Source organism: Aegilops tauschii, chromosome 4 (genome assembly GCF_002575655.3).
Source record: "Aegilops tauschii subsp. strangulata cultivar AL8/78 chromosome 4, Aet v6.0, whole genome shotgun sequence".
Classification (NCBI taxonomy): Eukaryota; Viridiplantae; Streptophyta; class Magnoliopsida; order Poales; family Poaceae; genus Aegilops; species Aegilops tauschii.
This window is the reverse complement of record NC_053038.3, coordinates 88,737,535-89,025,892: the sequence shown is the minus strand read 5'-3', so window position 1 is coordinate 89,025,892 and position 288,358 is coordinate 88,737,535.

Genomic DNA, 288,358 nt, shown 5'->3' with positions numbered 1-288,358 from the left:
GGGTGCCCCCCTGCCCCCGTATATAAAGGAGCAAGGGGGAGAGCTGCGGCCGGCCAGAAGGGGCGCGCCAGGAGGAGTCCTACTCCCACCGGGAGTAGGACTCCCTCCCTTTTCCTTGTTGGACTAGGAGTAGAGGGGGAAAGAGCAGGGAGAGAGTTTGGAAAGGGGGGGGGGGCGGCGCCCCGCTCTCCTTGTCCTATTCGTACTAGGGGGAGGGGCGCGCGGCCCTGCCCTGGCCGCCTCTCCTCTCTTCGACTAAGGCCCACTATGGCCCATTAAGCCCCCGGGGGGATCCGGTAACCTCCCGGTACTCCGGTAAAATTCCGATTTCACCCGGAACACTTCCAATATCCAAACATAGGCTTCCAGTATATCAATCTTCATGTCTCGACCATTTCGAGACTCCTCGTCATGTCCGTGATCACATCCGGGACTCCGAACAACCTTCGGTACATCAAAACATATAAACTCATAATATAACTGTCATTGAAACTTTAAGCGTGCGGACCCTACGGGTTCGAGAACTATGTAGACATGACCGAGACACGTCTCCGATCAATAACCAATAGCGGAACCTGGATGCTCATATTGGCTCCCACATATTCTACGAAGATCTTTATCGGTCAGACCACATAACAACATACGTTGTTCCCTTTGTCATCGGTATGTTACTTGCCCGAGATTCGATCGTCGGTATCTCAATACCTAGTTCAATCTCATTATCGGTAAGTCTCTTTACTCGTTCTGTAATACATCATCCCGCAACAAACTCATTAGTTGCAATGCTTGCAAGGCTTAAGTGATGTGCATTATCGAGAGGGCCCAGAGATAGCTCTCCGACAATCGGAGTGACAAATCCTAATCTCAAAATACGCCAACCCAACAAGTACCTTCGGAGACACCTGTAGAGCACCTTTATAATCACCCAGTTACATTGTGATGTTTGGTAGCACACAAAGTGTTCCTCCGATAAACGGGAGTTGCATAATCTCATAGTCATAGGAACATGTATAAGTCATGAAGAAAGCAATATCAACATACTAAATGATCGAGTGCTAAGCTAACGGAATGGGTCAAGTCAATCACATCATTCTCCTAATGATGTGATCCCGTTAATCAAATGACAACTCATGTCTATGCCTAGGAAACATAACCATCTTTGATCAACGAGCTAGTCAAGTAGAGGCATACTAGTGACACTCTGTTTGTCTATGTATTCACACATGTATTATGTTTCCGGTTAATACAATTCTAGAATGAATAATAAACATTTATCATGATATAATGAAATAAATAATAACTTTATTATTGCCTCTAGGGCATATTTCCTTCAAGAGGTGCTTAGTTTTGGGTTCAATCTTGCGATGTCCTCACCCAGTGACAGAAGGGGTAGCGAGACACATATTGTATTGTTGTCATCAAGGATAAAAAGATGTGGTTTATATCATATTGCTTGAGTTTATCCCTTTACATCATTGCATCTTGCTTAAAGCGTTGCTCTGTTCTTATGAACTTAATACTCTAGATGCAGGCAGGAGTCGGTCGATGTGTGGAGTAATACTAGTAGATGCAGAATCGTTTCGGTCTACTTGTCATGGACGTGATGCCTATATTCATGATCATTGCCTTAGATATCGTCATAACTTTGCACTTTTCTATCAATTTCTCAACAGTAATTTGTTCACCCACCGTATGCTATCTTCGAGAGAGAAGCCTCTAGTGAAACCTATGGCCCCCGGGTCTATTTTCAGATCTATAAACCAAAAAACCCAAAAATACCTTGCTGCAATTTATTTAGATTTATTTTAGTTTGCCTTTTTACTTATCTTTTATACCTATCTCTATTAGATATCACTTTTGTTCGGGACCGTGAAGGGATTGACAACCCCTTTTTCGCGTTGAGTGCAAGTGTTTGTTAGTTTGTGCAGGTGCATAGATTGGAGACTTGTTTGTGCCTCCTACTGGATTGATACCTTGGTTGTTAAATGAGGGAAGTACTTATCTCTACTTTGCTGCATCACCCTTTTCTCTTCAAGGAAAAAATCAACGCAAGCTCAAGAAGTAGCAGGAAGAATTTCTGACGCCGTTGCCAGGGTGGTTCTACATCAAGCCTACCAAGTACCCATCATAAGCTCTCATCTCTTGCACTTACATTATTTGCCATTTGCCTCTCGTTTTCCTCTCCCCCATTTCTAAAATGCTTTCAGTAAAACACAAAAACATTCACCTTTTATTCGCCTTCTTTCGTTCGTATTTCCATTTGCCTTTATGTCTTACTTGGTTTGTTTGCTTGTTCACTTGGTATAATTCCGTGTTTATTAAAAATCAGAAATCAAAAAGTTTATGGATCCTCATCCACTTGCTAATCTTTTCAAAGGATCCAATTATGATGAACCAATTGCTAGCGAGTTTAGTGCACTAGATTATCTTTATGGAGTTTTGCTTGAAATTCATGAATCTGAAAATTGTGATGAAGTGCTAAAAGAAGAAATTTATGAAGTGATTCACGATAGCTCCTTGAATGAAAAACATGATTGCAATGGTGTTATTATAAATTCTATTAATGTCAATTGTGCTAATAATATGCAAAACCCTAAGCTTGGGGATGCTAATTTTCCTATGTCCATTACTTATTGCAATGATCATGATTGGGGTGGTTTTTCTTATGGTCTTGAAAATTTATTTAAGCCTCATGTTGAATATGATATTAATAATAGCGTTTGCAATAATATTGAAAGTGGGTTTGGAAGAGTGTCAACTCTAGGTAATAATGATCCCACTACTTTGGAGAATGATCAATCTCATGATTTTTTTTTATAAAAGTGAGCTTGGAGAGGTCATGACTTTATTTGAGGATAATCCCACTAATTTGGAAGAGTGTCAACTTTGCATGCATGTGGATCTTGAAGAGAAAATTTTATGTGATAGTTATATTGTTGGATTTGAATATCATCCCACATGTAATTATTATGAGAGAGGAAAATATTGTAGTAAAAAATTTCGTGTTACTAAATTACCTCTCGTTATGTCGAGATTTCTATTGTTTATTTCTTCCTTGCATATGCTAGTTTTTGCTTGTCTTGATAAATCTTTTCCCTATAAAATGCCTATGCATAGATAGCATGTTAGACTTAAACTTTTTTTTCACGTGCTACATGATGCTCTCTTCGTGTTTCAATTGCTATCTTTCATGTGAGCATCATTAAAATTATCAACGCCTAGCTAAAAGGCTTTAAACAAAAGCCCTTGTTGGGAGACAACCCAATATTTTTCTTTTCTGCTTTTTTGAGAATACACATTATTACCTCTTTAGTAATTTTGTTTTGGTGTTTTAGTTAGTGTTTGAGCCAAGTAAGACCTTTGGGATGGTCTATGGTGATAGTTGATTTAATCTTGCTGAAAAACAGAAACTTTTGCGCTCATTGCCAGAATTTCAAAAAATCACAGAAACATGCTTCTGATCTGAATGTTTTACACAAGATTAATATACAAATTTCCCAGTTTGTCCTAATTTTTCAGAATTTTTGGCGTTACAGAAGTATACGAAGCTTCCAGATTACTACAAACTGTTCTGTTTTCGACAAATTCTGTTTTCTATGTGTTGTTTTCTTATTTTGATGAATCTATGGGTAGTATCGGGGGGTATGAACCATGGAGAAGTTGGAATACAGTAGATATAACACCAATATAAATTAAGAATGAGTTCACAACTGTACCTAAAGTGGTGATATATTTTATTATACTAACAGATCTTACAAGTTTTCTGTTGAGTTTTGTGTTGGGAAGTTTTCAAGTTTTGGGTAAAGATCTAATGGACAACGGAATAAGGAGTGGCAAGAGTTTAAGCTTGGGGATGCCCAGGGCACCCCAGGGTAATATTCAAGGACAACCAAGCATCTAAGTTTGGGGATGCCCCAGATGGCATCCCCTCTTTTGTCCTCAATCCATCGGTAAATTTACTTGAGGCTATATTTTTATTCACCACATGATATGTGTTTGCTTGGAGAGTCTTGTATGATATGAGTCTTTGCTTTTTAGTTTGCCACAATCATCCTTATTGTACACACCTTTTGAGAGGGACACACATTAAGAGTGAATTTATTATAATACTCTATGTGCTTCACTTATATCTTTTGAGCTAGGCAGTTTTGCTCTAGTGCTTTACTTATATCTTTTTAGAGCACGACGGTGGCTTTATTTTATAGAAATTGTTGAACTCTCATGCTTCACTTATATTATTTTGAGAGTCTTAAATAGCATGGTAATTTTCTTAGGTTATGAATTTAGTCCTAATATGATGGGCATCCAAGAGGTATATAATAAAAACTTACATATAAAAGAGCATTGAATAGATGAGAAGTTTGATTCCTTGCATTTGTTTTGAGATCTAAAGATGGTGATATTAGATTCATGCTAGTGAGTAATTGTGGATTGGTAGAAATGTTGGGAAACGTTGCATGGAAAACAAAAAATTCTACGCACACGCAATGGTCTATCCAAGGAGATGCATAGCAACGAGGGGGAGAGTGTGTCTACGTACCCTCGTAGACCTTAAACGGAAGCATTTCACAACGCGGTTGATGTAGTTGAACTTCTTCGCGCTTCAACCGATCAAGTACCGAACGCACGGCACCTCCGCGTTCTGCACACATTCAGCTCGGTCACGTCCTCTGCCTTCTTGATCCAGCAAGACGACGAGGTAGTAGATGAGTTCCGAAAGCACGACGGCATGGTGACGGTGATGGTGAAGCTATCTCCGCAGGCCTTCGCCTAAGCACTACGAAAATATGACCGGGGGTGTAAACTGTGGAGGGGGGCGCCGCACACGGCTAGGCAATTGTCTGTTGTGTGCTAGGCGCCCTGATACGCCTCCAACGTATCTATGATTTTTGATTGTTCCATGTTGTTATATAATCATTCTTGGATGTTCTATAATCATTTTATAGTCATTTATATCATTTTTTGGTACTAACCTATTGACATAGTGCCAGTTGCTGTTTTTTACATCGCAGGAAATCAATACCAAACGGAGTCCAAATGCAGCGAAACGTTTTGTGGATTTTTTTGGACCAGAAGACATCCAGTGGGCCGAAGAAGCACCTGGTGGGTTGTGCTCCGTTGTGCCCACCTATGGTGCCCCCGAACCGCCTCTTTACTCTATAAATACCAAAATATTCCAGAAACCCTAGGGGAGTAGACGAAAATCAATCCCAGCCACCGAAGAGTCCAGAACCACCAGATCCAATCTAGACACCATCACGGAGGGGTTCACCACTTCCATTGGTGCCTCTCTGATGATGCGTGAGTAGTTGTTTGTAGACCTTCGGGTCCGTAGTTAGTAGCTAGATGGCTTCCTCTCTCTCGTTTGATTCTCAATACAATGTTCTCTTGGAGATACATATGATGTAACTCTTTTTGCTGTGTGTTTGTTGGGATCAGATGAACTTTGAGTTTATGATCAGATCTATCTTTTTATCCATGAAAGTTATTTGAGTTTCTTTGATCTCTTATATGCATGATTGCTTATAGTCTCGTATTTGTTCTCTGATATTTGGGTTTTGTTTGGCCAACTTGATCTATTTATCTTGCAATGGGAAGAGGTGCTTTGTAGTGGGTTCGATCTTACGGTGCTTGATCCAAGTGACAGAAGGGGAACCGACACATATGTATCGTTGCTACTAAGGGTAAAACGATGGGGTCTATCTCTACATAGATAGATCTTATCTACATCATGTCATCGTTCTTATTGCATTACTCCGTTTCTCCATGAACTTGATACACTAGATGCATGCTGGATAGGGGTCGATGTGTGGAGTAATAGTAGTAGATGCAGGCAGGAGTCGGTCTACTAATCTTGGACGTGATTCCTATATAATGATCATTGCCTGGATATCATCATTATTATTTGAAGTTCTATCAATTGCCCAACAGTAATTCGCTTACCCACCGTTTGCTATTTTTCTCGAGAGAAGCCACTAGTGAAACCTATGGCCCCCGGGTCTCTTTCTCATATTATTTGTCTTTGCGATCTATTTTATTTGCCTTTTATTTTCAGATCTATTAAATCAAAAATACAAAAATACCTTTCTGTAATTTATTTTATTTGGCGTTCGATCTATCAATATTTACTACTCTCTCACGTCCGTTTGCCAATTTCTGGTGCCGCTACCCGAAAGGGATTGACAACCCCTTTTAGGTTGTGAGTATTTGTTATTTGTGTGCAGGTGTTGTTTATGTATTGTTGCTTGGTTATCCTATTTGGTTCGATAACCTTGGCCTCGTCACTGAGGGAAATACCTACCGCCGTGCTGCATCATCCCTTCCTCTTTGGGGAAATACCGACGTAGCTTCAAGCCGCATCAAAAGGAATTTCTAGTGCCGTTGTCGGGGAGGGTCTTCAACATATACCAGGTTCCTAATCACAAATCTCATATCCTTGCAATTTACATTATTTGCCATTTGCCTCTCGTTTTCCTCTCCCCACTTCACAAAAATTTGCCGTTTTATTCGCCCTCTTTTCGTTCGCCGTTTTCTTGTCGGATCTGTTTTTGAGTGCAATCTTGTTGCGTAGTCACAATGACTCAAGAGAAAACCAAGTTGTGTGATTTCTCAAATACCAACAACAATGATTTTATTGGCACTCCGATTGCTCCCGCCACTAGTGCGAAGTCTTGTGATATTAATACTGCTTTGCTGAATCTTGTTATGAAAGATCAATTTTCCGGTACTCCTAATGAGGATGCCGCGTCCCATCTTAATACCTTCGTGGAATTATGCGATATGCAAAAGAAAAAAGATGTGGACAATGATATTGTGAAGACGAAATTATTTCCGTTTTCTTTGCGTGATTCTGCAAAAAATTGGTTTTCTTCTTTTCTTGCAATAGTATCGATTCTTGGAATAAGTGCAAATATGCTTTTATCACTAAGTAGTTTTCGCCTGCAAAAATTATATCCCTTGGAACCCAGATCATGAATTTCAAGCAACTTGAACATGAGCATGTTGCACTATCTTGGGAAAGGATGAAAATGATGCTAAGGAATTGCCCAACTATGGGTTAAATCTTTGGATGATCATACAAAACTTTTATGCGGGGTTGAATTTTGTCTCTCGTAATCTTTTAGATTCCACCGCAGGTGGTACTTTTATGGAAATTACTTTGGGTGAAGCCACCAAATTTCTTGATAATATCATGGCAAATTATTCACAATGGCATACCAAAAGAGCTCCTACTAGTAAAAAAGTTAATTCGGTTGAAGAAATTTCTTCTTTGAGTGAAAAATTTGATGCTCTTATGAAATTGGTTGCTAGTAAAAGTGCTCCTATTGATTCCAATGATCTGCCTTTGTCTACTTTTATTGAGAAAAATAGTGATGCCGTAGATGTGAATTTTATCTCATGAAACAATTTCAATAACAATGCTTATAGAGGTAATTTTAATCCTAGGCCTTTTCCTAGTAATTCCTCTAATAATTATGGTAATTCCTATGAAAATCCTTCTTATAATAATAATAGGAACACCTATGATCTTGATAATAATATTAAAGGATTTATCAACACACAAAAAGTTTTCAACACCACCATAGAAGAAAAGTTGAATAAGGTTGATGATTTGTCTAGAAGTGTTGATAGAATTTCTCATGATGTAGAAAATCTCAAGATGAAATTTTTTGTGCCTGAGGTTGAGGAATCAATTAAATCTCTATATGTTTCTATGGATGAAAGTAAGAAAAGAACCGCTATGTTTAGAGCTAAAAGAGAATTTTTAGAAAAGGCGTTTTCTAGTGATTACTTTCGCAGAAGTGATGAAAATCTTAAAATGATTGGTGTTTCTTATATTGATTCCTTGTTTTGTAAAGTTAATATTGATGAAAAAGGGACTGGACAAGAGTCAACTTTAGCTAGAATTCGTCCTGATAATTCGGAGGGTGAAAATCTTGTTGAGAAAATTGATAAAAGTGGGTTTGAAGAGGTCAAAACTTTAACTAGTGATGTGCCCAATCTTTTGGATTAGAAAGACTTTAATTATGATAGTTTCTCTTTGATATATTGTATTTCTTTGTTGCAATCCATGATAAATTCACCCCATGCTTATGAACAAAATAAAGCTTTTACTGAACATATTGTTGATGCTATGATCAAAGCTTTAGAAGAAAAGTTGGAATTAGAAGTTTCAATTCCTAGAAAATTGAATGACAAATGGGAACCTACTATCAAAGTCAAGATTAAAAATTATGAGTGTTTTTCTTTGTGTGACTTGGGTGCTAGTGTTTCTACAATTCTGAAATCTTTATGTGATGTGCTTGGTCTTACAGATATTGAAGAATGTTCTTTAAATTTGCACTTGGCGGATTCTACTATTAAAAAGCCTATGGGAAGAATTAATGATGTTCTTATTATTGCAAATAGGAATTATGTGCCCATAGATTTTATTGTTCTTGATATTGATTGCAATCCGTCTTGTCCAATTATTCTTGGTAGACCTTTTTACACACTATTGGTGCCGTGATTGATATGAAAGAAGGCAATATTAAGTTCCAATTTCCACTAAGGAAGGGTATGGAACACTTCCCTAGAACAAGAATTAGGCCACCATATGAATCAATCATGAGGGCATCTTATGGATCTCGAAACAAAGATGACAAAACTTAGATCCGTTGCTTTATGCCTAGCTAAGGGCGTAAAACGATAGCGCTTGTTGGGAGGCAACCCAATGAATAAAATTTATTTTTGCTTTTTTGCTTTCTGTTCTTGAGAGTTTGCAAAATTATGCTACTATTATGATTGTGTTTTTTGTGTTTTAATTAGTGTTTGTGCCAAGTAAATCCTTTAGGATCTTCTTGGGTGATAGTTGTTTGATCTTGCTGAAAACAGAAACTTTTGAGGTCACGAAAACAATTCTCATTTTTAACCAGAGCGTGATAAAATGCCAATTTTTTGCAGAAGATTAATATACAAATTTCTCACGTTTTAGTAATTTGTTCAGAATTTTTTGAGTTACAGAAGTATACGAAATATCCAGATTGCTACAGACTGTTCTGTTTTTGACAGATTCTGTTTTCTTTGTGTTGTGTGCTTGTTTTGATAATTCTATGGTTTTCTTTGATGAGTTTTTGCCATAGAAAAGTTGGAATACAGTAGATATAGTGCAAAAATAAAATATTAAATTGGTTTTCTACAGTAGTTATAGTAGTGATTTGCTTTCTTATACTAACGGACCTCACGAAGGTTTTGTTGAGTTTTGTGTGATTGAAGTTTTCAAGTTTTGGATTATCTTACGATGGATGAAGGAATAAGGAGTAAGAAGAGCCTAAGCTGGGGTATGCCCATGGCACCCCAAGTTATTATCCAAAAAGAGCAAGCAACTAAGCTTGGGGATGCCCCGAGTGGCACCCCCTTCCTTTTAACGACCATTGGTATTTTACTCGAAGCTATATTTTTATTCGTCACATACTATGTGTTTTGCTTGGAGCGTCTTGTATGATATGAATCTTTGCTTGTTTTGCTTTGTGTTTTAAGTCTAGATTCGTTGCTGGACACAACTATTTGAGTGAGCCAAAATTATGTCATGACTTGTTAGAATTGCTCTCTATGCTTCACTTAAATTTTTATGAGCTATGGACTTGCTCAAGTGCTTCACTTATATCTATTTTAGCACGGTGTGCTCTAGTATTTTTGAAGAAATGCTCTCTAGCTTCACTTAGATTTATTTGAGAGTTAGTAAATTTTCAAGAAATTCTCTCTTGCTTCACTTAAATTAATTTGAGAGAAAGAAATATTATGCTCATGATCTTCACTTATATTTGTTTGAGCTTATCAAGAGCAACACATGAAAATTAGTCCGAAAGTGATAGATATCCAAGAAGGATATAATAAAAACTTTCATGAAGATCATTGGACAAAATAAACTTGATTCCTTGTAATATTTTCGAGATATGATGATGTGATATGTGAGCCATGTTGATGAGTAATTGTGCTTTAGTAAGAATAGTGGTGTAAAGGTTTGTGATTCCCTATGCAAGCACGAAAGTCAATAGTCATGCAATGAAATTACATTCTACTTGTGGTGCATTATTCGGTGTTAATTATTGTCGGTGGAAAACGACACCTATGGGATCACAAGAATCCCTACTACGGTTGCCGGGGCGCGTGGTTGTGAGAAAAGCAGGATTAACACTCAACACAAGGATCGTTTACCCAGGTTCGGGCCGCGAGGATGCGTAATACCCTAGTCCTGCTTTGGTGTGTATTTGAGAGAGTTCTTGAGCTCTCGAACTAGCTATGGTGGCTGCATAGTTCAAAAGAGCCGAATCCCTCTCCAGTACGCCATGGGCCTCCTTTTATAGTCGAAAGGGGCTGCCACAGTGGCACACAGGAGGTGGAAAGGCCTAGAGTGCCGCGAGCTTATCGCCCGTGTTACAGGACAAGATGCATTTAATGCATAGCTTAGGTGTCCCTTAGCTTTATCGGGGGCGGGAACGAGGCCCGTCCCGTCCGTCGCCGCTCCTCCTCGCTTCGACACGCGCCCTGGCCAGCGATGCATGCAGCGCCATGTAGGCAGTCAGGCAGCTGAGGTGGCGCGGTGGCAGGGTCTTCACGAAGATCTGCATGCCGCTACGTAGGAGCTTGCTGAGTTGGCCTGGAAGCTGCGCGTTGCCACGCAGGTGCCTGCCCAGGTGGTTGGGCTGGCAGCTACATGCGAACGGCGGCGGAGTCTTGGTCGATGCGGGCCTGGCTGTGGCCCCGCTGATAGCCTCGGCAAGGGTCTTGCCGGGGGCCTGGCAAGGGTCTTGCCACGGCGTTGCAGTCGTCCCCGGCAAGGCGCTTGTCGGGGGTCTTGTGGACCTCCTTGGCAAGGATCCCGCCGAGGGTCACCGTCTTCTGGTTCTCATCTGATCTCACATCTCTATGGTCTTGACAAAGATCTGCATGCCACCACGGAGGTGCCTCCCGAGCCCTAGTTCCAATGTAGTTGGTTGAGTTGGAACCCGTGGGCTCAAGGGTGGCTCACTCTATTGGCGTCGGGCGTGCCCCCCCGGCAAGGCCCTTGCCGGGGCTGCCGAGGTTGCCCCGGCAAGGGTCTTGCCGGGGGAACCTTCTTTGCCCTTCTGTCTTTTGTGTTCTTGGTCTTGGCGTTGCCTTGGGCTTCTTGTGCTTTGGCCTCTCTCCGGCTTCCCTCCTCTGCTCTGCTTAGTGTGGCCGTGGCACGCGGCTCCGACTGCCTGTGCACAAGTAAAGGGGTACAAAGGGGTGCCCCTACTTTTGTACACCGACAGGAGCCCCCGGGCCTGGGCCACACATAAGCGTGACACGTTGTTGCGCTAGGCCCAAAACGGTGCGCGGGCATGCGGGGCGGATTTTTACCGCGGTAACTCTTCGTCTGCTGCGCTTCCCCACGACCCCCGTTGAACGCGCGACGTGGGGGGTCGTGTGTGACGTGGGCGGCATGCGTGGGGCGGTTCTCGCACGCATGCGTCACATCGTGGTAAAGAGGCGGCTCGCGCCTTCCCCGTAAGAAGAGGGAGGCGTGGAGGTGCGGCTCATTTACTGGGTGGACTCGGGTCATAGTCTTCAAGGCGCCCATGCCCTATGGTCACGGGGCGGGGAACGGTCGCCTCACCCGTCCCTTCAATCCTGCTCGCTCGCCACGCATCCTTCATGCAAGTGGCAGGTGATGGAGGCGGGAAACCGGGCCATCGCTGATTGGGGCAGCGGGTCGGTCCTAACTGCCTGCCCCTCCGATGGCTGGATTGGCTGAGTGGGGCGGCCGAGTCTTGACCCCGCCCCTTTATAAGGAGGGCGAGGGAGGGCGTCATCCCACATTCCTTCAGTATCCATCCTCCTTCACCTTTGCTTCTTTCTTCCACCTGCCATGGCGAGAGGAGGCGCTGGGCCTTCGACGGTGGCGGCGAGGGTCGCTGCTCGTCAGCGCGTCCCTCCTTCCCACGAGCCCGCGGCGGCCGAGCCAGCCATGAGAGGAAGGGGAGGGGGCGTGGCCGAGGTCGCTGCGGCGGTCGGGGAGAGGGGGACGAGGTGGCGCGGCGGCCGTGCCTCCGCCAGCGGTGCCTCCCACGATGGAGGGTCACGTCTGGGACCAGCCCCGCGAGTTCTTCATCAAGCTGCGCCGGCCACCGCGTCGTCGTCTCCGTCTCCCCACCCCCTTCGCTCAGGAGATGGAGCTCGATCCGCCCCAGACCCTCAGATTGCACATGAGGGGCTGCGAGACCGGCGGCACGCGGGTCGACGTTGACTTCCCCGCTTCGCATGTTATGTATCTCCGTCGCGGATGGAAGACGTTTGCTCGCATCCATAGCCTGACGGTGGGGCTCGTCCTCTACTTCAAGTTAATGGAGGGCGGCCTGCTCTCCGTCAAGGTCTTCGGAGATCTTGGAACTCGCCTGAAGTGCTGCGTGGAGAGCTCCTCCGACGATGAAGATTCCTCCTCGAGCGAGAGTGACGAGGAGGACATCGACAACGATGACGAGGGAGTCGAGCGGCAGGATGCCGACACTGACTTCGACTGATCGCGTCGCCCCTCCCTCGGCCTCGCGCCCTGCCGAGGGCCTTCCTCGTCAAGCTCTCCATCGGCGCGTTCCCCACCGCCTCCTTGGGCGGCTGGCGTAGGAGGGCCGGAGAAGGCGAAGAAGGCGGGCGGCGGCCGTCAACTCGGAGTACGCGGGCACCGACGCCTTCGTCGCGTATTGTTGAGCCGCTGCCTCATCTTCCAGCCCCTCCGCCGGCACCGGGATGCTCTCTTGGTGCCTTCTGCTTCTCGCACCTCGCCTAGGCGCTCCTTTCGCCCTTCCGCTGTCTTGCTTCACCTTCTGAGGAAAGGGACAAGAAAGGGATTATGGGCCCTTATCTCTTTTTAGTTTGTAAACCTGCGGGCACTTGTTAATTTCAAGACTTGTAATCCCCTTGCTCATGTTTTTTATTCCGTACAAACTGTACCTGTATGGGACGTTTTTAATGAAAAAGGGTGTTTGTCGGGTTCTTTGTGCGTGAGCGAGGCCCATGCCAAGGACGAATCCTTGTTATTTTTAAGATAAACATTGTCGCCCGGCAACAGGCCCTGCCGTCCCCCCACTTCAGCCAACCATTCTCACGCTCTCGGCGGAGGTAGGGGTTTGTTGAGTTAGGCCCCTCGTCCGTTTCTCTTGCCACCGCGACTACGACCAAGTTCCGACCCAGGGGATAGCTCCTGGGTACGGGAAAAGGGGAGCACGGTGGTTTTAAGAATATAAATGAGGTTTCACATGTCCCAGTTCCATACGGAAATGCATAACAGGGGAATGAAAGACTTATCTGAATCCGCAGCCCCCGGTAACCTTGGCTTGCCGTGGTTGGATCCTTGTGTTTTCAGCCCCCGGTAATCCTGGCTTGCCGGGGCCAGAGCACCGATCCGTCCTCTTTCTCCCAAGCGGCTCAGGAGAAGTGTCCACGTGCCCTGCAAACCAAAGAGGACAGAAAGACGCACACTCGACTTCTAGGCTAGGGGTTAGTCGCCGCTAAGTACTATCAACCCTAACCGAGGGAGAGACTCAACCTAGCATGCATGCTATAACTTAGGGCGCCAACGCTTCATTTATTTATGCTCAGGGTCTCCGCCTGGCTTTGTACAGAGGGTTACATGCCTTGCCGGCAAAGCTTGTACAAAAGGTGGCTTGCCGGGAGGCCCGGCAAGCCGCGCCTTATGGGTAAAACTTGCGAAGATGCTCGATGTTCCAGGAGTTGCTCACTGGGACAACATCCTCGGTCTCCAGGTAGACTGCGCCGGGCCTGGTGACTCGTATTACCCGATAAGGGCCTTCCCACTTCGGCGTCAACTTGTTGGTATTCTTGGCCGACTGAACGCGCCGAAGAACAAGGTCGCCTTCCTCAAAGCTTCAGGCATGAACCTTGCGGCTATGGTAGCGGCGCAAGGCTTGCTGGTAGCGTGCTGCTCTCACAGCCGCCCGAAGATGATCTTCCTCAAGGAGCGTTGCGTCATCTTGCCGCAATTGCTCTTGCTCAAGCTCGTCATAAGCGAGCACTCGAGGTGACCCGTATATGAGTTCCACGGGGAGAACTGCTTCTGCCCCATACACTAGGGCAAAGGGTGTCTGGCCGGTGGCTCGATTTGGTGTCGTCCTGATCGACCAAAGAACCGCCGGCAACTCATCAATCCAGCGCCTTCCGCTCTTGTGCAGCCTGTCAAAAGTCTTCATTCTCAGGCCCCGCAACACTTCAGCATTTGCCCTCTCCGCTTGGCCGTTGCTCCGGTGGTGTGCCATGGAAGCAAAACAGACCTTGCTGCCGAGGTCTTGGATGTACTACATGAAGGTGTGGCTTGTGAACTGCGTGCCGTTGTCGGTGATGACCCTATTTGGTACACCAAAATGGCAGACTAGTCCTCTGAAGAACTTGACGGCTGACTGTGCTGTCACCTTCCTCACTGCTTCCACCTCCGGCCACTTTGTGAACTTGTCGATTGCAACGTACAAGTACTCAAAGCCCTCGACAGCATGGGGGAAGGGGCCCAGTATGTCGAGCCCCCAGACCGAAAATGGCCAGGAGAGAGGGATTGTTTGAAGGGCTTGAGCTGGTTGATGAAGCTTCTTTGAATGGAACTGACACGCTTCACACTTGGTTACTAGTGCCGTTGCATCCTGGAGGGCAGTGGGCCAGAAGAAACCCTGCCGGAACGCCTTGCCGGCAAGGGCCCTCGACCCTATGTGGGAGCCACATATGCTTCCATGTATCTCTACCAACAGCTCCAGTCCTTCCTCCCGGGGGATGCACTTCAATTTCACACCGTTCGGTCTTTTTCTGTACAGGACGTCATCGACGAAGTGGTACAAGGCAGACCGACGGGCTACTTTTTCCGCTTCTTCCTGTTCCTCAGGAAGTTCCCTTGTCTGGAGGAAACGGACGGTATGCTATGCCCATGCCGGAGCCCGGGGCTCGACGGCAAGGACCAAAGGCATCTCTTTTGCCATGGGGGTAGCCGTTTCTACGGCCAGGGCTTGGTGCCCTGCCGGAGCCAGCCGCCCCTCGGCAGACTCAGAATCCGCGGCAACATCCTTGCCGGCGGCCCCTGGGGGCTCGGCGGGAAAGTACTTGCCGGGGCCTGACTTCCTCCGCTTGTTCTGCTCCGTTGATGGTTCGACGGATGGTTGAGTTAACCGGAGCAAAAAGGTACCTGGTTCCATAGGTAGCTCGAATGCAGCGCGCTTTGACACGTAATCAGCGACATTGTTCTCCGCTTGGGGAACGTGCTCCATTTGTATACCGTCAAAGCGCTCCTCCAGCTTCCTCACCTCATGTACGTAGGCCTCTATCAACGGGCTCTGATAATCTTTGTTGACCTGCCTAACGACGAGCTGCGAATCACCTCTGACGATGAGATTTTGAACTTCGAGGTCTGCTGCGATCCTGAGACCGGCAAGCAACCCCTCATACTCAGCAGTGTTGTTGGTGGACATCTCCCTAGGAAAGTGCATCTGGATTACATATTTGAGGTGCTCTCCGGTGGGTATGACGAGCAGCACACCAGCACCGGTGCCTTGCAGCGAGAAAGCTCCGTCAAAGTACATAATCCAGTCGCGAGTTGTTTCCTTGCCGGGGAGAGTGGTCTCCTGGATCTCTTCATCAGGCGTTGAGGTCCATTCTGCAATGAGGGGGCGGCGACGGGGCGGCAGCGAGGCGGCGCAGCGATGGGGAGGGGAGGGGCAGCGATGGGCGGCGCTCCTCGGGGGGCGGTCGACCCGCGGCTGCAGCGGCAGCGGCGGTTGGTCGGGGGTCGGGGGCGGGGACGGGCGCGGCGGTACGGGGCTTGGATGGCCGCGGCGCAGCTGGCCGACGTGGAAGGAGCGGCGGGGCCGCGATGGAGATTGGGGAGGGGTGCGGGGCGGCGGGGAGGCCGGCTACGCCGGACGGGGTCGGTGGTGGCGGCACGGGCTGGTGTGGGCAGGGCGATGTGGAAGAGGCGGCGAGGGTGCGGTGGAGGTCGAGGCGGCGAGGGTGCGGTGGAGGTCGGGCCGGGGCGGCGAGGGGCCGGGGCGGGGTGGGCGGCGGCGGCGGCGGGGTGGGAGGAGAGAACGGCGAGGAGAGAAGAAGTGAGTAACGGGCGGGGGGGTGCGGGCCGTTAGGTAGTGCCCTCTTTGCCGTCCGCCCTTTTGCCTCTTTGCCGTCTGCTGGCGGACGGCAAAGAGGTGGGCCGTTAAGTTTTTTCCAAACGGGCGGGGGTTGGGGGCCACCTCACTCTTTGCCGTCTGCCAGCGGACGGCAAAGATTCTTTGCCGTCTGCCGGCTGACGGCAAAGAGCTCGCAGATGGCAAAGAGCTTCTTTGCCGTCTGCCGTTTCTTTGCCGTCTGCTTTTGGGTAGCTGATGGCAAAGAGCTTCTTTGCCGTCAGCTAGCAGACGACAAAGAGCTGGCAGATGGAAAATTAGCTAATTCCAGTAGTGAGTGCTCTCAGGTTCTGGCGCTTGTTTTAGAAGGTGATGACACAACATAAAAGTAAATAGATAGTCCCTTCGCAGAGGGAAGCAGTGATTTGCAGAGGTGCCAGAGCTCAAGTTTTTAAAACAGAGGTAAATGACATTTTGAGACATGCACCCTTGTCATTTACTTCACGACCATCAGTTATCAATATCTTACATGCTAAGCACGCTAGTGGCGGTTCCCAAGCGATAAAAGTAAAGGTTTTGACTCCATTGGGAGTTTTTTTGATTATTTGTAAGCTTTCTCTATTTGCAGTTTGGGACTGGGCATCCCTATTACCGCCCTTTTCTCGTGCGATGGCGAGTGAATAAACAGTCGACCTGAGAATAACCCGCTTAGCATGGAAGATACCGACCACCTCATGTCGTTCCATGAACGATCCAGGCACACAAAAAGGATATTTATTAGAAGTTTTTAGAGGTGGCACATGCAAATTTAGTTAGGACGGCAGGGTAATACCGCATATGGTAGGTATGGTGGACTCATCTGGAATAACTTTTGGGTTCAAGGTTTTTGATGTACAAGCTGAATTCCACTTAGCACAAGCGAAGGCTAGCAAATAGATTGAGAAGCTGCCAGCTAGAGAGCAACAACGGTCATGAACATGCATCATGCATAAGTAACATTGGACACTAGCATGAGTAGGATATGAACACCATGAACATAAATATCATAGAGGCTATGTTGGTTTTGATTCAACTTCATGCATGAACATGTGCCAAGTCAAGCCACTCGAACATTCAGAGGAGGATACCGTATCATCATACTACATCACAATCATTTTAACGCAATGTTGATATCCAAGATAAATCATTATCCACTCCCAGCTACTTATGCATGGCATGAGAAATTATAATCTCTAATTGTCATTGCAAACATGTTTAATACTAATGGGCCGAATCATGGATACTAGGTTAAACATATTTACACAAACAGAACAAGTCGAGTTCATACCAGTTTCTCTCTGCCACGGCCAGTTCATCAAATATCGTCATTATTGCCTTTCATTTGCACGACCGAACGATGTGAAAATAATAACAGTGCAAGAGTGCCGTGGACTAAGCTGGAATCTGCAAAACATTTTATTCAACAGGAGAAGACAAGGTAAAATGGGTTCTTTATGAGATCAACAGTTATTCATATGAGAGCCACTCAACATTTTCATCATGGTCTTCTCCTCGGTACAACTCAAATAAAAATAAAAGAAATTCAGAGAAACACACTGAAATATTTTTGGAGTTTTTGGTTTTCTTGAACAAGCAAATAAAAGGGAAAAGCAAAAACAAGAAAAACTATTTACACGGGAAAGCTCCCAACAAGCAGAAGAAGAACAAGGAAATCTTTTTGGGTTTTCTTTTCAATGCTACAGCTAAGCATGCATAGAAATAAAACTAACTACAACTAATTTTTTTGGTTTTCTAAGATTTTTCAAACACACAAGAAGAAAACAAGAAAATAAATTTAAGCATGGATGATATAATGAAAAAGTGTGGACACCGACAAATGAAATAAGTGAACATGAATGTAATGTCGGTGAGAAACACGTACTCCCCCAAGCTTAGGCTTTTGGCCTAACTTGGTAAGCAGTCAGTAGCCTGGATAGTAGTCGGGGTGCTGAGGAGCGGGCATCCACTCATCCCACTGCTGAGGCTCCTCCTCTGCTGCAGCCTGATCGTTCTGGTAGGCGATGATGTCCGCAGGCTTAATCCTATACCCACCCCTGGCAACAGAATCAAACAAAGCAGGAGCAGGCAATGGAATAATATCACGAGTCCTCACACTAAAAACCAGGTTTAATGGAATAGGGATGTCTGGAGAATTGTTACCAGTGAAATGGTGGTGATCCATGGCCGCGTGATCTAGGTAAAGTTTGGTAAGAGGGTGATCATGGAGGCGTATCTCAACATTGAAGTGAGTCGCCAAACGAGTAGCGAAAATCCCACCATGTATTTTACCCTTGGACTTATTAATGTGGAGGCAACGAGCCACAATAGCTCCCAAGCTATAAGTGTTGTCGCCCTCTAGTGCACGACGTAAAATAGCAAGGTCTGGTGAACCGAGTGCACCCACCTTCTCTCTAGCAAGCAAACATTTTGCAATGAAAAGAGCAAAGTAATGAACAGCAGGAAAATGCAAGCCAGCGGCAGTGATAGCTGACACCCGTCTCTCATCTCCCACTGTCAAGGCATGATAAAAGGCCTCAAACTCTGCCGACCTAGGCTCAGCTAAGCTCCCGTCAGAAGGGATCATGCATATGTTACAAAATTCAAAAAGTGGTATCTGACGGGTTTCAGAATATAAATCAAACCGCACCTCGGGAGGATTATTCCTAGGAAGGAAAGTTAAACTTTGAACAAAGATGTTTGTGAGGAGATGATACTGTTCCCATTCAGCTGCGATGATGTCGGTGAGGCCGGCATTAGCAGCATCCAGCCTCTTCCATGAACTGGGTGTGCGGCCATTCGCACGGCCGTACTTCCGCCAACCTCTGACGATGGAGATCACTGTCAGACAACTCCCCAATAACACCCTTGGAGTTCTTCTTAGAAGCAAACTTCCTAAAGATATTCATCCTTTTCCTATGAACAAAAATCCTGAAATTTTTAGTCCATAAACTTTTCTCAACAAATCTTCACAAAATCGGTAGCAACTGCTCATAGGGATACATAGAAGCCATAGCAAGCATTCAAACTACTTAGAACTCTAATAATTCAACATGCAAGCTCATATACAACAACACCAAGAGTAGCTAATTATTCAAAATATAAACCACTAAAACAAAAACTAATTTGACAAACGGTGGAGTCACATACCAAGCAACAATCCCCCGAAACAGTTTCGGAAACGAAGCTTCGAGCAAAGAGATCAAAATCCGCGGGTTTGAGAGCAAGAACACGGGAGAGAGAGCAATGGAGAATTTTTTATGGAGGTAGGTGATGATGTGGTGTGAAGAGATAAGTGAGGGGGCCCACGTGGGGACCACAACCCACCAGGGCGCGCCTGGGGGTCCTGGCGCGCCCAGGTGGGTTGTGCCCACCTGGTGCACCTCCCTCTGATATTATTTGCACCAGAAATTCTTAAATATTCGAAAAAATCGTATTAAATTTTCAGAGCATTCTGAGAACTTTTATTTTTGGGTCATTTTTTTATTGCACGGGAAATTCAAAAAAAAGAGACAAACATGGCATTTTATTTTGTTTAACTAATAAAGACAAAAACAAAAAGTAGGGACAGAAGGTAGTGCTTACTAAATTCATCAACTTCATACCGCTCAAAAATGATCCATTAATAAGGTTGATCAGGTCTTATTAACAATCACTTTCGATTAGCATAAAACCGAAGAACTTTTGTAAATCACTAAGTTACCTCAATGGGGATATGAATGTCCCCAACAATAAGCATTTCATATTTCTTTTTAACAGTAGGTAGAGGTAGTTGAAAACTTCCAATAGTGATTGCCGGAGATTTCTCAATAACATTAATACCATTCACTTGGAACTGTTTCTTCGGAAATTTCACTGTGTGCTCATTACCATTGATATGAAAAGTGACCTTGCTTTTATTGCAATCAATAACATCCCCTGCAGTATTCGAGAAGGGTCTACCAAGGATAATCGACATGTTGTCGTCCTCTGGCATCTCAAGTATAATAAAGTCAGTCAAAATAGTAACATTAGCAACAGCAATGGGCACATCCTCACAAATACCAATAGGTATGGCAGTTTATTTATTAGCCATTTGCAAAGATATTTCAGTAGGTGTGAGTTTATTCAAATCAAGTATTTTATATAAAGAGAAAGACATAACACTAACACCAGCTCCTAAATCACATAAAGCAGTTTTCACATAATTCTTTTTGATAGAGTAAGGTATAGTTGGTATTCCCGGGTCTCCATGTTTTTTAGGTACTCCATCCTTAAAAGTATAATTAGCAAGCATGGTGGAGATTTCAGCTTTCGGTATTTTTCTCTTATTAGTGATGATATCTTTCATATACTTTGCATAAGGAGGCATTTTCAAGATATCAGTCAAGCGAGTACGCAAAAAGACTGGCCTCAGCATTTCAGCAAAGCATTCAAATTCTTCGTCATCTTTCTTTTTAGTTGACTTAGGTGGAAAAGGCATAGGTTTTTGAACCCACGGTTCTCTTTCTTTACTGTGTTTTCTAGCAATGAAGTCTCTATTATCATATCTTGTATTCTTAGGTTGTGGGTTATCAAGATCAACTGGTGGTTCTATCTCAACATCATTGTCTGGTTCTTTATTATTTGTTTTAGTATTTTCATGAACCTCATCATTATCTTTTTCATTATCAGAAGGTGAGTGTTCATTACTAGACTGAGTTTCAGCATCAGAGATAGAAGTTTCATTATCATCATCAGGAGGTTTTTCTATTTCAGGTTCACTAGAAGCATGCAAGGTCCTATATTTTTTCTTCTTCTTTTTCTATCTGGAAGGACTAGGTGCATCAGTGTTAACTCTTTGTGAATCTTGTTCTATTCTTTTTGGGTGTCCCCCAGGATAAAGTGGTTCCTGAGTCATTTTACCTCCTCTAGTTGCAACTCTAACAACAAAGTCATGTATATTATTATTCATTTCATCTAGCAACTCTCTTTGAGATTTAGCAACTTGTTCTAATTGAGTTTGAACCTTAGAAGCATGCTTTCCAACACCTCGAACATCATTTGAGATTCTAAATAACAAGTCACTCAAGCGAGCAATCATATTAGAATTATATTTCAATTGTTTCATAACATTTGCATTGAAGTGATCTTGTTTTCTAATAAGTTTTCAAACTCATAAAGACATTGGCTAGGGTGCATATTGTGAGGATTGTCATTATCATTGAACTTCATTAAATAATTTACCTCTACCACCTTAGGCAGTGGTGGTGTATTAAGCCCATGTATTTTGTCAATAGGAGGTAAATTTTTGACATCCTCAACTTTAATACCTTTTTCCTTCATAGATTTCTTTGCCTCTTGCATATCTTCAGGACTGAGATATAATATACCCTTCTTCTTCAGAGTGGGTTTAACCGGTGGTTCAGGGAGAGTCCAATCATCATAATTTTTCAATATGTTATTCAATAATTCTTCAGCTTGCCCAACAGTTCGTTCCCTGAAAACACAAGCAGCACAACTATCTAGGAAATCCCTAGAAGCATCGGTTAGTCCATTATAGAAGATAACAAGTATTTCATTTTTCTTAAGAGGATGATCAGGCAAAGCACTAAGTAATTGGCAAAGCCTCCCCCAAGCTTGTGGGATACTCTCTTCTTTAGTTTGCATAAAGTTAAATATTTCCTGTAAAGCAGCTTGTTTCTTAGGAGCAGGGAAATATTTTTCAGAGAAGTAATAAATCATATCCTGGGGGCTACGCACACAACCAGGAGAAAGAGTATTGTACCAAGCTTTAGCATCACCTTTAATGAGAAAGGAAATAATTTGAGAATAAAGTAATAGCGAGTCTTCTCATCATGAGTAAAAAGGGCGTCTATGTCATTCAACTTAGTAAGATGTGCCACAACAGTTTCAGTTTCATAACCATGGAAAGGATCAGATTCAACCAAAGTAATTAAATCTGGGTCGACAGAGAATTCATAATCCTTATCATCAATAAATATAGATGAAGTAGCAAACTTAGGAGCATATTTCATTCTAGCATTCATAGATTTTTCTTTATACTTTCATAATAATTTCTCTAGATCATCTCTATCCCTACAAGCAAGAATATCTCTAGTTGTCTCCTCATTCATAACATAACCTTCTGGTACCTTAGGCAATCCATATATAGGAAGGCTAGTTCTAGCAGGTGTTTCAGGAGTTTTAGTTTCAAGCTCATCATCAAATTCAACAACATCATGTTGTATTACTCTAGAAATTTGTTCATCAAGAAAGTCACCAAGTGGCACATCATCATTATCAAGCAAGGTACTAGCATCATCATATGCATTATCCATAGCAGAAGTAGCATCATCAATAACTTGCGACATATCAAAATTGATAGCATGTGGTGGTGTTGCAAGTTTACTTATAATAGAAGGTGAATCTAAAGCAGAACTGGATGGCAGTTCCTTACCTCCCCTCGTCTTTGAGGAAAAATCTTAGTCTTAGCATCCTTCAGATTCTTCATAGTGATAATATGATAATAATGCCAAGTGACTCAACAAATATAGATATGCTCCCCGGCAACGGCGGCAGAAAAAGGTCTTGATAACCCACAAGTATAGGGGATAGCAACAGTTTTCGAGGGTAGAGTATTCAACCCAAATTTATAGATTCGACACAAGTGGAGCCAAAGAATATTTGAAGGTATTAGCAGCTGAGTTGTCAATTCAACCACACCTGGAGATTAATTATCTACAGCAACGTGATCAGTATCAAAGTAATATGATAGTTTTGATAATAGTAGCAGCAACAACAGTAACGGTAACAGTGATAGCAGTAATTTTGTAGCAAGTGCAACAGTAACGATAGCAGTAGTAACTTAGCAAGAACAATATAAGATAAATTCATAGGCATTGGATCGGTAATTTGTTGGATGATATTCATCATGTGACTGTCATAACCTAGGGCGATACGGCACTAGCTCCAGTTCATAAATATAATGTAGGCATGTATTCCGTAAATAGCCATACGTGCTTATGGAAAGAACTTGCATGACATCTTTTGTCCTACCCTCCCGTGGCAGCGGGGTCCAATTGGAAACTAAGGGATATTAAGGCCCCCTTTTAATAGAACCGGAACAAAGCATTAACACACGGTGAATACATGAACTCCTCAAACTACGGTCATCACCGGGAGTGGTCCCGACTATTGTCACTCCGGGGTTGCCGGATCATAACACGTAGTAGGTGACTATAACTTGCAAGATCAGATCTAGAACATGGATTTAATGGTGATAACATAAACGGTTCAGATCTGAAATCATGGCACCCGGGCCCAAAGTGACAAGCATTAAGCATGGCAAAGTCATAGCAACATCAATCTTAGAACATAGTGGATACTAGGGATGAGGCCCTAACAAAACTAACTCGATTACATGATGAATCTCATCTAACTCCTCACCTACCAGCGAGCGTACGAAGGAATTCACTACAAAAAAAGACACATCCGTGAAATTTTGGGCGGAACGAAAAAAATTATGTCATGCTTATGACACTTCTATGACGATAATTGTGACAAAATCCGGTATCATCATAGATGTGGTGGGCTCCTACTTCTATGACAAAAAATCATGACAGAAAATGGTCTTTCCGTCCTGGGCGGGTCGGAGACGCAGCTGCATGACATTCTTTGGGTCGTCCATGATGGAAAAAACCGTGGTAGAAGCGAGGGCGAGGAAAATATCGGGGAGTTCCCGGTTACGGTGGGTGGTCGGGGCCAAGCGATGCATGGAGGTTTGCGCGTTTCTCTCGTACACGTACGCGCGTGTGTGCGAGGCGTTGCACTCTAACTGAACTCGAGTGAGGCGTTGGCCTCTAACTGAACCCGAGCGATTGCACTAGCTACGTTGCTGAACCCCGATCGATCCCTTGCTGTTAACTGAACCCGAGTGATTCCTTCGCTATTGCTGCTAACTGAAGCCGATCGATGCTGCCTCTTGATGAACAGTGAGTGTTGTTGGGGGGGGTGGATGAACAGTTCGCGGTGGGGGTCGAAGAAAAGGACCCTGTGGTAGTAGAGGCCGTTGCCGCTGGATGAACAGGACCCTGATCGATCGAGCCGGTTGGGGCTGGATGAACAGGACGACCCCGTGGAGGGCTGGATGAATAGGACGACCCCGTGGAGGGCTGGTTGAACAGTAGCTGGTGGAGGGCTAGATGAATAGTAGCCCGTGGAGGGGTGGTTGAACAGGACCCCGTGGAGAGGGCTGGTTGAAAAGTAGCCGGTGGAGGAGCGGTGGAGGCTGGATGAACAGTGGCTGGTGGAGGCAGGAGGGGAGACGCCGTGGATGAACAATCGCCGGTGGAGGCTGGAGGAGGTCGACGGTGGATGGACAGGCCCGTGGAGGCAGTCGATGGTGGAGATGAACAGTATCCCGTGGAGTCCCGTTTTGCGGTACGCCACACCCCTCCCGATGAACAGGACCCCTGTTTCGACCGTAGCGCTCCAACACAAGTCCGTTTCCTCTGTTTTGCAGTACGCCACACCCCTCCCGATCAACAGGACCCCGTTTCGACCGTAGAAGGTCCAAGAGAAGTCTGTTTCCTCCGTTTTACGGTACGCCAGACCCCTCCCGATGAACAGGATCCCGTTTCGACTGTGGCCGGTCGAACACAAGGCCGTTTCCTCCGTTCTGTGGTACGCCAGGCCTCGTTTCGATCGGCTATTCCGTCCAAGCCGGTTGGCTCCCGATGAACACGACGTATTCCGTTGCCTCCCGATGAACACGACGCATTTCGTTGCCTCCCAATGAACATGATGACACAGTTTCTCCGTTCCGACCCAGCCATGTACACGAGCCCTGGCCGTACGTATGCGCGAGTAGGCGTTCGAGACCCCGCCCGTATGTACGTAGTTGGCCGTATTTTTTGGCGTGTGGCTGTATGTACGTGTACACGGATTAGACGGGATAGCCTGAACTGCTACGTGGGGGCTCTACTATGAGTGTGCCGCTACTTACTCGGCCATGGTTCATTGTTGTAGAGCGACCGATCGACCAGTATGTACGTACATGTTCCGACAAGACAGACAACGGTACGTACTCTTCGACCGGGTGGGTCCCAGCTGTCAGGGAGGATAAGGACACACTTCCTTGGATGCGAAGATATAGCTGCTGGGTCCCAGCTGTCAGGGGGGATATATTTTTGCCCGTAATAAGGACGTAGTTCCTTGCGTGCGAAGATGTAGCTGGTGGGTCCTAGCAGTCATGGGGAGAAAACATTATTTTTCAGGGTAAAAAGGATGCAGTTGCATGCATGCGTCCATGGGCGTGGTGCGCCCCCACTGTCAGCCTCTCACGTACAGTCATCTTCCGATTACTCTCGTTTGTTGACCACGTTGACCGCACCATGCCGAGCGCACCAAGGCCGATGGACGACGGCGAGGCCCCAGACTGGAACGATCCAGAGAAGGGGAAGACGAGGCAGTGGTGTCTATGATGGAGAGGAGTGGGAAACTTAACTGGTTCGGGTGCGAGGCAGCACTGCCGCGGGGCCGCCCACGGGAGACAGGAGCAAGAACAGAGGTTGAAGAAGGAGCACGGCTGTTGGATTAACATCCATCGGTCCAGCTGCTAGAATGATTTGTTGATTAAGTTGACAAAGCCCCGCGTACACGTCCGCTTAGTAGGCCAACAAGTCAGCCACCAAATCTGACGGGACCCAGCTGTCAACGGGAGGAATATTTTTTTCGCATAATAAGGAGGCACTTCCTTCCGTGCGAAGATACAGCTGGTGGGTCCTAGCTGTCAGGGGGAGGAAACAATTTTTTTAGCTTAATAAGGAGGAACTTTCCTTGCGTGCGACCATGGACCTCGTGGGTCCTAGCCGTCAGGCTCTCTACGTACAGTCCTCTTCTGATGAATCTCGTTTGTTGACCACGCCACGCTGAGCGCAGCGAGGCGGTGGACGACGGCGAGGCCCCTGACAGGAACGACCCGAAGATGGGAAGATGCGGCAGTGGAGTTGCAGATTGAGAGGAGTACACGAGTTATAAATAGTTCTGGTGCAGCGTAGGGCCGCAGTCGGTGAAGAATAACAGGAGGGGTGGAGGGATAGCCTGGCCGGCGGTGGGGTAGCGCTTCGCAGCGATGTGTGCTAAGTAGAGCCGCTAGCCGCCGGAGGCCGAACCAGGCGGTCCCGACGACGCTGGAAGAAGAAGACGAGAGATTGAAGGTGCATGTCGGCCGTTGGATATAAATCCAATGGTTGTGGATGTCATAATCATTTGTTGACCAAGTTGACAACGACCTGCATAGGCTTCGACCTATTGGCCCATATGTCAGCCTGCAAAAATGTGGCATATATTTAACCCATGTTTTCTAGAATGTACAGTCCATTTGTCGGGCTGGGTGAACAAATAATGCGCGTCAATGCGGCCCATTTAATATTTTCTAAGAAATCCCAGCCCATTTGCACTTTCTTGAAATACACGAATTAGCTGGGCTCGTCCTATATATAATGTTAGGTTAGAAGGAGCAATTAATATCAAAAAATAAACCGGAGCGACACATTATATATATATATATAATTAACAAATTAGCGAGTTATTGCTCAAAATAAAAATGAGCGTGTTATTAATACATTGGTCCTTAAAATCTTCGCAAGCTTTTGTACGCAATCACCCGGATTTTCCTTGCGTGTGAGTCAAAAACAACCATGATTTTCCTTGCCGACTTCTGTTAAACATTTACTTTTATAAGTTAATAACACGTGGGATGTTTTTCTAATGTATATATAAGTCTCTATAAAATATACGATAATAGTAATAATATAAATATATATAATGTGGTTAGAAGGGAAAACATAAATTGGACACAACATTATTATTCTTATATATAGATAAATAGAACAGAGATATGCGTTTTATTAAAAAAATACATTGGGCTGCCGATCTTTAAGAAAAAGTAAAACCTGGGCTGGGAGGCCCATAGGCCGGTATGGACCTCAAAAAATAAGTTGAAACCACTGTCTCCGTATGTCGTGGGCTACGCATGTTAAAAAACAAAAACCTAGGCCTAGCTGATACTTGTTCGCCCTCTGAAAAAAATGATACCAGCTAGATCCCCGAGCGAACTGGATTAAAGAGGGGGCCGGCGGCGTGACTGAATAAGCACATCAAACGCGGTTTTTTTCTTCAGCGCATGGCTCTCGATGGCGTTTTTTACTTGCCTGTGCACCATACAACTTGTATTTTTAGCCTCCCAGTCCGTGGTGGACCAGCAACCCATTTGCTGGGCGGGCCAACCTATAGAAACCTGCACTCGATTCTTCATCAAGCCCCAAAAACAACACAGTACTATGTTTGTTTTGAGGCCAAAAACATTACGGCAGGGGTTGAGCGAGGAGGGGGGAGACAGAGCAAAAAGATTAAAAAGAGCTGATGCGCCGTTGCTACCCTAACAAACCAGGTGCCATTCTTCTCGGGAAGAAGGTGTGCCGTTGACACCCACACGTCACAAATCCCACAGTAGACATACTAACAAGTTCACACACAAGTACAACAGAAAAGGTAAACATTCATACCAAACTCAGGTTCATAGGACACGTTCATATTCATAGCCAACATTCACAATCAACAACTCAAAAGATTCATATATACACAAGTTCAACATGTCTATGCATCCAAATGATTGATAGATCACACGACAATATTCATAGATAATTCACAAAAATATTCAGATATACACATGTTCAGTATGTTTATGCATCCAAATGATTGAGATCACATCCAATAGACGAACTTTAATTATCTAGGGTACAGACTGGTAAATGGTGTTCAGTCGGAGGTACTTCTTGCTGAAATTAATGCTTGTATGAGTAAACTTTAGAGTACATAAGAGGCAGCACAGACAATCTGAACTTTGCTTGTAGGTTTATCCTCAAATAGTGGCCTCATGCCGAGGGAGGTTTGAGCAACTTGGCCACTACTTTCATCCAGCTAGTTTACTGGCTCATCTTGGTCCTGTAGCTCGCCAAAATTCTATATTGCAGACAAGAAAGGAGGCGGTTGAGAAAATGAACCACCCAAATTTTTTGTGTAGTTCAACTGAAATGGAGCATCCCTGCCGTGCAGACTGATTAAGTGCCAGATGAATATACGCGTCAACCAACTTGTCTGGAATCTTTAGACTCCATGCCATACAGTTTGCTACCATATGTGCCGATAACCAAAATGCACAAGTTGGGACCAAAGACTGGAATGCGTTTTTCTGGGTTATGCGCCAAGCAATATTTTTGGTGTTCACTCTCCTAACACTTGGAGTTTGACAACCAGTTGACGCCGGTTGATACTCGAATGAATATAGGCACTTCTTCTTGTCAACATTGATTCTTGTCTGAGTGAACTTTGGAGTACATAGCAGCAACATAAGTATCTGTCCATCTGATCTTCTTGTGCAGTTGTACTGAAATCGCCCAATGTAATGATTTTCCTACGAGTTCAGGCTCCAAGTTACTCCTTTATGAAATCGGCAAACAATAGCACAACACCAAATTACCAATTCATATGACAAGCACAATAATCAGGATAAAGACCAGTACCAACCTGTGTGAGGTAGCATATCAATTACTATTTCCTTTGACTGGAAGCCGAGATAAGCGAAGCGACTGACAACAAAGGAAGGAAGCAAGCCCAGATTAGCGACTAACATGAAAGGAAGGAAGTTGTTGAGGCAATGAAGCACCCAAAGTTTTTGTGCAGTTCGACCAAAAATCGAGCATCCCTGTTGGCACATATATTGAGAGAGTGGGATTACTGTAATAGTGGGACTAGTTGATGAAACATACACTAACAAATAGAATCGCCCTCATTATCTTAATGGGTAAAGTTAGCAACATAGTAGTCTTGCTTAAAGAGAGGTATTAGTTTATTTAATCAGTGCCAATTAGCTCAACACTCAAAGCATTGCCATGTATCATAGGTTGCGAAACTTTAACGTGCAAAGATAAAGGAGTTTCTCATGACACTAGCACGATACAAATAGAGATGACAACAAACTAATATGGATGAAGGCCTTAGGCCGGTACCAACCTGAGCAAAAAAGCTTATTCATGTAGTCCTAGAAGAGATGATAAAACACCCACTGGAATCACTCAATATTATATATTTTTGAGCACTTCAAATGTATGGTTGAAATCACTCTTGTTTACCAGTGCTGAGATTATATCGAATGATTATCAAGAACTTCCAGCAGAGTTAAAGCACTGGCTGGGATACAGTTCATTGTATTGTCTTGTGTAGTTCAACTAAAATGTATGATTGGCACAACATGATCCCTGTTTGCACAAGCAGGAACAAGGTGAAACCTTCAATAGCTTAGTGAGAAAGGATAGAAAGACATTAGCATATTACTCTAACAGTAGCATCAAATTCATGATGTACAATACGCAAAACATTGCCTCATTTAACCAATGGCAATAAATTGACATGCAAAACAATAGCACTATTATGTCATGACACTACCAAGATTCCCTCCCTGCTCCACCGCATGATTCACCTTCACAGACACACATACACACATACATGATTCAACATAGGGTGCTACTAAAGATTTGTTTAACTCCGACAAGAAAATTAGGCAGCGATAAATTAGTGGTACTTATGTACTCCTAATTAATTAAGTGACCTTGCAGGAGAGACAACAGAAGTGGAAGGGATCCCTGGAGGATCGTCTCACATGTAAGGTAGACGTTGCCGGAGCCCTTCAATGGCCTCGACTGAGGTCTCGGGCTTGAGCAAGATCACCTTGGCACTGTTTATTCTTCGTCTTCTTCCTCCTCTTCATGCTCTGTTTCTCTTTCTCCTTACCAGTTGGTGAAACCAAGTACATGATTGGCCTTGTATTTCAGAATTGGTAGTGAGGGAGTACAAGTGTACTAGTAAACAATAGCATTATTTTCTCATGGCAGTCGCAACATAGAGATGAACACATGCATTAAATATCATTCTTACCTAAAGGAAGGTTATGGTGCCAATATGGATGATGAGGATTGGAACACATGTCTCCCTTTGTGCAGTTCCACCAAAATGAACCAACTATTCCATTCTGACATTCCAGTTAAGCAACATAAAAGTCACTTCTTTTAAGAAGTATTTTGTGCAGTGCACCAAAAGGTCACAACAGCAACCAGGTGAACTGGATATCCCTGTTTGCACAAAAAGCTACAGAGAAAACAGTCAGAGTCTCAAACAATTACTGGCAAAAACATTTGGCTAAACTTGTCATGGCTTATAACAGTGGCATGGCTTCATTTTACCAGGGGCATTAGATTAAGAACAGCTAAATATTTGGTATAAGGGCATGGGACAGTGGGTGCACCAGCAGTCCAGCACCATGTACCTAAACTGGGGCATAAAGTGGTGATTCAGAGTTTGTTGCCCCGAGAAACAAACATCTAAGAAACATATCTGGGTTGGTCCCATTTTTGTTCACTCTAGCCACCTACTCCTATGTGTGGATAGCAAATCTAGTCCTGGTCATACCACTGTGTACAACGTTTCTCCTATATTTCCCTTCTCGACCAAGAGACCGGTTGGATGACCAGTCTGTACTACTTTCACCCCCTTTCCTTCCTGTTTGTACCAAGTCCGATGTACATACTAAATTCCCCCACCCCCACTTCATTTCTTGTTTGAACCAAGTACAAGATTTGACTCCATGAAGTAGCTTTACCACTAACAATAGAAGAAAAAAATAGGTGGCGTTGGACCATCCGATCGAGAGGGGCTGAGAGGTAGAAAATGATGCACATGCAGTGATGTAGCGAGCTGGGAAGTAGAGCTAGGGCGGTTTCAAAGGAAGATATACCTGAAGGTCGTCGGGATGTGGATAGGTGGGCGGTGGGAGGCCGGATCCGCCCACACTAGGGCAACTACGAAGGGATCGGAGGACCTCCCACGCCGGCACTTGGCCAGAGATAACGGTGTGGCCGGCAATGGGTATCCTCCCTCGCTGTCGATGACGGCCTAAACGCTGCCCCTCCTCCCCTTCACCAGCGGAGGGGGATACGTCCGGGTCTATAACCAGCGGTGATGATAGGAAGACAGTGTTACCATCACTATCTTGTTTAGATCTGGAGAGGATGAGAGTGTGTGCATAGAGCAACCCTAGAAAGCAAGCACGGAGGCTCCGGCCTATATATACATAGTGGGGTAGTTTTCCTTTTTCACTCCATCAAAACAATCGTTTAAAATTGTGTACGTGCCAGGTCGCCATTTTTTTGAGTTGTTGATTTTTTTAGATAGCTACCCGTTTATTCCAAGTGATGTTACGGTGTGCCAGGTCGCACTTTGTATCGTCCAAGTCTGCTACAAGACCCTCCATTAAATGAACAACCACCGCCTCGTAAAATTTGTGAACAAGCCCATGGCTAAAATTATCGGAAACGTGGGCTACCCCAACATGCATTATTATTTATATTTTCTATGTGGGAGTATCCTCAAAACAAAATGTGAGAGTACAATATTTATTGGGCCCCTTTGTAATTGGTGCTAAATTTTGACCAAAGATTTAACTGACAAAATGTTAGTGCATGTTTACAAAAATTATATCGTTTGATTCATATTTGAACATAGTTTTTAATGATGTAATTTTTTGTGACATGCATGAACATTTGGTTAGTTAAATTTATAGTCAAAATTTGGCAAGGTGCATTAAATCAACACATGCATGCATGCATTGTAATTAATTCATCGGTAAACGCAAATCATTGAAATATATCGAGTGCAGTGCTTTGATGTGTCGTGTCAACTCGTACAACAACGAGAAGTTTGATTACTACAACGCCCTCTCCCTCGCGGAATGAGCTCCGTTGCCTTAACTGCACCTACCTTTGGCTATATGACAGGTGGGCCACCCACCTGTTGGGCCCACCTATCATACACGCATAGGCAGGAGCAGTAAGTCAATGAAGCTGCATCCCTCCCTCGCCCATCAGCATGTTGGCTGGCAGGACTAGGAGAAGCTTTCGCTACACGCTCTCCCTCCCGCCTGCAGTCCATTAGGTGTCAGATGGCCAGAAGCATACTTTAGTACTCCACTGCAGTAGTACTCCATCATTGTTTGACTTCCTGAAGAGGCGAAGCGCCAAGCGTAGCCCGGACGCTCGTGTGGCAGTTTCATGTGTAGAGTAGTCTAGGATAGCGTGTACCGTGCCTCTAAGCTTAAAATCGTTGGGGTCGGCTCCATGCTATGAGGCCGTCTTGAAGCATTTTTTTATTAAAATAATCTTCTGGCCCTACATGTCATCCTGGTGATTGTAGTTTGCACACTCATGTGGTCAAGACAGGAATATATATTTTAATTTGTGGTGGGGTAAATGTTAGAGGTTGCAGCAAATATATTGTAAACTGCGGGTCTTTCAGCCAAGTTTAGAGGCAAGCATGTGGGGCTAGTGCTATGATGTGTCGCGTCAACTCGTACAATGAGGAGAAGCTTGATTTTACTACTACACGCCTTCTCCCTCGCCCATGCGCGCGGTGGCTCGCAGACGAGGACGGGCTTTTGCTTATACTACAACAAGCTATCCCTCCCGCACGCGGTGGACAGACATGCAGCAGTGGATTCAATATTGTAGAAGTAGTAGTAACATCATTGTTCGTCTTCTTGAAGAGGCGAAGAGCCAAGCACAACCCGAACGTGGCAGTTGCGAACGCTCGCGTGGCAGTCTTTGTGTAGGGGTGGGGCATGGTGCAGTGCCTTGGAGCACGCATATAACCAGGCTCTTGCATGAGACAAAATTGCTATTTGAGCCCACTATTGTAGTACTACTTGCTAGTATAGCCCTGTAAACCGGAAAGGAGTATTTGCCTTTCTAGAGATTTCAACAAGTGACTAGACTACACCCTAAATGAGTAGTACATATGGAGCAAAATGAGTGAATCAACACCATAAATAAATACGTAGTTCTCTCGTTTTCCTCTCCGCCTTGGTCGCGGTGCACAATATTGAGTACTCCTATATGACTAGCCGCTCTATCTACATGCGAGACATCAAAGCATCCGGGCCCGCGTGCCATCCACCAAATCACAGCGAGGTGCTACAGTCGAGACTCACCGGTCATCCCAGTGTGGCCATCATGACCCATCATATCACAAAACCCACACCTTTACCAGCAGTGGTAAAGTGGCCTCGAAGTTGGACTGGACGAAGCAACCATCATTTCACTGGAACGCTCGTTGAAGCCCTTTCTTGAAGAAAAGCTCACTCCAGGCTACTCACTTCTGCCATTTTTCTTCTGTAGATACGAAGGAAAGGTGGGCAAATCAGTGATGCTACTATATTTTCATTCCAAGAATCTTCTTTTTGCGAAGCACCAACTGATTCTCACATCCTATTCTTTTCCCGTTTTCATTGCGATTGGGGTTTCCTTTCGATTGCTTTTTCTTTGTCAGTTCATTGATGGATCATGGAGCACTAGGCAAAGAGTTGTCGGTGGACAACCCACTGGAGACATCGATCTCCAGGAAGCGAGCACCGACCAACGTGTTGACCATGTTGGCGGGCCAACCCATGGAGATGAAGAACTCCAAGAAACAAGCACTGGCCAAAGAGTTGACGACGTTGGCGGACGAACTCCTCAAAGAAAGTTGGAAGAACAGCAAGGGCCCCATCGTGCCTACCCCAGAAACTCTAATGGACACATATGCGAGGCTCAAGGCCGAGTTTGAGGAGATAGTCGCTATTGAGAAGCAGTATTCCCCTGGCAAGGTGATGGCCCCCATCGAGGACGAGGAGATCGCCCCCGGAGGGATGGGATCCCCCGGTGAGCTGCACAAGGTAAAAAATAATGGCTTACCATAGTTGTGGTTATTGATTATTTGCAATGTGCTTGCTAATATGTTAGCGTTGTGCAGGTGCCGGTGGACGTCCTTGATGATTCCGATGTCGCGGCCCGTCCTGTGGACAACGCCCCAGAGATCATTTTCAATGTCGCGGCCCATCCTGTTGACATCGCCTCGGAGATCGATTCTGATGCCGCTGTCCATCCTGTGGAGATCGCCCCAGAGATCGATTCTGATGTCGCGGTCCGTCCTGTGGACATCGCCCCAGAGATCGATTCCCATGCCGAAGTCCGTGCTGTGGTCATTGCCCGAGAGATTGATGACAAGAAATAGTTGGCCGCGCTAATCCTTCAGGGTAGTTTGCATTGTGTTTAACTACCAGAACGATGCGTGTTATCAAACCATCTTAGGGCTAGTGCACTGTCTTGTGTGGGCTACTTTTGTTTGATAGTGAATCATGTGAACCCTCTCCGAGTTATGGAAATAGATGTGTCCTCACCAGCTTTTGATGTAATATATGGCATGCTTAGATGTAAGTTTGAACTGTTTATCATATCAGTAGGGCTTGTTTGATGATTCTTGGTGTTAGTAGGCTAGCTACTGTGCGAGCTATAGTACTTGCAAAACACTCATCGAAGAGAAACGTTGGGGCCGACGAGCTCGTGATACGCTTATACTGATCCGTTGTCGATCGGACAATAGCCCAAGCTCCTAAAATTGTAGGCTTAGCGGTCGATCAGACAGTAGTCGACACGGATACATTCAGGCCTCATTTGGTTCATAGGGTAGGAAAATCGTAGCAAAAGTACAGAGACGTACAACACAAAATCATAGCAGTACAGATACATACTCCCTCCGTTCCAAAATAGATGACTCAACTTTGTACTACTAACTTTGGAACAGAGGGAGTACAAATCCTAGGCGGGCTAGTTTTGGCCTAGTGGGTTTCAGTGATATGACGTGGTACAATGTCGTCCAGTCCTCGCGTGTGGTAGCAGTATTGCGGGTACAGTAAGTTTTCTTGAAGAATCGGATTTCAACAAAGTCATGATGGTTCCTTCGTCCGACCAACTTACAGTGGGAAAGGTTGGGCCTCCGCTACGACCGGGGTGGACCAGGATAATTTTGTGCATGGCAGGTGGACCAGGATGGTCGACGTCCCACATGTCGGCGAATGAAAGTATTCTTTCCGATATAGAGGACGAGTAACGAGTATTCATTGTTTATTTTTAATGAAAGCTATTGTATTCACTTTTACGATGGAGGAGTGTGAAACATGGCAGCCCAGTGAACTTGGCATGTGCACCACTCCCTCCTTCCTCATGTAATACTACCATAGTGTTGACTATAAGGTTGGCTATAAGGTTACAACTTTTTCTCAGTTTCTCTCTATCTATTTCCTCTCAAATGTTTTTTACCTTTATTTTTTTAGACACAATTGTTTTTATGCCTCTTTTTTTAGAATTAGTTTTTTATACCTAGGAGCACGTGTAGAGATGGGCTCTTGCAGAGCCCACTCCTTGACTTTGTCAATGCCTCTCTCTCTCCACATAAGCGGGCTTATAACCTAGTATTTTACTAGTACTACTTGTTATGAATGCGGGCAGCTGGCGTCTAAGGGGGAGCGCGCGCGGGAGGTGGGGGGATTTTCTGGTGGGCCAGGGCGGTCAGAAGCGGGCTTGGAAGTGGTCCGGACTCGAGCATGGCCTACCTCACATTATCACCATATATTTCTTGGAGTCTGTGTGTGGCGGGCGGGTGATCTCTTCTCCCTCCCCCTTCTCTCTCTTCTCAGCCGACGCCCGCCGAGTGATTAGATTTCGGCTATCAACGGTTTATTCAATTGCAGTCCCACATGTCAGTGAAAATGCAAGACAACGCGTGTCCCCTCTGGTAAGTCGCGTGCGAGCTGGACTGTCGGGGGTGCGACGCGAACGCGACGCGTACGAGTCATAAGAGTGCCGCCTTTTCCTTTTGAACTTGCAAAGCGTAACATTTTCATGCGATCGATCGATAGAAATCCAGAACAAAATGACGAGGGCGGTGTCGGTGTCAAAACCGGCGGATCTCAGGTAGGGCGTCCAGAACTGTGCGTCTAAGGTCGATGGTAACAAGAGACAAGGGACACGATGTTTACCCAAGTTCGGGCCCTCTCTATGGAGGTAATACCCTACTTCCTGCTTGATTGATCTTGATGAATATGAGTATTACAAGAGTTGATCTACCCCGAGATCGTAATGGCTAAAACCCTAGAAGTCTAGCCTGTATGATTATGATTGCCTCTACGGACTAAACCCTCCGGTTTATATAGACACCGGAGGGGACTAGGGTTGTACAAAGTCGGTTACAGAGAATGGAAACTTCATATCCGAATGCCAAGCTTGCCATCCACGCCAAGGAGAGTCCCATCCGGACACGGGTGAGAGTCTTCGGTCTTGTATCTTCATAGCCCATCAGTCCGGCTCATGTCCAACAGGCCGGACGCCCGAGGACCCCTTAATCCAGGACTCCCTCAGTAGCCCCTGAACCAAGCTTCAATGACGAGGTGTCTGGCGCGCAGATTGTCTTCGGCATTGCAAGGCGGGTTCCTTCTCCGAATACTCCAAAACAGCCTTCGAACACAAAGAACTTGTCTGGTTCTGCAAAAAAAGTACCACACACAACCGCAGAGAGTATAGTATTTCCCGAGTCCAATCTACTGACAACTTTTGTAGCATGACGCCACGTCACCACCCGGTCATTATTTCGAACCTTTTTCGGCCTGCCGCTCCATTTTTTGAGATGCGGTTTCATTGGCACGTCTTGTCAAAGCAGAGACCGTGTCCCCTTATTATGGGATTCTCATCAATACGGGCGTGGGCAACCCAACCGTCCTGTTGGCATGATTCCTTGGGAATAGGCAGGTTTTAAGGCCTACGAGGAGGCGTTTGATATTCATTGTCTTTATAAAGGGGCACAGACCCGTCTTTCTCCTCTACGCCTGCCTCTTCCTCAACCTTTCCAACCTCGAGTTCCAGCACCCAGGTTTCAATTTAATTGCTTCGAGCCTCCCAGTCATGTCCGGGCCTAGCCCTCAAGGCCGATGGGTGGCCTCCTCTGTTATAGAGGAGGATATCGCGAAGCTCCGAGCGGCAAGGTATCTAACTGAGGAAATCCTCCACAGGCTCCCTGCTAAAGGGCAGGTTATTCCAACTCCCAGATCCGGCGAGAGGTCGTATTCATCTCCCACTTCCTCCGGGGGCTAGGGTTCGCTCTTCATCCCTTCATTTGCAGACTCATGTTCTATTACGGGCTAGATTTTCACAATCTAGCTCCGGACTCCTTTCTTCACATCTCGGCGTTCATCGTCATGTGCGAGGCCTTTCTCCGTATTCCCCCACACTTTGGCTTATGGCTCAAGACCTTTAATGTGAAGCCGAAGGTAATTGAGGGGCGGCAAGCGGAGTGCGGTGGTACCACGGTGAGCAAGCTTACCAATACTCTTTGGCCAAAAGGCTCTTTCACGGAATCCTCCAGCTTATGGCAGCGGGAGTGGTTTTACATCACTAAACCCTGTGGTACCAAGTGGGCAGCCACACCTGTGTTCCGATCTGGCCCTCCAGTACAACTCGCATCATGGATCAATAAGGGGTTGGACTGGGGATCAATTGACGAGGTGTAGACTCTACAAAGCCGCATCCTTAGTCTCCTTGAGAAGGACACCGGTCTCATCAATGTAATCCAGGTAATGCTAGTCCGCCGGGTCCTGTCGTGCCAGTGACGGCCCCTCCACATGTGGGAGTTCAATCCGGAAGGACCACGAACCCTTCAGCACTTCTTCGGCACGACGCACAGAGGAATGTGGAAGTTATTTTTTTGGGAAACGAAAACAGTGGCCGGATACCACCGAGGACATTGGCCTCGACTGCAACCATCCGGATACCTCGGTAAGCACTCGACTCCCGAACACAGTTTAGTTAAATATACCATAATAAGATACTGAGACAACCATCTTCGACCAGGGCTGGATAAAGAAGGCGGAACGAATTAGGTGTTCGGCCCCTCTTCCCGAAGACTCAGCTGATCCTGTGTTAACAAGGATGCTGGCTCTGACACCATATCAAGTGCCGGCGAAGGAGGACGAGGAGGAGAGCAAGAAGGCCAAAGGTGGCCTCCATTCTGAAGGTACACAAGACACTATGTCCGGGGAGATTGGGCTCCTTCTTCCGAAGACAAAAGAGAAGGAGAAACTGACATCCCTTCTCCCCATGGTAATAAAAGGGTTGCCTCCAAAGGTTTGGAGGTAAAGGCTCCTAAGCGAGGGAAGATGCCCCTGTCAGGCGGTTCAGGTTCGGAAGACGACGTAGCCGCACAGTTCCTCCGTAAGGACAAGCCTTTAGCCGAATCGTAAGTGAACAAGGGTGTCTTTAAACATATCCCGTTCTTTTCTGGTTACAAGGGTAACATCCAGAATATATGTTTGTAGTCCGGCACGAAGTCTTCCCCAACAGTCCTCTTCCTCAGGGGATCTTCTTCCTGAGATGATGGAGAGCGAGACGCCTCCTCTGACCTCCTCGCCCATTAAGGCGGACGATTTTGAGGTGTTGTCCCGGAGGATCTCTCCCGATCAACAAGTGGTGCGGGGGACAATGCAGACAACGCTCGAAGGTGAAACTTCGGTCGCCCAGGGTCTGGGGAGTGCGCCCCCCTACGGGGACCAACAATAAAGGCCCGGACTATCCGGTTTACAGCCGGAGACGACTCTAGGGTCGAGTAAACATATCCTTTCGCAGGGAGTCCGTACTCCCGCAGCCGCTTCAAGGAATCCAGAGACGCCGGATACATTGATGGACATGTTGCAACATGCGTCCGTCTCAGAGGAACATCGTACCTTAATGGGTATGGTAGTTGAGAGGATTCTGTCCGCAAGAAGCGGATTAAATGAAGCCTTCACGGGCATGCTACGAGGCTTCGAGGTATGCAATGAAATATCTTCAATTGCATTCTACATGCAAAATGCACCTGTGTATAGATAGTAGCCCCTGAGACTCTGGTTGGCATCCAAAGGGAGGCGATCAGAGGATCAAAAAAGATATGCCTAGGAAATAACCTAATTAATTTGAACACAGGCTATTACATTCATGGTGACTGCCCAAGCTACCGAAGTTGCAGATTTGAAGCAGAAACTTGATGTGGAGGATGACGACATCACACTTATTAACAGTCGGCTCGACGAGGCACAAGGTATGTTTTGGGGCGGTCAGTATATGCATGTATAATAATATGAGCACGAAGCTGAGAATTATATACTGACATATGCATAACTGCAGATAGTACCGCCGCGGTTGAGACCCTTCGGGCTGAGCTTGCTCGGGCCAAGGAGCAAGCCATGATGAGTAACGCGGCTGCCAAGAAGGCAGTTGACGCGTTAAAGGCCGAATAGGCTGCTCGGCACTAGTGCGAGGAGAGAATATCTTCCATAGAGCAAGAGCTAAAGGATGTCACTGGCAAATGCCAAACACTCGAGGAGGAGAACAAAGCCAAAGTAGCCGAACTCAACAAGGCCTTACAAGATCGAGAGAAGCACGGTCCGAGTCTAGAGCGGCTCGGGAGGAGATCCGGCAAGCTGGGGAGATAGCGGCCAGTAAGCCCTTTCTATTACAGACTAAATTCGGTGATCCGAAGTATGCCCCGCTTAATCAAATGTGGAGTTCTCCAGACACATTCTTGGACTTGCCGAAGAGTGTCTCCGATGCGGCGCAGTTTTTCCAAGCGCAAGAAGGGCATGTAACGGAGAAGATTTTCTGGTCGCAATTCAGCACGCCAAAGCGTCCGCTGTTGCTGAACGAACAGATGGCCCAGTGGGCCGAGCTCCACAGGATATCCGGATCTGCCTTGAAGGACGTCGTGGTCCGGCTGTGGCCGACTGAGCCGATTCTTAATAGTTATTTCGGTTTGGTGCAGTGACTTGTTGATGCGGTGTCGCGTATCGATGCCGTTAAGTGGTCAACATGCATTGAAGGTGCACGGATGGCCTTTGCCCGCGTCAAGACATACTGGGCGAAGATGAAGGCCACCGACATCGCAGCAAAGAGTCCACTCGGGGGGAAGGAACATCGTACGCCGGAGCATTATTTTGAGGATGTCCTAGAGGGCGCCCGCTTGATAGAGGGTCATTGCTCGAAGGATATGATATTCGAGTGAATGTGCCTGAAATTGTAAAAACAATATTATGATATATTAAGGCTATGTTTTTTATACTTTTGCCTGAAAGTTTTGGTTCCTCCCGTGCGGCCGTTTTTTGTATAATCTGAAAGTTTGCCAGTCGTCGGCTTCGGCCCCCTCGCATATAATACGGGGGTGTTCGGAAAAGCACTTGACCACTCTTGACCCAATGTCTTGGTCCGTGAAGGAGGTGTCAATGCGGCGAACTAGGCAATCGGACTATAGGGCTTTAACACTTTCACTTAGCCATAGGAGTTTGACGGTGGGTCTACAATATAGCCCCTGGTATGTACGCGTTTATCCGAATACGGTGCGTTACATAAATGACCAGAAGAATGGTCCTTCGTGTAATACGGAAGGAATCGTGAAAGATTCTGATAAGTCATCGAGTTCAATTTATGCCGAGGTGCGTGCGTGAAACAACCGAAGAAGCAAAATTCAGTTCTTAGAAAAAGCGAATACTGAATACGGATTATGTTCACTGGGATCTGATTGATACGTCAAACACAATCTTACAGATTATAACGCCCCTACCCGGGCTATTTGACATGCCGGGGGTCGAAGGCTGAGGGAAAAGGCACTTTACAGGCTCAAAATAAAGGGTGCGGTCTACAAAAAATTATTTGGACCTCATGTCGCACGTCTACGCCGCCTTGCCTCGGCGAAAGGACTCCTTGTCAGGAATATCCTTTGCATAAGTATACAAAGCCGGACTCCAAAAGAGTCCGTAAGATGACCAGCCTTTGAGTCACCTGTGGTAAAAGATAAAAAATAGTTAGAAAAGGGAAAAAGGCTATGGGATTGCGGACCGCGTTGTAGTACTGTCCGTATTGTGCCTCCGTCGATGTCCAGGGTATTTTAAGTGCATAATTATGTACGCGCGGTACAAACTTCGAGGCTATATGAGGCGAACGACGGAGGCCGAACTGCTAATCCAGCTCTGAAATTGACCGGTCCTGTTTAAGAGGGACCGGTGGCTTGATGGCCGATGAGATATGCGGCTTGATGAGACCGCTTCGTGCTTCGGCTGCAGTAGCTGTAGTATGCTCCTCTATACGGAGGGAGCGTTCCGCATTTCCATTTATCATGATGATGCTGCGTGGACCGGGCATCTTAAGCTTTAGATAGGCGTAATGTGGGACCACATTGAAACGAGCAAAAGCGGTACACCCGAGTAGTGCCAGGTAGCTACTTCGGAATGGGACAATATCGAAGGTCAAACCTTCGCTTCGAAAGTTGTTCGGCGAACCGAAAACAACTTCCAATGTAATTGAGCCCGTGCAGTGAGCTTCTGTGTCGGGTACTGCTCCCTTGAAGGTATTTGTGGTGGGTTTGATTCTTGAAGGATCAATGCCCATTTTTCGGACTGTGTCTTGGTAAAGTAGGTTAAGGCTACTGCCATCCATAAGGACTTTCGTGAGATGGAATGCATTGATAATTAGGTCGATGATCAGAGCTGCCGAACCTTCGTGACAGATACTGGCCGGGTGGTCCTTGCGATCAAAAGTGATCGGGCAGGCCGCCCATTGGCTAAATTTTGGGGCGACCGGCTCTATGGCGTATGCATCTCGTAGTGTGCTCCTGCGCTCCCCTGTAGGGGTCTGCGTCATGTATACCATGTTTATGATTTTCACTTCGGGGGGAAATTGCTCCTGCGCTCCCCGGTGTTCGGCTGGCAGGTCTCTTCGTCATCTCTATCACTGGGCGACCCCTTCCCCTCGTGCTCGGCATTAAGCTTGCCGGCTTGTTTGAAGACCCAACAGCTTCTGTTGGTGTGAGTAGCTGGTTTATCGGGGGTGCCATGAATCTGGCAGGGCCGATCCAGTATCTTGTCTAAATTTGATGGTCCGTCTCTGTTTGCCTTGAATGGCTTTTTCCATTGACCGGGTTTGGAGCCGCTGAATCCGGCGTTGACCGCCGTATCTTGCGTTCCTTCATTATTATTTCGACGCTTGTGTTTGTTGCGTCGTGGCTTGCTGTTGCCATCTCGAACTTCGGAAGTGCCCAGATCACTGGTGATGTTGCTTCTACGAGCGAGCCAGCTGTCTTCTCCCGCGCAAAATCGGGTCATCAGAGCGGTAAGGGCTGCCATAGATTTTGGTTTTTCTTGACCAAGGTTGCGGGCAAGCCACTCATCCCGGACGCTATGTTTGAAGGCCGCGAGGGCTTCGGCGTCCGAACAATCGACAATTTGGTTCTTTTTAATTAAGAACCGAGTCCAGAGCTTCCTGGTTGACTCTCCGGGCTGCTGGATGATGTGACTTAAGTCATCGGCGTCTGGTGGCCGAACATATGTACCTTGGAAGCTATCACGGAAGGCGCCTTCCAAGCCCTCCCAGCTGCCAATGGAGTTCTCTAGAAGGCTGTTTAGCCAGTGCCGTGTTGGTCCCTTTAGTTTTAGTGGGAGGTATTTGATGGCGTGGAGATCATCACTGCGGGCCATGTGGATATGGAGAAGAAAATCTTTGATCCATACTGCGGGATCTGTTGTTCCATCGTATGATTCGATATTCATGGGTTTAAACCCTTCCGGGAATTCGTGCTCCATTACTTCATCAGTGAAGCAGAGGGGGTGTGCGGCGCCTCTATATCGGGCCACGTCGCGACATAGCTCGGATGGAGTCCGTCTGCGGTGTTCGGCCCGGGCGTGATTATGCTTGTCACATCCGGCTAGGTAGCCGTCGTCGCGTGTAGGGGCACGCCCCCGTGATCCGTAGATCGATCTGGTCTATCCTGCTCTACAGTCCAGGTCCTGCCGCAGGTCATATGTATATCCCCGAGCTATTTTATCTCTGCCTTTACGGCGAGGTAGTACGGGCTGGTGTTCGGCTTGAGTTGCCGCTTTGTCCCGGCCACGTGGTGGTCGGTCAGCCGCCTTGCGCGATGACGGTATGGGCTTGAGCGCCTCATCATCGAACTGAGGTAGCAATTTGCGCTTCGGGTAACTTTTGGTTGGGCGCTCGAGGCCGTATACCTCGGCTGCCAGGACATTAGTCCATTTATCGTTGAGCAGATCTTGGTCAGCTTGAAGCTGCTGCTGCTTCTTTTTCAGGCTCCTTGCAGTGGCTATTAGCCGGCGCTCAAAGCGCTCCTGCTTGAGAGGTTCCTCGGGCATGATGAAATCCTCGTTGCCGAGGCTCACCTCATCCTCGGAGAGCGGAAGATAATTACTGTCCTCCGAGTCTTCGTTTATGGCCTGTTCATCAGGGCTGACTTGCCCATCTTCCCGTTCGTCCTGTTCGGAGGTTGGCTCAACGGGGTCTTCATTGTCTTCGGCATCGTCAAGAGTATTGTTTTCTCCTGTGCCGGTATTGCTGTCTTTTCCACGGCGTGATTTAGAGCGGCGCCGCTGACGTTGGCGCTTTGGTTGTATCTCAGGAGGTTTATCCTCGACTGGATCTTACTTGTCATCGCCGTTATTCTCTTTGGGTGTATCCACCATGTATACGTCGTATGAGGAGGTGGCCGCCCAGCGCCCGGTAAATGGCGGGTTTTGTGCCTGCTCCTCTTCGGCATTGTCGTCAATACCATCGATGTCTTCGGAGCTGTAATCGAGCATGTCGGTTAAGTCTTCGACAGTGGCTATTAAGTGGGAGGTGGGTGGGAAGCGAAATTCCCCGTCATCAGCCCCTAGTTCAAACAGGATAAAATTCGGCTGTGAGTCCCCTACTAAGGAGAGGGTTTTTAATGAGTTTAGCACCTCGCCTAAAGGTGAGTGCCGGAAGATGTCTGCGGAGCTGAATTCGACGATTGGCGCCTGATCAGGCTCGACGGACGCGGATGCACATGGTTTGGAACCTGTGGCCAGAGACGAATCTGAGGTTCCGCAGATCCCGCTCAAGGTTGGGTCTGTGTGCGGCTCCAACGCCGCTGAGTCTGCGGCTTCCGTGGCGGGGTTGAGCTTCCCGTCCTTGGATGGTGCAATCTGCTCCGGATCTAGAGTCGGAGCACTTACATGCGCTATTTCCTGGGTATGGTCCGATGACAGATTTAGATCATGTTCATCGCGGTGGCAGGGAGCGGCTGCCGTGAGCTCCAATCCGTCGAAGATCAAGTCTCCACGGATATCAGCAACGTAGTTCAAGCTTCCAAACCTGACCTGATGGCCAGGGGCGTAGCTGTCGATCTGCTCTAGATGGCCAAGCGAGTTGGCTCGCAGTGCAAAGCCGCCGAATACGAAGATCTGGCCGGGGAGAAAGACCTCCCTCAAGGCAGCATCGTTGTAGATGATTGACAGAGCCATCAAGCTTTCTGGTGATGGCACAGCGGAACTCTCAATGAAAGCACCAATGTCGGTGTCAAAACCGGCGGATCTCGGGTAGGGGGTCCCGAACTGTGCGTCTAAGGTTGATGGTAACAGGAGACAAGGGACATGATGTTTACCCAGGTTCGGTCCCTCTCTATGGAGGTAATACCCTACTTCCTGCTTGATTGATCTTGATGAATATGAGTATTACAAGAGTTGATCTACCACGAGATCGTAATGGCTAAAACCCTAGAAGTCTAGCCTATATGATTATGATCGCCTCTACGGACTAAACCCTCTGGTTTATATAGACACCGGAGGGGACTAGGGTCGTATAAAGTCGGTTATAGAGAAAGGAATCTTCATATCCGAACGCCAAGCTTGCCATCCACGCCAAGAGAGTCCCATCCGGACACGGGTGAGAGTCTTCGGTCTTGTATCTTCATAGCCCATCAGTTCGGCCCATGTCCAAGAGGCCGGACGCCGACGACCCCTTAATCCATGACTCCCTCAGGCGGTGCTTTCCCGCGCGTTAGGCGGGCTAGTTTGAGTGATATGACATGCTATAGTGCCGTCCACTTGCTCCATTTTTATGAAAGCAAGAGTCTACACTCTTACGTGGGAGGAGTGCGAAACACGGCGGATCTGATTTTGATCGAGGGATAACTGTTCCCTGCGAAATAATGGAGCACTATTAGCGATTATAGCATGATAGTTAGGGCATCTCCAGCGCTGGCCCACAAATTTACACAGGCATCTGTCCAAGGACACTGACGGATGCCATGCAATGCTGCCCGCATACCTTTCGACAACTATATGAACTAACTGGATGAAATTAATGCAAACAAAGCAAATTTTAAATTAACCGGATGAAATTCATTACATTTGAAAAACTTTTCCTATAAACTAGACGAAATTCATTACATATTTCGCACAAACCATACTAAAACCTACTATAAACCTAATCTAAACGATCGCCGGCGCCCGACCACCATGTCCGGCCATGAACCTGAGAAAGACGGCCATTGCCTTTGCCTCCTCCTCATTCGCCTCGATAACCTCCTCCCCTGGAGCACAAGGTTCTGAAGATTTCCGCCTCCACGTCGCCGTCAAGCGGCTAATCAGCCACCGATGTTTATCCCATTAAGCTTGGCGTCGATTGAGTGGAGGAGCGGTGGCCTTCCTGGGACCAGAGTGGCGGCGACCTACTGTGTACTACTCTTCCTCGCTGTCGGCTGTGCCCGCGCGCGCGCGCCGGCTTCGTGGTCGTCTCCTTCATCTGCTCATATGACAGTACGTCCAAGAGCGCTTTGGAGCGCGCTTGGAGCGGAGCCACCGATGTCCTTCGTCTGCTCGTGTGATAGTACGTCCAAGAGAGCTTTGGAGTGCTAGGAGGCCATGGTTGGAGTGGTGCTGACAGAAGGAAGGGAACAGAGGAGAATGAGTGTTGGTCTTTGGCTATGGCTGGGAGCTGGGGCTCAAGTTAATATAGCAGGCGACTGGCAATGAGCCGCGGCAGACGGATGGACGGCTGGTGCTAGAGTAGGTTCGTCGCCAGCCGCATGTCATTAATGTAGGCGGTGGGCGGAAGGATGGCGTGGTGTCGTTAACGCGGAGCAGTCGCTTGCACCGGGATGCCGCGCGGGTGGCGCTCTCTCGGCTGTCACGCTGCTGCAATGCTGACGGCAGTGAGAGGTCGCGTCGGGCGTGAATGCGGACGCTGCTTTAGTGACTTAACTGCAGGTGCATTGGGTCACTGACATGTGGGACCGACGGGCATCTGGCCCGCATGTCAGTGACACACCAACTGCACCCGCAGTTAAGTCCGGTGAATGCGGCATGGACATTCTGGAGAGACGGTGACCGTTTCAGGCGGGAAGCGGGCGCTAGCGATGGAAGGGGTTTCGGTAGGCCAGGGCCGTCAGACGCTGACGTGGTGGTAAAATGTGAACTCATGGATGACAAGCCTTTGAGGCATATGCGACACGTATTGAAAACCAGGCGTCCATGCAATCGCTCTTCTCGCCAGCTAGCCTTCGACGACCACCATTAGACACCACACAACCATGCATAACTAACGAATAATGGAAGAATCTATCAGACACACACTCGTGTGCAGTGGCACTATGATCGGTCGCTCAAAATAGTACATACTCCGTACCATAGTACCCTCTCTAGCTAGGCTGTTTTATAGATTGTCGTTGTGATGGACGATATACATGACCAAGGCGCAAAGTCAAGAGTATGACCGTTGGTGTTGATCCAGGTGAATACATGCTCGGTGTTCACAGAGGCCTCCAGCAAACGTCTAAACAGTAATGTCAGGCACCGCCGGGGCACGCAGGTGACGGGCTCGCCGTTTATGTTGCGCCATGAGCAGGACTTTGATTGAGAGGGCGACATGCATGCATTAGCATGGTTTGACAGCGTGAGTGCGTGCATGCGTACATGCTACTTGCCTCTATGGACGGTGTGCGCTAATGTGTGCATCACGTATAATATAAAAAATCGGTTTGTGCATTTAACGCAAAGTATTTCATTTTCATTTGGCTGACGAGTGTGCGTTGTAGTGACGAGTCCGTGGTTCGATTCCTCACATACGCATAATTTTGGTTTTTATTTCTTTCTCGACTGACAGGTTGGCCCGAATAGATAGATAGATAAAGAACACGAGCTGATGAGGCGCATGCGGACTGTTTGACTAGTCAACCAGACAAATACGGAGCTATACCTTGAGCCAGTGACCGTATAATCACCATATCTCGTATACAATGATCAAAGTGAGCTATCAAGACAAGTTCGATGACCGCCAATGCATTTTACTCGGTAATAAATGACCAGGATTGAAGGGGAATCCAAATTTCCTTTGTCTTCTGTCCTTGATCTCTTGACAAACCTATGCACTATACGGTTGTCCGGTCACTCCACCCTAGAGCTGTGACCAAGCGTCGTTCATGCCACCGCATTGCACACTAACCGGTAAGGAAGCGATGGCATCCCGCCGCGCCGAGTTCCTCGCCGCCCACGACCGCACACAAAATGGTAGGGAAGCGATGGCATCCCGCGGTGCCGAGTTCATCGCCGCTCGCAACCTCACACCTACGTGGGCGGAATTTGATGCTGCTAAGGCCGAATGGGCGGTAGACCAAGGGGCGGCCAAAGCCGCACAGAGGGAGCAGAAAAGTTAGAAAGCACTCAAGAAAAGAGAGGCCCGCCGCCGCAAGAAAGAAGAGGACGCACGCGCTGCTGCGAATAGGTCGGCAGAGATCCAAGCACGGCGGGGTGTCGCTGATAAAGCCGGGACGGAGAACGACAACGTCTGGCCAGCATGTGAGAAGTAGTAGTACTAGTAGTTAGTGTGTGTGTTTGTGTCGCCCGTACGTTTGTTTAATTAATTACGAGCATGTACCAGTACTAGTTACTACTATAGTTTTTAGAGCAAATTACCAATACATTGGCCTAGACTCAATGGAAAAATTCCTATCCTATGCATCAAATGGCATCTCTTTCTCTATAGGAATTGAGATGCATGTCATATCACTTCCTATGATTTTCATATTCCTATAAAATTCCTATCCTATGAACCAAAGGAGGCCTCTGCTGGAGTAACTACTGTAGCTAGCAGTACTGCTGGTACAGTAGTTTTCTTCAAGAAGCGGAATTCAACGAAGTCATGATGGTTCCTTTGTCCGAGCAACTTCACAGTGGGAAAGGTTGGGCCTGTGATTTGACGGTTCATTAGTCATTATTACTGCGGCGCGACGACCGGGGTGACTCTCCTTGGAGTTCTGCGTGCATGGCAAGTGGACCAGGATGGTCGACGTCCCACATGTCAGCGAACGAAAGTATTCTTTCCGATATCGAGGAGCAAGGAAACCGCGTGGTATAGTATCAGTGTTAATTTATATTTATTTTTTATTTCTGATGAATGCTAGCATTTCAACACTTACGATGAAGGAGTGCCAAACACGGCACGTGCTGGATGTCCCACACGTCAGCGAAAGGAGTGGGACATGAACAGCGTGGTAGAGCGTCTCCACTTCTTCCACTTCTGGGTCGGAGACCACACATAGTAGTACTAGTGGTATGAATGATACAAAGTGCGACGCGGAGAGAAAGACACGTCTAAGTTGGAAGGTCTCGGGGCATACACGTAAACAAATATAAAACCTAATATGTGCCTCCAATTAATATAGTAGTAGTAGAGTACTTAGGCACGTACTCCATAACATCACTATGCATTGCACTTACAATATTTAGTGGTAGTAAGAGACAAATGCCTATATGCCATGCATGTTCATACTATTTGTGCCTTTCTACTTCACTTACTGCGCTACATTACTCAGGTTTGTACGTCCGCACCTGGGTACATGTCCGTCTCGTAGTTCCAGTCCCATGTGTTCTTCATAGATGGAACGATCCATAACTATGGGCAACGGGAGTCCATATCATCGCAGCAAGCAGTCGCGTGCACCGGGAAGCGGCGCTCTCTCGTCCGTCGCGCTGCTTCAAAGTCGGCGCCAGTGAGAGGTCGCCTCCGCTCTGGCCGGGCATTAATGCGGCACTGACGCTCTGGGCGACGCTGACCGTTTCACGCGGGAAGTGCGCGCCGGCAAGGGAGGGGGTTGGGTCGGCCAGGGCGGTCAGACGCGGGCGTGGTGGTGGTATTGGTTTTGAACCGTTTCAAGTGTAGTACTGGTAGTTTGCAAAACTACTCAATTATTGCACTCAGTTTCCTAAGAAATTGTGGTAAAAAAGTTACTCCACAGCCCACTTCCCTTCTCCCTCTTCCACCGCCCGCGTACGTCCGCAGGAAGCGACCGGTCAACCCTTATATAGGGGTGCTAGCACAACAAGATGCATGCATGACCACTAAAATTTCCAGATTAAAGCGCCGCTCCGGCGGGAGTATGGCGTATGTCGCTACCTTCGGTCGGGCCATGGCTACTGGGCAACGGCGACCAGATAAGAGGCGGCGGGAGGGAATGAATGCAACTACTGTTTGGCTTCGGTGTCCGGCTTAAATAAATGCGCACCATCACGTGTACCCGCAGGTGCATAGATTGTAACATACGTGTCTGCTTAAGTGGGCGTCACGTAACTGGTGTGTGTGTGAGATTCTGAGAGACAGAGTGCGTGTGTGCAACTCTACTCTTCGGACATGTACTCAACCTTTTGCATCGGGATATAAGTATAATGGTATTACACTTTAGCTAGTGATTTACGTGGCCATGTTAACATGGTTGTGTAAAAATATGTCACTTCCTGCTCGTGATTTGCATTATATAATTACTAGCAAGATGCTCGTGCATTGTCCGGAACAGCAAGATGCTCGTGCATTGACCCATGCAGGAGTAATCCCATGTGTAGAAACTAATGATATCTCGAGAATTTTATCAAAAAACTGGTATCTGGAGAATTTCATCGAAAAAATGAAAGATGAGAGATAAGGTGAGGAGGAGTGGAGCGTGGTGGTGACTGGTGGTCGGACTGAGTGGAGGCATGGGGATGGACGGCACCGGCAAGCAACAACGGCCACCATGCTAGATTGTTCCAGAGACTTCCTTTTTTAATTGCTCAGCAATGAGGTTGTGGGAGATAAGGATGAACGAGGCAAGGCCTTGTCTGTAAATGTGGAGAGAGGTGCGGGTATCTTTTGTAAAACTGTCATAGTTTGCTTTTTATCCGTCATATATAGATCAGACGGCCTATATTACAAGATTGCAGGCACACCATCATCACCAACTCGGTTTTTTTATAAGAGTAGAGATGATAAGTTTGCTAACTACTAAAGTAAACTGGAATTTGTCCATGTTATACAAGTAAATTAAAGTGATTGTTTGTCATACGGGTAAGGTTGGACGAAGGGTGGTAGGAACAAATGCTCCGCCTAGAGCATGTGTGTGTGAGATGGAGTCTTAGTGTGTGTGTGTGTGTGGGTGGGTGGGTGCGCGCGCGCGCCCGCGTGCGCGCGTGTGTGTGTGTGTGACGCGGGGTCCTCGGTGGCGGATGTAATTTAAGTGTGCGTGGCTTCATCATAGAGAGGTGATGTGTATGGCAGAGGCCACCAACGAGGGGGTGCGAGAGAGAAAAGGACCGTAGAGAGGGAAGAGAAGGTGTGTGCACGTGAGAGGAGTCGACATCGAGAGAACGTGTTTGTTTGAGAGACACTGAGGAAGACTACTATATATCGATGGTGCATGTAGGCGGGAATTAAACGAAGGGATGGTCTTATTGGTTTCGGGGATATAGGGGAAGAGTGAGAGAGGGGGGTAGCTAGAAGGAGATTGTTAAGTGTGAGTACGTGTTTTACCCATCCAGGCGGAAGTTATGTGCACACAAGAAGAGAACGATTTGATGTGGCGTTAGGGTTGAGGGTAATTAACTATGTATGGAGACATAGGAGACCTTGAACGTGCATGTGCGAGAGGTATACATGCATACGTGGGATGTGTGTGTGTGCGCGCGCATGATCGAGATAAAAGAAAGAAGACATAAGTCATAAGATCAACAACATGGGAGAGACGGATTGGTATGACAATATGCATGCATGTGAGAGTGCAGGGAAGAAGGCCCAATAATTGAGCATGTGTTTTTGTCTTTAGGAGATAGTAACGTGGGCTGGAGCATGCATCTATGGCGAGCAGAGGGAGCGAGACACAACGATTGTGCAAAAGAGATCAACCTATAGATGCATGTATGGAGAGACATATATAGTGTGGGTGATAGGAAGCAAGAGTGCGTGCGAGAAAGAAATGTTGACGGAGAAAGTACAGATAGATATAGAGATAGAGATGCTAGCTAGAGGGACATTGGCTAGTTTGAGTGTTGGAGATGACCGCCGGGTGGTTCAGAGGGTGAAGTTATGTGTGTGTGAGATAAAGATAAAAAGAGGGCACATGACTGCATGTAGAGAGAAACATATATAGTGTGCGTGATAGGAAGCAAGAGTGAGGGCGAGAAAGAAGGTTGATGGAGAAATAGATAAATAGAAAGATAAAGATGCTAGCTAGTGTTAGTGATAGGAGTCGAGTGGATCAGAAGGCTGAGTTATGTGTGTGGGTGTGAGAGAGATAGAGAGAGGGTGCATGTGAGTCACATACAAACAAATATCAGAGAGAAATGAGATTCCGAGAGACGGAGTTTTGTGTCTGCGAGAGAGAAAGATATTTCACAACGAGAGTGATACCTAGAGAGACATATGAGGGAACGCAAGATATCTCTAGGGAGAGAGAGTGTGTGAGCGACATACAAGAGAATGGTGGGGAGATATGAGACCCTGGGAGACAGAGTTTGTGTTTGTGTGTGAGAAAGAGATATTCAAGAGGAAGAGTTGTAGCTTCTCATACCTAAGGAGCGAAAGACATCTCTCTGTGAGAGGGGGTGTGCGAGTGGCACACAGGGGAATAGTAGAGAGAAATGAGACCCCGGGAGACAAACTTTGTGTTTGTGTGAGAGAAAGATATTTCACATGGATAATCATAGTTAGCGACACATAGCAGGGAGCGAGATATACTTAGAGAGAGATAGAGTGATGAAGGTCGAGGGAGAGAGTACCTTCCGTGTGTTACGAAGATAAAAGAACATTGTCAACATACAGGTAGCACGAGAGATACCCGAGAGACGATGAACGCGTATAGGTCTAGAGAGATACTCCTATATGAGCATGAGTGATAGCGATATGAGACGAATATCTGGATTAAAGGGGATTCAAATATTTAAACTGGAGATCACGACATCGATAATATCATAACGCAAATTGGTGTATCAAACATGCATATTGATTTGAATTTGGGGACACTTGTAATGTTATATAGTTTATCAATATTAGTGATCCATGGATTCTTTAATTAGAGACAATGCATGGTTTATATGCAATTAATGTCTAAACGGGATTATACTATATGTTGCGTTTGTGAAACACATTATACATGTTTGAGAAGAAAAAACCCGCATGAAACACACATTAATTGGATACAGTTAGCGAGGAATGCATACATTGCATTTCAACATAAAGTGGTTTCAAATATTTGAAAATCCAAATTAAGATGGATACAGCCTTATGAATCTGAGATCATGCCATTTGTAAACCGTATTTATGTATAAAGGGTGTTGTGCTTTTGGAAGTATATATAAAAAATGATGTATATAGAATTTTATTCCAATAAAAAATGGATCCTGCCCAAACAAAAATAGAATACAAACTGGATTCGAATTGAGTTGGCATGGTAAACATGCACTCTTGCTCTGCAAAAATTTGAACGAAGAGGGGAAAGTCGCAGTAACCGCCCGAAACCAAAATCTGCGAGATGGAAATTACTGCCTATCCCTGACACGCAAAGCCTATCGGCTCGATTTCTATAGGTTTCGATAGGGGTAGGTTTGTAATTTCACTCAAACGTAACATAACCACCTCTCACGCGGATTCATACACGGTGGGTGCCAAACCACAGTGTCTCCTCGGTCGAAATAGACTCCCTCCCCGATTCATACACGGTGGGCGCCAAAACAAACTCTCGTCCGCAAATATTCGGTGTATGCAAGATTACCGTCCTATCCCCAACCGACTAATATTGATGTGATGTAGGAAATTTTAAACGGGGGCTAAGTTTGTAAATTTCCTCGCATTTGAGACAAGCGCGCCCTGAAGACATGGTTCCCCCTTCCTCTCTCCCTCCATTTCCCCATTCATACTCCGTGGGCGCCAAAACACCCTCTCCACCCCAGCCTCCTCCGTCCGCCACCGCATCCACCACCGTCCTCCTCCACCATGCTGGAGCTGATACCCCGACACCGTCGTCCATTACAAGAGATCGACCTCTCTCTTCCACGGCTTCGGACCGGGATCCTTGCATCCCGTCATCTCGCTTCATCCCCGCCGTCGTCCACCTTGCTGGCTCCGCTCCTACGACCTTCTCATCCACCGTGCCCCTCCGCCACCGTCTACCCTCCTAGATCTACTTCCACGCCGCCGACAGCCATCGCTACCGCAGCACCATCAAATTCTTGGCAGATGCATACACGGTGCTGCACCAGAGGCGGTACTCTTTCGTATCTGCTCAACTTATTTATCACAGCAAGAAAATAGATCACCACTGCTTTACTCTGATTTCTTGTCCATCACTTACTTGTTAGATGAAAGCAAATATTGGTTGCGAAGTTGCCTTTGTCCGGTTTGCACCTTCAGATCCGCCATGGCACGCTCAACACTATACTCGCAATGCTTATGGTTTTCCCCTTTTATATTCCACACTAGTTAAATGACAGTAGACTAAATTTCAAAATTGGGTCAGTCGATTTTTTAGAGCTTGTCGGAGTTCGCCGGTGCGAAGGAAGGGGCTCGGCTGGGGACGGTGGTTGTGGGGGGGGGGTGGGGCCTCACCGAACAAAGAAAACTCGACGCGGGTGGGGGCAGGGTGGCGGAGGAACACAAGCAGTGGGGGCGGTTCAGGGGAGTGGGGGGGGGGTCGGGGCTGATGGTTGGGCCGGCGGCCCGTGCGGTGTACTGTATGGGAAGAATCAGAGACGAGGAAGAAGAAGGGTTAGGAAACATAGGATCTTCATCCAACCGCCTGAAATGGTCGACTGACCCAAATGACAAAAGTCACGCGACTTGCATGCGGACATGCCTTTGTATTCAGTACCACCATCGTAGCTGCTTAGCACTGCTCCTGAATCCATCAAGCTAAACAACGTGCCACTCATAATTCCAAACTTGTTGCTCAAATACAAATCTGATATGATGCTGATATTACTAAAATAGATAACGTTTAATTGGTCAGCTAATGTTCCTACTTTACTTTTGAAAAGCACGTGCACCACATATAGAGAGACGACAGGGAGTTGCATTCTTAATGCGCTCTGGTTCATCATGTGTGGGCACTGCGCAACGAACATTTTATTATCCAAAATCTGCTTGCTCTTCTTTAGCATGTTCCTCTTCCGTTCTTCTCTAATAAGTACTCTCTCCATTCCTAAATACAAGTCTTTGTATAGATTCCACCATGGACTACATATGGAGCAAAATGAGTGAATCTACACTCTAAAATGTATCTGTATACATCTATATGTGATCCATAGTGGAAATCTCTACAAAGACTTATATTTTGGAATGGAGGGAGTATGATAGTAGTACAGTATGTTCCTTGTAGTGAAGATGAGCAGGGACATTTGGAGTGTAGAGGTCTATACAGTCGGTTGTGATGGACACTTTGAACTCTTCAGGCCTCATTGATTCGTAGGATTTTGTAAACATAGGAATAGGAATTGTAGTGGCTTGCCCACTTGAATCCTATAATATTAGCAAGGAAATGCGGGGAGCTATGTCTCCTTTGAGAGTTTCACTGATATTAACAGTACCGCACCTTCAGTTGAAGAGAGCTGGTATCCGAAGCCTTTCTAGCCATACCGGCAATACTAGCACATATATTCCAGCAAGTTCCACTTTGCTAATTGTACTCCTGATGCTTACAGTTTTCCCATTATATCTACACTATGATCTGTGTAGCTGCTTTCTGTCGCACTAGCAGCAGTCCACTCTTGAAGCTAAACAACACACCAAGCATACGTCCTAAGGTTCTTCAAATACGAATGTGATATGATACTAACATTAGCTAACAGAAACACATTTAATTGGCTAGCTAATGCTCCCAATTGAGTTTCCAAATGCATGTGGCCACATATAGAGAGACATCATGGAATTGCATTTCTTTGGGGGCTCTGATTCATCATGGGTGGGCAACCAACATTGTATACAAAGAAGGGGAATCTCAATAATATGCTTCCTCTTCTGTTCTTTAACATGTTCCTCTTCTGTTCTTGTTTAGTAAGCACAGTATGTTCCTTGTAAGGAAGGGGAGCAGGGACATCTGCAGTCGATAGCTCTATTGGGCCTGTTTTGTTAAATGATACCCCGGAAATTGTGGGAGCCGCGTGGTCTTTGATAGACTAAACTGATAGTAACAGTTGTGCGCCTTCAGATGAATAGTGCTGGCATGTAGGTGATCGATAGGCTGCATATTAGTAGCGGCAAAACCCTATGTTTTCCAGCCAGCTCCGCTTTCCTATTTATTTATGGTGGTTATGGTGTACCCCTATTATCTACACTATGATATGCCTACTGCTCTGCGCTCTCGTTATCATGGTTTGGCAATAAACTTTCTATACGGTATATTATGAACCTATCATCTGCCAACTATCCTTACATCTGGGGCCCCCAATAGGGAGCCTATTTTTTGTGTAGTTGTGCCAAATTATATTAATCCACTCACCATATTACAGCACACATGGGCTCTCTCATCAGAATCCAGTGATATCACACAAGGGTTTACAGGGAGCCTCAATTATATTACAATATCCTCTGCATTACAAAGATAATCTCACTACTATTTGTGTTTTCATGCTTTACGGATATTGTACGTAATCACGATGAATATAAGAATGCGCACATCAGAAGAATATTGTGGAACAGTTCAATGGGTAACAAACTTGGCATCAAGGGATTGAGGTCCATTGTGGATGCAATGAAACCCACATGCTCCCGACCTATAGATTCGTATTCCGAATATGATCCTAATGACTATTCTGAGCTCAAGGAGTCAAAGGCAGATGGCCTATCATGTTCACCCGATAAGGTGCCTGTTCTAATTTGGCAAGGTTTTATTGGTTGCACATATCTTGCATAAGGTGTCTTGCATTTCTTTTGTTTCGTTTCACTGCCATCTGCTTAGTATACTCATGATATATGTGAAGATGCCATGCCCATCCATTATCAACACCTATTCCATTTGTCGTCATACCATGTTTTTCCATTCGAATGTTGTTATTGTGTTTGAGACATCCAAAAGGAAGAGGGTGATTGCAGAACCTGAAGGAGTACAAGCGAAGTCCTTGAGAAAGGTGGTGCTACCGGAGAAATCACATAGCACCCGACGTATATTGGCGATAGAACCAGCGCCGCAAAACCTAGGACATCACAACTATGCTGGTAGCTGCTTTGCTCTTGTGAGTACCTATTGTCCTATTGTTGTCCTTACATTCATACTTGGTGGATTATGTGACATCATTGTGCATTATAGCTTGCTTATCCACTGTTTGCTCCAAATTATCAGATCTATATTAATGCTTAAATTAATGTAGAATAAACCCAATGCTTATGAAGAAATTTAGTTCTGCATTGTTCTTGTAAGTATATGTTGTCCTTCATCACTGTACTTATATTTGTCAGCAAGTTCTTCATGAACACTTTGCAGCTTATTTTCCCTTGTCCTCCTTTTTCCACACATCAGATCTACATTTACTCTTGCCAAAATATTGAATAAAACCAATGTCACTGAACAAGTTTAGCTCCGCATTGCTCTTCTCAGTGCCTTCTGCCTGTATGCTGTATTTACATTTATACTCTGCATCTTAAGTTAAATAATCGACATATGTCCTATATTTTCACATCTATATTTACTCTTAACAAAATGTAGAATAAAGGCAATGCTCTTGAAGAAGAGTGTGCGGTAAAATTCTTGAATTGCTCCCCCATCAATATGGACAAGGGCTTTATATAGCCTGTCTTCACTACTAATGTGAGTTTGTCCTCCTCGAGCCTTCAAACTATGAACAATGGTCTGGTGAAGCTGGCCACTCCTGCACAATGCCATTTCCTGTCGTCTTAACTATGAACAATGCATATTATGTCAATACTATTTTAAACCATGTATCTTTATTTCTGACAAAGAAATGAGATGAATTGACATCGCTGACGCTTATACGTGCAAAACCTGTTATCTACCTACTTGTTTCTCTTTCAGGGTGACAACACTGCTGCTAGGAAGAACTGCCACAATGATAGTGAGACGAACCCATTGTTTGTCCCTCTAACACATATTCCAGAGGAGAAGGCAACACATCTTGAGGGTAGGGATACAATCACGAAGTAACATCTTGATGTAGTGTCAAACTTACTCAGTGACACAAGCTCGATGAAGTCGCTGCCTGAATCTGTTCGACTTCTTCAGTCTGAAATTCAAGCGGGAATACATGCTTCCTCTCAAATCCGACTGGAACTCCAATCTCTATGGAAGATTAACCATACGTACAGGACATTTATTGATGCTATTCAGCTTAAGTTGGTGGATATGAGCGCCAAAGAAGCGCAGTCTCATCAAGTTGCTAAGCTGCTTGCGCTGCAGCTCCTGGGTCGGGCTAACCTTTCTTGAACTGTTTTGAAGTGCTGTCGGTTCTTTTTATTATTTTGTCCGCCTGTTAACTTCCACTGGTGGCGACCTGCCCAGTTTATGTAATCTGTTGTCTGGTTGCCCTTTATTATCACTGGTGGCGAACTTTGATGCCGAGGGGATGTAATATGCTGTAATTTCTTCGTTGTATAGTCTAGGTATATTCTTTGTCACGATGTTGTAATTTATTTGTTGTTTCTGCTGTCGTTGGTATGAGAAAAGGTCGTAATATTCTATCGATGCGCAATGAGCTAATAGGTTAGGTTTATAAAATAATAATATATGTACTAAAACTGGCCTGTCGCCAATTGCTAGTACGGGCCGAACCGTGGGCCTACAATCATCTTGGGCCATTAGTTTGGTCTAGTCTTAATTTGGCCCACTATTAGTTGCAGGCCTTTAAAAGGCCGAGTAAACCGCTTGCCTTAATTGAGCCCGAAAATTAAATAGGCTTTTTAACAGATTGAAATGTTTTTGGGCCTTGGCTGACCCAATTACATGACGGGCGGGAAGCAGGCCAGATGTATAACGGGCCTAAATTAGGCCCAATGCTCTCAAGGGCCTTTAACGGGCCTATAGATAGTTTGGGCTAGAATGTATCCACGAAGATTACGGTCTGTTAAGAGGCCGAAAGTAACTACGTACCATAATTAGGCCCAAGTGCAACTCGGGCCTTTAAATGGCCGAAAGTGAAACCGGGCCGAAAGAGGCCCATATATAGACAGGGCCGCCGACAGGCCGAAACTGGTATCGGGTCGAACTGTTAAATGGGCCATTAAGAGGCCGAAGAGCAAATCAGGCCGCCAATGGGCCCAATGGCACAGTAGCTGTTAAAAGGGTTGTATCTGTTATGAGCCATAATTTGGCCCAAGAAATAAGAGTCAGTTAACAGGCCGGATCAGGTGTGGACCGTAATTTGGCCCAAACTATTGCAGGCTGTTAATGGGCCAGATCTGACATGGGCCGTAAACTAGGGCCAGAATATTGCAGTCATTTAATGGCCCGTATCTGATGTGGGCTATAATTTGGTCCAGAAAATGTTAGGCTGTTAACAGGCCGGCCCATTAGATCTGACGAAATCTTGTTGGCCTATTCCTGGGCCGGCTTTTAGACCTATATGGGCCTCTATTGGGCCGTCCCACGTGTCAACGTTTCATTGGTGATCCTTGTCAAATGGACGGTTGACATCTGTCCCAACGCTGAGCCGACACATGGTTCATCGGCGAATGCGAGTTTTACACGTGGAAAATCGCCATTGGTCGGGGCTGTTAACGGGTTATCGGATCCAAACCGGAACCCGATAGCTTAACGGCGACCCGTTACAGTGGATGCCACGTGTCGGTCACCCTTGAAGAAAGCACTTCTATGACGCACGATTTATCGTCATGGAAGTGGACACTTCCGTGATGATAATTTTGGTAATGTCATGGAACACTTCCACGATAGCACAGGAATGACTATCTTGATTCTGTCATAAAATCGTCATGGATGTACATGCATGACAGAAAACGTGACCTACTGTGACAAACACGTATCATCACGGAAGTGTATTTTTTTGTAGTGATTACTCACTCTCGGTGAGGAGCATCATGGAATTGGCGATGGAGAAGGGTTGGTGATGACGAAGAACGAAGATCCCCCTCTCTGGAGCCCAAAATGGACTCCAGATCTGGCCTCTCGATGAAGAACACGAGGCGACGGCGGCTCCGTCTCATGGATCGTGATAATTCTTTCTCCCTGGTTTTTTTTGGAAAATAGGATTTTATAGCGTCGGTTTCAGGGTCTGCAGGGCCACCCGGTGGGGACAACCCACCTGGGCGCGCTAGGAGGGGCTCGCCCTGGTGGGTTGTGCCCACCCAGGTGCCCCCCTTCGGTGGATCTTGGCTCCAGAAATTCTTATTTATTGTATAAACAATCCTCGCAAAGTTTCGTTCCATTCCGAGAACTTTTATTTCTGCACAAAAACAACACCATGGTAGTTCTGCTGAAAATAGCGTCAGTCCGGGGTTAATTTCATTCAAATCATGCAAATTAGAGTCCAAAACAAGAGGAAAAGTGCTAGGAAAATTAGATACGTTGGAGACGTATCAGTCATTAGCTCGCTCCATTGTTCCGTAGAACGGAGTTTTAGTCATCTTGCCCATAAGGCATGGTTCGCAAGTATCAAATGATTCATAATCAAGTGATTCCAAAATCCCATTTGCATGGAGTTTCTTCATGAGCTTTGCACCAATATGACCAAAACGGCAGTGCCACAAGTATGTTGCATTATCATTATCAACTTTGCATCTTTTGGCATCAATATTATGAATATGTGTATCACTACGATCGAGATTCAATAAACCATTCACATTAGGTGTATGACCATAGAAGGTTTTATTCATGTAAACAGAACAACAATTATTCTCTGACTTGAATGAATAAATGTGTTGCAATAAATATGATCAAATCATATTCATGCTCAACGCAAACACCAAATAACATTTATTTAGGTTCAACACTAATCCCGAAGGTAGAGGGAGTGTGTGATGGTGACCGTATCAATGTAACATCCCAAAATTTCAATTTGGTATGTTATACATAGATCATCATTGCATATCATATTTTATTGCATTTGACGAATCCTCGATAAATCCTAAGCAACTCAAGGACCCTCGGAGAGAGTTGGGGATTTTCTCAAATTTTCATATTTGATTTTCATCAAATAATAAAACGAGGATTTTGGTTTTAATTATTTTCTCTTCGGGAAAAATATTTCATTTAAAAATAAACGAGAGGAGAAAATATGACTTCTCCAAAACAATTGAAATATTGGAGGAAAAGTGTTAAAATCATTTATTGGATTTTATTCGGAGTTTTGTTTGCAATTTTAATTGCATTAAACAAATATAGCATGTTTTCAAAAAAAATATTTTGTGTCAAAAAAATGTTCACCCTGTTCTAAATATTCTAACTAGACGGGGAAAATTTGTTTTATCTTTTTTGGATTTTTATTTATTTTTCTACGAATTTGTCGGCGGAACGTTTTAAAAAAAAAACCGCGCGGCGCCCGACCGGGCCGAGGCCCAGCCGAGCCGCCGGCCCACCCCCGCGTCTCCTCCCCGCATATGCCAGCGCCGCCGCCGCGCCGTGTCCGGCTCGAGCACGGGAGCCCCGCCGCCTTGCCCCTTCCCCACGCCACCAGCCCCCCTCATAAATACCCCGCCGCCGCCGCCCTCCCTCTCACTCGAGCCCGCCCGAGCCGCCGCCGCTGGGAGCCCGCGCCGCCGCCCCGCTCGCCGCCGCCGGAGCCGCCCCGAGCCCCGCCGCACCCCGCCGCCCCTCGCCGGAGCCAGCCGAGCCCCGCCGGAGCCCGTCCCGACGAGGTATTACCTCGCCGTCGTTTGCCGGTTTTGTTTAAAAAAACCGTTCGTTTAAAAAAACCCTAGATCGGTTTTTTTCTTCGGTTTTGTTATTTTGTGAGCGTTCACCGACTCGTTCGTTTTAACGAACACGTTCGTCGGATTTTCTCTGTTAACGAACGTCCGTTCTTTAACCGTTCGTCCGTTTTTCTTTTTCGTCGGATTTTTCCGCGATTATCTCAGATCTCGATTTCTGATCGAATCTTCATTTCTGTTTAACTTTTCGCTCGTTTATCGGAATAAGGTGATTCAAGCGTCTAGAGTTTCGTCTCGAAATTCTATTTCCGTTTAACCTACTCAAACAAGTTTTTGCTACTGTAAAAATTTGACCTAGATCCAGATTAGTAAACAAAGCTTGTTTCTTTCGCAGTTTGACTTTCGTTGCTTCGTTCGAGTTGATTCTTTTTGCAAACCGGAGTTCTTAAGTTGAACTTTCTGGTTGGATGTTTCATTCGAGTTTTACCTGTGCATTAGATGAGTACTGATTGTTTGCTTGTTTGATTGCGATAGAGTACCCGGAGTGTGCCGCTTGTTACTTCGAATCGCTAGGTTTCGCGGATCATCAGCAAGGCAAGTAACACTTTGATCATACCTTCCATACCCAGTTTTATTGCATTAGATCTATTCCTCAAAAAATTGCATGGTTAGGATCAAAATTTAATTTGTGGGTATTGGGAAGTAGTTGAGGTAGTACCTATTACCTGTTTTCTTATCAAACCCTTGGGAGTTACTTCTACGTTGCTATTATATTGCCATGCTATGCTCATAGACGTGGATTGGGTTTGAGAGATATTCATGATAGATGTGAGATTGTTAATAATGGTTTACCTAAGGTGGCAACTAAAACTCACATCTGGGTGGATTGAGGCACCTGGAGAATCCAGTGTTGTCTGTTTGTATAAGGACCGCCACCCAGGCTCAAAGGGATCATAAGATTATTCAAGCTAGAAACTTCAGTGTGCAGCCACAAGCTATTATGGGCTCTAGCATAGTTGAGTAGGTTACATGATCTCTTGAAGAGGTGGGCTAGCAGATGTAGGGAAAGTAGGTGTACCGGTCCACCCGGAGTAAAGAGTGATTGTTCCTGAAAGACTGTGTCTCGGTCATCCGTTTCTCCAACATCATGCAGTGCGAGAATCAAGCGGAGGCGATCGAGTCTTGAGGGGAAAAGTACGCAAACCTCTGCAGAGTGTATAAACTAATCATGGTTAGCCGTGTCCCCGGTTATGGACAATTTGAGTATCTAGTACCTGGATTATCATTTGAATCTCATCACCATGTTACTTTTAATTAATTTTGTTGGGTTAATGATGACTTTTAATTGGGATTGAGATGCTGTCAACCATCTCAATGTTTCACAACCACCATGATAGTTAAATAAAATTTATTCCTTTGAAGTAGGGAAAAATTTGCTTTTCGCAAAAACTTAACCGTAGAGCTTTCCACCAGCCATATATGCATGTAGTATAGCATTATTATTGTTCAATATTCTCTATGTGTTACTTTGCCAGCATATTCTATGTGCTGACCCGTTTTCGGGCTGCAACGTTTCATGTTGCAGACTTTTCAGACGACGAGTAAGGTGCCTTAGGTCGTGGTCTTATACTCAGTGATGCCGCTGGAGTTGATGGACTCACTTATCTTCCAAGTCTTCCGCTGTTATCGTATTTAGATGGCCCTAAGCCATATTTATCATACTTAATCTCTTTGGAGATATTCGATGTAATAAGTGTGTGATTGCTACTCTGTTATAAATCCTCCATTTGTACTGTGCGTGTCAGCATTACTGATCCAGGGATGACACTGGTGCACAGCAGCACAGACCATTTGAGGTCTGGTCGCTACTAAGGTGGTATCAGAGCACACGCTGACTGTATGACATGACCACTAAGCTTAAGCCCTAGAACACTTCTCTCTTCTCATTTCTGACCCCTCTCCACTTTCTATTCTTTTAGGAATGGCGGATGCAAGGAGCAAGTTCATGCAACCAGATGAAGACACACCTTTTGGTCGACACTTGAAGGAAGTCACCAAGTATTTGAACATAGGAATACCAAGCATCACCGGAACCTACAACGCCACATTACCCGAAGAGGAGAGCTGGAAGATTCAAGTTCACATTCCAGGAAGGACGTTTGTGCCAGTTACTGAACCCATAAGATTGGTTTTCGAAGCACCAACCTGGAGTTTAGGGAAGAGCATGGCCGCTCACATCGCTATGGGACGCATTGGAGAAGTCTACCACCAGGAGCTTAAGGATACAATTTATCAGATTTGTGGACGCCGAGACGCGCAATGGGAGATGATCAGAACCAAGAAGGATGGATCAATTGCAGCTTTCATCCAGGAGCAAAACCAAGACATTCGTCGCCAGGAGAACCAGATGTGCACGGACAAGGAAGAACTGAAGAAGGCATTAACCAAGATCAAGGAGCTAGAGGAAGAACTCAAGGCTACACGCGAGGATTATATGGAGGAAATCATCGCACTAGTAGGGAAGAATGACGACCTGGAGAAGAAGATTGGAGTATTCATGGGAAATCCAGTGCCAAAAGCAAAGGATGACGAATGCACTTGTCCGGATAACTACATCATCATCGACGACACTGACTCGGAACCAAGTGAAGATGACTTTGTTGATGAAGCTGGAGCAGACATCATGGAGTCCTCAATAGATCAGAATTTCTAGTAGACCACCATGTCAGTAGTAGTTTTTCCCCATTTAATAGTATAGTTCAAGCACTTTGTAATGCTAGTTAGATCGATTGTTATGCCTTGTTTGAGTTGATTGAGTGATATTGATTGTATTTGTCTCATGAGCATATGGGTAGTGTTTTCTCTCTAGACCTCATTCTATTCTTAACTCTCATCTTTTCTAACCTATCAGATGCCTCCGAGACGTGACACCGGATTTGTTTTCCCACCGGAGATCACCCAGTTGATTCAGCAACAGAATGCCCTGATGCAAGTGTTAGTGCAGAACCAAGGCAACAACAACAACAACAACCCACCGCCACCACCACCTGTTGACCACTTAGCCCGTTTCTTAAGGCTAAACCCGCCGGTGTTTTCCAGTAGCACCGAGCCGATTGTTGCAGATGATTGGCTCCGCAAAATTGGAAGGGAGTTGACCACTTCAGGATGCACAGATGCGGAAAGAGTGCGTTTTGCCGCACATCAGCTTGATGGACCCGCAGCATCATGGTGGGAGAATTATACAGCCACGCACCCTATTGACACTGTCACATGGGACCAGTTTCAGCAAGCTTTCCGTACAGCTCATGTTTCAGCAGGAGCTATGGCTATGAAGAAGCGCGAGTTTCGCAACCTACGCCAAGGAGGACGCACCGTAGGCCAGTATGTGGAGGATTTCAGTAAGTTAGCACGTTATGCACCAGATGATGTTGCTACAGATGCTGCCAAGCAGGAGAAATTTTTGGAAGGACTGAATGATGAACTGAGTATGCAGTTGATGGTAGCAACCTTCAACAACTACCAGGAGCTGGTAGATAGAGCTCTCATGATTGAAGGGAAGCAACAGCAGATTGAAAATCGTAAGAGGAAGTATGGACAAGGGAAGTACAATTCTGGAGCTCAGCAGAAACCACGATTTGCCCCGAAACCGGGAGGACAGTTTCAGCATACCCATGGAGGAGGTAGTTCGCACAACCATAATGGCTCCAAGAATGGTAATGGGAATGGAGGAAGCAACGGACAGAACTGTACCAACCCATCTACCCCAGCCAAGAGGGACCTAAGTCATGTTACTTGTTTCAAGTGCCAGAAGACTGGACATTATGCAAGTGATTGTCCTGAAGCGCAGAATGGAAATGGTAATGGAAGCTCTGGGAAGAAGCCGAACCCGTTCAACAAAGGACATGTGAACCACGTGAGCGTGGAGGAGGTTGAAGCTCAGCCTGATGCAGTAATAGGTAAGTTTTTGGTTAAGTCATTTACTGCAACCGTTCTTTTCGATACTGGTGCATCGCATTCATACATATCATGGGGATTTGTGAATAAGTTTAAGCTGTCCACCCAAGTTCTCAAAACCCCTATGTTAGTAACCTCGCCGGGAGCAGAGTATATGGCAAGCCAAGGATGTTTTCAGATACCATTGGCCATTGGTAGGCATGTTTTCCCCTCAGACCTCATAGTTTTGGAGTCGCAAGGTTTGGATGTGATTTTGGGAATGGATTGGCTATCGTTGTATGGAGGAAACATCGATTGTGCCAGCAAGACGATTTTGCTTACCACCCCAGAAGGAAAAAGGATCAAGTATGTATCCAGGCATATGCCGAAGAGGACCCAAGTAAATTCCTTATCAGGAGTTGTACAGGAGGAAGTACCAGTGGTGAAGGATTATCCGGATGTATTTCCAGAAGAGTTGCCAGGCATGCCACCAGATAGAGACATTGAGTTCTTGATTGAACTTTTGCCAGGCACAGGGCCAATATCTAAGAGACCGTACAGGATGCCCGCAAAAGATTTGGAGGAAATTAAGAAGCAGATCAAGGAGTTACTGGATAAAGGCTATATTCGCCCAAGTTCGTCACCTTGGGGATCACCAGTACTTCTAGTGGAAAAGAAAGATGGATCGCTGAGGATGGTTGTTGATTACCGTGGATTGAATGAAGTGACCATCAAAAACAAGTACCCACTACCGATGATCAATGATTTGTTTGACCGCCTACAAGGAGCTAAAGTATTTTCCAAGATCGATCTACGATCAGGATACCATCAGTTAAAGATTCGAGAGCAGGATATACCTAAGACGGCTTTTACCACCAGATATGGATTGTAAGAGTATACCGTTATGTCATTTGGTCTGACTAACGCACCTGCCTATTTCATGAACCTGATGAACAAAGTGTTTATGGAGTTTATGGATAAGTTCGTCGTGGTGTTCATTGACGATATTTTAGTCTTTTCCAAGAATGAGGAAGAGCATGAGGAGCATTTGCGATTGGTACTTGAGAAGCTCAGAGAACATCAGTTATATGCCAAGTTCAGCAAATGCGAATTTTGGCTGAAGGAAGTTGGATTCCTTGGACATGTTATTTCGGGAGAAGGAATAGCAGTAGACCCTGCCAAGGTTGATACAGTGACAAGTTGGGAATCACCCACGACAGTTGGAGAAATCCGGAGTTTTCTTGGACTTGCAGGATACTACCGAAGATTCATCGAGAATTTTTCGAAGATTGCTAAGCCCATGACTGAGCTATTGAAAAAGGACACCAAATTAAATTGGACTGAGGAATGTGAAGCCAGTTTCCAAGAGTTGAAGAAATGATTGGTTACATCACCAGTGTTGATTCTGCCAGATCAACGCAAGGATTATGAAGTTTATTGCGACGCTTCACGTCGAGGACTTGGAGCAGTGCTTATGCAGGAAGGAAGAGTTGTGTCATATGCTTCACGACAACTTAAACCCCATGAGAAGAATTATGCTACTCATGATTTGGAGTTAGCAGCCGTGGTGCATGCACTGAAGACATGGAGACATTTTCTCATCGGAAACCATTGCGAGGTGTATACGGATCACAAGAGTTTGAAGTATATTTTCACGCAGAAGGAGTTAAATCTCAGACAGAGGAGATGGTTGGAGCTCATTAAGGATTATGATATGAGATTGCATTATCACCCAGGAAAGGCTAACGTAGTAGCAGACGCGTTGAGCCGCAAGAGTCATGTCAACACCCTCATGACAGGAGAGTTACCTCAGGAGTTAGTCGAGGACCTTCGCGAGCTATGTTTGGAGATAGTCCCAAGAGGCTATTTAGCGACATTGGAGATTCAGTCTACCTTGATGGAAAGGATCAGAGAAGCTCAGAAGACAGACAAGGAGATTGAAGAGATAAAGGAGAAGATGAACAAAGGAAAAGCCAAGGGATTTCGTGAGGATGAGCACGATACCTTATGGTTTGAGGACCGCGTATATGTGACAAATGATCCGGAGATCAGGAAGTTGATTTTGCAAGAAGCCCATGATTCACCGTACTCGATTCACCCAGGGAATACCAAGATGTATTTGGATCTGAAAAAATACTTTCTGGTGGACCGGAATGAAGAAGGATATTGCAGAATATGTAGCAGTTTGTGATGTATGTCAGAGAGTGAAGGCAGAGCATCAGAAGCCAGCAGGATTGCTACAACCATTGCCGATACCCGGATGGAAGTGGGATAAAATAGGCATGGATTTTATCACGGGATTACCCAGGACTCGTTCGGGCTATGACTAAATATGGGTTGTAGTCGACCGTTTGACGAAAGTGGCTCATTTCATTCCAGTGAAAACCACTTACACCAGTGCTAAGTTGGCAAAGATATACATGACCAGGATCGTCTGTTTGCATGGAGTTCCGAGGACCATTGTATCAGACAGAGGAACCCAGTTTACCTCGAAGTTTTGGAAGCAGTTACATGAAACATTGGGAACCAGGCTAGAATTTAGTACAGCTTTTCACCCACAGACAGATGGACAGACCGAGAGAGTCAACCAGATTTTGGAGGACATGTTGAGAGCTTGTGCACTAGATTATGGATCTAGTTGGGACGACAATCTTGCCATATGCGGAGTTTTCGTATAACAATAGTTATCAGACCAATTTGAAGATGGCCCCTTTCGAAGCCTTGTACGGAAGGAGGTGTAGAACACCGTTGTTATGGGACGAAGTTGGAGACCGTCAGTTGTTTGGACCAGATTTGATTAAGGAGTCTGAACAGAAAGTAAGGTTGACTCGCGATAGGCTCAAGGTAGCCCAGTCCAGGCAGAAGAGTTATGCTGATTCTAAACGAAAGGAGACAGTTCACGAAGTCGGGGACCGAGTTTATCTTCGAGTATCACCACTTCGAGGAGTGAAGCGCTTTGGAGTTAAGGGAAAGTTAGCGCCCCATTTTATCGGACCATACAGAGTTGTGGAACGTATGGGAGAGGTTGCCTACAAGCTGGAATTGCCCGAGGGATTGTCTGGAGTTCATGATGTATTTCACGTTTCCTAGTTGAAGAAGTGCCACGCAGAGATGGCTGAGATACCACTGAGAGATACTGTGCCGCTGGAAGCGATTCAGCTGGAAAGTGATTTGACCTATGAGGAGAAACCAGTTAAGATTCTTGAGTATGCCAGCCGAGTTACCCGCAGCAAGGTTATCAAGTTTTGCAAAGTCTAGTGGAGTCACCACACGGAAGATGAAGCCAGGTGGGAGCGAGAGGAAGATCTACGGAAGGACCACTCCCACCTGTTTTCTAGCCAACCCGAATCTCGAGGGCGAGATTCATCTTAAGGGGGGTAGGTTTGTAACATCACAAATTTTCAATTTGGTATGTTATACATAGATCATCATTGCATATCATATTTTATTGCATTTGACGAATCCTCGATAAATCCTAAGCAAATCAAGGACCCTCGGAGAGAATTGGGGATTTTCTCAAATTTTCATATTTGATTTTCATCAAATAATAAAATGAGGATTTTGGTTTTAATTATTTTCCCTCCGGGAAAATATTTCATTTAAAAATAAACGAGAGGAGAAAATATGACTTCTCCAAAACAATTGAAATATTGGAGGAAAAGTGTTAAAATCATTTATTGGATTTTATTCGGAGCTTTGTTTGCAATTTTAATTGCATTAAAAAAATATAGCATGTTTTCAAAAAAAATTATTTTGTGTCAAAAAAATGTTCACCCTGTTCTAAATATTCTAACTAGACAGGGAAAATTTGTTTTCTTTTTTGGATTTTTATTTATTTTTCTACGAATTTTTCGGCGGAACGTTTTAAAAAAAAACCGGGCCGAGGCCCAGCCGAGCCGCCGGCCCACCCCCGCGTCTCCTCCCCGCGTACGCCAGCGCCGCCGCCGGGCCGTGTCCGGCTTGAGCACGGGAGCCCCGCCGCCATGCCCCTTCCCCACGCCACCAGCCCCCCCCCCACATAAATACCCCGCCGCCGCCGCCCTCCCTCTCACCCGAGCCCGCCCGAGCCGCCGCCGCTGGGAGCCCGCGCCGCCGCCCCGCTCGCCGCACGCCGCCGCCGGAGCCGCCCCGAGCCCCGCCGCACCCCGCCGCCCCTCGCCGGAGCCAGCCGAGCCCCGCCGGAGCCCGTCCCGACGAGGTATTACCTCGCCGTCGTTTGCCGGTTTTGTTTAAAAAAAACCGTTCGTTTAAAAAAACCTAGATCGGTTTTTTTCTTCGGTTTTGTTATTTTGTGAGCGTTCACCGACTCGTTCGTTTTAACGAACGCGTTCGTCGGATTTTCTCTGTTAACGAACGTCCGTTCTTTAACCGTTCGTCCGTTTTTCTTTTTCGTTGGATTTTTCCGCGATTATCTCAGATCTCGATTTCTGATCGAATCTTTGTTTCTGTTTAACTTTTCGCTCGTTTATCGGAATCAGGCGATTCAAGCGTCTAGAGTTTCGTCTCGAAATTCTCTTTCGGTTTAACCTACTCAAACAAGTTTTGGCTACTGTAAAAATTTGACCTAGATCCAGATTAGTAAACGAAGCTTGTTTCTTTCGCAGTTTGACTTTCGTTGCTTCGTTCGAGTTGATTCTTTTTGCAAACCGGAGTTCTTAAGTTGAACTTTCTGGTTGGATGTTTCATTCGAGTTTTACCTGTGCATTAGATGAGTACTGATTGTTTGCTTGTTTGATTGCGATAGAGTACCCGGAGTGTGCCGCTTGTTACTTCGAATCGCTAGGTTTCGCGGATCATCAGCAAGGCAAGTAACACTTTGATCATACCTTCCATACCCAGTTTTATTGCATTAGATCTATTCCTCAAACAATTGCATGGTTAGGATCAAAATTTAATTTGTGGGTATTGGGAAGTAGTTGAGGTAGTACCTATTACCTGTTTTCTTATCAAACCCTTGGGAGTTACTTCTACGTTGCTATTATATTGCCATGCTATGCTCGTAGACGTGGATTGGGTTTGAGAGATATTCATGATAGATGTGATTTTGTTAATAATGGTTTACCTAAGGTGGCAACTAAAACTCACATCTGGGTGGATTGAGGCACCTGGAGAATCCAGTGTTGTCTGTTTGTATAAGGACCGCCACCCAGGCTCAAAGGGATCATAAGATTATTCAAGCTAGAAACTTCCGTGTGCATCCACAAGCTATTATGGGCTCTAGCATAGTTGAGTAGGTTACATGATCTCTTGAAGAGGTGGGCTAGCAGATGTAGGGGAAAGTAGGTGTACCGATCCACCCGGAGTAAAGAGTGATTGTTCCTGAAAGACTGTGTCTCGGTCATCCGTTTCTCCAACATCATGCAGTGCGAGAATCAAGCGGAGGCGATCGAGTCTTGTGGGGAAAAGTGCGCAAACCTCTGCAGAGTGTATAAACTAATCATGGTTAGCCGTGTCCCCGGTTATGGACAATTTGAGTATCTAGTACCTGGATTATCATTTGAATCTCATCACCATGTTACTTTTAATTAATTTTGTTGGGTTAATGATGACTTTTAATTGGGATTGAGATTCTGTCAACCATCTCAATGTTTCACAACCACCATGATAGTTAAATAAAATTTATTCCTTTGAAGTAGGGAAAAATTTGCTTTTCGCAAAAACTTAACCGTAGAGCTTTCCACCAGCCATATATGCATGTAGTATAGCATTATTATTGTTCAATATTCTCTATGTGTTACTTTGCCAGCATATTCTATGTGCTGACCCGTTTTCGGGCTGCAACGTTTCATGTTGCAGACTTTTCAGACGACGAGTAAGGTGCCTTAGGTCGTGGTCTTATACTCAGTGATGCCGCTGGAGTTGATGGACTCACTTATCTTCCAAGTCTTCCGCTGTTATCGTATTTAGATGGCCCTAAGCCATATTTATCATACTTAATCTCTTTGGAGATATTCGATGTAATAAGTGTGTGATTGCTACTCTGTTATAAATCCTCCATTTGTACTGTGCGTGTCAGCATTACTGATCCAGGGATGACACTGGTGCACAGCAGCACAGACCATTTGAGGTCTGGTCGCTACTAAGGTGGTATCAGAGCACACGCTGACTGTATGACATGACCACTAAGCTTAAGCCCTAGAACACTTCTCTCTTTTATATCGCAGGAAATCAATATCAAACGAAGTCCAAACAACGCGGAACTTTTTGTGGATTTTTTTATGGACAAGAAGACATCCATTGGGCCAGAGCAGCACCTGGGGGGTGCCCTGAGGGGGGCATAACCCACCAGGGTGCGCCTGGGGGCCCAGGCGCGCCAGGTGGGTTGTGCCCACCTCGGTGGCCTCCCGCACCCCCTCTTTACCCTATAAATTCCCAAATATTCCAAAAACCCTCGGGGTTACCCTAGATCATAAGTTCCGCCGCCGCAGGCCTCTGTAGCCACCGAAAACCAATCTAGACCCCGTTCCGGCACCCTGGCGGAGGGGGGAATCATCTCCGGTGCCCATCTTCATCATCCCGGGGCCCACCACGATGAGGAGGGAGTAGTCCACCCTCGGGGCTAAGGGTTTGTACCAGTAGCTATGTGTTTAATCTCTCTCTCTCTCGTGTTCTTGAGATGTCACGATCTTGGTGTATCGCGAACTTTGTTAATATAGACGGATCATATGGTGTTTTCCCTTCTCCATCTTGTTGTGAATTGAGTTTTCCCTTTGAGATTTCGTTTTATTGGATTGAATACTTTTATGGATTTTAGAGCACTTGATATATGTCTTGCATATGAATACTCTCGGTAACAATGGGGTATCATATTGGTTCACTTGATATATGTTTTGGCACTCAACTCGCGAATTCCTGAGGTGACATTGGGGTAATCTACGCATAGGGGTTGATGCACGTTCTTGTCTTTGTTTCTCCGGTAGAAATCTTGGGGCACTCTTTGAGGTTCTTTGTGTTGGATTGAGTATTATCAATCTGAAATTATTTGGTGTTATTTTAGTACGAACTCTTGGATAGATCGATCGGAAAGAATAGCTTCGAGGTGGTTTCGTACCCTACAAATAATTTCTTATTATGTTCACCGCTAGATAGGAACTTTGGAGTGATTCTTCATCGCACTTTGAGGGGTGGTTATATGATCCAATTAAATTAGCACTGGTGAGAGATTGCACTAGAGAAAGTACGGACCCTAGGCCTCATTTTCAAGCATTGCAATAGCGTTTGTGCTCACTTTTTTTACTTGCTACCTTGTTGTTTTTTATTGTTACTATTACAAAAACCAATATCTACTATCATTACTACACTTTTATCACCATCTCTTCGCCGAACTAATGCACCTATACAAATTCCCATTGTATTTGGTGTGTTGGGGACACAAGAGACTTTTTATTATTTGGTTGCAGGGTTGTTTGAGAGAGACCATCTTCATCCTACACCTCCCACGGATTGATAAACCTTAGGTCATCCACTTGAGGGAAAATTGCTACTGTCCTACAAAACTCTACGCTTGGACGCCCAACACAAGTCTACAAGAACAAGTTGTGTAGTAGACATCAAGCTCTTTTCTGGCGCCATTGCCGGGAGGTGAGTGCTTGAAGGTATATCTTTAGATCTTGCAATTGAATCTTTTAGTTTCCTGTTTTATCACTAGTTCGGGTTATAAAAGAAAATTACATAAAAAATGGAATTGAGGTTGCATCATATTATTGATCATCTTTATAAAATCTATCTTGAAAATGATGGATCAGAAAATTGTGCTCAATCGTTAGAAGAAGAAGTCAATAAAATGTTTGGCACAAAATATTTGAATGATGAGCATGATTCAATGTTGTTAGTATGAATTCTTTGAATATCCAAAATGCTAATGATGATTGCACAAGTAATGACAAAAATGTTTCTTATAAGCATGTCAATTTTTGCGGAGTAAATAGGGAGTGCAAATGCACACCAAAAAGGGAAGATAGATTTTGTAAGAAGCATAAATATTTAGAAACGGAAAAGTTGCAAGAGAGGCTAGATGATTGTGCTGAAAGATTTAATTTTTCATCATCCTTGTGAACTTTGCAATTAACATGGTCATTTAAATCTCCAATGTAAATTCTTTCATGATCAAATCATGTCCAAAAATTGTGATAACTTGATTACCCTTGAGCATCATAAAGAGCTTAGTATTCTTTTGGGGTATGAAGAAATGATACGTATAACTGAGGGTATTCCAAAATTTAATCTCGAGAGATTTCTTGATTTTGATCTAGAGTAAATGTATATGTTTTGTGCGGTAAGTTGCATTGAGAATCCTTATATTTCCAACTATCTAAAGACAAGAAAACAAATAGAATATGAAGAGAGTACTAATGAAAGGGAAAATATTTCCCAATACCCTCCTAGTGTTTATTATGATGAATCAGGTAATGAGGAGGAGCTTCCTATCCAATCAATCTCTTCAACAAGAAGCTTGAAAACATTAATTAAACCCACACATGATGTGGTGAAGAAGAATAAAGATAGAGGTATAAAGGTATCTCTCCCAAATAGTGTTGCTCCTATTATTGTTGTGTCTCATGAAAATGAATGAAAAATAATTGTGGAAGATGATGCACTTGATGATGATATTGCTTCTATGTCTTATGGCACAATGTCTGAAAGCACTATTGATGATGATTTTGTTATGCCCATTGCTTGTTGTGATGATTATGATTGGGAATATAATGATACTTATTATAATCTTGGAAATCTTTTTGGCACCAACTTGGGAAATTATGATGATAGCAATTGTTATGCCGTTGGTGCTATTCATACTATTAATGATGAGAGTGATTATGCTTATGATATGCCAAGCCACAAGCTTGGGGATGCTATGTTTGATGAGAATGACATGTTTGAGAATTTATTTGCTGCAATTAATGTTTGTCCAAAGCTTGGGGATGCTATGTTTAATGAAGATGATATTTTTAGTCCCCCTACTTTGAATGATTAAATTTGCTATGATGATTGCATGCCTCCTACTTATGATGATTATTGTGATGATACTTATGTTATACAAAATAGTGATAATTATTGTCATAATTTTGAATATCCCTTTTCTGAACATTACTCTTTTAATGTGGAAACAATTTATAGTATTCGAGTTTCATATGATACTACCACCATTGTGAATGAGAATAAAGTTGCTTATATGGAGAGTAATAAATTTCTATGCTTTTGGATCATGAAAAGAATGCTTTATGTGATGGCTATATTGATGAATCTATTCCTGATGCTACTGAAAATTATTATGAGAGAGGAACTTATGATTCATGATGCTCTCTTGCATGTTTCAATTCTTATCTTTTATGCGAGCACCATTGAACTCATCGTGCCTAGCTAAAAGGCATTAAAGAGAAGCACTTGTTGGGTGACAACCCAACACTTTTACCTACTATTTTTGTGTGTTCACATGATTTTGCTACTGTAGTGATCATGTTTTATTGTTTTTGTTTCAATAAAGTGCCAAGTAAAGCTCTTGGGATAGTGTGGATGATAGTTGACTTGAATCTGTGCCAAAACAGAAACTTTTGTGTCCAGTGCAGAAATTCTTATATTTCACTGGAATGTGGAAAAATTCAGATTTTTTTACACGTGATAGATATACAAATTGTCTAAGCTGTCCTATTTTTCAGAATTTTTGGAGTAGCAGTAATATGGTTTTAGTACAGATTACTACAAACTGTTCTGTTTTTGAAAGATTCTGTTTTCAATGCATAGTTTGCTTGTTTTCTAGTTTCTATGGCTTATATTGCTCAATATAAATTGTGGAAATGATATGCTACAGTAGGCATTGTGTGGAAACAATTATGAATCTTGTCTTTGACAGTACCAAAGTGAAATGGTTTGCTCTTTGTCATACTAACCTATCTTACGAAGTTCCGTTAAGTTTTGCGTGATTGAAGTTTTCAAGTTTTGGGTGAGATATCGATAGGAGGAGAATAAGGAGTGACAAGACCCTAAGATTGGGGATTCCCAAGGCACCCCAAGTTAATATCCAAGCAACTAAGCTTGGGGATGCCCCGGAAGGCATCACCTCTTTCGTCTTCAACATTATCGGTAACCTCATTTGGAGCTATGTTTTCGTTCATCACATGATATGAGTTTTGCTTGGAGCGTTATTTTATTTTATTTGTATTTGCTTTCTTATTTAGAATAATGTTTTGCATCTTTCTTTTGAATAAAAATGTCAAGGATAGCCTTCACCATGCTTATTTTACAAGTCTACATGTTGTCGTTTGAAAACAGAAAGTCTACCTTTGTTGCAAAAATTCCCTAGAAAAGTCAGAATGTGATAAAATGTTGAAACTTTTTGCATAGTAAGCTCTGATAAATTTTGTACAGTGTGGTAAATTTTCATAACTTTTGGAGTTAGAGAAGTATTGATACTCTTGCATTCCTTACACACTGTACTGTTTTGGCATATTGTTGTTATGTTTGCATATGCTTGTTTAATGATTCTATTTGAGGATAGGAGTATTAAATATGCAGAGGCATTTAGTATGCAGTGTTGAATAGTAATTTTAGTAATTCGCTACAGTGGAGAATGATAAGGTTTTTGCATTGGTTTATACTAACTTATCTCACGATTTCTGGTTGAGTTTTGTGTGGATGAAGCTTTTGAGATTTAGGAAAACCGTGATATAAGAGGAATTAAGGAGACACAAAAGCTCAAGCTTGGGGATGCCCAAGGCATCCCAAGATAATAGTTCAAGAAGTCTCAAGCATCTAAGCTTGGGGATGCCCCGGTAGGCATCCCTGTCGGTGTCAAAACCGGCGGATCTCGGGTAGGGGGTCTCGAACTGTGCGTCTAGGATCGATGGAAACAGGAGACGGGGGACACAATGTTTACCCATGTTCGGGCCCTCTCTATGGAGGTAATACCCTACTTCCTGCTTGATTGATCTTGATAAATATGAGTGTTACAAGAGTTGATCTACCACGAGATCGTAATGGCTAAACCCTAGAAGTCTAGCCTACGTGTATATGGTCATGAATCTGTCCTATCCGGACTATGTTCTCCGGTTTATATAGACATCGGAGAGATCTAGGGTTACATGAGTGTAATGCCCACGATGCGGCTATATCTCCCACGTGTTGAGGCATGACTTAGAGGCATAACCGCATTGTGGTTTTGTCGCAAGAAGGGTCATCTTCACACAATCCCATGTAATGAACAAGAATGGGATAACGAGAGTTGGCTTACAATCGCCACTTCACACAATACATAAATAATTCATATATCATCCAAAGTCCACACATAGACCAACTACGGTCAAATCCAAATGAAAATAAGATAACCCCAAATGCTAGATCCCCGATCGTCCCAACTGGGCTCCACTACTGATCATCAGGAAAAGAAACATAGTAACGACCACGTTCCTCGTCGAACTCCCACTTGAGCTCGGTTGCATCATCTGCACTGGTATCGTCGGCACCTGCAACTGTTTTTGTAGAATCTGTGAGTCACGAGGACTCAGCAATCTCACACCCGTGAGATCAAGACTATTTAAGCTTATAGGAAAGGATGGTGTAAAGAGGTGGAGCTGCAGCAGGCACTAAGCATATATGGTGGCTAACATACGCAAAAGAGAGCGAGAAGAGAAGCAACGCAACGGTCGCGAAGCTAGAAGTGATCCTGAAACTACTTACGTTCATGCATAACTCAAACCGTGTTCACTTCCCCGGCTCCGCCGAAAAGAGACCATCACGGCTACACACACGGTTGATGTATTTTAAATTAAGTCAAGTGACAAGTTCTCTACAACCGGACATTAACAAATTCCCATCTGCCTCATAACTGCGGGCACGGCTTTCGAAAGATAATACCCTGCAGGGTGTCCCAACATAGCCCATTATAAGCTCTCACGGTCAACAAAGGATAAACCTTCTCCCGGGAAGACCCGATCAGTCTCGGAATCTCGGTTTACAAGACATTTCGACAATGGTAAAACAAGACCAGCAAAGCCGCCCGAATGTGCCGACAAATCCCGATAGGAGCTGCACATATCTTGTTCTGAGGGCACACCGGATAAGCGAAGCGTACAGGTACCAACGTAACCCAAGTTGCCAAGGGACGGTCCCGCACGGTGCTCTAGTTTGGACCAGCACTCAGAGGAACACTGGCCCGGGGGTTTAAATAAAGATGATCCTCGGGCTTGCGAAAACCCAAGGGAAAAGGCTTAGGTGGCAAATGGTAAAACCAAGGTTGGGCCTTGCTGGAGGAGTTTTATTCAAGGCGAACTGTCAAGGGGGTCCCATAAATCACCCGACCGCGTAAGGAACGCAAACTCAAGGAACATAATACCGGTATGACAGAAACTAGGGCGGCAAGAGTGGAACAAAACACCAGGCATAAGGCCGAGCCTTCCACCCTTTACCAAATATATAGATGCATTAATTAAATAAGAGATATTGTGATATTCCAAAATATCCATGTTCCAACATGGAACCAACTTCAACTTCACCTGCAACTAGCAACGCTATAAGAAGGGCTGAGCAAAAGCGGTAACTTAGCCAAACAACGGTTTGCTAGGAAAGGATGGTTAGAAGCTTGACATGGCAATATGGGAGGCATGATATAGCAAGTGGTAGGTAGCGCAGCATAGCAATAGAACGACAACTAGCAAAGCAAAGATAGAAGTGATTTCGAGGGTATGGTCATCTTGCCTGCAAGGTTCTCAGAGTTGTCGAAAGCTTGATCCTCGTAAGCGTACTCAACAGGTTCCTCGTTCATGAACTCGTCTCCCGGCTCTACCCACAGCAAGAACACAAGCAATGGAACCACAATCAATCCCGGGAAACGCACAAGGAACATGATGCAATACATGAATGATATGCGAGATATGATATGCGATGCATATGCGAGCTCCGGAAGAAAAAGAATGAACAAGGCAGTAACTTGGCAAACCAAGTATGCCACTGGAAAGATGAGACTGTTTCGGTCGAAATCGATATAAAGATCACCGGAAATGGATGCACGGTTTGCAAATGGCAAGCAAAACAAGAATGACACGATTCTGCGATTAACAGGATGTTAGCACTTAGGATACATCGAGTAACTATACTACAACACCCCAACATAACAACAAAGCATATGGAAGTAATCTACAGGAGATGCTTGACAAAATATGAACACTGAGCTATGGCTAGATCACAGCATAACAGGTTCAAACAAGCATGGCAAAAGTGCAAAAAAATATCAGGTTCACAGACGTGAAATTACTGGACATGGCATAAACAGCATCAGGTAGCAATGTTCAGAGCACGAAAAACACATTCTACAAGAACTTAACATAGCAAAACAAGGCATGGCATGAATCTACTAAATGCATAGAACAAAAGTCCCTTACTGACCATGAGCCAGAAAGGACCAGAAGATATGATGGCAACCATGTAAACATAGCAAGTTTCGTTAACAGGTTTCAGAAAGGACCAGAAGATATGATTGCATGCTTGTGCTAGTCACCACATAGATCACAAAAATACATGGCATACACCTCTGTAAAGATAGCATGGCATAGATCAAAACACCTGTAGAGCTCATGCCCATAAGATGCACACATCAAATGCAACAAAAATAACAAACCTCAAGTACTGATAAGTAACAGCAGTTAACAGCATATAGCACTCTTTCACCAGAGATTTGGGCATCAAGATAGACTCAAACGAGCATAGCACAATGGAACAAAATGAAGAGCATCTCGAGACGAACATTTCAATATATCATGCGCATGAAACGGAGTAGTATGCAAGGAGGTATGATGCGACGAACAGAGCAACAGAATGTATAAGAAAAAGGACTTGGAGATATTTCGGGGTCAACATAGGGTTTGACCCGATCCAGATCTGGCGCGGTTTCCGAGGCGGGGCCGGAGCACTCGCCGGAGTTGGAGCGCGCGACGGCCGAAGGAAGCTCGAGGAAGGCCGGGGACGGGGCGGTGCGCCGGATCTGGGGCGGCACCCGGCGGGAGGAGGCGGCGCACGGCGAGAGGAGGCGGCGATTGGCACGGCGGCGAGGGGCGGCGGCGGCGCACCAGCGGCGCGGTGGCGGGTGCTCGCCGGCTCGGGCGCGCGGAGGCGGCGGCTGGGAGGCGCGGGAGCTCGCCGGCTCGGGCGTGCGGAGGCGGCGGCTGGGAGGCGCGGGCTCCCGCGGGGAGCGGCGGCGCAGACGGGCCGGGCGGGCCGGCGGCGTGGGTGGCGGCTGGCGGCGGGGAAGCGCCACGTGGCGCTGCGGGGTTGGCCGGGTGGCGGCGGCGACTTCGTCCGGCCGGACCGGACGTGTCCGGTGGCGCGGGGGACTAGGTTAGGGTTTCGGGATCCGGATTTGGAGGAGGGGTGCACATATTTATAGGTAGAGGGAGCTAGGAGACTCCAAATGGAGTGCGGTTTTCGCCCACACGATCGTGATCCGACAACGGAGAGCATGGACGTGACTTTGATGGGTTATTGGGCTGTTTGGATGGGGGTTTTGCTGCAACACACAAAAGGACTTTGCGGTTACCCGGTTAACCGTTGGAGCATCAAACGACCTCCAAATGGAACGAAACTTGACAGGTGGTCTACCGGTGGTATACCAAGGCCACTTGGCAAACCTCGGTCCATTCCGAGAACGTTCAACACCTGCTCACGAAAATAAACAAGAGGGACGCGCCGGTGCGCGTGGGAGTGCCGGATTGCAAAACGGACAACGGGGAAAATGCTCGGATGCATGAGGCGAATACGTATGCAAATGAGATGCACATGATGATATGATATGAGATGCATGACATGAACAAAATGCAAAACGAAAGACAAACCCGAGCACGGAGGGAATATCATAACACATAGCCGAAAATGGCAAGAGTTGGAGTTACAAATATGGAAAGTTACATCCGGGGTGCTACAACACTCCACCACTACGAGAGGATCTCGTCCCGAGATCTAGGACTGAAAGAACTCCGGATATTCGGAACGGAGGTGGTCCTCGCGTTCCCAGGTGGCTTCTCGGTCAGAATGGTGTGACCACTTCACTTTCAGGAATTTGATTGACTTGTTGCGAGTCTTGCGCTCAGTTTCTTCAAGAATAGCAACGGGGTGCTCATGATAAGACAGATCTTCTTGGAGATCAATCTCTTCGAAGTTGATGGTGCGCTCAGGAGTCTTGAAGCACTTGCGAAGCTGTGACACGTGGAACACATCGTGCACATTCGCGAAGTTGGAGGGAAGCTCAAGTTGATAGGCGAGGTCGCCTCTTTTGCCAATGATCTTGAAAGGACCCACGTATCTAGGGGCAAGCTTCCCTTTGATACCGAAGCGACGAGTGCCTTTCATTGGAGAGACACGGAGGTAGACATGGTCTCCGATCTCGAAAGCCAAGTCACGGTGCTTACTATCATAGTAACTCTTCTGGCGCGATTGCGCGGCTTTGAGATTTTCACGGATGACTTTACACATTTCTTCAGCCTCTGTGATTAAGTCATTGCCAAGAAGTTGGCGTTCACCCGTCTCTGACCAATTGAGAGGAGTACGGCACTTTCTGCCATATAGAATCTCAAATGGGGCCTTGCCCGAACTGGCTTGGAAGCTGTTGTTGTAGGAGAATTCGGCATATGGAAGCCAATCTTCCCATTTCATGCCAAAGGAAATGACACAAGCCCTGAGCATATCTTCAAGGATTTGATTGACTCGCTCGACTTGGCCACTAGTTTGAGGATGGAAAGCTGTGCTGAAGCGAATATTGGTGCCCATGGCTTTCTGGAAGGAGTCCCAGAACTTAGAAGTGAAGATGCTTCCACGATCTGAAGATATCAATTGTGGAATCCCGTGCAAAGAGACAATCCTGGAGGTGTATAGCTCTGCCAACTGAGCTGCTGTGATAGATTCTTTGATTGGAAGGAAATGAGCCACTTTAGTAAGCTTGTCAATGACAACGAAGATAGCATCATTTCCGCGCTTGGACTTGGGAAATCCTGTCACGAAGTCCATTTCGATATGATCAAACTTCCATTCTGGGATAGCAAGAGGTTGGAGGAGACCAGCTGGTCGTTGGTGTTCTGCTTTCACTCTTCGACAGACATCACATTCATTCACAAATTGAGCGATTTCTCGCTTCATTCGAGTCCACCAATACGACTGCTTGAGGTCATGGTACATCTTCGTACTTCCAGGATGAATGGAAAGAAGAGAATTGTGCACCTTGTTCATAATGACTTTCCTTAGATCACCTTTAGGAACCACAATTCGGTCCTCGAAGAATAAAGTGTCTCTGTCATCAATGCGATAGCACTTGTATTTGGAAAGACCCTTGTCGATACCACGTTTCACCTTCTTCACCATGGTATCCAGGAGTTGTGCCTCACGAATTTGATCTTCCAAAGTAGGAGAGACTATGAGGTTGGCAAGAAAACCTTGAGGAACAACTTGGAGATTCAGCTTGCGGAAAGCTTCACAAAGATCCGGTTGGAATGGCTTGATAATTAAGCTGTTGCAATAAGCCTTCCTGCTCAAAGCATCTGCAATGACATTGGCTTTGCCTGGAGTATATTCAATACTCGGATTGTACTCTTGAATCATTTCGACCCATCGAGTTTGCCTGAGGTTGAGGTTTGGCTGAGTGAAGATGTACTTGAGACTCTTGTGATCGGTGAATATGTCCACTTTTCTTCCCAACAAGAGATGTCTCCATGCTATTAATGCATGGACAACTGCCGCCAACTCAAGATCGTGAGTGGGGTAGTTCTTTTCGTTGGGCTTCAACTGACAAGAGGTATAGGCCACAACTTTCTTCTCTTGCATTAACACAACACCGAGACCTTGAAGAGAAGCATCACAAAAAACTTCGAATGGCTTGGATTCGTCAGGAGGAGTTAAGACAGGAGCTGTGACGAGTTTCTCTTTGAGAGTGTTGAAAGCAACGTCACACTCAGGAGACCAGACATACTTCACATGCTTCTGGAGGAGGTTGGAAAGAGGCTTTGCAATCTTGGAGAAATTCTCAACGAATCTTCGGTAATAGCTTGCAAGACCAAGAAAAATGTGAAGCTGCTTGACATTCTGAGGAGGTTCCCAATTCACAATTGCAGACACCTTCTCGGCATTAACAGTGATGCCCTTGGCAGAGATGATATGACCAAGGTAAAGAACTTCATCGAGCCAAAACTCACATTTGGAAAACTTCGCATAGAATTGATACTCTCTGAGCTTGTCGAGCACCAATCGCAAATGTTTGGCATGATCCTTCTTATTCTTGGAGAAGACCAAGATATCATCGAGATACACCAGGACGAATTCATTGGTATAGGGGTTGAAGATGAAATTCATCATCCGAGAGAATGTTGGAGGAGCATTGACAAGGCCGAAAGACATGACAGTATATTCATAAGAACCAAAGCTTGTTCTGAATGCTGTCTTGGGAATATCTTCTTCACGAATGCGAATCTGATGATAACCCATTCGAAGGTCAAGCTTGGAGAAAACTTTAGCACCCTTAAGTTGCTCGAATAGCTCATTGATGTTGGGAAGTGGATACTTGTTCTTGATTGTCTTCTTGTTCAATGGACGGTAGTCAACACAAAGTCGGTCCGTGCCATCCTTCTTCTGGACAAAAAGAACACCACAACCCCATGGATATGAACTCGGTCTGATCAAACCCAGACGCTCTTGTTCATCGAGCTGTTTCTTCAATTCCTTCAGCTCCTTGGGTCCAAGCTTGTAAGGACGCTTGCAAACGGGTTCAGTGCCAGGCTCAAGATCGATAACGAACTCAACTGGCCGGTGAGGAGGCATACCCGGAAGCTCTTTTGGAAAGACATCTTGGTACTCACAAACGACTGGAATTTGAGTGATAGCATCCAACTGGCCCTTCTCATTGAGAGAAAACAACCGAATGGTTTCATCACGAGCGGCATAGATAATCACATCCTCAGAAGAGTGTGTCAATTGAATTTCTCTGGCAGCACAATCAAGTTGAGTCTTGTGCTTAGAAAGCCAGTCCATCCCGAGAATTAGATCAATATCTGAGTCACCAAGAACAATTGGTTTGGCCAAAAATTTATAATCGCCCATCCTGATAACGGAATCCCGAACGAATACTCGAGAAGTCACCTGCCGAGCCGGGGAAACAATAGACATAGGACTCGGCAAAACTTGAGTAACCAAATCATGCATAGCCACAAAAGGTCTTGAAATGAAAGAATGCGATGCACCAGTATCAAATAAGACTTTTGCAGGAATATCATTAACTGAGAGATTACCCATTATCACATCAGTAGAATTCTCCGCTTGAGCTGCATTCATCATGTTCACCTTTGCAGACTTGGAATTATGCTTGACCACTGCATTGCTGGAAGATCTCACAGGAGGAGGAGGCGGAAGGCGCCTTTGGTTGAAGCACTTGTTAGCATAGTGACCTTTCTACTGACACTTGTTGCAAGTCACCTCTGAGAGTGGACGATGATAAGGAGCATTCGACTTTGGAGCTTGATTCTGAGACTTGTTCTGATAGCCCGGGTTGGATGAGTCGGAAGATCCATGGCCACCTTTGTTCTTCTGCTGGTAAGGCTGACGAAACGGAGGAGGAGGAGGCAACCAGAACTTCTGTTGCTTAGCAGCCACTAGTGAGGAAGAAGAAGACTGAACTGCGTCCCTGACTCTCTTCTTAGAAGCCTCACACTTGAGCTGAGCAGCCTCTTGCTTCAGAGCCATGTTGTAGAAATCATCATACTTGGTCGGCTCAAAAAGCACGAGAGGTAATTGCAGATCTTCTCTAAGGCCACCTCTGAATTGATAGATCATGCTCTTTTCATCAGGAACGTCTTGCTTAGCGAAGCGAGTGAGTTTCTGAAACTGGGTATTGTATTGATACACGGACATGCTGCCTTGCTTAAGATTGCGGAACTCCTCACGCTTGCTCTCAACAACACTTTGTGGAATGTGGTGAGCTTTGAAGTCTCGGCGGAAATCATCCCAGATAATCACATGACCTCCTCTGGAATCTTTGTATTGTTGATACCACTCGGCAGCTTGATCCTTAAGTTGAAAAGAAGCAAACTTGACAAAGTCCTCAGGCCTGACATTGCTACATTCAAAATGCTTGTTGATGTCCACGAGCCAATCATCGACATCTGTGGCCTCGGCACAGTAGCTGAAAGACATGGGCTGATTTGCGAGAAACTGGTTGAGGGCAGCGAAGTGAGGCTGATTGTTGCCTTGGCCTTGATTGCCTTTCCCTTGGGTGCGTTCTTGCAAGAGTTGCAAAATCATCTGAGCATTGGCGTTGGTGGCTGCCATGATAGCTTGCCATGCCTCCGGAGGCGGAGGTGGTGGCGGAGGGTTCGCCTGACTCCCCTCATTGCGTTCTGGATTCTGACGCGTTGGCGGAGCCATCCTGAAGAGGGTGACATCCGTTAGCATCTTCATAGACAAATAGACAAGTTGAATCAACGGATAGAAATTGCAACATATACTCTTCACAATAAACATTCGAACGAGGATGAACGAATGAATTCCATAGTAAATCATCACACTTCCATTAAGGTGAGAAGCCACTTGATAAGAGATTGATGAATAAAATAAAAAGGTATGAGTGGAACAAATAAGTGGTAAGGATTACCCAATCACAAACCAAATATCTGCGGGAAGAAATGCTAAGAGCTACTTGAATCCCACCTATAAACTCCCGAAACTTTCTGGTTATGCAATCTGGTGTTGGGGATACATGGGACACAAAATATATCACCCAAACTAGCAATCCCTAGATCCAGCTGTATCCATCCGTCAACACATAACCAAGAAACCTTCGGAAATCGTGTACCTCAACCTTCGAAAAGCATCCGTTATACGAGTTATGGCAATACTCCCGAACTCCCGCCCCAGTACTGGGTGGCGTCGAGGTGATCTCACCAACAACTGCATAAAAGAGATTTTCGATGTCGGCGAAACTCAGGTATTCCAGAACTGCAACGATAAAATTGTGACGACAACACCTCGAAGCTCAACTCCCCGGGACACTGCCACAACCCCTAAATGTCAGGAGGCACCAAGAACAATGTTCTCGTCACAAAACCATCGGAACGATTCTAAGATACCCGCGTGATCCTAAAAAAAATTTAGTGAAATTTGAGGAGAGAAGAGTCAAAACTTCTACGTCAGGAGGCCTCACCAGAGCGACAAAGGGACTGAGGAGTAAAAAGAATCCTACTCTCCGATATATATAATCCTAAGACTCAAAACATTTTTGTTCTAGACTCAACAACACCAGCGATTCGATCAAGCAGGGGGCTCCTAAGTCGGGGATGGCTCTGATTACCAACTTGTAACGCCCACGATGCGGCTATATCTCCCACGTGTCGAGGCACGACTTAGAGGCATAACCGCATTGTGGTTTTGTCGCAAGAAGGGCCATCTTCACACAATCCCATCTAATGAACAAGAATGGGATAACGAGAGTTGGCTTACAATCGCCACTTCACACAATACATAAATAATTCATACATCATCCAAAATCCACACATAGACCGACTACGGTCAAATCCAAATGAAAATAAGATAACCCCAAATGCTAGATCCCGGATCGTCCCAACTGGGTTCCACTACTGATCATCAGGAAAAGAAACATAGTAACGACCACGTTCCTCGTCGAACTCCCACTTGAGCTCGGTTGCATCATCTGCACTGGTATCGTCGGCACCTGCAACTGTTTTGGTAGAATCTGTGAGTCACGAGGACTCAGCAATCTCACACCCGCGAGATCAAGACTATTTAAGCTTATAGGAAAGGATGGTGTAAAGAGGTGGAGGTGCAGCAGGCACTAAGTATATATGGTGGCTAATATACGCAAAAGAGAGCGAGAAGAGAAGCAACGCAACGGTCGCGAAGCTAGAAGTGATCAAGAAGTGATCCTGAAACTACTTACGTTCATGCATAACTCAAACCGTGTTCACTTCCCGGACTCCGCCGAAAAGAGACCATCACGGCTACACACACGGTTGATGTATTTTAAATTAAGTCAAGTGACAAGTTCTCTACAACCGGACATTAACAAATTCCCATCTGCCTCATAACCGCGGGCACGGCTTTCGAAAGATAATACCCTGCAGGGGTGTCCCAACTTAGCCCATTATAAGCTCTCACGGTCAACGAAGGATAAACCTTCTCCCAGGAAGACCCGATCGGTCTCGGAATCCCGGTTTACAAGACATCTTGACAATGGTAAAACAAGACCAGCAAAGCCGCCCGAATGTGCCGACAAATCCCGATAGGAGCTGCACATATCTCGTTCTCAGGGCACACTGGATAAGAGAAGCGTACATGTACCAACGTAACCCAAGTTGCTAAGGGACGGTCCCGCACGGTGCTCTAGTTTGGACCAGCACTCAGAGGAACACTGGCCCGGGGGTTTAAATAAAGATGACCCTCGGGCTCGCGAAAACCCAAGGGAAAAGGCTTAGGTGGCAAATGGTAAAACCAAGGTTGGGCCTTGCTGGAGGAGTTTTATTCAAGGTGAACTGTCAAGGGGGGTCCCATAAATCACCCGACCGCGTAAGGAACGCAAACTCAAGGAACATAATACCGGTATGACAGAAACTAGGGCGGCAAGAGTGGAACAAAACACCAGGCATAAGGCCGAGCCTTCCACCCTTTACCAAATATATAGATGCATTAATTAAATAAGAGATATTGTGATATTCCAAAATATCCATGTTCCAACATGGAACCAACTTCAACTTCACCTGCAACTAGCAACGCTATAAGAAGGGCTGAGCAAAAGCGGTAACTTAGCCAAACAACGGTTTGCTAGGAAAGGATGGTTAGAGGCTTGACATGGCAATATGGGAGGCATGATATAGCAAGTGGTAGGTAGTGCAGCATAGCAATAGAACGACAACTAGCAAAGCAAAGATAGAAGTGATTTTGAGGGTATGGTCATCTTGCTGCAAGGTTCTCAGAGTTGTCGAAAGCTTGATCCTCGTAAGAGTACTCAACAGGTTCCTCGTTCACGAACTCGTCTCCCGGCTCTACCCACAGTAAGAACACAAGCAATGGAACCACAATCAATCCCGGGAAATGCACAAGCAACATGATGCAATACATGAATGATATGTGAGATATGATATGTGATGCATATGCGAGCTCCGGAAGAAAAAGAATGAACAAGGCAGTAACTTGGCAAACCAAGTATGCCACTGGAAAGATTAGATGATTTCGGTCGAAATCGATATAAAGATCACCGGAAACGGATGCACGGTTTGCAAATGGCAAGCAAAACAAGAATGACACGATTCTGCGATTAACAACATGTTAGCACTTAGGATACATTGAGTAACTATGCTACAGCACCCCACTATAACAACAAAGCATACGGCAGTAATCTACAGGAGATGCTTGACAAAAGATGAACACTGAGCTACGTCTAGATCACACCATAACAGGTTCAAACAAGCATGGCAAAAGTGCAAAAAAAATATCAGGTTCACAGACTGAGCGACCGCCACGGCGGCGAGGGGCGGCGGCGGCGCACCAGCGGCGCGGCGGCGGAGGAGGCGGCTGGGAGGCGCGGGCTCCCGCGGGGAGCGGCGGCGCAGACGGGCTGGGAGGGCGCCGTCTGGGCCCGGGCGGGCCGGCGGCGTGGGTGGCGGCTGGCGGCGGGGAAGCGCCACGTGGCGCTGCAGGGTTGGCCGGGTGGCGGCGGCGACTTCCTCCGGCCGGACCGGACGTGTCCGGCGGCGCGGGGGACTAGGTTAGGGTTTCGGGATCCGGATTTGGAGGAGGGGTGCACATATTTATAGGTAGAGGGAGCTAGGAGACTCCAAATGGAGTGCGGTTTTCGCCTACACGATCGTGATCCGACGACGGAGAGCATGGAAGTGACTTAGATGGGTTATTGGGCTGTTTGGAGGGGGGTTTTGCTGCAACACACAAAAGGACTTTGCGGTTTCCCGGTTAACCGTTGAAGCATCAAACGACCTCCAAATGGAACGAAACTTGACAGGTGGTCTACCGGTGGTATACCAAGGCCACTTGGCAAACCTCGGTCCATTCCGAGAACGTTCAACACCCGATCATGAAAATAAACAAGAGGGACGCGCCGGTGCGCGTGGGAGTGCTGGATTGCAAAACGGACAACGGGGAAAATGCTCGGATGCATGAGACGAACACGTATGCAAATGAGATGCACATGATGACATGATATGAGATGCATGACATGAACAAAATGCAAAACGAAAGACAAAACCCGACCACGGAGGAATATCATAACACATAGCCGAAAATGGCAAGAGTTGGAGTTACAAATATGGAAAGTTACATCCGGGGTGCTACAATGAGGTCGGTTACATAGGAGGAAATCTTCATAATAGGTCGCCTAGCTTGCCTTCCATGCCAAGTAGAGTCCAATCCAGACACGGGTGCAGTCTTCGGTCTTCATGTCTTCACAGCCCATCAATCCGGCCTAGTAGATAACAGGCCGGACGCCCGAGGACCCCTTAGTCCAGGACTCCCTCAGTAGCCCTCGAACCAGGCTTCAATGACAAGGTGTTCGGCGTGTAGATAGTCTTCGGCGTTTGTTGGGGATATAACTACTGGAGTCACCCGCCCGGGAAGGGCCGGGTTATGTCATGACGATCATCACATGAAACCCAATATCAGGCTTGAGGATGGCGGTTCAATAATGGGCCTAAGGCCTAGAGGCAGCGACGAGGCCCATAGTGATAAACCGCCGTTAAGGCATGACTTATAGTGTAAGGCAAGAATAGTTAAGAGTCTGAGCCGGACACTGTTTATAAGCCGGCCAGGTCTCTGAGAGCCATTGGGCGTTAACCTCTCTATATAAAGGGACGACCCAGCGGCGGTTCAGGACAAGTAAGATCAGATCGATAGCCAGGCATAGCGGTTTAGCTCCCTGGTCATCGAAACCCTAAGTAATCCAACCTCAACTGGAGTAGGCTTTTACCTTCACCGTAAGGGGCCAAACCAGTATAATCCTCGTGTCCTTTGTCCTGTTTAACCCCTTTAAGCTTCCTAGTTGCGATGGCTCCACGACTAAGTCCTTGCACGAGGACATCTGCCATGACAATTCCACGACAGTTGGCGCCCACCATGGGGCCAGCGCACGGTGGATTTGAGTTCTTGAAGGGCAGCTTCGAAGGGCTCAAGGAATACGCTGTGGGCCGGATGACCAAGAGTTGTCGCGGCAAGCTCTACATCGACGACGCAGGCTGGGGCCCCGACGCCGGTTCAATCGAGTACGGGTACCGGGTCCCCTTCGGCGGAATCCACGTTTTCATTGGCAAGATTGGCGAGCCGGGCCCTGAGCCGGACCTCTGCACCGACCTCGTCGAAACGGCTCAGCATGCGAGACCCGCCTGGACACTGCCTGCCTTGAAGCGTGCTTTCGTGGGATGCGTCCATGGAGGACTCTCTGAAGGATCTGGATCTGGTGATGAGACGGCCGCCCGCTCTGACGGCGAGTCGTCCACAGATGAGACCAACTCGTTATATCAACTTCAAGATGGCAGGCTTAGGGGTTGTTCCGATGGCGACAGTATTCCGGACCCCTTTGAGCCACCAAGCCGGGTTGGAATATTCATGGCCGGCACACAACCTGTTCAAAACCCCGCCGCTGGGGCAGGAGGCCCTGTGCACTCGCCGGCTCAGGTGCTAATGGATCTCACAGATAAGATGACGGCCCTGTTAACTGCCACGGTCGACCCGGCAGATCAAGCTCAACATGATGCAGAAGTTTATTCAGGCGCAGTCTTTCCGGCTCACGATGGATCAGAACGCATCCAATGAGGTCATGAGAAAGAGGTATCGAAAAGCTCAATCTCGTCTCCCTCCGGTTTATGACCCTCGCAACCTCTTCAACACACCCGGTGCAGGGCCTAGCAACCCGCCAGAGATGAATCAGATCACAGCACCCGGGATGGGAACGCTGGTTCAGCCACCAGTGATGGGGCCTCCCCGTGTGAATACTGCACCGCCTCCATACGTGCCAACACCACCGGGTCATTATTCTAACCCGTTGGAAAACATGATCGCTGCAGCAGCGCGACTGGCGGCTCTTCTGGTTGAGGGTGACTCCCCAACGGCGGTCGAAACCTGCAGAGTCAGAGAACTTCTTCAGACGGCTTTGGCGCAGCAGAGGCATATTCATATAGCCGGGACAGGATTCATTTGACCCCTCGACAGGCAATTCGTCAAAACCGGAGTCCGAGTTATAGCAGACACATGGCATCGGCGACCAGCTCAAGCAACGTCCGGCGCCATGACTTTCCTGGGGGGCATGGCCCGACACATAATGGAGCCTTTAATGCGGTAGATCAAGACAGAGCGCATCAGGAAGCTGAGCAGGCGGCTCAGATGACGGCTTACCAGCCTTTTCCGGTTCACCCGACGGCTTCTGTTGAGGCAGGCATGGCTACAAAAGCCGGAGGCGTCCCTTGCCTGGTGCCGGCTCTCCGTAACAAACATCTGCCCAAGGATTTCAAAGGACCTAGGAAGGTACCTAATTACACGGCTGATTTACAGCCCGGAGCATGGGTTGAGAGCTACGAGATGGCTATGGAGTTGCTAGAGGTCAGCGAAGCGGCAATGGCCAAATACTTCACCATGATGTTGGATGGGACTGCCCGCACTTGGTTGAAGGGACTGCCGCCCAATTCCATCGGGTCATGGGCAGAGTTAAAAGCCCGGTTCATCCAAAACTTCAAAGATACATGTAGGCAATCAATGTCGATTGTGGATTTGACTAAGTGCAAACAGCAAGAAGGCGAGTCTACAACCCATTGGGTACGCCGGGTCAAAGAGATAATACATTCGTCTGATAAGATGGATGCTGGCTCTGCGGTCTTGATGTTGGAGCAAAATTGTCGTTTTGCGCCTCTGAAGATGAAGCTTGGGCGGCTCAAGCGCGATTGCAACGATATGGGTACGCTGATGGCGGCTCTGGTCAAGTACGCCGACTCTGATAGTACCAAGGATCCCGCGTCTGATGAGGAAAAGACAGGGAAGGGAAAGAAGAATGGCAACGGCAAGGGCCCTCAGCATAACCCGACAAACCAGGGAAATAATAAACGTAAGGCTGATGGCAGTATGGAATTCGTGGCCAACACCAATGTGCAAGGTAACAACCACCGACGTAAGGGGAGACCACCTCCCCGATCCGCCGGATCAGGCTCGACGCTTGAGCAATTGTTGAATGAGCCCTGTCCAAGGCACGGTTCTAGGGAGAAGCCAGCCACTCATCTATGGAAAGACTGTGCCATCATGAAAGCTTTCAAAAATTCCAATACTTTCAATGGCAACAATGGGCAGGGCGGCGGCGGCTTTCATGGCCCGGGCGGCGGTTCGAATTCCAATTTTCAGAATTTTCAAAGTAACCAAGGGGGTTTCAACCAGCAATCTAGCCAGGGTAATCAGCAGCAGCAGCAGGGGGGATATCAGACCAATCCAAAGCAGCTCAACAGTGGACAGTATCATGTGTTTACTACCAGTTTGTGCAAGCGAGACCAAAAGCTTCATAAAAGGGCTGTGAACGCTGTTGAGCCGGCGGTTCCACGTTACTTGCGATGGTCTGAGCAACCTATTGTATGGAGTAGGGAGGATCACCCTCCCCGGGTTGATAATCCGGGTCACCTGGCTTTGGTGGTCGCTCCTTAGGTTGGAGGGTATAAATTCACTAAGGTGCTCATGGATGGGGGCAGCAGCATCAACATCCTCTATTATGAGACCTTCCGTCGTATGGGATTAACCGATAAAAACCTCAGCCAGTCCAATACTGTTTTCCATGGCATGGTGCCTGGTAAGTCGGTGTATCCAGTTGGTAAGATCGAGCTGGAAGTAGCCTTTGGAGATGAGTACAACTCTAGGGCGGAAAAACTGACTTTTGAGGTGGTCAAGATCAGAAGCCCGTACCATGCTCTATTTGGGCGGCCGGCTAACGCCAAGTTCATGGCACGGCCGTGTTATGTATACTTGCAGCTCAAGATGCCGGGTCACAACGGGACCATTACGGTTCACGGCAGCCGAAAAGTAGCTTTGGAGTGCGAGGAAGGTGACGCTGCTTATGCTGAATCTGTTTGTGTGACAGAGGAGTTGAAGTTTTATAAGGATAATGTTGACCCGGCAGATATGGCGTCTCTGAAAAAGCCAACCACGGAGCATGAGCTGGTAATGAAATTTAAGTCAGCCGATGAGACTAAGCTTGTTGACTTTGTTCCAGGTGACTCATCTAAGCAGTTCAGCATCAGCGCCAATCTGGATCCTAAATAGGAAGGCGCGCTCATCGAGTTCATCCGTGAGAACCGGGACATCTTTGCATGGAAACCTTCTGACATGCCGGGTGTACCGAGAGAGCTCGGTGAGCACACTCTTAATATTGATCCAAAATTTAAGCCAGTCAGGCAATTCCTCCGTCGGTTTAATGAGGAGAGGCGGAAGGCCATTGGTGAGGAAGTAGCTCGGCTCTTGGCGGCCGGGTTCATTGTGGAAGTCTTTCATCCAGAATGGTTAGCTAACCCGGTGCTCGTGCTCTTGGCGGCCGGGTTCATCAAAAAGAACGGCACTTGGCGTATGTGTGTGGATTATACGGATTTAAACAAGGCTTGTCCGGCTAATCCTTTTGCTCTCCCTCGTATTGATCAAATTATTGATGCTACGGCGGGTTGTGAGCGTTTGAGTTTTTCGGATGCGTACTCTGGTGACCATCAGATCAAAATGGCTGTTAAGGACCAAGAGAAGACGGCGTTCATTACTCCCTTTGGAGCTTTCTGTTATGTGTCTATGCCTTTTGGGCTCAAGAGTGCACAGGCGACTTACCAGCGTTGCGTGCAGAATTGTCTTCATAATCAGATTGGGCGCAACGTTCACGCCTATGTGGATGATATTGTGGTCAAATCCAGAGAGAAGGAGACCTTGATAGATGATCTGAGAGAGACCTTTGATAATCTCCAGGTCTACAAGATGATGCTTAACCCGGCCAAATGTGTTTTTGGTGTTCCTGTAGGCAAGCTCTTGGGTTTTCTGGTTTCTCACAGAGGCATTGAAGCTAACCCGGAGAAGATCAAGGCAATCACCTCTCTGGCTAAGTCGACGTGCATAAATGACGTCCAGCGTCTGGCGGGTCGCATCGCTGCTTTGAGTCGATTTATAAGCCGGTTGGGCGAAAAGGCCATACCACTGTATCAGATGATGAAGAAAATAGATGACTTTGTCTGGAGTGATGCTGCTAATGCTGCTTTTGAGGATTTGAAAAGACAGTTAGCTGAGCCGCCAGTCCTTGCTGCTCCTGTCGATAAGGAGCCCTTATTGTTGTATGTAGCCGCTAACACGCGAGCCGTCGGTGTGGCCGTCGTGGTGGAGCGCAAGGAGGCGGGTAAGGAACATCCGGTTCAGCGGCCGGTTTACTATGTCAGCGAAGTACTCATCGAGTCCAAGCAACGGTATCCACATTGGCAGAAGCTTGTTTATGGGGTGTTCATGGCAAGCCGGAAGCTTAAGCATTATTTCCAGGGCCACCCCATCATTGTGGTTAGTTCTGCTCCTTTAGGAGATATCATCCAAAACAGAGAAGCCACCGGAAGAGTTGCTAAGTGGGCCATTGAACTTGGGCCTCATGATTTAAAGTATCTGCCACGCACTGCTATCAAATCTCAAGCATTGGTAGACTTCATCAACGACTGGACAGAACTGCAGATGCCTGAGGAGAGGCCAGATAACACATACTGGACTATTCACTTCGACGGGTCCAGGCAGTTGGAGAGCTCGGGGGCTGGAGTCGTTTTAGCTTCCCCTCGAGGTGACAAATTTTGTTATGTGCTACGGTTGATGTTTCCCTGTACTAACAATGCAGCTGAGTATGGGGCCTTGCTCCATGGTCTTCGGATGGCTAAGGAGATGAGCTTAAGCCGGGTGAGATGCTTTGGCGACTCAGATTTGGTGGCTCAACAGGTATCAGGCAAGTGGGATTCCAAGGACCCCCTCATGGCGGCTTATCGCCGTGAAGTTGATGCCATCGCCGGGCATTTTCAGGGTTATCAAGTGGAGCACATTGACCGCAGAAAGAATGAAGCGGCTGATGCCTTAAGCCGGCTGGGCTCTCAGCGTAAGCCGGTGCCGCCTAATACTTTCTTGGATATTCTGCATAACCCTTCTGTCAAGTTGCCTACAGAGGAAGACTTGGCTGTTCCTGACCCAGAAGCGCAGTTGGTGGCGGCTCTTCACGTTATCCCAGATTGGACATTGCCATACTTGGCTTACATGACCTGAGGAGACTTGCCTGAGGATGAAACTTTGGCCAGACAGATAACCCGGCGGTCTAAGTCAATGATAATTATCAATGGCGAGCTGCATCATCGCAGTGTTACTGGGGCTTTTCAGCATTGTGTTTCCCCTGAGGAGGGTCAAGAAATTTTACGGGAGGTTCACGAGGGGGATTGTGGCCATCATGCCGGCTCGAAATCCCTTGTGGCGAAGGCTTTTCGTCATGGTTTTTATTGGCTGACGGCTCACGCTGACGCAGAGGACTTAGTCAGTAAATGTGACGGTTGTCAGAAGTTCTCAAGACGTGCTGACGTGCCGGCTCAAGAGTTGAGGATGATTCCAATCACTTGGCCGTTTGCAGTCTGGGGGCTTGATATGGTTAGGCCTTTCAAAAGGTCCAAGGATAAGAAGACCCACCTCTTGGTGGCGGTGGACAAGTTCACAAAGTGGGTTGAGGCAGAGCCAGTTAGTAAGTGTGACGCAGCCATGGCGGTTTAGTTCATGAAAAAGGTGATATTTCGCTTTGGTTTTCCACACAACATTATAACTGACAATGGTACCAATCTGTCTAAAGGCGCCATGGAAGAATTTTGCCAACGAGAGCATATTCGGCTTGATATTTCATCAGTAGCTCACCCCCAATCCAATGGTCAAGCTGAGAGAGCCAATCAGGAAATCTTGAAGGGCATCAAGCCCCGGCTTTTGGTCCTTTTGCAACGGACGCCGGGTTGTTGGGTGGAGGAGCTACCCTCTGTGTTATGAAGCATCAATACTACTCCTAACAGGTCTACGGGTTACACGCCTTTCTTCATGGTTTACGGCGCTGAGGCGGTTCTCCCTAGCAACATCCGTCATGACTCGCCTTGAGTGGCGGCTTATGTCGAGGCGGACAATGAGCAAGCGCGTCAAGATGCTCTTGACTTGTTGGACGAACAACGTGACGTAGCAGCAGCTCGCTCGGCGATTTACCAACAAGACCTGCGCCGCTATCACAGCCGTCGGGTTAAGTCCAGGACCTTTCAGGAATGTGATTTGGTGCTCCGGCTCATCCATGATCAAACAGATGCACACAAGCTATCCCCACCTTGGGAAGGGCCCTTTGTGGTCAGCAAGAACTTGCACAACGGGTCATACTACCTCGTCGATATTCCAGAGCACAAAGATTCACGTAAGTCGGAGGAGGAGACCCGTCGGCCGTGGAATATAGCTCAGCTTCGGCCTTATTACACCTGAGCCACCGGCTCTCATAATGTACATATTTCTATAGCCATGTATATATTATGATGAATAATGAAGCAGGACCTCTGTCCTTTTTTCCCCTCCAAAGGTAAATGTGTCATTGTTATTTTCATTATGATATCGCTGGATCACTTGGAGGATGATCCGGCTTATGATCATATTCGAATCTAGCCGTTAAATATATGATCATTTGGGGGCTTCCTCTTCAAACATAGGTCGTATCCGAACCAAAGAGAACATAGCTGTCGATACCCACTTGATTGGCATATTGCCGAGCTCACTGGGGAGTTTCTTGATCATATTTGAATCATGGCTCAACCCCCTTTGGGAACCGACGTGGATCGTATTCGAATCAGCGTCGTTAAACAACTCTCAAGATCATTTGGGGGCTTCCTGTTCAAACATAGGTCGTATTCGAACCAAAGAGAACATAGTTGTCGATACCCTCTTGATCGGCAACGCCAAAGCCACTGGGGGCTATATGATCGTATTCGAATCTTAGCTTAACCCCTTTGGGACGGTTCTCTGGTCGTATTCGAATTAGAAGCCTCCAAATTTTTGAAGTCTCTTTGTTGCAAACAAGTTCTTTTGATTATATCTAAAGTGTTCAAGGGTGGTTTCTACTCCACTGGCTTAACTTTGGTCAATAAAGTTGATCGCACATGATAAGCATCATGTTACATAGTGGGTTTTTTTACTCATTATTCAGATCACATAAACCGGAGGTGTACTTGAAGGATCACAGGTATGCTGTTATGGTTGTCTCAAGGATATAATGGAGGACCGGTTTGTTATGATTCCGGGTTATATGAAAAGTGTATGACTCTCCATGCAGTAAGCCGCCAAGGGACTTGTGATTTGTTTCTCTATGCAAGACAATTAAAGACAGCTCTTTAAACATAAGGAAAACAGAGGATCAAGCATAACTCGGAAGAATATAAAAGGGCAGCTTAAACAATGTTGAGCGCTACACACGTGCGCGATGGCACGACAAAATTAAGTGTTTGTCCTACTCTATTACATGACTCCCCGAGTCCAAAAGGTGAGGCATTGTCTTTTAAGACATAACCATGAGCCGCCTGCGAGATCAAGGGCGTTGTTGGCCTGAGGTTTCCGGGCCATCCCTCTCCACTCCTCCGGCTGTTTCCATGACCTGGAAGGTTGATGATTTCCAGTCAATGCCACTCAAGGCTTCAAATTGAGCCTCATCATCAATTAACCCGACCGGGTCAACTTCAGGGGCGAAGGTATGCTTACGAGTTGGAGGAATCAGGCTGACTGCTTCATAACGTGGTGTTGGGATTCTCTGATTCTCCGCGTCATAGCCCGGTTGATATTTGGTAAGATCTGTGTCATTGCCAATCAATGTGGCCACGGGGCGTACGCTCTTCACACAAGCGGCGAAGTCCTTCTGGTCAAAGGGGGTGCCGTCTTCCTTCAAGCTGGGATACCCAAGGGCAATGTCGGCCGGGTCTAGCTCCGGTAGAAACGCCTCGGCCCAGCTCAGAGCGGCTATAGCTCCAGCTCTTGCAGAAGCCCGTCTCAACTCTTGGAAGCGTTGAGGAAGTACGGCAAGCCGCCTGAGTACATCCGCCAGGTGAGTGGGAACTTCATTTGACAGAGCCACAACGGCTAAGGCACGTTGTGACCCGGTGTAAAGTTGCTCTACCAAGGTATAAACCGCCTTCAATTTTGTCAGCACATTTTGATTAAGATTGGAGCTCCTGGGGCCTGCATTGCAAAGACAGGTAAGCTGATGACAATTGAGATGCTCTTTGGAAAAGATGTAAACTAGCTAAACACTTATAGAGTAGTTTACCAAAGATTGCGGAGACCATCTGAGAAACATGGTGTTTTAAGCCGGATAGCTCGGCGGCTGTTCCAGCAAGAGTGGCCTCCGCTTGTTCGGCCCGGCTGAGCAAAGCCGCCTTTTCATCCACCTAGGCTTTTCTCTCTGCTTCAAATTTCTTTTTCAGTTTCTCTTGAGCAGATACACTGAATTCAAACTTGGAGTTGGCCTTTTGGTTTTCATTTTCTTGAGTCTTCAGGCGGTTCTTTAAATCAGAGATCTTCGATTCAAATTGCTTGACGGCGGCCTGTATAAATTCCGGGTCACAGTTAGGGTGATTATAATGCAACATTAAGTCCCAAGCACTTTGCAAGGAAAGGCACTTGGCACTTGGGGGCTAATGTATGCTGAAGAGTTCTATTTACAGTGGCGGTTCATGCAAATAAGTCCCAAGCACTTTGCAAGCAAAGGTACTTGGCACTTGGGGGCTAATGCATATTGTTGTTCAACTACTTGATTAAAACAAGGTAAGGACCGATTCAGATATGCTGATTAAACCGGACCTTGAGTGCTGCCAGGTAAGCCGGTTTTCTTGCAGTGATTACTAAGCCAGTATTAAGTCTATAACATATTTTATCATAAGTAATAGACTTGGGGGCTGGCATGGTAAGTATAACTATGGAGTAAGAAAGAGAGTTATACCTCAGATTTTTGCTGTATTTGTTTCTCCATGTCAATCTCCAGATCCCGGCTGTTGTGCACTTGATTTACATAGCCAGAGAAAATATCTTCAATGGTCAGATGAGCATAATCAGTGATGTTCAACTTGGCCCGGCGGCGCTCCAGAAGTTCTTCCTTGGCAGAGCACTTGGCCAGCACGGTAGGTCGTCCTGGTTCGACAAAATCAATCCGGGTGATCTCAACGTCCGGATCATCTGGATGAGCCGGGCTGGGGATCTCCGGGTTCTCAGAACCTTCTATAGCTTGTTCAACAGTTGGAGCAGCGGTGGCATCAGGAGATGGTACAGCCGGCGACTCATCAGCAGAGACATTAGGAACAGCCGTTCTGAGTTCCGGCTCAGCCAGGACCGGCTCTTCGGCCAGCTTATTCTTCTTCGCCCTCTTGCTGGGTTTCACTTGTACACTGCAAGTCAAAGGGTTAGTGCAAACACATGAGTAAGATAAGCATAAAATCAACTAATCATCATTACCCGGGAGCGGTTTTGAAAGTCGGCAAGCTGGACTGCATTGAGTTGCCAGAGGAAGGCGAAGTTCCCTGATAGTTTGAGTCGGAAGAATTAAGGGGTTGACGAGTGGCGCCCGCCAAAGGATACAAAGAATACAAGTCGGAGATAACCTCAGTCCGGCGCTTCCTTGATGCTTCGGGTAAGCCGGAGGAGAGGTCTGCATCTTTGCTGGTCCGGGTCTGCCTCCGACTCTCATAAATCTGTCGCTTCAAAAGAAATTGAGGATCTTGATAAGCTAAAGGATGTGAAAATCTTACTTTCCGGGTTACTCTTCGGAGTTTCCGTCTCGGCAAGGGCTCGGGGTCGGAGGAAATTATAGTTACCTCTTCATTCACTTCATGACTCGTTCCGGTGTCCTCCTGCTGATAATCCGTGTCAATAAGATAGTTAAAAAGGAGCCTAAAGAGTCAAGAGCTACCTCTGACTTGGAGGTATCTTCCAGACGAAGCAGGTCCGAGGCGCTAGGTTTATTCCCCTTCTTACGGAGAGCGGTTTTCCTGGCGGCTTTCTTAACTTTTCTGGCTTTCTTGGCGGCTTCGTGGTCATACTCGACCTTCCAGAATTTATCATTAGCCTGTAAAATACAAAAAAGGTTAGTGAGTTAAGAAAAAATCATTAAAATGGAAGGAGAAGTATTCAGGTCAATGGTTTACCGCTGGAGCCGGGTTAGTCTTGCAAAAAGGGCTTAAGCCCACTCTCCCGCAATCTGCCAGGCTCTCGTTCAGAAGCGACTTGGTTGTATCATCAATGACGTCCTCAGGTAAGTCGTCTGGACTGTGTCGAAGAGGATCATCCTTCTGGCCCGTGTAATCACACATCAAGCCGGGGCGGCGGCTTAAAGGAATCACCCGCCAGGCGACCCAGACCCGGACCAGATCAATGCCATTTAAGCCGTTCCCCAGAAGAGCTTTGATTTTGTTGATGGTGGGAGTAAGTGGTTGACGTTCAGCTTGAGATAATTTGTCTGGCAAGGGGTGATTTGACTCCAGACGCAGGGCGCGAAAGCCGGGCAGAGGGTTCTCGTCAGCCGGAGAAGTGTCTTGGCAGTAGAACCATGTCTGGTTCCAATCTTTCGGGTGACTTGGCAGCTCAGCATAAGGGAAGAGACAATCTCTCCGTCGTTGGATTGAGATTCCACCGAGTTCCAAGCTAGGCATGTTGGCACATTCATTCTGGTAGTTCAGGTAAAATAACTCCCTAAAGAGTAGCAAGCTGGGTTCTTCTCCGAGGTACACCTCACAGAACACTTGTAAGTTGCAGATGTTTGACACGGAATTGGGTCCGATGTCTTGAGGTTGCAGATCAAAAAAGTGCAAGACATCTCTGAAGAATTTTGAGCCGGGAGGAGCAAAGCCCCGGTTCATGTGATCAGTAAATATGAAAACTTCCCCATCCTTGGGTTGAGGCCTCTCTTCTGACGGGTCAGCAGCACGATAGGACATGACCTCTTTCTTTGGCAGGTAACCCGTTTTCACGAAATCAGCTAAGATGCTGTCGGTGACGTTGGATCTTACCCAGTTGCATGTGATGGGTGCTTTGGGAGCCTTAGGCGGCATTGTGAAAGATGGAAGCCTATGACAAAAATAAAAATTCCGGTTCAAATTTAAGCCGGAGGAAAATTCCAGTTCAGTATTCAAGATGGCGGCTTAAGAAAGGGCCTAATGATATATGGCTAATTGTGTCAGGTTATTTAAGCCGTCGTGGATATCATGAGCAATTAAGTTATTTAACTCTATTATGAATGATCCGGAAATTTCACAAAGCATGGCCTCTTTTAAGCCGGCGATATGAGCCGCCATGGCTAACACATGCAATTTTTGCCTAAGTGTTGCACAAACAAGTTTCACAGATTGCAGAGATTATTTTGGATCAAACGATCGTCCAGAAAAGAAAAATTTCTAGACCTAAAAACTGGTACAGAGAAGTTCGAGAGCTCTAAATGGGGTCTTTTTGCAAGCAAAAGGGATCTGCTAGTATTGAAAATGGGTGTGAAACGACTACCGCCGAAGTTATGCACTACTCTTAGATCAAAGGAGGCCGTTGTGGAAGAACTGCGAAGGAATCGCGAGGAACCATGAAGAACACAGAAGAACTCGCGAACCCTAATGCGGATCTAGTATACGGGACGGCGAGGACTTACTGGTGCTGATGAGCAGCGGAGGTGCGCCGCGGTTCTCTGGTCAAGACAGGTCGATGCAGCGGCCTTGGTTGGTGCAGACAATATGCACGGCGGCTGCGGCGGAGCTCGGGCTCTGAGGTGTCGAGAGGAGGAAGACGATGGAAAGGGAAGAATGACGAAGACCTGAGGGCCGGGCCTACTTATAAGGGACGGCTGATGAATGGGCGCGAGAAACGAGGAGGCTGAAGACATGGTTATCCAGCTGCGGAGACGCCTTGATTTTTGGGACAATTATTAAGATAAGGATCCGTTGAGATACGTTGGGAAGAATGTCCATTAATGGCGAATGACGTCACGGTGGGTTACAAGAATCCAGAAGATGACATGACGGCGGGTTACAAAGAATCCAGAAGATGACGTCATGGCGGGTTATAGCCTTTGCGCAGACAGAAGCCGGAAGATTTTTTTTATTAAGGTATTGACTACTGGATTGAACCGGTTCAAATCAATCTGGGGCCTAATGTTGGGGATATAACTACTGGAGTCACCCGCCCGGGAAGGGCCGGGTTATGTCATGACGATCATCACATGAAACCCAATATCAGGCTTGAGGATGGCGGTTCAATAATGGGCCTAAGGCCTAGAGGCGGCGGCGAGGCCCGTAGTGATAAACCGTCGTTAAGGCATGACTTATAGTGTAAGGCAAGAATAGTTAAGAGTCCGAGCCGGACACTGTTTATAAGCCGGCCGGGTCTCTGAGAGCCGCTGGGCGTTAACCTCTCTATATAAAGGGACGACCCAGCGGCGGTTCAGGACAAGTAAGATCAGATCGATAGCCAGGCATAGCGGTTTAGCTCCCTGGTCATCGAAACCCTAAGTAATCCAACCTCAACTGGAGTAGGCTTTTACCTTCACTGTAAGGGGCCGAACCAGTATAATCCTCGTGTCCTTTGTCCCGTTTAACCCCTTTAAGCTTCCTAGTTGCGATGGCTCCACGACTAAGTCCTTGCACGAGGACATCTGCCGTGACAATTCCACGACAGCGTTGCAAGGCGGTTTCCCTCTCCAAGTAATATATTCGGCCATTGATCCAATGTTGCCTCCTTGGCTTCTGCACGTTAAATAATCTCCACCCTGCACGTGTCGAGCGAATGTGGAAAGTCAGGGTATTTTGTGAATAACACCTCGTCCATGCGGGGAAGAGCGCCTATTTAAAGAGATTGGATCCTAGATCCATTCAGCGCCGCGCAGAAGAGATCCCCAGAGACTGATTAGGAGAAACCATTCCAGCATGGCTAGTGTTCCTAGCTCCTCTGCTCATCCCAGCCTAGAGAAAGGCGAGTGGGAGAGGTGTTCTATGTCTCATAGCCAATTGATAAAGTTGCAAACGCAGGGATTCCTTCGCCCTGCGGATCTAGTCCCTGTTCAAACGGGGCTAGCTTCCTTCAATGAGGGGACTCAGGCAGAGGACTTCCCCAATCCATCTGGGGGAGAGCGAGTGTGTTTTGTCCCCTTCCTACTAAGAGGCGTTGGATTTCCAATCCATCCGTTCCTCCGAGGGCTTCTGGAGTATTACGGCCTCTAGCTGCACAACTTCACTCCGGCCTCTATTCTGCACATTGCGGGTTACGTCGCTTTATGCGAATTATTTTTGGGCGCCGAGGCTCATTTTGAGTTGTGGAGGAAGCTGTTCTGTCTCGTCCCGTGTCGGAGTAAGTGGCCACGGGTAGCCAATCCGGCTACCCCTGGCTCTTCAGAAAATTTATCAGGCCTTTGGGCCTTCAAGCACTCCAAGCATTTGGGCCGCCTTCCCCGGCCGGCTACCACTAAAGCCGACTCTCGGAAGGCGGCCTAGCCTCACCGACTCCAAGAAGCCGGCCAAGAGAAACACCGACTCCTAGAAGCCGGCCGAGACCACAATGACCTGACGGGGCATGGCCACAGTGCGGCCCACGACCCCCGAAGCCCGAGGCGGGCATGGCTACAGGAGGCCGTATGGGAGGGATGTCTCCCGTGCGGCCCGGCACTGTAGCCACGCCAGCTACGACGTCATCCACGACCCCCTCCTGTACGGCCCAAGGACTGCGGGCCCCTTCGGCCAGAGAGAGGCGCGAAGGCGGCCCGGCTTTCCCTAGTCGGCCGGGAGCATAGCCGGCCTCCGGAAGCCGGCTACTCCCTTCCTCGAAGCAGGAGCCCCATTAAGGAGACAAGACAAGGTGAGGCTACAGTGATAGCCCCCGAGGCGGCCCACTGTAGCTATGCTCACCTCGACAAAGCCCTCATCATCAGAGGCGCGGCTACAGTAAGCAGCCGCCGGCAAGGCCCTAGGCGGTGGGGCCGGCCTGTCGACCAAGTAACCGGCAGCCGGCGGGACCCAGCAGCCGGCGGGACCCAGCAGCCGGCGGAGAAGCCGGCGAGCTTAGACACTGACGGCTGGGACCAGATCCCAGCCGGATTACCATTGTACCCCCGGGGGGTAGGCCTATATAAACCCCCCGGAGCACCCATGCAAAGGGTTGGCCACTGAGCATAGTTCGCCCCCAAGCATAGTTGGCACCTCTGCATGTTTGGCTTCCAAGCATAGCACACGCACACACACCATAGATAGAGAGAAGCAAGAGCTAGCCTTGTTCTTCTTCTCCCTTGATCCCAACAGCTCTAGGAGCGATTGTAACTACTCTTTATCGAGCTAGTGATCATGCGGAGACCCCGCAGAGTAGGACTAGGGGTGTTATCTCCTCGGAGAGCCCCGAACCTGGGTAAGATTCGCCGGCGTGCATGTCTTCGCCTCATCCCGTTTCCAGGCACCGGCGACGCTTTATTGGCTCCCACAATGATAAGCCATCCTTTGGCATATGTCGCACCAACCACCCGACATTTGGCGCCCACCGTGGGGCCAGGTGCACCGTCGTCCGGAGACCTGTTCTGGACGGGAACCTTCTTCCTTCCCCGCGAGTGCAGCCAGCCTGCTGCGCCCGATGGCGTTTGCCCCGACGCGCTACAAGGCGTCGACGACGCCTGCGCGGCGAGCCGCCTCGCCGATCTGCTCGGCGAGACTCGCATCTCCGACGAGCCTGCGTCCGACGCAGGCACCGACTACCCCGAGAGCTGCCTCGTCAGCCTCCTCGACCAACTTCACGTCTCCAGCGAGCCTGCTGCGGACATGGAGTCTGTCGGCTCCACCGACCCGATGCTCATCGACTCCGACACCGCGTCGCTCGACGCCTACCCCTCCGACGTGGTGGTCTTCGACGACCCACTCCCTCGAGCTGACAGCGGCAGCAGCGCTGTCACCGAAGTGCTGGTCATCTGCCACGTCTCCAACTCGGGCGGGAGCGCCCGCGATGCTCAGCAAGCAGCGATGCACGACCTCTCCATCCCCCTCCCGGCCGACGCCGACACCGAGACCCTGGAGGCACGCCATCTTGCCCTCATCACGGAGGGCAAGAAGATAGCCTCGATGAGACGCCTCACCGAGGCCCACCAACGCGAAGTCGACCGCGCCGCCTTCGGGACGCCGCCGCCGAGCGGCCCGAGCCGAGCCGGCTTCATCCAGAAGCGTGGCGCAGCCGTTGCCAGCATGCTGGGCGCAGATCGCCCCGTCTACGCCACCCCGCTCGAGAATCTGCGAGCCGCTCAAGCGGCAGCAGAGGAGCTCAATGGGCTGGGAGCCGATGAGCTCCCCTACATGACAAGACGGATCCAGCAGCTGATCGACGCGGCTGCAGAACGGCATGAAGCCGGCACCCGAGCTGATAGCCATCCCCCGCGCCGGGAGCACGCCGCGACGTCCCGCTCGCCGACTGCGAGCGGCACGCGCCAGAAGAAAGACAAGGAGCCGGCTGCCAGCCGCAGCCGAACCCGCATCACTATCGAGCGCGACGCGGAAGGCCGCCCTCGGGCGGTTGAACATCAGGGAAACCTGCCTCCTCCCCCGCCTCGAAGAGAAAGACGCCTCACTCCACCGCCTATCACCCATCCGACTCTTGGCGACCGACTCGGCCGCCGAGAAGGAGTCGGCGAGAGCGACGCCCGCCACAGGATCGACCGCCTTGCTCGGTCCCTGGCGTTAGAAGAAGAAGACGATGTCGGCCCGCCATGCTTTGGCCCCCGCATCCGCGACGAGCCCTTTCCTAAAGGGTTCTCGCTCCCCAGAGACACGCCCAAGTACAACGGCTCGGTGAAGCCGGAAGATTGGCTCATTGACTGCTCCACGGCCGTCAGCATCGCCAACGGCAATCGGCGCGTCGCCGTGAAGTACGTCCCCTTGATGCTGCAAGGGACGGCGCGCACGTGGCTCAACAGCCTCAAGCCATACAGCATCAACAGTTGGCTGGACTTCACCGAAGCTTTCGTCCGTAACTTCACCAGCACCTACAAGCGGCCTCCCAAGCCTCGCCAGCTCTCCCTCTGCGTCCAGGGGCCCAACGAGTCGACCCGCGACTACCTCACGCGATGGGCCGAGCTCCACAACTCCTGCGAGGGAGTGCATGAGGTCCAGGCCATCGAGTACTTCACTGCCGGGTGCCGAGAGGGCACCCTCCTCAAGCACCGACTCCTCTGCGACGAGCCGGCTACCCTCGATGAGTTGCTGATCACCGCCGACAAGTACGCCACTGCCGACTCCTCCATGAAGACTGAGCTCCGAGTGGATGCCTCGGGGAAGGTAGTCGCTCCGGCTCCCAAGAAGCCGGCTGTCGACCCCAACCGGCGCCCCTACCAGAACGACCACAAGCGCAAGGGCCCCATGCCGACTTCCTCCAGTCGGCAGGTGGCCACAGTTGAAGACGAGCAGCCCGAGGAGCGGCCCGCTCCCAAGAAGAAGGGAGGCCGACCGCCCTGGCAGCCTTCCTTCTCCTACGAACAAGCACTCGATGCCCCCTGCAAGTTCCACAGCGGCGCGAAGCCGTCCAACCATACAACACGGAAATGCCACTGGCTCACCCGCATCACCAAGGGCGAAGGGATAGTGCCGCCTCCGTCTCCCGGCCCGCCGCCTCCAGCTCCCCAGCAGCCGGCGGCCCGGCCGGCAGTCGGCGCCATCCAAGACGAGTTCCCCGAAGCGCACGACGCCTACGTCGTCTTCACGAGTCAAGTCGACGACAAGCACAGCCGACGCCGGCAACACCAAGAAGTAAACGCAGTCGCCTCTAGCACCGCCGAGTTCATGCATTGGTCGGAAAAGCCCATCAGCTGGAGCCAGGCTGACCACCCAGAGGTGATGCCTTCGCCTGGCTCCTATGCTATGGTCTTGGACGTCACCCTTGCGACGGAGAGGCGAGCTGCCAGATTTTCCCGCGTCCTGATAGACGGCGGAAGCAGCATCAACATACTGTACCGCGACACCATGGACAAGCTGAACATCAAAGCAAAGCAGCTCATGCCGAGCCGCACTGTCTTCCATGGTATCGTACCCGGCCTATCTTGCTCTCCAATCGGCAAGATCAAAATGGATGTTCTCTTCGGAGACAAAGATCACTTCCGCCGGGAAGCAATATGGTTCGAGGTGGTGGACCTGGAGAGCCCCTATCATGCGCTACTTGGCCGACCTGGTTTGGCCAAGTTCATGGCTGTGCCCCATTATGCCTATCTGAAGATGAAGATGCCGAGCTCGAAGGGGATCATCACGGTAGCCGGCGACTACAAGAAGTCCATCGAGTGTGCCATGGCCAGCAGCCGGCTGGCCGAGTCCCTCGTGGTGGCGGAAGAGAAGAAGATGCTGGAACGGGTTGTGGCCATGGCCGGCAAGCAGCCGACCCTGTCCCCCAACCCCAAGGACTGTGATGCGCAGGGCTCCTTCCAGCCTGCCAAAGAGACGAAGAAGATACCTCTAGACCCGGAGCACCCGGAGAGGTTTGCCGTGATTGGGGCGAACTTGGACAGTAAATAGGAAGGCGAGCTCGCCGACTTCCTCCGTGAGAATCGAGACATCTTTGCATGGTCCCCAAAGGACATGCCGGGTGTCCCGAAGGATTTCGCCGAGCACAAATTACATGTCCGAGCTGATGCGAAGCCGGTCAAGCAACCCCTCCGCCGACTATCAGAAGAGAAGCGAAGAATCGTGGGAGAACAGATAGCCCGGCTCCTCGCAGCCGGCTTCATCATGGAAGTGTTCTTTCCAGAATGGCTTGCCAATCCAGTTCTGGTTTTGAAGAAGAATAATAAGTGGCGCATGTGTATAGACTACACAAGCTTGAACAAGGCCTGCCCAAAGGATCCGTTTGCTTTGCCACGGATTGACCAAGTGATAGACTCCACAGCCGGATGCGAGCTGTTAAGTTTCTTGGATGCATACTCAGGATATCATCAGATCAAGTTGGACCCGGCTGACCGCCTCAAGACTGCCTTCATCACACCCTTTGGAGCTTTCTGCTACCTGACAATGACATTCGGCTTGAGAAACGCCGGTGCCACTTTTCAGCGTTGCATGCAGAAATGTCTCTTGAAACAACTCGGCAGAAATGCCCACGTCTACGTAGACGACATTGTGGTGAAGACAGAGAAGCGCGGTACCTTTGCTGGAAGACCTAAAGGAAACATTTGCCAACTTGCGCCGATTCCAGATCAAGCTCAACCCCGAGAAGTGCGTGTTCGGAGTACCAGCCGGCCAGCTGCTAGGCTTCCTGGTCTTCGAACGCGGCATTGAGTGCAACCCTGTCAAGATCAAGGCCATCGAGAGGATGGAGATACCCACCAAGCTGCGAGATGTGCAGAAGTTCACTGGCTGCTTAGCCTCCCTGAACCGTTTCATCAGCCGACTCGGAGAGAAGGCTCTCCCCCTGTACCGACTCATGAAGAAGTCCACTCACTTTGAGTGGAATGATCAAGCCGACCAAGCCTTCCATGTGTTGAAGAAAATGTTGACCACTCCGCCTGTCCTGGCCGCGCCGACTGAGAAGGAGCCCATGCTCCTCTACATCGCCGCGACAAGCCGAGTCGTCAGCACTGTTGTTGTGGTCCAGCGCCCGGAAGAAGGCCGAGCCCAGCTGGTCCAGAGGCCGGTCTACTATCTCAGCGAAGTACTATCTAGCTTGAAGCAAAACTACCCGCACTACCAGAAGATGTGCTATGGGGTGTACTTCGCTGCCAAGAAATTGAAGCCCTACTTCCAAGAGCACCCCATCACGGTCGTGTGCACTGCCCCGCTCGCCGAGATCATAGGCAGCCGGGATGCATCCGGCCGGGTGGCCAAATGGGCCATTGCCTTGGCGCCTGACACGATTTTCTATCAACCCCGCACCGCCATCAGGTCGCAAGCATTGGCCGACTTCCTCGTCGACTCGGCCGAGACCCAGTACTTACCGCCGGCTCCCGACTCTACCCATTGGCGGATGCACTTTGACGGGTCCAATATGCGCACCGGCTTGGGAGCCGGCATCGTCCTCACCTCTCCCAAAGGCGACAAGCTCAAGTACACGCGGCAGATCCACTTCGCCGCCTCCAACAACGTGGCCGAGTACGAGGCGCTCGTACATGGGCTCCGGCTAGCCAAAGAGCTCGGCATACGCCGGATCCTGTGCTACGGCGACTCCGACTTAGTGGTCCAGCAATCATCTGGCGATTGGGACGCCAAGGACGCGAACATGGCGAGCTACCACTTCCTCGTCCAGCAGATGAGCGGATACTTCGAAGGGTGTGAGTTCCTTCATGTGCCAAGGGCCGACAACGACCAAGCAGATGCCCTAGCACGGATTGGCTCCACCCGGCAAGCCATACCGACTGGCGTCTCCCTCCAGCGCCTCCTCAAGCCGTCCATCAAGCCGTCTCCAGAGTCGGATTCCATCTTCGTACCGCCTACGCCAGAAACAGCCGGATCCGGCTCAAGAAATCCTGCAGGCGGCACGGGGACTTCAACGACTGCCCCGGGAACTGACGTAGTCGCACCCGGCCCAGGGACCTCAGAGCCCGGCCCGGGGACTGCAGCAGTCGGCCCGGGGACTGCAGCAGTCGGCCCGGGGACTGCAACGACGCAAGAAGTGGTGGTCGACCCCAACGCAACACCCAACCCACCCATCCGAGTCATGGTGGCTACATTAACAGCAGAAGAAGTCACAGCTCCCTCATGGGCCCAGCCCATCCTCAAGTTCCTAGTCAGCAGAGAGCTGCCGACTGATGAGATCGCAGCAAGACTAGTGCAACGACGAGCCGCAGCATACACAATAATCAACAGGGAGCTTGTGAAGCGCAGCGTCACTGGAGTCTTCCAGCGTTGCGTCGAGCCAGAAAAAGGAGTGGCAATCCTCAAAGACATCCACCAAGGCGAATGCGGCCACCACGCCGCCTCAAGATCCCTCGTGGCCAAGGCTTTCCGCCATGGGTTCTTCTGGCCGACTGCCTTGGAGGATGCTAAAGAAATAGTCAAGACCTGCAGAGGATGTCAAGTCTTCAGTTCCAAACAACACCTGCCGGCTTCTGCCCTCAAGACCATTCCCCTCACCTGGCCTTTCGCCGTCTGGGGACTGGACATGGTGGGCCCTTTCAAGACGGCCCGCGGTGGCTTGACACATCTACTCGTTGATGTGGACAAGTTCACAAAGTGGATCGAAGCAAAGCCGATTAAGAAGCTGAACGGGCCGACTGCCGTGACATTCATCACCGACATCACCACTCGGTACGGCGTGCCGCACAGCATCATCACCGACAACGGCACGAACTTCGCCAAAGGCGCACTGGCACGTTTCTGCGCGATACAGGGCATCCGACTAGACTTAGCGTCCGTTGCCCACCCGCAGTCAAACGGCCAGGTCGAGCGAGCAAATGGACTTATCCTCTCCGGCATCAAACCCCGACTGGTTGTACCACTGGAGCGATCGGCCGGCTGCTGGCTCGAAGAGCTGCCGGCTGTCCTCTGGAGTCTGCGCACTACACCCAACAAGTCAACCGGCTTCACTCCATTCTTCCTCGTGTACGGTGCCGAGGCTGTCATCCCAACAGACATCGAGTTCGACTCGCCTCGGATCACCATGTACACGGCGGAGGAAGCCAAAGAAGCAAGAGAAGACGGCGTCGACCTACTGGAAGAAGGCCGGCTGTTAGCCCTCAGCCGGTCCGCCATCTACCAGCAAGGCCTGCGCCGCTACTACAACCGCAAGGTCAAGCCAAGATCCTTCCAAGAGGGCGACCTTGTGCTCCGGCTGATCCAGCGAACAGCCGGCCAGCACAAGCTCTCGGCCCCTTGGGAAGGCCCCTTCGTCGTCAGCAAGGCACTCGGCAACGACTCCTACTACTTGATCGACGCGCAAAAGCCAAGAGCACGCAAGAGAGACGACTCCGGCAAGGAGTCGGAGCGACCATGGAACGCAAACCTCCTAAGACGATTTTACAGCTGAAAAGCAGTATGTATCACGCTACCCCTTTTGTATTAAGTTACAAACCAACAGGCCCCCCGAACAATACTCGGGGACTGCCTTTTATTTATCTATGGATGACGAGTGTCATATCCATGAATGTCTTATTACATTTTGAATTCTTGTCCGGCACCGGGTCCGACTAGTCGGCCCGGGGACTGGCCGCCTTAAGCTATATTATAAGTTCTTCCCGTAGTCAGCAAAGTAGTGCGCCGGCTCCCCAGTCCTCTCTTGTTGAAAGTCGCAGCTCAAAGAACTGACTGTCCGACTAGCAAGAGAGAAGACAGAAAGGACGCCCACACGAAAACGGCTAAGGAACAACTAACCTATATAGCAAAAAGACGGCCTCCATATATGCCCGCCGGCTGTCACAGCAGCCGGCTGGCCGGCTTCCTAAAACTTAGCTTAAGTCCGACCGAGCTAAAAGTACTTCCCCCTCCCCAATCGGCCAGGCACTCCCCGGCTACAGATTGCAGAGCAACTGTTTGACTAGGGAGGCGGCAACCAAGGGAGGGTGGCAAAGGAAAAAAGCAGAAGGACAAAAAGCGAAAGTACAAGGGAAAACCGATTGCATAACTTATAGACATAAAAGCCCCCGATAGGCGGCAACAGACTTGAGTTTCAATACACCCAGTGGGTGGAACTGCACAGACTTAACCAAAAACATTGTTCAAAAGTAACAAGACAGGAAATAAAAGAAAGAAGACAAAGGCGCGAAGGCCGAGTTGGTCGGTGAAGGCAGCTCGCCGGCTGAAGGAGTGGCCGCCTAGCTGGTCCCGGCTTGACCGCCTCCCGCAACAGGAGACGCACTCGCACGCAGCGTAGTGCTGGAGGCGCGGTCAGGCTGGCCGGCTGCTCCACCAGCCGGCTCAACGTCTTCACCCTCCTCCTCCTCCCCTTCGCCCTCGTCGCTGGAGTCGATCTCCTCCGCCGAGTCCTCGCCGTACGCCGGGTCCAGCCCGAACCAATCTTCTGGCTGGGCGACTCCATTGTCGTCCACCTCGGGGGCGAAGACGTTGGTGTCGGTGTAGTCGGCGATTGCCGAAGCCCGTCGAATGATGGCCGGCCGCGCCGGCTCCAGCTCCGCGTCGGCTTGCTGCTGCCAGGTGGCCAGCTGGTCCAGATTCAGGCCTGGGTACCAGGCCTTGACGAACTCAAGCGCCCGCCCGGCGCCGGAGCGAGCCGCTGACGCCTTCCAAGCCTCGAAGCGCCCGACGGCCACCTCCAGCCAGTCGGCGGTCCGACTGGGAGTGCGCGGGATCACTTGGCCGGGCCAGAGGGCGGCCATGACCTGCGACCTGGCACGCTGAAGCCGGCGGAGCAGCCTATGAGCCGGCTGGATACGAGCCTGGATCGCCAGGAGCTGCTCCGCCAGCGAGCGGCCGGCAGTCGGCGAAATCTCGAAGCCGGCTTGCCTCTTCGCCTGGCGACGAGCTTCGATGGCCTGGTTGGCGGCAGTGGAATAGCCGGGGAAGTACTCTGCGCAGAAAAGAAAAGAAGAACCCCAAGTCAGAAAAACAAGTCAAAATGACAGATGGCAAGAAAGGACGAAGGGGTAGACGACTTACCGTCAACCAGATCCTCAATCTGGCCATAGCCGGAGACCAGAGTCTGCCTGGCTTCGTCCCAGGCGGCCGCCTCCGTCTCGAACTCGGCCTAGAGGGCGGCTTCGCGGTCCTGCGCGGCCTTCAGCGCCGCCTTGTGGCTTTCCTCCTGGTCGGCCAGCTTCTTGACCAGGCGGTCGCGCTCCTGCACCAAGGCGGCGAGCTCCGCGTCCTTGGCACGAAGAGCAGTCTGGGACTCCCCCAGCTGTGCCCTCAGACTGGCGTTGGCCGCTGCAGAAACAGAAGAAGAAGAACAATGAGAAATCATCAAGGAAGATCCAAGCCGACTGCTCAGCAGTCGGCCCGAATCTCGGGGACTACACCCAGTGGGTGCGCTGACGCGCCCCCACATGAGATAGAGATCAAGTTACATACCTCGGCTTTCAGTGAGATCGGCGGTCTTCTGCGTCAGCTCCCGAGCCTGGGAGTTGAAGGCGGCCGCTCGGAGGTTGTGATAGTCCTGCAAGATGGACAGAAGATCGACGTGAGAACGAAAGCAACGATGAGAAATCATCAAGGAAGATCCGAGCCGACTGCTCAGCAGTCGGCCCGAATCTCGGGGACTACACCCAGTGGGTGCGCTGACGCGCCCCCACGAGAGAAATCAAGAAGAAGATGAGAATACTAACCCGGATGGCAGCCCGCGTGGCGAGGAATTCGTCGGTGAACTGCCTCAGCGCCGCGGCTTGGCCCTGGAGCCGGGTCCGGACGTCTTGCGCAGCGATGTTCACCACGGCTGTCCCTCCGCCTGGCGTCCACCCTGAGGTAGCGCTGGCCACCTCCGCGTCTCGGGCCGACGAGCTGGAGCCCACGGCCGGCCGTGGCTCCGACGCCGCTTTCTGCGGCTCCGACGCGGCCTTCCCTGCGCGCCGGCTTGGCGGAACCCGGACCGCCACCGCAGCTCCCGCGGCCGGCTCGCCTTCCGCCGACTGTGCGGGCGCAGGCTCGGTCTGACCGCCTTGGGCCGCCCTAGTCGGATGAGTCGGCCCCGGCGCCTCCCTCACGAAGATGACGTCGTCGCCGCTCCCGCCCAGACCCGGTTGGGAACCGCTGGCTCCCCCTGGCGAGGGATCCGCGTCCCCGGGCGCCATGGCGCGCAGGGGGGTGACCATCAAGGCCTCCCCTGCCGCCGCTTCGGCCTCGGCCTCTGCCTGGGCCTGGGCTGTAGCCTCGGCGAGCGCCTTCGCCGCCTCCTCGTCCCGAGCTGCCTGGGCGGCGGCTGCCTTCTGTGCCTCCGCCTCCCGCGCTTCCTGCTCCTCCCGCACCTCCCGCGCGTTCCTTTCCGTCGCCTCCAGGAGGGCGGCGCGGGGATCTATGCGGCGGGTGGTGCTCCTAGAGCCCCCTGGCGACTCGACAACGGAGCCGGCAGCCGCCCGCTCGAGTGACAGTGGAGCTCTGATCAAAGAAAAGAAGGCAAAGGTTCAGAAGACCACCCAAGAAAAGAAAGAAGGAGAATACACAGAAAGAGAGAAAGCTTACGCTGACACAGCCTGCGGCTGCTTCACCACTCTGCGGAAGCGAGCCGCCTTCGCGGCCGCTTCTTCCCGCCTGGTGGCCGCCGCCCCACCCCTCGGCTTCTTCGTCCGGCTACCGAACATACCCTGGGTGGCGCGACGTTTCTGGCCTCTACCCCGAGCAGGCTGCGCGCCGGAGGAGCCCGCGCCGCTTCCGGAGGCTGGCTGGCGGGGCGGGACGACTTCGGCTTCGTCCTCGTCCGGCCAATCGTCGAAGGTCGCGGAGAACCCGGCGCCGCCTGCTTCGCCGCCGGCTTGGCCACCAGCCGGCTCGGCGGCTTCCTCCATATGGACCGCCCCCAGATCGGGGTCCTCCTGGTCGTGCTCGGTCCGGTCGGGGACGAAGCGGCGCTCCACGTCCGCCCCGCTGGCCGGCCGAAGCAGAGGATTCTGTCGAAAGAGCGAGCCGACTGAGTTAGAGTCGGCCCGGAGGAACTCGGCGACAAAGAGAAAAAGAGAAGGGGAGCGTACCGTAGGCGGAGGATTGGCGCGGCTATATGGCTCCTTGCCGAATTGCCAGTCGTCGGGAAGCTGGCAGTTGGCGAGGTAGTTCACCATGTCGGCCGCGTCGGCCTGCGGCATCTCCTTGGTGCACATCCGGCTCGGATCGAGCTGGCCGCTCATCTGACAGATCAGATGAGGCCGGCTCTGGAGCGGGAGGACCCGGCGCGTGACGAACGCGGCCAGAAGGTCGGGCCCCGTCAGGCCCTCCGTCTGGACCATCACCCGCAGGCGGGCGATGGCGGCGTTTCCTCCCTGCGACAGCGTCACCGCCCGGAAGGACCACTGGGGCAGCCTCCCCGCCGGTGGGCCGGCTACGTAAGCCGGCAGGTTGACGTAGTCGCCCCGTGGAGCGATGTTCCGCACGTAGAAGTATGATTTCTGCCACTTCTTCACCGATTGGATCAGCGTGATGACGGGGAAGGGGTTGTCGGCGCCCGATCTCCGCGACGCGATGAAGGCGCCAGTGTGGGCCGGCACGCCCTGGCTGCGCGTACCCAGCTTCGACTGGAAGAACTCCCCCCAGAGCTCAAGGGTGGGGAGGACGCCGAGATAGCCCTCGCACAGGGTGACGAAGGCCGACAGCAGCACCACCGCGTTGGGGGTGAGGTGGTGCGGCTGGAGCTGATAGAAGTCCAGCCAGGTGCGGAAGAAGGCGCTCACTGGCAAGCCGAAGCCGCGCAGGAAGTGTGAGCGGAAGACCACCCGCTCGCCATCCCGCGGCGCCAGCCTGATTTCTTTCTCCGGCGCAAGGCGGACCTCCACTTTGTCCGCACTGGGCAGACGCCGTGTGTCGCGGAGGAAGTCGATGTGGTCGTTGTGGACGATGGAGCCATCCCAATCCCCGCCACGCTGCTCTACGTGGGGAGGCATGGCGGAAGCTAGCACGGCGGCGGAGGAGCGTGCGGAGGAAGAGCGCGGCGGCGAGGCGCTGTTGCGAGAATGAGCAAGGCAAGAAGACGGCGGAAGTAGGAGGAGCGTGCGAAGGCCTGCCGCCCTCCAACTCCCCCTACTTATAGCCTCACGCGGCCGAAGAGGCCGGACGTGGGGGGGAGACGTGGGATTAACTGCGCCCACTCCCCCCACGGCTCGCGTTTATTACGCATAAGTGCGAGCCGAAACTGCCGCACGGAGCATGCGGGCGGTTCCGGGATACAAAAGATCCGCGCCTGGGCTGGGGCGCGGACGTGGCGGGCCCCTCTCTGCGGCAACGTCCCGTCTCGCGCGTGGGCTGGCAGGCTTTCCGGCTACGTGGCGCGCCGTCGGCCCGCGGCCGGCCCGCGGCCCGGCGCGCATGCCAGCGGGTTCCCGCCCTCCGACTCCAGAAGATTTCGGCTCAGGCGACGTGCCTGACCAAGGCCGGCTCCCAGCTGCCGGCTTGTCACGATGGGAAGCTGTTCGAGCTTCTCGAACCCTACTCCACCTCGAAGCCCGATCAGCTTCGGGGACTACTGTCGGAGTAAGTGGCCACGGGTAGCCAATCCGGCTACCCCTGGCTCTTCAGAAAATTTATCAGGCCTTTGGGCCTTCAAGCACTCCAAGCATTTGGGCCGCCTTCCCCGGCCGGCTACCACTAAAGCCGACTCTCGGAAGGCGGCCTAGCCTCACCGACTCCAAGAAGCCGGCCAAGAGAAACGCCGACTCCTAGAAGCCGGCCGAGACCACAACGACCTGACGGGGCATGGCCACAGTGCGGCCCATGACCCCCGAAGCCCGAGGCGGGCATGGCTACAGGAGGCCGTACGGGAGGGATGTCTCCCGTGCGGCCCGGCACTGTAGCCACGCCAGCTACGACGTCATCCACGACCCCCTCCTGTACGGCCCAAGGACTGCGGGCCCCTTCGGCCAGAGAGAGGAGCGAAGGCGGCCCGGCTTTCCCTAGTCGGCCGGGAGCATAGCCGGCCTCCGGAAGCCGGCTACTCCCTTCCTCGAAGCAGGAGCCCCATTAAGGAGACAAGACAAGGTGAGGCTACAGTGATAGCCCCCGAGGCGGCCCACTGTAGCTATGCTCACCTCGACAAAGCCCTCATCATCAGAGGCGCGGCTACAGTAAGCAGCCGCCGGCAAGGCCCTAGGCGGTGGGGCCGGCCTGTCGACCAAGTAACCGGCAGCCGGCGGGACCCACCAGCCGGCGGGACCCAGCAGCCGGCGGAGAAGCCGGCGAGCTTAGACACTGACGGCTGGGACCAGATCCCAGCCGGATTACCATTGTACCCCCGGGGGGTAGGCCTATATAAACCCCCCGGAGCACCCATGCAAAGGGTTGGCCACTGAGCATAGTTCGCCCCCAAGCATAGTTGGCACCTCTGCATGTTTGGCTTCCAAGCATAGCACACGCACACACACCATAGATAGAGAGAAGCAAGAGCTAGCCTTGTTCTTCTTCTCCCTTGATCCCAACAGCTCTAGGAGCAATTGTAGCTACTCTTTATCGAGCTAGTGATCATGCGGAGACCCCGCAGAGCAGGACTAGGGGTGTTATCTCCTCGGAGAGCCCCGAACCTGGGTAAGATTCGCCGGTGTGCATGTCTTCGCCTCATCCCGTTTCCAGGCACCGGCGACGCTTTATTGGCTCCCACAATGATAAGCCATCCTTTGGCATATGTCGCACCAACCACCCGACATCCCGCGCAATCATGAAGGGTCGATATTTGAAGTGGGCGGAGCCGAAGTATGGCGCGTCGCCAATACCGGATATCTATCTGGCACTCCAAGGAAGGGGCCTGATGAATGGCCCTCCGAATGGTTCTATATTGAGGACGTCGCGCTTCCCGACCCGGTTCGAAAGGGTCTTCCTGAATTTGCGTGCGTCCCGCTGAAGAAACGCCACAGTTGGCGTCCCCGGAGCCTTGAAGAGGAGGAAGGCGCAGAGGTTCGTCAGCTGGTGAGCAAGATAAAAGAGCTCACTCAGTCCGGGCTCACAGTTATTGAGATTATGGCGATCTCCATAGCGCGAGGGGTCCAGCCGCTCCAATACAGAGGGCTTCCAATGTGGCACTACAATGGGGAGGATGACGCCTCTCGCTGCGCCAGAAAGGTTCGGACACCCCTACCGCTTTGGCTAAGATATTAGCCAAACTGTTCAAAGGGGAGGAAAAGGAATTTCTTCGCATCAAACTCAGAGATGGGTACTCTATGTATAATCCTCCCGGTTGGGTAAGGCCCAACCCCTCTGTTTTTGCTCCTTCCATCTCCGAATTGCCTTTGATAAATTTCTAGCTTGTTTGCTTATGACAGCACTTGTGAAAGGTCACCGAGGGATTTCATAGTCCCGTCCCGCAGCCGGAGGATCACAACCGGGAGCTTGATCCCGGGTTTGAAGAGGATCCGGATATATTTGTGGTGCTCGCGGAGGGGTTGTTTTACCAGACAAGCTATGATGGCACAGAAGTGGCCATCATCGCCGACTACCCTGGTCTTCTTCCTGCTTCATAGGTAAGTAATCAAGAAACACCTTCTCTGAAAGGGTGCTCTTACTCTGCCTCACCCACCGCATTGTCGTGCATTCTACAGGGGAGGCATTCGGTGATATCGAGGAAATCGGTTCCTGTGCCGGACAGATCTTTGAAGAGGAGGGCCGCTGAAGGCACCACCAGGCCTTCATCGAGGAGGTACGGATAAATGTATTTTTAGTGGCTGTATCCAACTATGACCTATGCGCCTGTTTGATTACAGGAAAAAGGTTCGCTGAACTGCGTTCGGGGGTCCGGCCGGCCGCGTTCCTAACAACCAAGATTTAGATCCGGTCGGGGAGACGGGGGCCGATGTAGGAACAAAGCCGGACTGCCCTTCGGCCGAGGGTTCGGACAATATGTCCGTTACCAACTCGGAAGTAGAGAGCGCCATGAATCATCGGCGCTGCAGGGCTGTTTTACGAGACCCGAAGTTCTCAGACGAGGCATTTAATGCCTTTAGCTCGGGCGACGCATACATCCGAGCTGCTCAAGAGGGGCTTAGAAAAGCCACGAGGCAATATCTAACAGATGTGCAGGTAAGGTTACTTTGTCAAAAAAGGATAGCCTATGCCAGTAGCCCCCGGGACTGAAAGCAGTTGGTACAACTGATTTAAGGACCGTTGTATGACCAGGTTCTTATAGAGAAGAACAACCTGCTATCCCAAGAGCTGGAACAATTTCGGACGCAGCTAAATGCTGCTACCGCCGAGCTAAAAGAGTTCAAGAAGGCGTCGCCTGGTAATATTCCCCTCCAACGAGAAAATATACTTATATGCCCAGAATACTAACAGTCTTGCTTATACCATGAAATAATGGTCAGGGGGACTCAAAGAGGCATTGGAAGTCACGCAAGCGAATGAGCAAGAAGCCAAAAGGCTACAAGCTACAGGTGATCGTGTGCTGAAGCAGGCCATTATTGAGAAAAACTAGCTCCAGGATTAAAAGACCCAGCTAGGCGAAGAGCTGAAAGATGTGCGGGCCCAGCTAGCCGATTCCGTGAAGGAGAACAAGAAGCTGCGGGGTGGCATATTCAGTACGTATCGAAACTATCTTGAAAGTAGTTCGGAAGTGGATGAAACTGATATAGTTGTGATCACAGGTATATTGACGGGCCGTCCTGAAGAGGAGGCGTCCGGATCATCGAGTGATCTGCTGCAAGGGCTATCGCGAGTGCACGAACAGGCTCGGCTGGCGACGCGGAGTGTTGCCAAGGCTCTATGGCCATCCGCCTCCCCTCCAAGAAGTATGGAGGAGCTTGTACAGCTGTTTAAAGGAGCGCGGCGGCATGTCCGACTATGGAAGATATCGGCCTGCCGAGAGGGTGCGAGAGGCTTGAGCCATGGTGAAAACTCGGTACACCAAGCTTGATCCTAATCACATGGCGCAGGTCGGGCCGGTAGGGTCGAATGGCGAAGAAATTCCCGTTAGTTTAGTATATGACCAAGTAGAGGTGGCCGCCAAATATTCCCAACAGGATTGTAAATTAGACTGCCTGTTAGATGGTATAGAGGCAGAAGTGTTTGAGTCCAAGTGACTATGTACTTTCCTCACCATGTGGAATTTCTAGCCGAATTGTATATCATTTGTCATGGCAGACCTTTTCGCTTTGACCTCCGGACCCGAAGGTGCGGAGTGTTTCCGAATACCGTCACGGCCGAATAGGCCGGGGTATGCGTGGAAAACTAAGCGTAGGGGTCATAGTTGCTTGAATAGACAAGTTGTATCCGGCTAGTTATGTTATATTACATTGAGATTGTAAGAAACATCTTCCAGGGAGAATAGTTCCGTTAAGGGTTCCTTTCCCTGGGTGTGCATGCATTACTAGACATGTCCGAATTGTGATGTGAAAATCACAGTGTGTATAACTTCTGGGGGTTCACAATAGAGTGAGTGCAAAAAAACTATTTTTCATCCACCGACCGAATATTCCCTTAAGAACGCTAGCTTTCGGCTTCACCCAGTCTGAGGTGCACATCCGGATGACCCGGCAGTAACAATCATAGAGGTGCTCCCTTTACCACCTAGCCGAACAATCGGGAACGTAGGGGTAAGCACAGGAGCCAGGCAACCTAGCTTGGCCAAAACTTAAGTCATATCGATGCATATAATGGTGAAGAAAAGACATATGGGAGAGACGCGTATGTGTGATGAGATTAATGCTCGGCAAGTAATATTAACATGCTTCTGTTAAAAGAAGCCCCTAGGTATAATGGGCGTACATTTGTAAAAATGTGTACGCCAGCAGTATTCGGTCAAGCCGAATGAGAGCTTTTAAAGCGAAAAAATTGTGTAAAAGGGGTAAAGAGTTATGGAAATTGTAGGGGAGAAGGAGACTAACAAAGGGTTCGGCGCTAGGCATAGAACCTTCAGAGTCTGGCCGCATTCCAGGGGTTCGGCTCTAGGCGATTGTCTGATGCGTCACGAAGATGGTACGCTCCTCCGGTAAGAACTTTGTCAATTATGAAGGGACCCTCCCATTTGGGCTTGAGTTTGTCCTTTTTCTTCTCCGGCAAGCGTAGAACGAGTTCACCAACGTTGTAAGTCTTGGCCCGTACTTCTCTGCTTTGATATCTTCGAGCCTGCTGTTGATAAAATGCTGAACGGGCTTTGGCGACGTCGCGCTCCTCCTCCAGGGCATCTAGGCTGTCCTGCCGATCCAACTCGGCCTCTTTCTCTCCGTACATACGCACTTGAGGTGAGTCGTGTATAATATCGCAGGGCAATACCGCCTCTGCACCGTACACCATGAAGAAAGGTGTGTATCTGGTAGTACGGTTGGGCGTGGTCCGCACCCCCCAGAGTACGGAGTCGAGCTCCTCGACCCAGTGCTTGTCTGATTCTTTCAAAGACCGCACTAGTCTGGGTTTGATGCCGCTCATAATAAGACCATTAGCTCGCTCAACTTGACCGTTTGTTTGCGAGTGGTAGACAGAGGCGTAATCGAGCTTAATGCCCAGATTAGCACACCAGGTTTTCACCTCATCAGTTGTGAAATTCGAACCGTTATCGGTGATGATGCTGTGCGGTACACCGTAACGGTGTACCACATCGGATATGAATGCAATCACCGGTCCGGACTCGGCCATTTTAACTGGTCTAGCCTCTATCCACTTGGTGAATTTGTCCACCATGACCAACAGATATTTTTTCTTATGGCTTCCCCCTTTAAGGGGTCCGACCATGTCCAAGCCCCAGACCGCAAAGGGCCATGTAATGGGGATTGTTTGTAGAGCGGTTGGGGCATATGGCTTTGGTTGGCGAAGAGTTGGCATCCGACACAGCGCTGGACGAGGTCCTGTGCGTCTGCCCGGGCCGTAGGGTAGTAAAATCCTGTACGGAAGGCCTTGCTGACAAGTGCCCAGGCTGCGGCGTGGTGCCCACCGAGACAGGCATGAATTTCTGCCAAGAGTTGCCGCCCCTCCTCCTCGGAGATACACCTTTGAAGGACTCCGGTAGTGCTTTTCTTGTAGAGCTCTCCCTCGTGAACTTTATAGGCCTTCGAACACCGGACTATGCGGTGAGCCTCGTTCTGATCTTCTGGGAGCTCCTTCCTATTAAAGTAGGCCAAGAATGGTTTGGTCCACGGGGTAATTGCTGACATGATGAGGTGGGCCGATGGTGTTACTTCGGTGGTTGAACCTCCGATGATATCGGCGTGTTCGTTATCTGTGTTTGTGTTCGGAACGGGACTGTCGTTGCTATCTCCCCCTTGCCATACCACGGATGGCTTAAAGAGCCTTTCGAGGAAGATGTTAGGTGGGACAGGGTCGCACTTAGCGCCGATGCGAGCAAGGACGTCTGCCGCCTGGTTACTTTCGCGGGCGATGTGATGAAATTCGAGTCCCTCGAACCGAGCCGACATCTTCAAAACGGCATTGCGATAAGCTGCCATCTTTGGATCTTTGGCATCAAAGTCTCCATTAATTTGGGATATTGTGAGGTTTGAGTCCCCGTGCACCTCCAGGCGTTGTATGCCCATTGATACGGCCATCCGGAGGCCATGTAGCAAGGCCTCGTATTCGGCTGCGTTGTTGGGGTCTGTGTATAATATTTGGAGTACGTACTGGACGATATCTCCTGTGGGGGACGTTAATACGACGCCCGCCCCTAGCCCTGCCAACATCTTGGAGCCGTCAAAATGCATTACCCAGTTGGAATACGTGTCGTACTCTTTAGGGAGTTCGGCCTCTGTCCATTCGGCGACGAAGTCAGCCAGTACCTGGGATTTGATGACTCGACGTGGTTTGTACGTGATGTCGAATGGCAGGAGCTCAATGGCCCATTTGGCAATCCGGCCCGTTGCATCCCGGTTGTTAATTATATCATTGAGGGGCACTTCGGAGGCCACCGTGATAGAGCACTCCTGAAAGTAGTGTCGCAATTTTCGAGATCCCATGAAGACTGCATATGCTATTTTTTGATAATGGGGGTACCGGGATTTGCATGGTGTGAGGACGGTGGATACGTAGTATACCGGCTTCTGGAGCGGAAATTTGTGTCCATCCTGTTCTCGTTCGACGACGAGTACGGTGCTCACCACCTGGTGTGTTGCTGATATGTATAAGAGCATTGGTTTGCCAGCGTTTGGCGCGGCTAGGATTGGGTTGCTTGCCAGAAGGGCTTTTATTTCCTCCAGTCCGGCCGTCACCACGTCTGTCCACTCGAAGTTATCGGTGCGCCGTAGAAGGCGATAGAGCGGCAGCGCCTTTTCTCCCAACCTGGAGATAAAACGGCTTAAAGCTGCCACGCACCCCGCGAGTTTTTGGACCTGATTGAGTTCGGTTGGCGTAGCCAGTTGTGACAGAGCTCGAATTTTGGTTGGATTTGCTTCAATTCCTCTATTGGAAACGATGAAGCCCAATAGTTTACCGGCAGGGACGCCGAAGACGCACTTTTCCGGGTTAAGCTTGATGTCGTATGTGCAGAGGTTGTCAAATGTGAGACGCAAGTCGTCTATTAGTGTTTCGACGTGTCTAGTTTTGATGACGACGTCGTCCACATAGGCCTCCACGTAGGCATGTTTGGATCATGCGCTGGTAGGTGGCGCCGGCGTTCTTGAGCCCGAAAGGCATGGTGTTGACGCAAAACGGCCCGTATGGTGTAATGAATGCTGTTGTGGCTTGATCGGACTCCTTCATTTGATTTGATGGTATCCGGAATATGCATCAAGGAAGCACAACGAGTCATGACCTGCGGTAGCGTCAATGATTTGATCAATGCGGGGAAGAGGGAAGGGATCCTTAGGGCAAGCCTTGTTAAGGTCTTTGAAATCGACGCATAGGCGCCAGGATTTGTCCTTCTTTTGTACCATTACCAAGTTTGCCAGCCAGTCCGGATGTTTAATGTCTTTGATGAATCCGGCCTCGATGAGTTTGGCTAGCTCCTCCCCCATAGCTTGTCGTTTGGGTTCGGAAAAGCGCCGCAGAGTTTGCTTGACCGGCTTATATCCCTTTAGTATGTTGAGGCTATGTTCGGCCAACTCGCGCGGGATTCCTGGCATATCGGAAGGATGCGAGGCGAATATATCCCAGTTTTCGCGCAGGAAGTCTCGTAGTGCGACGTCGACTTCAGGGCTGAGTTGCGCTCCGATAGACGCTGTCTTCTTCGGGTATGTTGGATGGACCTGAAATTTGACTATTTCTTCTGCTGGATTGAAGGAAGTGGATTTGGGTCGTTTGTCCAGGATCACATCGTCCTTATCCACGGTGGAGCGTAGTGCGGTTAGTTCTTCGGCCGCAAGGGCCTCAAACAATGCCTCGAGGGCCAAGGATGCAGTTTTATTCTCGGCGCGGAGTGCTATGTCCGAATCGCTGACGAGGGTGGTTATTCCATTAGGCCCGAGCATTTTTAGCTTCATATACCCATAATGAGGTATGGCTTGAAAGCGCATGAAGGCCTCTCGCCCTAACAGGGCGTGGTACCCACTGTTGAAAGGGGCCACCTAGAAAGTTATTTCTTCAGACCGATAATTCTCCGGCGTGCCGAACACCACATCAAGTGTAATTTTTCCTGCACACCGAGCTTCCCGTCTGGGAATGATACCTCGAAAGGTTGTGCTGCTTTTCTTGATGCGGCTCCTATCTATTTCCATCTTGTGGAGCGTGTCCTCGTAAATGAGGTTTAGTCCACTGCCGCCGTCCATAAGGACTTTTGTAAGTCGAAAGTCGTCCACGATGGGACTGAGGACTAGGGCAGCTGGCGCTCGGACTGTTCTGTATTTAGGTTCGTCACTGGCGTTGAAGGTTATGGCCGTGTCGTTCCAGGGGTCAATTGCAGCGACCTGGCAAACTTCGGCGAGATCGCGCAGGGCCCTTTTACGCTTGTTGTTTGAAGCGAATGTCTCGAAGACTGCCAATACTCTATTGTCGTCGTTTGCTGGAGGGTGTTGTTCTGGGGTGTCCTTGATAAGGATGTCCTCGCCGCTCTTGGCTACCTGCCGAAGTATCCAACATGCTCTAAGGCTGTGGGTTGCCACGGTATCCGGCGTCGTGTGTATTTTGCATGGGCCATTGAGCCATCCCTCCAGGATGGTGCCGTGCAACATAATGGGTTTATGTTTTTTGACTGTTTGGCTGGGCGTGCCACGGGGGCGCGTCCTTTCCGCCTGTAAGGGGAGCCGGGATGGTTCCCGGCAAGCTGCCTGAGTTTTTCAGGCGCTTTACATTGCGCTGTACTTTTGTGCGATAGTTGCTAGGTCAGCGAACTTTGGTATGCGGCGGCGATTGATGGCGTTAAGGATACCTTCGTTTGCGCAGTTGTTGCAGAATGCTGCTATCGCGTCTTCGTCGCGGCAGTTTTTTACCTTGTTTTTAACAAGGAGGAATCTGGCCCAGAAGTGGTGGACCGTTTCCTGAGACTGTTGTTTGATGCTCCTGAGAGCATCTATGTCCAGGTGGGTGGGTGGAATTGAATCCGAACCCTGACCCGATTTTGCATCCGGAGTTTGGGGGTCTACCGGGCCGGACGGTTCGGGCTCCGGGATAACGACTGATTTTTTAGGCTTGCCATCCGACTCTATGTTCGGAGGAAGAGACATGCTTTTCTGCCGGAAAATATCCGGCTCTCCAAGATCGGCGATCCGAACATAGTTCGTCTTCAATATAGTGGAAGAGTTGCTCCACTCCTCGACTACCGCTATCTGATGGGTGATCGGTGGAGTTTTAATTTCTCTTTGGTCGGGTTTAAGCCCGACCCGATCATAGTCTGTAGCGACCCCAAGGTGGCCATGCGATCCAGGAGTTCATTCAACGACGATAACTCCACTAGATCCATGCGGGCGGAGTATTCGGGATCAACGCGGAGGCGATTTTCGATGACTTGAGAGGACATCGTCGGCTTAAGGGCCGAGCCGGTGGTCATGACGAGGCCGCCGAGTCGGAGGGTCAGGCCTGGGGCCAGGGCTACCCCGGAGATGATATTATCCTTGACAACAAGGCGAGCCATCAAACCCCTTAGCGACGGCACAGTGGAACTCTCAATGAAAGCACAAATGTCAGTGTCAAAACCAGCGGATCTCGGGTAGGGGGTCCCGAACTGTGCGTCTAGGATCGATGGTAACAGGAGACGGGGGACACAATGTTTACCCAGGTTCGGGCCCTCTCTATGGAGGTAATACCCTACTTCCTGCTTGATTGATCTTGATGAATATGAGTGTTACAAGAGTTGATCTACCACGAGATCGTAATGCCTAAACCCTAGAAGTCTAGCCTACATGTATATGGTCATGAATCTGTCCTATCCGGACTATGTTCTCCGGTTTATATAGACACCGGAGAGATCTAGGGTGTAACATCCCAAAATTCTAAATTTTGGAATGTTATATAAAATAGATAGTTTTGCTTGGTTGTATGATTGCTTGAGTGAAATTGAGTGAAATTCGTATCTGTTTGAAAGTTAAATGAGAGGGAATAAAAGGACTTTCCCAAACTTTCATTTTGCATTTTGATCTTCGTGAATTCAAATACTTTTCAAATACAAAACCCCTAAAGAGAAGATGACAAGACTTCTTCCATTTATTTAAATGAAAAGGGTTTCGAAAAGATTTGAATTTTATTTGGAAATATTTTCCAATTCAAAAACTTTAAGCAACTCAATGATTTTCATGAGAGAAGATAAAATAACTTCTTCAAAACATATGAAATATGAGTTGAAAGTTTAAAAGGATCTAATTGAAAGTCCTTTTGGAAATTATTTTCAATTTGTAGTATTTGGGTTTTATTCAAATTAATTTTCTCCAAAAATAAAATATATGGAAAATAGGGTAACATGATTCCCTACATTAGAAAATTGGAGAGAAATAAATTTGAAATCATTTTGGTATTTTTAAAATGATTTTTACTGGATTTTACTAGAGCAGTAGCACTTTGCTTTATTTGAATTTGTGTGGATTTTATTTGACTCCAGAAAAATGTTCAGCTTGTAGGAAATCTTTTTCTGAAAATTTTGATATATAATATGCCTATATAAAATTTTACTTTGTTTTCTTTATTCGGCTCTCCTTCTGTTTCTATTTAAAAAAACTGTATGTGCGGCCCATATTTATTTATCGCCTACACGCGTAGCATAGTGGTAGCAGGCGCCCCATTTTTTTGCTAAATGGGCCAGGCCCAGCCAACCTTTTCATTTTTTTCCTTAGGCCGAATTTTGTTAAAAAAAACATCACCTGCGCGGCCGGCCGAACCGCCTTACGCGTTTAGGCCCATGCGACGCGCCTTCTCTGTTTCGTTTTCTTTTCATCTACGTACCTATATATTTTGTCCCACATTGCCTAACCATGACCCTTAAGCCTCTTTTCCACCAATAAATATAGACTCATAGAGCCTTCAAAAATCATCCGATTCGAGTTAAATTAATATTTTGGTTTGACTAAATTCACTAAAGAAAAATATATCTCTCCTCTCCGACGGGACTTTTGGAAGTTGTCTCCTCACTCCAAAGTCGTCTTTTCTATACCTTATAAAGGTATATTTATTTGTTCTCTGTATTTATACGTTAAATCTAAAATTCTTTTAGCCGTACCTATTTTTCTTCTGTAAAACAGCTTGGCCCTCATTTTTCAAATAGCCATAACTTTTTACTCGTTCATCCAAATTAGATGAAACCAGCGCCTATAGTTTTGTCTTGTTTTCACCTATCCAGTGAACCTGTCACATCAACTTTTTGAAATTTTCAAATTTCGAAATTTGTTCAGATTCATATTCAAACTTCTTTTGATCGTAACATGACTTTTATAACTCCGATTTAGTTGATTCTTTTTGCTATTCGAAGCTCTTGACCTAAACTTTCTGATAAGCCCAAATTCACTTAATTTTGGTACTGTTAGAAATTGTTTTCTGTTGCAAGAGTTATTTGTCTGGTTTTGATGTTTTTCGAATTGTCTTCTTCGTTCTTTCGATCTTTTGAGTGATTGCTTATGTGTGGTTACTATTGCTTGCTTACGATAGATTGACCGGAGTGTGATGAGTAGAACTATTAGGAGTTATGAGTGTGAATCATCTTCATCAACAGTCACAAGGCAAGTTCACACTTTGATCATATCCCTTTCATACCTAGTTTTTATGCATTAGTTTCACCCTCAAACATTGCATGAGTAGGATTGATAACATGTGGGTATTGGGAAGTAGTTGATGAGGTAGGAACCTATTGCCCTGCATTCAAACCTTGGGAGTTACTACTACATTATGCGTATACTGCTATGCTATGCTCGTAGACGTGGATTGGTTTGAGTGAATTCATGAAAGGTGCGAGAGTTATTATTATCTAAGGAAACTTAAGGTGGCTACTTTAATACACATCTTGGTGGATTGGTTGGGGCACCTGGAGCACCCAGTGGTTTGCCAGGGCACCTGGAGAACCCAGTGCTTGCCCAAGGGGATCCCGAGGACCCGTGTGATCACCCTATGGAATGCCACCCAGGCTCAAAGGGATCATAAGATTATTCATGCTAGAAACTTCCGTGTGCAGCCACATGCTATTATGGGCTCTAGCATAGTTGAGTAAATTGCATGAGCTCTTGAAGAGGTGGATCAGCAGGTAGAGGGATGTAGGTTGGTATGGTCTACCCGGAGTAAAGAGTTAATGTTTCTGAAAGACTGTGTCTCGGTCATCCGTTTCTCAAACACCATGTAGTGCGTGAAATCCAACGGAGGCGATCGAGTCTTGTGGGGAAAAGTGCGCAAACCTCTACAGAGTGTACAAACTAATCATGATTAGCCCTGTCCCCGGTTATGGACATCTTGAGTCTCTGGTATTTGGATTATCATGTTGATCTCATCACTTTACTTAATTAATTTATTGGGTTATAATTATTACTTTGGGATTGAGTTGGAGGAACCTTCTCAATATTTTCAACAAACCTTGTAGTTAAATAAAATATATTCCTTTGCAGTAGGGAAAAATTGGCTTTATGCAAAACTGTAACCCTAGAGCTTACCACCAGCCAAATATGCATGTAGTGATAGCTATTATTCATCATTATCCTATGGTTGCCAGTACATTCAATGTACTGACCCTTTGTGGTTGCAACGTCTCATGTTGCAGGAATCTTACGACGAGTAAGTGATACGTTCGGGTTACGATTTCTACACTCAACTTTGCCGTTGGTGTTGATGGGAATCCACAACCTTGTTGTTACTTCCGCTATTTGGATTGAGGTAATGGTATTTACGTTATTTATACATGTGATTTACCTCTGTTATAAATCCTCGAGTACTGTGTGTGTCAGCATACCGATCCAGGGATGACACTTAAGCACAGAGACTTGACTGTCTGAGGTCGGGTCGCTACAAGATGGTATCAGAGCACATGTTGACTGTAGGACGTGACCCCTAGAAACTGGCAAGCCGATAGGAAATATTTTCTCTACAACTTCATTTTCAAAAGATCTTTTACCTCTCTTCTCTTCTAAGCTTATTCAAATATTCCCTGTTAATGAGACCATACCCCTTTTCCCCTTTTGACCACGCGAAGATTCGACTGATGAGACCACTTCAAGAAGTACAAGATATCGGACAACTAAGACCACTTCGGAATGAAGAGGATTTTACCGTGCATTATGATAATGGAAACTACAACGGTTGACGACTCCGAAGACTAGGAGAATTTGAAGGCTCTGAAGAATTCCCAGATTTGACCTAGTAAGGCTACCCCTATGGAACTTGGCAGACTATGGAAGCTGTCAATACCCGAGATCCAGGTGTATCGGAGAAAGACCGGAACATGGAGCATTAGAACTCAAAGTTTTGTCAAGGAAACCCCAATGCAGGAGATATCAACTATGGAGTGATAGCTCATGGAAATGATAAGAGCAGAAACACGACTATCCATGATGTTATCGGCCGTTTATGCTATTGTCACCGTGTTGAGTTAAGCATGCATATGCATGGAAGGATTGGATGGTAGAAGGCTAATGGAGCACCTATCAGCAAGATGAAGTTTTAACCTTAGCCGGTGTATCACCAGGATCTGGAGTGTTACATCAAGAAGTTAAGATGGACCTACAGGAAGCCGTATTTGACAAGGAAGCAGTTCGTGAAGAACACGGGACCCAGAAGCTGAAAGTAGCCAAGCTAGAGGAGCAAAACCTCAAGATACCGGAGATTCGTCAGGAACTGAAGGATAGTAGGATCATGGTTCATGCCAAGGAGGTTGAAACCCAGAAGTTTGGAACGCAGCTCGAAAATATTAAAGGATGTCATGAGAGACTTCGCGTCAACAGAGATGATCTGGCAAAAGAACTTGAGAATGACAAGCATGATCGGAAAAAGCCATCGGAGACATGAACAAGACTTGAAGAGTTTGGCGATTTTGAAGATTTATTGACCTTTAGAAGACCAAACCCCTGTTATATACCTACGTTAGATGCGACGTTTGTGAGCTGTCATTTGTTTGATGTTTTTCCGACAGCCACAAATAAAATCTGTCTTTTCAAAACTTTTGTTTGTATTGTGTGCATCCCTCTCTATCTCTCTTATCCCACCCCAAAACCCATGGACCCAATAGAGGATGAATGGAGATGAACTCATATTTTCTGGACCGATGAGTCAATTGGAGACAGACCGATGGATTCAGAACATGGAGGATCATATGGAGAACAACCCTATAGTCGGAAAGGATATGACCCAGCATGCTCTTCAATGCTTTGAAAGAGGTGCTGCTACTTGGTGGAGGATGTACCAAACCATCAATGGATGGCAAGGAGTAACCTCTTGGAAAGAATTTAAGTTGACTAAGTCTCGGCTTGTGTCCCAGAAATTGAAGCCTTATGAAAATGATATGAAGAAACCTTCGGCATGCAAGCTCTGTGGAGAAATATGACATAACCATAAAGAACACAAGGATGAATGCCCTAATTGTGAAGGAAGTCGCCCAGCTGAAGAATGCCCAACTAGGCAGATTACTTGTTTCTAGTGTGAAGGGACTAACCACTACCCTGCTTAGTGTCACATTTACCTCATGGTACAACGAACCATCCAGCAGAAGAAAGAAGCAATGAAAGGAGCCCTCATGGAAATTTTAGAAGAATCGTGATGAAGGAAGAGGTGGAGGACACACCCAAAGAAGAACCAATTAAACCCTGCACCAAGTCATGCTATTCATGTGGAGAAGAAGGACACATCTCCCAGAATTGTATGAATGGGGATCTAGTAGAATTCCTGACGGAGGAAGTAGAGTATGACCCACAGGAAATAGAAGCCCTGATTGGAACGGAAAAGTCCGGAAGGAGAAGTAGATTGGATTCCAGGAAGGATCTGAGTCATATCACCTGTTATAGGTGCAAGGAGTCAGGGCACTACTTCAGCAGTTGCCCAAAAAGGAAGCCGAGGACCCAAGGAGGCTATGTAATCATAAGGAAACCACGAGACTTGTCAGAAGTAATATGTTTTCGTTGTAATGAAGCAGGGCACCTTGCCAGGGATTGTCCCAAGGAGAAGGAGACTTGTGATAATTAGTTGTGTTTGTAAGAAGTAATGTAGTAGTAGTAGAAGTAGTGGGAACAACTCTTTTGTATCGAGGTGTTGAGTTGAGACATGTAATGGAAAAGCAAGGGATTGTAATCATTGGAGAATCAATAAGGTTAGCATCATTAGTACTGATTGGATTTTATGAGTTGTTACTCTGTGAAGAAAGATTTTGACCATTTTCGAGGATATGAGAAATATGGTCTATGGATGAGTTTGTGTCATTTTAAGGGTGGTAGTACCCTGTGAGGACACTTGACCCATGGAAAGGAGAATGATATACCACGAAGAGGATTTTGGACAAAATAAGAAGGAGTCTTGTCTCGATATGTGGGGTATCCCCAAGAGTATGAAGAGATGAAGTACTATTGGAGATAAAGGAGGTTGAATGTTGGTAATTTGGAGCAATGGTGACTCCAGGATGAGTCTGAGTAATCACGTCTTAGTTTGGAACCAATAGAAGGAAGAGAGACAGTATAATTTGATGGATTTAAGAATGCTAGGAAGCTGGATGCTGGAATAAGGATCAGTTGCCCCGATGATGAATTCAAGGTTTGCAAGTGATGAGATGGGCCATAACCCACAGGCCCCAGGACCTGCCAAGAAGCAAGCACACTCTTGCTAAAGGAAAAACCCTGGAAGGAGCTACGACTTTATCGACAGACGATCTTATAGGTGTAACACAAAACCTGAGAGTTGTGAAGGAACGATAGATGATTGTTTGGCTTGCAGAATCAATGGAATCATCCGAACCTGGTTCATCGACAAGAGAAATTCTGCAATGCTTGTGAGGATGACCGAGTGTTAGAATGCGAGATTCGCTAAACCGTATACAAGGTAATGATTTGGGTGCGGGATGAATTGATCACCATACCGACTTACTCTTATTATTCGCCTTGCTATATGGGATGGTAAATCTGAGTGACTTGCCTATAGTGGAGAGACGACGATCAAAACCTTGTTTGAACCTTAGAATGGTATAAGTATTTTTCCCTTGTACAAGGCAGCTTTTGCCAACCGTAGGTTATACGGTGAGGATCAACCAGATCCATTTCCTGCAGGAGAAACCATAAATCGTTGACCACCATGAGATATTGATAGTTGTTTAGTTTTGGCGCCAGACCCGTCAGCTAAGAAGACCCAGTCATGGAAGAACCTTACCAAGATGAAAGGACAGAAGAATTGTGGTACAGGTTATGCCACTATCGGAAGAGCCCAGAGAAGGAATTATCCTGAAGATCTGAGAAGACCGACACTGTCAACAATAAGGATGAAGTATATGAGTATTGATGAGACCGTAACGATGTTTCTAAAGGGTGGTAGCACCCCAAACCCCGGAGACGATCGATGGAAATTGAGAAGACCCCAAACCTAACCTATTTCTTTCTAGCCTCTCCGAATCTCGAGGACGAGATTCATTTTAAGGGTGGTAGGTTTGTAACATCCCAAAATTCTAAATTTTGGAATGTTATATAAAATAGATAGTTTTGCTTGGTTGTATGATTGCTTGAGTGAAATTGAGTGAAATTCGTATCTGTTTGAAACTTAAATGAGAGGGAATAAAAGGACTTTCCCAAACTTTCATTTTGCATTTTGATCTTCGTGAATTCAAATACTTTTCAAATACAAAACCCCTAGAGAGAAGATGACATGACTTCTTCCATTTATTTAAATGAAAAGGGTTTTGAAAAGATTTGAATTTTATTTGGAAATATTTTCCAATTCAAAAACTTTAAGCAACTTAATGATTTTCATGAGAGAAGATAAAATGACTTCTTCAAAATATATGAAATATTAATTGGAAATTTAAAAGGATCTAATTTAAAGTCCTTTTGGAAATTATTTTCAATTTGGAGTATTTGGGTTTTATTCAAATTAATTTTCTCCAAAAATAAAATAAATGGAAAATAGGGTAACATGATTACCTACAGTAGAAAATTGGATAGAAATAAATTTGAAATCATTTTGGTATTTTCAAAATGATTTTTACTGGATTTTACTAGAGCAGTAGCACTCTTTGCTTTATTTGAATTTGTGTGGATTTTATTTAACGCAAGAAAAATGTTCAGCTTGTAGGAAATTGTTTTCTGAAAGTTTTGATATATAATATGCCTATATAAAATTTTACTTTATTTTCTTTATTCGGCTTTCCTTCTGTTTCTATTAAAAAAATTGTACGTGCGGCCCATATTTATTTATCGCCTACACACGTAGCATAGTGGCAGCAGGCGCCCCATTTTTTTCTAAATGGGCCAGGCCCAGCCAGCCTTTTCATTTTTTCCCTTAGGCCGAATTTTGTTAAAAACCAAAACATCAGCGGCGCGGCCGGCCGAACCGTCTTACGCGTTTAGGCCCATGCGACGCACCTTCTCTGTTTCGTTTTCTTTTCATCTACGTATCTATATATTTTGTCCCACATTGCCTAGCCTTTGATCCCTAAGCCTCTTTTTCACCAATAAATATAGACCCATAGAGCCTTCAAAAATCATTCGATTCGGGTTAAATTAGTATTTTGATTTGACTAGATTCACTAAAGAAAAATATATCTCTCCTCTGCTGCGGGACTTTTGGAAGCTGTCTCCTCACTCCGAAGTCGTCTTTTCTATACCTTATAAAGGAATATTTATTCGTTCTCTGTATTTATACGTTAGACCTAAAATTCTTTTAGCCGTAGCTATTTTTCTTCTGTAAAACAGCTTGGCCCTCATTTTTCAAATAGCCATAACTTTTTACTCGTTCATCCAAATTAAATGAAACCAGCGCCTATAGTTTTGTCTTGTTTTCACCTATCCAGTGAACCTGTCACATCAACCTTTTGAAATTCTTAAATTTCGAAATTTGTTCAGATTCATATTCAAACTTCTTTTGATCATAACTTGACTTTTATAACTCCGATTTAGTTGATTCTTCTTGCTATTCGAAGCTCTTGACCTAAACTTTCTGATAAGCCCAAATTCACTTAATTTTGGTACTGTTAGAAATTGTTTTTTGTTGCAAGAGTTATTTGTCTGGTTTTGATGTTTTTCGAATTGTCTTCTTCGTTCTTTCGATCTTTTGAGTGATTGCTTATGTGTGGTTACTATTACTTGCTTACGATAGATTGACCGGAGTGTGACGAGTAGAACTATTAGGAGTTATGAGTGTGAATCATCTTCATCAACAGTCACAAGGCAAGTTCACACTTTGATCATATCCCTTTCATACCTAGTTTTTATGCATTAGTTTCACCCTCAAACATTGCATGAGTAGGATTGATAACATGTGGGTATTGGGAAGTAGTTGATGAGGTAGGAACCTATTGCCCTGCATTCAAACCTTGGGAGTTACTACTACATTATGCTTATACTGCTATGCTATGCTCGTAGACGTGGATTGGTTTGAGTGAATTCATGAAAGGTGCGAGAGTTATTATTATCTAAGGAAACTTAAGGTGGCTACTTTAATACACATCTTGGTGGATTTGTTGGGGCACCTGGAGCACCCAGTGGTTTGCCCGGGCACCTGGAGAACCCAGTGCTTGCCCAAGGGGATCCCGGAGGACCCGTGTGATCACCCTATGGAATGCCACCCAGGCTCAAAGGGATCATAAGATTATTCATGCTAGAAACTTCCGTGTGCAGCCACATGCTATTATGGGCTCTAGCATAGTTGAGTAAATTGCATGAGCTCTTGAAGAGGTGGATCAGCAGGTAGAGGGATGTAGGTTGGTATGGTCTACCCGGAGTAAAGAGTTAATGTTTCTGAAAGACTGTGTCTCGGTCCTCCGTTTCTCAAACACCATGTAGTGCGAGAAATCCAACGGAGGCGATCGAGTCTTGTGGGGAAAAATGCGCAAACCTCTGCAGAGTGTACAAACTAATCATGATTAGCCGTGTCCCCGGTTATGGACATCTTGAGTCTCTGGTATTTGGATTATCATGTTGATCTCATCACTTTACTTAATTAATTTATTGGGTTATAATTATTACTTTGGGATTGAGTTGGAGGAACCTTCTCAATATTTTCAACAAACCTTGTAGTTAAATAAAATATATTCCTTTGCAGTAGGGAAGAATTGGCTTTATGCAAAACTGTAACCCTAGAGCTTACCACCAGCCAAATATGCATGTAGTGATAGCTATTATTCATCATTATCCTATGGTGTGAATTTGCCAGTACATTTAATGTACTGACCCTTTGTGGTTGCAACGTCTCATGTTGCAGGAATCTTACGACGAGTAAGTGATATGTTCGGGTCACGATTTCTACACTCAACTTTGCCGTTGGTGTTGATGGGAATCCACAACCTTGTTGTTACTTCCGCTATTTTGATTGAGGTAATGGTATTTACGTTATTTATACATGTGATTTACCTCTGTTATAAATCCTCGAGTACTGTGTGTGTCAGCATACCGATCCAGGGATGACACTTAAGCACAGAGACTTGACTGTCTGAGGTCGGGTCGCTACATAGGGTTACATGAGGTCGGTTACATAGGAGGAAATCTTCATAATAGGTCGCCTAGCTTGCCTTCCACGCCAAGTAGAGTCCAATCCGGACACGGGTGCAGTCTTCGGTCTTCATGTCTTCACAGCCCATCAGTCGAGCCCAGTAGATAACAGGCCGGACGCCCGAGGACCCCTTAGTCCAGGACTCCCTCAATCCCACCTTTCTTCTTCAACAATTATCGGTTAGTCTCGGTTGATCCTAAGTTTTTGCTTGTTCACATGATGTGTGCTATTATTAGAATGTCATTTTATTTTGTTTTTGCTTGCTGTTTTAATAAAATACTTAGATCTGAAACTTTTAATAAGATAGAGTCCGCATATAGCTACCTATTTACTTAACTACTCGCTTGATCTTCACTTATATCTTTTTGGAGTAGCTCGTCATTTACTCTTGTGCTTCACTTATATCATGTGAGTAAATTGTTGAATGAATTGAATATCATGATGTTGAAATTATATCATGCGTAGTGGTAGCCTCACATTGGGTTTAGAAAGTGAAATCTTTTGAATCTTGACAATCACAATATTGGTCATACAAGCAATTCATGAATGATTAGTAAAAGGAAGAGAACTTTCACATGCAAATACACTATCTTGGAAATCTTTTGTGATTGTGAGCCCCCATCAAAATATTATATGGCAAAATTGTTGAGTTGGACAAGGAAGACAACACAATGAATTATGTTTGTTCATATTCACATAGAAGTTATATTGTCATAGATCCTTCAACATGTGGTGCTTGCCCTCCATCTTTGTTAGCCAAAAATTCCGCACCAAGTACAGATACTACTTGTGCATCCAAAAAACCCTAAACCCAAATCTTATTTTCAAGAGTCCACCATACCGACCTAAGGATTGAGCAAGATCCTTCAAGTAAGTTGTCATCGGTGCAATAAGGCAATAAAATTACTTCTAAAAGTGTTAGATCATTTAGTGTAAGAGAAAATTGAGCGTTGTACGAACTTGTGATGGCAAAGAATAAAAGCGACAGACTGCATAATAAAGGTTGCTATCATAAGGGGCAATATAACGTGACGTTATTTTGCACTAAGGGGTTGAGCATACAAACAAATAAACGCATGGCAACCTCTGATTCCCTTTGCGAAGGGCCTATCTTTTAATTTTATGTATTTACTTTTATGGAAAGAGTCAAAGTTTTTCTCCCTACTACTTTTTTATTTTTCTCTTTTGGCAAGCATCATGTAGTGAGGAAAGATCTAGGCACATATATCCAGTTGGATATGGGTAGCATGAGTTATTATTGTTGACATCACCCTTGAGGTGGATACGTTGGAAGGCAAAACAATAAGACCCTATCTTTCTATGTGTCTGGTTGAAACGTTTTGCTCATGTGTATGCGGTGAGTGTTAGCAATCATAGAAGACTATATGATGGTTGAGTATGTGGAGCTCTTACTTAAACTCTGTTGAATAAGTTGAATTACAATTGCTTGGTGACTGAGAACATAGGTTGTTGAGTTTCAAGATAATTCATTGTTTGAACCTTAACATGTGAATTGGTTGCTACTTCAACATGAGAAGTTTTATAAGAAAGAATTGTTGTTATGATGCTAGGAAAAGTGATTGAAATTGTCATTGATCAAACTTATGCACTTTGCTAGCACTGACGCTTCATAAATTATTTCTTTTATCATTTACCTACTCGAGGACAAGTAGGAATTAAGCTTGGGGATGCTGATACGTCTCCAACGTATCTATAATTTATGAAGTATTCATGCTGTTATATTATCATTCTTGGATGTTTTACAATCATTTTATAGTCATTTTATACCATTTTTGGTACTAACCTATTGACCAAGTGCCCAGTGCCAGTTGCTGTTTTTTGCTTGTTTTTTACATCGCACGAAATCAATATCAAACGAAGTCCAAACACCGTGAAACTTTTTGTGGATTTTTTATGGACCAGAAGACATCCATTGGGCAAGATCAGCACCTGGGGGTGCCCCGAGGGGGGCACAACCCACTAGAGCGAGCCTGGAGGCCCAGGCGCGCCCAGGTCAGAAGTTCTGCCGCCGCAGGCCTCTATAGCCTCTATTGCGCGCACCCCCTCTTTACCCTATAAATTCCCAAATATTCCAAAAAGCCTTGGGGTTACCCTAGATCAGAAGTTCTGCCGCCGCAGGCCTCTATAGCCACCGAAAACCAATCTAGAGCCCGTTTCGGCACCCTGCCGGAGGGGGGAATCATCTCCGGTGCCCATCTTCATCATCCCGGCGCCCACCACGATCAGGAGGGAGTAGTCCACCCTCGGGGCTGAGGGTTTGTACCAGTAGCTATGTGTTTAATCTCTTTCTCTCTCTCTCTCTCTCTCTCTCGTGTTCTTGAGATGTCACGATCTTGATGTACCGCGGGCTTTGTTAATATAGTTGGATCATATGGTGTATTCCCCTCTGCATCTTGTTGTGAATTGAGTTTTCCCTTTGAGATTTCGTTTTATCAGATTGATTACTTTTATGGATTTTAGAGCACTTCATATATGTCTTGCATATGAATACTCGTGGTGACAATGGGGTATCGTATTGATTTACTTGATATATGTTTTGGCACTCAACTCGCGGATTCCCGAGGTGACATTGGGGTAATCTACGCATAGGGTTTGATGCACGTTCTTGTCTTTGTTTCTCCGGTAGAAATCTTGGGGCACTCTTTGAGGTTCTGTTGGATTGAGTATTATGAATCTGAAATTATTTGGTGTTATTTTAGTACGAACTCTTGGATAGATCGATCGGAAAGAATAGGTTCGAGGTGGTTTCGTACCCTACAAATAATTTCTTCTTATGTTCTCCGCTAGATAGGAACTTTGGAGTGATTCTTCATCGCACTTTGAGGGGTGGTTATATGATCCAATTATATTAGCACTGTTGAGAGATTGCACTAGCGAAAGTATGGACCCTAGGCCTCATTTTCAAGCATTGCAATACCATTTGTGCTCACTTTTGTTACTTGCTACCTTGCTGTTTTTTATTGTTACTATTACAAAAACCAATATCTACTATCATTACTACACTTTTATCACCATCTCTTCGCCGAACTAGTGCACCTATATGAATTCCCATTGTATTTGGTGTGTTGGGGACACAAGAGACTTTTTATTATTTGGTTGCAGGGTTGTTTGAGAGAGACCATCTTCATCCTACACCTCCCACGGATTGATAAACCTTAGGTCATCCACTTGAGGGAAAATTGCTACTGTCCTACAAAACTCTACGCTTGGAGGCCCAACACAAGTCTACAAGAACAAATTGTGTAGTAGACATCAACCATCAACACTTGATGCTCTTTCTTGATTTCTACCTTCGCCGATTTCAGCATCGTGAAGAGCTCGAGAATCATTTTCGTCATCCCTCGCATATTATAGTTCATCATGAAGTTCTAGTAGCTTGGTGATAGTGACTAAAGAATTTTTTCAATCACTATCTTATCTAGAAGATTAACTCCCACTTGATTCAAGCGGTTCTAGGACCTAGACATTTTGAGCACATGCTCACTTGTTGAGCTATTCTCCTCCATCTTGTAGGAAAAGTTCTTGTCAGAGGTCTCATACCTCTCGACACGGGCATGAGTCTGAAATACCAATTTCAGCTCTTGGAACATCTCATATGTTCCGTGGTTTTCAAAACGTTTTTGAAGTCCCGGTTCTAAGCCGTGCAACATGGTGCACTAAACTATTAAGTAGTCATCATATCGAGCTTGCCAAACTTTCATAACGTTTGCATCTTCTCCTGCAATAGGTCTATCACCTAGCGGTGCATCAAGGACATAATTCTTCTGTGCAACAATGAGGATAATCCTCACATCACGGACCCATTCCGCATCATTGCTACTATCATCTTTCAACTTATTTTTCTCTAGGAACATATCAAAAATAAGGGAGCTATATCACGAGCTCTTGATCTACAACATAGATATGCAAATACTATCAGGACTAAGTTCATGATAAATTAAGTTCAATTTATCAAATTACTAATGAACTTCCACTTAAACTAACATCCCTCAAGTTATCTAAGTGATACATGATCCAAATCAACTAACCCATGTCCGATCATCACGTGAGATGGGGTAGTCATCAATGGTGAACATCTCTATGTTGATCACATCTACTATATGACTCACGTTCGACCTTTCAGTCTCCAGTGTTCCGAGGCCATGTCTGTACATGCTAGGCTCATCAAGTTTAACCCAAGTATTCTGCATGTGTAAAACTGTCTTACACCCGTTGTATGTGAACATAGAGTCTATCACACCGATCATCACGTGGTGTCTCAACACGATGAACTATAGCAACGGTGCATACTCAGGGAGAACACTTTTACCTTGAAATTTAGTGAAGGGATCATCTTATAATGCTACTTTCATACTAAGCAAAATAAGATGCATAAAAGATAAACATCACATGCAATCAAAATATGTGACACGATATTGCCATCATCATCTCGTGCTTTTGATCTCCATCTCCAAATCATCGTCATGATCTCCATCGTCACTGGCTCGACACCTTGATCTCCATCGCTGCGTCGTGGTCCTCTCGCCAACTATTTCTTCTACAACTATTGCTAACTCATAGCGATAAAGTAAAGCAATTACATGGCGTATGCATTTTCATACAATAAAGAGACAACCATAAGGATCATGCCAGTTGTGAGATATCTTACAAAACATGATCATATCATACAATAACATTTATCGCATTATGTCTTGACCATATCACATCACAACATGCCCTGCAAAAACAAGTTAGACGTCCTCTACTTTGTTGTTGCAAGTTTTGCGTGGCTACTACGGTCTTCTAGCAAGAACCGTTCTTACCTACGCATCAAACCACAACGGTGTTTCATCAAGTTTGCTGGGTTAACCTTCTTCAAGGACCGGCCGCAGTCAAATTTGATTCAACTAAAGTAGGAGAAACAGACACCCGCCATCCACCTTTATGCAAAACTAGTTGCATGTCTGTCGGCGAAACCGGTCTCATCTGTGTGGACATGTAAGGTTGGTCTGGGCCGCTTCATCCCACAATACTGCCGAATCAAAATAAGACGTTGTTGGTAATCAGTATGACTGTCACCGCCCACAACTCTTTGTGTTCTACTCGTGCATATCGTCTACCCATAGACCCGGATCATGATGCCACTGTTGGGAAACGTTGCATGGAAAACAAAAACATTTCTACGCACACGCAATGATCTATCCAAGGAGATGCATAGCAACGAGGGGGAGAGTGTGTCTACGTACCCTCGTAGATCGTAAACGGAATCGTTTCACAACACGGTTGATGTAGTCGAACTTCTTCGCGCTTCAACCGATCAAGTATCGTACGCACGACACCTCCACGTTCTGCACACGTTCAACTCGGTGACGTCCACTGCCTTCTTGATCCAACAAAATGGTTGAGGTAGTAGATGAGTTCCGAGAGCACGACGGCATGGTGACGGTGATGGTGAAGCTATCTTCGCAGGGCTTCGCCTAAGCACTACGAAAATATGACCGGGGTGTAAACTGTGGACGGGGCGTCGCACACGGCTAGGCAATTGTCTGTTGTGTGCTAGGCGCCCCCCTCCCACATATATATAGGTGGGAGGGAGGAGCAGCCAAAGGAGGCGCCCAAGTAGGAGGAATCCTACTTGGGGTCCTTCCCAAGCCGCAGCCCCCCTGCCATATATAAACAAGGGGAAGGAAAGATGGGGGGAGAGGGAAGGAAGGGGGAGTCCTACTCCACACTTTCCTTTTCCTCCCCTCTTTCCTTATCCTCCTCATAGGGCTGGCCTCTATAGGGGCGCGCCAGCCCCTTGTGGGCTGGTGTGTTCCCTCACTTGGCCCATAAGGCCCATATCTTTGCCGGGGGTGCCCGAAACTCCTTTCTGGTGACCCGATAAGTACCTGGTACCCTCCGAAACACTTCTGGTGTCCAAATACCATCGTCCTATATATCAATATTTACCTCTCGACCATTTCGAGACTCCTAGTCATGTCCATGATCTCATCCGGGGCTATGAACAACATTCGGTCACCATATCATATAACTCATATAACACTATATCGTCAACAAACGTTAAGCGTGCGGACCCTATGGGTTCGAGAACTATGTAGACATGACCGAGACACCTCTCCGCTCAATAACCAATAGCGGAACCTGGATGTCCGTATTGGCTCCTACACATTCTACGAAGATCTTTATCAGTCGAACCGTTATGACAACATACGTAATTCCCTTTGTCTATCGATATGTTACTTGTCCGAGATTCGATCGTCGGTATCTTCATACCTAGTTCAATATCGTTACCAGCAAGTCTCTTTACTCGTTACATAATACATCACCCCGTGACTAACTCCTTAGTCTTTTCCTTGAGATGTGTATTATCGAGAGGGCCCAGAGATACCTCTGCGATACTCGGAGTGACAAATCCTAATCTCGATCTATGCCAACTCAACAAACACCTTCGGAGATACCTGTAGAGCATCTTTATGATCACCCAATTACGTTGTGACATTTGATAGAACACAAGGTATTCCTCTGGTATCCGGGAGTTGCATAATCTCATAGTCGAAGGAATATGTATTTGACATGAAGAAAGCAATAGCAATAAACTGAACGATCATTATGCTAAGCTAACGTGTGGGTCTTGTCCATCACATCATTCTCCTAATGATGTGATCCCGTTATAAAATTACAACACATGTCCATGGTTAGGAAACTTTAACCATCTTTGATCAATGAGCTAGTCTAGTAGAGGCTTACTAGGGACAGTGTGTTTGTTTATGTATCCAGACATGTATTTAAGTTTTCGATCAATACAATCTAGCATGAATAATATACCTTTATCATGAATAAGGAAATATAAAATTAAAACTTTATTATTGCCTCTAGAGCATATTTCCTTTAAGAAATACTTGTGTTAAAGCTTGTGATTCCCGTAGCATGCACATATGGTGAACCATTATGTGATGAAGTCGGAGCATGATTTATTTTTTGATTGTCTTCCTTATGTGTGGAGGTCGGGGATGAGCGATGGCCTTTTCCTACCAATCTATCCCCCTAGGAGCATACTTACTTCAAAAATTTATTAGCCATCGAAACTAAGTTTGAGAACACCAAAAGTATGAAACAACTGCTTGGCTTGTCATCGGGGTTGTGCATGATGTAATACTTTGTGCATGATGAAACAACTGCCAGACTATATGATTTTGTAGGGATAACTTTCTTTGCTCATGTTATTTTTAGAAGACATTATTGCTTTATTAGTATGCTTGAAGTATTATTGTTTTTATGTCAATATTAAACTTTTGTTTTAAATCTTATGGATATGAATATTCATGCCACAGTAAAGAAGATTACGTCGATAAATATGTTAGGTAGCATTCCACATCAAAAATTCTGTTTTTATCATTTACCTACTCGAGGACGAGCAGGAATTAAGGTTGGGGATGCTTGATACGTAACCAACATATCTATAATTTTTTATTGTTCCATGCTATTAAATTATCTGTTTTCGATGTTTCATATGTATTGATATGCTATTTTATATTATTTTTGGAACTAACTTATTAACCTAGAGCCCAGTGCCAGTTTCTATTTTTTCCTTGTTTTTGATTTTTATAGAAAAGGAATATCAAACGGAGTCCAAACGGAATAAAACTTTACGATGATTTTTCATGGACCAGAAGACATCCATGGAGCTTGGAGAGGGAGTCAGAAGATGCCCGAGGAGGCCACAAGCCTGCCATGCGCGCCCCTGGGGGCGCCCTGAGGGCTTGAGGGCTCCTCGGGAGTTCTCCAACTCTAATATTTGCACTATAAATTCCCAAATATTCCCAAACCACCAGAAGCGTCCACCAAAATACTTTTCCACCACCGCAAGTCTTTGTTCCCGTGTGATCCCACCTTGGGGCCTTTTCTGGCGATCTACCGGATGGGGATTCGATCATGGAGGGCCTCTACATCAACCTGCTTGCTGCCCTTCCGATGATGCGTGAGTAGTTTACCCCAGACCTACGGGTCCATAGCTAGTAGCTAGATGGATCCTTCTCTCTCTTTGATCTTCAATACAATGTTCTCCACGATGTTCTTGGAGATCTATTCGATGTAATACTTTTTTCCGGTGTGTTTGCTGAGATCCGATGAATTATGGATTTATGATCAGATTATCTATGAATATTATTTGAGTCTTCTCTGAACTCTTTTATGCATGATTAAGATATCTTTGTATTTCTCTTAGAACTGTCGATTTGATTTGTCCAACTAGATTGGTTTTTCTTGCAATGGGAGAGGTGCTTAGTTTTTGGTTCAATCTTGCGGTGTCCTCGGCTAGTGATAGAAAGGGTAGCGAGGCACGTATTGTTGATACATTTTCAACGTATCTATAATTTATGAAGTATTCGGGTCATGTTTACAACTATTTTATATGGTTTTGGTATGATTTGGATGGAACTAACCCGGACTAACGTTGTTTTCAGAAGAACTACCGTGGTGTTGTTTTTTGTGCAGAAATAAAAGTTCTCCAAATGCAACGAAACTTTTTGACAGTTTTTTTGCAACAAAAAGGCACTAGAAGCTTCGTGGAGGGTCAGAAGAGCCACGAGGAGGGCACAACCCACCAGGGCGCGCCAGAGGGGCCTGGCTTGCCCTTGTGGGTGTGCTCACCTCGAGGCCCATCTTAGCGTGATTCCAACGCCAAAAATTCCTATAAATAGATAAACCATCATAAATAACCCTAGATCATAAGTCCTACCACCGCAAGCCCCTATATCCACGAAAAACCAATCTAGACCCCGTTCCGGCACTCTGCCAGAGGGGGAAATCATCACCGGTGGCCATCTTCATCATCCCGGCAGCCACCATGTTGAGGCGGGAGTAGTCCACTCTCGGGGCTGAGGGTTTGTACCAGTAGCTATGTGTTTAATCTCTCTCTCTCTCTCTCTCTCTCTCTTGTTTTCTTGAGATGTCACGATCTTGATGGATCGCGGGCTTTGTTAATACAGTTGGATCATATGGTATTTTCCCCTCTCTATGTTGTTGTGAATTGAGTTTTCCCTTTGAGATTTTGTTCTTATCGGATTGAATACTTCTATGGATTTGAGAACACTTGATGTATGTCTTGCTATGAATAACCATGGTGACAATGGGGTATCATATTGATTCACTCAATATGCTTTTTGGCACTCAACTCACACATTCCCGAGGTGACATTGGGGTAATCTATGCATAGGGGTTGATGCACGATCTCGTCTTTATTTCTCCGGTAGAAATCTTGGGGCACTCTTTGAGGTTCTTTGTGTTGGATTGAGTATTATGAATCTGAATTTTTTTGATGCATATCGTATAATCAACTCACCGATACTCGCGGTGACATTGGAGTACCTAGGTGACATTAGAGTTGGTTGATGTGTATCATATGGTGTTATTTTAGTACGAACTCTTGGTTAGAGCGATCGGAAAGAATGGCTTGGTGTTATTTTAGTACGAACTCTAGGATAGATTGGTTGGAAAGAATGGCTTTGAGGTGGTTTCGTACCCTACAAACAATTTCTTCTTATGTTCTCTGCTAGATAAGAAGTTTGGAGTGATCCTTCATCGCACGTGAGGGATGGTTATATGATCCAATTATATTAGCATTGTGGAGAGATTGCACTAGCGAAAGTATGGACCCTAGGCCTCATTTTCAAGCATTGCAACATTGTTTGTACTCACTTTTGTCACTTGCTACCTTGCTGTTTTTTATTGTTACTATTACAAAAATCAATATCTACTATCCATATTACACTTGTATCACCATTTCTTTGCCGAACTAGTGCACCTATACAATTTACCATTGTATTTAGTTGTAACATCCCAAATTTCCCATATGGAATGTTTTACAATTATAGCTAAGCATCTATGCATATTGCTTGAATTGAGTGACATTTGAATTATTTCAGAGGCTTTTGAGTTTGCTGGAATTTGGATTCAAATTGGCAAATGAAATTCTTTCAAAACAATGCCTGACAAATACTTGAGCAAAAGTATGAGAGGAGTAAACATGACACTCCAAAAATGTCAGAAGAAAAGTATTGCCAAAAAGTTTGAATTCAAATTTGAATTTTATTTGGGATTTCCAGAATTTTTTTTTTAGTTTGAGTTTTGCCCCTGGAAAAATGTCCACGTAGTAGGATTAATTCCCCTGAGAATTTTGATATATATATGTCCTATATAAAAATACTATAGGTTTTTCTATATCTTAGTTTTCTCTCTCTGTGTTAATCAAAAAAAGGGAAAAAGACCCAGGCGCGACCCAGGCCAACCGGCCCAGCCGACGCCCGAGCCGCAGCCCACCAGCGCCGAGCCGGCCTGCTCCCGCCGCACCGCGCCGACCCCGTTCCGATCGGCCGCCCGATCGCTCTCCCTCTCTCTCGATCTCTCTCTCCCTCACTGACCCGTCGGCCCCACCCTATCCCTAACCCCTCGCCCACGACACCGCGCCAGAGCGCGTTCGCTGCCGCCGCCGCGTCCGAGTTCCATGGGATCATGATCCCGAGTCGACCCCTTGCCCACGCTTATGCCCTATATAAACCCCTCGGCCTCCTCTTCCGAACCCCCCAAAAACCCTACCCCAACTCCCACCATAGCTCGCGCCCTCGCCGTCCCGATCTCGCCCCAGCCACCGCAGTTCATCGCCGTTTGGTTTCACTGGTGAGCATCCCCAACCTCTCTAACCTCTGCTATCGGTCTAGCCCGACCTCACAAACCTTTTTGACATGTTTTTGTTCGTCTTCGTCATCTACAGAGGCCACTCCCAACCCCGCACGCTCCACCGAAGCACCGAGCTCCACCGCCTCGTCTTCGTCGTCTCCGCCGTCCCCGACATCCCCTCAGCTCACCGTCCACAGAAAATCGGACGCACCCGAACACCTGCATCACCTGGACATCCTCGCCGACGCCGCCGACGACCGGAGGCCCGCCGCCCACTGGCCTCTTCTTCCCTCCCACGCCAGGCTCTTCTCTGTAAGCATGAGCGCACCTCCTCTATTCGCTCATTTTTTTATCGAACCATTAAGTTAGATTAGATCAATTAGTAGATCATTTTATTTTCATCAGATCGGTTTTAGTTACGGTTTTTTAGCGGTTTAGTGCGGTTCAGATCAAACCAGTAGAGCGGTTTTAGTCTAAAAAAACGCACATGTACGTCCTGTTAAGTTGCGCCTGGGCGCTGTTTAGTTTCAGATCGCACACCCCATAAGCCCAGTAGCGCCCGTTAGTTTTTTTTCTCTATTATTTTAGTTTCTGTATTTAAAAACAGAATAGTTCTGTTCTTGTAAAATCATATCTTTTAGGTTATTTAATATTTTTAGTTGATTCTTTTTTTGTTAGTTTACAAATTTCCTATAGTTTCTGTAGAAAATAGATTCGGCCATGTTTTAGTTTTTAAAAAAAAATTATATTAGTTTTAGTCAGAATAGTATTTCTGCTATAAATTGAGCTAGGATTAATATTTTTAGTGATTTTTTTGCTACTGCTTAGTTTTGACCATGCCTAGCAGTAGGAACTTGTTTGGGTATTTTAGTCTTTATAAAAAAGTAGTTTTAGTCGAAATCAAGTTTTTCTTGTTTATTTAGCTAGCTACTGTTTTCCTACTGTTCTAGTTAGTAAATTATTTTATTTTTATTATGTTAGAGTTTATTTTAGATTAGTTTCTGTAGCTACAGAGGATGAACTTTATTTACAGTAGAATAATTGTTTTTTATTTTTTCTTTGCTAGAATTGTTTTAGTCATAATAGGAGTTCTATAATAGCTTTTAATATAATTCTTTTTGCCTCTAGTTTGTTTGTTGTTTTCCTTTCTGTTAGTTAGCAAAACCCATGTTTAGGTTCTGTTAAGAAAAAATTTAGTAGTATAAGACTATTTCTTAGTTGATGCTTGATGTGGTGAAGACCTTGATTTGCTTTCTCCGAGTTTTTCTTTCGTTTTGGTTTGAGTGCTTGGGTGTTTTACTTCAACTTGCTGTTATGTTATATTGTGCTATAATTATTTGTGCTATTGTTTGACTCGGTAGAATTTCCGGAGTGCGAAGCCTGCTATTACGAGTCGCTAGCTTTCGAAGACCGTCAGCCAGGCAAGTCATTTGATCATGTTTTTACAATACCTATGATTTTATTGCATTAGAGTTATACCTCCCCACCATGCATGCAGTAGGATAATTTTGTTAAGTTATGTTCTTGAGTAGTATCATGAGGTAGGATGAACCCTTCTCCCTTGTTACCGATGCCCGGGACGATGTAGTTTATTTTGCTATGCTCATAGACGGGGTTGGTTGAGTGATTCATAAGGGAGATGCGAGAGTCAAGATGATGAAAACCCCATGACATCAAGCTCAAGATGGACTTCAAAATTCACTACTAGGTGGAGGATGGTTGACGGGCACCCTGGAGAAACCAGCGGATGGCCGGGATGCATGGAGAAGCGCCATGACATCTTGCGGAAAGGTTCACCCAGCCACGAAGAGACGGATGGATACCCCATTGACCGGAAGCTTACCTGTGCAGCCGTAAGCCATTATGGGCTCTGGCTTGGTCGACCCTAGGCGTGACTCTGGCCGGACGGTGCTACGAGATGTAGAAGAACGGTAGGATTGGATGGGCACCGGCAGTGGCCCAGAGGAACTCTTCGGAAGACCCTGTTTCGTTCGTCCCGTCTTCAAACACCAGGCAGTGCGAAGACTTAAAGGAGGGAACGATTCTTGCGGGTAAAGTGCACAAACCTCTGCAGAGTAACAACCTAATCGATTAGTCGTGTCCCCGGTTACGGACAAATGAGCCTCTGGAATTGGAGTATTTCGGATATCTCAACACTGAACTTAATAAATTAATTGAGGGGGTTATTTAATAATTGGGAATGAGACATTGGTTGGCGGAACCATCTCAATAACTACCAACATTTTGTAGTAATTTCAAACAAGTCCTTGTTGTAGGGAAAAACCGGCTTTTTCGCAAAACAATGAAACTTAGAGCCCCACAGCCAAATGGCATATAGTATTAGTAATTTTATTGTTGTTCTCTCTTCATGACTTGCCGGCATATTCAAAATGCTAACCTACACGGCTGCAACGCCTTATGTTGCAGAGGATTTTTCCGATCAGGAGTGAGGCTACGATCCACGCTTGGTGATTGCCCTATGGAGTCGGATGGACTCGCTATTCGTCTACGCTTCCGCAGCTTTATTTAGTTTATTTCTCATGAGTTGGCCTTCGGCCGAATTTATTATGATGTAATAAAGACTCGATATGAGAATCGTGTAATAAATTCAGGTGTGATTGAACTTTGAATCTTTGCATCAATGTACTGTGTGTGCCAGCATGATCTTGGGATGGTACAACTACACAGAGACTTGACCGATTTCGGGTCGGATTGCTACATTAGTGTGTTGGGGACACAAGAGACTTTTTATTATTTGGTTGTAGGGTTGTTTGAGAGAGACTATCTTCATCCTACGCTTCCCACGGATTGATAAACCTTAGGTCATCCACTTGAGGGGAAATTGCTACTGTCCTACAAAACTCTGCGATTGGAGGCCCAACACGAGTCTTCAAGAATAAAGTTGCGTAGTAGACATCAAGCTCTTTTCTGGCGCCGTTGCCGGGGAGGTGAGTGCTTGAAGGTATATCTTTAGATTTTGCAATTGAATCTTTTAGTTTCCTATTTTACCACTAGTTTGGTTTATAAAAATAAAACTACATGAAAAAGTTTGAATTGAGGTTGCAACATATTATTCATCTTTATAATGTCTTTTCTGAAAATGATGGAAAGGAAAATTGTGCTCAATTGATAGAGGAAGAATTCTATAAAATGTTTGAAAAAAAATCTTTGAATGACACGCATGATTGCAATGTTGTTGGTATGAACTCTTTGAATATCCATGATGCTAACGATATGCAAAGCCATAAGCTTGGGGATGCTATGTTTGATGAAGATGATATTTCTAGTCCCCCAAGTTTTGATGAGAATATTTACTATGATGAAAGCATGCCTCCTATTTATGATGATTATATTGATGAAAGTGGATTTGGAGAGGTCGTGACTTTATTTAGTGATGAATCCACTATTTTGGAAGAGGTTCTAATTGATTATGACAACAAAGTTGCTATCTATGATGATTATGGTGATGACATGTAAGCTATAAAGAATAATGATAACCATGAAACTTGTCATCATGATTTTAATTTTTAATCACATGATAGTTATTTCATTGAATTTGCTCCCACCAATAATGATGAGCATAAATTAGCTTATGTGGAGAGTAATAAAATTTCTATGCTTATGGATCATGAAAAGAATGCTTTTATGTGATAGATATATTGTTGAATTCATTCATGATACTACTGAAAATTATTATGAGGGAGGAACATATGCTTGTAGGAATTGCAATAATATCAAGTTCCTCTGTATGTGTTGAAAATCTTGAAGTTATGTTTGTTTTTCCTTCCTATGCTAGTTGATTCTTGTTCCCATAAGTTGTTTGCTCACAAAATCCCTATGCATAGGAAGTGGGTTAGGCTTAAATGTGCTTGTCATGTGATTCACGATGCTCCCGTTATGTTTCAGTTCTTATCTTTTATGCGAGCATCGGATCCTTCAACATGTGGTGTTTGCCTAGGATCTTCTGCTAGCCAAAAATGTGTACTAAGTAAAGATACTACTTGTGCATCCAAAACCCCTTAAACCCAGTTTCTTGCCATGAGTGTCAACCATACCTACTGGATTGAATAAGATCCTTCAAGTAAGTTGTCATCGGTGCATAAAGCAATAAAAATTGCTCCTAAATATGTTTGATCTTTTATTGTAAGGGAAAACTGAGCGTTGTACGAATTTGTGACGGCAAGGTAATAAAAGCGGCGGACTGCATAATAAAGGTTGCTATCATAAGGGGAAATATAATGTGGCCTTCCCCTGCATTAAGAGCTTGGGCATCCAAATAAAAAGCGCATGACAACATCTGGTTCCCTCTACGAAGGGCCTATCTTTTACTTTTTAGTATTTACTTTTATGCAAGAGTCAATAGAATGCATTCTCATTTCAACCTCAATTATTATCTAGTTGACAAGCATCATGTTGTGGGGAAAGATCTAGGCACATATGGCCAGTCAAATATATTTGATCATGAATTATTATTGTTGACAATTATCTCTATGATAGATGAGTTGGGAGGCAAAACATTAAGCCCCTATCTTTCTCTGTGTTCGATGGATGCCATTTGTTCTAAGAATATGCTTGAATACTAGAAATCATAGAAGACAATATGATGATTGAGTATGTGGAGCTCTTGGTTAGAATTTGTTGCATACGTTGAATTGCAATTGCTTGGTGACTGGGAACATAGGTTGTTAAGTTTCAACAGAATTCATTGTTTGAACCATAACATGTGAATTGGTTGCTACTTTAGCATGATGAGTTTTATGAGAAAGAGTTGATGTTATGATGCTAGGAAAAGTGATTGAAATTATCATTGATCAAACTTGTGCACTTTGCTAGCATTCACACTTCATAAATTATTTCTTTTATCATTTACCTACTCGAGGACGAGTAGGAATTAAGCTTGGGGATGCTGATAAGTCTCCAACGTATCTATAATTTATGAAGTATTAATGCCATGTTTATAACAATTTTATATGCTTTTGGTATGATTTGGATGGAACTAACCCGGACTAACGTTGTTTTCAGCAGAACTACCGTGGTGTTGTTTTTTGTGTAGAAATAAAAGTTCTCCAAATGCAACGAAATTTTTTTGACAATTTTTTTGGAACAAAAGAGGCACTAGAAACTTCATGGGAGGGCCAGGCATGGGGAGGGCACAACCCACCAGGGAGTGCCAAAGGGGCCTGGCTTGCCCCGGTGGGTTGTGCTCACCTCAAGGCCCATCTTAGCATGATTCCAACGCCAAAATATCCTATAAATAGAGAAACCATAATAAATAACCCTAGATAGAAGTTCCGCCGCTGCAAGCCTCTGTAGACACAAAAAACCAAACTAGACCCCATTCCCGCACTCCGCCAGAGGGGGAAATCATCATCGGTGTCCATCTTCATCATCCCGGCGGCCACCATGTTGAGGAGGGAGTAGTCCACCCTTGGGGCTGAGGGTTTGTACCAGTAGCTATGTGTTTAATCTCTCTCTCTCTCTCTCTCTCTCTCTCTCTCTCGTGTTCTTGAGATGTCACGATCTTGATGGATCGCGAGCTTTGTTAATATAGTTGGATCATATGGTGTTTTCCCTTCTCTATCTTGTTGTGAATTGAGTTTCCCCTTGAGAATTTGTTCTTATAAGATTGAACACTCTTATGGATTTGAGAACACTTGATGTATGTCTTGCTATGAATACCCGTGGTGACAATGGGGTATCATATTGACTCACTCGATATGTTTTTTGGCACTCAACCCGCGGATTCCCGAGGTGATATTGAGGTAATCTATGCATAGGGGTTGATGCACGTTCCCGTATTTGTTTCTCCGGTAGAAATCTTGGGGCACTCTTTGAGGTTGTTTGTGTTGGATTGAGTATTATGAATCTGAAATTGTTTGATGCATATCATATAATCAACTCACCGATACTCGCGGTGACATTGTAGTATCTAGGTGACATTATAGTTGGTTGATGTGTATCATATGGTGTTATTTTAGTACGAACTCTTGGTTAGATCGATCGGAAAGAATAGCTTGGTGTTATTTTAGTATGAACTCTAGGATAGATTGATTGGAAATAATGGCTTTGAGGTGGTTTCATACCCTACAAACAATTTCTTCTTATGTTCTCCGCCAGATAAGAACTTTGGAGTGATCATTCATCGCACGTGAGGGATGGTTATATGATCCAATTATATTAGCATTGTTGAGAGGTTGCACTAGCGAAAGTGCGGACCCTAGGCCTCATTTTTTAAGCATTGCAACACTGTTTGTACTCACTTCTGTCACTTGCTACCTTTCAGTTTTCTGTTGTTACTATTACAAAAATCAATATCTACTATCCATATTACACTTGTATCACTATCTCTTCGCCAAACTAGTGCACCTATACAATTTACCATTGTATGTGGTGTGTTGGGGACACATGAGACTTTTTATTATTTGGTTGCAGGGTTGTTTGAGAGAGACCATCTTCATCCTACGCCTCCCATGGATTGATAAACCTTAGGTCATCCACTTGAGGGAAAATTGCTATTGTCCTACAAAACTCTACGCTTGGAGGCCCAACACGAGTCTACAAGAATAAAGTTGCGTATTAGACATCAATTGTATTGTTTCCATCAAGGATAAAAAGTTGGGGTTTATGTAATATTGCTTGAGTTTATCCCTCTACATCATGTCATCTTGCTTATAGCGTTGCTCTGTTCTTATGAACTTAATACTCTAAATGCAGGCAAGAGTCGGTCGATGTGTGGAGTAATACTAGTAGATGCAGAATCGTTTCGGTCTACTTGTCACGGACGTGATGCCTATATTCATGATCATTGCGTTAGATATCGTCATAACTTTGCGTTTTCCTATATATTGCTCAACAGTAATTTGTTCACCACCGTATGATATCTTCAAGAGAGAAGCCTCTAGTAAAACCTATGGCCCCCGGTTCTATTTTCCATCATATATTTTCAGATCTATAAACCAAAAAACCCAAAAATACCTTGATGCAATTTATTTAGATTTATTTTAGTTTGTCTTTTTATTTATCTTTTTCTATCTCTATTAGATCTCACGCTTGTTCGAGACCCTGAAGGGATTGACAACCCCTTTTTCGTGTTGAGTGCAAGTGCTTGTTAGTTTTTGTAGGTGCATAGATTAGAGACATGATTGCGCCTCATACTGGATTGATACCTTGGTTCTGAACTGAGGGAAATACTTATCTCTACTTTGCTGCATCACCCTTTCCTCTTCAAGGGAAAAATCAACGCAAGCTAAAGAAGTAGCAGTTGCCAACGGTACTGAGTGCACGGTTGCTGGCTAGTCAGGTCGTGGGTGTTAGATGTGAAGTTGCATAGGGGGTTGTCAGAAGTGTCATAGCGGGGAAGATCAGACAATTGCCTACAAACCTACGCAAATTCTTCATTTTTGGTCGAGTGGCCTACAAAAATCATTGAAATCTTCAAATATAATGATGGAAAACACACATGAGTTGGCTAGTCAGGTCGCGACGAGCTTTTCAAAACTAAACTCCACATGGATATGTTTCTTTTAATATTTTTAAAAGCAACTTTGATGCTAGATGAGGCAACTTTAATGCTAAATAGAAGCAATTTCACTCCATTAAAAATAACTAATTATAAATAATAAGCATCTAACTAATGATACAAAACAACTTCGAAACAGAGGTAGATAACATCACAAATTTCCTTCTACAAGAGGCAACTTTAGTGCTAAAAGTAGGCAACTTCACTACATTTTGTGTCCTAGTTGATTTTGTCTAATTTTCTCCTAGCTTTCTCACTAGTACCTCTAAGTTGCCTATTATTCATGCTCTAGTATGTCGTGTTTCTAAATTGCCTATAATACTATGAAGTCATCTACCGGTGATGCTCTTTTGTCTACTATTGCTAGTTATGGTAGGCGACATGATGGTGATCTTGGCCACTTCAGAGTGTTTGTACGCAACTTAGAAAAAATGATAAATAACTTCATAGTATTGTAGGAAACTATTTTGGGAAGTTAGGAAACTATGCAGCAATTGTAGGCAATTAATTATCAGTAGTAGGCAACTATACATCAATGGTAGGCAATTATAGCATGCATAGGCAATTGAACATCAAGTGTAGGAACTGGCCATCAACAATAGGCAATTGAGCAGTCATGATACGCAAGTTGGGATGATGTTAGCAAAATTCACAGATACACACAGTGCAGTGAAATTGGTTTGTATGTAGCACTAAAGTTGCCTTGTGTTTTGTGTGATTTTTCTCATTTTTTACGCAAACCAACCTAATAGTCAGTCCTACTAGGCCAAAGCTTCCCTATAGCACTATAGTTGCCTCCATTGCACCCGAAGTTACCCTTGAAAAAAGTTTGACGAAACCTACTCATATAGGATCTAGTTCAGAAGAACTCGTCGTGAGAAACCTGATGGTGAAAGCAGAACTAAATTTTGATGCTTCAATCAAAAGTCATGGATTTTACAATTTTTGAACCCCTAAATAAATGCACATGGGACAGGATTTAGCCTGATTCCATCAGTAGCCATGTGCATATGAGGTGTGGCCAAACAATTTCTTTTTCTAGTGTAGACAATTGGACACAAGGACATGTAATTACTATATACGAATGTGCGCTCCAGACAACAAACGAGCACCGCGACGCTATCTAGCCACGTCCATGTTAATGGGAATCCTAAAAGGCGTGTAAATTCGTCATTTTTTCATTCATTCAAGTGGTTTAGGCTGATGGAGTAAAGGCATGTACTAAGTGTCTCCCAAGACCTACTGCTCCATTGTGGATGCCAACATGATACTAAGGCTTGTTTGTTTTGGATTCACGTACCAGATTGAAGCTGAATCTCTGGATTTGGGCCATTTTAGTGCAATTTCCTGAAGCACCTCAAAGTGTACTTCGGCGGCAAATCCACATGTGATTGAAATCCGAGCGAATCGAATCCATAGGTGACTAAAGTGGGTGCCTCACAGGTGTCAGAGTCTCTTCTGCAAGGGACCGATTCTTCAAGGTGAGAGATTATGGTCCAATGAGAAAATAAGAGGGAGCAGTCGGGTGGAGGGGAAAGCAGAAGAGAGAGAACCGGGATTTGCAGAAAAACAATGTTAAGATGGGTCCCCTAGGGTGCAGCCTCCATTGGCAAGAAAAATTCACATGCGGTGGTTTCATTACTTTCATAGTTGGAGAGTTGAGGCAGAGAAGTCTCAGGTGCTACCAGTACTGGCTCTTAGGTGATGCCTGAAGGAAATATGCCCTAGAGGCAATAATAAAGTTGTTATTTATATTTCCTTATATCATGATAAATGTTTATTATTCATGCTAGAATTGTATTAACCGGAAACTTAGTACATGTGTGAATACATAGACAAAACAGAGTGTCCCTAATATGCCTCTACTTGACTAGCTCGTTAATCAAAGATGGTTAAGTTTCCTGACCATAGACATGTGTTGTCATTTGATGAACGGGATCACATCATTAGAGAATGATGTGATGGACATAACCCATCCATTAGCTTAGCATAATGATCGTTAAGTTTTATTGCTATTGCTTTCTTCATGACTTATACATATTCATTTGACTATGAGATTATGCAACTCCCGAATACTGGAGGAACACCTTGTGTGCTATCAAACGTCACAACGTAACTGGGTGATTATAAAGATGCTCTACAGGTGTCTCCGAAGGTGTTTGTTGGGTTGGCATAGATCGAGATTAGGATTTGTCACTCCGAGTATCGGAGAGGTATCTCTGGGCCCTCTCGACAATGCACATCACTATAAGCCTTGCAAGCAATGTGACTAATGAGTTATTTGCGGGATGATGCATTACAGAATGAGTAAAGAGACTTGCCGGTAACGAGATTGAACTAGGTATGAGGATACCGACAATCTAATCTTGGGCAAGTAACATACCGATGACAAAGGGAATAACGTATGTTGTTATTGCGGTTTGACCGATAAAGATCTTTGTAGAATATGTAGGAACCAATATGAGCATCCAGGTTCCGCTGCTGGTTATTGATCGAAGATGTGTCTCGATCATGTCTACATAGTTCTCGAACCCGTAGGGTCCGCACGCTTAACGTTCGATGACGATTTGTATTATGAGTTATGTGTTTTGGTGACCGAAGATTGTTCAGAGTCCTGGATGAGATCACAGACATGACGAGGAGTCTCGAAATGATTGAGAGGTAAAGATTGATATGCTGGACGATGATATTCGGACACCAGAATGGTTTCGGAATGGTTAGGGTATATTTCGGAGTACCGAGGGGTTACCGGAACCCCCCGAGAAAATATTGGGCCTACATGGGCCATAGGGGAGAGGGGAGGGAGCCCACAAGGGGTGGCCACGCCCCCTCCCATGGGGAGTCCAAATTGGACTACGGGAGGGGGCGCACCCCCCTTTCCTTCTCCTCTTCCCTCTCCCTTCCTCTTTCCCCCTCCGTAAATAGGACTTGGAGTCCTATTCGGTTTCCCCCCATGGCGCGCCCCTCTAGGCCGGCGGCCTTCTCCCCTCCTCCTTTATATACGGGGCAGGGGGCACCCCATAGCACAACAGTTATTCTCTTAGCCGTGTGCGGTGCCCCCTCCATAGTTTACCCCTCCAGTCATAGCGTCGTAGTGCTTAGGCGAAGCCCTGCGCGGATCACATCAACATCACCGTCACCACGCCGTCGTGCTGACGAAATTTTCCGTCGACCCTCTGCTGGATCAAGAGTTTGAGGGACTTCATCGAGCGTGTGCTGAAATCAGAGGTGCCATACGTTCGGTACTAGATCCATTGGATCGCGAAGACGTTCGAGTACATCAACCGTGTTATACTAACGCTTCCGCTTTCGGTCTACGTGGGTATGTGGACACACTCTTCCCCTCTCGTTGCTATGCATCTCCTAGATAGATCTTGTGTGATCGTAGGAATTTTTTTGAAATTGCATGCTACGTTCCCTAACAATGGCATCAAAGCCAGGTTTATGTGTAGATGATATGCACGAGTAGAACACAAAGAGTTGTGGGCGATAATAGTCATACTGCTTACCACCAATGTCTTATTTTGATTCGGCGGTATTATGGGATGAAGCGGCCCGGACCAACCTTACATGACCACGTTCATTAGACCGGTTCCACCGACAGACATGCAACTTGTTTTGCATAAAGGTGGCTGGCGGGTGTCTGTTTCTCCAACTTTAGTTGTATCAAATTTGACTACGGCCGGTCCTTGTTGAAGGTTAAAACAGCACACTTGATAAAAATCGTTGTGGTTTTGATGCGTAGGTAAGAACGGTTCTTGCTAGAAGCCCATAGGAGCCACGTAAAACTTGCAACAACAAAGTAGAGGACGTCTAACTTGTTTTTGCAGGGCATGTTGTGATGTGATATGGTCAAGACATGATGTGATATAAGTTATTGTATGATATGATCATGTTTTGTAAAAGTTATTGGCAACTGGCAGGAGCCTTATGGTTGTCGCTTTATTGTATGAAATGCAATCACCATGTAATTGATTTACTTTCTCACTATGCAGTAGCGATTGTCGGATTTCGGGTTCCGGCAAAACCCTTGAGGTTCGAACACTGGGGTGCGCACGAAGATTTCCCCCTACCTAATCACGCCATCAACCTCGCCACGATCTCAAAGGCTAGCTCGACGAACTCGCAACACAAGAGACACAAGATTTATACTGGTTCGGGCCACCATTGTGGTGTAATACCCTACTCCAGTGTGGTGTGGTGGATTGCCTCTTGGGCTGGGGATGAACAGTGCAAGGGGAAGAATAGCCTCCTGAGGTGAGGTGTTCTTGTGCTTGGTGGGTGTGAGGACGGAGTGGATCCGTTCGAGATGAGTTGCCTCCTACTGTAGTGGCTAGTCCTATTTATAGAGGCCTTGGTCCTCTCCCCAAATATTGAGCTGGAAGGGATCCAACAACGGCCAGTTTGAAGGGGGACAGCTAGTACAAGCTATCCTGACTAAAGGTGGTCTTTGCCTGCAAAAGGCTCTAGTGGTGATGCCGTCTTGGGCTCCACGGTGACCTCCGTCCTGCCGTCCTATTGGTCTTGGTCTCGTTACACCGATATGGAAACCTTTGCCTGATGCCTCGGTACTCATCGCATGCGCTTGCCTCCTTAGCACCAAAGAGGAAGCGAGGACACTGTGCGTGCTGGCGCTCGCCTGGCCTTGGTCGTCATGGCTTACGTCATTGGAACCTCGCGAGGTTCGCCTTGCCTTGATCTCTCCGCCCCTCGCGAGCCAGCCTGATGAGGCCACTCCCGAGGAGGTCTTGTGTCGTCCGCCTCACGAGGCTTGGCCCCTCGCGAGGGTCTCGAGTGATTTCTGGTGAAGACGGGCCGTACTGGGCCGCGAGTGGAGCCACGCTGTGGGCCGCAGGCAGGCAAGTCTGGGGACCCCCATTTCCATAACGCCGACAGTAGCCCCCGGGCCCAAGGCGCGCTCGAACATGGCTTCGAGGCGAAGCCAAAGGGCAAGTGCGGAGCGCCGCGGGCCCCAACAGCCTGCGGCCTTGGTCGACGCGTGGCGATTGATTGGACGTGGGTGTCCCCGCTTCCCCACGCAGCCTTGAAATCCGCCTGGCTAGGCGGCCACGGCATCCTGCACGGTTATTTCTCCATTGCTAGTAACGCACTCCCCGCTTCCTCGCTTCCTCGTACCTCTGCTTCCTCTCCCAATCTGACTCGAGCTCAGCCTCTCAATCGCCATGGAGCCAAACCAGACGGATAAAGGGAAGAAGCCCTTGTCCTCAGCCAGCTCACCTTCGGCCGTCGAGCCCGCCGTTGGCCGATCGCGGGTGCTCAACCAGGAAGCGATGGATAAGGTCCGCCCTGCGCTTGCTACCTGCTTCAACGAATGGGGAGGGACGGTGGCCTGGCCTGCGTCCCGAGCCTCCATTGATAGGACGGCCACCGAGGTCCAGTTCTTTGTTGACGCCCTGTGGGCTGGCTTGGTTCCTCCTTTCTCCGCCTTCTTCGAGGTCGTGCTTTCCCATTACCAGATCCATATGCTGCATCTTGGTCCCCAATCTTTCGCCCTTCTCGCTGTCTTCGCCTTCGTCTGCGAGGCCATGGTGGGCATTGCTCCTTCTGTGGCCCTCTTGCACCATTTCTTCTCGCTGCACCTGACCGACCCCCAGCAGTGCTCAGGGTGTCTGAGCTTCCAGGCCGTGGCGGCGACAGCCAGCTCGGGGATCGACTTCGAACTCCTGCCGTCTATGAGCGAGTTTCAGAAGCGGTGGGTGTATGTTGATGTCGGATTACTCAGTCCCCTGCTCTCGCCTCCTTCGTCCCCCGCCATCCCCAGCTCCGGCTGGGGTCACGAGGAGCTCGTGAGCTCTCGTCTCTCTTTCGTCTGGTTCCGGCTGAGGAGGCTGAAGGATCTTGGTGTGATCGCACCCATGGTGATGAAGAAGTTCCTCCGGCGCCGTATCGCCCCACTCCAGCGCCATTCCCAGCCAATGTGGGCTCTGACCGGCGACCAGGATCGTATGAGGCTTCAGGAGGCGGGGCTTCCGGCCGAGGCGCGAAGGACGGTGCTCGAAGTCCTGGCCGGTGATCCCTCGCCAGGCGATTTGTCGCAGTGGGGTAGTTGCTTGTACAACTGCTCGAACAGGGTGGAGTTCGCGGGGCAGATGCCCCCCTTCGATGAATGGGGGCTGCGTCCAGTCGGCTTTGTGGGGCCTCGTGAGAATCCCGTCACCGTGGTTGCTCTCCTTGTCGCCGGCGCCGAGCTTGCCCCAAGAGTGGATACAGGGAGGCCGGCACTGCTAGAGGCCGGAGGCGCGGGTGCCGAGGCGTCGATGCTACCCGAGGCTCCCGATGCGTCATCCTCGGGAGTCCGTGATTCTCGCCCTAGGGCGGCAGCTGAAGGGGTGAAGTAGTCTGCTACTCCTGAGGCCGAAACTCCCGAGGCCTCGGCGAGTCGTCGCGAGGCGGAACCTGATAGCTCTGTTCAGCCTGCCACCCCCGAGGTCGTCTCCTTGGATGCTTCACCAGCCGCGTGCCGCACTGGTCTCCACGTACAATGCTTGGGCCGGTTCCGCATGGACTTCGAGGCGCTCCGCAAGAGGAAGGGGTCTCCAAGCTGCAGCAATAGCATTGTCCGGCCGTTGAAGCATAGGAAGTAGATCGCCATAGACGAGTAAGTACCTTAACTTTGTAATTCTTCGAGTGCTGCTTCCCTTCCTCACGGTGGCTCTTCAGGATCCCTCCTGCCAAGGCTGTGGAGCCTCCTGAGGAGCAACTTCCTCTTGCCTCATCTTCCTCACTAGCCTTGAGCGCCCCAAGCCGGTGCGCCGCCTCCGGCGCGGGGTCGGCTGAAGAGGCAAGCCTGCCTGCAACGCGCCTCGGGGAAATGCCCTTGCCATCTCTCTTCTGTGGCCTTGCTTGGAGCGCGGCCATCATGCCAAGGGCTCCTCCTCTGGTCGTGGACGGCGGCTGGATGGCTTCGATCTTGGGCTTCCCTTCAAGCAACGGGTTTACGCCTATTCGGGCCCCTCACGGGGCCTAGCCAGTGATCGAGGGGGCGCCAGCCCCCAGCCCCCTGCTGAGAGGGGGTGAGCCACTCCGGACCCCGTCGGCAGCTCCCGTGGCGGAGGACGGAATCGGCTGCACGCTTAAGTTTGCGTACAAACGAAGCATCGTCCGTCACGAGCTTTTCCAAGAGGCGATGGGCGCGATGAACCGGCTCGGCGGGGAACTTGCGGACGTAGACGCGCGCCTTGAGGCCGAGGGTCTTCGGCTGATGGAGGAGCGACGCAAGTTGAAGGTGGCCATCAACCTCGGGCGCCACCAACGCGAGCTTGACAATGCGAAGGCCGAGGCGTCTCTCGCGACCTCGCGCGAGGCCTACTTCCAAGCCTTGGAGGAAGTCCGGGAAGCCGACCACCGCCGCGAGATCGCAGAGAAACGCGCGTGGGAGCTCCAGGCGTGGAGCGCCTCCTTGGAGCAGCAGGTGGAGGCACGCGGAGCCGCCCTTGCATCGGCGAGGGGGACGCCTGCCGAGGAGGAAGAGATCCTGAAGCGCGAAGAAGCGCTGGCGCTGGAAGCCACGGAGCACAGCCTTGAGCTTGAGCGGCTGGAGACGAGGGAGCGCCAAGTTGCTCTAGCAGAGGATGCCGTCGGCGCGCGCGAGGCCCGGGCCCAGGAGGATGTCGACCGCCGAGTGGCCGAGGCTCGCGCGGATCTTGCGGGTAGGTACGACCTGAAGCTGAAGCTCGTAGCGGCCGAGGCTGCAGGCAGGACTGCTGCCCTCAAGTCCAGGCTAACTGAGGTGGAACGTCATGAGGAGGCCACCGCAGCCGCCCTGGCCTCGGCGCAGGCCGAGCTGGCCTCTGCCCGCGCCGAGCTGCTTCCTCTTCAGCAGCGTGTTGCCAACACCGAGTCCATTGCGCAGCAGAACAGGGAGGAGGTGCTCCAGCGGCGGACGCTAGAACGCATGCACGCCCCCATGCTCGAGGGCGTTAGGAACAGGGCCAACGTAGCACTGGGCCATGTCTGTGATGAAAATGCCCCTCATCCCCACACGAACGACTACGCCAGCCACCTCCGCTTCTTCACCGACGTGGTGACGCGCCTGGAGAATCGTTCTGAGAGAGCCCGCCAGCTTGTTGAAGAGAGGAGTCGCGGCCTGCTTGGGCGTGCGTTCTCCCGCGTCTTCAGCCATCTTCAAAACGCCGATCCCAACTTTGATTTTGATGCCGCCATCGCTCCCGTACCCGAGGCCATCCGGGGCGACCTGGCGCGATGGGTGGAAGACAATGTGGACGCGCTGGTCAGGGCCTTCACTTCCGATGACGATGCGGTGGTGGTCGCGGCAGACGAAGGCGACGTGGTCGATGAAGGCAAGGGCGGTGCTGGTGATGGTGACGGGAATGCCAGTGACGGTGATAGCGACGCCAACGACGCGTCTGAAGGCGACCTGGGGGACGCCGTGAGCGACATGTCCGATTGAACCCGTGCTTCCCCATTGTTTATCCTGCATGCTAAAACTCGAGCACGGCCCTAGAGGTTGTAAGAGCATTTTGGGAGGGGAAACCCCTCGTGTAAACAAATTGCCGTCTCTACTTCTTAGGCCAAGCTTAATATATGTCTTCATGAACCCGTGAATCCTGCGGCGAGTTTGCTGTTGTAATTTACCTTATCCTGAGCAGGCCTCGAGCCGGCCCGTGAGGTCGTGAGTTTCTAACGAGCCTGTGAAGAGCTTGCCGATCCGCCCGAGGGGGCCTCGTGAGAAGCAAGCGCCAGTCATGGCAAGGCGTGCGGGCAGCGCTTGCGTGCTATGCCCAGCCCCCACTCGCAAGGGGGGAGGCAGCTGGCACAAGCTCTGAATTGAGGCAGGGAACCAAATTGCAAGAAATCGCACGAACGAGAAAAGGCACCCCCCGCGCATACCAATGAAAATTTAACTTCAACTTAAATCCAAAGCCAGAAAGCAGGGCTACAGAAAAGAGGTTAAAAGCAAACGGCCGCGTCCGGCACCTAGCCTTGTCTTCTTGTCTTCTCACCAGCGCGGAGCTATGTGCTGCCACTAGGACATGGGAGGGAGCCCCCGAGGCCCGAGGGCGGCACTCCTGAGACTCCGGGGCGTGTACAGTCCCACTCATTATTACGTGAGAGTGTCACGAGCGGAGACCTTCACAAGCGTAAGCCTTACTTCATATCGCCAGACGAGGGCCCCGCCTTGCGCCGCCCTCGACCACCATTGGGGGCGTCCGGCAACTAGGAAGTCACCAAGGGACAAAGGGGACGCCAGCGGCGCCCTCGACGACCACGGGTCCTCTTCTGAGGGAAGGCTATCCGGCGCCTCCCCTGCAGAGGGCCTACCTCCAGGGGACGCCTTGCTCCATGCGGCGCGGGGAAGGGCCTTGCTCCCGGCTCCTCTCCTGCAGCCCCCATTGCGCTCCTCTTGGCGGGGGGAGGCTGTCGAGCTGGGGCCGCCATCCGCCGCCGTGACCTGTTCCTCCTGCGACCCATCGTTAGCGTAAGCTTGATCCTGAGAAACTAGTGGTACCCTGTAGCTGTTGTCGCCGGCGCGGTTGGTGAGGCTCCCGGTAGGCTCCTGGAAGATCTCAGCTTCTAGCGTCTCCTCCTCCCAGCCCTGCTCGAGGAACGAGTTGGGGTCGTCTTCCAGCGGGTACTCCTGGTCCACCATGCGGGGCACGTAGACCTCCGAGGCCATTGCCTCGAAGGCCTCGCCATAGTGCCCCACGCTCCACGTCGCTCGGCCTAGCGCGCCGCCCTGAGGATGGTAGGGCGGCATCCCGTTGGGGTCGTAGGTGGCGATGCTCGTGCCCGCGCTTATTGGGGGTGGCACGGGTGCGATTTGGCGTCCGGTGCCGTTGGTTACGCCGGTGTCGATGAAGCCCAAGGGTGAGCCTGGGGGCACGCGGGCGCGGCGAGGCCTGCCATGCGATCCGGCCGCCGTCTGAGGTGTGGGTAGGGAGCAGAAGGGTGGCGCTCCCGAGGCCGCGGCATCCAGGAGCTCGGCGACGCGTTCCAGCAAGGCATCCCGGCCGCTTTCCATCAACCGGCATCGCAGAAGCTCCCAAGCCAACGTGAGTGCAGCCCTCATGTTTGCTTGTTCCCGTCGGGTGTGCGGCACCGTGGCCGCGGCATGGATTGAGGCCCTTGCGGCTACTCGCGCTTGTCGTGGAGTAAGGGCGGACGGCGTGTGACCGCGTCGTCCGCGCCCTGCGGCGTTGGGCGGTGCGCGCGATGCCTGGGGCATGGGGTTGAGGTCTTCTTGGGCGGACGGCGCCGCCCGGGCTGGCCAAGCTGCCCAGCGGTCGGCGTTGGTTCTTGGGTTGCCGGACATCGGAGCCACGGAGTGACGGTGGATCAAGTGGTGGAAGGGAAGCTCCGGCGCACCCCTACCTGGCACGCCAAATGTCGGATTTCGGGTTTCGGCAAAATCCTTGAGGTTCGAACACTGGGGTGCGCACGAAGATTTCCCCCGACCTAATCACGCCCTCAACCTCGCCACGATCTCAAAGGCTAGCTCAACGAACTCGCAACACAAGAGACACGAGATTTATACTGGTTCGGGCCACCGTTGTGGTGTAATACCCTACTCCAGTGTGGTGTGGTGGATTGCCTCTTGGGCTAGGGATGAACAGTACAAGGGGTAGAACAGCCTCCTGAGGTGAGGTGTTCTTATGCTTGGTGGGTGTGAGGATGGAGTGGATCCGTTCGAGATGAGTTGCCTCCTACTGTGGTGGCTAGTCCTATTTATAGAGGCCTTGGTCCTCTCCCCAAATATTGAGCGGGAAGGGATCCAACAACGGCCAGTTTGAAGGGGGACAGCTAGTACAAGCTATCCTGACTAAAGGTGGTCTTCACCTGCCAAAGGCTCTGGTGGTGACGCCGTCTTGGGCTCCACGGTGACCTCCGTCCTGCCGTCCTGTTGGTCTTGGTCTCGTTGCACCGATATGGAAACCTTTGCCTGATGCCTCGGTACTCATCGCCTGCGCTTGCCTCCTTAGCACCAAAGAGGAAGCGAGGACACGGTGTGTGCTAGCGCCCGCCTGGCCTTGGTCGTCATGGCTTACGTCATTGGAACCTCGCGAGGTTCGCCTTGCCTTGATATCTCTGCCCCTCGCGAGCCAGCTTGATGAGGCCACTCCCGAGGAGGTCTTGTGTCGTCCGCCTCGCGAGGCTTGGCCCCTCGCGAGGGTCTCGAGTGATTGCTGGTGAAGACGGGCCGTACTGGGCCGCGAGTGGAGCCACGCTGTGGGCCGCAGGCAGGCAAGTCTGGGGACCCCCGTTCCCAGAACACCGACAACGATAGTCCTAGAAACAATAGTTGGCAAGACGACAATGATGCTATGATGGAGATCAAGGTGTCAAGCCGGTGACGATGGAGATCATGACGGTGCTTTGGGGATGGAGATCAAATGCACAAGATGATGATGGCCACATCATGTCACATATTTTGATTGCATGTGATTTTTATCTTTTATGCATCTTATTTTGCTTAGTACGGCGGTAGCATTATAAGATGATCCCTCACTAAATTTCAAGGTATAAGTGTTCTCCCTGAGTATGCACCGTTGCTACAGTTCGTCGTGCCGAGACACCACGTGATGATCAGGTGTGATAAGCTCTACGTTCACATACAATGGGTGTAAGACAGTTTTGCACGTGCAGAACACTCAGGTTAAACTTGAAGAGCCTAGAAATTATTGATCTCTCATGCTTCACTTATAATATTTTGAGAGTCTTAAACAACATGGTAATTTTCTTTAATTGTGAAATTAATCCGAATGTGATAGGCATCCAAGATGAGCATAATAAAAACTTCCATATTGAGTTCATTGAATATCATGAGAAGTTTGGTACTTGATAAGTGTTTTGAGATATAAAGGTGGTAATATTAGAGTGTGCTAGTTGAGTAATTGTGAAATTGAGAAATACTTGTGTTAAGGTTGGCAAGTCCCGTAGCATGCACGTATGGTAAAAGTTGTGTGACAATTTTGACACATAAGGTGTTCTTTTATTGCTTTCCTTATGAGTGGCGGTCGGGACGAGCGATGGTATTTTCCTACCAATCTATCCCTCTAGGGGCATGCGTAGTAGTACTTTGCTTCGAGGGCTAATAAACTTTTGCAATAAGTATATGAGTTCTTTGTGACTAATGTGAGTCCATGGATTATACGCATTCTCAACCTTCCACAATTTTCTAGCCTCTACGGTACTGTGCATTGCCCTTTCTCGCCTTGAGAGTTGGTGCAAACTTCGCCGGTGCATCCAAACCCCGTGATATGATACGCTCTATCACACATAAACCTCCTTATATCTTCCTCAAAATAGCCACCATACCTACCTATCATGGCATTTCCATAGCCATTCCGAGATATATTGCCATGCAACTTTCCACCGTTCCGTTTATCATGACACGCTCCATCATTGTCATATTGCTTTGCATAATCATGTAGTTGACATCGTATTTGTGGCAAAGCCACCATTCATAATTTTTTCATACATGTCACTCTTGACTCATTGCATATTCCGGCACACCGCCGGAGGCATTCACATAGAGTCATATTTTGTTCTAAGTATTGAGTTGTAAGTAATAAAAGTGTGATGATCATCATTATCAGAGCATTGTCCCATGTGAGGAAAGGATGATGGAGACTATGATTCCCCCACAAGTCGGGATGAGATTCCGGACGAAAAAAAAGAGGCCAAAGAAGAAAAAAAAGAAGGCCCAAGAAAAAAAAAGAGAAAAAAAAGAAAAAAAAATAGGAGAAAAAGAGAGAAGGGACAACGTTACTATCCTTTTTCCACACTTGTGCTTCAAAGTAGCACCGTGATCTTCATGATAGAGAGTCTCCTATGTTGTCACTTTCATATACTAGTGGGAATTTTTCGTTATAGAACTTGGCTTGTATATTCCAATGATGGGCTTCCTCAAAATGCCCTAGGTCTTCGTGAGCAAGCAAGTTTAATGCACACCCACTTAGTTTCTTTTGCTGAGCTTTCATACATTTATAGCTCTAGTGCATCCGTTGCATGGCAATCCCTACTCCTCTCATTGACATCAATTGATGGGCATCTCCATAGCCTATTGATTAGCCGTGTCAATGTGAGACTTTCTACCTTTTTGTCTTCTCTCATAACCCCCATCATTATACTTTACTCCACCCATAGTGCTATATCCATGGCTTGCGCTCATGTATTGCGTAAGGGTTGAAAAGGCTGAAGCGCGTTAAAAAGTATGAACCAATTGCTCGGCTTGTCATCGGGGTTATGCATGATGAGAACGTTTTGTGTGACGAAATTGAAACATGGCCTAACTATATGATTTTGTAGGGATAAGCTTTCTTTGGCTATGTTATTTTGATAAGACATAATTGCTTGGTTAGCATGTTTGAAGTATTATTGCTTTTATGTCAACATTAAACTTTTATCTTGAATCTTTCGGATCTAAATATTCATGCCACAATAAAAAAATTACATTGAAATTATGCTAAGAAGCATTCCACATCAAGAATTCTATTTTTATCATTTACCTACTCGAGGACGAGCAGGAATTAAGCTTGGGGATGCTTGATACGTCTCCAACGTATCTATAATTTTTGATTGTTCCATGCTATTATATATTCTGTTTTGGATGATTAATGGGCTTATTCATACACTTTTATATTATTTTTGGGACTAACCTATTAATCGGAGGCCCAGCCCAAATTGCTATTTTTTGCCTATTTCAGTGTTTCGTAGAAAAAGAATATCAAACGGAGTCCAAACGGAATGAAACCTTCGGGAGCGTGATTTTTGGAACAAACGTGATTCAGAGGACTTGGAGTGGACGTCAAGCAACCAACGAGGAGGCCACGAGGCAGGGGGCGCGCCTACCCCCCAGGGCGCGCCCTCCCCCTCGTGGCTCCACCAACCTAATTCTTCCTCCTATATATACCTACGTACCCCCAAACCATCGAGGAGCACCACGAAAACCTAATTCCACCACCGCAACCTTCTGTACCCGTGAGATCCCATCTTGGGGCCTTTTCCAGCGCTCCGCCGGAGGGGGCATTGATCACGGAGGGCTTCTACATCAACACCATAGCCTCTCCGATGATGTGTGAGTAGTTTACCACAGACCTTTAGGTCCATTGTTATTAGCTAGATGGCTTCTTCTCTCTCTTTGGATCTCAATACAAAGTTCTCCTTGATTCTCTTGGAGATCTATTCGATGCAATCTTCCTTTTGGGTGTGTTTGTTGAGATTCAATGAACTGTGGGTTTATGATCAAGATTATCTATGAACAATATTTGAATCTTCTCTGAATTCTTTTATGTATGATTGGTTATCTTTGCAAGTCTCTTCGAATTATCAGTTTGGTTTGGCCTACTAGATTGATCTTTCTTGCAATGGGAGAAGTGCTTAGCTTTGGGTTCAATCTTGCGGTGCTCGATCCCAGTGACAGTAGGGGAAACGACACGTATTGTATTGTTGCCATCGAGGATCAAAAGATGGGGTTTATATCATATTGCATGAGTTTATCCCTCTACATCATGTCATTGTAACATCCCAAAATTCTAAATTTTGGAATGTTATATTAAATAAATTATATGATTGTTTGTTTGATTGATTGACTGAAAGTGAGTGGAATTTGAAACTTTTGAAAGTTGAATGAGAGGGAATAAAAGGACTTTCCCAAAACTTTCATCTTTGCAATTTGATGTCCATGAATTAAAATTCATTTCAACACAAAAACCTAGAGTGAAGATGACATGACTTCTTCCATTTGAATTCCAAAGGGTTTTCGAAAAGATTTGAATTCCATTTGGAAATATTTCAAATTCTAAAACTTTATGCAGCTCAATGATTTTCATGAGAGAAGATAAAATGACTTCTCCAATTATATGAAATATGAGTTGGAAGTTAAAAAAGAATCAAATTGATAGTCATCTGAAAGTATTTTGAAACTCCCTTTCAAATTTGGAATTATTTGGATTTTATTCAAAATTATTTTTCTCCTAAAAATAAATAAATGGAAATAAGGGTAAAATGATTCCCCTCAATGGAAAATTAGGAGAAAATAATTTTGGTATTTTAAAAATGATTTTTGTTGATTTTTATTGCAATAGTAGCACTATTTGCCTTTTTGTGTATTTTATTTGAACTTGGAAAATAGTTCATGTTTTAGGAAATGTTTTTCTGAAAATTTTGATATATTATATGTCCTATATAATTTTTTTCTCTATATCTTATTTTCTCCCTGTCTTATTCCAAAAAAAGGGGAAACCTAGCGCTAGCCAGGCCAGGCGGCCCAGGAGCCAGCCGGCCCAGCCAGCCAGCCACTCGAGCCGCGGCCCCGCGAGCGCCGTCGCCCGAAGCCCCTCTCCTTCGGTCGCCCGCTCCTCTCTCTCGCCCTTGTGCCACTGACCGCTGGGCCCCACTGCCCGATCGCCCTCGCCCGCGGCTTCTTCTTCCTCTCCACGCCAAACCGCGCCGCCGCCACCGCCGAATCCCGCGATCCTCGGGATCCTCTCCACGATCTTCCCCCTCCTCCAAGTCGACCCCGCCCCTATAAATACCCCTCCCCTCACCCCGTTCCGCCCCTTCCCGACCCCCGAACCCCTCTCCGCTCGCCGCCATTTCTTGGCGGAGCCCGAGCTCTGCCGCCCGCCATTGCTGCTGCAGCGCCCGACCCCGACCACCTCATCGTCGCCCGAAACCACGATCGAACTCCACTCACCTTCCTGCATCGCCTGAGACGCTCCTCCATCGCCAAAGACCCCTGGAGCTGTCGCACCCTTCAACCACCGAATGCCACCCGCCGCCGTCGATCTCGCTTCGCTCGAGTCCATCTTCCCGGAGCTCACTGCCGACTACCATCGCCATCGCCATCGTCTTCCGTGTCTCCTGGAGTAGCCTACACCGCCGAAGGACCACCGGAGGCCTCACCAGCAACGCCGCCCGAGCGCCACCACCGTCTACACCGTCGCCGGAGTTCCCCACCACCGCGGTGAGTTTCTCCTCCCTCCGATCTAATTTCAACGGCCCAGATTACTTTACGCGAACAGTTAGGTTTTATTTTATTAGGCAGTTTTATTTACGGTTTAGCTTGGTTCAGATCGAACAGAGCCCCTCTGGTTTTTTTAGTCGCACACTCTCGTTCTGTTAAAAATCGGCCGAGCGCCGTTTATCTTCGGATCGCCCACACTCTGGCCCGATAGCAGTAGGCCACGTAGCAAGTGACCGATTGTTTTTTTCGTTTTTTTTCGTTTCTGTTTTAAAAAAACAGAATAGTTCTGATTTTATATTGCTTATAACTTTTATGTTTTAGATCCGAATTTAGTGTTTCTTTTTGCATTAGTTTTATAATTTCTTGAAGTTTCTGATAGTGCAATTGGATTCCATATTTGATTTGTTTAAAATTGAATTTGATGAAATTTGTTCAAATCACCAATTTGGTCGTATCTTGAGTTTTATAAAATATTTTTGATTGATTCTTTTTGCTACTGTTTTGTTATAGTTTTTTCTATCCAGTAGCATATAGTGGTTTATTTTTAGTTTATTTTAAATTAGGGTTTTAGCCAAAACAGAACTGTTTTCGATGTAGTTTTGTTTTGTTTGTAACTTAGTGAGTTTTATTTAGATTTAATTAGTTCTTTTTGCAAAGTTTTGTTCAATGTAATATACTTCTGTTAGAATTCAGTAGATAATTTTAGAAATTATTTTTATTAGTTTTGCTACTGTTTAGGATTTCAGTTTAGCAGAGTTAGTGTATAGTGTATGTAATAGCTACTATTGTATTTATTTTGCTAGAAATTATTTAGATAATTTCTTTCTATTGTTTTGATGAAAATAGATTTTATTTTCTGTTAAGTAATTTCTTAGATTAATTTAGTGTGGTTATGAAAGTTATTGGTTGATATTGTGTGTGTTGGTTTTCCCTAGTTTTCTTTGGATATTTTTTTGGCCTTCTTTGATTTCATTATTGTTTTATTTATCTATTTTATTTAGTTGAGTGTTATTTTGATTGATAGTATTGATTGCTAGGACTGATTGCTTATGTGAATACTACGTTTGATTATATAGATTTCAACGGACTGACGAATAGTTCTACCAAGTCATTATTCTGAGAGTGTTGTTATCTTCATCAAGTAATACCAGGCAAGTTCACTTTGACCATGTTTTTCATACCTATGTTTTATTGCATTTAGTGTCATCTTTGCAACAATCCCTCCTGTAGTGATATTGAATTCTTGTAGTTGAGTAGTATGCATGAGGTAGGAACCCATCACCCTGTTACCAAGCCCGGGATGTTATTTATTTTAATGCTACGCTATAGTAGACGGGGTTTGGTATGAGTGCACGAGAGTGGTGTGAAGAAGGAGGACTCTACGTCAATGACGACAACTCCATGATGGCATATGCGAGGACTGCATCTTCAAGGCCTCAAGACTTCAAGACTCGAGACAAGAATTCAATACACACTACTGGGTGAAGGACGGTTGACGGGCACCCTGGAGAAACCAGTGGATGGCCGGGATGCATGGAGAAGCGCCATTACATCTTGCGGAAAGCTTCACCCAGACTCAAAGAGACGGAAGAATACTTCATGCCCGGAAGCTTACCTGTGCAACCGCAAGTCACTATGGGATCTGGCTTGGTTGACCTTAGTTGTGACTCTGTCTGGGACGGTGCTAGCAGATGTAGAACGACGGTAGGATTGGATGAGCACCGGACAGTGGTCAGGGGAACTCTTTGGAAGACCATGTTTCGGTCGTCTTGTTCTCAAACACCCTGAAGTGCGAGAACGTAAAAAGAGGGATCGAATCTTGTGGGTAAAGTGTACAAACCTCTGCAGAGGGTTAAAACCTAATCGATTAGCCGTGTCCCCGGTTACGGACAATTTGAGCCTCTGGACTTGGATCTATCTCGGAACTCTCAACACCGGACTGGTAACATAATTGTGGGCAAGTTATGATGATTTTGGGCTATGAGACATCGGTTGGCGGAACCATGTCATGATAGAAAACTCCGTAGTGCAGACCCCTGATGTTCCTTTGTTATAGGAAAATAAAACCAACTTTTACGCAAACAAAACTCAGATACAGAGCCACAAAGCCATATTGCATATAGTATAGTTTATCATCTGTTTTTCTTACAGTGATCTTGCCGGTACATTCAATGTACTGACCTACACGGCTGCAACGTATCATGTTGCAGGATTATTTCTACGACGTGTGAGTTTCATTGATTGGGTTACGGTCTACACTCAACCTGCCGATGGCGTTGATGGGACTCCACACCCGATTGTTTGTTTCCGCTGAGACTTATGAGGTATATATCAGTTTTACGTTATTTATACATGTGATTGCACTTTGATAGATACATTGATGTACTGTGTGTGCCAGCATACTGATCCAGGGATGGCACAGATACACAGAGGCTTGACCGTCTGAGGTCGGGTCGCTACAGATATGGTATCAGAGCACATGTTGACTGTAGGACGTGACCCTAGAAATTGGAAAGCCACTAGGACAGGAAATCTCTAAAATTTTACTTTTAAAAAGACCCCTACTTCTCATCTTTTCTGATTTTATCAAATAGTCCCTCTTACCTCAAATAGTCAGTACCATATCCCCTTTTGACCACTCGGAGGATCAACTGAAGCCACTCCATGAAGGACTAGATATCGGACAACTGTAACCACTTCAGAGTAAAGAGGATTTCATCATTTGAAGACTTCGAAGACTCGAAGAATTTGAAGACTAAAGATTTATTTGACCTTTAGAAGATCAAACTCCTATTATATACTTACGTTAGATGCGGCGATTTGTGAGCTGTCATTTGTTTGCTGTTTTTCCGATAGCCACAAAAATAAAACCGGTTTCTTCAAAACTATTGTTTGTATTGTGTGTATCCCTCCCCACCTCTCTCATATCTCACCCCAAAACCCTTGGAACCAATAGATGAATGAAGATGGACTTGTGTTCTCTGGACCGACGACTCCGTTGGAGGCAGAGGTATGGACTCAGAACATGGAGAATCACTTTGGGAGCAATTTGGTTTCAAGGAAGAATGAAGTATCGCACGCTCTTCAGTACTTTGAAGGAAGTGCTGCAACATGGTGGCAGATGCATCAAGCCATACAAGGATGGAATGGAGCAAAGACTTGGAAGAATTCAAGAAGACTCTGACAAGATCTCGTCTTATTCAGAAGCACCATGATAACCCGAAGAAGAAACCTTGTGCATGCAAGATTTGCAGAGAAATAGGACACACCCAGGAGGAACACAAGGATGGATGCCCTCATTGTGAGGAGAATCACCCAGCTGAAGAATGCCCGACTGGGCAGGTTACTTGTTTCCTGTGTGAAGGAGTTACTCATTTCCCGACTCAGTGCCAAATTTACCCCAAGGTACAGGAAATTACCAAGCAGCAGAAAGAAGCCCCTAGGAAATGTTTGGAAGAATCCATGATGGAGGAAGTCATTGCTATTCATGTGGAGAAGAAGGACATTATTCCCAGTATTGCACGAAGGAAAGAGAGGAGTATCTCGGAGACTTCCCGACAGCAGAAGTGAAGTTTGACCCTCGGGAAATAGAATCTCTGATCATTACGGAGAAATCCAGGAAGAGGAAACGAAGGCATCCCTAGAACAACCCAATTTCTGTAGAGAAGGACCTGAGTAATATCACTTGTTACAGGTGCAAGGATTTAGATCATTACGCTGGTAAACGTCCAGAGAAGAACCCAAGAACCCAAAGAGTAGACGCCATCTCCAAGAAGCCCAAAGACTTATCAAAAGTTATTTGTTTTCATTGCAAGGAAGCAGGAAATTATGCTACTAAATGTCCCGACAAGATGAAAGCTGGAGCTGAGTAGTTGGAATTTTGATATTGGTAGTAAGTGTAGTAGAAAGTAATTTTATTTTCATGAGTTCGATGAGTTGGATTATGTAATGGAAGTCTTAGAGTTTGTAATGGATTCATGAATCAATAAAGTTAATGTGTTATGATTTCATATGTTGAATTATATGAGTTGTTACTCCATGAAGAAAGAGCTTTGACCATTTTCGAGGATATGAGAAAATATGGTCCATGGAAGAATTTGTGCATTTCAAGGGTTAGTACCCTATGAGGACACTCACAAATGGAAAGTAAAATGTATTCCGCAGAGTGGAGTCTGGACAATAGGAGTATGAGTTTTATTCCGATACATTGATTGCACTAAGAGTATGAAGGAATGAAGTATTATCGGAATTAAATGGAGGTGTAATGTTGGAATATGGAACAATATAACTCAAAAGGATGAGTTAAAGTTGTGCAACTATAGAAGTGGGCCCACAACCCACAGCCCCAGGAGTTAATAAGGATCAAGCAATACCTTGTTAAAAGAAGAAATTTGGAAGAAGTTGTTATTTGATCAGCAGACTTTTCTTAGGAGGATACTATAACCCGAGAGTTGTGAAGAAACGTTAGATGTCTTGTTTAGCTTGCAGAAATAATGGATTTACCCGAACCCAGTTCGGCGACAAGAGAAATTCTGCAATGCTCGTGAGGATGCCCAAGTGTTAGAAGACGTGATTCACCGTTAGTGTATGAAGTAATGGTTCAAGAACGGGATGGATTGGCCCCCATACCGAAGACTTCTATCATGAACTATCATATGTTGATGGAAAATCAGAGAGACTCGAAAACCTTAGAAGAGTGTCAATACGACAAGCCAAAAACCTTAGAATGGTAGGAGGATTGATCCCTGTAATAGGCAACCGTTGCCAATCGTAGGTTATACGGTGAGACTCAACCCCGACCATTTTCCTGCAGGAGAAACCATAAATTGTTGACCACCATGAGATCTTGATAGTTGTTTAGTATTGGCGACAGACCCATCAGATAAGAAGACAGTCTCGGAAGAACCTCACCAAGATGAAAGGACACGTATTTGGAGAAGAGGTTATGCCCTTACCGGACGAGCACATGTGAAAAAGTTATTCCGAAGAATATGAGAAGACCGACACCGTCAACCCAAAGGATGGAGTCCACGAGTTTTGTTGGAACCGTAACCCTGCCTTTAAGTGTGGTAGCCCACTAGACCATTCCGATCAATGGTATTGCTGGAAGACCCCCCAAACCCTAACCTTTTCTTGCTAGCCTCTTCGAATCTCGAGGACGAGATTCATTTTAAGTGTGGTAGGTTTGTAACATCCCAAAATTCTAAATTTTGGAATGTTATATTAAATAAATTATATGATTGTTTGTTTGATTGATTGACTGAAAGTGAGTGGAATTTGAAACTTTTGAAAGTTGAATGAGAGGGAATAAAAGGACTTTCCCAAAACTTTCATCTTTGCAATTTGATGTCCATGAATTCAAATTCATTTCAACACAAAACCCTAGAGTGAAGATGACATGACTTCTTCCATTTGAATTCCAAAGGGTTTTCGAAAAGATTTGAATTCCATTTGGAAATATTTCAAATTCTAAAACTATATGCAGCTCAATGATTTTCATGAGAGAAGATAAAATGACTTCTCCAATTATATGAAATATGAGTTGGAAGTTAAAAAAGAATCAAATTGAAAGTCATCTGAAAGTATTTTGAAACTCCCTTTTAAATTTGGAATTATTTGGATTTTATTCAAAATTATTTTTCTCCTAAAAATAAATAAATGGAAATAAGGGTAAAATGATTCCCTTCAATGGAAAATTAGGAGAAAATAATTTTGAAATAATTTTGGTATTTTAAAAATGATTTTTGTTGAGTTTTATTGCAATAGTAGCACTGTTTGCCTTTTTGTGTATTTTATTTGAACCTGGAAAACAGTTCATGTTTTAGGAAATCTTTTTCTGAAAATTCTGATATATTATATGTCCTATATAATTTTTTTCTCTATATCTTCTTTTCTCCCTGTCTTATTCCAAAAAAAGAGAAAACCTAGCGCTAGCCAGGCCAAGCGGCCCAGGAGCCCGCCGGCCCAGCCAGCCAGCCACTCGAGCCTCAGCCCAGCCAGCGCCGTCGCCCGAAGCCCCTCTCCTTCGGTCGCCCGCTCCTCTCTCTCTCGCCCTTGTGCCACTGACCGCTGGGCCCCACTGCCCGATCGCCCTCGCCCGCTGCTTCTTCTTCCTCTCCACGCCAAACCGCGCCGCCGCCACCGCCGAATCCCGCGATCCTCGGGATCCTCTCCACGATCTTCCCCCTCCTCCAAGTCGACCCCGCCCCTATAAATACCCCTCCCCTCACCCCGTTCCGCCCCTTCCCGACCCCCGAACCCCTCTCCGCTCGCCGCCATTTCTTGCCGGAGCCCGAGCTCCGCCGCCCGCCATTGCTGCTGCAGCGCCCGACCCCGACCACCTCATCATCGCCCGAAACCACCAAAGAACTCCACTCACCTTCCCGCATCGCCTGAGACGCTCCTCCATCGCCAAAGACCCCTGTAGTTGTCGCACCCTTCAACCACCGAACGCCACCCGCCGCCGTCGATCTCGCTCCGCTCGAGTCCATCTTCCCTGAGCTCACTGCCGACTACCATCGTCATTGCCATCGTCTTCCGCGTCTCCTGGAGCAGCCTACACCGCCGGAGGACCACCGGAGGCCTCACCAGCAACGCCGCCCGAGCGCCACCACCGTCGACACCGTCGCCGGAGTTTCTCGCCACCGCGGTGAGTTTCTCCTCCCTCCGATCTAATTTCAACGGCCCAGATTACTTTACGCGAACAGTTAGATTTTATTTTATCAGGCGGTTTTTGTGCGGTTTTATTTACGGTTTAGCTTGGTTCATATCGAACAGAGCCCCTCTGGTTTTTTTAGTCGCAAACTCTCGTTCTGTTAAAAATCGGCCGAGCGCCATTTATCTTCGGATCGCCCACACTCTGGCCCGATAGCAGTAGGCCACGTAGCTAGTGACCGATTGTTTTTGTTTCGTTTCTGTTTTAAAAAAACAGAATAGTTCTGATTTTATATTGCTTATAACTTTTATGTTCTAGACCCGAATTTAGTGTTTCTTTTTGCATTAGTTTTATAATTTCTTGAAGTTTCTGATAGTGCAATTGGATTCCATATTTGAGTTGTTTAAAATTGAATTTGATGAAATTTGTTCAAATCACCAATTTGGTCGTATCTTGAGTTTTATAAAATATTTTTGATTGATTCTTTTTGCTAATGTTTTGTTATAGTTTTGTCTATCCAGTAGCATATAGTGATTTATTTTTAGTTTATTTTAAATTAGGGTTTTAGGCAAAACAGTACTGTTTTCCATGTAGTTTTGTTTTGTTTTGGAACTTAGTGAGTTTTATTTAGATTTAATTAGTTCTTTTTGCAAAGTTTTGTTCAATGTAATATACTTCTGTCAGAATTCAGTAGATAATTTTAGAAATTATTTTTATTAGTTTTGCTACTGTTTAGGATTTCAGTTTAGCAGAGTTAGTGTATAGTGTATGTAATAGCTAGTATTGTAGTTATTTTGCTAGAAATTATTTTAGATAATATCTTTCTGTTGTTTTGATGAAAATAGATTTTATTTTCTGTTAAGTAATTTCTTAGATTAATTTAGTGTGGTTATGAAAGTTATTGGTTGATATTGTGTGTGTTGGTTTTCCCTAGTTTTCTTCAAAGTTTTCTTTGGATTTTTTTGGCCTTCTTTGATTTCATTATTGTTTTATTTATCTATTTTATTTAGTTGAGTGTTATTTTGATTGATATTATTGATTGCTAGGACTGATTGCTTATGTGAATACTACGTTTGATTATATAGATTTCAATGGACTGACGAATAGTTCTACCAAGTCATTATTCTGAGAGTGTTGTTATCTTCATCAAGTAATACCAGGCAAGTTCACTTTGACCATGTTTTTCATACCTACGTTTTATTGCATTCAGTGTCATCTTTGCAACAATCCCTCCTGTAGTGATATTGAATTCTTGTAGTTGAGTAGTATGCATGAGGTAGGAACCCATCACCCTGTTACCAAGCCCGGGACGTTATTTATTTTAATGCTATGCTATAGTAGACGGGGTTTGGTATGAGTGCACGAGAGTGGTGTGAAGAAGGAGGACTCTACGTCAATGACGACAACTCCATGATGGCATATGCGAGGACTGCATCTTCAAGGCCTCAAGACTTCAAGACTCGAGACAAGAATTCAATACACACTACTAGGTGAAGGACGGTTGACGGGCACCCTGGAGAAACCAGTGGATGGCCGGGATGCATGGAGAAGCGCCATGACATCTTGCGGAAAGCTTCACCCAGACTCAAAGAGGCGGAAGAATACTTCATGCCCGGAAGCTTACCTGTGCAACCGCAAGTCACTATGGGCTCTGGCTTGGTTGACCTTAGTTGTGACTCTGGCTGGGACGGTGCTAGCAGATGTAGAACGACGGTAGGATTGGATGAGCACCGGACAGTGGTCAGGGGAACTCTTTGGAAGACCATGTTTCGGTCGTCTTGTTCTCAAACACCCTGAAGTGCGAGAACGTAAAAAGAGGGATCGAATCTTGCGGGTAAAGTGTACAAACCTCTGCAGAGGGTTAAAACCTAATCGATTAGCCATGTCCCCGGTTACGGACAATTTGAGCCTCTGGACTTGGATCTATCTCGGAACTCTCAACACCGGACTGATAACATAATTGTGGGCAAGTTATGATGATTTTGGGCTATGAGACATCGGTTGGCGGAACCATGTCATGATAGAAAACTCCGTAGTGTAGACTCCTGATGTTCCTTTGTTATAGGAAAATAAAACCAACTTTTACGCAAACAAAACTCAGATACAGAGCCACAAAGCCATATTGCATATAGTATAGTTTGTCATCTGTTTTTCTTACAGTGATCTTGCCGGTACATTCAATGTACTGACCTACACGGCTGCAATGTATCATGTTGCAGGATTATTTCTATGAAGAGTGAGTTTCATTGATTGGGTTATGGTCTACACTCAACCTGCCGATGGCGTTGATGGGACTCCACACCCGATTGTTTGTTTCTGCTGAGACTTATGAGGTATATATCAGTTTTACGTTATATATACATGTGATTGCGCTTTGATATATACATTGATGTACTGTGTGTGCCAGCATACTGATCCAGGGATGGCACAGATACACAGAGGCTTGACCGTCTGAGGTCGGGTCGCTACAGTCATCTTGCTTAAAGTGTTACTCCGGTCTTATGAACTTAATACTCTAGATGCATGCTGGATAGCGGTCGATGTGCGGAGTAATAGTAGTAGATGCAGGCAGGAGTCGGTCTACTTGTCACGGACGTGATGCCTATATACATGAGCATACCTAGATATTCTCATAACTATGCTCAATTCTATCAATTGCTCGACAGTAATTTGTTCACCCACCGTTATACTTATGCTATCTTCAGAGAAGCCACTAGTGAAACCTATGGCCCCCGGGTCTATTTTCCATCATATTAATCTCCCGTCAACAAGCTATTTCTATCCTTGTTTATTTTGCAATCTTTACCTTTAGTCTTTATCATAAAAATACCAAAAATATTATCTTATCATCTCTATCAGATCTCACTTTTGCAAGTGGTCGTGAAGGGATTGACAACCGCTTTATCGCGTTGGTTGCAAGGTTCTTATTTGTTTGTGTAGGTGCAAGGGACTTGAGTGTGGCCTCCTACTGGATTGATACCTTGGTTCTCAAAAACTGAGGGAAATACTTACGCTACTTTGCTGCATCATCCTTTCCTCTTCAAGGGAAAACCAATGCAGTGCTCAAGAGGTAGCACCGCCGGGAAAGGAGGGTTGTCCGCGCCCCATATTTGATTGGGAGGAGGGAGATGATGACTCTCAACATATCATCTAGGAGGCTGCTGATTAAGTCTAGACCTGCTGGAGTCGCTTGCGGTTCTAGCTCGCCCCGCCTCCGCTTGTTGGAAGCCCCGTTCTCCACCTCCGGAGTCTCCTTGTCAGCGGCGCTTACTAATAGAAATGGGAGTACAGGGAATATTTAGTTAAAACAGGGCAATAGAAAAGTGTATTGGTAACTAGAAGTTATTAGGTAGGAATATAGTAAGATAAGGGATAACAATTGGTTGCTTAAATACTACACAATTCATTTGACATTGCTAGGTAAGTCAACATATGCAGATAGTTGAAAAGAAAACTTACTTCGAACAAAGTCTGGGCGGATGATTTTGTCGGGGAAGTTAGCATATGTCTCATGACAAGGCCCTTCTATGTGCAGTGCAATTTTAGTGCCAGCTTTCAGTACATAAAACTTTGCAATTTCATTCCAAAAGCCAGTGCCAAAATAGGAGTCACCAAGTTCATCAAGTCTTACAGTAGCAACGATTGTAAATCCATGGTTTGTGCGCAGTATGACATTCGTGGAGCCTTGATGTATGTAAAGGGAAAAATTGTGCACTACATAATCGGTTGCATAGCGAGGGATGTCCTGCAGAAAATGGTAGGATTGTTAAAGAAAATATGGTAACATGCAAATATGGGCCCATATTGAAAGAACTATACAACAGTTGAAATCGAAGGACAAAAGTCTATAATTAAACAGATAGGGTAAACATGATGTCATGGAAATATGAGAGTAATCGAAAGAACAATACATCATTAATTTGCCTAATATAGAAAGTACAGGGGGAAAATCCCCTTTGACGTATATGGTGCATGTGGCACCTTTTATCCAAATGTAGCAATATTTAGAATATGTTCAGGAAAGTAGGCCATGCCAACCGATTTAGGGTGAGATTGAACATACCGCGCGCGTCCTCAAGTTATCTGGTACGATGAGATGGAATCTCTGGCGGCGGTCGCCAAGTCCTGAAGAATCGGCACACTGTACATTCTAGGAATGAAAGTAAACCCTCAAATCAGCTCGAATAAAAATGAATTCACGTGGATTTCCGCTGGGTGATTAAAGGAGGCATATGAACTGGGATAAGAGATGAGATAATATCTCGTTAAATTAGTTACCTTGTCGTCCATGAGAAAGAACCCTCAGTACGGGAGATTCCCCAACCAAGCGGAGCTGGGTCGACCGCGAGCAGCGTCGAGAAATTCGACGGCGATAGGCGGCGGCAAGCGGAAGTGGCGAAATGCGGTGGGCTTTGCCCGCAGCCTGGTGGCGGTGGCAGGGGTCGAGCTAAGTGTTTACCGCCGCGATAGGCGGTGCCATGGCATAGACACGGAGGAGCTTGTGCAGGTGTGAATGGGGAACGTACCGGAGGGGCCGAGGGGGTGGCGGGCGGGGTGAGGGTTTTTGTGACGTGGGGATGGTGAGGGTTTTCTTTTTTGTTTTTTGAATTGGGTGGTGAGGGTTTTCTGTCCCACAAAGAATTTTGAGGGCGACGGTTTGCTAGAGTGAACCGTGTGTGATTGACGCAGCGGGCAAATGATAGCCATTGCACACGGTTCCAATTTTGGGAACCGTGTGTGATTGACGTACTACCTCTGTTCTAGTTTATTGGTCCCCCGTTGTAATTTTTACCAAAATTTGGCAAAATATTTAACATACTCAGACATAGATAATAAGCGTACACGTACATAAGCATAGTTCAACCGTCATTAAGCATACTCAAGCGTAAATAGTTCGATCCATCCCACATCTCATCTCACATGCGGCCGGCACGATCCTGAAGCTTCTCCAGGTACTCGGCGTACGCGTCGTGCGCCACCCTGCGAGAATACTTCTGCTTGAAGGAGCCAACGGCCCGTCCTCTTGCATGCGTCAGAACACTTAGATACGCGTCATGAATCTTGTGGTTGCAAAATGAGCATCCATAGCCGTTGTTCCAGGTCCTAATACGCCTGTTATGCATTCCCGCATAAAGCTCCCTCAGGATTCGCCTCTTGTACCTCCTCTGGGCATCTTCATCCTCGTTGTCCACATCGTCAGACAACACCTATACATATAGTAAAACAAATTTGGCATCAAATCACTGATTACATGCCGTGAAGTAGGATTAGGAATTTATGGCTATTTATTTATACATATTCAGAGATTATAGTTCGATTTTTAAGCACAGTCGTCTATGTACAGACCAATCTTGAAGAAAATAATGGCACAAACATATGTAGGTCATTCAAAATCAATTGTCAAGTCCTAGCTAGGAATTATTAGCACGAACACTAACCCTAGTCGGATTACTAGCAGAAATCATTTGCACAGATGAAACAACTAATCACTTATCACATGTACCATTCAAACAATCAATACACTACACGGATCTAACGAAACTTACTCAGATTTCATGGATTGGGAGAACATAACCACGGGATTTCTATTCCAAAAAGGGGGAGGCAGGAGTAACCAGAGAAACCCTATGATCTATTTGACACATAAATGGGTATAGATGACTAACCAGCTGTCCGTCGTCATCGGAGTCGTCGCCGGAGTGGTCGTCGGAGTCGGTGTGGAACTCCGCCTCCGGCTGTGGAAGCTCGACGTCGTCGACGACGTCAGGGTGCAGCGATAACTCGCCGGCGGTGACGGCAATCTCTGTCTCCATCTCCACGCCGTGCTCCGGTGCTTTAGCAGCCTCGGCGTCGCCACTCCCTCCGATGGGGCGCTTCGGCGGCATCCTCATACACTAACGGCTTTGAGGACTGAGAGCGGCGTTCAGGATGCAAGCGGAGAGAGAGGATTGTGTGTGCGTAGCGAGGATGGGGGGTGCGGCCGCTAGGGCGCACCATTAATATGGAGTAGTGGGAGTTGTGGGAGAGAGGCGGGCGATGGTCAACCCGATGGCTCGCCTCTCGGTGAGCCTGCGCACCGGACTACTGGCATGCCTACCAAAGTTTCACACGGCTACTCGCACGCCTCCCGATGACACTGCACAGCAAGCACGCCTCCATCAATTCACACACCTGCACGCATGCCTCCCCGTCTGCCTACGCAGCGGACTACTCGCATGCGTCCCGTCAACTCACGCCTGCTCGCACGCCACACGGGTCACGCGGCGGCACGTATATTGTTTTTCTATTTGGATGGTTAATGTTCCCGCTTTATTGCTTAACCGAAGCATGGCCCGTATCCATTGTTGCTCTAAGGCTCATGGTTCGAATAAATAACCCGTTTGGGATATTGGTTCCTAATTATTAATAATCTCTCGTCTACAATTACATAAATATTACATCAAAGCTGGTCTCAAATTTGACAAAAAAAGTACAATGCCACTTTGTATTGGTGTCCATATGACAACACGATAAGTTTCATGAACTTCAAATAAGTTTTGGATGTACTAGAATTTAAAAATCAAGATTCTCAATGTTTGAAATTTGTTGCACGGGGAGTAAACATGCACCCAGTGAGACACATGTGTTTTTGCAATCCATTTAGGTGCATTGTCACGTGTGCATGCAACTCAAATTTGATTTTTGCACATTATACCCATAGAAAATCAATCAATCAATGTACTAAAACGTCTTAATGATCTCTGTGATTTTTTTGAAATGAAAACATCCCTCCTTTGGTAACATGTATGTTCACCGCGGAATAATTAATTTAACATGCATCGTAGTTGCGGTGGATTCGCGGTGTGTGTGGGTGTGGGCGTTTGGGGGTGGCGGGTGGCTCGCAGTACACTACGAGTTGTGAGCCACCGTGTGAGTTGGCCGTTTTGTTAGGCAGGCTGGTGCCACATCAGAGTCGTGAAATCATTATTTAAAACATTACCCAGCCCTTTCATACATAAATGTTTTGGCCACATGCAGTCGATGGTTGTCCTACACAACACTCGATACTCGTGTGTGACGCTTTCTATGGGCCCGCAAGGTCGTCGTCCATCACTTTGACGAATAGCCAGCAGTGAGGTTAATTTGACCAGCAGGGTAGAATATTTTTTGTTTGTGTTATGGTGGTATATAGCACGCGTCGAAGAGGTGGGAGGGGACTAGCATATATACTATATGTATGCGTCCATGAACAAGTATGGTACGTCTCCAACGTATCTACTTTTCCAAACACTTTTGCCCTTGTTTTGGACTCTAACTTGCATGATTTGAATGGAACTAACCCGGACTGACGCTATTTTCAACAGAATTGCCATGGTGTTATTTTTGTGCAGAAACAAAAGTTCTCGGAATGACCTGAAAATCAACAGAGATTATTGTCGGTGTGGAATGACACCTATGGGATCACAAGAATCCCTACTACGGTTGCCGGGGCGCACGGTTGCAAGAAGAGCAGGATCAGTAGACAGCACAAGGATCGTTTACCCAGGTTCGGGCCGCGAGGATGCGTAAAACCCTAGTCCTGCTTTGGTGGGTGTATTTCAAGGAGTTCTTGAGCTCTCGAACTAGCTGTGGTCAGTGCGAGGTTCGAAAGAGCCGAATCCCTCTCCGGTATGCCATGGGCCTCCTTTTATAGTCGAAAGGGGCTGCCACAGTGGCATACAGGAGCTGGAAAGGCGTACAGTGCCCTGAGCTTTTCGCTCGTATTACAGGACAAGACGCATTTAATGCGTAGCTTAGGTGTCCTCTTGCTTTATCGGGGACGGGGGCGAGGCCCGTCCCGTCCGTCGCCGCTCCTCCTCGCTTCGACACGCGCCTCAGCCAGTGATGCGTGCGGTGCCATGTAGGCAGGCAGGCAGCTGAGGTGCTGCGGTGGTGGAGCCTTCATGAAGATCTGCATGCCGCCACGCAGGCGCTTGATGAGTTGGCCTGGGAGCTGCATGTTGCCACGTAGGTGCCTGCCCAACTGGTTGGGCTGGCAGCTGCATGTGAACGGTGGCGGGAGTGTTGGGGAACGTAGCAGAAATTCAAAATTTTCTACACATCACCAAGATCAATCTATGGAGTAATCTATCAACGAGGGGAAGGGGAGTGCATCTACATACCATTGTAGATCGCGATGCGGAAGCGTTGCAAGAACACGGATGAAGGAGTCGTACTCGTAGCGATTTAGATAGCGGTTGATTCCGATCTAACCGCCGAACCACGGCGCCTCCGCGTTCAACACACGTGCAGCCCGGTGACGTCTCCCACGCCTTGATCCAGCAAGGAGAGAGGGAGAGGTTGGGGAAGACTCCGTCCAGCAGCAGCACAACGGGATGGTGGTGATGGAGGAGTGTGGCACTCTAGCAGGGCTTCGCCAAGCACTGCGGGAGACGAGGAGGGAGAGGGGTAGGGCTGCGCCAAAGAGAGAGATGTTCTCATGTGTATGGCAGCCCCAAAACCCCCAATATATATAGGGGAGGGGAGGGGCTGCGCCCCCATCTAGGGTTCCCCCCTTCCTGCGCCCTGGGCCCCTTGTGGGAGGCGCACCAGCCCACCTAGGGGCTGGTCCCTTCCCACACTTGGCCCACGTAGCCCTCTGGGGCTGGTGGCCCCACCTGGTGGACCCCCGGGACCCTCCCAGTGGTCCCGGTACGTTACCGATAGCACCCGAAACTTTTCCGGTGACCAAATTAGGACTTCCCATATATAAATCTTTACCTCCGGACCATTCCGGAACTCCTCGTGACGTCCGGGATCTCATCCGGGACTCCGAACAACATTCGGTAACCACGTATATCTATTCCCTATAACCCTAGCGTCATCGAACCTTAAGTGTGTAGACCCTACGGGTTCGGGAACCATGCAGACATGACCGAGACATTCTCCGGCCAATAACCAACAGCGGGATCTGGATACCCATGTTGGCTCCCACATATTCCACGATGATCTCATCGGATGAACCACGATGTCGAGGATTCAATCAATCCCGTATTCAATTCCCTTTGTCAATCGGTATGTTACTTGCCCGAGATTCGATCGTCGGTATCCCGATACCTTGTTCAATCTCGTTACCGGCAAGTCTATTTACTCGTTCCGTAACACATCATCCCGTGATCAACTCCTTGGTCACATTGTGCACATTATGATGATGTCCTACCGAGTGGGCCCAGAGATACCTCTCCGTTTACACGGAGTGACAAATCCCAGTCTCGATTCATGCCAACCCAACAGACACTTTCGGAGATACCTGTAGTGCACCTTTATAGCCACCCAGTTACGTTGTGACGTTTGGTACACCCAAAGCATTCCTACGGCATCCGTGAGTTGCACAATCTCATGGTCTAAGGAAATGATACTTGACATTAGAAAGCTTTAGCAGACGAACTACACGATCTTGTGCTAGGCTTAGGATTGGGTCTTGTCCATCACATCATTCTCCTAATGATGTGATCCCATTATCAATGACATCCAATGTCCATGGTCAGGAAACCGTAACCATCTATTGATCAACGAGCTAGTCAACTAGAGGCTTACTAGGGACATGGTGTTGTCTATGTATCCACACATGTATCTGAGTTTCCTATCAATACAATTCTAGCATGGATAATAAACGATTATCATGAACTAGGAAATATAATAATAACCAATTTATTATTGCCTCTAGGGCATATTTCCAACAGTCTCCCACTTGCACTAGAGTCAATAATCTAGTTCACATCACCATGTGATTAACACTCACAGGTCACATCACCATGTGACTAATATCTAAAGAGTTTACTAGAGTCAACAATCTAGTTCACATCACTATGTGATTAACACTCAATGATTTCTGGTTTGATCATGTTATGCTTGTGAGAGAGGTTATTAGTCAACGGGTCTGAACCTTTCAGATCCGTGTGTGCTTTACGAATATATATGTCATCTTGTGGATGCTACCACGCGCTACTTGGAGCCATTTCAAATAACTGCTCTACTATACGAATCCGTTTTACTACTCAGAGTCATCCAGATTAGTGTCAAAGTTTGCATCAACGTAACCCTTTACGACGAACTCCTTTTCACCTCCATAATCGAGAAAATTCCTTAGTCCACTAGATACTAAGGATAAGTTCGACCGCTGTCATGTGATCCATTCCCGGATCACTATTGTACCCCTTGACCAACTCATGGCAAGGCACACTTCATGTGCGGTACACAGCATAGCATACTGTAGAGCCTACGTCTAAAGCGTAGGGGACGACCTTCGTCCTTTCTCTCTCTTCTGCTGTGGTCAGGTCTTGAGTCTTACTCAATACTCACACCTTGTAACACAGCCAAGAACTCCTTCTTTGCTGATCTATTTTGAACTCTTTCAAAATCATGTCAAGGTGTGCGTTCTTTGAAAGTATCATCAGGCGTCTTGATCTATCTCTATAGATCTCGATGCCCAATATGTAAGCAGCTTTACCCAGGTCTACCTTTGAAAAAACTCCTTTCAAACAACCCTTTATGCTTTCCAGAAATTTTACATCATTTCGGATCAACAATATGTCATTCACATATACTTATCAAAAATGTTGTAGCGCTCCCACTCACTTTATTGTAAATACAAGTTTCTAACAAACTTTGTATAATCCCAAAAACTTTGATCACTCCATCAAAGCGTATATTCTGACTCCGAGATGCTTGCTCTAGTCCATGGAAGGATCGCTGGAGCTAGCATACCTTTTAGCATCCTTAGGATCGACAAAACCTTTCTGATTGTATCACATACAACCTTTCCTTACGAAAACTGGTAAGGAAACTTGTTTTGACATCCATCTGCCAGATTTCATAAATGCAGCTAATGCTAACATGATTCCGACGGACTTAAGCATCGCTACGGATGAGAAAATCTCATCGTAGTCAACTCCTTGAACTTGTGAAAATACTCTTTGCCACAAGTCGAGCTTCATAGACGGTAACATTGCCGTCCACGTCCGTCTTCTTCTTAAAGATCCATTTATCTCAATGGCTTGCCGATCATCGGGCAAGTTCACCAAAGTCCATGCTTTGTTCTGATACATGGATCCTATCTCGGATTTCATGGCTTCTAACCATTTGTCGGAATATGGGCCCACCATCGCTTCTCCATAGCTCGTAGGTTCATTGTTGTCTAGCAACATGACTTCCAAGACAGGATCACGTACTACTCTGAAGTAGCACACATCCTCGTCGTCCTACGAGGTTTGGTAGTGACTTGATCTGAAGTTTTATGATCACTATCATAAGCTTCCACTTCAATTGGTGTAGGTGCCACAGGAACAACTTCATGTGCCCTGCTACACACTAGTTGAAGTGACGGTTCAATAACCTCATCAAGTCTCTACCATCCTCCCACTCAATTCTTTCGAGAGAAACTTTTCCTCGAGAAAGGACCCGTTTCTAGAAGCAATTACTTTTGCTTCCAGATCTGAAATAGGAGGTATACCCAACTGTTTTGGGTATTCTATGAAGATGCATTTATCCGCTTTGGGTTCGAGCTTATCAACCTGAAACCTTTTCACATAAGCATCGCAGCCCAAAACTTTTAAGAAACGACAACTTAGGTTTCTCTAAACGGTGTCGTCTCAACAGAATTGCGTGGTGCCCTATTTAAAGTGAATGCGGTTGTCTCTAATGCCTAACCCATAAACGATAGTTGTAATTCGATAAGAGACATCATGGTATGCACCATATCCAATAGGGTGCAGTTATGATGTTCGGACAGACCATCACACTATGGTGTTCCAAGCGGTATTAGTCGTGAAACAATTTCCACAATTTCTTAATTGTGTGCCAAACTCGTAACTCAGATATTCATCTCTATGATCATATCACAGACATTTTATCCTCTTGTCACGACGATCTTCAACTTCACTCTGAAATTACTTGAACCTTTCAATAATTCAGACTTGCGTTTCATCAAGTAAATACACTCAGCATCTACTCAAATCATCTGTGAAGTAAGAACATAACGATATCCACTGCATGCCTTAGCACTCATTGGACTGCACACATCAAAATGTATTACTTCCAACAAGTTGCTTTCTTGTTCCATCTTACTGAAAACAAGGCCTTTCAGTCATCTTGCCCATGTGGTATGATTTGCATGTCTCAAGTGATTCAAAATCAAGTGAGTCCAAATGATCCATCTGCATGGAGTTTCTTCATGCATATACACCAATAGACATGGTTCGCATGTCTCAATCTTTTCAAAATGAGTGAGTCCAAAGATCCATCTACATGAAGCTTCTTCATGCGTTCTATACCAATATGACTCAAATGGCAGTGCCACAAGTATGTGGTACTATCATTACTATTTTATATCTTTTGGCACAAACATGTGTATCACGGCGATCGAGATTCATTTTAGGTGCAAGACCATTGAAGGTATTATTCAAATAAACAGAGTAACCATTATTCTCCTTAAATGAATAACCGTATTGCGATAAACATAATCCAATCATGTTTATGCTCAACGCAAACACCAAATAACAATTATTTTGGTTTAACACCAATCTCGATGGTAGTGGGAGCATGTGATGCTTGATCACATCAACCTTGGAAACACTTCCAACACATATTGTCATCTCACCTTTAGCTAGTCTCCGTTTATTCCGCAGGTTTTATTTCGAGTTACTAACACTTAGCAACCGAACCGGTATCTAATACCCTGGTGCTGCTAGGAGTACTAGTAAAGTACACATTCATATAATGTATATCCAATATACTTCTGTCGACCTTGCCTGCCTTCTCATCTACCAAGTATCTAGGGTAGTTCTGCTTCAGTGACCGTTCCCCTCATTACAGAAGCACTTAGTCTCGGGTTTGGGTTCAACCTTGGGATTCTTCACTAGAGCAGCAAATGATTTGCTGTTTCATGAAGTATCCCTTTTGCCCTTGCCCTTCTCGAAACTAGTGGTTTTACTAACCATCAACAATTGATGCTTCTTCGTGATTTCTACTTTCGCGGTGTCAAACTTCGCGAGTTGCTCAAGGATCATCATGTCTATCCCTGATATGTTATAGTTCATCACGAAGCTCTAATAGCTTGGTGGCAGTGACTATGGAGAACCATCACTATCTCATCTGGAAGATTAACTCCCACTCGATTCAAGTGATTGTAGTACTCAGACAATCTGAGCACATGCTCAACGATTGAGCTTTTCTCCCTTAGTTTGCAGGCTTAAGAAACTTGTCAGAGGTCTCATACCTCTTGACGTCGGCAGTAGTCTGAAATCCCAATTTCAGTCTTCGGAACATCTCATATGTTCTGCGACGTTTCAAAACGTCTTTGGTGCCACAATTCTAAACCGTTAGCATTACGCACTGAACAATCACGTAGTCATCAAAACGTGTATGTCAGATGTTTCGTAACATCTACAGACGACGTTCGAGGTTCAGCACACCGAGCGGTGCATTAAGGACATAAGCCTTCTGTGCAGCAATGAGGACAATCCTCAGTTTACGGACCCAGTACGCATAATTGCTACTATCAACTTTCAACTAAATTTTCTCTAGGAACATATCTTAACCAGTAGAACTAAAGCATAAGCTATGACATAATTTGCAAAGACCTTTTGACTATGTTCATGATAATTAAGTTCATCTGATTATTTAATGAACTCCCACTCAAATAGACATCCCTCTAGTCATCTAAGTGATACATGATCCGAGTCAAACTAGGCCGTGTCCGATCATCACGTGAGACGGACTAGTCATCATCGGTGAACATCTCCATGTTGATCGCATCTACTATACGACTCATGTTCGACCTTTCGATCTCTTGTGTTCCGAGGCCATGTATGTACATGCTAGGCTCGTCAAGTCAACCTAAGTGTTTCGCATGTGTTCCGAGGCCATGTCTGTACATGCTAGGCTCATCAACACCCGTTGTATTCGAACGTTAGAATCTATCACACCCGATCATCACGTGGTGCTTCGAAACAACGAACCTTCGCAACGGTGCACAGTTAGGGGGAACACGTCTCTTGAAATTTTAGTGAGGGATCATCTTATTTATGCTACCGTCGTTCTAAGCAAATAAGATGTAAACATGATAAACATCACATGCAAATCATAAAGTGACATGATATGGCCAATATCATCCTGCGCCTTTGATCTCCATCTTCGAGGCGCGGCATGATCACCTTCGTCACCGGCATGACACCATGATCTCCATCATCATGATCTCCATCATTGTGTCTTCATGAAGTTGTCTCGCCAACTATTACTTCTACTACTATGGCTAACGGTTAGCAATAAAGTAAAGTAATTACATGGCGTTTTCATTGACACGCAGGTCATACAATAAATTAAGACAACTCCTATGGCTCCTGCCGGTTGTCATAGTCATCGACATGCAAGTCGTGATTCCTATTACAAGAACATGATCAATCTCATACATCACATATATCATTCATCACATCCTTTTGGCCATATCACATCACATAGCATACCCTGCAAAAACAAGTTAGACGTCCTCTAATTGTTGTTGCATGTTTTACGTGGCTGATATGGGTTTCTAGCAAGAACGTTTCTTACCTACGCAAAAACCACAACGTGATATGCCAATTTCTATTTACCCTTCATAAGGACCCTTTTCATCGAATCCGATCCGACTAAAGTGGGAGAGACAGACAACCGCTAGCCACCTTATGCAACTAGTGCATGTCAGTCGGTGGAACCTGTCTCACGTAAGTGTATGTGTAAGGTCGGTCCGGGCCGCTTCATCCCACGATGCCACCGAATCAAGATAAGACTAGTAACGGCAAGTAAATTGACAAAATCGACGCCCACAACTACTTTGTGTTCCACTTGTGCATAGAAACTACGCATAGACCTAGCTCATGATGCCACTGTAGGGGAACGTAGCAGAAATTCAAAATTTTCTACGCATCACCAAGATCAATCTATGGAGTAATCTATCAACGAGGGGAAGGGGAGTGCATCTACATACCATTGTAGATCGCGATGCGGAAGCGTTGCAAGAACGTGGATGAAGGAGTCGTACTCGTAGCGATTCAGATCGCGGTTGATTCCGATCTAAGCGCCGAACCACGGCGCCTCCGCGTTCAACACACGTGCAGCCCGGTGACGTCTCCCACGCCTTGATCCAGCAAGGAGAGAGGGAGAGGTTGGGGAAGACTCCGTCCAGCAGCAGCACAATGGCATGGTGGTGATGGAGGAGTGTGGCACTCCAGCAGGGCTTCGCCAAGCACCGCGGGAGATGAGGAGGGAGAGGGGTAGGGCTGCGCCAAAGAGAGAGATGTTCTCATGTGTATGGCATCCCCAAAACCCCCAATATATATAGGGGAGGGGAGGGGCTGCGCCCCCATCTAGGGTTCCCCCCCCCCCAAGGGGTGCGGCCAGCCCTAGATGGGAATTGGGGGCTGCCAAGGGGGGGAGAGAGAGGGGGGCGCACCACTAGGTGGGCCTTAGGCCCATCTGAGCCTAGGGTTTCCCCCTTCCCCCCCTTCCTGCGCCCTGGGCCCCTTGTGGGAGGCGCACCAGCCCACCTAGGGGCTGGTCCCTTCCCACACTTGGCCCACGCAGCCCTCTGGGGCCGGTGGCCCCACCTGGTGGACCCCCGAACCCTCCCGGTGGTCCCGGTACGTTACCGATAGCACCCGAAACTTTTCCAGTGACCAAAACAGGACTTCCCATATATAAATCTTTACCTCCGGACCATTCCGGAACTCCTCGTGACGTCCGGGATCTCATCCGGGACTCCGAACAACATTCGGTAACCACGTATATCTATTCCCTATAACCCTAGCGTCATCCAACCTTAAGTGTGTAGACCCTACGGGTTCGGGAACCATGCAGACATGACTGAGACGTTCTCGGGCCAATAACCAACAGCGGGATCTGGATACCCATGTTGGCTCCCACATGTTCCACGATGATCTCATCGGATGAACGACGATGTCGAGGATTCAATCAATCCCGTATTCAATTCCCTTTGTCAATCGGTATGTTACTTGCCCGAGATTCGATCGTCGGTATCCCGATACCTTGTTCAATCTCGTTACCGGCAAGTCTCTTTACTCATTCCGTAACACATCATCCCGTGGTCAACTCCTTGGTCACATTGTGCACATTATGATGATGTCCTACCGAGTGGGCCCAGAGATACCTCTCCGTTTGCACGGAGTGACAAATCCCAGTCTCGATTCGTGCCAACCCAAGAGACACTTTCGGAGATACCTGTAGTGCACCTTTATAGCCACCCAGTTACGTTGTGACGTTTGGTACACCCAAAGCATTCCTACGGCATCCGGGAGTTGCACAATCTCATGGTCTAAGGAAATGATACTTGACATTAGAAAAGCTTTAGCAGACGAACTACACGATCTTGTGCTAGGCTTAGGATTGGGTCTTGTCCATCACATCATTCTCCTAATGATGTGATCCCGTTATCAACGACATCCAATGTCCATGGTCAGGAAACCGTAACCATCTATTGATCAACGAGCTAGTCAACTAGAGGCTTACTAGGGACATGGTGTTGTCTATGTATCCACACATGTATCTGAGTTTCCTATCAATACAATTCTAGCATGGATAATAAACGATTATCATGAACTAGGAAATATAATAATAACCAATTTATTATTGCCTCTAGGGCATATTTCCAACAAGGAGCTTGGTTGACGTGGGCCTGGCGGTGGCCCTGCTGGCGTCCTTGGCGAGGGCTTTCCCGGGTGGCCCGGCAAGGGTCTTGCCGTGTGGCCCGGCAAGGGTCTTGCTGTGGCGCGCTGTCGTCCTTGGCAAGGGCCTTGCCGGGGGTCTGGTGGCCTTCCTCGGCAAGGATCTTGCCGAGGATCGTCGTCTTCTAATCCTCATCTGATCTTGAATATTTCTTCACAAAGATCTGCATGCCACCACAGAGGTGCCTTCGCGAGCCCTGGCCCCACGCGGAGGATGGCGTTGGGGACCGTGGGCTCAAGGGTGGCTCGCTCCGTTGGTGTGGGGCGAGCTGCCCCGGCAAGGATCTTGCCGGGGCTGCTGAGACTGCCCCCGGCAAGGGTCTTCCCGGGGGAACCTGCTTCGTCCCTCTGCTCTTTGTGGTCTTGGTCTTGGCGTTGCTCAGATCATCTTGGGCTTCGGTCTTACCTTGGCTCACCTCCCCTGTTCTGCTTAGCGTGATCGTAGGCGCGGCTCCGACTGCCGTGCACAGGTATAGGGGTACAAAAATGCACCCCTCTTTTTGTACACTGACAGGAGCCCCCGGGCCTGGGCCACACATAAGCGCGACACGTTGTTGGGTCAGGCCCAAAACGGTCTGCGGGCAGGCGGGGCGGTTTTTACCGCGGTAAGACTTTTCGCGCGCTGCACTTCCCACGACCCGCGCGCGCGGTGCGGCGTGGAGGGGTGTGTGTGACGTGGGCGACATGCGTGGGGCAGTTTCCGCACGCATGCGTCACATCGCAGTAAAGAGGCGGCTCGCGCCTTCCCCGTAAAAAGAGGGAGGCGTGGAGGCGCGGCTCATTTACTGAATGGGGTCGGGCCGCGGTCTTGAAGGCGTCCACACCCCCCTGATCACGGGGTGAGGAGAGGTCGCTTCACCCGTCCCCTCGGTTCTGCACATTCGCCACGCGTCCTTCATGCTTCTGGGGTGGCAAGCGGTGGAGGCGGGAAACCGGGCCGTCGCTGGTTGGGGCAGTGGGTCGGTTCTAATTCCCTGCGCCTCTAGTGGCTGGATTGGTCGAGCAGGGCGGCCGAGCCTCGACCCTGCTCCTTTATAAAGAGAGGGAAGGGGGGATGGCATCCCGCATTCTTCTATCTTCTATCCCCTCCTGCTTCTGCTTCTTCCTCTCACTCGTCATGGAGAAGGGGAATCCCGGTCCCTCGACGGTGGCGGCGAGGGTCGCCGCTCGACAACGCGTCCCTCCTCCCCCTGAGCCCGTGGTGGTGGAACTGACCGCGAGGGGAAGGGGGAGGGGGCGAGGTCGTGGGCGAGGCCGGGGCAGAGGTCGCAGTGCTCGGGGAAGAGGAGGACGGGGCGGTGCACCGGCTTCGCCCCCGCCAATGGTGCCTTTCCCGATTGAAGGCCATGTCGGAGACCAGCCCCGCGAGTTCTTCATCAGGCTGCACCGGCCTCCGCGTCGTCGTCTCCGTATTCCTGCCCCGTTCGCTCGGGAGATGGAGCGTGACCGGCCCCAATCCCTCATATTGCACATGAGGGGTTGTGGGAATGGGGGCACGCGGGTCGAGGTCGACTTCCCGGCTCCTCGGGTCATGTACCTCCGCTGTGGGTGGAAGACGTTCGCTCGCATCCACAACCTGATGGCGGGGCTCGTCCTCTACTTCAAATTAATGGAGGACGGCCTGCTCTCCGTCAAGGTCTTTGGAGAGTTCGGAACTCGCCTGAAGTGCTGCGTGGAGAGCTCCTCTGATGGAGATTCTGACGATGGAAGCTCTTCCTCGAGCGAGGGTGATGAGGAGGACAGCAGGGCAGATGACGGGGACGAGTCCGACTAGGCGTCGGACGCCCCATGCCTGGGCGGGTGCGGCAGCAGCAGCATCTGCACCTGGCCGCTCCTCCGGCAGAGGTTTGTCGGGGGCGGGGCCAGCTCCTTAAACTTCTCGGGGCCGTCTCCTTGCGCGGCTGGCGTCGGGAGGCTGCGAAAGAGGAAGAGGGCAGGCGGCAAGGCCGTCAACTCGGAGTACGCGGGCACCGATGCCTTCATCGCGTATTGCCGGTCCTGACGCCTCGTCTTCCAGCTCCTTTCCTGGCACCGTCATCACCGGCCCACCCGTGGGCGGCCACCGAGGTGTTCTCTTGGTGCTCTCTACTGCTCGTAGCTCGCCTAGGCACCCCTTTTGCCCTCTCGCCTCCCTGACCTGCCTCCTGAGGAGAGGGACAAGAATGGGATTACAGGCATCTTATCTCTTTTTTAGTTTGTAAGCCTGCGGACCTTTGTTAAATTTAAAACTTGTAATCCCCTTGCTCATGTTTTTCATCTCGCACGAACTGTACCTGTATGGGATGTTTTTAATGAAAAAGGGATGCTTGCTGGGTTTTTCTTTCATGGGGAAACCCCGCGACAAGGAGCGAATCCTTATTATTGTTTAGGATAAACGTTTTTCGCGCGGCAACAGGCCTTGCCGTCCCCCCACTCCACTCGACCGTTCTCGCGCTCTTGGCGGAGGCAGGGATGAGGTGGGCTTTAGGCTCCTCGTTCTACCTCCTTGCCGCCGCGGCTACAACCAAATCCGAACCCAGGAAATAATCCTTAGGTATAGGAAAAAGGGGAGCATGGCAGCCTAGAGCTAAAAATAAGGTTTCACATACCCCAGTCCGGTTCCAAAATGCATGACAGAGGATAAAAGACTTATCTAGATCTGCAGCCCTCGGCAATCTCATCTTGCCATGGTTGGATCCTTGTGCTTGCAGCCCCCGCCAACTCTGGTTTGCCGGGGTCGGGGCGCCGGTCCGTTTCCTTCTTTCCAAGTAGCTCAGCAGAAGTGTTCATGTGCCCTATGAACCAAAAGAGGACAGAAGAGAAACAGATAGACGCGCACTCGACCTCTAAGCTAGGGGTTAGTCGCTGCTGAGCACTATCAACCCTAACCAAGGAAGAGACTCAACCTAGCATGCATGCTATAACTTAGGGCACCAGCACTTCATTTATTTATGCTCAGGGTCTGCGCCTAGCTTTGTACGAAGGGTCACATGCCTTGCCGGTAAAGCTTGTACAAAAGGTGGCTTGCCGGGAGGCCCGGCAAGCCGCGCCTTATGGGTAAAACTTGTGAAGATGCTTGATGTTCCAGGAGTTGCTCATTGGGACGGCATCTTCGATCTCCAGGCGGACTGCGCCGGGCCTGGTGACTCGTATTACCCGATAAGGGCCTTCCCACTTCGGCGTCAACTTGTTGGTATTCTTGGCCGACTGAACGCGCCGAAGAACAAGGTCGCCTTCCTCAAAGCTTTGGGCATGAACCTAGCGGCTATGGTAGCGGCGCAAGGCTTGCTGGTAGCGTGCTGCTCTCACAGCCGCCCGAAGACGATCTTCCTCAAGGAGCGTTGCGTCATCTTGGCGCAACTGCTTCAAGCTCATCATAAGCGAGCACTCGAGGTGACCCGTATATGAGTTCCGTGGGGAGAACTGCTTCTGCCCCGTAGACCAGGGCAAAAGGTGTCTGGCTGGTGGCTCGATTTGGCATCGTCCTGATCGACCAAAGAACCGCCGGCAATTCATCAATCCAGCGCCTTCCGCTCTTGCGCAGCTTGTCAAAAGTCTTTGTCCTTAGGCCTCGCAACACATCAGCATTTTCCCTCTCCGCTTGGCCGTTGCTCCGTCGGTGTGCTACGGAAGCAAAACAGACCTTGCTGCCAAGGTCTGGAAGGTATTGCATGAAGGTGTGGCTCGTGAACTGCGTGTCGTTGTCGGTGATGACTCTGTTTGGCACACCAAAACGGCAGACCAGTCCCTTGAAAAACTTGACAGCTGACTGAGCAGTCACCTTTCTCACTGCTTCCACCTCCGGCCACTTTGTGAACTTGTCGATCGCAACGTACAAGTACTCAAAGCCCCCGACAGCGCGGGGGAAAGGGCCCAGTATATCGAGCCCCCAGACCAAGAATGGCCAGGAGAGAGGGATTGTTTGAAGGGCTTGAGCTGGTTGATGAAGCTTCTTTGAATGGAACTGACACGCTTCACACTTGGTTACTAGTGCCGTCGCATCCTGGAGGGCGGTGGGCCAGAAGAAACCTTGCCGGAACGCCTTCCCGGCAAGGGCCCTCGACCATATGTGGGAGCGACATATGCCTCTGTGTATCTCCGCCAACAGCTCCAGTCCTTCCTCCCGGGGGATGCACTTCAATTTCACACCGTTTGGCCTTCTCCTATACAGGACGTCATCGACGAACTGGTATAGGGCGGACCGACGGGCTACTATTTCTGCTTCTTCCTGCTCCTCAGGAAGCTCCCATGTTTGGAGGAAATGGACGGTATGTTGCGCCCATGCCAGAGCCTGGGGCTCGACGGCAAGGACCAAAGGCATTTCTTCCGCCGTGGGAGTGGTTGTCTCTACGGCCAGGGCTTGACGCCCTGCCGGAGCCAGTTGCTCTTGGGCAGGCTCAGCGTCCACGGCAGCACCCTTGCCGGCGGCCCCAGGGGGCTCGGTAGGAAAGTACTTGCCGGAACCTAACTTCCTCCGCTTGTTCTGCCCTGTCGATGGCTCGACGGATGGTTGATTTAACTGGAGCCAAAAGGTACCTGGTTTCACAGGTAGCTTGAATGCAGCACGCTTTGACAGGTAATCGGTGATGTTGTTCTCCACTCGGGGGAAGTGCTCCGCCTGGATACCGTCAAAGCGTTCCTCCAGCTTCCTCACCTCATCTACGTAAGCTTCCATCAATGGGCTCTGATAATCCTTGTTGACTTGCCTGACAACGAGCTGCGAGTCACCCCTGACGATGAGCTTCTTAACCCCGAGGTTTGCCGTGATCCTGAGACCGGCAAGCAATCCCTCGTACTCTGCAGTGTTGTTGGTGGACATCTCCCTGGGGAAGTGCATCTGGATCACGTACTTGAGGTGCTCTCCGATGGGTGCGATGATCAGCACACCGGCGCCGGCGCCTTGCAGCGAGAAAGCCCCATCAAAGTACATGATCCAGTCGCGGTCTGCTTCCTTGCCGGGGAGAGCGGTCTCTTGGATTTCTTCGTCAGGCGTCGAGGTCCATTCTGCAATGAACTCCGCCAAGACTCTGCTCTGAATTGTCGAGGTACTTTCAAACCTTAAACCAAAGCTTGACAACTCCAAGGCCCATTCCACAATCCTTCCGGTTGCATCTGGGTTATGCAGTATCCGGTGCAACGGGAGGCGGGTGACGACAGTGATCTCGTGGGCTTGGAAGTAATGACGCAACTTCCTCGAGGCCATAAGGAGGCCGAAGAGCAATTTCTGCACACCGGAATACCTCGACCTAGCCCCCTGCAAGAGGGAGCTGACAAAGTAAACCGGGTGCTGCATCATCTTCTTCTTCTGCACCACCTCACTTGACTGCGCGGGCACTGCCTTGGTGGCATCAGACTCTGCCGGGGGCTGTGCCTTGCCGGCACCAGGCCCTGCCGGGGGAATCTTTGGCTTGCCATCCGCTAGTTCTGCCGCCTCCACTGCCTCCTTGTCGACCTCCCTCTATGCCACCAGTGCGGCGTTGACCACTTGATTCGTCGCCGCCAGATATAGCAGCAACGGCTCTTGTGGTTTAGGCGCAACCAGTATTGGCGTGGAGGAAAGGTATTTCTTCAGATCCTGCAATGCCGCCTCGGCTTCTGGGGTCCACTCCATTGGGCCTGCCTTTTTCAAGATCTTGAAGAAGGGAAGGGCACGCTCGGCGGACTTGGAGATGAATCGGCTCATGGCGGCAACGCAGCCGGTGAGCCGACGCACATCCTTGATCCGCTTGGGCGCCTCAATCTGCTCAATAGCCTTGATCTTGTCTGGGTTTGCCTCGATCTCGCGCTATGACACAAAGAACCCGAGAAGCTTGCCGGATGGAATGCCGAAGACACACTTCTCAGGGTTCAGCTTGAGGTTGATCTTGTGCAGGTTGGCAAATGTCTCTTCCAGATCTTGCACAAGAGTTGGCCCGTCCTTGGTTTTGACCACTATGTCATCCATGTATGCCTCCATATTTCTATGGAGCTGAAGTTCAAAACCAATTTGGACTGCTCTTGCGAACGTTGAGTTGGCACTCTTCAACCCGAAAGGCATCCGTAAAAAGCAATACGTACCACATGGGGTGATGAATGTTGTCTTCTCTTCATCCTCTCTTGTCATGAAGATCTGGTGGTAGCCTGAGTAGGCGTCGAGGAATGATAACAGATCACACCCGGCTGTGGAGTCAACAATCTGGTTGATGCGCGGCAACAGGAAGGGGTCCTTAGGACAAGCCTTATTAATATCTGTGTAATCAATACACAGCCTCCACTTCCCATTCGCCTTGCGCACCACTACCGGATTGGCCAACCACGTCGGGTGGAGCACTCCTCTCACCAAACCTGCCGCTTCCAATTTCCTGATCTCCTCTGTGATGAACTCCTGCTTTTCCAGAGCCTGCTTTCTGACCTTCTGCTTGACGGGCCGCGCGTGGGTGCAGACAGCTAGGTGGTGCTCAATCATCTCCCTGGGAACACCGGGGATGTCGGATGCTTGCCATGCAAACACGTCGACATTTGCCCGCAAGAAGGTGACGAGCGCGCCTTCCTATTTGCTGTCGAGGGTGGAGCCTATGGTGAAGGCCCCTCCCGTGCCATCCTCCCCGACGGGCACCTTCTTGGTCTGCGGCGGCTCGGCTCTGGATCTCTTGCTCTTGTCGGTAGAGCTCTCTGGCACGTCCTCAACGGTAGCACAACACTCCGAGGAGGTGCGCTTGCCGGAGTGGGTGCGAGAGGTCTTGCCGGGCTCCTTCTTCCTTCCCGGGCCTTCAGCGGCAGGAGCAGGTGCCTTGACGGCAGCTGCTGCAACTGCTTCCCGGTAGAGTTGGTCGGCGCAGACCAGCACGTCCTTCTTGTCGGAGGGGACGGAGATGATGGTCAATGGCCCAGGCATCTTTAGCATGTTGTAGGCGTAGTGTGACGCTGCCATGAACTTGGCTAGTGCCGGGCGGCCGAGGATCCCGTTGTAGGGCAAGGGGATCTCGGCCATGTCGAAGACGATCCTCTCCGTCCTGTAGTTCAACTCTCCTCCAAATGTCACGGGCAGTGTGACCTTTCCCTTCGGCTGGCTCCTCCCCGGATTGACCCCTTGAAACGTGCCCGTTTCCTCGAGGTCTCCATCAGGGATTTGCAACCTTTTGATCACGACAGGAGAGATCAGGTTCAGGCCGGCCCCGCCGTCAACCAACATCTTGTTCACCCTAAGGTTGTGTATCGTTGGTGAGACCAACAATGGCAAACACCCGACCGCGGTAGTGCAGTCATGGTGGTCCTCGGCATCAAAGATGAGGGGCGTGCTGGACCACTTCAGCGGCTTTTGAGCATCGAATGACGACTCTGCTGCTGTAATCTCACGCGCCCACTGCTTGAGCTGGCGGTGAGAGGTATGCAGTGAGGCGCCGCCATCGACGCACATGGCCTCCGTAGCCTTCTGGAACCCTTGCTCACCAGACTCGTCGTGATCATCGTCTTCTTGTTTCTTGTCGCGGCCCCGGGCGGGCCTCTCTTGCTGGTTGTCCTTGCCGGGGCGGCCTCCTTGGCCGCCACGCTTCTTGCCGGATCCCTCAGCACCGTCCTGGTCCTTCTCCTTGTCCCGCCTCTTGTACTTAGCCTTTTGCTTCTCAGCAAGCAGCTCGACTTGTCGGCAGTTATGTAGGTTGTGGCCCTTGGTGCGGTGGATCTTGCAGTATTGCTTGCCGGAGCTTCCTGGCTTGTCGGTAGCCGCCAAGGCCTGGCAGGCGGCGCACCCGGCAATCTCCTTGCCGGGGGCGTCTGCCCTGACCTTCTTGCTGGCACCGGTATCGTCAGATCCCTCAATGGCAAGCACGGCCTTGCCTTTGCGTTTCCTGTTGCGACGCCGGCCCTTCTTCGTCGGGGTGGCGGCGTCTTCATCGGTAGAGTCGGTTTCCGCACCGGCGTCTTCGCCGGGGTACTTCCTTCCCTCTTCAGCCCGGGCGCACCTATCGGCCAGAACGTAGAGCTCGGCCACATCCTTAACCTTGGTCATCGCCAGCTCCTCGCGCATCTTGCGATTGCGCACGTTCTGGTGGAACGTGCTAATCACAGCGGCGGGATGGACGTCGGGGATGTTGTATTGCACCCAGCTGAATCTCTGGATGTACTTGCGCAGGGTCTCCCCTTCCTTCTGGGGTATGATATGCAGATCACTGGCCTGGCCATGAGCTTGGTGGCCCCTTGTGAAGGCGCCAACGAACTCATGCACAGATCCGACCAAGAAGAAATGGAATCCACCGGCAAGTGCATCAGCCAAGACATCACATTGGGCTTGAGCGCCAGCGGGAAATAGTTGGCGAGCACCTTGTCGTCGCGAGCTCCAGCAGCCTGCATCGCGATGGTGTAGATGTTGAGGACCTCGGACGGATGGGTCTTGCCAGTGTACTTCTCGCTGACGTCGGGCTTGAATGTGCGGTGGGACGGCCACTGGAACTGCCGCAGCTCACGGGTAAAGGCCGGGCAGCCCACCTCGTAAGGTAGGCCGCCGGAGCCCCCCGGTGCCGGGTGGTCCATAGCGGGTCCCGCCCGCTTGTCCGACTGGCGGCGCGTTTCACGCCGGTGCTCGACGGTGGTTCGAGCGTCTTCGTGAGCTCGCTCCCGGAGGACCTGGCGCTGGTCGCGAAGGGTCCGCGGGTCGGACGACGCTATGGAGATGTTATCACAAGCGTCGTCGCGACGGCCGACGCCCGCGGCGGCTGGCGAGGAGGAGGAGAGTGCACCGTGGCCGCAGCTCCCCCGGTCCTCCCAGTGCCAGCATGTGGTGGCTCGCTGGAGCGCCGACCCGAGGGGCCCGCCGGTCGCGGATCGTCTTTGTTTGCGACGGCGACGAGGCTCCGGATAGTGGCCCTCCACTCGTCGAGCTTCTCCGCAGCAGGAGGGAAGTCGAGGAGCAGCTGCGCGCGCGCCAAAGCTTTTGCTGGCGTGGGCGGTGGCGACAGCTGTGTGGATCGCGGCGCACTTCGACTTCTAACTATGTTAGAAGGAGCTCCATCACGACCCAGCGGTTGCGTGCCATTCTCGCCAGCGCTTCGGCGAGCGTGCTGAACCCCTTCATCTTGCGGACGACGCACATGGCTTTTCCCACGGCGGTGCCTAGGGTCACCAACGTGGTGACGCTGCTCGCGCGCACACCATGGGAAGAGCGCGTGGTGGTCGCTGGTGTGTGCGTCTTGGAGGTCGCCGCGCCGCCCGGCGGTGGCACAACGACACCTCTGGAGGGGCCCACGCCGCCTGCGAGGGGCCCGGCTCCGTCTTTGGATCTGGCGACGCGCGGCCGGTCGTCTGGCGCGCGAACGACGCTGCTTGCCAGGCTCTGACTGCCTGGACGATGCTGGTGCTCGCGGACCGCGGCCCGGGTCCTATCCGCGACTAGTCCACTGCTCGTCCGCACCGGCACGGGCCGTTCGGCTCCCAACGAGCCGATCACCGTGGCCGTCTTCTTCTTAGGAGCCATGGCGACGAAGAACTGCTAAGCTAACTACTAGACCAGATTCTCACAATTGCGCCCCCTACTTGGCGTGCCAAAGATGTCGGTGTGGAACGACACCTATGGGATCACAAGAATCCCTACTACGGTTGCCGGGGCGCAGGGTTGCAAGAAGAGCAGGATCAGTAGACAGCACAAGGATCGTTTACCCAGGTTCGGGCAGCGAGGATGCGTAAAACCCTAGTCCTGCTTTGGTGGGTGTATTTCAGAGAGTTCTTGAGCTCTCGAACTAGCTGTGGTCAGTGCGTGGTTCGAAAGAGCCGAATCCCTCTCCAGTATGCCATGGGCCTCCTTTTATAGTCGAAAGGGGCTGCCACAGTGGCATACAGGAGGTGGAAAGGCGTACAGTGCCCTGAGCTTATCGCTCGTATTACAGGACAAGACGCATTTAATGCGTAGCTTAGGTGTCCTCTTGCTTTATCGGGGACGGGGGCGAGGCCCATCCCGTCCGTTGCCGCTCCTCCTCGCTTCGACCCGCACCTCGGCTAGTGATGCGTGCGGTGCCATGTAGGCAGGCAGGCAGCTGAGGTGGCGCGGCGGTGGAGCCTTCACGAAGATCTGCATGCCGCCACGCAGGCGCTTGATGAGTTGGCCTGGGAGCTGCATGTTGCCACGCAAGTGCCTGCCCAGCTGGTTGGGCTGGCAGCTGCATGTGAACGGCGACGGGAGCTTGGTTGACGTGGGCCTGGCGGTGGCCCTGCTGGCGTCCTTGGCGAAGGCCTTGCCGGGTGGCCCGGCAAGGGCCTTGCCGGGTGGCCCGGCAAGGGTCTTGCCGTGGCGCGCTGTCGTCCCCGGCAAGGGCCTTGCCGGGGGTCTGGTGGCCTTCCTCGGCAAGGATCTTGCCAAGGATCGTCGTCTTCTAATCCTCATCTGATTTTGAATATTTCTTCACAAAGATCTGCATGCCACCACAGAGGTGCCTTCCCGAGCCCTGGCCCCACGTGGAGGATGGCGTTGGGCACCGTGGGCTCAAGGGTGGCTCGCTCCATTGGTGTGGGGCGAGCTGCCCCGGCAAGGATCTTGCCGGAGCTACTGAGGCTGCCCCCGGCAAGGGTCTTGCCAGGGGAACCTGGTTCGTCCCTCTGCTCTTTGTGGTCTTGGTCTTGGCGTTGCTCTGATCATCTTGGGCTTCGGTCTTACCTTGGCTCACCTCCCCTGTTCTGCTTAGCGTGGTCGTAGGCGCGGCTCCGACTGCCCATGCACAGGTATAGGGGTACAAAAACGCACCCCTCTTTTTGTACACCGACAATTATTTTTGGAAAATATAAAAAATACTGGTGAAAGAATCAAGGCCAGGGGGCCCACGCCCTGTCCATGAGGGTGGGAGGCGCGCCCCCTGCCTTGTGGGCCCCCTAGAACTCCACCGACCTCAACTCCAACTCTATATATTCACGTTCGGGGAGAAAAAAAACAAGAGAGAAGGATTCATCGTGTTTTACGATACGGAGCCACCGCCAAGCCCTAATCTCTCTCGAGAGGGCTGATCTGGAGTCCGTTCGGGGCTCCGGAGAGGGGAATCCGTCGCCATCGTCATCATCAACCATCCTCCATCACCAATTTCATGATGCTCACTGCCGTGCGTGAGTAATTCCATCGTAGGCTTGCTGGACGGTGATGGGTTGGATGAGATTTATCATGTAATCGAGTTAGTTTTGTTAGGGTTTGATCCCTAGTATCCACTATGTTCTGATATTGATGTTGCTATGACTTTGCTATGCTTAATGCTTGTCACTAGGGCCCGAGTGCCATGATTTTAGATCTGAACCTATTATGTTTTCATGAATATATGTGAGTTCTTGATCCTATCTTGCAAGTCTATAGTCACCTACCATGTGTTATGATCCGGCAACCCCGAAGTGACAATAATCGGGACCACTCCCGGTGATGACCGTAGTTTGAGTTCATGTATTCACTATGTGTTAATGCTTTGGTCCGGTACTCTATTAAAAGGAGGCCTTAATATCCCTTAGTTTCTAATAGGACCCCGCTGCCACGGGAGGGTAGGACAAAAGATGTCATGCAAGTTCTTTTCCATAAGCACGTATGACTATATTCGAAATACATGCCTACATTACATTGATGAATTGGAGCTAGTTCTGTGTCACCCTATGTTATAACTGTTGCATGAATAATAGCATCCGGCATAATTCTCCATCACCGATCCAATGCCTACGAGCTTTTCACATATTGTTCTTTGCTTATTTACTTTTCCGTTGCTACTGTTACAATCACTACAAAACTATCACTGTTACTTTTGCCACCGTTACCGTTACTTCCATACTACATTGCTACTAAATACTTTGCTGCAGCTACTAAGTTATCCAGGTGTGGTTGAATTGACAACTCAACTGCTAATACTTGAGAATATTCTTTGGCTCCCCTTGTGTCAAATCAATAAATTTGGGTTGAATACTCTACCCACGAAAACTGTTGCGATCCCCTATACTTGTGGGTTATAAAGACTATTTTCTGGCGCCTTTGCCGGGGAGCATAGCTCTATTCTTTGAGTTACTTGGGATTTATATCTGCTGGTCACTATGAGGAACTTGAAAGACGAAAGAACTAAGATTTTTCCCTCAACTACGTGGGGAGGTAAGGAACTGCCATCTAGCTCTGCACTTGATTCACCTTCTGTTTTGAGTAAGCTTGCGACACCTAAACCTGCTTCTGCTATTAATTCTGATATGTCGCATGTTATTGATGATGCCACTTCTCCTATGCATGATACTTATGATGAAACTACTTCTATGCTCGACACTACTGTGCCACTTGGTGAATTTCTTGATGAACAACTTGCTAGGGCTAGTGAGAATGAAATTATTGAAACTGATAATATTGATGAAAGTGATGATGAAGATTCTCCCCCTAGATATGAATTGCCTGTTGTGCCTGAGGGCTATGTTATGGATGAAGAAACTGCTAGAGACTTTCTTGCTTGCAATGATAGAAGTGATCTTAAGAAATTATTAGCTAAGCTTAAAGAAAAAACTATGAATGCTATAATGAAATATGACCCTGCTTATGCTACTTCACCTATCTTTGTTACTGATAAAGATTATGAATTCTCTGTTGATCCTGATATAATTACTTTGGTTGAATCTGATCCTTTTTATGGCTATGAATCTGAAACAGTTGTGGCACATCTTACTAAATTAAATGATATAGCCACCTTGTTCACTAATGATGAGAAAACTCGCTACTACTATATCCTTAAATTATTTCCGTTCTCATTAAAGGGTGATGCTAAGATATGGTTTAATTCTCTTGATCCTGGTTGTGTGCGTAGTCCCAGGATATGATTTATTACTTCTCTACTAAGTACTTCCCCGCTCATAAGAAACAAGATGCCTTAAGGGAAATATATAATTTTGTGCAAATTGAAGAAGAGAGTCTCCCACAAGCTTGGGAGAGGCTTCTCCAATTACTTAATGCTTTGCCTGATCATCCTCTCAAGAAAAATGAAATACTTGATATCTTTTATAATGGACTAACCGATGCTTCCAGAGACCACCTGGATAGTTGTGCTGGTTGTGTTTTCAGGGAAAGAACTGTTGATGAAGCTGAAATTCTATTGAATAATATGTTGACGAATGAAAACAATTGGACACTTCCTGAACCAACTTCTAAGCCAACTCTGAAGAAAAGGGGTATTCTATTTCTCAGTCCTGAAGATATACAGGAGGCAAAGCAATCTATGAAAGAACAGGGTATTAAAACTGATGATGTTAAGAATTTACCTCCTATTGAAGAAATACATGGTCTTAATTTGCCGCCTGTTGAAGAAATACATGGTCTTGATAACCCGACACAGGTAGTAAAGGTAAATTCTCTCTATAGATATGGTAAAGCTGAAATCCCGCCTACTAAGTTTGCTAGCCAATGCTTAGATGAGTTTGATAATTTTATGGTTAAACAAGAAGATTTCAATGCTTATTTTGGTAGACAACTGAAACGCAATGCTAATATGATTGAACACTTGGGTGATTATATGTCTAGAGTTAAAGGGCAAACTTAAACTCATTAGTAAACATGCTTCTATGGTTACCACTCAAGTAGAACAAGTACTTAAAGCTCAGAATGATTTGCTCAATGAATTGAATAGTAAGAATAATGACTTTGTTGTTAGAGTTGCAACTAGAGGGGGTAAAGTGACTCAGGAACCTTTGTATCCTGAAGGTCACCCTAAGAGAATTGAGCAAGATTCTCAGAGAACTAATGTAGATGCACCTAGTCCTTCTAAAAAGAAGAAAAAGAAAAATGATAGGACTTTGCATGCTTCTAGTGAACCTGTTGTTGACACACCTGAGAATCCCAATGATATTTCTATTTCTGATGCTGAAACACAATCTGGTAATGAACATGAACCTAGTGATAATGTTAATGACGATGTTCATGTTGGTGCTCAACCTAGCAATAATAATGATGTAGAAATTGAACCTGCTGTTGATCTTGATAACCCACAATCAAAGAATCAACGTTATGATAAGAGAGACTTTGTTGCTAGGAAGCACGGTAAAGAAAGAGAACCATGGGTTCAGAAACCCATGCCTTTTCCTCCTAAACCATCCAAGAAAAAGGATGATGAGGATTTTGAGCGCTTTGCTAAAATAATTAGACCTATCTTCTTGCGTATGCGTTTGACTGATATGCTTAAAATGAATCCTTATGCTAAGTATATGAAAGATATTGTTACTAATAAGAGAAAGATGCCGGAAGCTGAAATTTCCACCATGCTTGCTAATTATACTTTTAAGGGTGGAATACCTAAGAAACTTGGAGATCCAGGAGTACCAACTATACCATGCTCCATTAAAAGAAACTATGTTAGAACAGCTTTATGTGATCTTGGAGCTGGTGTTAGTGTTACGCCTCTCTCTTTATATCGTAGAATTGATTTGAATAAGTTGACACCTACTGAAATATCTTTGCAAATGGCCGATAAATCAACTGCTATACCTGTCGGTATTTGTGAGGATGTGACTGTTGTGGTTGCAAATGTTACTATTTTAACGGACTTTGTTATTCTTGATATTCCCGAGGACGATAGTATGTCTATTATTCTTGGAAGACCCTTTTTGAATACTGCAGGGGCTGTTATTGATTGCAACAAGGGCAATGTCACTTTTCATGTTAATGGTAATGAACATACAGTACACTTTCCGAGGAAACAACCTCAAGTCCACAGTATAAACTCTATTGGAAAAATTCCATCAATTGTTATTGGAGGTTTTGAATTTCCTCTTCCTACTGTCAAGAAGAAATATGATATTCTTATTATTGGGGATGTGCATATCCCCGTTGAGGTAACCTAGTGTTATTCGAAATTTCTCCGGTTTCATGCGATTCAGAATGAGTTTGTTAACAAGACTTGATCAACCTTGTTACTGGATTCCTTTTGATGAGCATGAGATGGATGAAGTTAGAAAGCACAACCTTCTGTACCCTCTTTTACTTTCTGTTATTTAGAATAAATAAAGCAAAAATAGTATTTTCTGTCTGTTTTCTGAATTATCCGTGCAATAAAAAAATACCCCGAAAATAAAAGTTCTCCAAATGCCCTGAAAATGAAATATGATTTTTTCTAGAATATTAGAGAATATCTGGCACTGAGAACACTTCAGGGGGAGCTGGCACCTGGCCACGAGGGTCCAGGGCGCGCCCACCCCCTGGGCGCGCCCCCCTGCCTCGTGGGCCCATGGTGGCTCCCCTCCACTTATTCCAGCCACCACACACTCCTTCTTCCTCCCAAAAAAATCACCAACCAGCTCAAGCACGAGTTCTAGCTCATTTTGCTGCGATTTTCGATCTCCTTGCTCAAAGCTCCACTCACAAAACTACTTTGGGGGATTGTTCTTCGGTATGTGACTCCTCCAATGGTCCAATTAGTTTTTGTTCTAGTGCTTTATTCATTGCAAAAAATTTATGCCTAGGTGACCCTGTTCTTGAGCTTGCATGTCAAATTTATATTGTCCCAAGTAGTTCTAATGCATGATATAGTCTCTAGGCACTTGTGGGAGCAGTTGCTATCAATTTTGTTGAGTTTGGTTCACTTTTATTTTGAAGTTACTAAAAAATTTAGAAATTTTCAGAAAATAATGAAGAGATTTTTGAGGGGTTCTTCGAGCCGAAGCTCGAAGGACAAGCAAAGTGAAGAAGACAAGAGGCCCAAATATAATCTCCCTTGCACCGCGGAGGTTCGGCCGTGTGAATGGCCTTGTGATGAGTTCTTAACAGCAGCCGGGATTCATGATGATTTCTGTTCTTTGGTTGAGAATGCGGGCCTCACCGATTTCCTCCACGACCAGCGCGAACAGTATCTCTTACTCACTAATATTTTCATGCAAAATTTTCATTTCCATGCTAAGTGATCACCACCTTCAGTGGAATTTTATTTATATGATGAGCATAAGGAGATGTCCCTTTCTGATTTCTGCCAGGTCTGTAAGATACCCCTTACTGGCAGCTTAGAAGAACCACATTTTAGTGATGTGGAAGGGTTTATTGATATGATTGCTGTAGGGGAAACTAGGAAAGTTTCCGATGCAAGAATTACTAGCATACATTTTCCGGTTCTGCGTGACTTTGCGATATTTGCTAGTAGATGTTTAACTAGTCATGGAAACTGTGGAAACCTTAGTGCCCCTGATATTGTTATTTTGGGCCATGCCTTGTTTCGTGATAACTCTTTTAGCCTAGGCGCTATCGTTGCCAAATGGTTAAGTCTTAACCGCACGAAGGGTCCCATCTTGGGAGGTATCGTCGCCTCGCACCTTGCTGCACACTTTAACATACCTATTAGGCATTATGAGAAAGAATAAAAGTTGTTGCCTCCTATTTTTCTAGACTATAAGAGTATGGTAGCACATGATTTTATCATTAAGAATAAGGAAAAGACGCTTAAGTACAAACTGATATTTGATAAAATTTGCCCTGAGATTATTACTTTGCCTGCTCCTTCTTTGTTTGACTTATCTACACGCAAGTACCTTGTTCAGCTGGAGGCATTTCATGCCTACCAGAACCCCCCACCAGCTACAAAGCCAGGGCCGGAACCACAATTTGATCCTTCACGACAGTCTGTTTACCAGTGGTATCCAGAGGAGATTGCCAACCAGTGGCAATCCAAGGCTCCTTCTCAGTACGACCCCAACTACAACTTTGATCCATGGGCATAGACCAACTTAGGCCAGAAGCCTAAGCTTGGGGGAGTACGTATTTCTCACCGACATTACATTTATGTTCACACACTCATCCTAATTGTCGGTGTTCATACTTTTTCACTGTAATATCCATGCTAGTTTATTTTCTTTTTCTCGCTTTCTTCTTGTGTGTTTGAAAAACCTTAAGAAAAACCAAAAAATTTAGTTGTAGCTTTTAAATAGTTTACTTTCCATGCTTGTAGTAGTAGTAATTAAAAGAAAACCCAAAAAGATTTCTCGTTCTTCTTTTGCTTGTTGGGAGCTTTCCCGTGTAAATAGTTTTATTTCCTTTCTTTTTCTTCGGGGGTCGAACGCAGAAGACCATAATTAAAATGTTGAAGTGGCTCTTATATACACTGTTGTTGAATTAACCAAGAGCCCATATTATCTTGTCTTCTCCTTTGTATTGAATGCTCGCAGATTCCAGCTTAGTCCAATGCACGTGCACTATTATTATTATTCACATCATTCGGTCGTGCAAGTGAAAGGCAATTATGACGATATATGATGGACTGATTGAGATGAGAAAAGCTGGTATGAACTCGACCTCTCTTGTTTTTGTAAATATGACTAGTTCATCGTTCCTAATTCAGCCTATTATGAATAAACATGTTTGCAATGACAATTAGAGATTATAGTTGCTTATGCCATGCTTAATTAGCTAGGAGTTTATAATGGTTTACCTTGCGTGCCAACATGCTATTAAAACGGTTGTGATGTGGTATGATAGGGTGGTATCCTCCTTTGAATGATTCAAGTGACTTGACTTGGCACATGTTCGCGCATGTAGTTGAAACAAAATCAACATAGCCTTCACGATATTTATGTTCATGGTGGATTATATCGTACTCATGCTTGCACTCAATGTTTATTAATTTTAATGCATGATCATGACTGTTGTCCCTCTCCAGTTGGTCGCTTCCTAGTCTTTTTCTAGCCTTCACTTGTACTAAGCGGGAATACTGCTTGTGCATCCACTTCCATAAACCCCAAAGTTATTCCATATGAGTCCACCATACCTTCCTATATGCGGTATCTACCTGCCGTTCCAAGTAAATTTGTATGTGCCAAACTCCAAACCTTCAAATGAAATTCTGTTTTGTATGCTCGAATAGCTCATGTATCAACTAGGGTTGTTTGTATCTTCCATGCTAGGCGGGTTATTCTCAAGAGGTGTGGACTCCGCTCCTCACTCACGAGAAAATGGCTGGTCACCGGGATGCCCAGTCCCATGCTTTATGCAAATCAAATCAAAATAATTGCAAACAAAACTCCCCCGGGACTCTTGTTAGTTGGAGGCACTCGTTGTTCCAAGCAAGACATGGATTGATGCTTGTTGGTGGAGGGGGGTATATAAAATTTACCATTCTGTTTGGGAACCGCCTATAATGTGAGTAGCATGGAAGATATCGAGATCTCTCGGTTGTTATGTTCACAATGAAAGTATGCCGCTCAAAATATTATTTATATCTATTTCAAAATCGAGCTCTGGCACCTCTACAAATCCCTGCTTCCCTCTGCGAAGGGCCTATCTATTTACTTTTATGTTGAGTCATCACCCTCTTATTAAAAAGCACCAGCTGGAGAGCATCGCTGTCATTTGCATCCATTACTATTAAATTATATTGGGTATGAATATGACTGGATCTCTTTTACCATGAATTACAATGTTTAGTCAGTCCTTAATCTTTAAACGTGCTCTGCATTTATGTTTTGCGGTCTCAGAAAGGGCTAGCGAGATACCATCTTGTTATATCATATTATGATTGTTTTGAGAAAGTGTTGTCATCCGAGATTTATTATTATTGCTCGCTAGTTGATTATGCCATTGACATGAGTAAACATGAGACCTAAATGTTATTGTGAATATGGTTAGTTCATAATCTTTGCTGAAAACTTGAATGTTGGCTTTACGTATTTACAACAACAAGAGCAAACAGAGTTTGTAAAAGTTTTTCTTTATCACTTTCAGTTTATCAACTGAATTGCTCGAGGAAGCAAAGGTTTAATCTTGGGGGAGTTGATACGTCTCCAACGTATCTACTTTTCCAAACACTTTTGCCCTTGTTTTGGACTCTAACTTGCATGATTTGAATGGAACTAACCCGGACTGACGTTGTTTTCAGCAGAATTGCCATGGTGTTATTTTTGTGCAGAAACAAAAGTTCTCACAATGACCTGAAAATCAACGAAGATTATTTTTGGAAAATACAAAAAATACTGGTGAAAGAATCAAGGCCAGGGGGCCCACACCGTGTCCATGAGGGTGGGAGGCGCGCCTGCCCCCCTTGGGCGCGCCCCCTGCCTCGTGGGCCCCCTGGAACTCCACCGACCTCGGCTGCCAAAAAGGCATCGGCTGAGTTAAAAGCCGAACAGGCTGCACGGCGCCAAGATGAGGAGAGATATCCACGATGGCGCTCGAACTGAAAAATGCTACTGGCCGCTGTGAACTTCTAGAGAAGGAGAATAAAGCCAAAACGGCTGAACTGGACAAGGCCTTACAAGAGGCGAGGGAAGCACGGTTGGAATCCAGAGCAGCATGTGAGGATATCTGGCAAGCTAAGGAGATTGTGACTGGTAAGCCCTTTCTGTTACAGACTAAGTTCGGAGTTCTGAACTATGCTCAGCTTGACCGAGTGTGGAGTTCTCCGGACGAGTTTTTAGACTTGCCGAAGAGTTCCTCCGATGCGGTGCAGTATTACCAAGCGCGAGAGGGGTACACGACGGAGAAGCTTTTATGGTCACAGTTTGGCGCATCAAAGCGCCCTCTGTTGCTGAATGAATAGATGTCCCAATTGCCCGAGCTTCATAGGGTATCTGGCGCTGCCGTGAAGAACGTCATAGTCCGGCTGTGGCCAACTGAGCCTATTCCGGATAGCTACTTCGGTTTGGTGCAAAGACTTGTTGACGCGGTGCTGTGTATCGACGCTGTGAAGCGGTCGGCGTGCATTGAAGGTGCACGCATGGCTTTTGCCCGAGTCAAGATATTCTGGGGAAAGATGAAGGCCACCGATGTCGCGGCGAAGAGTCCACCCAAGGGCAAGGACCGTCATGAACCGGAGCATTATTTTGAAGACGTCCTAGAGGCCGCCCGCTTGATAGAGGGTCAGTGCTCGAAAGACATAATGTTCGAGTGACGTGTATGAGGATTGTAAAAGACAATTTTATAATTAATCTATTTTTATGTTTTGCTCGAAAGCTTGTATTCCTCCTGTGCGGCCGTTTTTAATATAATCTGAAAGTTTTCCAGTCGTCGGCTTCAGCCCCCTCGTAGGAAGTACGGGGGTGTTCGGAAAAGCATTTAATCGCTCTTTATCCAACGTCTTGGTCCATGAAGGAGGTGATAATGCGGCGAACCAGGAAATCGGACTATAGGGCGTTAACACTTTCACTTAGCCATAGGAGTTTTATGGTGGGGCTACGACATAGCCCCTGGTATGTATGTGGCGTATTATAATATGGTGCCTTACATATTTGATCTGAAAAAGATCCCTCGTGTGACACGGAGAATTGCTAAAGATTCCAATAAGTCGTCAAGTGGTTGACCAGCTCTCGCCGCATCATGACAGTCAGTTTTCGGCTTTCTCTACTGAGGTACTTGACCAGATGAACCGGAAGCACAATCACAGTAGTTCTCCCTTTACTACCCTAGCCGATGGAGCGGAACGCAGGGTAGCAAGCACAGGAGCCGGGCAACCCAACTATTGACCCAAGACAATGATTCGGAGCTGATGCATATAAGGCCAAACTTAAGATGCCGAAGTACGCTATATAGCTGTTCGGACTTTTACTGGCGACTCATTTGTTCCCATACCGAGCCCCTGGCAGGTTATGCCAAGGTATATCTGTGAAACCACCATAGGTGCCATATTCAATGGCGAAACAACATGGATGATTAATTCGGATACTGTTTACTGGGACCTGAGCGATATGCCAATGATTACTTTATATATAAAAACACCACAACCCCGGCTATTTGACATGCTTGGGATCGGAGGCGGAGGAAGAGGCATAGTACAGGCTCGAAATAAAGAGTGCGGTCTACAAAAAGTTATTTCGGACCTCCTGTCGCACGTCTGCGCCGCCTGTCCTCGGTGAGGAGTATCCTTGATGGAAGTAGCCCCTTAGGTGAGTGTCCAGATCTGAACTCCAATAGAGTCAGTTTTAGAAGTTTGTCCTGTTCGTCACCTGTTTTTAAGAGATAGTGAAGGAAAAAATAAAAAGACAATAGATAAAAAGTGTTACGAGATGCTTGCAGGTTTGTCCGTAGTGTGCTTCCGCCCATGCACATGGTATCTTGAGTGCGTAGTGATGTATGTGCGATACAAATTTTGCAGGTGTACGAGGTGGGCGACGGAAGCCGGACTGCTATTTTTGCTCCGGGAGTAGCCGATCCTCGGGTGGGAATTGCTTCTGACCCCCGGTATTTCGTTGGTGAACCTCTGCGTCGTCCCTATCGCCTGGCGGCCTCCTCCCCTTATGTTCGGCATTGAGCTTGCCAGCCTGCTTAAAGACCCAGCAGTTTCTGTTAGTATGATTAGCTGGTTTATCGGGGTGGCTGTGAATCTGGCAGGGTCGGTCCAATATCCTGTCTAGGTTGGACGGTTCATCTCGGTTCGCCTTGAATGGCTTCTTCCGTTGACCGGGCTTGGGATTGTTGAATCCGGCGTTAACCGCTGTGTCGCGTGATCTTTCATTATCATTGCGACTGTTGTGTTTGTTTCGTCATGGCTTGCCGTTGCCGTCTCGGATTTCGGAAGTGCCCGGGTCGCTGGCGCTGTTGCTTCTACGAGCGAGCCAGCTATCTTCTCCCGTGCAAAAGCGGGTCATTAGAGCAGTAAGGGCTATCATGGATTTAGGTCCTTCTTGACCGAGGTGGCGGGCAAGCCATTCGTCCCGGACACTGTGTCTGAAGGCTGCGAGGGCTTCCGCGTCCCGACAGTCGACGATTTGGTTCTTTTTGACTAAGAACCGGGTCCAGAGCTTCCTGGCTGACTCTCCGGGCTGCTGGACAATGTGACTTAGGTCATCGGCATCCGGTGGCCGGACATATGTTCCTTGGAAGTTGTCAAGGAAGGCTTCTTCCAAGTCCTCCCAGCTGCCTACGGAATTTTATGCAGGCTATTTAACTACTGCCGAGCTGGCCCTTTTAGCTTTAGTGGGAGGTATTTAATGGTGTGGAGGTCGTCTCCATGGGCCATATGGATGTGGAGAATAAAATCCTCAATCCATACTAAGGGATCGGTTGTTCCGTCATAAGACTCAATATTGACGGGCTTGAATCCCTTGGGGAATTCATGATCCATTACTTCATCTGTGAAGCAAAGAGGGTGTGCGACGCCTCTATGTTGGGCCACCCTACGACATAACTCCGGAGGAGTCCATTTGCGATTTTCGGCTCGGGCATGGCTGGGTTTGTTACGTCCGGATAGGTAGCCATCGTCGCCTGTCCGGGCATGCCCTCGCGGTCCGTATATTGATTTTGCGTGTCCTGCTCTACTGTCCAAGTCCCGCCGAAGGTTGTCTCTACAACCACGGGCTGTGTTATTCTTGCCTTTACGGCGAGGTGGGTGTCAGGACCAGTTTTTTTGGGATATTAATTTTCCAGAAAATGGCCCTTGTGCTCATCAGCCCCAGGATTACTGTTAGCTGATGAGGCACCAACTTGATACAGAAATTCCAAGCAAAGTACAAAATATGTAGTACGAGACCATTGTGGCCTATGAGTACAACACTTGGTTTCTAGTGGTTGAAGGCGGAAGCGGTTTGTGGTTCATCTGCGTCTATGGGACTCCATTTCCCACAAGAACAGCTGACCAGGATAACTCCTATCTTCGCGAGGCTGCTATCATCATTACGTAGGTTCCGGGGCTGTCATCGAAATGCTTCTCTCCATGCAAGAAATCTGGCCAAGACAATAGCCAGGGACAAGCCAGTGAGTACTTTTGAATGTACTCGCAAACATTATGAACACAGGTATTATATAACAAATGATGATCATACTCTGAAATATTCTATGATCGCAACGTCCGTCACGAAACAAAATTCCATGATGCACGCAAGCGGGTAGAATATGTATATGCAATACGGGAGTAGAAATAGAATGCACCGATCGAGTGTCTGAAGCGACGCCTCGAAAGGACAATAAGATAAATCATGCCTCAGTCGGGCGTCTGAGCGACACCACATAAAGGGCTTATAAATAAAAGAAATAACAAGCATGCCACAGTCAGGCGTCTATGCGGCACCACATAAAGGGCTTATAGAATAAATAAATAACAAGCATGTCGCAGTCGGGTGTCTGAGCGACACCACATAAAGGGCTTATATAAGAATAATCACAGTGAATATCCAGGAGGTAGAACCATCCCAGCGATACTCAATAATTCAAATAAAGTATATGGTTAGTTCATAACAATAATAATCATAATCCTCATATGTCACAGGTCATAACCAATGTTCTGGTTTAGCAGTTTTCTCCTCCGAAGACCGACACTAAGACCAACACTAAGAATGACACTAGACCCATCTCAGACTGTAGTCCTTACCCATGGACACGGCTATCCGAATGGATTTAACCTCTGCAGAGGGTGTACTCTTTACCCACGAGTAACGGTTTTCTTTAGTCCATCGGGACTAATTCCGTCTACGGTCTTTTGATCGAAAACACACCTGACCCGCACACACCAGCTCAACTTACCGGTGTCTGGAATCACCCATGACACCTGTCAAGCAAAACTCTAAGTGGGGAGGCTACAACCTCGACTTAGCATGGGATCAAATTTATATCGCGCGCTCTAAGGGGTGCCCCCCTCTCGGTCCCAGCCGGAAACACCCATGCCCCGGAGCAGGTGGCATGCCTACCGGATGCATCCGGCATCTTCCACCATGGCCTCTCTGTACGGTGTGTGCTAGGACGGGGTTGACAACTTACTGAACCGTACCCTACCTGCGGCAGGGACAAGTGGTAGTACGAACAAGTATGGGGGGTTACTGGAACAAGATTCGTTCTACGGCCGACTCAGTAGGTCCAAGTATTCCCTGTAGGATTGGCATAACCAATATACGTCAACCAACAGCCAGAATCACCACTCATCATACCTCATCATGTCATACCGGACACACTCGTCTCGACGAGGAACTAGGGACAAGCTCATGTCTACCCAAGACAGAGACTTTCCTGGCTTCCTTCTGGTATGCATGGAAAGCACACGAGGATGATCACTATCATCAGCATATCCATTTCTAACAGCAAAGAATCTCCATTATGCACTCACATGTACGATTGTATCATCACATAAAATATCGAATGCTCCATGTCAAGGTGGTGTTGTGACCGTATCACACAACACACAAAAATATTATGCCAGGGTTTAGAATGCTTGCCTTCAAGGTGTGGAGGGGTGAGGTGCACTCCAAAACTTTTGAAAGTTATAAACTCTCCTCCAAATTCCTATTTTCAAACATATTCAAATAACACATACTTTAAAAACAGCGCAAAAAGTTGTCCTAGATATTTTTGAAATAAACCTTAAAATAAACTAGGTGGAATTTGAGAGAGGTAGGAAAAAGAATTAATTTATTTGGAGTTTCATTTAAAAAGATATAGCCAGTTAAAGTTTAGTCAATGTTCTGTTTTTAATAAAAACCAGAAAAAGAAAACGTTTCGGGGGAAAATACGTTTTCGAAGCAGAGGAGACGTACTTCAGGGGTCTACGCGTCCACTTAAACACGTGGTGGCGGGGCTGGGTCACTGACAGTGGGTCCAGCGGGCCCACTGGTCAGGTTTGACTAGTCCCCCGCCTTCTTCCTCCTCTGTCAGAGCCGAGGCGGGGGCTCCGGCGATCCTCGCCGGCGAACGGTGCTCCTCGATGGCATCCGAGGGCGGGGATGGATCCGCCAGTCAGGGCGGTCCTCCCGGTGGTCGAGAGGGTGGCGGGGACAAAGGGAGTCGCCGACGGCGAGCTTTGCGGCGGACGGCGTCTCGGGAGGATTTGGGGTTTCGAGCTACGGTGGTTCTTGGTCGCGTTTGAGAGGCTGGGCGGCTCCGTGAGGTCGAGGGGGGAAGGATGGTGGCACTAGATGGGCGGGGGAGGCTATGACTGCGACGAATTGAACCGGAGCGTGGCGGCGGCCGATCCTGCCGGAGGTGAGGAAGACGATGGTTTCAGACGACTTGAGCGAGGGGGCGCACTTCTATGGTTTGCCTGAGGATGCTCGACCGAGGTTTGGGGCCATTTATAGTCGGGGAAGGTCGGTTCCTGCGGCGGCCGTGGATAAGAACGCCGGTGACCGCCGTTCTGTAGCTGCAGGACGACGTGGCGGCGACGAGCGCGTGCCGACGAGCTTGTGGATGAGCTCGGGCTGTTCCAGGGGGCAGCTGGCGCGCGCGGGTGGCTTGGGCGGCGCCGTCCATGGCAGAGCCTGCTGTGGCCGGCCGCTAGCCGCCGTGGCCAACCTGACGGCGGCGCTGTGGGGCTCCAGGGGCGGCTCTGCGGCGAGGGAAGCGGCGGGCGTGCTGGCTGCGGGTGGCCAAAGGCCAGAACGGGTGCGGGGAGGGCGGCAGTGCGACGCGGCGGCTCGGTGCGCGCGCGTGCAAAACGTGCGCTCTGGGCCCGCCCAGAGCACGCACGCTAGCTGCTCGACGAAATGCCAATGCATGCCATAGGGCTTGGGTGAGGCTGGCAATTTGCAGACCTAGGTTAGGAGTAGCTAGGATCTTAGTGGACAAGGTTGCTGGGTCAGTGGACTAAGAACACAGTGCAAACTAAAAATCATGTCAAAACTGACTATGCACACCAAGTGTTTGACAAAATGACAAGGGCTTCTAGACAACTCTTGGAGTGGCCAAAATCTCCAGATCAGGGTCTCCCTAGATGTAGGTGATGATGGCAAGATCATTTGGGCAAAACCAGAAACTTGCTAGTGCAAGTTTTGCAAACCTTCAGTTTTGGACAGAAAGAAAAAGGCCTTATTGCATGCACTTAAAATCCTCCAATGGGTCCACTCTCCTGGACTTCAGGGTTTTGCAAGGTGGTCTATAAGTAGGAAAAAGCTCATGGTTACTAGAGCAAGAAGATCTAGGGTTGCAGTACAAATCACTAAGCTGGACCAGAATGAAGATGAGGATGATTTTCCCAAATTTTTCAAAGAACACCAATGGGTTTTTGCATAAAGTTGAATTATATGCATCTACTGACATCTCCAAACACTTGGAAGAATTTTTAGAGGAATATTTAAATAGGTTGTAGTGCAAAAATACCTACTGGACCACATTTGAAAAGTTGATGTAGAGCTAAAAATCTCCAATAACCAAAGGATATTTTTGCATAAAGGTGATGTGGAAACATCACATGACATCCCCAAATTTTGGTGAAAATTTTAGATGCATTTATCAAATGGTTGTAGTGCAAAAGAGGCTCCAAATTTATGAAAAATCATTTTAAAAGAATAAAGCTCAGGAAAAACAATTATGCAAATAAATCCACTGATAAAGGATTGTTTTATTAAGAGAGTATACAAGTCCAATAACATTTTTGGAAAGTTTCCACTTGAGGTAAAAACCCACAATAGTAAAGAGAAGAGGGGTTCTGAAACCAAAAGATAAATCCAAAAAATAGAAAATTTAATTTCCTGGCAAAATTTTAATTATTAAAACAAGGTCAAAATTTTGGGTTGTTACAACACTACCCCCCTTAAGAAAAATCTCGTCCTCGAGATTTGCTAAAAGCTGCTTTGAACAAACATTGCTTTTACCAAAAAAATCATCCTACTTCAAAATTTATCACGAGTGAAAATTAGTTAAATCAAAATTTAACAGCAGTAAAACTGCTCACATAATTGAAACCAAATATTTGATCCGTCGCACAAATCTAGGATACCACGTACAAGTTACAACACACAAACAAATACTGGGACAATAAACACAGCGGTGACGTCTACAATAAAAACGGTAAATGGACAGGGCCCTGAGAAAACGTCTCTGGTACTGGGGCACACTCCTCTTCTATCGGGGGAAGCGGGTTGACTAGCCGATGAATGCGTCTCTCCTAGTCAAGCCTTAGTGGTCTGCCAATAGCGATATGAGGATTTAAATCAGCGAGGCTCTGGAGATAACCCATTACCCGCTGAGTCAAACGTTCTTGAGTGATAACATACTGGGCAAGGTTGGCCAGTACTGGGTCCCTTTCGATTTGCCCACCGGGAAAAGATGCTACTTCTCCGGGTGCTGCACGACTCGGAAAATAATAATACCCTCGATCGCTGGCATAGGGTACCGCAAATCGAAGACGAGCAAGCGCTTCGTACGCAGCAGCTTCTATGGCCATATGCGGAGTCGACATGGATTTCCCCACGAAGGAGACTTTCGTTGGGTCTTGGTTTGGGTTTGCGGGAGGGATGTGCACCACTGCCCAATATTTCGAGGTGGATGGAGTGATCCTCGATTTGAGCAACTCGTACTGGGGTGGATGGATAGCACTCATGGTACTGCAGGTAAAGTCCCACAATATTTTGACAAAACTACCCGGGGTTGCGTCTGGAGTCCTCAGATAAATACTGGGGGTCGGCATGGCAAAGAAATGGTTGTGCGTGTTGTGCGCAAGGTGAGGGGTACTTGGCAAGGTCACGAGGTGGCCTTTTATATAGCATTGGGGCTGGGTTATTTACCGTGGTGAAGGGTAACTAGTTTGTCGGTACTGTTCTATGGGGTCGGGATCAAAGCTACAGGTACACATATCTCATAAATGTGACGCATTGTTGTGGGTGTCGTCGGGGTGGCTTTGGTAGCTGTGCCCGGAATTTAAAAATGCAACTGTACGCTAACGTACTTATGCATGGCTACTATTCAAAAATAGGGGAGCACAAGCAGACAGCATTTAATAATGGTGATACAGGATCACACAATTACAAGGCGTAGGAATACTAAGGCTCGGTACTACTCGGGCGACTTAGTCTACTTCGTTAATATCTAAGCGGGCTTGTCTGGTGGATGTCGAGGCTTCTCCACGGGTTTCACCGTCGGGATTAGCTAGATGAGGTTGAGGGGCAGCAGGGTCGGGGTAGCGATGATGACCATCGTGGGGGTTGTTGGCCACAATCCCGTTGGAGCGTGTTCCCAAAAGACGACGAAGCACCTCTGGGGTCATCAAAGCACCTTGGTCGATGGCTGGGGCTGACCTCAAGGTCTCGATCGGTTGTCCGAACAGCACGACTGGGTTGTCGACGTCGGGCTCATCTTCTCCTCTCGCCGGGGCTCGGCGAACCAGTTCTCCACGAGCTGCGATCAGATCAAGGGTGATCTAATCGAACAGTTCCTCTAGTGCGCTTACATAGCGCACCAGATGCAACAATGCAGGATCCGTCTCGTGATCTCCGTTGGCAACCTGGGGCGGCCTACCATACCCATCACAGCTGGGGTAGTAGTAGAACGAGCGACAGTTAACTCTGGGCGACAAGTGCCGGAGTTGAACTATAGCTTCTCGAGCAGCTAGCTGGATGGCTTGTGGCTCAAAGGAAGTTGTCCTTCCTGTGAACCTGTAGGGGCGTTCTGGCGACAGACCCCTACCATAGATGTGTATAGTGGCCCAGAACTGACAGCTCTCACTGCTCATGAGTCCTTGGAACACAACATATTCTGGGGGCTCTTCTAATGCATAGGCACGGCGGGTGAGGTTTGCGGGCACGGTCACAAAACCTCCAAGGTTGGTTGCTGTGGTCTCATTGTGAACAATGGGGCCAGGCATTATGGCTTGGTTTGGGGGGAGAGGCTGTGCTGTGCTGGGTTGAGGCTAGCGTGCCCTTTTATAGAAAAGGGGACGGAGTCTTCCTTCGCACGCTTGCGAATGAGACATTTTAGGTGTCGGTCACTGGCGCGTGATCGACGGGCTAGGCTGATAGGTTGGGCACCGACTGCCAAAAGCGTCGGGGTCACTGTGTGGCTATCTTACACGAGAAGCTCGGCCGGGGTTGGGTTAAGGTCTGGTGGGTTGGTTAACCTAGGTTTTTCGACCTGGCTAAGATAGGATTAGCCAATGGTCAGCCTGGCTCTGATACCAAGTCTGTCAGGACCGGTTTTTTCGGGATATTAATTTTCCAGAAAATGGCCCTTGTGCTCACCAGCCCCAGGATTACTGTTAGCTGATGAGGCACCAACTTGATACAGAAATTCCAAGCAAAGTACAAAATATGTAGTACGAGACCATTGTGGCCTATGAGTACAACACTTGGTTTCTAGTGGTTGAAGGCGGAAGCGGTTTGTGGTTCATCTGCGTCTATGGGACTCCATTTCCCACAAAAACGGCTGACCAGGATAACTCCTATCTTCGCGAGGCTGCTATCATCATTACGTAGGTTCCGGGGCTATCATCGAAATGCTTCTCTCCATGCGAGAAATCTGGCCAAGACAATAGCCAGGGACAAGCCAGTGAGTACTTTTGAATGTACTCGCAAACATTATGAACACAGGTATAATATAACAAATGATGATCATACTCTGAAATATTCTATGATCGCAACGTCCGTCACGAAACAAAATTCCATGATGCACGCAAGCGGGTAGAATATGTATATGCAATACGGGAGTAGAAATAGAATGCACTGATCGAGTGTCTGAAGCGACGCCTCGAAAGGACAATAAGATAAATCATGCCTCAGTCGGGCGTCTGAGCGACACCACATAAAGGGCTTATAAATAAAAGAAATAACAAGCATGCCACAGTCGGGCGTCTATGCGACACCACATAGAGGGCTTATAGAATAAATAAATAACAAGCATGCCGCAGTCGGGTGTCTGAGCGACACCACATATAGGGCTTATATAAGAATAATCACAGTGAATATCCAGGAGGTAGAACCGTCCCAGGGATACTCAATAATTCAAATAAAGTATATGGTTAGTTCATAACAATAATAATCATAATCCTCATATGTCACAGGTCATAACCAATGTTCTGGTTTAGCAGTTTTCTCCTCCGAAGACCGACACTAAGACCAACACTAAGAATGACACTAGACCCATCTCAGACTATAGTCCTTACCCATGGACACGGCTATCCGAATGGATTTAACCTCTGCAGAGGGTGTACTCTTTACCCACAAGTAACGGTTTTCTTTAGTCCATCGGGACTAATTCCGTCTACGGTCTTTTGATCGAAAACACACCTGACCCGCACACACCAGCTCAACTTACCGGTGTCTGGAATCACCCACGGCACCTGTCAAGCAAAACTCTAAGTGGGGAGGCTACAACCTCGACTTAGCATGGGATCAAATTTATATCGCACGCTCTAAGGGGTGCCCCCCTCTCGGTCCCAACCGGAAACACCCATGCCCCCGGACCAGGTGGCATGCCTACCGGATGCATCCGGCATCTTCCACCATGGCCTCTCTGTACGGTGTGTGCTAGGACGGGGTTGACAACTTACTGAACCGTACCCTACCTGCGGCAGGGACAAGTGGTAGTACGAACAAGTATGGGGGGTTACTGGAACAAGACTCGATCTACGGCCAACTCAGTAGGTCCAAGTATTCCCTGTAGGATTAGCATAACCAATATACTTCAACCAACAGCCAGAATCACCACTCATCATACCTCATCATGTCATACCGGACACACTCGTCTCGACGAGGAACTAGGGACAAGCTCATGTCTACCCAAGACAGAGACTTTCCTGGCTTCCTTCCGGTATGCATGGAAAGCACACGAGGATGATCACTATCATCAGCATATCCATTTCTAACAGCAAAGAATCTCCATTATGCACTCACATGTACGATTGTATCGTCACATAAAATATCGAATGCTCCATGTCAAGGTGGTGTTGTGACCGTATCACACAACACACAAAAATATTATGCCAGGGTTCAGAATGCTTGCCTTCAAGGTGTGGAGGGGTGAGGTGCACTACTTTTGAAAGTTATAAACTCTCCTCCAAATTCCTATTTTACAACATATTCAAATAACACATACTTTAAAAACAGCGCAAAAAGTTGTCCTAGATATTTTTGAAATAAACCTTAAAATAAACTAGGTGGAATTTGAGAGAGGTAGGAAAAAGAATTAATTTATTTGGAGTTTTATTTAAAAAGATATAGCCAGTCAAAGTTTAGTCAATGTTCTGTTTTTAATAAAAACCAGAAAAAGAAAACGTTTTGGGGAAAAATACGTTTTCGAAGCAGAGGAGACGTACTTCAGGGGTCTACGCGTCCACTTAAACACGTGGTGGCGGGGTTGGGTCACTGACAGTGGGTCCAGCGGGCTCACTGGTCAGGTTTGACTAGTCCCCCGCCTTCTTCCTCCTCTGTCAGAGCCGAGGCGGGGGCTCCGGCGATCCTCGTCGGCGAACGGTGCTCCTCGATGGCATCCGAGGGCGGGGATGGATCCGCCAGTCCAGGGCGGTCCTCCCGTGGTCGAGAGGGTGGCGGGGACGAAGGGAGTCGCCGGCGGCGAGCTTTGCGGCGGACGGCGTCTCGGGAGGATTTGGGGTTTCGAGCTACAGTGGTTCTTGGTCGCGTTTGAGAGGCTGGGCGGCTCCGTGAGGTCGAGGGGGGAAGGATGGTGGCACTAAATGGGCGGGGGAGGCTATGACTGCGACGAATTGAACCGGAGCGTGGCGGTGGCCGATCCTGCCGGAGGTGAGGAAGACGATGGTTTCAGACGACTTGAGCGAGGTGGCGCACTTCTACGGTTTGCCTGAGGATGCTCGAGCGAGGTTTGGGGCCATTTATAGCCGGGGAAGGTCGGTTCCCGCGGCGGCCATGGATAAGAACGCCGGCGACCGCCGTTCTGTAGCTGCAGGACGACGTGGCGGCGACGAGCGCGTGCCGACGAGCTTGTGGATGAGCTCGGGTTGTTCCAGGGGGCATCTGGCGCGCGCGGGTGGCTTTGGCGGCGCCGTCCATGGCAGAGCCTGCTGTGGCCGGCCGCTAGCCGCCGTGGCCGACCTGACGGCGGCACTGTGGGGCTCCAGGGGCGGCTCTGCGGCGAGGGAAGGGGCGGGCATGCTGGCTGCGGGTGGCCAAGGGCCAGAATGGGTGCGGGGAGGGCGGCAGTGCGACGCGGCGGCTCGGTGCGCGCGCGTGCAAAACGTGCGCTCTGGGCGCGTCCAAAGCACGCACGTTAGCTGCTCGACGAAATGCCAATGCATGCCATAGGGCTTGGGTGAGGCTGGCAATTTGCAGACCTAGGTTAGGAGTAGCTAGGATCTTAGTGGACAAGGTTGCTGGGTCAGTGGACTAAGAACACAGTGCAAACTAAAAATCATGTCAAAACTGACTATGCACACCAAGTGTTTGACAAAATGACAAGGGCTTCTAGACAACTCTTGGAGTGGCCAAAATCTCCAGATCAGGGTCTCCCTAGATGTAGGTGATGATGGCAAGATCATTTGGGCAAAACCAGAAACTTGCTAGTGCAAGTTTTGCAAACCTTCAGTTTTGGACAGAAAGAAAAAGGCCTTATTGCATGCACTTAAAATCCTCCAATGGGTCCACTCTCCTGGACTTAAGGGTTTTGCAAGGTGGTCTATAAGTAGGAAAAAGCTCATGGTTACTAGAGCAAGAAAATCTAGGGTTGCAGTACAAATCACTAAGCTGGACCAGAATGAAGATGAGGATGATTTTCTCAAAATTTTCAAAGAACACCAATGGGTTTTTGCATAAAGTTGAATTATATGCATCTACTGGCATCTCCAAACACTTGGAAGAATTTTAGAGGAATATTTAAATAGGTTGTAGTGCAAAAATACCTACTGGACCAGATTTGAAAAGTTGATGTAGAGCTAAAAATCTCCAATAACCAAAGGATATTTTTGCATAAAGGTGATGTGGAAACATCACATGACATCCCCAAATTTTGGTGAAAATTTTAGATGCATTTATCAAATGGTTGTAGTGCAAAAGAGGCTCCAAATTTATGAAAAATCATTTTAAAAGAATAAAGCTCAAGAAAAACAATTATGCAAATAAATCCACTGATAAAGGATTGTTTTATTAAGAGAGTATACAAGTCCAATAACATTTTTGGAAAGTTTCCACTTGAGGTAAAAACCCACAATATTAAAGAGAAGAGGGGTTCTGAAACCAAAAGATAAATCCAGAAAAATAGAAAATTTAATTTCCTGGCAAAATTTTAATTATTAAAACAAGGTCAAAATTTTGGGGTGTTACAGTGAGGCGGTCTGGTGTTCGGCTTGAGTTGCCTCTATGTCCGGACCTGGTTGTTGACGACCTGCCGAATTGTGTGATGATGGTACGGGCTCCAACGCCTCGTCATCGAATTGAGATAGCAGTCTACGCTTCGGGTAGCTTTTGGCTAGGCCGCTAAGGCTGTATTCCTCAGCGGCCAAGACTTCGGTCCATCTATCGTTGAGTAGGTCTTGGTCAGCTTGAAGCTGCTACTGCTTCTTTTTCAGGCTCCTTGCAGTAGCTATTAGCCTGCGCTTGAAGCGCTCTTGCTCAAGGGGTTCTTTGGGTACGATCAAGTCTTCTTCGCAGAGGCTTGCCTCATCTTCGGAGAGCGGAAGGTAGTTGTCGTCCTCTGAATTGTCGCTGGGCAGGGCCTGTTCATCGGGGCTGGCTTGCCCGTTTTCTTGTTCCTGTTGTTCGGATCTTGCTCCAACAGGGTCTTTATTGTTTTCGGCGTCGTCCGGAGGACTATTTTCTCCGGTGCCCGTGTTGTTATGATGTGACTTAGAGCGGCGTTTAGGACGCCGGTACTTAGACTGCGTCTCAGGAGGTTTATTCTCAACTGGATCTTCTTTGTCATTATCGCTAGCTTTTTTAGGTGTATCAACCATGTACACGTCGTACGAAGAGATGGCCGTTCCTCGTCCCGTGAATGGCGGATCTTGGCCTTGCTCCTTATCGGCATCGTCGTCTATACCGTCGATGTCTTCGGAACCGTAATCAAGCATGTCGGTTAAGTCCTCGACAGTGGCTATGAAGTGGGTGGCGGGTGGGAAGCGAAATTCTTCATTACCAGCCTCTAGCTCGAACCGGATATAGTTCGGCTGTGAGTCCCCCGCCAAGGACAGGTTTTTTAATGAATTTAGAACGTCGCCCAAGGGCGAGTGTTGGAAGATATTTGCGGTGCTGAACTCGAAGATCGATAACCGATCCAGCTCTGTGCCCGCCGGCGTGCGTGGTTTGGAACTTATAGCCGGAGACGAGTCCGGAATTCCGTTGACGCAGACATTGCAAGGTGCTGAGTCCGTGTGCGGCTCCAACACCGCGGATTCTGCGGTTTCGGATGGCGCAATCTGCTCCGGATCTAAGGCTGTAGCAGTTATGGGAACCATCTCCTGAATATGGTCCGATGTCAGATTTAAGTCGTGTTCATTGGAGCGAGGGGGAGCGATCACCGTGGTCTCAAATCCATTGAAGATCAAGTCTCCACGGATATCCGCAACGTAGTTCAAGCTTCCAAATCTGACCTGGTGGCCAAGGATGTAGCTATCGATCTGCTCCAGAAGGCCAAGCGAGTTGGCCCGCGGTACGAAGCCGCCGAATACGAAAATCTGTCCGGGGAGGAAGGTTTCTCTCTGGACAGCGTCACTATAGACGATCGAAGGGGCCATCGAACCTTTCGTCGACGGCACAGTGGAACTCTCAATGAAAGCACCAATGTCGGTGTCAAAACCGGCGGATCTCGGGCAGGGGTCCCGAACTGTGCATCTAAGGTCGATGGTTGCAGGAGACGTGGGTCACGATGTTTACCCAGGTTCGGGCCCTCTCTATGGAGGTAATACCCTACTTCCTGCTTGATTGATCTTGATGAATATGAGTGTTACAAGAGTTGATCTACCACGAGATCGTGATTGTCGGATCTGGGGTTCCGGCAAAACCCTTAAGGTTTGAACTTCGGGGTGCGAGCGAAGTTCTTTTCCCCCTACCGATCTACGCCCTAGCTCGCTAAGATCTCGTGGACGAACTCGACAAACTCGCAACATAGAAAGACACGAGATTTATACTGGTTCGGGCCACCGTTGTGGTGTAATACCCTACTCCAGTGTGGTGGTGGTGGATTGCCTCTTGGGCTGATGATGAACAGTACAAGGGGAAGAACAGCCTCCTGAGGTTGAGGTGTTCTTGTGCACGATGAACTTGTGTGGGTGGATGCCTCTGAATGAGTTCCAGATCCGTCCCCCCTACGGTGGTGGCTAGCTCTACCTATATAGGCCCAGGTCCTCTCCCCAAATATTGAGCGGGAAGGGAGCCAACAACGGTGGGCAATTTTGAAAGGGGACAGCTAGTACAAGCTATCCTGACAAAAGTGGTCTTCGCCTGCCAAAGGCTCTGGTGGTGACGCCGTCTTGGGCTCCATGGTGACCTCCGTCTTGCCGTCCCGCTGGTCTTCGGTCGTGTTGCCCCGATATGGAAACCTTTGCTTGATGCCTCGGTACTCCGCGTCTGCGCCTGCCTCCTTAGCACCAAAGAGGAAACAAGGACGCTGCACGCGCTGGCGCCCGCCTGGTGTCGATCGTCACGGCTCACGTCACGCGAGCCTCGCGAGGTTTGCCCCGCCTTGATATCTCCGCTCCTCATGAGCCTACCGAGCGCAACCGCTCCTAAGGAGGTCTTCCGTCGTCCGCCCTGCGAGGCTTGGCCCCTCGCGAGGGTCTTGAATGCCTCATCGATGAAGATGGGCCGTACGGCCTGCTAGCATAGCCACGCCGTGGGCCGCAGGGAGGCAAGTCTGGGAACCCCCGTTCCCAGAATGCCGACAGTAGCCCCGGGGCCCAAGGCGCGCTCGGGCTTGGCTTCGAGGCGAAGCCAAAGGTCAAGTACGGAGCACCGCGGGCCCCAAAAGCCTGCGGCCTCGGTCGACGCGTGGCGGTTGATTGGACGTGGGCGTCTCCGCTTCCCCACGCTGCCTTTGAACCCGCCTGGCTATGCGGCCTCCGCAGCCTACACAGTTATTCCTCCGTTGCCCGCGCCTCGCTTCCCCAATCTCTCTGCTTCCTCGAGACTCTGCTTCTCCTCTCCAATCTGATCTGCGCCCTACTTGCCTCGCCGCTATGACGCCGGGACGAGCAGACAAGGGGAAGAAGCCCCTACCTTCGCCAAGTGCGCCTCCGTCCTTCGAGCCTGCGCTCGGCCGACCCCTGGTGCTCAACAACGAGGCCATGGACAAGGTGCGCCCCATGCTTGCTTCCAGTTTCAATGAGTGGGGAGAGACGGTGGCTTGGCCCGTGTCTCGCACTCGCATTGCCCGGGCAGCCACTTAGGTCCCAATCTTCACAGATGCCCTCTGGGCTGGCCTGATTCCTCCCTTCTCCGCCTTCTTCAACGCGGTGCTCGAGCATTATCAGATCCACATGCTGCATCTTGACCCTCAATCTGTGACTCTTCTCACCGTCTTCGCCTTTGTGTGCGAAGCCATGGTGGGCATCGCTCCTTCGGTGGCTCTCTTGCGCCATTTCTTCTCACTGCATCTGACTGACCCTCGGCAGAGCTCGGGGTGCGTGAGCTTCCAGGCCGTGGCCGCGACAGCGGGCACGGGGATCGACTTTGAGCTTCCTCCATGAGCGAGTGTCGGACACGATGGGTGTTTGTCGACGCCGGCGTGCTCAGCCCCCTGCTCCATGCTCCGCCAGGGCCTGCTGTTCCCAACTCCAGTTGGGGCCACCAGAGGCTCGCGAGCCCACGTATCGTCCCCGTCTGGCTCAGGCTGAGGAGGTTGAAGGACCGCGGCGTGACTGCGCCTATGGTGGTGAAGGAGTTCGTCAAGCGCCGGGTCGCTCCACTTCAGCGCCATTCCCGCCCGATGTGGGCCTTGCTCAGTAGTCAGGACCATATGAGGTTTCAGGAGGAGGGGCTTCCTCTTAAGACACAGCAAACGGTGCTTGCGGTCCTGATGGGTGCCCCTCTGCCGGACGACATGCCCAGGAAGAGCTGTGTGCTGTACCGCTGCGAGAACAAAGCCGAATTTGCCGAGAGCATGCCCTCCTTTGATGAGTGGGGGCTGCGCCCGATCGGCCTGGTGGGGCCCTGCAAGAACCCCGTCGACATGGTTCCCTTTCTCGCCGCCGGTGCCGAGTTCGCCCCAAGTGAGGGTGCAGGAGGGCGAGCTCCGACAGAGGCCGGTGGCCCAAGTGCCGAGGAGCACATGCTGCATGGTGATCCTGGGGCGTCGTCCTCGGGAGCTCGCGATCCCTCCCCTGGGGCGTCGGTTACTGAGGCGACGCAGCATGCGGTTCCCGAGGTCAAAGCCCCGGAAGCCTCGGGAGGTCGTGGTGAGACGGCGCCCGACTGTTCACCGCAGCCGGGCACCCCTGAAGCTGTCCCTTCGAGCTCTTCCTCGGCCTCGCCCCGCGCTGGCCGCCATGTCCAGCGCTTCGGTCGGCTTTGCGTGGACTTTGAGGAGCTCCGCAAGAGGAAAGGATCCCCGAGTGGCAGCAACATCTTCGGGCCGTTGAAGCAGCGAAAGTACTTCGCTGTCAACGAGTAAGTACTGCACCTTGTGGTTTCTTGATTGCTGCTTTCCTTCCTGACGCTGGCTCTTCAGGACCCCTCCTGCCAGGGCCGTTGAGCCTTCCGAGAAGCAATCCTCGCCTTCCTCGGCACCCCCGTCGGCCTTGAGTACCCCGAGCTTGCACGTTGCGCCCAGAGCGGGGCCGGCCGAGGGGGTGCGCTCGCTTTCTTGGTGCCTTGAGTCTGTGGGCCCCTGGTCCTTCCTTCACGGTCTAGCTTGGAGCTTGGCGGGCATCCCCTGGACCCCTCCTCTGGTCATGGACGGTAGCTGGTTGGCTTCGGCTTGCAGCTCTTCTTCAAGCGGCGGGCCCCGACTGGCCGGGACCCCTCGCGAGGTCGTGCCGGCACCAGCCCCCAGCCCCCTGCCGAGAGGGGGGCGCCACCGCACGCCCCTCCCGCGGCCCCAGCAACGGAGGACGAGCTGGGGCGTGCGCTGGAGTCCGAGCATGGGCGGAGCATCATTTCGTCACGAGCTCTTCCAGGAGGCGATGGGCGCGATGAGTCGGCTGGGCGAAGAACTTGCGGGTGTCGACTCGCGTCTTGAGGTTGAAGGTCTTCGGCTGGCAGAGGAGTGGCGTTAGCTGAGGGTGGCCATCAATCTGGGTTGCTACCAGCATAATCTTGACAATGCGAAGGCCGAGGCGTCCCTCAAGGTTTCTTGCGAAGCTTGCTCCCGAGCCCTGGAGGAGGCTCGCGAGGCCGACCGCCGTCGCGAGGCTGCAGAGAAGCGCGCGAGGGAGCTCCAGGCCTGGAGTGCGTCCCTCGAGCAGCAGGTGGAGGCGCGCAGAGCCGCCCTTGCGTCGCTGAGGGGGACGCCCATCGAGGAAGAAGAGGTTCGGAAGCGCGAGGAGGCGTTGGCTCTGGAGGCCGTGGAGCGCAGCCTTGAGCTTGAGCAGCTGGAGACGAGGGAGCGCCAAGTTGCTCAAGCGGAAGATGCCATCGGTGCACGCGAGGCCAAGGCTCAGGAGGAGGTTGATCATCGGGTGGCCGAAGCTCGCGCGGATCTGGAGGGTAGGTATGACTTGAAGTTGAAGCTTGCGGGAACGGAGGATGCGGGCAGGGCCGCCGCTCTCAGGCTCAGATTGGACGAGGCGGAGAGACGTGGGGAGGCCACGGCTGCCGCCTTGGCCACGGCGCAGGCGGACTTAGCCTCCGCCCGCACCGAGCTGCTTTTGCTTCAAAAACGGGTTGATGACGCCGAGGCCATCGCGCGGCGAAACAGGGAGGAAGTGCTGGAGAGGCGGACGCTGGAGCGCGTTCACACTCCCATGCTTCAGGCTCTTCGGAACAGGGCCAACACTACCCTGGTCCATGTTTGTGATGCGAACGCCCCCCATCCTCAGGTGAATGACTATGCCAGTCACCTCCGCTTCTTCACTGATGTGGTGACACGCCTGGAGGCCCGATCTGACGAAGCTCGCAGGCTCGTGGAAGAGAGGAGTCGCGGCCTGCTCGAGCGCGCTTTCTCCCGTGTCTTCAGCCATCTCCTGAACGCCAACCCCGACTTCGACTTCGACGCCGCCATTGCCCCCATACCTACGGTCGTTCGGGACGACTTGGCGCGGTGGGTAGAGGACAACGTGTACGCGTTGGTCAGGGCCTTCACTTGAGAGGACGACGCGGTGGTGGTCGCTGCAGATGGAGGCGACGTGGTCGGTGATGGGGACATCGGCGCTGATGATGGTGGCGGCGATGCTGACGATGGTGACAGCGGCGCGAGCGGCGCGTCCGAAGATGACGCGGAGGACGCGGCGAGCGACATATCTGGCTAATTCCTGATCTCTTTACTGCTTCACCCTGTATGCAAAAACTCGGGCGTGGCCCCAAAAGATTGTGAGAGCACTTTGGGAGGGGGAGCCCCTCATGTAAACAAATCACGATTTCTACTCCTTTATGCTGAACTGAGGGTGCATTTTGGTCGGTCATGAGTCTGACGGCAAGCTTTGCCACTGCGGCTTACCTTAGCTGGGGCAGGCCCTGAATCGGATTGTAAGGCCGAGAGTCGCCACAGGGCTCCTGAATGGTCTGCTGACCCGCCCGAGTGGGCCTCGCGAGGTTCCTGCGCCGATCGGTGCGCGTGGCGCGTGTGCTGTGCCCAGCCCCGCTCGCGAGGGGCCCGCGAGGGGGAGGCGGCGAGCGTGAGCTCCAGAACAAGGCAAGAACCAGATGGAAATAAATCGCTTGAACAAGAAAATTCACCCCCCGCACGCATTGACAAAAGCTTGACTTCAACTTAAATCCAAATCCAAGAGGTAAGGCTACAGAAAGAGATCCAAAGCAAATGGCCGCGTCCGCACCTAGTCTAGTATTCTGGTCTTCGAGTCTTCTCACCAGCGCGGAGCTAAGTGCTGCCACTAGGCGTGGGAGGGAGCCCCAGGGCCTGAGGCTGGCACCCCTGAGACTCCGGGGCGTGTACAGCCCCACTCATTATTACGTGAGAGTGTCACGGGCGACGAGCTTCACAGGCACTGGGCCTTCTTCACAGGAACCGGCCTTGCTTCATATCGCCAGACGAGGGCCCCGCCTTGCGCCACCCTCGACCACCTTTGAGCCGACCGGCAACCTGGACGACACAAAGGGGGGAGAGGGGACGCCAGCGGTGCCCTCGACGACCACGGGTCCTCTGCCGGGGGAAGGCTCGCCGGCACCTCCCTGGCAGAGGGCCTACCTCCAGGCGTTGCCTGGCTTCGCGCGAAGTGGGGAGGGGCCTTGCTCCTGGCCCCCTCCTCGTGGCCCCCAGTGTGCTTCCCCCGGCGGAAGGGATGCTGCTGCACCTGGGTCGTCGACCGACGCTGTGACCTGATTCACCCGCAGCCCACGGTTAGCATAAGCCTGCTCCTGAGAGATTAGTGGTACCCTGTAGTTGTTGTTGCTGGCGCGGTCGTTGCGGTTCTCCATCGGTTCCTGGAAGGCTTCAACTTCTAGCGTCCCTTCTTCCCAATCTTCTCCGAGGAACGAGCTAGGGTCGTCCTCCGGTGCGTACTCCTGGTCCATCATGCAGGGCATGTAGGCTTTCGGGGCCGTTACCTCGAACACCTCGCCGTAGTGCCCCACACTCCATGTTGGTCGGCCTAGCGTGGCATCCTGAGGATGGTAGCGCGGCATCTCACTGGGACCATGGGAGGCGACGCTCGTGCCCATGCTTGCCGCGGGCGGCATGGGGGCGGTGGAGCCCCCGGCGCCGTCGGCCGTGCTGGTGTTGACGAAGCCCCCAGGCACGCCCGATGGCGCGTGGTTGTGGCGAGGCCCGCCGTGAGACCCCATAGTGGCCTGAGAAGGAAGCTGATAGCAGAAGGGCGGCGCTCCCGATGCCGCCGCATCCAGCAGCTCGGCGATGCGTTCTAGCAATGCATCCCGGCCGCTCTCCATCAGCCGTCACCGCAGCAGCTCTCGCGCCACCATGAGCGCTGCCCGCATGTTCGCCTGCTCCCGCCGTGTGTGCGGCGCCGTTGCTGCGGCGTGGCTTGCGGCCCTTGCAGCGGCCCGTGCTTGTCGTGGGGTGAGGGCGGACGGCATGCCGCCACGCCGGCCGCGCCCCGCTGCGTTGGCGGCACTCGGGCCCCTTGGAGCGCGGGGCTGAGGTCTTCATGGGCAGGTGGCGCCGCTCGGGCCGGCCAGGCTGCCCAGCGGTCGGAGTCAGCCCTTGGGTCGCCGGACATCGTGGCCGCGGAGCGTCGGCAAGTCGATTGGTGGAGAAGAAGCTCCGGCACACCCCTACCTGGCGCGCCAAATGTCGGATCTGGGGTTCCGGCAAAACCCTTAAGGTTCGAACTCTGGGGTGCGGGCGAAGTTCTTTTCCCCCTACCCATCTACGCCCTAGCTCGCTAAGATCTCGCGGACAAACTCGACGAACTCGCAACACAGAAAGACACAAGATTTATACTGGTTCGGGCCACCGTTGTGGTGTAATACCCTACTCTAGTGTGGTGGTGGTGGATTGCCTCTTGGGCTGATGATGAACAGTATAAGGGGAAGAACAGCCTCCTGAGGTTGAGGTGTTCTTGTGCACGATGAACTTGTGTGGGTGGGATGCCTCTGAATGAGTTCCAGATCCGTCCCCCTACGGTGTTGGCTAGCTCTACCTATATAGGCCCTCGTCCTCTCCCCAAATATTGAGCGGGAAGGGAGCCAACAACGGCGGGCAATTTTGAAAGGGGACAGCTAGTACAAGCTATCCTGACAAAAGTGGTCTTCGCCTGCCAAAGGCTCTGGTGGTGACGCCGTCTTGGGCTCCATGGTGACCTCCGTCTTGCCGTCCTGCTGGTCTTCGGTCTCGTTGCACCGATATGGAAACCTTTGCTTGATGCCTCGGTACTCCGCGCATGCGCCTGCCTCCTTAGCACCAAAGAGGAAACAAGGGCGCTGCGCGCGCTGGCGCCCGCCTGGTGTCGATCGTCACAGCTCACGTCACGCGAGCCTCGTGAAATTTGCCCCGCCTTGATATCTCCGCTCCTCATGAGCCTACCGAGCGCGGCCGCTCCTGAGGAGATCTTGCGTCGTCTGCCCCGCGAGGCTTGGCCCCTCGCGAGGGTCCTGAATGCCTCGTCGATGAAGATGGGTCGTACGGCCTGCTAGCATAGCCACGTTGTGGGCCGCAGGCAGGCAAGTCTGGGGATCCCCGTTCCCAGAACACCGACAGTGATGGCTAAACCCTAGAAATCTAGCCTGTATGATTATGGTAATGAGTATATCCCTTCCGGACTACTCCCTCCGGTTTATATAGACACCGGGGGGATCTAGGGTTACATAGAGTCGGTTACATAAGAAGGAATCTTCATAGTAGGTCGCCAAGCTTGCCTTCCACGCCAAGGAGAGTCCAATCCGGACACGGGTATAGTCTTCGGCCTTCGTGTCTTCACAACCCATCAGTCCGGCCCATGGATAACAGGCCGGACGCCTGTAACACCCCGCATGTAACTTGCCATATTTGTAACTCCGACTCTTGCCATTTCCGGCTATGTGTTATGTTTTTCCCTCCGTTGTCGGGTTTTGTTTTTCGTTTTGTATTTTGTCATGTCATGCATTTTCATATCATGTCATCATGTGCATTGCATTCGCATACATGTTCGTCTCATGCATCCGAGCATTTTCCCCGTTGTCCGTTTTCCAATCCGGCGCTCCTATCTCCTCCGGTGCACCCCTCTTGTTTTCTTTCGTGTGCGTGTGTCAAACTTTCTCGGAATGGACCGAGGCTTGTCAAGTGGTCTTAATATACCACCCGGAGACTACCGGTCAAGTTTCGTTCCATTCGGAGGTCGTTTGGTACTCCAACGGTTAACCGGGCATCCGCAAAGTCCATTTGAGTGTCCAGCAAAAAACCCCTCCAAAACCAGCCCAAAACCCACCAAACTCTCTTCCATGCTCTAGGTCGTTCGATCACGATCGTGTGGGCGGAAACCGCACCTCATTTGGAGCCTCCTAGCTCCCTCTACCTACAAATATGTGGGCATCCTGAAATACAACTGCAGACGAACCCTAACCCTCTCCCTCCGCGCCGTGCCCCGGCCAATCCCGTCGCGACACGTCGCCGCCGTCCTCGTCCCCGCCGCCGGCCCGCAGGGCCCATCGCCGGCCCACCGGCCCGTACCCCGCCGCCCGCGCGTCCGCCCCGCCGCCTCGCGCTCGCCGCCGGCCGGCCGCGCCATCACCGCCGGGCGCCGCCGCCACCGGCCCGGCCCCGCCGTGCCCCGCCCGCCGGCGACCGGCCCCTCCCCGCCGGCCCCGTCCTCTCCTCCTCCGGCCTCGCGCCGCCCTTCTTCCTCCCTCCGGCGAGCTCCGGCCACCGGAGTCCCGAGCCCCGTCGAGGAGCTCCCCGATCTGGATCTCTCTGCGTGAGTTGACTTTTTTCCCCGAGCCCGTTTTTTTCTTCTAAGTCATAATAATTTCATCAGCATCTTGCTCTGTTCCCGATGCGATAACTCTGTGCATGTAGCTCCGATTCGCGCGTGTAATATGTCAAATTGTTCGCCTCGTGATTCTCTTCATTTTGTTAAATTGCACCATGTTCATTAGAGGTCATCTTCATGCCCAAATCTCTGTTGGAAGAGGGCTAGTTGCTGTTAATCTCTGGTTCTTAGCAGAAATTGGAGATTTGTCATTTTTGTATCATTAAATCTGTGCATCTTTTGAGCATGAGCTCTACATGTGTTTTGAAGTATGCCATGCTATCTTTCCAGTGGTATAGTCCATGTATTTTTGTGATCTCTGTGGTGACTAGCACAAGCATGCAAAGTAGGCTCCGTAATATTTCTGATTTCAGGGACTTAGTGATTTCTCTAAGTCCTTGTCTGCTGTAATTTTGTTGCCATGTAAACTTGATGTTACAGAGAGATCAATGCATATTTTGGAGATGTTCAGTAAGGATGTTTTGTAGCTATAGTTGTAATTGATCCATTCCTGCAATTGTTTGCAATTATAGAGTGACGTAGTATGACTCAATCTTGCTCTACTTTTGCTATAAAATATTTCTGGCAGATTCTTAAGATGATATGCATTTTTGCCAAGCTTATTGTAGTTGATCCATACATGCTATGCAATTGTTCTTGCCATGGATAGCTTCATAAACATTCCATATTGCTGTAGGTATGCTTGATTTGTCATTCATTGCTCTGTAGTGAGTGCATCAAGCTCACAAAGAGGCCTACATATTAATATTTCTGCCATGCTCTGTTTTCTGCTAAGTCTGAAACCTGATAACGAAACTTGCTATGTTTACATGCTTGCCATCATATCTTCTGGTCCTTTTTGGCTTATGGTCAGTAAGGAACTTTTGTCATGTGCATTTAGTAGAACACTACCATGCCTTGTTTTGCTATATTAATTTCCTGTAGCATGTTGACTTCGTGCTCTGAGCATTGCTACCTGATGCTGTTTACTGCCATGTCCAGTTTTTCACCAAGTCTGTGAACCTGTAATCTTTTGCACTTTTGCCATGCTTGTTTGAGCTTGATATGTTGTGAACTAGCCGTAGCTCAGTGTTCATCTTTTGTCAAGAATCTCCTGTAGTTTACTGCCTTGTGCTTTGTTGCTATGTTGGGGTGCTGTAGCTTTGTTACTTGTTGTATTTTAAGTGCTATCTTGCTGTTTATCGCAGATTAGTGTCATTCTTGTTTTGCTTGCCATTTGCAAACCGTGCATCCGATTCCGGTGATCTTTATATCGATTTCGACCGAAATCATCTCACCTTTCCAGTGGCATGCTTGGTTTGCCAAGTTACTGCCATGTTCATCATTTTCCTTCCGGAGCACGCATACGCATCGCATATCACATCTTGCATATCATACATGTTCTGCATCATGTTGTTTGCGCATTTCCCGTTGTTGATTGTGGTTCCGTGTGTTTGTTTTCTTGTCTTGGGTAGAGCCGGGAGACGAGTTCATGAACGAGGAACCTGTCGAGTATGCTTACGAGGATCAAGCTTTCGACAACTCTGAGAACCTTGCAGGCAAGATGACCACCCCTCGAAATCATTTCTATCTTTGCTATGCTAGTTGTTCGCTCTATTGCCATGCTCGCTGCCTATCACTTGCTATATCATGTCTCCCATTTTAGCCATGTCAGCCCTAACCATCCTTTCCTAGCAAACCGTTGTTTGGCTATGTTACCGCTTTTGCTCAGCCCCTCTTATAGCGTTGCTAGCTGCAGGGTATTATCTTTCGAAAGCCGTGCCCGCGGTTATGAGGCAGATGGGAATTTGTTAATGTCCGGTTGTAGATAACTTGTCACTTGACCCAATTAAAATACATCAAATGCGTGCATAGCCGTGATGGTCTCTTCTCGGCGGAGTCCGGGGAGTGAACACGGTCTGTGTTATGTATGACGTAAGTAGGTGTTCAGGACCACTTCTTGGTCATTGCTAGATGACGTCCGTTCCATTGCTTCTCTTCTCGCTCTCATTTGCGCAAGTTAGCCACCATATATGCTTTTGCCGCTGCAGCTCCACCTCTCTGCACCATCTTTTCCTTTAAGCTTAAATAGTCTTGATCTCGCGGGTGTGAGATTGCTGAGTCCCCGTGACTCACAGATTCTACCAAAATAGTTGCAGGTGCCGACGATGCCAGTGCAGATGATGGCGTCGATCTCAAGTGGGAGTTCGACGAGGAACGTGGTCGTTATTATGTGTCTTTTCCTGATGATCAGTAGTGGAGCCCAGTTGGGACGATCGGGGATCTAGCATTTGGGGTTATCTTATTTTCATCTGGATTTTGACCGTAGTCGGTCTATATGATTGTATTTTGGATGATGTATGATGATATTTATGTATTGTGTGAAGTGGCGATTGTAAGCCAACTCTTTATCCCATTCTTGTTCATTACATGGGATTGTGTGAAGATGACCCTTCTTGCGACAAAACCACTATGCGGTTATGCCTCTAAGTCGTGCCTCGACACGTGGGAGATATAGCCGCATCGTGGGCGTTACAACGCCCGAGGACCCCTTAGTCTAGGACTCCCTCAGCAGTAGCGAAGGAATCGCTCGATCGGGTTCAGTTAACAACCATCGATCGATCGCTCGCGTTCAGTAACTCGTAACCTGCAGTGCAATTGCTTGGGTTCAGTTAGAGCCCAATGCCTCGCTCGGGTTCAGTTAGAGCCCAACGCCTCGCACCCATGCGCGTGTGTGTACGAGAGAAACATGCATCGCTCGGCCCCGACCACCCACCGTAACCAGGAACACCCCGATATTTTCCTCGCCCTCGCTTCTACCACGTTTTTTTCCGTCATGGACAGCCCAAAGAATGTGATGCAGCGGCGTCTCCGGCCCGCCCAGGACGAAAAGCCCATTTTCTGTCAAGATTTTTTGTCATAGAAGTAGGAGCCCACCACATCTATGATGATACCGGGTTTTGTCACAATTATCGTCATAGAAGTGTCATAAGTATGACAGGAAAAAAATTCGTTCGGCCCAAAATGTCACGGATGTGTCTCTTTTTGTAGTGACGTACACTCGTAGACCATAAGCGGAAGTGTTTGTTTAACGCGGTTGATGTAGTCGAACGTCTTCTCAATCCAACCGATCAAGCACCGAACGTACAAAACCTCCGAGTTTTGCACACGTTCAGCTCGATGACGTCCCTTGAACTCTTGATCCAGCAAAGTGTCGAGGGAGTAGATGAGTTCCATCAGCATGACGGCGTGGTGATGGTGATGGTGAAGTGATCCGCGCAGGGCTTCGCCTAAGCACTATGAAGATATGACCGGAGGCGTAAACTATGGAGGGGCGCGCCGCACACGGCTAACAACTATTGGTGTGTGTTCTAGCGGTGCCCCCCCCCCACATATATATATAGGTTGGAGGGGAGGAGAGGCAGCCAAGGGGGCGCCCCAAGTAGGAGGAATCCTACTTGGGGTCTGATGTCTACTACGCAACTTTATTCTTGTAGACACGTGTTGGGCCTCCAAGCGCAGAATTTTGTAGGACAGCAGCAATTTTCCCTTAAGTGGACAACCTAAGGTTTATCAATCCGTGAGAGGTGTAGGATGAAGATGGTCTCTCTCAAATGACCCTGCAACCAAATACAAGAAATCTCTTGTGTCCGCAACACACCCAATACAATAGCAAATTGTATAGGTGCACTAGTTCGGCGAAGAGATGGTGATAAAAGTGTAATATGGATGGTAGAAATATATTTTAATAATCTGAATAAATAAAAACAGCAAGGTTGCAAATAGTAAACGGGCACAAAAACAGTGTTTCAATGCTTAAAAAGGAGGCCTAGGGTCCGTACTTTCACTAGTGCAACCTCTCAACAGTGCTAACATAGTTGGATCATATGATTATCCCTCAAAGTACAATAAAGAATCACTCCCGAGTTCCTATTAGCGGAGAACAAAATATAGGAATTGTTTGTAGGGTACGAAGCCACCTCAAAGCTATTCTTTCCAATCGATCTATTCAAGAGTTCGTACTAAAATAACACAAAGCTATTGTTTCCGTTCGATCTATCCTAGAGTTTGTACTAGAATAACACCAAAGCATATTCATATTCATAATACTCAATCCACACAAAGAACTATAAAGAGACCCCAAAGTTTCTACCGGAGAAAAACGTGCATCAACCCCTATGCATAGATTACCCCAACATCACCGCGGGAATCCACGAGTTGAATGCCATAACATATATCAAGTGAATCAATAAGATACCCCAATTGTCACCTCAAGTATTCATACCGCAAGATATATATCATGTGTTCTCATCTCTGAATATTCAATCCGACATGACAAAACTTCAAAGGGTAAAGATTCAATTCATCACAACAAGAGTATAGAGGGGAGAAACACCATATGATCCGACTATATTAAAAAACCCCATGATATAGATCACGAGAGAGAGATAAAACACATAGTTACTGGTACAAACCCTCAACCCCGAGGGTGGACTCTCCCTCCTCATCGTGGTGGCTGCCGGGATGATGAAGATGGCCACCGGAGATGATTCCCCCCTCCGGCGGGGTGCCGGAAAGGGTCTAGATTGGTTTTCAGTGGCTACAGAGCCTGGCGGCGGCGGAACTTCCGATCTAGGGTAACCCTGAGGGGTTTCAGAATATTTGGGAATTTATAGTGCAAAGAAGGGGTACGGGAGGCCACCGAGGTGGGCACAACCCACCTGGGTGCGGCAGGTGGGCCTGGCGCACCCTGGTGGGTTGTGCCCCCCTCGGGCACCCCCCAGGTGCTGCTCTGGCCCATTAGGTTCCTTCTGGTCCATAATAAATCCACAAAAAAGTTTCACGGTGCTTGGACTCCGTTTGATATTGATTTTCTGCGATGTAAAAAACAAGCAAAAAACAGCAACTGGCACTGGGCATTCGGTCAATGGGTTAGTCCCAAAAAATGATATAAAGTTGCTATAAAATGATTGTAAAACACCCAAGAATGATAATATAACGACATGAATACTTCATAAACTATAGATACGTTGGAGATGTATCAGGGTCCTCCCAATTCGGCCTCCCCCCTTCCTATTCCTATTCAGAGTAGGAAGGGAAGAGGGGGAATCCTATTCCCTTTTTCCTTTCCTCCTTCCCCTTTTCTACTCCAATTTGGCCAGCCCATATGGGGGGCGCACCAACCCCTTAGTGGCTGGTGTGTTTCCCCTCTTGGCCCATATCTTTTGCCGGGGGTGCCCGGAACCCATTCCGGTGACCCGATAAGTACCCGATGCATCCCGAAACACTTCCGATGTCTGAATACCATCGTCCTATATATCAATATTTACCTCTCGACCATTTCGAGACTCCTCGTAATGTTCGTGATCTCATCCGGGACTCCGAACAACATTCGGTCACCAAATCACATAACTCATATAATACAAAATCGTCATCGAACGTTAAGCGTGCGGACCCTACGGGTTCGAGAACTATGTAGACATGACCAAGACACTTCTCTGGTCAATAACCAATAGCGGAACCTGGATGCTCATATTGGCTCCTACATATTCTACAATGATCTTTATCGGTCAAACCATTATGACAACATACGTTCTTCCCTTTGTCATCGGTATGTTACTTGCCCGAGATTCGATCGTCGGTATCTTCATACCTAGTTCAATCTCGTTACTGGAAAGTCTCTTTACTCATTCCGTAATGCATCATCTCGCAACTAACTCATTAGTCACATTGCTTGCAAGGCTTATTATGATGTGCATTACCGAGAGGGCCCAGAGATACCTCTCTAATATTCGGAGTGACAAATCATAATCTCGATCTATGCCAACCCAACAAACACCTTCAGAGATACCTGTAGAGCATCTTTATAATCACCCAGTTACGTTGTGACATTTGATAGCACACAAGGTATTCCTCCGGTATCCGGGAGTTGCATAATCTCATACTCAAAGGGATATGTATATGACATGAAGAAAGCTATAGCAATAAAACTGAACGATCAACATGCTAAGCTAACAGATGGGTCTTGTCCATCACATCATTCTCCTAATGATGTGATCCCGTTCATCAAATGACAACACATGTCTATGGTTAGGAAACTTAACCATCTTTGATTAACGAGCTAGTCTAGTAGAGGCTTACTAGGGACCCGGTGTTTTGTCTATGTATCCACACATGTATCAAGTTTCCGGTTAATACAATTCTAGCATGAATAATAAACATTTATCATGATATAAGGAAATATAAAATAACAACTTTATTATTGCCTCTAGGGCATATTTCCTTCAGTCTCCCACTTGCACTAGAGTCAATAATCTAGTTCACATCGCCATGTGATTTAACACCAATAGTTCACATCTTTATGTGATTAACACCTAGAGTTCACATTGCCATGTGACCAACACCCAAAGGGTTTACTAGAGTCAATAATCTAGTTCACATTGCTATGTGATTAACACCCAAAGAGCACTAAGGTGTGATCATGTTTTGCTTGTGAGAGAAGTTTAGTCAACGGGTCTGCCATATTCAGATCCGTATGTATTTTGCAAATTTCTATGTCTACAATGCTCTGCACTCTAGCTAATTGCTCCCACTTTCAATATGTATCCAGATTGAGACTCAGAGTCATCCGGATCGGTGTAAAAGCTTGCATCGACGTAACTCTTTACGACGAACTCTTTATCACCTCCATAACCGAGAAATATTTCCTTAGTCCTCTTAGGTAACTAAGGATAACTTTGACCGTTGTCCAGTGATCCACTCCTGGATCACTATCGTACCCCCTTGCCAAACTCATGTCAAGGTACACAATAGGTATGGTACACAACATAGCATACTTTATAGAACCTATGGCTGAGGCATAGGGAATGACTTTCATTCTCTTTCTATTTTCCGCCGTGGTCGGGTTTAGAGTCTTACTCAACTTTACACCTTGCAATACAGGCAAGAACTCCTTCTTTGACTGTTCCATTTTGAACTACTTCAAAATCTTGTCAAGGTATGTACTCATTGTAAAAATCTTATCAAGCGTCTTGATCTATCTCTATAGATCTTGATGCCCAATATGTAAGCAGCTTCACCGAGGTCTTTATTTGAAAAAATCCTTTCAAACACTCCTTTATGCTTTCCAGAAAATTCTACATCATTTCCGATCAACAACATGTCATTCACATATACTTATCAGAAAGGCTGCAGTGCTCCCACTCACTTTCTTGTAAATACAGGCTTCACCATAAGTCTGTATAAAAACCATATGCTTTGATCACCTCATCAAAGCATATATTCCAACTCTGAGATGCTTGCACCAGTCCATAGAAGGATTGTTGGAGCTTGCACACTTTGTTAGCACCTTTAGGATTGACAACACCTTCTGGTTGCATCATATACAACTCTTCTTTGAGATATCCATTAAGGAATGCAGTTTTGACATCCATTTGCCAGATTTCATAATGTCACAATTGCTAACATGATTCAGACGAACTTAAGCATCGCTACGGGTGAGAAAGTCTCATCGTAGTCAACTCCTTGAACTTGTCGAAAACCTTTTGCGACAAGTCGAGCTTTTGTGCACAGTAACATTACCATCAGCATCAGTCTTCCTCTTGAAGATCCATTTATTCTCTATGGCTTGCCGATCGTCGGGCAAGTCCACCAAAGTCCACACTTCGTTATCATACATGGATCCCATCTCAGATTTCATGGCCTCAAGCCATTTTGCGGAATCTGGGCTCATCATTGCTTCCTCATAGTTCGTAGGTTCGTCATGGTCTAGTAACATGACTTCCAGAACAGGATTACCGTACCACTCTGGTGCAGAACGTACTCTGGTTGACGTACGAGGTTTGGTAGTAACTTGATTTTAAGTTTCATGATCCTCATCATTAGCTTCCTCACTAGTTAGTTTAGGCATCACGGGAACGGTTTTCTGTGATGAGCTACTTTCCAATTCAAGAGAAGGTACAATTACCTCATCAAGTTCTACTTTCCTCCACTCACTTCTTTCGAGAGAAACTCCTTCTCTAGAAAGGATCCATTCTTAGCAACAAAGATCTTGTTTGGATCTGTGATAGAAGGTGTACCCAACAGTTTCTTTTAGGTATCCTATGAAGACACACTTCTCCGATTCGGGTTCGAGCTTATCAGGCTGAAGCTTTTTCACATAAGCATCGCAAACCCCAAACTTTAAGAAACGACAGCTTAGGTTTCTTGCCAAACCACAGTTCATATAGTGTCATCTCAACGGATTTAGATGGTGCCCTATTTAACGTGAATGCAGCTGTCTCTAATGCATAACCCCAAAACGATAGTGGTAAATCGGTAAGAGACATCATAGATCACACCATATCTAATAAAGTACGGTTACGATGTTCGGACACACCATTACGCTGTGGTGTTCCAGGTGGCGTGAGTTGTGAAACTATTCCACATTGTTTTAAATGAAGGCCAAACTCGTAACTCAAATATTCGCCTCCGCAATCAGATCGTAGAAACTTTATTTTCTTGTTACGATGATTCTCCACTTCACTCTGAAATTCTTTGAACTTTTCAAATGTTTTAGACTTGTGTTTCATTAAGTAGATATACCCATATCTGCTCAAATCATCTGTGAAGGTCAGAAAATAACGATACCCGCCGCGAGCCTCAATACTCATCAGACTGCATACATCGGTATGTATTATTTCCAATAAGTAAGTGGCTGGCTCCATTGTTCCGGAGAACGGAGTCTTAGTCATCTTTGCCCGTGAGGCATGGTTTGCAAGTATCAAATGATTCATAATCAAGTGATTCCAAAAGTCCATCTGCATGGAGTTTCTTCATGCACTTTACACCAATATGACCTGAACGGCAGTGCCACAAATATGTTGCACTATCATTACCAACTTTGTATCTTTTGATATCAATATTATGAATATGTGTATCATGATACGTCTCCAACGTATCTATAATTTTTGATTGCTCCATGCTATATTATCTACTGATTTGGACATTATTGGGCTTTATTATTCACTTTTATATTACTTTTGGGACTAACCTATTAACCGGAGGCCCAGCCCAGAATTGTTGTTTTTTGCCTATTTCAGAGTTTCACAGAAAAGGAATATCAAACGGAGTCCAAACGGAATGAAACCTTCGGGAACGTGATTTTTAGGAAGATTATGATCCAGGAGACTTGGACCCTACGTCAAGAAACAAAAGAGGAGGCCACGAGGTAGGGGGCGCGCCCACCCCCCCAGGGCGCGCCCTCCACCCTCGTGGGCCCCCTGTTGCTCCACCAACGTACTCCTTCATCCTATATATACCTACGTACCCCCAAACGATTAGATACGGAGCCAAAAACCTAATTCCACCACCGCAACCTTCTGTACCCACGAGATCCCATCGTGGGGCCTGTTTCGGATCTCCGCCGGAGGGGGCATCCATCACGGAGGGCTTCTACATCAACACCATAGCCTCTCCGATGAAGTGTGAGTAGTTTACCTCAGACCTTCGGGTCCATAGTTAGTAGCTAGATGGCTTCTTCTCTCTTTTTGGATCTCAATACAATGTTCTCCCCCTCTCTCGTGGAGATCTATTCGATGTAATCTTCTTTTTATGGTGTGTTTGTTGTGACCGATGAATTGTGGGTTTATGATCAAGATTATCTATGAACAATATTTGAATCTTCTCTGAATTCTTTTATGTATGATTGGTTATCTTTGCAAGTCTCTTCGAATTATCAGTTTGGTTTGGCCTACTAGATTGATCTTTCTTGCAATGGGAGAAGTGCTTAGCTTTGGGTTCAATCTTGCGGTGTCCTTTCCCAGTGACAGTAGGGGCAGCAAGGCACGTATTGTATTGTTGCCATCGAGGATAACAAGATGGTTTTTTTTTATCATATTGCATGAATTTATCCCTCTACATCATGTCATCTTGCTTAAGGCGTTACTCTATTTTCATGAACTTAATACTCTAGATGCATGCTGGATAGCGGTCGATGAGTGGAGTAATAGTAGTAGATGCAGGCAGGAGTCAGTGTACTTGTCTCGGACGTGATGCCTATATACATGATCATACCTAGATATTCTCATAACTATGCTCAATTCTGTCAATTGCTCAACAGTAATTCGTTCACCCACCGTAAAATACTTATGCTCTTGAGAGAAGCCACTAGTGAAACCTATGGCCCCCAGGTCTATCTTCATCATATTAATCTTCCAACACTTAGTTATTTCCTTTGCTTCTTACTTTGCTTTTATTTTACTTTGCATCTCTATCACAAAAATACCAAAAATATTATGCTATCATATCTATCAGATCTCACTCTCGTAAGTGACCGTGAAGGGATTGACAACCCCTTACCGCGTTGGTTGCGAGGAGTTATTTGTTTTGTGTAGGTACGAGGGACTTGCGCGTAGCCTCCTACTGGATTGATACCTTGGTTCTCAAAAACTGAGGGAAATACTTACGCTACTTTGCTGCATCACCCTTTCCTCTTCAAGGGAAAACCAACGCAGTGCTTAAGAGGTAGCATATCACCACGATCGAGATTCAAAAAAATAGACCACTCTTCAGTGCATGACCATGAAAGATATTACTCATATAAATAGAACAACCATTATTCTCCGATTTAAATGAATAACCGTATCGCAATAAACATGATCCAATCATATTCATGCTCAACAGAAACACCAAATAACATTTATTTTGGTCCAACACTAATCTCGAATGTAGAGGGAGTGTGCGATGGTGATCTTATCAACGTTGGAATCACTTCCAACACACATCATCACCTCGCCCTTAACTAGTCTCTGTTCATTTTGTAACTCCTATTTCGAGTACACATTAATAACATGTGTATCAAATATACCTTTGTTTACTTTGCCATCCTTCTTATCCGCCAAATACTTGGGGCAGTTCCGCTTCCAGTGACTAGTCCCTTTGTAGTAGAAGCACTCAGCTTCAGGCTTAGGTTCAGACTTGGGCTTCTTCCCGGGAGCAGCAACTTGCTTGCTATTCTTCTTGAAGTTCCCCTTCTTCCCTTTGCCCTTTTTCTTGAAACTAGTGGTCTTGTTAACCATCAACACTTGATGCTCCTTCTTGATTTCTACCTCCGCAGCCTTGAGCATTGCGAAGAGCTCGGGAATTGTCTTGTACATCCCTTGCATATTATAGTTTCATCACGAAGCCTTTATAGCTTGGTGGCAGTGATTGAAGAACTCTGTCAATGACACTATCATCCAGAAGATTAACTCCCAGTTGAGCCAAGTGGTTATGGTACCTAGACATTCTGAGTATGTGTTCACTGACAGAACTGTTCTCCTCCATCTTGCAGCTATAGAACTTGTTGGAGACTTCATATCTCTCAACTCGGGAATTTGCTTGAAATATTAACTTCAACTCCTGGAACATCTCATATGCTCCATGACGTTCAAAACGTCTTTGAAGTCTCGATTCTAAGCCGTAAAGCATGGCACACTGAACTATCGAGTAGTCATCAAATTTAGCTTGCCAGACGTTCATAACGTCCGGAGTTGCTCCTGCAGCAGGCCTTGCACCTAGCGGTGCATCAAGGACATAATTCTTCTGTGCAGCAATGAGGATAATCGTCAGATCATGGATCCATTCCGCATCATTGCTACTATCATCTTTCAACTTAGTTTTCTCTAGGAACATATCAAAAATAAAACAGGCGAGCTAAACGCGAGCTTTGATCTATAACATAGATATGAAAATACTATCACGACTAAGTTCATGATAAATTAAGTTCAATTAATCATATTACTTAAGAACTCCCACTTAGATAGACATCCCTCAAGTCATCTAAATGATCATGTGATCCATATCAACTAAACCATGTTTGATCATCACGTGAGATGGAGTAGTCTTCAATGGTGAACATCTCTATGTTGATCATATCTACTATATGATTCACGTTCGACCTTTCGGTCTCCAGTGTTCCGAGGCCATGTCTATACATGCTAGGCTCGTCAAGTTTAACCTGAGTATTCCACATGTGCAAAACTGTCTTGCACCCGTTGTATGTGAACGTAGAGCTTATCACACCCGATCATCACGTGGTGTCTCGGCACGACGAACTGTCGCAATGGTGCATACTCAGGGAGAACACTTATACCTTGAAATTTTAGTGAGGTATCATCTTATAATGCTACCGACGTACTAAGCAAAACAAGATGCATAAAAGATAAACATCACATGCAATCAAAATATGTGACATGATATGGCCATCATCATCTTGTGCCTTTGATCTCCATCTCCAAAGCACCATCATAATTTCCATCGTCACCGGCTTGACACCTTGATCTCCATCATAGCGTCGTTGTCGTCTCGCCAACTATTGCTTCTGTCGGCGTCCTGGGAATGGGGGTCCCTAGACTTGCCTGCCTGCGGCCCACGGCGTGGCACCACCAGCGGCCTTGTACGGCCCATCTTCACCAGCAAACACTCAAGACCCTCGCGAGGGGCCAAGCCTCGCGAGGCGGACGACACAAGACCTCCTTGGGGGTAGCCTCATCAGGCTGGCTCGCGCGGGGCGGAGAGATTAAGGCAAGGGGCACCTCGCGAGGTTCCTGTGACGTAAGCCATGATGACCAGGGCCAGGCGGGCGCCAGCGCACGCAGTGTCCTCGTTTCCTCTTTGGTGCTAAAGAGGCAAGCGCAGGCGAGGAGTCCCGAGGCATCAGGCAAAGGTTGCCATATCGGTGCAACGAGACCAAGACCAGCAGGGCGGCAGGACGGAGGTCACCGTGGAGCCCAAGACGGCGTCATCACCAGAGCCTTTGTCAGGCGGAGACCACCTTTAGTCAGGATAACCTGTACTAGTTGTCTCCCTTCGAATTTGGCCGTTGTGGCATCCCTTCCCGCTCAATATTTGGGAAGAGGACCAGGGCCTCTATAAATAGGACTAGCCACCGTCATAGCGAGGGGGATCATTCAGATCATCCCCATCCACACAAGCTCACCAAGCACAAGAGCACCTCTCCTCAGGAGGCTGTTTTCCGATTGTACTAGTTCATCCTCATCCCAAGAGTCAATCCACCACACCACACTGGAGTAGGGTATTACACCACATCGGTGGCCCGAACCAGTATAAACCTTGTGTCTCTTGTTCTGTGGGCTCGACGCGTTGAGCCTTGAGATCGTGGTGAGGGTGAGAGCTAGAGGGAGGAGAGATCTTCGTGCGCACCCCAGGGTTCGAACCTCAAGGGTTTTGCCGGAACCCAAAATCCGACATTTGGCGCGCGAGGTAGGGGTGCACTGAAGCTTTCCTTCTGCCGGTCCACATCCCATCGCTTCGTCGCATCCATGGTGGACGCTCGTCGAGCCTGCGCTGAGCGCCAGGCCGCCCTCGCCGCCCGCGTCGCTCAGACAGCTCCTGTCGGCGGGCCACCCCGTCGTTCCCCGTCGCCCGCTGCCAATGCCACCACCGGCCCGACGGGAAACGAGCAGCAAGCGTCCTCGCTGCACCCCTCGGTGCGGCGGGACGACCGCACCACCACCCCGTCGCTAACTCCGGCCGGCTTGTCATCCCACGCACGTCGCGCACCTACAAACGCGCAGGCCTTGCTGCTCATGGCACGTGAGCTCATGCGCTACCGCCCAGTCGACGACCTCTACGAGGACTGGCTGGACCGCATCGCCAAGCTCGTCAGCGCCGCAGGGGGCTCCCCCGCGCCATCCCTCTCGCTGCCTCGCCCTTCGCCAGCTACGGGCGACGTGGCTCACGGAGCGCCTCCACCATCTCTGCACCAAGACAGCGCTCTGGCGCCAAGGCGCGCGGCCCCCCGGCGCGACCCACCGCGTCGGGCACCCGAGCGAGAAGAAGGAAGCAGCCAAAAAGTTCCCCGGCCGCAGGAGAATGCTCCCGCGCTCCCAGCGCCACCGCGACAAGACCGTGTGCCGCCTGCAGTGGTGGTGCGCGGGCATCAAGGGCAGGCTCCACATCAGCAACGGGCCCCGGTGGCCACGGCGGGCTGCCGCGCCTTCACTCCTGAGCTGCGTAGCGTCGCCTGGCCGGGCAAGTTCAAGCCGGACCTGCCTCCTCGCTACGATGGCACCCCCGACCCCGCGGAGTTCTTGCAGATCTACGAGCTGAGCATCGAGGCGGCCAACGGCGACGAAAAAGTCATGGCGAACTGGTTCCCCATGGCTCTCAAGGATGGTGCTCGCTCGTGGCTCCTGAACCTGCCCCCGGGCTCGATCTCCTCCTGGGGCGAGATGCGCGACCGCTTCGTCGCCAACTTCCAGGGCACTCGCGACCGCCCTCCGACCGCGGGTGACCTACGCCACATCAAGCAGCAGCCAGGAGAAACCCTGCAGAAGTACATCCAGCGCTTCAACAGCGTTCGCCTCAAGATCCCCAAGGTGATGGAAGAGGCCATCATTTCGGCGTTTTTTGATGGAGTCCGCGACGTCAAGATGAAGGAGGAGCTCGCCATCCACGAGGAGCTATGCACGGCTTTGGAGCTATTCAACCTGGCGACCAAGTGCGCAAGAGCTGAGGAGGGGCGTATTTCCCTCCTTGAGCTCCCAGCTACCGACCCGGAGGAGAAGAAAGCCAAGGCCAAGGACATGAAGCGCAAGGGAGTAGCCGTGCTCGCGGCAGAGCCGGATACGAAGCGCGGCCGGGACCATCCCGAGTCGTCCAAAAGCAGCCGACCGTTCTGCGCCTTCCACAATGTACACAGCCACAACATCAACGACGGTCAAGAGCTCAGGGCCATTCGAGATGGACGCTTTGGTCGACGCCCCGAGCGCAACGGCCGGGGCTACGGCCGAGGAGGAGGACGAGGCGGAGGACGCTGGGACGATCGCGGCCCCCACCAGGAGTGGTGCGACCGGCCTCGCGAGGACCGCTAGCAGGACCAACCTGGAGGGATCAGCCTCGCGAGGACCGCCCTGAGGACAACGCTGGTCTTCCTCCGCTGCCGCCACCACCAAGAAGGAACGACGACCACCATAAGGACGAGGGGGCTGGGGGCTTCCAGGAACCGCGTGCTCTCGCCTGCATCTTGGGCGGAGCTTAGGCCCTAGCCTCTCAGTGTAACTTCAAGCAATTTGCTCGCGAGGTGAACGCAGCCCTTCCCAGGCTTGAGGCCACGTGCCCGCTCAGGTGGTCCAAGTGCGCCATCACTTTTAGCTCGGTAGACCAGCTCAAGTGCGCGGCCACCGCTGGCACCCTCCCGATGCTCTGCTCACCCGTCATCAGCAACATACAAGTCACCAAGACCCTCATTGACGGCGGCGCAGGACTCGATGTCCTGTCCGTTGAAACATTCGACAGCCTTCAAGTGCCATACGATCAGCTTCAGCCCACCAAGCCCTTCTCAGGAGTGACCGATGGCTCCACCACCCCGATAGGGCAAGTCCGCCTCCCAGTCACCTTCGGACAGCGCGACAACTACCGCACGGAGCTCATCGACTTCGACGTCGCTCACATCCGTCTGTCGTACAATGCCATCCTCGGGTATCCGGCCCTGGCCAAGTTCATGGCAGTGATGCACCACGGCTACAACGTCCTCAAGATGCCAGGAAGCGGCGGGATCATCACAGTCCCCTGCGGAGAAAGAGATGCGGTGTGCTCCCTCGAGCGTGCCTTCCAAGCCGCAGCAACCGAAGACCCCGACAACGATGGTGCGCAGTACCCTCGTGAGGACATCCCCAAGAAGAAGAAGCAACTACTCCGCACAGGGCCTCAGGGGAGCGGCGCCTCTAGCGGTGCCACATCAGGATCGGCGCCCGCGCCTGGGGCGCCTCCCTCCCTCGCATAGGAAGGCGCACCCGGCGCCCTCCTCGAGCAGGGCTCGGGGGCTCTCTTCTGGAGGGCCTCAGACCTAGCCAACATCACAAGGGAGGCGCTCGGGCAACACGTGGAGGCGTGCTTTGCAGCACATCTCCCTCAGGAGGACACCGGGCGAGGAGCGCCCGATGCTCAGGAGTTCATCGCCAAGACCACTCAGGAGCTGCAGGATGCAAGGGCCATGCGCGGCGACCGCCGCCCACCTGGCGCGCCTCCCCATCCAGGCGAGGATGGTGGGCTGCGCGTCTGCATCGACATCCCAGAGCTCAACAAGGGCCGCATCTCAGGAGCTCTTCTGGACTTCGCGCATGGGACATTGCGAGGGCCCACCTCACAGCTATGTTCGCATGCCATTCGGCCTGCCGAGCATGGTAGCCGCCTTCCAGCGCAACCTGCGGAGCGTCCTGGTGCTCAGGAGGCCAAGCATCACGCAGTCCTGGCGGAGATGGAGACGGTCCTCGAGGAACCGCCTGGACCCCCAGAGCCTCCCGAGGCTCAGGGCCCCGGTGGCTCGTGAGGAGCAACCCCTTCGCCACGCATCCTCGGCTACCCCAACATCCCTTCGAAAATGGAACCAGGTGACATTTTCCAAGTTTATTCAACTGGGAGCGCCCCCTGGGCTGCATCATTCGCAGACCGCGTGGGCCTGTCCCTGCGGCATGTATCCTTTTACGTCTTTAGCTTACCATGCTTGGGGCGCCCCTCGGGCTGCATCATCCCCAGGCCGCTCGGGTCCGACCCAGTGGCATGTATCGTTCTTGCATTTACATAAGCTAGTTTGCTTTCAATGCATAATCTATCTATGGTTATCACCTGCTTGATTCTCACCCACCACGGGAGCCGCGCGCCGATCGTCTTTCTTCAGGATTCTTCGCATAAGAAGGCTAGGCACGGCGTCTGTGCTCGGGTCCGTCCCTGCAGCGTGGATAAATCCAACAGCTGAGCTTTGTCTGCCGGGCCGGTCCCGTTCACGTCACCTCCTGGGGTCGTTGGTGCTTGGCCTTCTCATGCGATAACCTCAGGAGATTCATTCGGCGTAGGATTGCCTAACCATCTCGCAGGACCGCCGCTGCTAACAAGAACCAAGACCAGGCGCAACCCGCCTTGAGGTAGGGCCTCGTGAGTGTCACGCCGGGGCTGTACACGCCCCGGGGGCTCCACTCAGAGGGAGCCCTCACCCACGCACCAGTGGAAGCACCATGCTCCGCGCTGGCAGTCGACACGACCGAGGAGTGGTTATGCCCATGCAAGTGCGGAAGCGCTATGCTCCGCGCTGGTGATAAACAACCGAGAGCGGCCCCATGGCCGTATCAACCTCAGGGAGCCCTTGAGCTCAGTGTCTGGCCTCATCGCAACTCCTCCCCCCAGGAGAGTCCCGCGAGGGGGCTGGGCACGGGGGCTGCGCTCGGGTCACGCCCAAGCGTACGCCACCATGCCAGGTCCCTCGGACCTGGTCGTCGCGCGCCCTCCCGAGCCGAGTCTCGGCGAGGAAAAAGGTATGAAGGTCGTTTGAGCGTCAAGGGGGACTCCTGAGCATCACGACTCAGGAGCCTAACTGGCCACGTAACCCCTCACCCCTTGGTCTCATTCTGGTGATCCGGACGACCCAACGGCGGTTGAGGTATGTGCGGGGTCGGGCCCTGCCGACGTAGAACACTAGACCTATTCCTGCATCTCCTTTCCGTAAGCTGTTTGCACGTCAAGGGGGACTCCTGAGCATCACGACTCAAGAGCCAAACTGGCCACGTAGCCCCTCACCTCTTGGTCTCGTCCTGGTGATCCGGACAACCCAACGGCGGCTGAGGTATGCGCGGGGTCGGGCCCCGCCGACGTAGAACGTAAAGCAAATGGGAAGGAAATCGCAAAATCTCAAGCAAATATTACAAGACATATTGTTCTCCCAATACCAAATGCAAGTTTAAATGCCTCCACGAGGCATGGTGCATATTGCAGAAGCTAAATAGGAAAGGCCCCCCCAGCAGGTCATCTCATCATCCCCGGACGCCGCCGTCGCCCACAAGGGATGCTTCTTCCACAACGGCGTTGCCCTCACCTACACCGCCCGCCGGAGTTGCAGGATCAGCAGCACCACCAGCTGAGGGTGCGGGATCGAAGGCGCGGAACCTCTTCAGCAGGGCCTCCACCTGACCCTTCACGGCCTCGGCAGCAGCTGCGCAGTGCTCGGCGTCCACAGGCTCCAGCAGCTCGTCAAGGTGGGCGGTGGGATCGCGAAGATGGAGGTGGCTGAAGACGCGCGTAAACGCGAGTGAGGAAAGAATGCAGGCTTCTTCCTCTGCCAAGGGGTCGATGCCGCTCATGACTTCCTCAAGCGCCGCGACCAGATAAGGAAGCAGCTGGGTGGGGCCCTCGTCGTCGATAGCCACCGGCTCCTCCAAGCCCTTCTCGTAGAGTGAACGCAGCGCCTTGCGAGACCTCTCTTCGAGGGACTTGAAGGCCACGCGGTCCTCAGCAACATACAAGTCACCAAGACCCTCATTGACGGCGGTGCAGGGCTCGATTTCCTGTCCGTTGAGACATTCGACAGCCTTCAAGTGCCATACGATCAGCTTTAGCCCACCAAGCCCTTCTTAGGAGTGACCGACGGCTCCATCACCCCGATAGGGCAAGTCCGCCTCCCTGTCACCTTCAGACAGCGCGACAACTGCCGCACCGAGCTCATCGACTTCGACGTCGCTCACATCAGTCTGCCGTACAATTCCATCCTCGGGTATCCGGCCCTGGCCAAGTTCATGGCAGTGACCCACCACGGCTACAACGTCCTCAAGATTCCAAGAAGCCTCGGGATCATCATAGTCCCCTGCGAAGAAAGAGATGCGGTGTGCTCCCTCCCGCGTCCCTTCCAAGCCGCATCAATCGAAGACCCTGACAACAATGGTGCGCAGTACCCTCCTGAGGCTATCCCCAAGAAGAAGAAGCAACTACTCCGCACAGGGCCTCAGGGGAGCGGCGCCTCTAGCGGTGCCACATCAGGATCGGTGCCCGCGCCTGGGGCACCTCCCTCCCTTGCATAGGAAGGCGCGCCCGGTGCCCTCCTCGGGCAGGGCTCGGGGGCTCTCTTTTGGAGGGCCTCAGAGCTAGCCAACATCACGAGGGAGGCGCTCGGGCACCACGTGGAGGCGTGCTTTGCAGCACGTCTCCCTCAGGAGGACACCGGGCGAGGACCGCCTGGCGCTCAGGAGTTCATCGCCAAGACCACTCAGGAGCTGCAGGATGCAAGGGCCATGCGCGGCAACCGCCGCCCACCTGGCGCGGCTCGCCATCCAAGCGAGGATGGCAAGCCGCGCGTTTGCATCAACATCCTAGGGCTCAACAGGGCCGCATCTCAGGAGCTCTTCTGGCCTTCGCGCGTGGGACGTTGCAAGGGCCCATGATAACCCACAAGTATAGGGGATCGCAACAGTTTTCGAGGGTAGAGTATTCAACCCAAATTTATTGATTCGACACAAGGGGAGCCAAAGAATATTCTCAAGTATTAGCAGTTGAGTTGTCAATTCAACCACACCTGGATAACTTAGTATCTGCAGCAAAGTATTTAGTAGCAAAGTAGTATGATAGTAATGGTAACAATAGCAAAAGTAATATTTTTGGGTTTTGTAGTGATTGTAATTGTAGCAACGGAAAAGTAAATAAGCGGAGAACAATATGGAAAAGCTCGTACGCATTGGATCGGTGATGGAGAATTATGCCGGATGCGGTTCATCCTGTAACAATCATAACATAGGGTGACACAGAACTAGCTCCAATTCATCAATGTAATGTAGGCATGTATTCCGAATATAGTCATACGTGCTTATGGAAAAGAACTTGCATGACATCTTTTGTCCTACCCTCCCGTGGCAGCGGGGTCCTAATGGAAACTAAGGGATATTAAGGCCTCCTTTTAATAGAGTACCAGACCAAAGCATTAACACATAGTGAATACATGAACTCCTCAAACTATGGTCATCACCGGGAGTGGTCCCGATTATTGTCACTTCGGGGTTGCCGGATCATAACACATAGTAGGTGACTATAGACTTGCAAGATAGGATCAAGAACTCACATATATTCATGAAAACATAATAGGTTCAGATCTGAAATCATGGCACTCGGGCCCTAGTGACAAGCATTAAGCATAGCAAAGTCATAGCAACATCAATCTCAGAACATAGTGGATACTAGGGATCAAACCCTAACAAAACTAACTCGATTACATGATAAATCTCATCCAACCCATCACCGTCCAGCAAGCCTACGATGGAATTACTCATGCACGGCGGTGAGCATCATGAAATTGGTGATGGAGGATGGTTGATGATGACGATGGCGACGGATTCCCCTCTCCGAAGCCACGAACGGAATCCAGATCAGCCCTCCCGAGAGGTTTTAGGGCTTCGCGGCGGCTCCGTATCGTAAATCGCGATGAATCCTTCTCTCTGATTTTTTTCTCCCTGAACACGAATATATGGAGTTGGAGTTGAGGTCGATGGAGCAACAGGGGGCCCATGAGGCAGGGGGCGCGCCCAGGGGGGCAGGCGCGCCCTCCACCCTCATGGACAGGTGGAGGCCCCCCTGACGTGGATTCTTCTTCCAGTATTTTTAATATTTTCCAAAAATATGTTCCGTGGAGTTTCAGATCATTCCGAGAACTTTTGTTTCTGCACATAAATAACACCATGGAAAGTCTGCTGAAAACAGCGTCAGTCCGGGTTAGTTCCATTCAAATCATGCAAGTTAGAGTCCAAAACAAGGGCAAAAGTGTTTGGAAAAGTAGATACAACGGAGACGTATCAACTCCCCCAAGCTTAAACCTTTGCTTGTCCTCAAGCAATTCAGTTGATAAACTAAAAGTGATGAAGAAAAACTTTTACAAACTCTGTTTGCTCTTGTTGTTGTAAATATGTAAAGCCAGCATTCAAGTTTTCAGCAAAGATTATGACTAACCACATTCACAATAACTCTTAGGTCTCATGTTTACTCATATCAATGGCATAATCAACTAGCGAGCAATAATAATAAATCTTGGATGACAACACTTTCTCAAAACAATCATAATATGATATAACAAGATGGTATCTTGCTAGCCCTTTCTGAGACCGCAAAACATAAATGCAGAGCACCTTTAAAGATCAAGGACTGACTAGACATTGTAATTCATGGTAAAAGAGATCCAGTCATACCCAATATAAATTAATAGTAATGGATGCAAATGACAGCAGCGCTCTCCAGCTAGTGCTTTTTAATAAGAGGGTGATGACTCAACATAAAAGTAAATAGATAGGCCCTTCGCAGAGGGAAGCAGGGATTTGTAGAGGTGCCAGAGCTCGATTTTAAAGCAGAGATAAATAATATTTTGGGCGGTAATACTTTCATTGTCAACATAACAACCAAGAGATGGCGATATCTTCCATGCTACACACATTATAGGCGGTTCCCAAACAGAATGGTAAAGTTTATACTCCCCCTCCACCAACAAGCATCAATCCATGGCTTGCTCGAAACAATGAGTGCCTCCAACTAACAACAGCCCCGGGGGAGTTTTGTTTGCAATTATTTTGATTTGATTTGCATAAAGCATGGGACTGGGCATCCCGGTGACCAGCCATTTTCTCGTGAGTGAGGAGCGGAGTCCACTCCTCTTGAGAATAACCCGCCTAGCATGGAAGATACGGACAGCCCTAGTTGATACATGAGCTATTCGAGCATACAAAACAGAATTTCATTTGAAGGTTTAGAGTTTGGCACATACAAATTCACTTGGAACGGCAGGTAGATACTGCATATAGGAAGGTATAGTGGACTCATATGGCATAACTTTGGGGTTTAAGGAATTGGATGCACAAGCAGGATTCCCGCTTAGTACAAGTGAAGGCTAGCAAAAGACTGGGAAGCGACCAACTAGAGAGCGACAACAGTCATGAACATGCATTAAAATTAATAAACATTGAGTACAAGCATGAGTAGGATATAATCCACCATGAACATAAATATCGTGAAGGCTATGTTGATTTGTTTCAACTACATGTGTGAACATGTGCCAAGTCGAGTCACTTAAATCATTCAAAGGAGGATACCACCCCATCATACCACATCACAACCATTTTAATAGCATGTTGGCACGCAAGGTAAACCATTATGACTCATAGTTAATCAAGCATGGCACGAGCAACTATAATCTCTAATTGTCATTGCAAACATGTTTATTCATAATAGGCTGAATCAGGAACGATGAACTAATCATATTTACAAAAACAAGAGAGGTCGAGTTCATACCAGCTTCTCTCATCTCAATCAGTCCATCATATATCGTCATAATTGCCTTTCACTTGCACGACCGAACGATGTGAATAATAATAATAGTGCACGTGCATTGGACTAAGCTGGAATCTGCGAGCATTCAATAAACAGGAGAAGACAAGGCAATATGGGTTCTTGGTTAAATCAACAATAATGCATATAAGAGCCACTTCAACAATTTAATCATGGTCTTCTCCTATCGACCCCCAAAGAAAAGAAAAGAAATAAAACTATTTACACGGGAAAGCTCCCAACAAGCAAAAGAAAAACCGGAAATATTTTTGGGTTTTGTTTTTAATTATTATTACTACAGCAAGAAAAGTAAACTAACTAAAAGCTATTACTATTTTTTTGTTTTTCTTAAGATTTATTAAACACACAAGAAGAAAGCATAAAAAGGAAAATAAACTAGCATGGATAATACAGTGAAAAAGTATGAGCACTGACATCTAGCAATGAGTGTGTGAACATGAATGTAATATCGGTGAGAAATACGTACTCCCCCAAGCTTAGGCTTTTGGCCTAAGTTGGTTTATTGCCACGGATGGCCTGGCAGATATCCATAGTTGTAACCGGGGTCGTACTGAGATGCAGCGGCTATTGCCTCTTGAGCTGCAGCGTGACGGCGAGCTGCCTCCGCCCTCCTCTCATACTCATCTGCCTCCTCTCTGGTAATAAAATGTCTTCCTTTTGCCTGATAATGAAAGAAGGCAGGAGCAGGGAGAGTAATACGGACAACACGAAGTTTGTCAAAGACTAAGCGATACTGGAGGGACTGCTCGTTCCTCTCAAGAAAATGATGATGAACCATAGCATTATAGTCTAGGTAAGTAGGAGGCAATTCAATATCATCCTCACGTATGGTTACACCCAGAAAATTAGCTAAACGGGTTGCATAAATTCCACCAAAGAAATCTCCACTAAATCTATTATTATGCGACCTACGTGCAATAATGGCTCCCAAATTATAAGATTTGTCTCCTAACACAGCACTCCTAAGAATACTGAGGTCAGGGACACACATATGACATGCTTCATCTTTACCATTTATGCACCTACCTATAAAGAGAGCGAAATCATGTATAGTAGGAAAATGAATGCTCCCTATGGTAGCTTGTGCTATATCTCTAGATTCCCCCACAGTTATACTAGCAAGAAAATCTCTAAATTCAGATTTGCGAGGTTCACTAGCACTACCCCATTGTGGAAGTTTGCAAGCAGTGGTAAAATCCTCTAATTCCATGGTATAAGAATTTTCATAAAGATCAAACAGGACAGTTTGAGAATTACGTGAAGATGAATATTCAAACCTCCTCACAAAGGAACTAGTGAGATAGTGGTACTGGCGGCACTTTTCCTCCTTGAAGCTCACAAGATCAGCGTTACGCAAATATGCGTTAAATTCTTCCTTGATTACCGCTCGATCCATAAAGTCCTCTGAAGGCCATTCACAAGGCCGCACTGGAGCGTCCCTTGGTGGTTCATCGTCAGCATCACGCATTGCAAGCCTGGGTTCTTGCTTCCTTGAAGAACCACCTTGGTACATTTTCCTAAACATATTTCTTCCTCTGAGAAATTTCTGAAAATTTTAGTAATTTCAGATAAAATTTGAACCAAGCTCAACAAAATTGATAGCAACTACTCCTACAAGTGCCTAGAGCTTACATCATGCATTAGAACTACTTGGAACCATATAAATTTGACATGCAAGCTCAAGAACATGGTCACCTAGGCAGCAAAAATTTGCAATGAATAAAGCACTAGAACAAAAACTAATTGGACCAATGGAGGAGTCACATACCAAGGAACAATCCCCCAAAGCAGTTTTGTGAGAGGTGCTTTGAGCAAGGAGATCGAAAATCGCAGCAAAATGAGCTAGAACTCGTGCTTGAGCTGGATGATGATTTTTTTGGGAGGAAGAAGAAGTGTGTGGGTGCAGGAATAAGTGGAGGGGAGCCACCATGGGCCCACGAGGCAGGGGGCGCGCCCTGGACCCTCGTGGCCAGGTGCTTGCTCCCCCTGCTCTGTTCTCAGTGCCAGATATTCTCAAATATTCCAGAAAAAATCATATTAAATTGGCAGGGCATTTGCAGAACTTTTATTTTTGGGGTATTTCTATATTGCACGCATAATTCAGAAAAAAGACAGGAAAATACTATTTTGGCTTTATTTCAACTAAATAACAGAATTTAAAAGGAGGGTACAGAAGGTTGTGCCTTCTAGTTTCATCCATCTCATGCTCATCAAAAGGAATCCACTAACAAGGTTGATTAAGTCTTGTTAACAAACTCATTCCGAATAACATGGAACCAGAGAAATTTCGAATAACACTATGTTACCTCAACGGGGATATGCACATCCCCAATAATAAGAATATCATATTTCTTCTTGACAGTAGGTAGAGGAAATTCAAAACCTCCAAGAATAATCGATGGAATTTTTCCAATAGAATTTATACTGTGGACTTGAGGTTGTTTCCTCGGAAAGTGTACCGTATGCTCATTACCACTAACATGAAAAGTGACACTGCCCTTGTTGCAATCAATAACAGCCCCTGCAGTATTCAAAAAAGGTCTTCCAAGAATAATAGACATACTATCGTCCTCGGGAATATCAAGAATAACGTCCGTTAAAATAGTAACATTTGCAACCACAATAGGCACATGCTCACAAATACCGACAGGCATAGCAGTTGATTTATCAGCCATTTGCAAAGATATTTCAGTAGGTGTCAACTTATTCAAGTCAAGTCTACGATATAAAGAGAGAGGCATAACACTAACACCGGCTCCAAGATCACATAAAGCGGTTTTAACATAGTTTCTTTTAATGGAGCATGGTATAGTTGGTACTCCTGGATCTCCTAGTTTCTTAGGTATTCCACCCTTAAAAGTATAATTAGCAAGCATGGTGGAAATTTCAGCTTCCGGTATCTTTCTTTTATTAGTAACAATATCCTTCATATACTTAGCATAATGATTCATTTTGAGCATATCAGTTAATTGCATACGCAAAAAGATAGGTATAATCATTTCAGCAAAATGCTCAAAATCCTCGTCATCCTTTTTCTTGGATGGTTTCGGAGGAAAAGGCATGGGTTTCTGAACCCATGGCTCCCTTTCTTTACCGTGCTTCCTAGCAACAAAGTCTCTCTTATCATAAAGTTGATTCTTTGATTGTGGGTTATCAAGATCAACAGCAGGTTCAATTTCTACATCATTATCATTGCTAGGTTGAGCATCATCATGAACATTATCCTTAACATTTTCATTAGGTTCATGTTCATTACCAGATTGTGTTTCAGCATCAGAAATAGAAATATCATTTGGATTCTCGGGTTTCAGCAATAGGTTCACTAGAAGCATGCAAAGTCCTATCATTTTTCTTTTTCTTCTTTTTAGAAGGACTAGGTGCATCTATATTATTTCTCTAAGAATCTTGCTCAATTCTCTTAGGGTGGCCTTCAGAATACAAAGGTTCCTGAGTCATTTTACCAGTTCTAGTAGCCACTCTAACAGCATAATCATTATTCTTACTATTTAATTCATTGAGCAAATCATTTTGAGCTTTAAGTACTTGTTCTACTTGAGTGGTAACCATAGAAGCATGTTTACTAATGAGTTTAAGTTCACCTTTAACTCTAGACATATAATCACCCAAGTGTTCAAGCGTATCGGAATTATATTTCAACTGTCTACCAATATAAGCATTGAAGTTTTCTTGTTTAACAATAAAGTTGTCAAACTCATCTAAGCATTGTCTAGTAGACTTATATTGGGGGATATCACCTTCATCAAATCTATAGAGAGAATTTACCTTTACTACCTGTGTCGGGTTATCAAGACCATGAGTTTCTTCAATAGGTGATGGATTAAGATCATATGTGTCTTCAACAAGCGGTAAATTAAGACCATGTATTTCTTCAATAGGAGGTAAATTCTTAACATCTTCAGCTTTAATACCCTTTTCTTTCATAGATTTCTTTGCCTCTTGCATATCTTCAGGACTGAGAAATAGAACACCCCTTTTCTTCGGAGTTGGTTTAGGAATAGGCTCAGGAGTTGGCTCAGGAAGTGTCCAATTATTTTCATTTGTCAACATATTATTCAATAGAATTTCAGCTTCATCCGGTGTTCTTTCCCTGAAAACAGAACCAACACAACTATCCAGGTAATCTCTGGAAGCATCGGTTAGTCCATTATAAAAGATATCAAGTATTTCATTTTTCTTGAGAGGATGATCATGCAAAGCATTAAGTAATTGGAGAAGCCTCCCCCAAGCTTGTGGGAGACTCTCTTCTTCAGTTTGCACAAAATTATATATATATCCCTTAAAGCAGCTTGTTTCTTATGAGCAGGGAAATATTTAGCAGAGAAGTAATAAATCATATCCTGGGGACTACGCACACAACCAGGATCAAGAGAATTAAACCATATCTTAGCATCACCCTTTAATGAGAACGGAAATATTTTAAGGATATAAAAGTAGCGAGTTCTCTCATCATTAGTGAACAGGGTGGCTATATCATTTAATTTAGTAAGATGTGCCACAATAGTTTCAGATTCATAACCATAGAAAGGATTAGACTCAACCAATGTAATTATATCAGGATCAACACAGAATTCATAATCCTTATCAGTAACACAAATAGGTGAAGTAGCAAAAGCAGGGTCAGGTTTCATTCTAGCATTAAGAGATTGCTGCTTCCATTTAGCTAATAACTTCTTAAGATCATATCTATCATTGCAAGCTAAAATAGCTCTAGCAGCTTCTTCATCCATAACATAACCCTCAGGAACAACAGGTAATTCATATTTATTAGGGGGAGAGTCTTCATCATCACTATCTTCAATATTATCAATTTCAATAATTTCATTCTCTCTAACCCTAGCAAGTTGTTCATTAAGAAATTCACCAAGTGGCACAGTAGTATCAAGCATAGAAGTAGTTTCATCATAAGTATCATGCATAGCAGAAGTGGCATCATCAATAATATGCGACATATTAGAATTAATAGCAGAAGCAGGTTTAGGTGTCGCAAGCTTACTCAAAACAGAAGGTGAATCAAGTGCAAAGCTAGATGGCAGTTCCTTACCTCCCCTCGTAGTTGAGGGATAAATTTTTGTTTTTGCGTCTTTCAAGTTCTTCATAGTGACCAGCAGATATAAATCCCAAGTGACTCAAAGAATAGAGCTATGCTCCCCGGCAACGGCGCCAGAAAATAGTCTTGATAACCCACAAGTATAGGGGATCGCAACAGTTTTCGAGGGTAGAGTATTCAACCCAAATTTATTGATTCGACACAAGGGGAGCCAAAGAATATTCCCAAGTATTAGCAGTTGAGTTGTCAATTCAACCACACCTGGATAACTTAGTATCTGCAGCAAGGTATTTAGTAGCAAAGTAGTATGATAGTAATGGTAACAGTAGCAAAAGTAATATTTTTGGGTTTTGTAGTGATTGTAACAGTAGCAACGGAAAAGTAAATAAGTAGAGAACAATATGTGAAAAGCTTGTAGGCATTGGATCGGTGATGGAGAATTATGCCGGATGCGGTTCATCATGTAACAATCATAACATAGGGTGACACAGAACTAGCTCCAATTCATCAATGTAATGTAGGCATGTATTCCGAATATAGTCATACGTGCTTATGGAAAAGAACTTGCATGACATCTTTTGTCCTACTCTCCTGTGGCAGCGGGGTCCTAATGGAAACTAAGGGGTATTAAGGCCTCCTTTTAATAGAGTACCGGACCAAAGCATTAACACGTAGTGAATACATGAACTCCTCAAACTATGGTCATCACCGGGAGTGGTCCCGATTATTGTCACTTCGGGGTTGCCGGATCATAACACATAGTAGGTGACTATAGACTTGCAAGATAGGATCAAGAACTCACATATATTCATGAAAACATAATAGGTTCAGATCTGAAATCATGGCACTCGGGCCCTAGTGACAAGCATTAAGCATAGCAAAGTCATAGCAACATCAATCTCAGAACATAGTGGATACTAGGGATCAAACCCGAACAAAACTAACTCGATTACATGATAAATCTCATCCAAACCATCACCGTCCAGCAAGCCTACGATGGAATTACTCACGCACAGCGGTGAGCATCATGAAATTGGTGATGGAGGATGGTTGATGATGATGACAGCGACGGATTCCCCTCTCCGGAGCCCCGAACAGACTCCAGATCAGCCCTCCCGAGAGGTTTTAGGGCTTGGCGGCGGCTCCGTATCGTAAAACGCGATGAACCCTTCTCTTTGATTTTTTTCTCCCCGGACACGAATATATGGAGTTGGAGTTGAGGTCGGTGGAGCAATAGGGGGCCCATGAGGCAGGGGGCGCGCCCAGGGGGGCAGGCGCGCCCTCCACCCTCGTGGACAGGTGGAGGCCCCCCTGACGTGGATTCTTCTTCCAGTATTTTTAATATTTTCCAAAAATATGTTCCATGGAGTTTCATATCATTCCGAGAACTTTTGTTTCTGCGCATAAATAACACCATGGAAAGTCTGCTGAAAACAGCGTCAGTCCGGGTTAGTTCCATTCAAACCATGCAAGTTAGAGTCCAAAACAAGGGCAAAAGTGTTTGGAAAAGTAGATACGACGGAGACGTATCAACTCCCCCAAGCTTAAAACTTTGCTTGTCCTCAAGCAATTCAGTTGATAAACTGAAAGTGATAAAGAAAAACTTTTACAAACTCTGTTTGCTCTTGTTGTTGTAAATATGTAAAGCCAGCATTCAAGTTTTCAGCTTTAGCCCACCAAGCCCTTCTTAGGAGTGACCGACGGCTCCACCACCCTGATAGGGCAGGTCCGCCTCCCTGTCACATTCGGACAGCGCGACAACTGCCGCACCGAGCTCATCGACTTCGACGTCGCTCACATCCGTCTGCCGTACAATGCCATCCTCGGGTATCCGGCCCTGGCCAAGTTCATGGAAGTGACCCACCACGGCTACAACGTCCTCAAGATGCTAGGAAGCCTCGGGATCATCACAGTCCCCTGCGAAGAAAGAGATGCGGTGTGCTCCCTCGAGCGTGCCTTCCAAGCCGCAGCAATCGAAGACCCCGACAACGATGGTGCGTCGTACCCTCCTGAGGCCATCCCCAAGAAGAAGAAGAAGCAACTACTCCGCGCAGGGCCTCAGGGGAGCGGCGCCTCTAGCGGTGCCACATCAGGATCAATGCCCGCGCCTGGGGCGCCTCCCTCCCTCGCATAGGAAGGCGCGCCCGGCGCCCTCCTCGGGCAGGGCTCAGGGGCTCTCTTTTGGAGGGCCTCAGACCTAGCCAACATCACAAGGGAGGCGCTCGGGCACCATGTGGAGGCGTGCTTTGCAGCACGTCTCCCTCAGGAGGACACCGGGCGAGGAACGCCCGGCACTCAGGAGTTCATCGCCAAGACCACTCAGGAGCTGCAGGATGCAAGGGCCATGCGCGGCGACTGCCGCCCACCTGGCACGGCTCCCCATCCAGGCGAGGATGGCGAGCCGCGCGTCTGCATCGACATCCCAGGGCTCAACAGGGCTGCATCTCAGGAGCTCTTCTGGCCTTCGCGCGTGGGACGTTGCGAGGGCCCACCTCACAGCTATGTTCGCATGCCATTCGGCCTGCCGAGCATGGCAGCCGCCTTCCAGCGCAACCTGCGGAGCGTCCTGGCGTGCAGGAGGCCAGGCATCACGCAGTCCTGGCGGAGATGGAGACGGTCCTCGAGGAACCGCCTGGACCCCAGAGCCTCCCGAGGCTCAAGGCCCCGGTGGCTCGTGAGGAGCAACCCCTTCGCCACGCATCCTCAGCTACCCCAACATCCCTTCGACAACGGAACCAGATGACATTTTCCAAGTTTATTCAACTGGGAGCACCCCCTGGGCTGCATCATTCCCAGACCGCGTGGGCCTATCCCTGCGGCATGTATCCTTTTACGTCTTTAGCTTACCATGCTGGGGGAGCCCCTCGGGCTGCATCATCCCCAGGCCGCTCGGGTCCGACCCAGTGGCATGTATCGTCCTTGCATTTACCTAAGCTAGTTTGCTTTCCATGCATAATCTATCTATGGTTATCACCTGCTTGATTGTCACCCACCACGGGAGCCGCGCGCCGATCGTCTTTCTTCAGGATCCTTCGCATAAGAAGGCTAGGCACTGTGTCTGTGCTCGGGTCCGTCCCTGCAGCGTCGATAAATCCAACAGCTGAGCTTTGTCTGGCGGGCCGGTCCCATTCACGTCACCTCCTGGGGTCATTGGTGCTTGGCCTTCTCATGCGATAACCTCAGGAGATTCATTCGGCGCAGGATTTCCTAACCATCTTGCAGGACTGCCGCAGCTAACAAGAACCAAGACCAGGCGATAGAATTACACACACAGCAAAAAATAGGATGGCTCCTCCCACCTCTCTCCTCTCCCCTCTCTCCTCCCACCTGCTCCCTACCAACAATGGCGGTCTCTAGGTTCCTTCCTCACGATGGAGGGTCTTCTGCATTGGGACTTTGCCCCTGGCCTTGCCCTTGCGGATCAGGTGAGGAGAAAATTCGGTTCTACGGTTCATTTCTCTCCCTCTCGGGACGCCAAGGAATTCTTTTTGGTGGCCACGTTTTCCTCGGCCTCCTTCCCTCTCACGGTTGATTCTGTTGGGGTTGCCCTCCAATGTTGTCTTGGCGGTTCTTGTGTTGGTTTTAAAGTGGTGCATATTCATCATCGAGCGTTCAGATTCTCGGTTGCAAACAACAAAGTTGGTCATTTCATATATGGCCTCAAGGATCGCATTTGGCCTGATTTTATTTGCCATTTTCATCTGTTTAATGGTCGGTTTGTTCGGTACTCACATCTACACACCTCATGGCATGCTGATGAGGAACTAACTGAAATCTCGGCCAGAAAACCTATTGCGGTACGTTCTAAACTGCCTTCATTGGAGCATGGTGCTGGCCTAAGTTCATCCTCTCTGCGTGAATTGAGTAAGTTTGATTTAGTGCCTTTGTCCAAGATGGCCTTTTCTAATTCGCATCATCACGAAGCCTCGCCATCGGCCTTGGTTCATGATCAAAATCAAGTTTTGCATGATCCTTTGCCCACTTCACTTACTATTGGAAAGGTTCAATTAGTCTTTAATGCTCAGGAGAATATTACGGCCACTGACTATCGTACCAATTTAATGCTTCATTATCAACGGTTGGAGGAAATTGAAAATTCCACGCCTCCTGCATATCTTCTTTTGGGAAGCTTTAAATGTCCTATCCGAGCGAATTATCCTGCGCCACCTCAATGTTTCCTTACTTCGGCTTTCAAATATGTGCCACCTTGCCAAGAATGGCCTCCTATATTATCGGCCCAACATAAAGTGGATCTGGCCCAAGCGAGCTATAATGAGCAGGAGATTTCTTCATTATCCGCAAATTGGGCTAATCTCTGTGCTAGATGCCTTCAATGGGGTCATAAACGGATCTCTTGCTGTGCTAGATTGATTTGCTTTTATTGTTCAGCACCTGATCACAAGGCGATTTACTACCCGCTGCGACTAGCTTGTTAGTCTAATTTGGAACCCAAATCTTGTGTCATTGGAAATAAGCCCAATCCGGCTGATTTTATTGCCCCACCTACTCTTTCTCAGAAGCCGCGGTCGCCCTCATCCGGCTTCGTCCGATGTTCTTTCTGTGGTGGGTATGGACACGGGTGAACTCCTGCTTCAAGCAGCAGTCTTTGCAGCGTTGGTGCTGGGTCCCGAAACATAAGTCGCATACCAAATATACCTCTCACGCTCCAAATTCCACCTCGATTCCTCAAACGATGCTGCCCAGTCCTGTCCTTTCTCCATCACCAGTCCTGCCACCCTCCTCCTCTCTGGTCATCATGGCGAACTATCCACTCAACCCGGTGCCCTTCCTGCCGCCGGGTTTCACCGTCGAACCAGGCCCGGCGAACCGCATCGTCCGCGGTGGGATGGTGGTTGGTCCTATCCCACCACTCAACCATGACTATTTGGCGATTGCGGAGGCGAGCCAGTATGTTCCCCTCCACCGTCGTGCGGCCATCCGCCAGCAGGTCCAAGCTCTGCTCCAGGAAGCTCAGATCTTCACTACTGAGGTCAGCGATCATCCTTTAGGCATTGGGATATTTGGTTTTGTCGACTCTTTCCTCCATGATACTGCTGTGGCCACGCCTCTTGAGCTTGAAGATGAAGATCTCCTCATCACTTTTGTGCCCCATAATGAAGCTCTCAACCGCCGCACCACCACCTTTGGGCCAGCAGTTTGGTTAATGTTTTTTGCGTTTCCATACGATTATCAGACTGACTATTACATTAATAAGTCACTTGGGGGTTTTGGATCTCTCATCTCCTGGTATAACCCACACCAAGATCGCCGGTTCATGCTGATTAAAGCTCAGGTGATTCATCTTCGTCTCATTCCCAAAAGTTTCATCATCTGGCAGTTAGGAGGCGCTAGAGATTGTTGGACAGTTCAGATAACTATCCTGCGCAGTAATGACTGGAATGCGCTGCTGCCTGAAGTTCCACCTGCTGGTGAAGAGCCCCCGCCGCCTGATGGCAACCCTCACCCGCAGTTTGGCCCAGATCTCACTGCTGAGCAGCTCTATCAACAGCAAGTTCATAACTGGTTGGTCCAAAATGCAGCCCCCAATGAAGCACCTGCCCCTCCAATTCAGAATGAGGGTTGGGGTGCTTGGCCTGAAGCTCCTGCTCCGCCTGCTCCTCCCGTGGTTATGCCTCCACACTTGTTGAACTATCAAGCTTGGCTCAATGCTCAGGGGCTCACCTTTCAGGCTGGTATCACTCCAGAGAACAACCTTGTTGATAATGCCGCTGATGCTTGGAATGATTCCATTACGGTTTCAAACGACTCTAGCGCAGATGCTTCGGATTTTGCCATGATCATCATGGAGAACCAGCAGGTCATCCCCCCAGTGCAACCCGACCTGGTCACTGTCACTGTTGACGTGCATAGTTAGGGGATTCGTTTTGGACTGTCGACCCAAGGTTCCAGCCTGCTAGAACTTCTGCTTAATGAGCCTATTCCTCGTCAGCAACTTAATGATGCTATCTTCTTGGCTTTACGCCCCATGCTGGCCACTATGGGACCATGGAACCAGAGATATGGTCTACGACAGGATTGCTTTCATGTGGAAATTCAGGTTTCTGAAGTGGAGGATGGACTTCAGTTTGTCTCTGTTCCTCACTCCAACAATTTGCCTGCTCCTTCCTCGCAAGTCATTATTCAGGAGATATCTGACAATGAGCCAACATCACTCATGCTGCCTGACGCTGCCTCTGATGCTCTGGCTGTCCTAACCGCTGCTGATGCTCAGGTTACTGTCACGTCTGCTATGTCTGAAACTGCTGCTGTTATGCCTGAATCTGCATCTGAATATATTATGTCTGAATCTGAATCTGCCCTGCACAGTCTGCCTCCAGTTTCTGATCTGATCCCAGTTGATCCCGTTGCTACTGATGCTGTTGATACTATGACAAGTATCATTGAACCTCAAGCTTCTACTGCCCTGCTGCCTCCTTCCAGGGCCCGCAAGGGTAAAGATCCCGCTCCCATTGACACTTCTTCGCTCAGACGTAGCTCTCGTTCCACCAAGTATGACGGGTTTCGAGTCAAAGTTCATGATGAATCTTGACCCTCAAAGTCCAAGGTGAAACCCAGGGTGGTGCCAACTATGCTGCCCCGTGGAGCTGCATCTGACAGTAAGGAGATGGAGTTCGAGCTGCCACCTCCTACACCCATTCCCACCATGCAGAACATTGGACACAGCTTTGTGCCATCCCTGCTGAAGAACTTACTGAAGACATGCTTACTGCAGGTGAAGATGGAGCTTCTTCGGCCTCATCTCCCTAGTTCCTCTACCTTTGGTTAGGTCATGGTTCTTTTGCATAATTGGAACGTTCTTTGCTGGAACGTCCGTGGCCTAAACTCACCCGAAAAACATTTAGCGCTTTCCAACGCGATCAACTCTTCTGGTTGCACCGTTATTTGTCTGCAGGAGTCTAAAATGCAGCATTTCGACGCCTCTATGCTTAAAATCCTTTGTCCTAAGCGCTTTGATTCTTTTGCTTTCGTTCCGGTGAGTGGTGCATCTGGTGGTATTATCACGATTTGGTGTAGTCACGTTTTCGATGGCACGGTATTTTTGTCTGAACGCTTTGCGCTCGGGGTGGAATTTTCATCCAAGCAATCGGCTATGAGGTGGAAACTAGTTAATACTTACGGCCCTTGCCAAGGAGATCAACGTACTTCTTTTACTAATTGGCTCTTTGATTTGGATATCCCCTCTACTGAGGATTGGCTCTTGCTCGGAGATTTTAACTATATTCGTTCGCGGAAAAATCGAAACAAACCTAGAGGTGATGTAAATGACATGTTTACTTTCAATGATTTCATCCGAGAGCAATGCCTTACTGAACTACCCATTAAAGGTCGTAATTTTACTTGGTCGAATATGCAACAAACCCCCCTCCTTGAACAGCTCGATTGGTTCTTCACATCACTGAATTGGACGGCCACATTCCCTAACACTCTTGTGATGCCCCTCGGACGGCCTGTTTCTGACCATACTCCATGCTATGTCTCCATTCAAACCTCCATTTCGAAAAGTAGACTGTTTAGGTTTGAAACCTTTTGGATTGCACATCCGGGCTTCTTCGACGTTGTCACACAAGCTTGGAACAAACCTATCAAGCACGCGAGAAATCTTAATGCGGCCGCTAGCTTGTGTCAAAAGCTTAAGAATCTGCGACATGCTCTCAGCCGTTGGAGTAAAAATATTTCTCGTCTGAAAATTGCCATTGAAAATACAAACAAAGCCCTACTGGAGATCGACAATATAGCTGATAAGCGCTCATTGACAATACCTGAGGGGAATTTCCAGCGCATCCTTAAGAACCATTTACTTCGCCTACTACAATACCAGAAGGAGTACTAGAAAAAACGTTGCACCATTCGTTGGATTAAATTCGGGGATGAAAATTCCAAATTCTTTCAAGCTATCGTCACTGAAAGGTACAGGAAAAATTAGATTTCAACTCTGAAGTCTGAGAATGGTATTAGTTTTGATGATCACGCGAGCAAGGAGTCCATCTTGTTTGAGGCTTTTAAAACACGTTTGGGCACAGCCAAGGTTCCGCAAATGAAATTCAATCTTTCAAACATGCTTCGCTCTCAGGTTGACTTTGATAGCCTTACTGTTCCATTCACGCATGAAGAAATTGACGCGCGATCAATGAAATGCCGTCGGATCGGGGCCCTGGCCCAGATGGCTTCAATGGTGCATTCTTGAAAGTTTGTTGGCCTATAATCAAGCTAGACTTTTATAGGCTCTGTGAGGAGTTTCATCAGGGGACGCTAAACCTTGAAAGCCTCAACTACGGGTACATCACTTTGATCCCCAAATCTAGAGCTCCGGAATCTGTCAATGATTTTCGCCCAATCACTTTACTGAATTGCTGCCTTAAGTTAATCACCAAAATCCTAGCCAATAGACTGCAGCGTGTGATTCTGAGAATTGTTCATAAAAACCAATATGGGTTCTTAAAAGGACGTTCGATCCATGACTGTCTTGCATGGGCCTTTGAGTATATACACCAATGCCAAGCTTCGAAACGCGAAATCGTTCTCCTTAAACTGGACTTCGCTAAAGCATTTGATACGGTTGAGCATGCGGCCATCATTCAGATCATGAAGAGCATGGGGTTTACCGATCGATGGATTTCTTGGTTCCAATGCATTTCCTCTTCTGGCAAATCCTCGGTGCTGCTCAACGGTGTACCAGGGAGACAATTCTGGTGCAAGTGTGGAGTTAGGCAAGGAGACCCTCTCTCCCCTCTCATCTTTGTTCTGGCAGCAGACCTTCTTCAAACTGCAATCAATGCTGCCCTCACCGACAATCTGTTGCAATTACCTATCCCCTCAGTAGAGCCTTCTAATTATCCGGTCATTCAGTACGCAGACGACACGATAATTCTCTTGCCAGCATGTTTGCCTCAAGCGATACGTTTGAAAAAAATTCCCACAGACTATGCTGATTCTGTGGGTCTCCACATCAATTTCTCCAAATCTACTTTGATCCCTATAAATACCCCTGCTGACAAATGTGGTGATATTGCAAATATCTTTGGCTGTACCACTGCTAAGATGCCGTTCACCTACCTTGGTCTCCCCCTTGGAACTACGAAACCCTCTATCTCAGACATGACCCCCTGGATCTGCAAAGCCGAGTGCAAAATCACGGCCGCCATGTCGCTCATGTCTTACGCTGGCAAATTGGCTCTAATGAACTCGCTTGTCACGTCCCTGGCTATCTACCCCATGGGTGTTCTCCGTCTCCCTAGAAAAATTATTGAACAATTGGACAAGATACGGCGACATTGCCTATGGATCAAGAAAACGAATGATGGTGACAAGTGTAACTCTTTGGCTGCATGGGACATGGTTTGTCGTCCTAAGGAGAAAGGTGGTCTGGGTGTTCTCAACCTCAAAGTCCAAAATGATGCCTTGCTGCTCAAACTTCTACACAAATTCTACAATCAACTGGACATACCTTGGGTTAGTTTGATTTGGAAAACCTATTACGTGGCCAATATACCGCATGCTTCCCCACCCTGTGGCTCTCATTGGTGGCGGGAACTGGTCAAGCTCATGCCCACGTACCGAGGTGTGACCAAGATCCAAATTCGTAGTGGGAAGACAGCCCTCTTTTGGAAAGATGACTGGTGTAATCACATCCTCGAGGAGCAATTCCCTAGGGCTTTCTCATATACCTTACGAGAAGATGCATCGGTCCGCAATATGCTTACTGTACCCGAAATCGGTGAAGCCTTTCATCTACCTCTCTCAACTCAAGCCCATGATGAACTCAGAAGGATCCAAAGTGTGTTATCCTCCACTGAACTATCGGATGAAAGAGACATTTGGACTTGCACCTAGGGCTCATCCACATTTAAAACCACGGCGTACTACAAATTTTGTTTCCGAGAGCTTCAGGTCCACGAGCGTTTCATTGGCTTTGGAAAGCTAAATGTGTCCCCAAAATCAAAGTCTTTGGTTGGTTTATCCTAGTGGATCGTCTCAACACGCGTAATATGCTCAGCAGAAGACACTATAACATTGGGACCAACCTAGACTGTCTCCTTTGTGGCGAACACGTGGAAGAAACCCTTGAGCATCTCTTCTTTCGCTGCACGTTTAGCACACGATGCTGGCTCAAGCTCAATATCACCTGGCCTGCTACTGGAGATCGGCTACATCTGTTGAAACACCTGAAGACCGGAAATCAACGTAAAATGCTCATGGACACTTTCCTAGTTGATGCATGGAGTCTGTGGAAGGAAAGGAACAATAACTATTTTCGACATGTGACCCCTTCGGTTGACAGCTGGCCAGCCAGGTTTAGGAACGATTTTGCCAACATTGTTCATAGACTCCCTGTAGATAAGAGACACCTCATCCCTGCTATCCTAGCTTCTATCCACTAACTATATTAACCTACTGGCTCTCTGACTATCCTTTGTAATTGCTTGAGACACCCCCCTCTCCTTGTACATTTGTAACATAATCACCCTTTTGGGTCCTTAATATATACATGCAGTAGGACGTGGTCCTACTGTCCAACCTTCAAAAAAAAGAACCAAGACCAGGCGCAACCCGCCTTGAGGTAGGGCCTCGTGAGTCCCGTGCTGGCTCACGAGTGCCCAGACACACCTAGTCTAGCCCTGCCATGCAAGCCACGTGTCAGGGCGGGGCTGTACACGCCCCGGGGGCTCCACTCACAGGGAGCCCTCACCCACGCACCAGTGGAAGCACCATGCTCCGCGCTGGTAGTCAACACGACCGAGGAGCGGTTATGCCCATGCAAGTTCAGAAGCGCTATGCTTCGCGCTGGTGATAAACAACTGAGGGCAGTCCCATGGCCGTATCAACCTCGGGAGCCCTTGAGCTCAGTGTCTGGCCTCATCGCAACACCTTCCCCCGGGAGAGTCGCGCGAGGGGGCTGGGCACAGGGGCTGCGCTCGGGTCACGCCCAAGCGTACGCCACCATGCCAAGTCCCCCGGACCTGGTCGTCGCGCGCCCTCCCGAGCCGAGTCTCGGCGAGGAAAAAGGTATGAAGGTCGTTTGAGCGTCAAGGGGGACTCCTGAGCATCGCGACTCAGGAGCCTAACTGGCCACGTAACCCCTCACCCCTTGGTCTCGTCCTGGTGATCCGGACGACCCAGCGGTGGTTGAGGTATGCGCGGGGTCGGGCCCTGCCGACGTAGAAGACTAGACCTATTCCTGCATCTCCTTTCCGTAAGCTGTTTGCGCGTCAAGGGGGACTCCTGAGCATCGCGACTCAAGAGCCAAACTGGCCACGTAGCCCCGCACCCCTAGGTCTCGTCCTGGTGATCCGGACGACCCAACGGCGGCTGAGGTATGCGCGGGGTCGGGCCCTGCCGACGTAGAACATAAAGCAAATGGGAAGGAAATCGCAAAATCTCAAGCAAATATTACAAGACATATTGTTCTCCCAATACCAAACGCAAGTTTAAACGCCTCCACGAGGCATGGTGCATATTGCAGAAGCTAAACAGGAAAGGGCCCCCAATAGGTCATCTCGTCATCCCCGGACGCCGCTGTCACCCACAAGGGATGCTTCTTCCACAACGGTGTTGCCCTCACCTACACCGCCCGCCGGAGTTGCAGGATCAGCAGCACCACCAGTTGAGGGCGCGGGATCGAAGGCGCGGAACCTCTTCAGCACGGCCTCCACCTGACCCTTCACGGCCTCGGCAGCAGCTGCGCAGTGCTCGGCGTCCATAGGCTCCAGCAGCTCGTCAAGGTGGGCGGTGGGATCGCGAAGATGGACGTGGCTGAGGACGCGCGTCAACGCGATTGAGCAAAGAATGCAAGCTTCTTCCTCTGCCAAGGGGCCGATGCCGCTCACGACTTCCTCAAGCGCCGCGACCAGATAAGGAAGCAGCTGGGTGGGGCCCTCGTCGTCGGTAGCCAGCGCCTCCTCCAAGCCCTTCTCATAGAGTGACCACAGCGCCTTGTGAGACCTCTCTTTGAGGGACTTGAAGGCCACGCGGTCCTCAGCAACATACAAGTCACCAAGAACCTCATTGACGGCGGCGCAGGGCTCGATGTCCTGTCCGTTGAGAGATTCGACAGCCTTCAAGTGCCATACGATCAGCTTTAGCCCACCAAGCCCTTCTTAGGAGTGACCGACGGCTCCACCACCCCGATAGGGCAGGTCCGCCTCCCTGTCACATTCGGACAACGCGACAACTGCCACACCAAGCTCATCGACTTCGACGTCGCTCACATCCGTCTGCCGTACAATGCCATCCGCGGGTATCCGGCCCTGGCCAAGTTCATGGCAGTGACCCACCACGGTTACAACGTCCTCAAGATGCCAAGAAGCCTCGGGATCATCACAGTCCCCTGTGAAGAAAGAGATGCGGTGTGCTCCCTCAAGCGTGCCTTCCAAGCCGCAGCAATCGAAGACCCCGACAACGATGGTGCGCAGTACCCTCCTGAGGTCATCCCCAAGAAGAAGAAGCAACTACTCCGCACAGGGCCTCAGGGCAGCGGCGCCTCTAGCGGTGCCACATCAGGATCGGTGCCCGCACCTGGGGCACCTCCCTCCCTCGCATAGGAAGGCGCGCCCGGCGCCCTCCTCGGGCAGGGCTCGGGGGCTCTCTTTTGGAGGGCCTCAGACCTAGCCAACATCACGAGGGAGGCGCTCGGGCACCACGTGGAGGCATGCTTTGCAGCACGTTTCCCTCAGGAGGACACCGGGCGAGGAGCGCCCGGCGCTCAGGAGTTCATCGCCAAGACCACTCAGGAGCTGCAGGATGCAAGGGCCATGCGCGGCGACCGCCGCCCACCTGGCACGGCTCCCCATCCAGGCGAGGATGGCGAGCCGCGCGTCTGCATCGACATCCCAGGGCTCAACAGGGCCGCATCTCAGGAGCTCTTCTGGCCTTCGCGCGTGGGACGTTGCGAGGGTCCACCTCACAGCTATGTTCGCATGCCATTCGGCCTGCCGAGCATGGCAGCCGCCTTCCAGCGCAACCTGCGGAGCGTCCTGGCGCTCAGGAGGCCAGGCATCACGCAGTTCTGGCGGAGATGGAGACGGTCCTCGAGGAACCGCCTGGACCCCAGAGCCTCCCGAGGCTCAAGGCCCCGGTGGCTCGTGAGGAGCAACCCCTTCGCCACGCATCCTCAGCTACCCCAACATCCCTTCGACAACGGAACCAGATGACATTTTCCAAGTTTATTCAACTGGGAGCGCCCCCTGGGCTGCATCATTCCCAGACCGCGTGGGCCTATCCCTGCGGCATGTATCCTTTTACGTCTTTAGCTTACCATGCCGGGGGCGCCCCTCGGGCTGCATCATCCCAAGGCCGCTCGGGTCCGACCCAGTGGCATGTATCGTTCTTGCATTTACCTAAGCTAGTTTGTTTTCCATGCATAATCTATCTATGGTTATCACCTGCTTGATTGTCACCCACCACGGGAGCCGCGCGCCGATCGTCTTTCTTTTCAGGATCCTTCGGATAAGAAGGCTAGGCACGGTGTCTGTGCTCGGGTCCGTCCCTGCAGCGTCGATAAATCCAAAAACTGAGCTTTGTCTGGCGGGCCGGTCCCGTTCACGTCACCTCCTGGGGTCGTTGGTGCTTGGCCTTCTCATGCGATAACCTCAGGAGATTCATTCGGCGCAGGTTTGCCTAACCATCTCGCGAGACCAACGCAGCTGACAAGAACCAAGACCAGGCGCAACCCGCCTTGAGGTAGGGCCTCATGAGTCCCGCGCTGGCTCACGAGTGCCCAGACACACCTCGTCTAGCCCTGCCATGCAAGCCACGTGTCAGGGCGGGGCTGTACACGCCCCGGGGGCTCCACTCGGAGGGAGCCCTCACCCATGCACCAGTGGAAGCACCATGCTCCGCGCTGGCAGTCGACACGACCGAGGAGCGGTTATGCCCGTGCAAGTTCGGAAGCGCTATGCTCCGCGCTGGTGATAAACAACTGAGGGCGGCCCCATGGCCGTATCAACCTCGGGAGCCCTTGAGCTCAGTGTCTGGCCTCATTGCAACACCTACCCCAGGAGAGTCGCGCGAGGGGGCTGGGCACGGGGGCTGTGCTCGGGTCACGCCCTAGCGTACGCCACCCTGCCAGGTCCCCCAAACCTGGTCGTCGCGCGCCCTCCCGAGCCGAGTCTCGGCGAGCAAAAAGGTATGAAGGTCGTTTGAACGTCAAGGGGGACTCCTGAGCATCGCGACTCAGGAGCCTAACTGGCCACGTAACCCCTCACCCCTTGGTCTCGTCCTGGTGATCCGGACGACCCAACGGCGGTTGAGGTATGCGCCGGGTCGGGCCCTGCCGACGCAGAACACTAGACCTATTCCTGCATCTCCTTTCCGTAAGCTGTTTGCGTGTCAAGGGGGACTCCTGAGCATCGCCACTCAAGAGCCAAACTGGCCACGTAGCCCCTCACCCCTTGGTCTCATCCTGGTGATCCGGACGACCCAACGGCGGCTGAGGTTTGCGCGGGGTCGGGCCCTGCCGACGTAAACGTAAAGCAAATGGGGAGGAAATCGCAAAATCTCAAGCAAATATTACAAGACATATTGTTCTCCAAATACCAAACGCAAGTTTAAACGCCTCCACGAGGCATGGTGCATATTGCAGAAGCTAAACAGGAAAGGCCCCCCCCCCCAACAGGTCATCTCGTCATCCTCGGATGCCGCCGTCACCCACAAGGGATGCTTCTTCCACAACGGCGTTGCCCTCACCTACACCGCCCGCTGGAGTTGCAGGATCAGCAGCACCACCAGTTGAGGGCGCGGGATCGAAGCGCGGAACCTCTTCAGCACGGCCTCCACCTGACCCTTCACGGCCTCGGCAGCAGTTGCGAAGTGCTCGGCGTCCACAGGCTCCAGCAGCTCGTCAAGGTGGGCGGTGGGATCGCGAAGATGGAGGTGGCTGAAGACGCGCGTCAACGCGACTGAGGAAAGAATGCAGGCTTCTTCCTCTGCCAAGGGGCCGATGCCGCTCATGACTTCCTCAAGCGCCGCGACCAGATAAGGAAGCAGTTGGGCGGGGCCCTCGTCGTCGGTAGCCAGCGGCTCCTCCAAGCCCTTCTCGTAGAGTGACCACAGCGTCTTGCGAGACCTCTCTTCGAGGGACTTGAAGGCCACGCGGTCCTCAGCAACATACAAGTCACCAAGAACCTCATTGACGGCGGCGCAGGGCTCGATGTCCTGTCCGTTGAGAGATTCGACAGCCTTCAAGTGCCATACGATCAGCTTTAGCCCACCAAGCCCTTCTTAGGAGTGACCGACGGCTCCACCACCCCGATAGGGCAGGTCCGCCTCCCTGTCACATTTGGACAACGCGACAACTGCCGCACCAAGCTCATCGACTTCGACGTCGCTCACATCCGTCTGTCGTACAATGACATCCGCGGGTATCCGGCCCTGGCCAAGTTCATGGCAGTGACCCACCACGGCTACAACATCCTCAAGATGCCAAGAAGCCTCGGGATCATCATAGTCCTCTGCGAAGATAGAGATGCGGTGTGCTCCCTCGAGCGTGCCTTCCAAGCCACAGCAATCGAAGACCCCGACAACGATGGTGCGCAGTACCCTCTTGAGGCCATCCCCAAGAAGAAGAAGCAACTACTCCGCACAGGGCCTCAGGGGAGCGGCGCCTCTAGCGGTGCCACATCAGGATCGGTGCCCGCGCCTGGGGCGCCTCCCTTCCTCGCATAGGAAGGCGCGCCCGGCGCCCTCCTCGGGCAGGGCTCGGGGGCTCTCTTTTGGAGGGCCTGAGACCTAGACAACATCACGAGGGAGGCGCTCGGGCACCACGTGGAGGCATGCTTTGCAGCATGTCTCCCTCAGGAGGACACCGGGCGAGGAGCGCCCGACGCTCAGGAGTTCATCGCCAAGACCACTCAGGAGCTGCAGGATGCAAGGGCCATGCGCGGCGACCGCCGCCCACCTGGCGCGGCTCCCCATCCAAGCGAGGATGGCGAGCCGCGCGTCTGCATCGACATCCCAGGGCTCAACAGGGCCGCATCTCAGGAGCTCTTCTGGCCTTCGCGTGTGGGACGTTGCGAGGGCCCACCTCACAGCTATGTTCGCATGCCATTCGGCCTGCCGAGCATGGCAGCCGCCTTCCAGCGCAACCTGCGGAGCGTCCTGGCGCTCAGGAGGCCAGGCATCACGCAGTCCTGGCAGAGATGGAGACGGTCGTCGAGGAACCGCCTGGACCCCCAGAGCCTCCCGAGGCTCAAGGCCCCGGTGGCTCATGAGGAGCAACCCCTTCGCCACGCATCCTCAGCTACCCCAACATCCCTTCGACAACGGAACCAGATGAAATTTTCCAAGATTACAACTGGGAGCGCCCCCTGGGCTGCATCATTCCCAGACCACGTGGGCCTATCCAAGCAAATATTACAAGACATATTGTTCTCCCAATACCAAACGCAAGTTTAAATGCCTCCACGAGGCATGGTGCATATTGCAGAAGCTAAATAGGAAAGGGCCCCCCAAGCAGGTCATCTCGCCATCCCCGGATGCCGCCGTCGCCCACAAGGGATGCTTCTTCCACAACGGCGTTGCCCTCACCTACACCGCCCGCCGGAGTTGCAGGATCAGCAGCACCACCAGTTGAGGGTGCGGGATCGAAGGCGTAGAACCTCTTCAGCATGGCCTCCACCTGACCCTTCACGGCCTCGGCTGCAGCTGCGCAGTGCTCGACGTCCACACGCTCTAGCAGCTCGTCAGGGTGGGCGGTGGGATCGCGAAGATGGAGGTGGTTGAAGACGCACGTCAACGCGATTGAGGAAAGAATGCAGGCTTCTTCCTCTGCCAAGGGGCCGATGCCGCTCACGACTTCCTCAAGCGCCGCGACCAGATAAGGAAGCAGCTGGTTGGGGCCCTCGTCATCGGTAGCCAGCGGCTCCTCCAAACCCTTCTCGTAGAGTGACCACAGCGCCTTGCGAGACCTCTCTTCGAGGGACTTGAAGGCCATGCGGTCCTCAGCAACATACAAGTCACCAAGACCCTCATTGATGGCAGTGCAGGGCTCGATGTCCTGTTCGTTGAGACATTCGACAGCCTTCAAGTGCCATACGATCAGCTTTAGCCCACCAAGCCCTTCCTAGGAGTGACCGATGACTCCACCACCCCGATAGGGCAGGTCCGCCTCCCTGTCACATTCGGACAGCGCGACAACTGCCGCACCAAGCTCATCGACTTCGACGTCGCTCACATCTGTGTGCCGTACAATGCCATCCTCGGGTATCCGGCCCTGGCCAAGTTCATGGCAGTGACCCACCACGGCTACAACGTCCTCAAGATGCTAGGAAGCCTCGGGATCATCATAGTCCCCTGCGAAGAAAGAGATGCGGTGTGCTCCCTCGAGCGTGCCTTCCAAGCCGCAACAATCGAAGACCCCACAACGATGGTGCGCCGTACCCTCCTGAGGCCATCCCCAAGAAGAAGAAGAAGCAACTACTCCACGCAGGGCCTCAGGGGAGCGGCGCCTCTAGCGGTGCCACATCAGGATCGGTGCCCGTGCCTGGGGCGCCTCCCTCCCTCGCATAGGAAGGCGCGCCCGGCGCCCTCCTCGGGCAGGGCTCGGGGGCTCTCTTTTGGAGGGCCTCAGACCTAGACAACATCACGAGGGAGGCGCTCGCGCACCACGTGGAGGCGTGCTTTGCAGCACATCTCCCTCAGGAGGACACCGGGCGAGGAGCGCCCGGCACTCAGGAGTTCATCGCCAAGACCACTCAGGAGCTGCAGGATGCAAGGGCCATGCGCGGCGACCGCCGCCCACCTGGCGCGGGTCCCCATCCAGGCGAGGATGGCGAGCCGCGCGTCTGCATCGACATCCCAGGGCTCAACAGGGCCGCATCTCAGGAGCTCTTCTGGCCTTCGCGCGTGGGACGTTGCGAGGGCCCACCTCATAGCTATGTTCGCATGCCATTCGGCCTGCCGAGCATGGCAGTCGCCTTCCAGCGCAACCTGCGGAGCGTCCTGGCGCTCAGGAGGCCAGGCATCACGCAGTCCTCGCGGAGATGGAGACGGTTCTCGAGGAACCGCCTGGACCCCCAGAGCCTCCCGAGGATCAAGGCCCCGGTGGCTCGTGAGGAGCAACCCCTTCGCCACGCATCCTCAGCTACCCCAACATCCCTTCGACAATGGAACCAGATGAAATTTTCCAAGTTTATTCAACTGGGAGCGCCCGCTGGGCTGCATCATTCCCAGACCGCGTGGGCCTATCCAAGCGGCATGTATCCTTTTACGTCTTTAGCTTACCATGCTGGGGGCGCCCCTCGGGCTGCATCATCCCCAAGCCGCTCGGGTCCGACCCAGTGGCATGTATCGTCCTTGCATTTACCTAAGCTAGTTTGCTTTCCATGCATAATCTATCTATGGTTATCACCTGCTTGATTGTCACCCACCACGGGAGCCGCGCGCTGATCGTCTTTCTACAGGATCCTTCGCATAAGAAGGCTAGGCACGGCGTCTGTGCTCGGGTCCGTCCTTGCAGCGTTGATCAATCCAACAGCTGAGCTTTGTCTGGCGGGCCGGTCCCGTTCACGTCACCTCCTGGGGTCGTTGGTGCTTGGCCTTCTCATGCGATAACCTCAGGAGATTCATTCGGCGCAGGTTTGCCTAACCATCTCGCGGGACCGACGCAGCTGACAAGAACCAAGACCAGGCGCAACCCGCCTTGAGGTAGGGCCTCGTGAGTCCCGCGTTGGCTCACGAGTGCCCAGACACACCTCGTCTAGCCCTACCATGCAAGCCACGTGTCAGGGCGGGGCTGTACACGCCCCGGGGGCTCCACTCGGAGGGATACCTCACCCACGCACCAGTGGAAGCACCATGCTCCGCGCTGGCAGTCGACACGACCGAGGAGCGGTTATGCCCGTGCAAGTTCGGAAGCGCTATGCTCCGCGCTGGTGATAAACAACTGAGGGCGGCCCCATGGCCGTATCAACCTCGGGAGCCCTTGAGCTCAGTGTCTGGCCTCATCGCGACACCTCCCCCTGGGAGAGTTGCGCGAGGGGGCTGGGCACGGGGGCTGCGCTCGGGTCACGCCCAAGCATACGCCACCCTGCCATGTCCCCCGGACCTGGTCATCGCGCGCCCTCCCAAGCCGAGTCTTGGCGAGGAAAAAGGTATGAAGGTCGTTTGAGCGTCAAGGGGAACTCCTGAGCATCGCGACTCAGGAGCCTAACTGGCCACGTAACCCCTCACCCCTTGGTCTCGTCCTGGTGATCGGGACGACCCAACAGCGGTTGAGGTATGCGCGGGGTCGGGCCCTGCCGACGTAGAACACTAGACCTATTCCTGCATCTCCTTTCCGTAAGCTGTTTGCGCGTCAAGGGGGACTCCTGAGCATCGCGACTCAGGAGCCAAACTGGCCACATAGCCCCTCACCCCTTGGTCTCGTCTTGTTGATCCGGACGACCCAACGGCGGCTGAGGTATGCGCGGGGTCGGTCCCTGCCGACGTAGAACGTAAAGTAAATGGGAAGGAAATCGCAAAATCTCAAGCAAATATTACAAGACATATTGTTCTCCCAATACCAAACGCAAGTTTAAACGCCTCCACGAGGCATGGTGCATATTGCAGAAGCTAAATAGGAAAGGGCCCCCCCAAGCAGGTCATCTCGTCATCCCCGGACGCCGCCGTCGCCCACAAGGGATGCTTCTTCCACAACGGCATTGCCCTCACCTACACCGCCCGCCGGAGTTGCAGGATCAGCAGCACCACCAGTTGAGGGTGCGGGATCGAAGGCGCGGAACCTCTTCAGCAGGGCCTCCACCTAACCCTTCACAGCCTCGGCAGTAGCTGCGCAGTGCTCGGCGTCCACAGGCTCCAGCAGCTCGTCAAGGTGGGCGGTGGGATCGCGAAGATTTAGGTGGCTGAAGACGAACGTCAACGCGACTGAGGAAAGAATGCGGGCTTCTTCCTCTGCCAAGGGGCCGATGCCGCTCACGACTTCCTCAAGCGCCACGACCAGATAAGGAAGCAGCTGGGTGGGGCCCTCGTCGTTGGTAGCCAGCGGCTCCTCCAAGCCCTTCTCGTAGAGTGACCGCAGCGCCTTCTGAGACCTCTCTTGAAGAGACTTGAAGGCCACGTGGTGCTCAGCCAGGACCTACGCCTTGGCTTCCAGCTCGGCCTTCTCTGCCTCCACCTTCTGCTCCAGCTTCTCCAGCCGGCTGCGCTCCGCGGCCTGCGCCTTTGCCAACTGCTCCATCTCAGCGTCACGACCCCTAACAGCGTCCTCTCGGGCCTTCATCTTCTCCTCCTCCGCCTTGCGGTCTTGAGCCTCGGCCGCACGCTCGCTGCGCATGGTCTCCAGCTCGGCCTCCAGCGACTGACAGCGATCCTGGGCGACCCCGACGTCCTTCAGCGCCACCTCGCGAGCGGCCGCGGCCTGGGCGGCGGCCTGCCTGTCCTTCTCGGAGGTTGCTGCTACCTGGCTCAGCGCCGCCCGAACGGACACGTCTGAGTGAAGCTAGCCAGAGACCAGCCCCAGGCGCCCGGCTACCAGGCGGGGGTCGGTGCCCTGAAGATCTTCTCGCAGCAGGGTCATCACGGAAAGAGCGCGCTCTAGGACGTCAGGGGAGGCGGAAGGACCCGGAGATAGCAGTGCGGCAGAAGGGGGAGGAGGCGACGTCATCACCATGGCCTGGGAGGCTGGAAGCTCCTGAGCTTTGGGGACCTCGGCGACCGAGCCGGACGTTGGCACCTCCGGAGCCAGCGGGGCCACGGGGGATGACTCCTCCCAAGGATGCTCCCCCAAGCCTTGCGAGGATGATCGGGCCAGAGAAGCGCGAGCACCGTCGCTGCCCTTATCAATGGAGAGGGGTGCGGCCGCCGTAGGCGATCTGGTCCCGAGTAGTACCACCTCATCCTCCTTCCTCTTCTTCCCGCGGGCGTCGGCCTAATTGCACAACGGAGAAGCGTCAAGGATAAGCAGCAGAAGCAAGAACAAGGCATGACAAGAACACTTATTGGTCCACCGCGGTGTAGTCCCTCCGCTTCTTAAGCTTGAAGCCTGAGAGCCTCGCAGCCTGAGGCGCAGGGGCGCGGGCTCTAGGAGCGGAAGAGGGGGCAGTAGATGGGCCGGAAACAACTCCAGGCGGTGTCGGAGCAGGAGCGTCGTCTCGGGAGATCAGCGCCGACCTGCCACTCGTCGGAACCTCGGCCGGTGGCCTCCTCTAGGGGCTGGCCTTGGGCCTCGAGGAGCCCCCAGCCACGGGCGGCTCCTCTCTCTATGGGGGACATCAGCCTCGTCATCGTCATCAGGCAGGGTGCGGAGGATGTCGGCCTTGCGCAAGGGGGAGGTCTCCCCCATCCCCTCGAGGGTCGCCTCCAAGTCGCGCTCCTCGTCCTCCTCCTCTCCCCCCTCCCCGCGGGAATCGCCAGAAGACACAACCACCGGCGCCGTCGCCATCGGGACCCCAGGGGGCGCCGGTGGCACTAGCCCGCGCCCGTCAAATGTGGGCATGGCGGCCGCGACCTGCGCCCCGTCCTTGCGAAGGAACAAGGGAACGAAGGCACTCGGCGGATACTCCCGGTCATCCCCGACCAGGAGTCGGAGAGCCACAGCCAGCTCTTCTTCAGAGAAGGCCTCCGGGCTCAAGCAAAGCTTATCTTCTTTGCCCCCAAGCATCCACAAGGGGCGTGAGCGCGCCTGGAGTGGAGCCACACGCAGCGTTAGGAATTCCCTCAGAAGCATGGCCCCCGTCAGCTTCGCCGCCTTCGCGTTGCCCGACTTCAGGTCGGCGGTCATCTTCTCCAGCACTGGCTTCGCCCGGTCGTCAGTAAGCTTCGCGCAGAGCCACCCTTCGTCGGACTGGGGCATCTTCGTCGGCAGCGTCAACCGTGGGTGGACGCACTTGGCATCCATCATGACCCACTTGCTCCTGAAGCCCTCGGCCTTCTTTCCAGCCTTCAAGATCGTGTTGGCCTTACCGGCTGTGACGAAGTTGGCGCACCCTGAGGTGTGGCCGTCATTGATCCGGAGGAAGAAGAAGTGGCGCAGCAGAGCCACGGACGGCATCACCCCGACGTACGCCTCACGGTAGAAGGCGAAGATCGACAGGAGAAGAACAGAGTTGGGATGAAGGTGAAGGGCCTGCAGCCTGTAATGGCTGAGGACGGCGTAGAAGAAGTCGGAGAAAGGGGGAACCAGCCCCGCAACGACGCTGCTCATGAAGAAGGGGTAGAAGGTGCTTCTCGAAGCCTCCGGCTCGGCGGAGCCAGCCCGGAGCTCGGTCTTCCCCTTCTCGTTGTTCTCCCCCGCTGTCAGCAGATGCGTGGTGGCGAGGTTCTTCTCTGAGACATTCGGCACGTCCAAAGACGGCTCGTACCAGGCGGGCGGCGAAGCAGCCTTGACCTTTCGGGGCGCCATTGGTCGCTGGCTCGGAAGGGAATTGAAGCAGATCTGGAGATTTCAGAAGCAAGGAGCGAGAAAGGGGATCTTGAGCAAGACGAAGGAAAGCAATGAAGGCAAGTGTTGCCCGCTCCAGTCTTTTGTCAGACGGGCAGTTGCCGAGGCAGCGTGGGGAAGCGGAGACGCCCACGTCCAATCAATCGCCACGCGTCAAGCGAGGCCGCAAGCTGTTGGGGCCCGCGGCGCTCTGCACTTGCCCTTTGGCTTCGCCTCGAAGCCAAGTCCGAGCGCGCCTTGGGCCCGGGGGCTACTGTCGGCGTCCTAGGAACGGGGGTCCCCAGACTTGCCTGCCTGCGGCCCATGGCGTGGCTCCACCAGCGGCCCTGTATGGCCCATCTTCACCAACAAACACTCAAGACCCTCGCGAGGGGCCAAGCCTCGCGAGGCGGACGACACAAGACCTCCTCGGGGGTAGCCTCACCAGGCTGGCTCGCGAGGGGCGGAGAGATCAAGGCAAGGGGCACCTCGCGAGGTTCCTGTGACGTAAGCCATGACGATCGGGGCCAGGCGGGCGCCAGCACGCGCAGTGTCCTCGTTTCCTCTTTGGTGCTAAAGAGGCAAGCGCAGGCGAGGAGTCCCGAGGCATCAGGCAAAGGTTGCCATATCGGTGCAACATGACCAAGACCAGCAGGGCGATAGGACGGAGGTCACCGTGGAGCCCAAGACAGCATCACCACCAGAGCCTTTGGCAGGTGGAGACCACCTTTAGTCAGGATAACTTGTACTAGTTGTCTCCCTTCGAATTTGGCCGTTGTGGCATCCCTTCCCGCTCAATATTTGGGAAGAGGACCAGGGCCTCTATAAATAGGACTAGCCACCGTCGTAGCAAGGGGGGATCATTCAGATCATCCCCATCCACACAAGCTCACCAAGCACAAGAGCACCACTCCTCAGGAGGTTGTTCTTCCGATTGTACTAGTTCATCCTCAGCCCAAGAGGCAATCCACCACACCACACTGGAGTAGGGTATTACACCACATCGGTGGCCCGAACCAGTATAAACCTTGTGTCTCTTGTTCTATGGGCTCGATGCGCTGAGCCTTGAGATCGCGGTGAGGGTGAGAGCTAGAGGGAGGAGAGATCTTCGTGTGCACCCCAGTGTTCGAACCTCAAGGGTTTTGCCGAAACCCGAAATCCGACAGCTTCTACAACTATCGCTAACGCATAGTGATAAAGTAATGCAATTACATGGCGTTTGCATTTCATACAATAAAAGCGACAACCATAAGGCTCCTGCCAGCTTCCGAAAACTTTTACAAAACATGATCATCTCATACAACAATGTATATCACATCATGTCTTGACCATATCACATCACAACATGCCCTGCAAAAACAAGTTAGATGTCCTCTACTTTGTTGTTGCAAGTTTTACGTGGCTGCTACGGGCTTCTCGTGAGAACCGTTCTTACCTACGCATCAAAACCACAACGGTGATATATCAAGTTTGCTGTTTTAACCTTCAACAAGGACCGGCCGTAGTCAAATTCGATTCAACTAAAGTTGGAGAAACAGACACCCGCCAGCCACCTTTATGCAAAACAAGTTGCATGTCTGTCGGTGGAACCAGTCTCATGAATGTGGTCATGTAAGGTTGGTCCGGGCCGCTTCATCCAACAATACCGCTGAATCAAAATAATACGTTGGTGGTAAGCAGTATGACAATCACCGCCCACAACTCTTTGTGTTCTACTCGTGCATATCATCTACGCATAGACCTGGCTCGGATGTCACTGTTGGGGAACGCAGCATGCAATTTCAAAAAAATTCCTACGCTCACGCAAGATCTATCTAGGAGATGCATAGCAACAAGAGGGGGAGAGTGTGTCCACGTACCCTCATAGACCGAAAGCGGAAGCGTTTTCTCGATCCAATCGATCAAGCACCGAACGTACGACACCTCCGAGTTCTGCACACGTTCAGCTCGATTACGTCCCTCGAACTCTTGATCCAGCAAAGTGTCGAGGGAGTAGATGAGTTCCATCAGCACGACGACCTGATGACGATGACGGTGAAGTGATCCGCGCAGGGCTTCGCCTAAGCACTACGAAGATATTACCGGAGGCGTAAACTCTGGAGGGGGGCGCCGCACACGGCTAACAACTGTTGGTGTGTGTTCTAGCGGTGCCCCCCACATATATATAGGTTGGAGGGGAGGAGAGGCAGCCAAGGTTGCGCCCCAAGTAGGAGGAATCCTACTTGGGGTCCTCCCAATTCGGCCTCCCCCCTTTCCTATTCCTATTCGGAGTAGGAAGGGAAGAGGGGGAAGGGGGAATCCTATTCCCTTTTTCCTTTCCTCCTTCCCCTTTTCTACTCCAATTTGGCCAGCCCATATGGGGGGGGCGCACCAGCCCCTTAGTGGCTGGTGTGTTTCCCCTCTTGGCACATAAGGCCCATATCTTTTGTCGGGGGTGCCCGGAACCCCTTCTGGTGACTCGATAAGTACCCGGTGCATCTCGAAACACTTCCGGTGTCCGAATACCATCGTCCTATATATCAATCTTTACCTCTCGACCATTTCGAGACTCCTCATAATGTCCGTGATCTCATCCGGGACTCCGAACAACTTTCGGTCACCAAATCACGTAACTCATATAATACAAAATCGTCATCGAACGTTAAGCGTGCGGACCCTACGGGTTCGAGAACTATGTAGACATGACCGAGACACTTCTCTGGTCAATAACCAATAGCGGAACCTGGATGCTCGTATTCTCTCCTACATATTCTACGAAGATCTTTATTGGTCGAACCGTTATGACAACATACGTTATTCCCTTTGTCATCGGTATGTTACTTGCCCGAGATTCGATCGTCGGTATCTTCCTACCTAGTTCAATCTCGTTACCGGCAAGTCTCTTTACTCGTTCCGTAATGCATCATCCCGCAAATAACTCATTAGTCATGTTGCTTGCAAGGCTTATTATGATGTGCATTACCGAGAGGGCCCAAAGATACCTCTTCGATACTCGGAGTGACAAATCCTAATCTAGATCTATGCCAACCCAACAAACACCTTCGGAGATACCTGTAGAGCATCTTTATAATCACCCAATTACGTTGTGACGTTTGATAGCACACAAGGTATTCCTCCGGTATCCGGGAGTTGCATAATCTCATAGTCAAAGGAATATGTATATGACATGAAGAAAGCTATAGCAATAAAACTGAACGATCAACATGCTAAGCTAACGGATGGGTCTTGTCCATCACATCATTCTCCTAATGATGTGATCCCATTCATCAAATGACAACACATGTCTATGGTTAGGAAACTTAACCATCTTTGATTAACGAGCTAGTCTAGTAGAGGCTTACTAGAGACACGGTGTTTTGTCTATGTATCCACACATGTATCAAGTTTCCGGTTAATACAATTCTAGCATGAATAATAAACATTTATCATGATATAAGGAAATATAAAATAACAACTTTATTATTGCCTCTAGGGCATATTTCCTTCACATACGTCCGCGGACGCGACCGGTTAGTGACCGAATAGGATAGAGAGGAAAAAACTCATATCATCCCTATACGCCCGGGCTGTTCGCGAATCCTCATATCCATCTCAAATACGGGGAGGATATGAGGGCTCGCGGACGCGCCTCGGCGCGCCCGGGCATTCCACCACTTAGGACGCGGCCCCACCCCGGACCACCTTTTCTCTTTCTTTATTCATTCTTTTATTTCTCTCTCTTCAACTCCATCAATTACGTGCAAAGTGACCAGACATATGAGAAGAAAAATAAGGAGTGTGGCTGCGCGGACGGATAAAT